At 42.0% G+C, this 288,358-nt stretch overlaps 2 protein-coding genes and 2 long non-coding RNA genes across 7 annotated transcripts in view; 2 read left to right on the top strand and 2 right to left on the bottom strand.

The window, feature by feature from the left end:
• dgki (diacylglycerol kinase, iota) overlaps positions 1–77,485 on the bottom strand; it is a 115,569-nt gene extending 38,084 nt beyond the window's left edge. The window contains exons 1-23 of the mRNA XM_069903196.1: positions 77,384–77,485; positions 73,473–73,568; positions 69,679–69,753; positions 66,581–66,637; positions 63,512–63,580; positions 62,641–62,712; positions 61,246–61,362; positions 51,617–51,691; positions 49,940–50,035; positions 49,120–49,202; positions 43,177–43,237; positions 40,649–40,762; positions 32,402–32,539; positions 29,233–29,311; positions 26,066–26,121; positions 17,101–17,163; positions 15,756–15,829; positions 12,575–12,686; positions 10,102–10,301; positions 7,454–7,554; positions 5,823–5,902; positions 5,361–5,405; positions 2,113–2,182 (exon numbers count right to left, since the gene is read on the bottom strand). Of these exons, the coding sequence (XP_069759297.1) occupies positions 2,113–2,182; positions 5,361–5,405; positions 5,823–5,902; positions 7,454–7,554; positions 10,102–10,301; positions 12,575–12,686; positions 15,756–15,829; positions 17,101–17,163; positions 26,066–26,121; positions 29,233–29,311; positions 32,402–32,539; positions 40,649–40,762; positions 43,177–43,237; positions 49,120–49,202; positions 49,940–50,035; positions 51,617–51,691; positions 61,246–61,362; positions 62,641–62,712; positions 63,512–63,580; positions 66,581–66,637; positions 69,679–69,753; positions 73,473–73,568; positions 77,384–77,407 (1,957 nt within the window). The 5' untranslated portion in view covers positions 77,408–77,485. The remainder of the gene's footprint in view (positions 1–2,112; positions 2,183–5,360; positions 5,406–5,822; positions 5,903–7,453; positions 7,555–10,101; positions 10,302–12,574; positions 12,687–15,755; positions 15,830–17,100; positions 17,164–26,065; positions 26,122–29,232; positions 29,312–32,401; positions 32,540–40,648; positions 40,763–43,176; positions 43,238–49,119; positions 49,203–49,939; positions 50,036–51,616; positions 51,692–61,245; positions 61,363–62,640; positions 62,713–63,511; positions 63,581–66,580; positions 66,638–69,678; positions 69,754–73,472; positions 73,569–77,383) is intronic.
• Positions 14,062–17,736, top strand: LOC138745834 (uncharacterized). Of its 2 annotated transcripts, none has more exons than XR_011346534.1 (3): positions 14,062–14,165; positions 16,885–16,969; positions 17,076–17,736. It is a non-coding gene; the product is annotated as an uncharacterized lncRNA (long non-coding RNA). The 2 variants fall into 2 exon arrangements; XR_011346535.1 differs by having other exon boundaries at positions 14,062–14,214.
• Positions 77,486–123,264: 45,779 nt separating the features above from the next.
• Positions 123,265–241,944, bottom strand: creb3l2 (cAMP responsive element binding protein 3-like 2). 3 transcript variants are annotated; one of them, XM_069903192.1, is made up of 13 exons: positions 241,789–241,944; positions 178,891–179,098; positions 169,850–170,061; positions 167,948–168,035; positions 161,300–161,475; positions 160,622–160,771; positions 159,798–159,856; positions 152,488–152,556; positions 148,207–148,306; positions 144,235–144,361; positions 130,611–130,857; positions 129,487–129,571; positions 123,265–125,997 (listed from the first exon to the last, which is right to left on the bottom strand). In XM_069903192.1, exons 1-12 carry the CDS (start codon positions 241,891–241,893, stop codon positions 129,502–129,504), a joined length of 1,611 nt encoding a protein of 536 aa, XP_069759293.1. In that variant the 5' UTR covers positions 241,894–241,944; the 3' UTR covers positions 123,265–125,997; positions 129,487–129,501. The 3 variants fall into 3 exon arrangements, with proteins under 3 accessions (XP_069759293.1, XP_069759294.1, XP_069759292.1); XM_069903193.1 differs by adding an exon at positions 193,340–193,394 and having other exon boundaries at positions 123,265–129,571; positions 241,789–241,876; XM_069903191.1 differs by having other exon boundaries at positions 123,265–129,571.
• A 21,816-nt stretch (positions 241,945–263,760) lies between these two features.
• LOC138745524 (uncharacterized) lies at positions 263,761–274,089 on the top strand. Its single transcript, XR_011346321.1, has 2 exons — positions 263,761–263,840; positions 273,900–274,089. It is a non-coding gene; the product is annotated as an uncharacterized lncRNA (long non-coding RNA).
• Positions 274,090–288,358: the final 14,269 nt, after the last annotated feature.

Below are 288,358 nucleotides of genomic sequence, written 5' to 3'. Positions count from 1 at the left end.
TGGGAAAACATCACCATTAAAATGCACAACCACCAAAACATCCAGCCATGGGAAAACAACCATTAAAATGCATGACCATCAGAAACCATCAAAACATCCAGCCATGGGAAAACATCACCATTAAAATGCACAACCACCAAAACATCCAGCCATGGGAAAACATCACCATTAAAATGCACAACCACCAAAACATCCAGCCATGGGAAAACAACCATTAAAATGCATGACCATCAGAAACCATCAAAACATCCAGCCATGGGAAAACATCACCATTAAAATGCACAACCACCAAAACATCCAGCCATGGGAAAACAACCATTAAAATGCATGACCATCAGAAACCACCAAAACATCCAGCCATGGGAAAACAACCATTAAAATGCATGACCATCAGAAACCATCAAAACATCCAGCCATGGGAAAACATCACCATTAAAATTTATCTATCCTTTCATATTTATTTTTGTTTCTCTCGTGTGGTAATTTAATTTATACTTATTGTTTATTGGTGCATTTTACGTACCAATATGTAGCAAGAATTTCACTGCATCTGTCCATTAGACTTGTGTATATGACAATAAACTCCCATCATCACTAACTGTCAAGGAACCAATGTAAAACATCACTTGACGTTTCCAGTAAACATGAGTTAAAGTCCTTATGACATCATCATGCATTGCAGATGAAGGCTGCGGTCACTGCAGACTTGGGGGAAGCGAAGGACTGGTACAGGACACCAGAAAATGGGGGAACAACCCCACCCCACTGTCTGAGAAGGAGAAGCAGCGGTGACGACCCACGGGATGGAGACCACAGCAGCAGACCAATGAGGGGTTCTGCCGCTGAATGAACCACACAGGCGGCAGTCTGCTGGTGGTGACTCGAGGCGAAGAACTCACGGAGACTGGAGGCTGCTGTAAACTGTGGTCAAGGGACTCGCACCAGGCTGCGGACTTCTGGAGGCTGGTTCAAAACTGACTGTAGGGGTACCAGGAATCGGAACTGGGGTGAGTGAGGGCACCGAGGATGCTGAAGGGTTCCAGATTGTATCGGAGGTTGGGATCTGGAGCTCGGGTTGCCAGTTGTTTGGACTGGACTCTGTGTGGCTGCAGAGACTGTGGAATCACTGTAGGTGAATCTATGGACACTCAGTGACTCGGGGGGAGACTCTCTTTTGCTTCTCTTTCTCTGACTATAAGAGGCCCTTCAGGCAATTTCTGCCGATGGCGAATCTGTCCGTCTTACAGCAGACAAAAGGCAATTTCGTGTAATATGACACTTTTTATTACATGACAATAGATTGAATCTTGAGTCAAGTTGTGGCAGGTTCATGCACTGGAGTCAAGGTTGTGTGGAGTGCTTGCTTCCTCAACTGGCTACCTAGTCAGGACGTGTTGAGTTTCTCCCAGTGTTTGGAGATCATTGGTCAGTACAGAGTGTTGATTCAATAAATGCCTTTGCTTGAAGCTAATAGTGCCTCATCACAGCAGTGTTTGAGATGCAAATGTTCTTGTGGGGAAAACAGTCAAAGGGACAATCCTGATATTGCAATGTGCATGGATGCTGGAAGACAGAGTTGGATATGGTACATCAGTGTTCTAGGTATTTAATGTTGAAGGTAACCCTAAGCCTTAGGAACACATAAATTCTGAAACAACTCAACATCAAAATACTTTAGACACTCACAATGCCAGTTCAGAGGTAACACGCAACTTATTTTCAATCTGTAGACTGAAGGGGAGGTCCCTGATGTGTACTAATGTGTGCAACCGCTCTCAGTGTGTGGTGATATGTTTTCCTCCTTTGTATATAGTCATCATATATTTGTATATAATCCGTTATATATGTGGAGGTGGCCTGCCCACGGATGACTCATTCCCTATGACTCCTTCCCCATGGTCCTGGGCCATAAAGGTTGAGCCACCTTTCCCTTGCCGCCATTCCTATCCTGGGATCCGGGCCAGCAAGGTTCTTCTGTGTATTAAAGCCTATCATTCCTTCAGATTGTCTCTGTGGTTACTGGTAGTGCCCAACACAGTGATAATGCAATTGGAGACAGATCCAATTGCAAAACTGTAACGTCTCTCCTGACGGACATGTGAAGCTACTCACAATCAAGGAAGCACCATTTGGAAGAAAGGTTCTGGGAAGACAACACCTGTCGCTGGGAAGACTCGCTGTCCTGCAAATGAAGAACATAATACATGTCCAAAGAATCCAGGAGGTGCAACGAAGGAGCAGTTCGCTCAGGTTCTGCTGTACACCCCAGCAGAATCCGCATCCATTCCAAGTGCTGCCTCACTGAACCTGCCCCAGTGGGGAGTGGGAGAGGGGTGCAGCTATTTTCTCCCATCTGACCTGGTGCAGATACTCCAGCTTTCCATCAGGTAGCTCTCACTGGCAGTCTGCTCCATAATACCTAGACTGAGAAACACTGCATGGATGGGCTCAAAAAGAAAAATGCAACATGCCCACCAACTTGAAGGCCAAAATGAAAAGGGAGTATTTGGGAGTGCCCTACAGCTTCAACACCCACCCCCCCCCCCCTCCCCGGGCCCCTCCACTTCACACCCCCAACCCCCTTTACTTTACAGTGATGACTGGCTCACAAACCACATTCCCAATCACTTGAATGAGTCACCATTTCCAAGCCCCAGAGAAGTGTGGGTGAATAATTTAGTTACTTTATTTCACATTAATGATTTTAAAATAATTTCTGGTACTTTAATGTGCAAGTGCCTTTTTAAAGGCAATGCAGGTGTCCCCTGGTAATATTATTTTCTGACAGGATACTCCTGTGGAGAATGGTCTCAAGGGAAAGACAACATCCAAATGAGTTATCTGGAGAGGGTGAACAGGCTGAGACTTTACTCCCAGAGTGAAGGTGGCCAAAAGGGACCATAACGAGATTTGTACATCATGAGGTGCACAGAACGGGTGGATGGTCACGGCCCTTTTTCCCCAGGGTAGAGGAGTATAAAACTGGATGGCATATGAGGGGCGAAAGTTAAAGGATACCTGAAAGATGAGTTTCTTCATGGAAGGAAACACTTGCATAGTGTTCTGGATTGATTTGTTCCACTGAGACAGAATAAGATGGTATGATAAAGGAACCGTGGTTGACAGCAGAGGTGAGAGAGCTAGTTAAGGAGAAAAAGAAAGCTCACAGAAGGTTTAGGAAACAAAAAAAAAGGGCAGACTCATGAAAATGATATGGTAGCCAGGAAGAAACTTAAGAAAGGACTTAGGAGAGCTAGAAGAGGGCATGAGAAGGCCTTAGCAAGAAGGATTAAGGAAAACCCTAAGGTGTTCTGATGGTTACGTGAAGAATAGAAGGATGATGAGAGTGAGGGTAGGGACAATTAAGGATAAAGGAGGCAACATGTGCCTGGAGAAGGCAGAGGAGGTCCTAAATGCATACTTTGCTTCAGTGTTCACCAGAGAGATGGACCTTGGTCAATGTGAGGTCAGTGTCAAACAAGCTTATGTACTAGAATATATTGAAGTTAAGAGGCTGGATCCTTTTTTTAAAAAAAAAATGAGGATTAATAAGTTTCTGGGACCTGATGAAATAAACTCCAGGTTATTACAGGAAGCAAGGGAAGAGATTGCTGGGGCTTTGACCATAAGGGAGGTACCAGAGGATTGGAGAATGGAAAGTGTGGTCCATTTGTTTAAAAATAACAGGGAGAATCCTGGGATTTATGGATCAGTGAGTCTTATGCCAGAGGTGGGCAAACTATTGGAGAGATTCTTAGGGCAGGATTTAAAAGCATTTAGAGAGGCCTGGTCTTAGGGATAGTCAGCATGGCTTTGTGAGCGTAGGTTGTACCTCATGAGCCTAATTTGAATTTTTTTTGAGGAAAAAAGGAAATTGATAATGGTAGGATAGTAGATGTGGTGTATATGCATTTTAGTAAATAATTTGACAAGGTCCTCAAGATGTAGATGAAATGCATTCTGCCTGGAGGTCGGTGACGAGTGGAGTTCCGCAGGAATTTGTTCTGTGACCCCATCTCTTCATGATTTTTATAAATGACCTGGATGAAGAAGTAGAGGAATGGGGCAGTAATTTTGCAAATGACGCAAAGGTTGGAGGTGTGGATGGTGTAGAAAGTTAATGTAAGTTACAAAATTATATAGATATGTTGCAGAGTTGGGCAGAAAAGTGGCAGATGAAGTTCAATCCAGGTAAGTGTGAAGTGATTCGTTTTGGAAGGTCAAACTTGAAGGCTGAGTAAAGGATTAATGGAGGATTCTTAACCGCGTGGAGGAACAGAGGGACCTTGGGGTCCAAATCCATGGACTGCTGCGCGGGTTTATAGGGTAGTTAAGAAGGCTTATGGTACGATAGCCTTCATTAGTAAGGGGATTGAGTTCAACAGTCATGAGGTAATGTTGCAGCTCTATAAAACACTGTTGAAACCACACTTCAAATATTGTGCTCTGTTCTGGTCACCTCATTACAGGAAGGATGTGGAAGCTATGGAGAGGGTGCAGAGGAGATGTACCAGGATGTAGAGACATAGAAAAGACGTAGATGGGCATCTGGAGGCAAGAAAAATAAGAGGATTATGGGTGTTATGTAGGGAAGATTGAGTTTGTTTAGTAGGTTTTTATAGGTTGGCATAATGTGGGTCAAAGGGCTTGTACTATGCTGTAATGTTCTATATTCTAAGTGGAACAAGCTAGCACAGGAAGTGGAAGAGGCAGGGACAATTATGTTTAGAAGGCATTTGAACAGATGCATGGATAGAATGGGTGTAGATGGACACAGGCTGAATGTGGACAACTGGGATTAGCAGAGATAGACATCAGTGTGCATGGAGGAGATGGACCAAAAGGGCCCATTTCTGTGCCATACAATTCCATTTTCCATAAATTAATCTACTTTTAAATATCGCCATGAAGGAGGCCCTTCAGCCCACCATGGCCATGCTGACCAAGTTCTCATCAGAATCTAACAGACATTTAAGAGCTTCTTGATTACTCGGCTGCACTCCACACCTGAAGGGGGCAGTGTGGGCAGACAGCGTGTGTGCAGAGCTCGGGCATGAGGCCAGCTGGAGGGCGATTTGCTCCACAAGTTCTCTGTGCCAGCCGTGAACCAAAATAATGGCAGTGAATGCTGAGAGCACCCAGCAGGCAGGAGAGAGGAACATAGAAGTCACTTGAATCTGGCGAAGGACTATTGGTTTGAGACATTAACTGTTCCTCCCTCCACACACGCTGCCTGATCAGCTTCAAATACCCAGCATATTCTTTTAATTTCAGAATTTTGATTATATGTAAGCTATTGGAAGTTCACCAGTACATAATCCATCCAGCAGCCAAAAAATGTCGCTCGGAGACATTCGTACCTGGTAATAAATCTGATGTCCATCTGACATTAATGGATAAAAGTCCTGGGAGAAAAGATAAACAGCAGTGATGATAAAATATTATTTTAGCATTTGGCAAACTACCATCCCGGAAGCAATTTGGGTCTGAATTTTGAGACCATTAATGACGTAATAATGATCTGATTACAAACATGGTGTCAAGTCATGATTCAAAATTCCCCCCTCAGCACATGACTGGCAGCCTGGAGGTAAAGACGCTGCTTCCTTTTGGGTGGTAGCCCAGTTAACCAGGCCAAGGTGATTTCTGATTTGGCTTGGAATCATTGGTAACAACCATGGTTAAAGGGGAAAAGCACCATCAAGGACCAAACACCTCGATCCTTTCACAGAGGATACTCTTGTTATATTTCTTACAGCTAAAGCAAGAGGGAATCTAATACTCTCCAATAAGCAGGAACTTGTTGGGGAGGAGTTTCCTACCTCCTGCAGCCGGTCAATATACTTGCGACACGTCTCCAGGTCACAGTCTCCGTGGATGACAATAATACCCAGTGGAATGGCTAAAGGAAGACAAAAACAGCAGACAGGTCATCATATCCTCTGGATTCCCTAAACCTTGGCAAAGGTATACCCTGAAATGAATGTCGATAGAGTTACTCTCATTGAAACAACAGGTCACATCCTCAACGTGTGAGTGTGCTCACTGATCAGTGGTTGACTTGGCAATGCTCCACTCATTCATTGTCAAATAGTGGGCAAGTTGTCAACTAATCATGTGCAATGCACAAAAGTGCTGCAGAAACTCAGCAGATCGTGTAGCATCCACAGGAAGTAAAAGGGTCGGGGAAGAAGGAACTGCCGAATTGAGCCCTCCTGCAAATTGGAGGAACAGCACCTTGTCGTTCCATCTCGGCAGTATTTTAACAAGATGGCACGAATGTCGACCTCTAATTTCTGTTAAACCCCCCTCCCTGGGCTCTCCGTTCCCCTCTGTCTTCTTTCCTTCAACACCCCGCCTCCTTTCCCTTCCTCCTCCTGAGAGCCACCCTCCACTTCACAATTTCCATCCTCCCATCTGTTGGCCTGTGTTCCTCCCCTTTCCCCTTTCTCCCCCTCCCCCCCCCCCCCACCTTCTTATTCAGGCATCTACCTGTTTCTCCAGACTCCTGATAAAAAGCCCAGACCCAAAACGTCGACCGCCTTGACTTCCTCTGGATGCTGCGTGACCTGAGTTTCTCCAGCAAGTTGCACTCGGCCCCAGCATCTGCACATGTTCTTGTTTCATTATCACTCAATCTCCATCATCACTGAGAATCCAACCACGAAGCAGGTCAACGCCATGCTTGGTAGTCACATTTACAACATTATTGCTCGTTGTGGTGAGCAGACAGAATCCAGAACCAAGGGTTAGTCTCAGGGTAAGACATGGGTTGTTTTGGACTGAAATGAGGAGAAACCCCCTCACCTCTGAGGGTGGGGGTGAGCCTTTGGAAATTCTCTACTCTGTCAGCTCTGTCATCGACTTAATTCCAAACAGATTTCTGGGCGTGAGGGGAGAGGAGGGCAGAGTGGTACGGAGTACAGTACAACATTTGCCAAGATGTTGATGGTTCAAAGGGCTGGATGGACTTTTTCTGCTTCCAATGTTGATGTTCTGTTCAATCACTGATGATGAGAGGCGTAGACAGAGTAGAAAGCCAACACCTTTACCCAGGGCAGCAATGGCCGATACCAGAGGACCCCACTTTAAGTGAGTGGGGGAACATTTAAGGGAGAAGTTAGAGGGTTTTTTTTTTTCATTTTTGTTTTACACAGAGGAATATATTGCCAGAGGTGGTAGTGGAGGCTGGAATAAAAGGAAGATTTAAAATATTCTTAGGCAGGATCAGGGATGGAAAAAAAACAGAGGGTTATGGGTGTGAGGTAGGGAAGGGTTACATTGATGTGAAGTAAGTTTATTTTGGTCGGCACAACATCGTGGGTCACAGGGCCTGTACTCTGATGTTCTATGTTCCAGGATCACACAGGGTCTCGGCCATTCCGTGTCCCTGTGGGTATCCTCTGTCTCTGAGTAAGACAGCAACCAGCACAGTACTACCATCGTCACTCACATGTCTCTTGCAGACTGAGCTTGTTGTATTGCATGCTCTCGTAGTCCTGGACACTGATCCTGTTCACCCGCATTCTCAGCCGACCAGTGACGGTGTGTGGGCTGGAAAACAGTCCAAAGGAAAGAATGAAATCTTGTGGCTGACTGAACTTACCACTCCGGAGATGGTCAGAGGCTTCCAGATAATCATTTATTCATTTTAATGATAGCACGGTAGAAGGCCATCCTGGCTCATGAAACAAGTGCCGTCCAATTACACCCAATTAACCTACCAATCCCATACCTTTTGGATGGTGGTAGGAAAGCAGAGCATTCGGATGAAACCCAAGTAGTCACGGGGAGCAGGTACAGACCCCTGATTCAAACCCACTGTGGCAACCCTGTTTTACTTTGGTGCAAATACCCAATGAGCAATTCTAGTGAAGTACTTGAGCATATATTTATGTCCATTCCCTTGAAGTGCAACCTTCTGAAAGCTAAGAGATCTAGAGTTTGCGAGGTACAATTTAAGCTTGAGGCCTTTATTGCCTGCTGACATTTCTTTAACTGCTGGCAATGTCCATTCCTACAAGAAGGTTGGCCACATTCTCTACCCTGGAATCTGGAGCCACACAAACTCTGCTGGAGGGACTCAGGAGATTGAGAAGCATCAGTAGGAGAGAAAGAATGGTTGCCGTTTCAGGCCCGAGGCCAAGCAACCTACTTGTCTCCCACTGACGCTTCTCGACCCCCTGAGACCCCTCAGCTGGGTGTGTCCTCTGCTGCCCACCTTATCCACTTGGGTTCTTTGCTCAGTTCAATCTGGCGGCAGAATGCTCGGACCTCTTTGCTTGTCCTTGTGGTCTTCCCTTCAACTTCCCTCTAGCAGCAGAACAGGGCACATCTTCTGTATCCACTGTATTTGTGATGCATTATGGTGTGCGGGTGAGAGAGCGCGCGCGCGCTTGTACGTGATGTACAAACTATTAGCTACAGAGGGCAGAATGGAGCAGAAACAACAACAAATGAGAATGAAAGGTGTGCCGAGAAGGATCATTACTTACAGCGTGAAGCTATCAGGGGGAGCAGAGACACGCCGAAGATCAGCGTGCTGAACCTTGCGGATGCTGTACGAACCAGCACATCCCCCCAACAAGAGCCAAGCACAATATGGATTTGGGAGGAGAGAGAAACATACCACATTTAGACTGGGCAGAAAACAGGGGCAAGTCAATCATATGGCATCCATAAGCATCAATGAACAATACATAAAAAGAGCTCAGGCCAGGAGAAGGGCGAGTTTCAAACAAGGGAGAATATTGACATCAGGCGTGGAACTCACAGGGTTGGAGAGAGCAGTGTTTTCCACGACATCACCCACTTAATGGAAAGAATCTGACCAGGGATATAGCCGATGATGTTCCCAATCCCACTGGTCTCCGAGCAGGTAGTTGTTTACCCTTATGATCATTCCTCATTCCTGAGCTTCTGCTGTGTTGGTTAAGTGCAATTTTGACCAGAATTTCTGACATTTTGGTTCCTTTTTGGTTTCCCTTGGCTCACACATCATGGATTGCATCAAAAGGACTGTCTGGATTATCGTGAGTCTGACTGTGTGAAAAAGGTACCCCTCAGGTCCCTTTAAAATATTTCCCCTCTCACCTTAAATCTATGGCCTATAGTTTTAGATTCCACCCCCCCCCCCCTCCCCACCCCACCAATGGTAGGAAAATGAGCTTTCTTTATCTTGGTTTCCTCTCTGCCTTGCAGAACCACTCCAAAGTGCACTGTGCTATTAAAACAGTGTGCAACCTACAGAATGCATATTTGTTTTAATCTGCTGGCCCATGAAACCCATGCCACCCAATTAACCTACCAAACCCCACTCATTTTTGGAGGGTGAGAGGAAACCTACACAGGTCACGGGGAGACCTTACAAACTCCTTACAAGCAGCGATAGATACGAACCCAGGTCACTGGTGCTGTAATAGCATTTCTATTACTCCCAGTCCATTACCCTGAGGGCCTGCCTACCTCTGTTTTCTTAATTTATTCTAAATCTAAGCCTTCATCTAATTTAACAGTTCATTTTGATAATTAAAATCAGTTAAATGTGATTGAGGACCATCATTTTCAGGAACCAAGATTCATTAAATGAGCTCATTTTTTTATTGCATCGACCACCCAGTGAGTTTTTGGTAACCTCAGTCCTTGGGAGTTCACATATCTGTAATCTCAGTGAATCCTCCTCACCTCTGATCTCTTTGATGAGTTAAACAGCAATTGTTTTCTTTATTTATCACTTAACTTTGATATATTAGATAATGTAAAAATCTCTGTTGACCTATTTAGCTTCTTACATCACCAGCAGGCATCCTGGTGTCCTGTATAAATAACAATTCCTTTTCTGACTTTGAGTAGGTACATATTTATTTTCTACATTTGCCATCATGTTCTGTGTTTCCATTTTTGATTCTACATTCTCCTCATTGGTTCCCAGGAGGGTTTAAATATTGTTGTGAATCAAGTTATCTGTCATTCGAGCAATATTTACTTTCCAAAAGAAATTTGACCCAATTTGCAGATTTTACTAGCGTTGCGAGCCGGGGGTACCAAGAGATAACTGGAGCCACAAGAGTCTTGGCGCGGAGCAGCATGAAGAGGACTCACTCGTTCAGCAGCGGCATGGACGTCCGCCTCTTGCATTTCTGCACCATGTTGGCCTGGTTCCTAAGCGAGATATGGATGACCGAGGGGCTCAGTCTGCAGGGTTCTCCATCTACCTGCATGGGGATGGTCTTGTAAGTGGTGAGGATCACCTCTCGGCACTGGTGCAGTCGTTCGCCGTGACCCCCGACTTGAAGAGCGGCCTGGGTGAAGCAGGAGACCAAAGTTATTGCTGCCTCCAGGTCTGGACCTACGCTCTTCCCCAGAGGAGCATATGATGCACAGGATCTTCCAGGGGTGAGATACTTGGGAACTTTGGGGAAGGTTTTCTTGACAACACCAGAAATAAATTATGTTGGATTCAAGAAAAATACATTCAGCAATCTGATCAGCAAATCTCAATGTGGAAAATTGACTTAAATCTGTTATTTTGCACGCTGAGGTAACAACCTCTCTCTCAACACCAGTCAGGTGAAGGAAGAGATCACCAGCTTGAGGTGAGAGAGCAGAGACCATATCATTATTCACATCAGTGGTGCTGAAGTGGAAAGACTGGATAGCTTTGGAGTAAGCATTTCCATAGCCCTGACCCAGAACCAACCGTGTTGACATGATGGTCAAGAAAGGGCACTAAACTTTTCTGAAAGCTAAGGAAATTCAGCATGTCCCCAACCCTGATCCTCAACAAGTGCATAATTGAAAGCAGTCAAAACAGCACAGTGTGGTACAGGAGCTGCTCCACTCAAGATCAGAAGAAGCTGTAGAAGGTGGTGAATGCAGCTCAGAGCATCACGCAGTCTTCCCTCCCCTCCATGGCTCCATCTATATCTCCTGCTGCCTTGGAAAGGCAGCCAACGTACTGAAGGACCCATCCCACCCCCCCACCCCCCTCCCCAAACCCGGCATTCATTTATCCCTCTTCCCATCGGAGAGAAGAGTCAATAATGCAAATTCACACACCAGGTTTAAAGACAGTTTCTGCCCTGAGCCATCAGGCTGCTGAATGAACCCCACAACAGTGCTCTCGTGCTGCCCTTGCTTTAAGATCATTGTTTTTTTTCCCCCCCCCAATGGAACTAAACTCTTTAATTGAGTTTTTGCCCTTCTACTTTATACGGTTGTATGCATGTTGGAGTTAACCGATTAGACTGCTCACAGTCCCTTCTCACTGTCCCAGGTGTAATGTGATGCAAATCAAAATGATTGGGTTAGTGCATCATGTATGCTTGGGAAGAATAGGTACCATCAGACTGGATTCCCAGAGATCTCCACCAGCAAGGGCATCCTCCACTTAGACTTGGACTGGTGGTAGTATATCAACCGGGATTGGCTGCCACCGACAGATTGCCTGACACAAATAACGTGGCCATCAGGTGAACTGGACAAACTGGGACTTCCCTCAGCCAATCTTTGGGTCCTACTCAAGTGTCACAAGAAGACTGAGGCATTGAAGCAATAAAAAAAACATTGGTGAGAAATGCTTGGTACAGATGCTAAAACACTCAGAGCAAGGGCTGTAGTTTGAAAATGTTTAGGATTGAGATGACGAGACATTTCTCCATTTATAGATAATTGTGCATATTGAATTACTGAACACATTTAAAACTGGCATGGACACAAAAAGAGGCGCAAATCAGGTGCAAGGGACAAAATAAGATGGAGGATCAGATGTGACACTGAAATGACGAGCCATTGTTGAGCCAACAATTCTGATCCAGTTCGATGTTGTGGATCTCCACCCTCGTGCCACTCTAAGAATTGGAAGGTTCAACAACGAGCCGTGCTGGACTCAGAATTGAATAAAAAGTGGCCACATGTACCAAATGGTGGTGGACACAGAGGAATCAATCTTCAGAATACAAAGAAATACAAGACACAAGGAGTTACACAAAGCGCTGGAGAAACTCAGTGTGTCACGCGGTATGCAAAAGGCAGTCAACATTTCGGGCCTGAGCCTTTTGGCGATATTGTTTACCAAGAACACGAGAAGATAGCAGCAGGAGTAGCCCCTCAGATTTTTCCTGCCCTGCCACGGCTGATCTAAGCTGGCTTCAACTCCTCTTCTGTGGCAGCTCCCCTTAACCCACAAGGGACACAGGAGGCAGTGGATGCTGGGATCTGGAGCAAAAAAGGAGTTGCTTGAGGAACTCAATGGTCAGGCAGCATCCGTGGAGGGAAATGGAAGGTTGAAATCTTTCTTTAAGATGCATCACCCTCAATATTTCAAAGATGTATCTACCCTCATCTCAGGTATCTTTGATGGTGTGGCCTCCATTCCCTCAGGGGCGAGGTTTCCAGAGGTCCACCACCCTCAAAAATCTCTATACCCCTGAGCTTTACATTACCGGACCCTTACTTCATAGCTCCATCATCATGTCCATGGCTCTAGTGGAAACATCTCATCCTTTGCTGCCAAGCCCCTTAGGATCTTGCTCCTCATCCTTCTGAGCAACATAATGGGAAGTTTCAAACTTACCAGAGATGCCATGGTAAAGCCAATCACCTCTATGCAGCCATCATCGTGCCGCTGTGGCTCGAAGTCCCGATGATCTCCTGGGTTACCCCAAGGCATTGTGCCTGCACAGTACCTGCAACAGAAAGGCCCTACTTCAGGCTTTGTTACAACAGATAGCAATGCACAATGTCTGCCCTGCGGAACTTGCATCTGCCCCACATGAAATAGGAAGTGGGAGAGTCTTCGAGAGTGGACCTCCACTGAGAGAGGGGTCATAATGCAAGGTGCTACCTACACACTCTCTGGGCTGCCATCCTGAACTACAGGAATTCTCATCAGCGAGAAGGAGCGGGGGCAGCATCAAGGAGATGAGCGTTATGTCAACTTGGAAAATGGAAGAGAGCACAAGAATATAGCAATGGAACATGGAAATGAATAAATGTATTCCATTGGAAAAAATAACATATAATTTAAAAAATAAAGTCACAATGTTTGAACAAACTTGGGAACCATACATGGAACATATCAGAGAGAACTTGCCTACGACCTCCATCCCCTAAAATGAGAATGATAAGAAAATAAAATGACTAGATTCAGTGCGTAATAAAGAGATGGTGCATTTTTCTTGTTTATTTTCCTTTGTGTGAAGATATTGTTTTATGGTTTTATTGTATTGTATATTTTGAATATTTATGGGTTTTGGAGGGGGGTGGGTAGAGGGGAGGGAGGGAAAGGGCAGAAAAGACCACTGTGTAAATTTAATGAGAAACGTTTGTACATATTTTGGTTGATATGGTTCACAGTATGAACATTTTAAAAATATTTTAAAAAAAGGAGATGAGCATTATAGGCCTCCCGGGCCTCGAGAGAACTCGGGAGAAGACACCACCACACGGAGATCCATAGAAACAACAAAAGAGTTAAAGGCTAAAAAGTTAGCAAATAGAACACTGCAGACCACTCAGCACACAATGTTGCGCTGGTCTATGTAAACCTGCTCCATAATATTCTCATCTTTCTCCACCTCACACCCATAATCCTCTTTTTTTTTTACATACATATGCTTATCTAAGAAACTTCTGTTCGCCCTATCAGCCTCTACCATCACCCAGGCCAAGCATTTCAGGCACCCACCAGTCTCTGAGCAAAATACTCACCGCTGACATCTCCCCTCAACTTTCCTCCAAGCTTGCAGTTTATATTTCTTTACTCATACTGTCGTCTTCATGAATTACAAAATTTCCCCATTTCTGTTCAAAGTTTAGATTGAACTCAAGATAAAAATGATACCGAGTGTATAGTGGGTGGCGGTGACGGTTTCTTGCAGAGTATTAGATCTGGAGTATTGGAGATTGAATACATTGTCCTATTGTGATAGGATGGGATACTATCACCAATGTATATATTTACATATAGTAGTAGTGATTGGCTGAGAGCTGTAGCCATGCCCACTGACAGCTCATAAAGGGCTGCTCCTAACCAGACCCAGGTCAGTCTGGACTGGTCGACCTCGATGTACTACGCTCCAGTCTTTTGCTAATAATAGCCTTAGTTTGAGTCAACAAGTCTTTGAGTCATTCGACGCACTACACCTGTAACTGGAGATGTGAAGGTTGGATCATCCAAATCTCAGTCTGTGAGGGCTTTCTGGATGTCATGTCGTGGGTACCTCTCCTCATGTAGATCTGACATTGAGGATAGTTTACTTCTCTGATTTATGGGTTCTGAGGTGGTTTATGATCCCAGTGTAGACTCACCCACAAATATGGCAAGTAGTGGAGGATGGAGGAAGAAAAATTGGCGGATAGTTTGTGAGGAGCTCCAACCCACACAGAGCTTCTGCGTACTCCTGACGCATGGCCCCACGGTTCTCAAAACCATCCCAAATGAGTCTCCTTCTCAAAGATCCCCAGGAGCCAGTGATGATGTTGGATTTCTTGAAGGAATCTTTCAGTGCACCCTGGAATTTTTTCCCTCTGAATACTTGACAATCTCCTCCCATTGCATAGTTCAGAATGGTGTGTCTGTTTCGAGAGTCTGTTGTTATGCCTGAGAGAGGCAAGGCCATCTCAAGTAGTTAAGGCGTGTAACTACAGCCTCAGTAAATTGTCCCTAGTGTGTATGGATTTGAGAATGTGGGCACTAACAGAGGATTAGTGTCAACTTGGTGTTAGACTCCTAGGTGGTCAGTGGGCACTTCCTGGGTTGCATTCCTGACATCAGAGAGCTAAAACAGACACTATTGTGCGCTCTGTCACAGGAAGAGATGACCAGGTGGAGAGAGGAAAAGATTCAAAGACGTGTTCCAAGCTCCCAATGAACATTGTCACCACTCTTGAGAACCCCTGGCCCACAACTGCTCAAAGAGATGCTGAGAACCTTGTAAAGTTCAAGTTCATTTTTTATCATCTGACTGCATTTACAACTAGTCAAAACATGTTTCCAAAGACCACGATTCACACACAGCATATAACAATTACATATATACATAAAAATACAATTTTAAATATTTCAGAATAATTTACTCATTTCATTTCTAAGAGACCCATAGTTATGGGATACCGTTCACGTCCTTGCACTGGAGCAGTCAGAGGGCCGAGCATGAGTGGTGGAAGGAGTGGTGATCCAACACCATCACCCCCTGAACAATTCCTACATTGGCCTCATTAACTCCCCTCAGAGCCAGCCAATCAGAATGGAGCTGTCATCCTGGATCCTGCCTTGAATAGACCCTTCTCTTTCCAAATCTGGGATGGATATTTTCCAATGAATCGGAGTCTCCGAAGTGAAGAGATTATCTGGCAATTTTCAAACACCACAGCCTTGCCAAGACTTCTGCTACGCCTACACAAGGGTCTGGCTTGTGTTACTTTACAGGAAGATGGGGGTCTCTTCAATATCTTGCCCAATGGTCTCCAACAGGTCTGACCATTAGTGTGTGTGAAGCCTTCTACGCCAAGGGTGTGAAACCACAACAAAGCCCAACCTTTCCTGAACAAATGACAACCCTAAAGAATTCGGGAAAGAGCCCGATTTTCTGTCTAGTTCAAGAGCACAGAGGTCGGATTCCAGTTTCCCTGCAGTGATAAGTGAGATGACCCTACATTTCAGATACCCATCCAAACCCAAATCCCATGGGTAATCAAGATCACTCTCATGGGCCTCATTTTATCATATTTAGAAACTGATTTTTGGCACTCACCTGGGGATATTAAGGAAGACAATACACTGGAATTTCCAATCCTGGATTTTGGGCGTCAAATCAGTGCCGTCACACTGGGTTAAAGAAAAGTGAAGTTAATTCCTGGAGACTCCTGTAATCTTTGCATCATACACTTAGTGCCTGGAACATAATGTGAGTTAGTAGCGTGATGTTTTGACTGGAGGAAAAACCAGATCTAGGAGCTGCGAGTATAGCACAGTTACAAATAAATGAGGTTGGGTTCTCTGGAGATTTTTCTTTAACCATGGTAGGGTTAGAATATGGAACTCACTAGCACATGGAACAGTTGAGATGGTTGAGTTTGGAGGCAGCGGGATTTGGGGTCAGAGAGTCATCACACAGCATAGACCACGTTGGCACTCTGGTCTAGTCCTTTGCCTCCATTTGGTCCAGATCCTTCAAAACCCTTCCTATATAGAGATCTGCCCAAATGTCACGATTGTACCTGGTTTTACAGCTTCCTCTGGCAGCTTGGTCCAGATTGGATATGCTCTACCCTGATGTACAATTCACAAAAAGGCATCATGCACAGCATTTAAATAATTAGGAATTGAACAGAATGCTATATATTACCCAGGAAACTGAATTCAAAATTCAGCTGTGATGCTTCAGTCAGTAAGAGCACTGGTGAGCCATCTGGGGTACTGCACACGGCTTCGGTCATCTTACAGTATTTAAGGTAGAATGCCATTGTTTCGGAAAAAGGATAAGAAGGATGATGCCTGGAATGGCCAGGTTGTCTTGGGAGGAGAGATTGAACGTGCGAGGTCAGGCCGGTGAGAGGAAGACTTGATTCAAGCGTCTTAGATTATGAGGGTCCCTGATAGGGTAATGGAGAGCATGTTTCTTCCAGTGGGAAAATTAGGGGTCACTGTTTATGACACAGATGTTTGACTCGGTAGGTTGCAAATCTTTGGAATTCTCTTTTCTCCAAGGGAAGCAGAGCCTTTGTCTGAAGCAAAGTGAGATATTTGATAAAGCAAAAGGACGGGAGATACATCAGAATGCAGATCTGAGGTTACAGCTGGATCAGTCAAATATTAGAGGAATCTTGATGGGCCGAGTGGCCTACACCTGCTCCTAATTCATTTGTTTTTTTATTAAACAGATGGAACCTCACGTGTGTGGAATATAAAGATGTGTTGATGGTTTTAGTTGGAGAAGCTTGCGAGGAATTGTGAGGAATGGTCTAAGTGAGCTGATTTCTGCCATATCTATTATGTAATGAACATTATTTACCTACATCAACACACCTACACAAATACACCCTAATCATTTGCTAATTTTCATAATCTACAGCACCTACTCTCCATGCAGTACTTACCACGACCTGAATGTGTTTGGATAAATCTCGAGAACTTCTCTGCAGGAAGTCTGAAAAAGCGGTCTGCAAATGAACGCCACAAATATCAGTCAGCTCATCCCGTGGAAGATTCAATGCCTGCTTCTTTTTCGTTCGACGGTACATTTCTGTGATGGTTCAGCATTGAGACAGTGCCAAGCACCAACTGTTGTTCAGAGTATCAGTTGTCGTCAGAGTAGAATCCAGAGCCAATGCAAGAAGCACCAAGCAGATTCAGGCTTTGAGGATCTGACTCTTGTTTACGACACCTCACACACACTGAATGTTTCAGTCCCAATGCAAATTATTACTTGAGGAATAAAATTCTATTTTTTTTTCATTTACTATTACGAATAGGACAATCCTCAAAACTTTAAACTGTCACTTCAAAACTGGGTCGTCTTATGCAACGGGTCTAAAATCCAAACCTTGACAGTAAAGTCTCAACAACACTTTCGTCTTCCTGCCAGCTCCAACACAATGATATGCGTGTCCTGTTAGTTATCAACAAAGTCTCGGTGCTCCCCTGTGGGGTCCATCCGCCCAATCCGACTGCTGTCGGCTCTCTATGAGCTTTAAACTGCCTGTAACAGGATCCAATGATGGTTTATTTTTTAAAAATGCAAATAAAATTAAAACCTTTACAGGGTAATTTGGTATTCCCATACTGTGATTTGGTTTTAATTGCATCCACTGGCCATCGGGAGGTGTTAGATTTGGGGTCATCTTATACAAAGGGTATCATTCAAAACCTACATATTAGGTAGAAATTCCAGGCATCATCCTATACAGAGTCATCCTATATACAGTAATCAAAGTGTTGATCTACTATACTTCTGGAAAAACTAAGATACCACAATGTTGAGTTCAGTAACTTTCAGAAAATAGCCCTAAAAAAATATGAATTTATAAGACAAGCTACTTCCAACACCAAGCTAAAGAACTGATTAAAAAAAGTATCCAGGTGCAGAACACAAAAGTGCTGGAGAAACTTAGTAGGTCATGCAGCATTCAAAGGTAGTCAGTGTTTCCAGGTCTAAGCAGACAGGCTCAGGTTAAGGTTCGAGGTCAGTTTGTTGTCACCATTAGCACGGCGTGACCTGCTCCACACCCCCATCAGATCTGCACTTTGCAGTTTTGATTCCCTTTTGTTCGCATCTTTTCTCTCACTGCTCCCCATCTGCATTGACCGCTGCTCTCAAGCTCCATGACTATGTTCTCACCCAGACTCGTTTCCACAGCCATGCGTCTTTCCTGGCTACTTGCCTCCGCCACCATCTGGTGTTACGTGGATTTCAGCTGCGGTTGCAAGCTACCTAGTCCCTTATCATATCCAACCTTTTGTTGGTCTGGATTCCTCCCCCAATGTTTGAATTCTCAGACTTTCTGATATATCCGGCTTCTGCCTTTTCTGATTTTTCCTTGCAGAAGAGTTCAGGTCCAAAATACCTCTTATAGATGCTGAATAGACCAGCTGAGTTCCTCCAGCATTTTTACTATAATCACAGCATCTGCTGTGCCCCTATCCCATAGCTTTTACATATCGTTTACACAGGTTATTTTTAATTGCCTCCTTTAGCCATCAAGCACATTATTTAATCAACATCTTATCCCCATGGCAACCCACTCTCGCAAAAATATTCCGTTTATTCCACCCATTCCCTCACCCTGAACCAAATGGTTTTCTCTTTCCCAGTCCTGTTGAAGGGTCTCGGAGCTGAACCACCAACTCTGTTTCTCCTTCCAATGGGTGTAGCCTGCACAGCTGAGTATTTCCTGCACTTTCTGTCTTTATCTCAGATTGAGGTGATCGGCTAAATGACTTGAGCCAAAGTAGGGAAAGTTTTTGTTTTGCTTTTAGGTCTCATAGAGGTTGGACAAAATCATGAGTGGAATAGACTGGGAGAACGCAGAGAATCTTTTGCCCAGAGCAAGGGACTGGGTGACCAGATCACATGGATTTAAGGTGAGGGTTGAGAGATTTAATAGGAACTTAAATGATAATCTTTTTTTATATATAGTGATGGGTGGATGGAATGGGCTGCAGGAGAAGGTGGTTAAGGCAATATTTAAGAAACATTTGGACAGATGCAGGCAGGCGGGATGAGTATGGATGGGACATTTAGATCTTGGGGGGTGGTGAGGGAGGGGGGACATTTAGGTCAGCATGGGAAAGTTAGGCCAAAGGGGCCTGTTTCCGCTCTGTGTGACATGATGACCGCATCAGTGGAACCTCCTACTCGAGTACCCAGGAGCTGACGAAGAAAGTGCCCAAAATGTCGACCATTCTTTCTGTCCCGCTGATGGAGCACGACCCTTTGAGTTCCTCTAGCGGATTGTGTTTGGGTTGTTTCCACTGGAAGGTGAGACTAGACAAGAGTGGGGAGACTCAATTTAAGAAAGAGATGAGGAGGAACTTCTTCTCCCATAGAGGAATTCCTTGCCCAAGGAAATGGTGGAGGCTGTCCAATTGAATGGATTTAAGACACAGATAGATTTAAGATACAGGTAGTTTTTGAGTGTAGTAGGAAGGATATGGGAACAAGCATCAGGCACGATCTTAGTGAATGGTGGAGAGGACTCGATGGGTCATATGGCATACTCCTCGTATTTCTATGTACATACTGTCTGACGTTCCAAGGGACTTCACCAGCAATGGCCACAATGAACTCTCGCTACATACAGGCCCTGATAACACGAACTTAAAACTGTATTAACAGAGCACAAGATCTCACATCATCATTGCAGCAAAGAGCATGTTCCTTTATTCTCTGTTTATTCCAACACACTGTTAATGGGATCACAAGTAGTACCCAATGGACAGAAACTTGACTTTTCCCGGGAGGGTCTCTGTTACAACACTGCAACTTTTATATTTGCCAAAGCACAGAAATGCTGAAGGAACTGAGCCAGTCTTGCAGTGTTCATAGTGGGTAAAGATATGTTACCGACATTTCGGGCCTGACCCCATACCTTGAAGAAGGGCTCAGGTCCAAAATGTCGGCGAAATATCTTTTCCTCCTATTGGTGCTGCGAAACTGGCCGAGCTCCTCCAGCATTTCTACATTCACAGCATCTGAAGACTTTTGTGTTTTACATTTTATATTTGATACGTGTGGTGATATGCTTCCTCCATTTTATATAGTTGTGAGAGATGGGAAAATTGATCTAAAATTATGAACATGGAAGAAACTAAAGTTCATCAGTAAAATGGCTGTAACCAGTTCAAACAGGATAAGCTTGGGGCTTAGGATGCAGGAAAGCAGAGTCAGCACGATTAACATAAGAATCTTCTAGTCTTTGTGACAAGACCATAGGACTAAGATAAGGAATGGTAAGGTACAATAGAATGTAGGAAGTTGAGGTAGTCTGGATCAGATAAGGGTCTCCTAGCCCTGGACAGAAGTACCAAGTCATACATTTCTAATTAGCTAACCATACACAGATTTATACATATGAAATTAGCCAACCCTAGATAGAATGAGTCAACTCTGCATATCAAGAGACTGTAGCCCAGAGAATCAGGAAGGTGTGAATAAGGACAATGACATGATGGGGCACCCACAGGATACCCCCTGGTCCTCCAAGTGTACTGAAACTGCACGTAGGCAGGAAGGATTACCTATGCCAAACCCATCCAGGGGGGCAGAAGAATGTAAGGGGGAGGGCATTCTGATACTGAAATTGACTGTATAAAAGTTGGGTGAGCCCCAGTATGTGTGTGTATTCCCAGGGTAAGGGGAAGCACCCAACTTTGCATTGTTGTAGTAATAAATGTTCTTTGTTCTCAATTTTTGTCTCGAGCAATTTCTTTAAAGGTACTTTAATTTCTAACAAATGGGGGCTCGTCCGGGATCACACTCCCTCCACTGACAGAGTACCCCGACGACGAGAGTAGGTGCACCCCGGCTGATTCAGCTGGACTCACGGGCGACGGGTGGCTGGTCAGTGGAAGAAGCGAGTGATATCCGAGAAGAGGCATTGAGAACAAACGGCGGAAGGACGCGCGCTAGAGCAGTACTGCCAGAACTCGGTAAGAGTATTTTACTTGTTCCTAAGCATGGGAATAGCGGGCAGTAGAGATGAGAGTCCTGACACAGGACGTGACCACCAGATAGCTACGTACAGCCCGCTTGGGTTGATGTTATCTGAGTGGGGCACAGGAAAGACCCGTGGTAAAGAGAAACTGACGACGGTCAGGTATTTTACTTGTTTCTAAGCATGGGAATAACGGGCAGTAAAGAAGAGAGTCCTGACACAGGACGTGACCACCAGATAGCTACGTACAGCCCGCTTGGGTTGATGTTGTCTGAGTGGGGCACAGGAAAGACCCGTGGTAAAGACAAACTGACAATGGTCAGGTATTGTCGTATTGAATGGGTTAAATACCCGGTTAAAGGGAGCTCCGTGTACTGGCCAAAATTCGGATCCGAGGATGAATGGATGTGTAAAGCTTTGAACCTATGGCTCTATCAAAACCAGAAAGACAATGTTGAGAGCAGGGAATGTGCAGCCTGCTGGCTCAAGGGATCCATTGAACAGCTGGTTTTGAATGAGAAAGAATTCAGGGATAAGAGAGAGGAGGAACCTTTTGTCCCTGAATCACAGGGTTGGGATGTGTTACATTCCCTCCCTCCACCTTATGTTCCTCCTATGCCGGCTCCTATCTTTCCTTCCCCTCCTATGACCTACCCTTCTGCACCTTCCCCACCTCCCCCACCACTAGAGAAGAGAGAAGAGAGCAGGAGTGGTATGATAACTTGCTCACAAAGCACTCGATTACCACCTCTGTTGACAGGAGAGAGAGGTAACTTTAATTCAGAACAGCGTGAGACTCTTCAGGAAGAAAGGGCAGAACCCTTTGATTCATTTCCCAGGGAGCAGGAACCCAGACCTAATAAGCTAAGAAACCAATTGGATGAGACCACTGCGGGAAGTTCCCATGGGAGAGGGTCTCGGTTTCGTAAATGTGCCCCTGACCAGTACTGAAGTGCGTAACTTTAAGAAAGAACTGACCTCCCTGATAGAAGATCCCCAGGGATGTTCCGAACAGTTAAGACCAATTTTTGGGACCAAATATATATACAATATGGGGGTCTCGACATAGAATCCCCAGCAGGGGAACAATTGGTACTAACAGGTTTTGTTACCAACTCAGCCCCAGACATTAGGAGAAAATTACAAAAGACAGAAAATTGGCATGAGCAGGGAATAACCCAGCTTCTACAGATCACACAAAAAGCATTTGTCCAGACATCTGAGGATAAGCAGAAAGCAAAGGCTAACATTTTGATGCAAGCAGTTAAAGTAATAGTAGATGAGTAACATGGAAAAGGCAGGGACTGTGTGCCAGCTCCTGAATGTTGGGAGAAGTGCAGGGAGTGGGAGAGTAGAGACCAGAGATAATTTCATAAATCACGACTTCCCACTTCAGTCACTGACCAATATTGATTAAAATTCATGCTAAAAATTAAATGTCATAAATGATCGTTTTTCAATACTGTAGAATTAGCGAATTTAACTACCAGTTAATTCCAATTTATGAAATAAATTGTATTCAAATGTGATTTTGCACAGGGAGTACCTGAGAGTTGTGATGTTATAACATTTGCAGGGAGAAATGTTTGCGCAAATAGGGTGAGTTCTACACGTCTTATTTTAAGTGTATGTAAGATAAAGAAAGGATCTGATGTGTAAAGTGGCTGGATCAGCCAGTTGAAGGGGGAGTGTGCATGTCCCTTTAAGTGCACTGTGGCACTTGAAATTGAGGCTTCAGGCTCTTGTCTTGCAGTTAGAGGTATGGAGCCCTATCAACAGATTTAATACATTTCTTCTACACATTCAGCAGTCAAGGTCCGTGAGTTGAAAGATCACCCACCTCTGGAGAATAAAGATACCTCTGGGGATTCCTATGGGGATTCCTATAAGTTTAATCATTCATTTCTCTGGTGCATTTTCCTCTGGAGTGAAATTAATGCCTCAGCACAATTTCTCTGTATTGCCGCTGTTATTTAATTCATGATAACTTTCCCCCATTCATCAGGTTTATATTTAAATCCGGTAGTGCGGAAGTTACATTGTAAATAATCATGGAGGTAAACCCTGCGCAACTGGATTCAACTTAATGGAGAAATAAACCTGCGAACTGGTCTATGGTGCTGTGTGAGTACTGCAATAGGTGGAATATGATTTAAATTGGTGGCATAGTTCAGAACAATTGGGTGCATAAGAATAATATCATTAAGAACTCACAGATCTTGTACCAGATGCTATTCAGTACATCTTGACTTAAGGACTGGAGAAATTGGCATGTTAGAATGAGATTGGCATGGTACCAATATTTCTTGATTCAATAATGACTCCACAAGCTCCAGGATTCATGCAGCAGAACTTTTAAGTGGAATATAATAGAAACTAGCCTGTACTTAAATTATTGTGTGTGCAATCTTCATAAGAACATCTTTTAACTTTTTTTGGTGCCTGTTTTACAGACTGTTTTAAATAAGGCCAGCTCCTGTGAGCTGTGGCACAAGGCATTTTACTTAAGGCAGAACTAAAGGTTGAATATGTTTCAAGTTCTCTTGCAGGGGCTCTTGTGCTACAATGTCTGTTATGTACTCACTCTAACAAATTGGAGGGTTGTGCCCCATACAGACAAGCAGCTCCAACTGCATTTTAATAAGGTCTAACATATTCAAAACCCATGCAAATATGGTTTGTGTTTCATTTTACAATTTTTACACTAACACAAAGGAAAGTCAGATTGTTATTCATTTTATTAAAATCTAGTGATTGGTTATATGTAAAAGCATGGCAAGAGGATCAACTAAAACCTGCCTGGGATGGTCCCTTCTGTGTACTTTTAATTACAGACACCGCAGTAAGAACAAGAGAGAAAGGCTGGACCCACATTCAAAGAATTAAACCAGCTTCTGAACCACAACATCACGACACACAGATTCAAACCCCAACCTGGCGTGCAGTTCCTTATCCATCAGACCTGAAACTTACACTGCGCCGTGACAAAGTGCCGTAATGTTACAATTTTATTCGTTTTTTTAATGGTTTATTCAGTTTTGTGTATTTTATTGCTGTTTTCAATGAGCTTTACATTTATTGTGGTTTATTCAGTTTTTGTTGTATTTTATTGCTGTTTTCAATGAGCTTTACATTTATGGTGGTTTATTCAGTTATTGTTGTTTTTTTGCTGCTTTCAATGGGTTTTACTTTCATTGTTGTTTACTCATTTTTTGGAATATTGTTCGTTAATGTTTTAAGTCCCCCTGGAATAGGGGCAGCAGAGGTTACAATTGTGCTCCTTTAGAATGTAGACAGGGCATAGATTTAATGTATAGTCATAGTGGGATATGGGTTAACAAGGGATTCCAATACGGACCAGGGGAACTGAACAGCTTTCGTGGAGTACATCTAATTTGTATCTTAGCCTACACAGGTATTAAAGACAGGAGTTTTAAAGCGATAGCACAAAGGACATGGTGGGACAAAGACAGACAGAATGGTAGTCAGGATTGTACATGTAGCAGAGAGAGAGAGAGTTAATACATATGCTAATGTACACAGACAGGCTGCAACTCACAAGTTCAATGATACATATGCTAATGTTAGCAGACAAGCTGCAACACACAGTTAAATCACAAGAAACAATCCCCCCCCAGCTTGGTCACTTTTCATCACCCCGTGAAGGGGAGCACCAGTTTCCAACAACGTGAGCTGCTTGACACTTTAATATCAGGCTCCAAACAGCCTTCGGAGATCGGTAGCCCTAGGGTTCGAGGCTGAAGAGGACATCAGATACTAGCCACAATTCAACGGAACCGCCTGACTACTGCTACTCGTTCGCTGCTGAAGGCAGCGTTTCTCACAGACTTCGTCAGGACAATGCTTACAAAAGTCGGGTGGTTAAAAGACACTGCTTCAATGTTTCAACGTGAATCTGCCCATGCCCATGTTCAGACGTGGCAACTTCGGACTGATGTGGGATGGACTAGACTCTTTACTGAGAACTGGAGCCTGATACTCGTGTGAGAGATGGGAAAATTGATCTAAAATTATGAACATGGAAGAAACTAAAGTTCATCAGTAAAATGGCTGTAACCAGTTCAAACAGGATAAGCTTGGGGCTTAGGATGCAGGAAAGCAGAGTCAGCACGATTAACATAAGAATCTTCTAGTCTTTGTGACAAGACCATAGGACTAAGATAAGGAATGGTAAGGTACAATAGAATGTAGGAAGTTGAGGTAGTCTGGATCAGATAAGGGTCTCCTAGCCCTGGACAGAAGTACCAAGTCATACATTTCTAATTAGCTAACCATACACAGATTTATACATATGAAATTAGCCAACCCTAGATAGAATGAGTCAACTCTGCATATCAAGAGACTGTAGCCCCGAGAATCAGGAAGGTGTGAATAAGGACAATGACATGAAGGGACACCGATAGGATACCCCCCCTGGTTCTCCAAGTATACTGAAATTGCACGTAGGCAGGCAGGATTGCCTAATGCCAAACCTCTCCAGCAGGAGGCAGAAGAATGTAAGGGGGAGGGTATTCCTACACTGAAATCAACTGTATAAAAGTTGGGTGAGCCCCAGTGTGTGTGTGTATTCCCAGGGTAAGGGGAAGCACCCAACTTTGCATTGTTGTAGTAATAAATGTTCTTTGTTCTCAATTTTTGTCTCGAGCAATTTCTTTAAAGGTACTTTAATTTCTAACATAGTTATTTTTGATTACTGTATATATGGAGCTGGCCCGCCCACTGATGACTCCCCCCATGTGCTCTTGGGCCATAAAGGTCGAGCCACTTCACCCTTCCCGCCATTCCTAGACCTGGATCTGGGCCAGCAAGATTCTTCTGTATATTAAAGTCTATCGTTCCCTCAGCCTAGTCTTGGTGGTTACTGGTAGTGCCCAACAATATGACTTACCCCGGCATAAAACATCTTGTTCCTGAATCGACTGTTGAATCGTTCTGGATTTGCTTCTATAAAAACAGGGAAACTGGATTAGTATCTGATATACTGAAAGCTCTTAACAGTTCATCTCAATAAACATTGACAATTAAACTCAAAAGGAAGGAATATTTAAATCAGAGGTAAAACACAGGATTCTGTTGACACCGGTGGTTAAGTGAAAAAAACACACAAATGCTGTAGAAACTCAGCAGGCCTTTATGTAGCAACATTTTGGGCTTGAGCCCTTCATCAAGGTGTGGGGGAATATGAGAGATGTCCAAACAAAAGAGGGGAGGGAGGAGGGAGTGTGGGAGATGAGAGGGGGGAGGACTGCAGGGGAGGGGGAGTCTAGGCTAGGTGGAGAGAGAAAGGAAGTAGGAACTGGAATGACTAGTTAAAGGGGTGGGGGGCAGGGGAAGAAGGCAAGCTGATCAGTGGAATGCAGTGAACTCAATGATCATGCCCTGGGGTTGGAGGGTGCCCAGATGAAAAATGAGGCATTGTTCCTCCAATCTGCAGGTGGTCAGGATGGGGTTGTGTGAAAGGCCATGGACAGACATGTGAACTTGAGAGTGTGACTCAGAATTGAAACGATTGGCTATGGGGAGGTCGCTTTTGTTGCGGACGGAGAGGAGGTGCTGGGCGAAGCGATCTCCTAATCTGCGACCATTCCCTCCAATGTAGAGAAGGCCACAGAGTGTGCACCAGATGCAGAAAATGAGTTCTTTGGAGGTACAGGTGAAATGTTTCTAAACACCTGAAAGGTCTGTTTGGGACCTCGGACTGTGGTGAAGGAGGAGGTATGGGTACAGAGTTCATGAGATCTAGTTCATTGTCCTTTGTGGGGTGCGTAACCATGGCAACTGGCCGGCAAGCTGGATATTGGGGTCTGAGTGGATGGAGCAAGTAGTTGTGCACTCAAGCTTTTGAACTTTAAACATCCCGACTGTGGTGATATGTAATTACACCACAAGGTCACCAGGGTTCATCCCAGTGACCTTGTATATAAAGCAGTCCAGAGCTACAGTCTAGCCTTCCAGGTTTGTCTTACAGAGAGACAAGACCTCTTAGTGTACATATTAGTTTATTCTTCTTTGGCTTGGCTTCGCGGACGAAGATTTATGGAGGGGGTAAAAAGTCCACGTCAGCTGCAGGCTCGTTTGTGGCTGACAAGTCCGATGCGGGACAGGCAGACACGATTGCAGCGGTTGCAGGGGAAAATTGGTGGGTTGGGGTTGGGTGTTGGGTTTTTCCTCCTTTGCCTTTTGTCAGTGAGGTCGGCTCTGCGGTCTTCTTCAAAGGAGGTTGCTGCCCGCCAAACTGTGAGGCGCCAAGATGCACGGTTTGAGGCGATATCAGCCCACTGGCGGTGGTCAATGTGGCAGGCACCAAGAGATTTCTTTAGGCAGTCCTTGTACCTTTTCTTTGGTGCACCTCTGTCACGGTGGCCAGTGGAGAGCTCGCCATATAACACGATCTTGGGAAGGCGATGGTCCTCCATTCTGGAGACGTGACCCATCCAGCGCAGCTGGATCTTCAGCAGCGTGGACTCGATGCTGTCGACCTCTGCCATCTCGAGTACTTCGACGTTAGGGATGTAAGCGCTCCAATGGATGTTGAGGATGGAGCGGAGACAACGCTGGTGGAAGCGTTCTAGGAGCCGTAGGTGGTGCCGGTAGAGGACCCATGATTCGGAGCCGAACAGGAGTGTGGGTATGACAACGGCTCTGTATACGCTTATCTTTGTGAGGTTTTTCAGTTGGTTGTTTTTCCAGACTCTTTTGTGTAGTCTTCCAAAGGCGCTATTTGCACTGCTGGTGTGATTATTGTCAGTACACTGACATCCTGTAGCTTGCCTCAGCAGGACCCCAGCGATCAGATGAACATCGAAGCCACAGAGTGGCCTGGACCTGTAGACAGGTACTTGAACGAGGAGGGTAAAGAGAGATATGGAACTGTGGACGTCCAGTGGCATTCATGCAGGAAGGCAGGGATGTGATGTGTCGAGGCTCTATGCTGGGCTGGATCATGATTCTATGACAACTTCCCTTCCACCAACCTACTGCATTCTCCAACTAAACACGAGGCAACTACCTGCGTACACAGCGAGCACCCTCAATCTGCGGTTCCAAGCTCTCCAAGTAATCTGGATACCAAGAGAGGTCCAGAACATCTGCTGGTTGAGCTCAGTGCAAAGGACTGCATGAAATATTCATTTCTTAGCAAAACTTCCCCAACCACACACAATAAATAACTTGGATGAAGGGTGTTTGTTTGGACCAGAACATCCAACAGCCAGTTTAGAGACATGCTGGCATACAGAAGACAAGGTGGCTGAAGAGCTGTGATGTGAAAACTACTTGGTGAGTGGAGGAATTAATTCCTTGTCATCAAGTAACATTTATTAAACGCCACTCATATTATAGAGGTGATGACTTATTTGAATAGCATGTCTGAAACACGCCTCCCATTACAAAACTTTGCACTTTTGACTTCATCTTTGTATATTTTATTCCTCGCTGTATATTGTGAATTTGTGCTTTGTGTGCACATGTGAAATAATGTCATCGTATGAACTGATGCTAATTAGTGTATGTCTGACACGAGTGTTCAGGGGTACCTCTATGGCCATAAATGTCAACGTAGTGTATTTGTGTGTGGACATGCATATCTGCATGTGTGTATACACAAGTGCATATTGGCACAATTCAGACATCCTGATCCACGGGGTCACACCCCCTACGTCATAATCACAATACATCGACATTCATGGCCATACAGCTACACAAGAACACTTGACATACAGACATAGGTTTGCATGCCGAGATCAAGCCAAGCTCTGACACTAATGCACATGAACATACAAAACACAAGTACACAAGACATACTTGCCACTCTGCTAATAGTCAGGAGAAGTCACACTCCACAGCTCAATGGTTCAAATCTACATCCGAGAGACTGATGGTGGGAAATGTCCTTCAGATATGCTGTTCATCTGCCTATTTTGTATTTCATGTTATGTTTAAGTGTGCACATATATGTACGTAAACTTGTGTGTGCATGCATACATGCACATGAACGTAGTCCAAAATACATGCATATATGGTACTTGTGCATATGTAAATAAATATAGCACTTACCTCGAGACTCATGGAATTCAAGTGTCACATGGGCATCAAAGCCCAGACTGAAGTAATTGTTAAACACACTGAGTGGGAGCTGTGGAGAGAGAATTATTTCATCTTTGTTTAGACACAGCACAATAACAAGCTCTTTGGGCCCAGATCAACCCACGCTGCCCAAATTATTGAGTGAGTGCTGGGAGTGACGTGCAAAGCAGACCTGAGGCTATATAATTCACTCTGCACAGGAAAGCGCAGCCCTGAAACTGAAAGCCATGTCAATACACACAACTTACAAAGCATGATCAGGCTGAATGAGATGAAACATGGAATTGACCGTACTTTCTGAACAACAGCCTTCAATCCAACATTGCCCAACACTTTACATTCGGAAATTCCTTTTAATCTGCACCATGACTTCCCACAAAGCCATCAAGAAACGACCACAAGGGCTCCCCAGTTGGTGTAGGTGATGGGAAGGAACACATTTAATGGGCTCCCCAGTTGGTGTGGGTGAAGGGAAGGAACATATTTGATGACATTTTCAATAACTGTCTAAGAGCCTCTCTGCGCCCTCTGACCTCCAGTGTGGTCTGCGTGGAGTTTGCGCGTTCTCTGTGTGAATGCCCGAGTTTCCTCCGGGTGCTCGGGTTTCCTCAAACATCCCAAACGTGTGGGTTGGTTAGTACATTGTCCCTGTTGTGTATTTTTTTTTTAAAAAGCAGTTTTCTGGGGAGGGAAAGTTGATGAAAATGTAGGGAGAATTAACAAATGGGACTTGCTTAGGATTAGTGCAAATTATAGGTCAATGTGGACACGATGGGCAGGAGGGTTGGTCCTCTCCTTGTCCATGGATTAACTTTATGGCAGACATTGCCCCCACAGCTTCATTCTGCCTGTCCTGACACCTCAACACTTGAACAATGTAAACTATCATGAAGTCAACCACCTGAAACACTTAATTACAAAGCCCTTAAGATCCTGAAGTCAAAAACAAGCCACAAATAAAGTATATTCTTCAGTCTGAAACAGTGTTGTTTCACCTACTACAGATACTAGTACTGCAACAGCTGCACAGCTTAAAACATAATTGAATATAATAAGGATTAACAGCAAGTTCAACTGCACAGCCTATTTCAGGGGTGGCTCGCGAGCCGAATGTGGCTCTTTGACAAATAATGTGCGACTCACGGAAATATCTTGGCTGTGACAGGAATCATATGAGCCGGTGCTCACAATGGTAGTTGTAGTGGGCGAATGGATGATTCGAGGCTCTCTAACATCGGAAGTTGATTGTATGTGGTAATGGTACAATCTGGTGTTGGAATGGACAAAGGCGACTGACTAACAAGGGCATTTTAACACCCAAGATCAATATACACTGGAAATGTGCACCAGAAGTATTTAGATTTACCAAGAGAACAGAAACAGACCCTTCAGCCAGAAGATTTGAGCAGAATTTGGCCATTCAGCCTATTGTGATTACCATTTGGCTGATGGATAAAAAGATTTTGGCTCCACTCTCCCACTTTCTTCCCCTAACCTTTGACACCCTACCCATCAACTTCCACTTTCAATGTACCCAACGGCTTCAATAACCTCCACAGCCATCTGTGGCAACAAATTCCACAGATTCACCACCCTCTGGTACTAGAAATTTCTCATCTCTGTTTCAGAACGTTCTTTTATTCTGAGGATGTGCCCTCTGGTCCTGAACTTCCCCACTATTGGAAACATCTTCTCCACATCCATTGCAACTGTTTAAGAAGTTGGCAAGGACCCATTTGAAGTATTGTGCTCAGTTTTGGTCACCGTGCTATAGGAAACATCTCATCAAGCTGGAGAGGGTGCAGAGAAGATTTACAAGGATGTTTGCCAGGACTTGGTGGCCGGATCTAACCAGAGACATTGAGCAGGCTGGGGCTTTATTCCTTGGAGCACAGGAGGATGAGGGGTGATCTCAAGGAGATGTACAAAATCATGGGAGGTATAGACTGAGTGATCACACAATATCTTTTACCCAGAAACAGGGAAGTGGTAACCAGAGGACATAGGTTTTAGGTGAGAGATTTAACAGTATTCTGTGGAGCAAGCTTTTTTCTTTATTTTTTTAAACTCACAGAGGGTGGTAGATGTATGGACTGATTGTGGACTTCAGGAGGGGGAAATCAGAACATAAATAAGTGGAAAGGGTTAAGAACTTCAAATTCCTGGATGTCAACATCTCTGAAAATCTATCTTGGGGCCTCCATATTAATGCAATCATGAAGAAGGCTTCCCAGCGGCCAATACTGTGGAGGAGTTTGAGGAGATTTGGTATATCACCAAAGAATCTTGAAAATTCTTACCATGGAAAGCATTCTGACTGGTTGCATCACGGTCTGGTACAGGATAGGAAAAGACTACAGAGTATTGTGAACTCAGCCAGTACAGGCCACATTCTCCACTCCATCGAGGACATCTCCAAGAGGTGGTGTCTCAAGAAAGCAGCCTCTATCCTCAAGGACCCTCATCACTCAGGTCATTTCCTTGTCTCACTGCTACCATCAGGAAGGAGATACAGGACCAACATCCAACAGTAGAAAAGAGCCTTCCTTCCACCCCACCCCCACCTGCCCCAAACCACAGCCATCAGGTTTCTGAATGGACAACAAACCACAGACAATTCCTCACTTTCTCTTTTTTTTAAAAATAATTTGTATTATTAATAATAATCTGTAGCAAAACAAATGAATTTTGTTACATGTTCATGACAATAAATTTAGATTCTGGAATGGGCAGCTGGAGGCAGTGGTTGAGGCAGGTATAATTGCAAAGTTTAAGAAATATTTGGACAGATACATAGATAGGATGAGTTCAGAGGACCAAACACAGGCAGATGGGACCAGTGTCGTTGTGGGCAGGGGGGGGGGGGGGTGGTACATTTTGGTCGGCATGGGCAAGTTGGGCTGAGGGGGCCTGCTTCAATGCTGAATGACTCAAGGATTCCACACAGACAGACCCTGAGGTCAGGTTGAACCTGGGTGGCTAGAACTGCAGGACAGGGGTTTCACCTGCTGTTTGTGCAACCATTTTCTTACGTTCTTCGCTGCCTTTTCTCTTGACTTCCAGGATAAACTGAAAGAGTGGCTGTCAGAGAACTTACAAGAATAAAAATAAAGCATCGAATACAGGTTAGTTAGGTTACCTTCTGAGTCCCTTCTTCAGAGTCATCCTGGGGTAGGTGGGGATTATGCTGAAGCTGAAGGTTCCAGCGGTCCAACTGTACAATATTACCCTCTTCTACATGGCAAAGAATTTTTGAGACTGGTTCATCTGTGTATCCCTGCAGCAGAGAGAAGACACCACTGAACCAACTTCCAACCGAGTGCATTGGTCAATGGTAATTAATGCTGGCATCTCCTTCTCAACAGAAGTTTTTAGGCCTGGCGTTGGTGAGGGGCCACAGCCAATCAGCAAGCAATCTGCACAGCAGGTCATCCAGCTCCCAAGTCAAATTCAAGCACATGCACCCTTCCCCACTAGATCCCTGCCCCATTCACATTCATCCCGTTTTATCCACCCCACATTCTCTATTCCAGATTCTGCTGCTCGGCTACACATTAAGAACAATTTACAGTGGCCAATCCATGTGGATGCCTGCTGACCCCAAAACCATCTCCTTTCTCCACAAGATTTCAAAGTTTAATTTTGCTGCCTGATGGAAAACAAAATGGCCTCATGTAATGATACAGACAACCACTCATCCTGTACAGACGATAGTGGGGGGGGGGGGGGGGGGGCTTGCAACTGGTCTCATTTCCCAAGTTTCATGGTTTCTTTATGGATACATATCGAGGGACCCACAGAGGGATACAGCTGGAAACAGACTGTTCTGCCAGTGTTGTCACAATCAAGCATTTACACTAATCCTACATTAATTCCACTTTATTTTCTTTGCAATCTCCTCAGCTCCCCTCCCTCAAATTCTACCCATACACTGGGGACAATTTTCAGTGGCCAATTCAACAGCCAACCCCAGCAGTGTGGGAGAAACCCACATGGTGACAGGAGAATGCATAAACCCTCATGCAGACAGAGCCCTAGGTTGAGCTTGTACCTGGGCCTCCGACCCAGAGAAGCTGCAGCTCTACTCAGCTGTGCACTCCACCGCAACCCAACAGCAACATCTCCGGGAACTAGGGACAAGGAAGGGCTTTCACAGAAAAGGGCGGAGGTCATGAAGCACAGCTATCCCTTGATGGTGGAGCCCAAAGCCTGCAGATGCTGGAATCTTGAGCAGGCAGTGGACTGCTGGAGGAACTCCACAGGGCCAGTCTGCATCTATGAGTGGGAATGGGGTTATTTCCACTGGGCAGTTATGGGATGTGCAAGGAATCGAAGGAGAACAGGGGAGAACATGACAACGCCACGCAAGGATGCCGGTTGACTAACTAACTGTAAGTTCTTCCAGTAATTCTTGGTTTATCCCTTGTTGGCCTTGAACAGTTTTCCAGATACTCTGCATCAGGTCATTCTATATCTTCGAAAACCAAACTCTCATAAAATGAGAGTTACACGGAATAATAGCAATGTCTCATAGAAACTGGACACTCAGTTTCTCCCCTCCGTCTGTCTCATTTTTCACCAAATAAAAATCACACAAATAACCCTTCGGAAGCTAATTTAAGTCCTTTTCATCAATTGACAACTCTCTTTTGAAGTAATTACCTTGTTCTCTTTTACAACAGAATTTGCTTCAACAATACCAGGTTTAGGGAATGAGAGAATCCTTTATTCCACTGAGAGTATTAATTTCACAAGCAGAGAAGCTTTAGAAAGAATTATTGAAAGAACTCACTGTAAAATGGGGATAAATGATCTGCAACACACCATCTGATGAAAGGGTGGTTATTGTAATAGAATAGGAAAAGGTCACAGAAGTAAATTTTTCACCATTCATTGAGATCTTTGCTGATCTAACCATATGCCTTTATTCCCTTATTTAATAATACTGTAACACTAGCAGATCAGTCTCCGTGGAATATAATTCCAAATGTCCATCATGCTCTGTACATGAAGTTGCTTGTTAGCATCACTGTGAAAAGTTTCCAATTCTAAGCCTATGTTGTAAGAATCACTGCAATGGAACAGACTCTTTGGCCCATCGACTATCTGCACTGAATTCCTGTAGAACCCTTCTCCTCCACATTCCCCCTCAACTCACCTCCCCCAGATTCTACCAGTTTACAGTGGCCAGTTTTGGGGTGTGAAAGGAAGCTGTGCAAACTCCACACAGTCAGCAGTGGGTGTCAGGATTGAACCCGGGTCACCAGCATGGCGAGGCCACCGCTCCACACTTCTTGGAGGTTGAGAAGGTGGTATCACTTGTGGCTTTCAACGGGAAAGTCTGCAGATGCTGGGGTTGAGTGCAATGCACGAACATGCTGTAGAAACTCAGCAGGTCAACCTGTTAGCCTAATGCTCTTCCCCCTTCTCCCACCTCTTTATACAGCCATCTACCCCTTTTCCTTATGAGGAGCTCTGGCCTGAAATGTTGGTTAGCCTTTACTTCCTATCGATGAGGTGTTTCTCCAGTACATTTGAGCATCAGAATCACTTGCTGGAGTAGTTTGGGGCAAGAGCGAGCAGGCGGTGCTCTGAAAGTCAGTGGGATCCTGCTGCAAACTGCAGCTTGCAATCCTCACAACCTGTGGCCCTCTGGTCTCCCTCCACGTAGACCCAAGCAAGGAAAGGACAAGCAGGAAGAAGCCAGGGACTCAGCGGCCTCTGGACCTGCTGCCCTCACCCTGCCCACGAATGGCAGCTAGAGCTATTGCCAGATGACACAGAGGAGATCTTCACCCAAGGGCAAAGGTCTCACATTCGGACTCTCGCAGGCTGTGGTGGGGGACCAGTGGCCAAGGTTACAATCGGAGCATGGTTTTATTTAATGGACACCTCCTCCTTTCAACAAAACACATCCAGGTCCATCACAGGCTCCAACCTCTCAACCGTCTCAGCCAATGTCATAAAGGACCCCTATCACCATCTCACTACAACCTATGGGCAGAAGGCACAGAAACCTGAAGACCAGCACCTCTAGATAGAACATCTATCAGGGTGTTGAAACCCTCACTCTCTTGTTGCACTTATCAGGGACTGCTCTGATACCACATAAGGACTGCCTGTACTATTGCTGTCACATTCTTTTCCACCAGATTAAGTGTGAAAACCTATTATCCAAATTTTTGTGTATTTTCTCTTTATCATTAAAGCATTTGGTCTGTAGCCTTTAGTTGTTTTGCAGCAGGCCAGAATTTCGATTCATGTGAACATGCGACAATAAACATTATCCTGTTCCTGTGTTCATAGTGCAGCTACGATCCCGTCAGGGCTTTGGTCTGTGTGGATGATAGCAGGGCTGAAGAGGGGTGGATGGCAGGGCACATGAGGCCTCCAGTACGCTCCCTCCCCACTTTCTGCAGCCAGCTGCCACAGACGGGTGCCAAGGCACTGCAGCCATTCCTTCACTTCATGCCAATTCCTGATGTCAGCTGTCATGTCGGGTACCATATTCCCAACAGGATGAGGTAAATCCCCCCCATTGTCCTGATTGTTTTTAATGGGTCATGTGTTTGGATGTCAACACCTTAGTTAGCACAGCAAAAAAAGTGTTCCAGTCTCTGGGTGATTCTATAAAGGCAGCTGTATTTTAAAACAGTTTCAGAGGAAGGCTGTGGCGAAGCTGCAATGGAGTGCAGAGCCTGCTTCACAATGCCTGCTGGGCATGTAGTTCCAGGTCCCTCTCCTTTCTACATCACCAGTAGCCAATCCAAAACTTGAGACTGTCAGTTACCCTGGTTTTTAAATCATGTCCGGTGTTGGTCTACAGTGCACTAAACCAGTGCCCTCAGTCAACCGTTTTGTTCCCACCTCCCTCCCTCAGCTGTATCTTGCACTGACAACATCCACTCAGCTTGTTAAAGGGCCTCAGGGTAACAATGCAGCTCAAAGAAACCCCGGTGAGACCACATTTAGAGTAATAGAGTACTACAGCACAGTACAGGCCCCTAGGCCCTCGATGTTGTGTCGACCCATATTTCTCTAAGTACTGGTTTAAACCCACCCTATCCCATAACCCTCTATTTTTCCTTCATCTACGTGCCTGTCTAAAAGTCTCTTAAATGTTTCAGCCTCCACCCCCATCCCCAGCAAGGCATTCCAGCCATCTACAATTGTGTGAAAAGCTTCCCTCCCTTCATTTTGTTCACACGTCCTATGGTGTTTGCTATTCCTGCCCTGGGAAACAGGTGCTGGATGTCCACCCTATCTATGCCTTTCATAATCTTGGAGACCTCTATCAAGTCTCCTCTCATCCTTCTTTGCTCCAAAGAGAAAATTTCCAGCTCTGCTAACCTCACCTCACAAGACTTGTTTCCCAATCCAGGCGACATCCTGTTAAATCTCCTCTGCACCTTCTCCATGCCTCCCACATCTTCCTATAAAGAGGTGCCCAGAACTGAACACAATACTCCAAGTGTGGTCTCACCAATGATTTGTAGAGTCGCAACATGACCTCTCTACTGAACTCAATCCCCCTATTAATGAATGATCAGTTCTGGTATGTCTCATTACAGGAAGTATGTGGAAGATTTGGAGAGGGTGCAGAGGCGATTTACAAGGATGCTGCCATTCCATTGAGGAAAACTTGAGTGAGTGAGGGCTTTTGCTTCGGAGTGATGGAGAATGAAAGGTGACTAAACAGGGGTGCATAAAATTATGAGAGGCATAGAGAGCACAAGCAGCGTCCCAGGGCGGTAATGACATTTGTTTAAAGGAAGTAGAAAAGATTTTAGGGGAAATGTTTATTTTTCACATGGAGAGTAGTGAGTGCCTTGAATGGTGGTGGAGGCTGGTATAATAGGGACATTTAAAAGATTCTTAGATAGGCACATGGATGCAAGAAGAAGCAGAGAAATGCTGGAGGAACTCAATTGGTCTTGCAGTGTCGATAGGAGGTAAAGCTATGTTTCCAACATTTCGAGCCTGAGCCCTTTCCCAAGGTAAGAGCAAAGAAAGACAGGTGCGCGTGTTAAAAGGCTGAGGGAGAATGTCTAACGGAAACTGGAGAAGTTGATGTTAGTACCATTCGGTGGAGGGTGCCCAGATAGAAATATGTTCCTCCAATTGATGGGTGGCCTCAGTCTGGCAGTGCACAAGTCCATAAACAGACATGCCGGAAAGGGAATGGGGATGGGAATTGAAATGGGTGGCCACTGGGAGATGCATGCTATTGAGGTAGATAGAGCAGAAGTGCTCAATGAAGCGATTCCCCCAGGCTGCGTCCAGTCTCTCCGCTGCAGAGGGAGCACTGGATGCAGAAGTGTCAATGAAGTGATCCCCCAGGCTGCGTCCAGTCTCCATTGCAGAGGGAGCACCGGATGCAGTAGATGACCCCGCCGATTCGTAAGTGAAGTGATGCTTCACTTTGAAGAACCGTTTGGGGACCCTGAACGGTGGTGAGGTAGGAGGTGTGGGCGCAAGTGGAGCATTTCCTGCTGTCACAGTGATAGGTGCCAAGGGGGCGATTGGCGGGGAGGGAGGAGTGGTGAGGAAGTCACAGGGGAGAGGGGAAATGGCAGAGGATGAGATGTTGGATGATGCCTGACTTTTTTTTTAACTCATACCTTGAAGAAAGGCTTAGTCGGTGATATATCTTTACCTCCTAAGGATGCTGCGAGCCTGGCTTAGTTCCTCCAGCAGTTCTGTGTGTTTACACAGAATCACTGCATCTGCAGGTTTTCGTGTCTCGATACATGGATGCAAGAAAAATGCCGGGTTATGGACTGTGAAGGAGGGAAGGATTAGATTGGTTGGAGTAGGCTTATGTAGGTCAGCACAATGTTGTGGACCAATGGGCCTGTCCTGTGCTGTACTGGTCTATGATAGTTTGAGATGAGAGAACGTTCAAGTCAAACCCCCAAACTTAGTCCAATCTGGCAAGTTTGAGTTATAAGGAGAGGCTAAAATAGGCTGGGATCTTTCTCCCTGGAGAAAGGGAGGGGTGGTGTGTGGAACATGGTGGTTTATAAGATCCTGAGGAGTGCAGATAAGGTAAACAGTCATAGACTTTTTTTTTTAGCCACAGGCTAAGGGGTGTCTAAAACTAGAGTGTGTGGAAAGCGATGGGGGTGGGAAGATTTAAAAGGGATCTGAGGAGCACCTTTTCACACAGAGAGTGATGGGTATGTGGAATGAGCTGCCAGAGGAAGTGGTACCAGTTGTAACATTTAAAAGAGTTTAGACTGGTGTGTGGATAGGAGTGGTTTAATGGGATATGGGCCAAATGTAGGCAAATGACACCAGCTTGATCGTCATGGACAAGTTGGGCAGAAGGGCCTGTTTCCGTGCTGTAGAACTCTGCAGCTCTATACTGATCAGCCCTCTCCACAATGGTATTTCTCACAAAATATTATAAAGATGGGATCAGAAAGTCCAGTGTGATGGGCCAGTAATCAAACTTTGGAGCACAGTCCACTCATCTTTACTAACTGTACTGCTTGGAACCAATGTGCTTTTTTGCAGTTTCAAATATAAATAAATATCCAATCCAATAATCTGGCATCCAATTGTTCTTAAGTCCTAATACTCTTGCTTCTGTCTTACTCATTAGTCTGGAACGTGTGCTGGGCGTCTAGGATGTGTAGACAGTTAGGGATCCAGTGTATTGCTGGGGCTGGGTTCGGGGTCAGGAACCAGAGCTTGTATACTTCTCACTCATTGCGCCCAATGGAAAAGGTATTATGCTGCGATGTAGGTTTTGAAAAAAAACCTGAAATAATAGTGTGTTTGGGTGTTAATATGAGAATGATCCAATAATCCAGAAGGTCCACTGCTCCAGCATCACCAAAGTCCCAAGATTATCAGGACTGCAAAACAAAAGCTCATACCTGATGAAGAGTCCAGGCCCAAAATGCTGGTTACCCTTTACTTCCTATGGATGCTGCATGACCTGCTGAGTTTCACCAGCACGTTTGTGGTATAGCAGCTTATACCTCTTGGTCCTCTTCCATTCCCTCCAGGTTGGGAGCAAGCTTCGTGGCAGGGCGGTGTGTGGAGCTGACATTCTAAATTTGATGGCAAGGTGGATCATAGCACCACAGAAATTGCTTCCATCAGATCTTTGCGAGTGCTTTCTAAATGGACTCACTCCCACACTCCTGTGCTCTGACCCTGTGAAATTTTCCTCTTTGGCTTTTCAACCCAAATTCAACCCCAAGGTAATTTTTGAGCCCTGGCCTCCATTACCCCTTCTGCAGGAGAAGTCGTAATTTTAACGAGTGATGACAATGACCGCAGCTCGTGTCATAGCACCTGGCTGCGGAATCCCTCTCAGTGGCCAACTTCTGATAGGTGGCTCTTCCTTCATTGGCATGGCATCCTACACCATCCTTCCGTAATACAATCTGAAAATGCTGGAAACACTCCGTGGATCAGGCAGCATCTGTGGAGAGAGAAGCAGAGCTAACGTTTCGGGTCCAGAGCCCTTCGTCAGAACTAGGAGAGAGTGAAAGCAAGCAAGTTTTCAGGAGCTGAGAAGGTTTGAGGAGAAATGTGTAAGACAAAGGGAATATCTCCAATAGGGCGAGACCAAACTGATTCATTTGGCAGCTAGAATCACGAGCGAGTGTCTTGTTAAAAGCAGGGCTGTGGAACAAGCTTCCGAGCTAATGACATGAGAAAAACAGAGCCAAATCAGAGATGGAAGAATGGCAGAAGAGGCCTGTTAAAATACAGGCAGAAAGGACAAGATGCTTAAAGATGGCAAATTCAATGCAGAATCTGGAAGGCAGCAACGTTTCCAGTTGAAACAGAGGTACGGTTCCTCAAGCTTGTGCTGAGCCTCATTGTAACAGAGCTAAAAGATGAGACTGGGAGAAGGATGGAGAATTAAAGTAGCAGACAATGTGGCAATCAGGGTTCGCTTTGTGAAGGGGTCATTCCACTTGTCCCTCCAACATAGAGGAAGCTGCATTGTGGACACTGAAATGCAATAGACTATGCCAGAAGTGAAGGTGAATTGTGCTTCACCTGGATGGACTCCCCGAGTCCCTGGATGGTGAGAAGGGGTGTAGGTGTCCAAAGTTTGGAGTGGTTGGTGGGGATATAAGTATGGGTCAGGGAAATTCCCTTGTATTATCTATTCCTCACCACCCCCCCCCCCTCCCCCCCAAAAAAAAACCTTCTGGGCTCCTGAAAACTAATTTGCTTTCTCTCTTCCCCTGTTGCAATGACGGTTCTTGGACCTGCCAACACTCTTTCCTTCTACAGGCACTGCCTGACCAGCGGGGCATTTTCTGACTTTATTTCAGATTTACAGCATCTGTGGTTTTTTTTCTCAAATTTTCATCCTTCCTGGCATACCCATAGGGCTAGTGAACAATGTACCTACCCCTCCCCAGTTGAGAGTACGGGCCAGGTCATTCCCCGTCCCCAGCGGGAGGACTGCAACAGGAGGCTGGGGTTTGAGCTGTAGTTCATCCAACAAGGAAAGAATCCAGCCAACCTGGACAGAGAGAGAGAAACAGAGAGAGAGAGAGAGGAAGAGGGCATGAGAGAGGGCGAGAGGGAGGCAGACAGAGAGAGAAAACATCTAGACAATACATTCAGCCTCACAGTCTAACCCCTCCACGTCAGCCCTGGCAGGGTTGGGAACATAGAAGGGTCTTTATGATAGCTATACCTTCAAAACTGTGCCCACAGTTGACATTTTATATCTGTAACTTCAGGGATTACAAACAACATCGGTGAAAATTACATCTTAAAAAGCCACTGTGCATCGCAAATTTATCTCACACCAAGTTCTCATGAGATATGGAAGCAGAGCCTGGCTTGCATCAGACAGGCACTTTTGGTTTGGTTTGCGCCTTCCAGTTCGAACCCACATCTTATACTCGTTCCTCTCCCGTGGCCCCATTTGCCAACCCCAGTGCTAATTGACGGCAAGGATCCAGTCCTCAGAGGGCCCTCTGCGGTCATCACAGTATGGCTGCAGCTTGTCTACTGATATCCCCAGCTAATGGGATGGGAGGGAGTCCAAATCCCATGCTCTTCACACCGTCCCCACAAGCACCAACCCCCTTCGTCCTCCACAGCAGGGGCTATGGACGGGGTGCAGCAGTTAAACATGCTAATTACCATTCACAGAAATCTAGATTCGACAAAATCCCACCACGGCAGCTGGGTAAACTGGAATTCAGTGGGCATTTAGACTGGTCATTAATGAAGATGACCCACCTGGTACACCAATGATCTTTTGGGTGGGAACCTGTTGCCCTTACTTTATCTAGCCCATACATAACTCCGACCCACCAATGGGATTGGCTCCGAATTACTGGCCAAGCAATGGGATGGGCAACAAATTTTGGTCTTCCAGGTGATATCCAGGGCCCATAAAATGAACACAAACAGGCCGAATCTGATTGGAAAATACCATTGAACGAAAGAGAGTGAAAACAGAGTCTATCTGAAACACCAGCCTGTTTCTCTCCATCCACAGCTGCTGGCTGAGTGTTTCGTGTGTGGCCTGTTTTTTAATCTGATGTTCTAAGAGGAGAGGAGGAGGTCGAGGAAGCTACACTTGTAATGATACATCAGTGAGGGGGTGGGGGAGAGAGGAGACAGTGCTCGCTACATCCTGCGTAGAGCCAGCCCCTGAGCAGGATTTAGGGTAGGAGAGCAATTTGGATCAAATGGATCTCAAGCCAAAGGTCCTGATTCAGGGAAGCAGTCAGTTGATCAGCGTTGGAAGAGCAGTGAAATGAGCAATGTCCAAGGCCAAGCAACTGACAGCGCCCTCATTGATCTCAGCCTGTGAACACTGAGTGATGCTGCAACCATTCTGCAAATGAACCCCCAGGTCCACTGATCCCTGAGGGGTGTGTTTCGAGGGCCCCCATGCTGTCTTACCTGTATTCCTTCTCCAAGGCTTTGAATACAGTCTTCCCAACCCCTCCCTCACTGATGCATTCTTCACAGATTCCCAGGCTACCTTCTGCAGTGTGGGCACCCACCAACACACACTTCCTCCTTAAAAAGGCAGGCCAGTCCTAAACAGGGCAGGCTGAATATAACCAGGGCTGGGCCCTCCCAGTACTATCAGTGAACTAGGGTTAGTGCAGGCTGGTCGGGACCGTGTGGAGGCAAGAAGGCCACAGCAAGCAGTCTTATTCCCTGTATCATTCTGTGGGGGGCTGTCTATTTCAACTCCCGGTTAACACCTTGCTGAATACTCATTAAGTCCTCAAGCTCCAGGAGAAGTTCAGTACTTTGCCCAAGTTCATGAATTGCCTGAGAGTTAATTCCCCCCCCATTCCCCGCCTCCCGCCAACTTCTTCCATCTATTCCAAAGAGGGACTGCACAAAGAGGCAACACCTTCACTTCACATGGACTCATCATGGAGCAGTTAGCAGTGAGCAGGGGCGAACATCCTGCACACCAAAAAGCCCTTGTTGATGTAAACCACAGGCATTTCAAACAGGCTGTCGAGAAACTTGACGGAGCAACACTCGAGTCAGGCCTGATGGTGAGACAGAAAGTCCACACCAAGCCCCAGATGACCACGCATTGGGTGTGGCGAACAACATCGGCGTCTAACCTATCGACAAGAACTATAAAAGAGTGGCTCAATTCCTCAGCCCCGGAAACATCAAGGTGCAGAGGATAATGAGAGGATTCAATGATTTGTTCCTTCGAAGGCAGGAGGTGGATTATTGATCCACGTGACTCAGTCATCACTTGAATTAAGCACGACCTGCATTTTGTGGAAACCCAACTGGACAGAATCAAGAGTAGACATTCCATCTCCCACCACCTTTCACTGCAGCACCCACTGATCACGTCTACCCAGCATGAAAACAAAACTCTCGCAGGTTTCTCTGGTCATTTGACTGAAGACTTCACTTGCTAGTCATACATACCGTTCCATCTCCACCACAGGCCAGAATCCGCAGGTTTGCCACCTTTCTGTAGAGTTCCAAACTGTTTAGGAAACAGGAAACATTTACCAAAAAATTGCAAAATTAAATGTTGAAACCACTAGGTAGAATAGTCTGCATTCCTCCAGGGTTCTCAGCCTCCAAGTTTAAGATGTGTCCTTTCTCCAATTAATTGGAAGCAAAATCGGGACAATTGAGCAACACCCAATCGGCTGGAGGAACTCAGTGGGCCAAGCAGCATCAGTGGGAGTAAAAAAAACATGGTCACCTTCCCAGACAGACCCCTTCATCAAGACGGCGTAACTGTTGGGTGTTGATCTAGTTCAAAATGTTAGCCATTCTCTTTCTCCCACTGTTGCTGGTCAACTCCTCCCCCCCACCAAATCCCTCCAATAGAGTGTGCGTTAAGTGTGCTCAGTTTGGATGCAGAACACCAAATCCAGCCTTTGACATTGTTATAGTGCCAAGTGCATTGATATCCGAAAGAGCCGTGGGGGGAGACTGAAAGAATCCATCTGGGGACCAATGCTGAGAGCACTGCGGGGAGGTACCGATGGTTGCGGAGAGCAATAGGAGCAGTTTTGGTGATGGAGGCTGGTATGAATAGGCAGAATTGCATGGGGCGGGGTGGGGGGCAGAGAGAGCAGACCAATCTGGAGTCGGGTCGTTTAAGAGATTGTGACTGGAGCGATGGTTGGGACAGAATCCATAGGGAAAACTCTGTTACTTTTGATTCAAGTTCGATTTGCCTGTTTGGTTCGTGCTGATGTTAAAGGTCACCATGATCACAATTAATCTTTACCCTCTTCTGTGAACATTTTTCTCATGTTGGAGCATGGCAGTCTTTTACAAGTTCCCTTTGTGGCACTTCCAATGAAGCTTTACACATCTGTACACACGATAATAGTTCATTTCATGGACGGATACAGCACAGAAACAGGCCCTGTGGCTCAATGGTAATTTTTTCACTGATCTTATTTGATTCCCTCTGCCTTCAATCGCCGCCCCTAGATTCTGCCACCCACGTACTCACCTGGGACCATCAACAGTAGCCGACTGACCAATCACGGGATAAAAACAGAAACATCCGGGGAATAAGCGAGCTTGATCAACACCGAACAGTTATGCCGTCTTGATGAAGGGGCCTGTCTGGGAAGGTGACCATGTTTTTTTTACTCCCACTGATGCTGCTTGGCCCATCGGGTGTTGCTCCAGATGGCAGCGTCGTCAGTCTCTCACAGCAGCCAGACACAAAGAGCACTAAAAACCCCGCAGTGACTGAAGATGGGGAATTAATTGTAGGTCCGGGGACGGGGCGGGGGGGGTGGAATTGGGAGGTGCAAAGCATTTGGAATGTCCTTCAAGGTACATTGGAGAAAAGATGGAAGGGGACTCTTTCTCTTTTCCCTGAGCCTCTAAAACCCACTTGTTTTCTCACTGATAGAACGTAATTGGTGTGAAACTAAAACTCGGTTACTCTCCTCACAGATGCCGCCTGTCCTGTGTGTATTACCAGCACTAATACTCTGGGGTTGAACTTGAGTTGCTGGGAGTGATTGTGAGGGTACCTAAATACAGAAAGTCAAGAAAAGACTTTGCAGAAGTACAGCATGGAAGATTAAATGGCCGATGTAAATTCCAGTCATCTATATCTATAAACTCCCATTCCACACACACAACATACAGGGTGGCATGGTTAATGTAGCAGTTACAGCAATGCTATTACAGAGGGCAGCAACCTCCTTTGAAGAAGACCGCAGAGCCCACCTCACTGACAAAAGACAAAGGAGGAAAAACCCAACACCCAACCCCAACCAACCAATTTTCCCCTGCAACCGCTGCAACCGTGCCTGCCTGTCCCGCATCGGACTTGTCAGTCACCAACGAGCCTGCAGCAGACGTGGACATACCCCTCCATAAATCTTCGTCCGCGAAGCCAAGCCAAAGAAGAAAGATTACAGAGGTAGTGACCCAAATTCAAACCCAGCGCTTTCTGTGACGAGTTTGTACATTCTTCCCATGATCTGCATCGATTTTCTCCGCGTTCCTCCCACCCTTCAAAAACGTACAGGTTAATTGGTGTATTTTGGCAGCATGGGCTTGTGGGTCAGAAGGGCCTGTTACCGTGCTGTATGACTAAAGTTTAAATTTTAACTTAGCTGCACCAAAATTCTTACTTGCTGCAGCCACACAGATGCACAAGATGCACCAACCACATCTCTCCTCTCCTCTCTCTCTTTCTGCTGGTTTTCCATGGCTATCGGTTAATGGCCCCAAGGATTAGCCTGCAGTCATAAGTGAGGGGTTCAAAGCACTTCCTGAGCAATGAGAGTCAGGCTGGGCTCTCAGGTTCTACTGACCCACTCTACCTCCAACTGGGACTGCTCTGGAGGCACATGTGTTTGCCAGAAGGATTGTGCATGGATATGTTTGGCAAGATCCAGCTCCATCAGGCATATTTTCCATCTGCTCTCACACCATACCCCAAGAATAGGTGGCACCATTGGCATGCCAGTTAGCGCAATGCCTTTACAGTGCCAGCAATCGGCACCAGACCGGGGTTCGAATCTTGCACTGTCTGTAAGGAGGTTGTATGTTCTCCCCATGTCTGCAAGGGTTTTTCCCTGGGGGGTCCATCCCCACCATTCAAAACGTACCGGGGATGTGGGTTAATGGAGTTTAAATTGGATGGCACGGACTAGTGGGCCAAAATGTCCTGCTACTGTGCTGTTTGTCTAATTTAAAATGGGAGTGCCCAATTGTATGAATCCACTGGTCTGCTGCTTCCAATTTTGAATGTATTACCCCACTAGTTTTACAGCACGAAAACAGGCCCTTCTGCCCAACTTGTCTAAGCTAGTCCCACTTGCCCACTTTTGTCCCACATCCCTTTAAACCAGGGGTGGCCAAACCGCAGCTCATGAGCCACATGCGGCTCTTTGACATATAATGCGCAGCTCGCAGAAATATGTTGTCTAAGACAGGATTCATACGAGCCGGTGCTCACAGTGGTAGTTTTAGTGGATGTGGCTTGCCATCGCGTGATTATGGCACATGCTGGCAGTGAAATTATTGGAGTGAAAGTGTGATCCAGACCACCTGCTGTCCGGAGCTCCCGACGCCTCGACTGTGGACTCTCGCCTAGGCCCCAGTCGCCCACCCACCAGAGCTCCCGACCCCTCGGCCAGCTTCACACTGTACCCTGTTATGAAGTTTGTGAAGTCGAAAGCATCGTGTAATCCTTACAAATTGACTTCTGACAGAGTTAATTCGTACAGCCTTGACAACAAATCAGCCAGATTTTCAATGACCCACAGCCAAGATGGAGGCTCACAGTAATCACGGGATTTTAAAAATATTTGGTATCTATAATGTGTGCTTTTTGATTATTGAAACTAATACAAATGAGCAATTTAAAAATGACATTCATGAATAAATATTATTATATATCTGTATTTCTTAATATTTAGATAAAAATTTTGTGACAAAATATGCAGGTAAGAATAAAATCGTGTATGTAATATATTTTCCTGTCTTGCAGCTCTCAAACATCTGAAGTTTATCGCAAGTTTGGCCACCCCTGCTTTAAACCTTTCCCATCCATGTGCCTGTCTAAATGTCTTTTAAATATTACAACTATAGCCGGCTCTAACACATCCTTTTACAGTTCATCCCCACCCTCAGTGTGAAAAGATGCACCTCAGCTTCCTTTTAAATCTTTTCCCTTTCACCTTAATCCTGTGCCCTCTAATTTTAGACTCCTCTTACCCTGGGAACAAAGAATAAAACTACTTTCTCGGTCAATGCCCCTCATGATCTTATGCACCTCCACCTCTCACCATCCAAGGTGAAAAGTCCCAGCCAGCCCAGCCTCGCCTTATATTTCAAGTCCTATTTTCAGAGCCTTTTCCAGCCCAATGACATCTTTCCCACAGCAGGGGGAACAGAACTGAGCACAGTACAATCTCACCACCGTCTTGTGCAGCTGTACTCAATGGCCTGACCGACGAATGCACATGTGCAAACTGCCTTCTTTGCCACCCCGTTTACCCAAGTTGCCACTTTCGTGGAATTATGTACTTGTGCTCCTTGGTCTCTCTGTTCTTCAGGGCACCTACCACTTACTGTGTAATATTGAGTCATCGAGCTGGCTAGCATTATTTGAAGCATCAATGAGTTCTCCAGAGAGCACTGACATCTTTGGATATACCCACACCAGTAAGAATGAGTGATTCAATCAGTTGGTTCTATTCAGGGCCAGTGTTTAACTATTCAGGATTAACTAAATGTCAATGGTTATGCTGTGTATATCCTAAAATGAATGCTCAGTGACAATCAGGTTAAATGGATGAATGGTCCAATTCTATTAAAATTAAAATTAAGAAAAAATGCTGGAAACAGTCAGCAGGTCAGACGATGACTGTAGGGGGAACAGAGTTAACGTTTTGGATGCATGTTGCTTCACCATTTTCTATGCAAGGTTGCTGACCTTGTTAAGCCCGTTTTTCTCTCCACTGACCTGCAAAACATTTTCCAGTATTTTCTGACTTGGTTTACAGTTTTTTTGTTCTAACTCGTAGTTATCCAGACAAGTAGGAAAAAAAACATTCTCAAACAAACTAACAAGGGATGGAAGAACGTTACTTTGGTGCCAGCATTCCAGGCTCAAATCTGCCGCTGTCTGTAAGGGGTTGGTACATCTACCTTCTCCCCGTGCCTGCGTGAGTTTGCTCCGAGTGCTCCATTTCCCTCCCACATTCCAGAGAGGTACAGCGTTAGTATGTTAATTGGGTCTATTTAGGTGGCGTGGGCCAAAAGGGCCTATTAGTGTGGTCTATCTCCGAATTAAATATAAATACTGTGCAGCTACTCACTCAAGGAGTGAAAAGGCTGCATCTTTATAACTTTGATCATAATTTGAGGGGAACAGGAGCTTCTCCATTTGGATGATTATATTCCACCAGGGGTTGAGATTCCCAGTTTGCCATGGCAGTGCTTGAACTCTCAACCTCTGGATTTCTAATCCTGTAATCAACCATTAGACAAGTGTACACACAAACTCGGAATAGTCCAACTATCTCCAAAGCACCTGATGCAAAGTCAACTCTATGTTGGGTTGGAAGTTGTGGTTCAGCAAGCAGTGCGGGCAACCTCATCAGAAGTGTACTGTCAGAAGGCCTAGAGCCACATCAGCTCACAATTATTTGATGACAGTAAAACTTTCCAATTTCCCACTCTTCATGTGATCAGTGGATTTACTAAATTGTTCCAATCATCCTTTATCTGACTATTCAGAAATCTCGATAATTCCAGGTGATGTTCTCGCATTTCGGTGGATCACACCATCCTGTACTCCCTGGAAACTCAAGGTGGGGGTGGGGGGGGGGGGTGGTTGGGGTCCGGATGGACCAGTGCAGCAGAATGCAGACCCTTCAGCCCACAGTATTTTGCCAGCCCATATAAACTTCAATCTAACACCTCCCTTCATCACAACCCATAACCCTCCACTCTTCTTGCATCCATGTGCCTATCCCTAAGGTGCCCTTGTTTTACCATCACTCCAGCAATGCATTCCGGGCACCCACCACTCCCTATTCCTGGGCAGCCTTTAGTTTCATTGGAGTTCTTCAAACATACAGAGTTTACTGGAAAATTTATTGTAATGCCACCCAATATATAAAAAAGTGAACTTTAAGTGTGTTGGGGTATTGAGAGAATCCTAAGCATGTCAGATGATTGGAGTTCGACTCAAGATGGGGAGGTGAGATGTTCATGAAGCCTATTAGAAAAATGGAACTTCAGGAAATATCTTGTCCAAGCCCAATAGCTATGAGAGTGATACACATGGTTAGGCAGTATAATTAGGTGTGGATACAATCACATACAGGTTCAGCAGGCTTCCCATCACGTTGGTTAAAGACTTACGCTTCTTTCGGTCCTCCCCGTGAGAGGTCAAAGACTTGCCTTGGATTTAGACACCACATGAACATCTGGAGGACCTTGTTTCCCTGTCACAGAAATACACAAAATAAACACATGTACAAAGGGAAGCAACAGAAAACGATCAGGCTCAGGCCGGGCACACACTGAGTCACCGCAAGTTAGGAGGGCCACAGATGGCGATGACCCACATACTGTGCTTCGACACAGGTGTACTGCCAGCAACAAGGGTCAAGGAAAGGTGGTGACTCTGCGGTGTGTGTGCCACCAGTAGAGGGCACAATACTCACTCACCTGAGACAGGTGAGTTGGGAGCAATACCATTACATCTTCTACCTCCTGACCCATCTGTTGAGTTGAATGATCTGACACATCCTGAGAAGGGAGTTGATTGTTTCAGGTACTGTTATCACATGAGCTAAGTAAAAGGCCCCAAATATTTGTCAAAGTAGCACAAGTCCAAAAGTCCAAAAGGTTCAAGAGTTTGGTGTGGTAAAAATGTAGGATGAGGAGGAAATAGACATGGATCCCAATCCCAGTCTGAGAGTGGAGAGGGAGGTTCTGTCCTTTCAGAGGGAGGTGAGAGGAAGGTCCACCCCACTGGCTGTTGGTCCATAGGTTAGTCTATGCCCTGGACCAGATCCAAGCACTGCACTCTCGTCTCCAAATAATCCATGGGGATTTGAATGGAGAAACAAATTGTGTAACCTGATCAGCAAACAGACCGTGCATATTCAAAAGGCAATCCAAGGTTTGGACATTAGGTGGCCCACATCAAGGTCTCTCACCTTCCTCCCGCACTCACCTGATTTCCACCACTCTTTGGATTGACAAACACCAGAAGTGGCTTCATCAAGGGTGACGGAATGGGCTTGATAACGAATGGCTTCCACTTGCTTTCCTGCCAAATGGAGGGAAGAGGATTAATGAGGTCTCCCTCAAGGTAATGTAGCCTGTGGTTCGCTTCCAAGGGGCAATACGCGTGATCGAGCCGCTACGTGCGCAAGGAGGCAAACATGCTGTGCACACTGTCAACATGTAGGGTGAAACCTCAATTGATTCCACCCTCGTCCCTATCCATAATCAATCAATGGACCGACTCAGACTGCCAAATTGTTTCCTCATGCCCCATCCAACTCTCACTATTCCGCCACCCCAGAAAAGTTCCCCTTTATTTTGCAGGTTGTACCATTCTGGAATATCTCTGCTACCCTGTGACCTAATAACTCAAGGAGCCTTGACAGTGTGTCGGCAGATTACTTTGCTGAGGGAGGCAGTTATCACAGCCAAGCCTAATTCTGTTCTTGTACAACATGCACTTCTATTTGGGTTCTCAAAAGTTTGGTTTACAAGTCCCGTTGGAGGCATTACTCAGCAATAGGTCCTTCGCCTAAAAGTACATCAATTGAGCCAACCAGACTGGGAAGGCAGATGGGGTGGGGGGGGGGAGGGGGGGGGAGGGAGATGCAGGTGAACGTCAGGGATAGGTGGATGGTGAACATGGATTTGGAATGCCAAATGACTTCAGTCGCCCTGGAGGGCCCAAGGTCAGGCAGGTAGGCTTTAAATGTCTTACCTTTAGGTGCTGCTGCTACCATCAGCCTGAGATCTGGATCAGATCCCACCCGGTATGATGGGGGCTGAAAGTATTGACGCGATCTGGGGGGGGGGGGGGGCAGTCCAGGTGCGCACGATCCAAATGAAACCCGAGGAGTGTTCAGCTCACCATCAAGGAGATCCACAGTGGAAGCTCCCCTTCAGGAACCTGGTGAGGCTCAGGGCGGGGGCACCTACCTATCAACGTGTAATGCAAGGAGCAGATAAAGGGAGGTCGATCTGATGGTCAACTGCCTCCTAAATGTTCACTCCTTTTCCAGGATCCAAATCCACGGGCAATGTTGTCGCAGATTACTTGGGGAGTGTACATCTTCGAGGCTTTGCTAGTTTTCGCTCCTACAACTTTTGGCAACTCAGAAAGGGCTAGTGCCAAGCACTATTGAAGGTGAGTGGGGTAATTTTTCCGTGTTTGAGCTTTTCAGATGGTGATTTTAAATGTTAACTGAACTGCAGCAAGAGGTTTTACACCTGCATTCAAATGTATGAAACCATCTAAGTCTACCAGTTAGACTGCCACCTGATCTTGCTTGGATCACTCCCCTTCCTGGGAGCCACAGATTTCCAAGGTGAACAACTGTAATCTCTTAAATAAAGTCAAGTATGGGCAGGATTGCTTAATAGTTACCTTTCTCTTGCTAGAATGGTTATCTTGCTGGAATCATGCATCACTGCATGTCAGCCACACTGGGTTCAAAACCTCTTGGACTAGTGACAATATCTGTTTCTGGTGATGAGCCAAGGGCCTCACATACGCAGCTGCTGCCACAGCAACCGCGAGGCACGACTCAAGGGAAATTAAAACGATCGTCCCTCGCTGTGTCTCTCTCTGCAACGAAGCATAAACCAGTTCCTTTGCCTGACTCACGTCTGCTCCTTTCCTGCTGGTTTTTCTCTTCAATGATGTCCTCTTTTTCCTTCTACTTGAAGACTTGAAGGAGTTCTGTGCAGAGGCAACGGTGAGAAAGTGAGAAACAGGATGTCACCATGGGTGCTGATTGCTGCCTTGTGACAGCCTGTCACTACCCACAGAGTAACGCACAGAGTGAAAGCTGCCTACCTGTTATCACCCCACATCCCTGTGCCTCCCTAGTGCCATGTTCACCTTGTCAGATAATATTAATCCCATTAAATTTTGTTGAAAAAGACAATCAACCTTCTCCAGTTTAATGCCACAGATTTTCATTTGGATCAGCAAAATAACTGTATTTATCATCTTTGGTGCTTTGTACAGAGGCTTCTCCGAGATGTACACAATCAACTAGCTGCTAATACATTTTGCATGTGTAACAACTGCCCTTTTGGTTTACTTCTGTTTACAGTATTAAGACCCTGTCACAAATTGCCCCCGAAAATGGTAGGGTTGAGTAATTGGGTGCAGCAGTTCTTCGGTGAGAGGACCCCAACCCGCATCAGAGTTAGGGAGGGAGTTCCACAATTCAGACTCAGTGACGATGAAGAAAGTGGGCAATAATGGCTCATGGATTTGACTGAGGTCTTTGAAGAGGTGACCAAGAGGATTCATGATGGCAAGGCAGTGGATGTTACATACAAGGACTTTAGCAAAGCCCCATATGGTAGGCTAGTCCAGAATGTCAGATCACATGGGATTCGTGATGAGCTGGCCAATTGGATATAGAAGTGATTTGATTGGTCAGACAGAGTGGTAGAGGAGGGTCATTATTCAGATTTGAGGCCTGTGGCCTGTTTTGTGTCACGGGGACTCATGGAATGCTGTTTGTCACATTTCTTAATGATTTGGGTGACTATGTAGTTACTAAGGTAAGTTGGTTGATTCCCAGAAATTGGTAATAGAATTGACATTGAAGAAGGTGATCCAAGATTACATCAGGATCTAGATCAACTGGGAAAGTGAGCCAAGGAAGAGCAGATGGCACTTAACTCGGACAAGTGTAAGCTGTTGAACTTTGATAGGTTAAACCAAGGCAGGGTAAACAATTGGGCTCTGGAGAGGCTTACAGAACAGAAAGACCTTGGGGCATAGGTACATTGTTCCATGAAAGAGGCTTCATAGGTAAATAGGTTGGTAAAGAAGGCATTGGGACAGTTCACTTCATTGGTTAGGGCAGTGAGTACATGAATTAGGATGTCATGTTACAACTGTATGAGATGTTGGTGAGAAAATACTTGGAGTAATGTGTGTCGTTCTGGTCATTCCGCTGGAGAAAAGAAGTAATTAAGCTGGAAAAGGTGCAGAAAAGACACACAGGACCAAGAATAGTGGTCTGTACAGTCAAACCTTGTCCCACCTGGCAGGTCTGAGTTATAAGGAAAAGTTGGATAGGTTTTGACCAGAAATGTGGTTGAACAAGCAATGAATGGTGAAACCATGAAAGCCTTGTTAGCGATAGTCATGGGCAGACACTCATGATGCAATGATAACACCACTTAAGACTCCATTCAGAAGTTACCAAGCCCATAGGCTCAGATGGTCTTTTGCCAGACTGCGGGGGTGGGGGGGGGGGGGGGGGCAGATAAACGTGTCAAGGGAGGGTCTCTCTTCATGGGTAGCTGCTATCTCCTTTATCTTCTCCTTCTTCACAACCTACAGGCAAGGACGAAATTGGGGCAGACCATGGCAAAAGCGGCACTTTCCCTGGAATGAACACCATTCCCTGACCCAACCGGGCAGAATAATTCCCTGCACTGAAACTGAGTGGGGCATTAGAAACATTTATAAAATGACAAGGGCTATAGACATTGTCCTTTTCTCGGGGTAGGAGAATCTAAAGCAAGAGGGCATAGATTTAAAGTGAGAAGGGAAGAGAGTTGAAAGGGACTGGAGGGGCCAATGTTTCCACACAGAGAGTGGTGGGGCATTTGGAATGAGCTGGCAGAGGAAGTGGGAAACGCAGGTACAATTACAATGTTTAAAAGACATTTAGAATAGAAAATGGATTAAAAAAAAGTTTTAGAGGGAAATGAGCTGAACACAGGCATATGGGGCTAGCTTTTGTAGACAACTTCCTTGGTATGAACAAGGGGCCAAATGGCCTGCATTCATGCTGTAAAACTCTATGGCCCAAAGGACTCCAGACTTTGTGGTGCCAGGATCACAGTTCTACTCTCATTGAGGTAAAGGGACAATGGGGTACTGCTGTGGAGCCTTTCTGGTTCTCCAGCTCTTATGCCATCTCCTTCCCAGAGGAGACCGAAGGAGATTGGACAAACAAATACTGGGAGCAATGTACCCATCTCCATATCCAAGGAGAACTACATTCAGAAGTTAAAACTTCCAAGGCAAGAGGTGACCTGATCAGACAGAGCTGAGGGCACAGGGTCAATCTCAGAGTGCTCCACCTGTGGGGATGTCGTGACCTTGATGCTTCCCGTCCCTGGCTCAGGCCACCATTGCATTCGCAATATGATGGATGATCTCTACTCAAAAAGAGGGAAGTCCCCCTGCAACCCACAACACCAGGCAATGACTCCACATGGCCCTGCTTAAGTAAGAGGGAACAGTGCTGGGAATAGACTGTGAAGGGTTTATGTGTGCTGCAAGTCAGGCCATCACCCTCTGATGCTCCTATCCATAATGACAAGGCCCTCTTTGTGAATGCTATGCAGCGAGGAGTTCTGATATCTCAATGGTGACCCCAGTTTGATCCTGATCCCCAGTGCTGTCTCACAGGACAAAAGTAGTGACTCTGACTTCCTTACGGTAGGCAAAGTTTAAAAATTTCATGTATGTTACATTCTAAATAAATGTAGTATTATGTGACAATAATGGAACCTTTACCTTTCTTTGTGGGAGTTTCACACTCTCCCTGTGTCTGCATGGCCTTCCTTTGGGTTCTCTGGTTTCTTCCCACACCTCAAAGATGTGAGGGTTGGGAGGTTAACTAGCCATTGTGCCCTGGTTGCAGGGTGGAGGGAAGCAGAATCTGTGGGCAGTTGGAGGGAATGTGGAAGAGGAAATGGGATGAGTGTGAATGGATGCTTGAGAACTTCCCAAGCTGCATCACTCCATCCTTCACCGACAACCACAGGATGAGATTCAGTTCTTGCTCCAATGGGCCATCTCCCAAATCCAATGTCCCTCTGTTCTGTGGAAATTGTTGCAAGTGCTGGAGAATGCAATGGTAATTAGACACACACTCCCAGAAATGGACAAGTACAGGGATCTGGGGAACGTTCCACCTGGATGGGTCAGGGAGTGGAGTTCAGTCCAGGGAAAGGTCTGCTTTTGCCATGGTCTGCCCCAATTTTGCCCTTGCCAGTGGGGCATGAAGAAGAAAGTAGTGGTTAGGGGAAGACCTTTGCAGCGGCAGCAATCAGGACCAGCGTTTGAATCCCGCACTGTCTATAAGACATCTGTACGCTCTCCCTGTCTCTGTATCAGTTTTCCCTGGGGGCTCTGGTTTCCTCCCACCATTCGAAACTTACTGGGGGGTGTAGGTTAATTGGGTGTAAATTGTGTAGCATGGGCTCGTGGCCCGAAATGGCCTATACCGGCTGTACGACTAAAAAAAAAAATTGAAGAAGCAGATAAAGAAAGCAGTTGCCATGAAGAGAGACACTTCCTGGACACATTTAAACCCTTGCAGTTTGGCAAAGGACAATCTGTGCCTATGGGCTTGGTAACTTCTGAATAGGGTCATAGGTAGCATTATCGTTACATCACAAGTACCTGCCCATGACCATCACCAACAAGGCTTTCGTTACTCGTTCCACCACATTTCTAGTCACCGTGGACCTCAAACTGGATAAGTGTCCAATGAGAGTGGCCGCGAGACCAATTCCAACCCTGAACCTTCTGTGGGGAACCATCATTCTTGATTCTGCAAAGCTATCTCTCCAACATCTAAAAGATGCAAACAAATTACTTCTGTGATGAGTGGAGCTTCTGAAAGGCTCTCCTTTTGCTTCAGTGAGTTCTAGAGGGATAGAAGCAACTTGATTCAATCAGGGAAACACCATCGCAGGCACTTCCCAATCACAGCATCCAGTATCATCTGCCAACATCAACTCTGGAGGGCTTTCTCAGCAGAACACAGAAGAGCAGCCTCCTTCACCAAAAAAAAAGGTCAAGACACCCACCACTCAAGCTCTCCAGTATCTGAATGGGGACCCACATACCATCCACAATGATGGCCCTCATCCACACTGCCCACCTGGCAGAACCACTGTGTTCCCTACCCCTGAAGCACCACAGAGGGGCATTGAGCCAACCTGCCCCCAAACCAGGTGGTACCCACTAAATACTGACCTCCCACCAAAACTCACTTCCTACTCACGGCCAAGAATGGCCTGCAACCTGACAACTTATAGAGACAAGTGGCATGGTGCCATATTGCAGCCACAAGAAGAACCAGGGGAAGAAACATAGCCGAAGGGGAACACAAAAGCTGCAGATGCTGGAATCTCGAACAAAGAACTGCTGGAGGACAGACCTCATCAAGTCAGATAGCATTATATACAAGAGAGAGAGAGAGAGAGAGAGAGGTAAAGTTGGGTCCTTCATCTCATATACTATCACCTTGCATCACTTCTCAACTACTTTCACTTCTATATTTCTTCTGTATCCACCTATTACCTCTTACCTGTTAGCCTATGCACCACCCCCCCCCCCCCCCCACCCCTTCTTACTGCCCTATCACCTTTTTATTTGGGCATCTATCTGTTTTTCCACATTCTTGAAGCATTTATTGCTATTAACTTCCTATGGATGTTGCATGAACTGATGAGTTTCTCCAGCATGTTTGGGTATTGGATTTGACCCCAGCATCTGCTGACTTTCCTGTTTAACTTTGAGGACATGTTCTGCGTTGCTTTGACTGCCCAACCATCTGTGCACCGCACTAGATGAGCTGACCTGCTGGTCAGCCACTCACTCAAGAGTGCTGGCCATTAGGATGACAATCCTCAAAAAACAGCCGCCAGATCCCGCCTCTATGAGCTGGAATCAGGGGTCTGCTAACACCAGTGGGTGGTGGGGTGGGGGGGTGGGGTTGTTGGAGGACTGGCCCTCCCAAAGCAGGGCCAAAGCAGGGCCATGGGCCCCCTCTGGAAACTCCTCGGGGACAGCTTTTGAAGAACTTGTCCTTGAATCTGGAGGTGTGTTGTCACACCACCCTCCCCCACCCCACCCCCACGCATCTTGTTCCAGCGGAAGATGGGGAGAGTGTGGCTGGGCTGGGAAGAGTTTTTTTAAGTGGTCCTGTCAGAACAGATCATCCCCTCCTTCCACAGGTGCTGCCAATCAGTGTTCCCACCATCCTGTAACGGATTTCTAGTCGCTTTGGAGTCATGGAGATCTACAGCATTGTACAACAATTGATGACCGCCACGTGCAAAATATCTGGCAGAATAGACCGAATTTAGCAATTTCTCATTTTCACAGAGCAAGTGTTTTTGTTTGCTCAAAATGACCAAAATTCAATCCAATATTACTTCTAAACCGAGCATCGCAAGGTATTATCTCCTGGCGTACAAGTTCACTGGGTTTTTTTTCTAACCTTTGGCTGATGCCTACGATAATGAATGGTTTTAGGGGAAGAATTTTTAAAATTTAGAGATACAGCACAGCAACAGGCCCATTTGGCCCTCAAGTCCATGCTACCCAATCACCCCCAATTGACCTACACCCCTGGTACGTTTTGAGGAAACCAGACTCCTCAGAGGAAACCCACACAGAAACGGAGAGAACGTACAAACTCCTTACAGACAGCATGGGATTTGAACCCCAGTCCCGATCGCTGGTGCTGTAACAGCGTTGTGCTGACCACTATGCCAACTGTGCTGCCCCACAACTTAAAGCTCCCACAATGTATTACTATTGTGGGAGCTTTATGTCCTCCGCCTTCTGTCATATTTAAGCCAGGTTTATTAAGGGTACAGGGCCGATGAGGAGAGAGCAAATTGATTGAGCCCACACCCTCGGGAACTCAGAAGAAGAGAGGGTTCTCAATGAGACAGACGAGCTATGAAACAGGCAGCTTAGGAAAGGTTTGAGGAGAAAATTCATCACTTAGAGGGTGGGAAATCTTGGAAACTCTGCAGAAAAGATCTGGCCATCTGCAGTTACCCAGGATATTCAAGACAGAGTTTGGTCGATTTTTGAATATTTAAAAGGAATTTAGGAAAATGCAGGAAGGCAGCAGATTGAATCAGTCCTGAACAGGCAGAGGAGCAGGAAAGAGGGGCTGAATGGCTTCTTTCGGCTTCCATTTTGTGTTTCCATGGGCACGGAGAGCTGAACATGCAGCCAAGGTGGTGGGGTGGGGGAGGGGGGTTGAGAAAGTGAATCTGTGGGATTTGTTGCCACGGACACCTGTGGGAGGCTGTGATTGGGTAGATTTCAAGTGGTGGTTGATTGGTTCGTCATTGGTAAGGGCAGAAAAAGCTGTGTGTAAAAGACAGGAGGATAGGGTTGAGAGGAGGAGTGTTTTGAATGGTGGGGTAGATAGCCAAAAGGCTTAATTTTGCTCCTAAGACTTATAATCTTATTCTGCTCTAGCTCATTGGTCCCATAGATGATGCACACATCACAACTTAACTGACTGAAAAGGTGCCCTGGGCACGGTTGCATCATTGTCAATAACTACTGTGGGACTGAACTCTGGAGTAGAGGCAGCATTGTGAAAGCAGGTCACATACTTGTAGTACATAATCATCTAGAACTGCCTCATAATTCAGTCAGGCTGACACCTAATAACCTTGGCCAGTTTGAATCAATGGTAAAGAAGCTTGCAATCTCAAGACGCGCCCCGAGTCCTATGAATCCACTCAATCTTAGTAGTTCAACAGTGAACACAGTGAGAGGCAATGCCCCATGATGAAAGCAGAAAGTAACACCAGGACTCTCATCTGGAATGATTTTAAACATTCACTTCCAGGATATGGGAGGCCTATGGGACCAGGTGCAGGTTGATGGGACCAGGCAGAATAGTTTGACACAGACTAGATGGGCCAAAGGGTCTGTTTCTATGCTGCAGTGTTCAATGGTTCTATTCAGTGGGCTGGGAGTTGTCCAACTCTGATTACTCTTGACATGATGGTACTTGATGCAGCTCCACCTGCCGAGGGAGATCCAGGAATGAAACCTCAGCACATAATGTAGGACAATCTGTAGCCATGGATGGTGGGGTTCCCCAGAGCCCAAAGCCCTAGTGCCTCCAGGAGGAAGAGGTTACTGGTTTGGAAGGAGATGTCGGAATCGCCTGGGTGAGTAATCGTAGTGCACTTTTATAACATCTCCATCAGTGTATGCCAACAGAGGAGGGAGTGAAGGCATTAGGTTTCAAAATTTCGGCAACCTTGACTTGGTTGATGCTGAGGTTTTAGAGAACACATCAAGCCACGTGGGCTATGGATCATTATGGCTTGTAGGAGATGGACAGGTGATGAGGAGATTGGTTACCCACTTGCTGGAAAGTGCCCAGTGGTTGATCTGGTTTTGAAGCCATTGTACAGTATTCTGCACCTATGAGAATTGGTAGATGCCAGTTACATGTATTTTATGGTTGCTTGAGATTTACTCTTACACAACCTAATTAAAACTTGTCCGCAGCCTCACGATTTTCTGATTTCTGCTCACCAGGCAAGCCTAATTATACGGATTTCATGACAAATCTTGAATCTGCTAAGTCAGTCATTTGAAAAAGAACACCGTGTCTCAATATTCATCTTCTTGTGGAACCTTCCCTTTTCTTGCAACATGGACCCTGAAACATCATCACCTTCTGACCTTTTCAAATGAACCCATTCAAAAAGAGCCTGGTCGAATAAGTCCACCTTGGAGGTAGGAAGGGTGTGACGTCACTCAACCCTTTTATCAGTGTCAGTCTTCATATAAAACTGCTTCGCATTCTGGGACTGGTCCTTAATGTCGTAGATGGTTGATGAGCCAATGCTAAATTCCACCATAAGCATTGTCCGACTTTCACCTTTTTTCCAGTCTCTTACATACCTCCATCTTCTGCTTAAGGGTATGCACTACAGGTTTACGCCTGCCTGCTTGTTTTTCTTTCAGCAAGGTAATGGTTGGGGGGGGGGGAATTTGTCCAAAATAATGTCCTGCAAAACAGAATCTGTTTGATTACATTGAATCTCAAGGGAGGAACTAGCTGTAGGTGTCATCTGGCGTGCGAGTGGTGGATTGACAGACTAACGGCAAGGTGCACCAATTTTAAACTTGGATAGTTTTTACCATTTATTTGTTCTTAGTTATTTAATTTTTTATTTACTTTCCTCAATTTTTTTTCCCGATTGCTTGAGGTTGCCGGTTGCTTAAATTCCAGATACTGGAGCTTTACTTGGTCCAGGCAGTAGTAAAGGCCAGGACATTGGTGGTGAAGCCTAAAATGGTAGTGGTTTGAGATATGCATTTTTTGGCACTTTTGAGCCATGTTACTTCAGGTTGGGGCTCATTGCCCTCAGAGATGGGGTGCATTGCCCACCATTTACCATCCTCTGCTTGATTGTTGACAAAATACCCTGCAGATGATGGAATCTGGAGCCAAAAAAAGCAAAGCTGGAAGAATCCAACAGGTCAAGCAGCATCTAGGGAGGTGAGAGGGATAAATCAAGGCTTCAGGTTGAGACCCTCCATCAGGGCTGGACATTTTTCTCCCAATGCTGTCTGCATCTTGCTGCCTGTGTTTCGTTTGCTGTGGAGTTAGAATTCAACATTGTGCAAAGATCCACCACTTCTGATGGAGTGAAGATCATCAAGGAGATCACTGGAACTGAAGATTCAGTCCAATTCCCTTAACTGCAGTTGCAAACAAGAGTCCAAGTGCCTGCTGTCCATTAAAGCATCTTGACCTGACATGGTAGAGGCCAGGGAGTTAGTTTATAGCATCAAGAGAAAAGTTAAAGAGTAGCTACCTTGATCAAGCATTCACCAGAAAGACTTAAATATAGGCCTTGTGATGTGGCAAAAGGGAGAATAACCAATTATTCAACAAACTGAGCAAGCAACAATATTGTTCTATCTCCACTTCCCCTCTGCTGATTTCCAGTCAATGTTTAAGTCAAATAAATCCCACTATGGTGAATATTCTGATCGCTGGCATTACAGGATCTGCATATATATTCTCTACCAACCTGGTTTGCAACAACAGCCGACAATCACGCGGGTCAGAATTATCCATGCATCATATCAACTTGTTTATTCAACCATGCTCATGCTTTCTTTCAAAGTGAAACGCTTGTAACACATTCTCATCAAAAGGACATGCAGAATGGTCATCAACAAAACCGATTCCAATATCCTATCCCTTTAAAAAGAAATGTTCAACACTTTCATGTCAGCCAAAGCATAATGCCACACACAAAAATGACGTGCTGGTGAAGTCATTAAATATCGTGGTTGACTTGGACCAGGATATTTCTGAACATGGTCATGGTGCTGTTGAACTTGATAGGGTGACAACCCTACCTCGTATGGAGGCTCCCCAATGATGTTGAACCCCAAACAGAGAATACTGAGAATGGAGATGAGGCACATGACAGGTGCTCTGTGCTTTATACCTGTGGTTTTTTCACCTTTATTATCCACGTTGGGGGAATAATGACTGCCGCATGCACGCCTAGCGAACAAGGCTCCTCGATGTGATGCAACATGAAACATGTCACTTTATTGTGAAACTGAAACAGAAGAAGAAGTTTGACGAAAGTTAGCTAAATAGTTTTAAAAAGCATTCCCCTTTGACCGAGCACTCCTCAATGAGAGTGGGTGTAAAACAGTTGGCCCGGAACGTTTACTGATTGTACCTCTGCTCTGAAAGTTATGATCTTCTCCAAGCTGTACGAATGCCAGTGATAGCCAGTTAGACTACTCACAGAAGAAGCCATCTCACTGTTCTATCATGTGACACATAAAGTTAACCCCTTTCCTCTCTCCAGAGATGCTGCTGAGTATTTCTGATTTGCATCTGGTAAGGGTGATTCAAGCAAGTGTCCAAGTGTGGAATCAGAACTCATTCACGAGTGGGTTTCATTTTATCCTGGACCACTGGTGTCCAAAAGAGCAAATCCTTGGACACAGAGAACTATTCCTCACCTTGCACCCACAAGAGTGCAGAAAGACCACTAATATTGAAATAAGGTTCATCTGAATTGATCTCTTTCCAGTGAATGTTCCTCTGAATGGAGCGGAAATGAGCTGGGAATAGCCGCTGGCTTTAATGATCACAATATGAGACAACATTCCACCAGTTGTTTCTGACACGTTTCAACCTTTGGTTAAAGCCAGTGGTTTCAAAGCTATCACAGCGAGCCCTGGATATTCTGTTTTTTAAATGAATTACCAGGTCAGTTTGTGCAAAGTTGAAGAGTTAATGCAGAGATACCTTACACAGTGGCAATGGAACATTAACTGCGCTCCTCTTACGATGAGGCTTGAGTCCCCAGGGTGAAGAGCTTGGCCACACAATCCAAGAACTAACTGATGAGTGAGTCAATTACAAGCTGGGCAGCATCAATATAGATAACTAGACACGGATATGAAAGTGCAGACAGATCCTCCCATCTACTAGTGGGACTGAAGTCAGAGATCATGAAGTCACCAAGATCTCTCGATCCAAGCATGACTCGGCGGAAAAGAAAATGTTTTGCAGATATTCGCTGCTGTCTTGAATCCGAGTAGAGATCCTGATATCCAGTGTTGGGCTCACTCTTTGTGTTACTGGATGGTGGGGGGGGGGGGGGCATTGATTATAATACAAGTTTCCCCCCCTCTCTCCTGATCCCACCTCACTAACAATTCAGGTTACCATTTCCTGCACAAACAATGCTCAGTGAAGTATATTTTCATTGGTGTCTCAAACTTGCTCCCCAAGCCGTCTCTCACAACCAGGCAACAGAGAGGTGGGGTGACAGCTCTTCATCCAACCACCACGATAGACAACTGCCGTTGCTACTCACTGCCTGCTTGCACCAGGAGCAGCTGATGGCTATGATCTCCTTCGTGTGGAACGAAAACTTTTGCTGGAAACCCTGCAAAACAGAGTCATGGTGTCAGAGACCTTGGACCTACCACATCATACTGACCTTTTGCCTGTCCACACTAATCCAATTTGCCTTTTTAAGCCTCTTAAACTTAGTAATTGTATCGGAGTCCATCTCCTCTGGCAGCTCATTCCAGATATCAACCGCTCTCTGTGTAAAATAAATCCCCCTCAGATTCCCCTTGAAGTTCCTCCCTCTCGCATTACATCGATGCCCTCCTAAAATCACAAGCATCCTGAAAAAGCTCGTTCTGCAAGAGGCTTCTCCAGAAAAAAAAATCTCTGGGAGCATTTTCAACTCCTCGAGTGTTTGTTTTCAGAAGCCCTCTCCCCGCCTTTGGCAAGAGCTGTTTGGGCTGCCACGTGTGAGAGCGTGGGACAGAACCCATGCCTTCATGGAACCAAATCCAAACAGCTATGGAGCTGGGCATGAGAGCAAGAGAAGAACCAAAAGAATAACCCAGAAGTAAGCTTTGAGGAGCTACAATAATTCACGTGGACACTCAGACTGTAATTTCAACCTATTATTTCACCAAGGAATCCACATGATAGGGTAACAGCAGCTCCAGTCAGAGGCCAGTAAAGAATAACCTGTCAGCCTAGGGACAAGAGCCTGCATTCATGCCCTTCACTCCCTATCAGTCATACAGAAATGCCGTGTGTTGGAAAGATTCCACAGGCACCACTGAAACCTTGGCTTCAGAGAGAACCAGGTTTGGAATATCACAGCGGGGTGACAAGTGGTGAGCAGCAGTAACAAGGAGAGGCAGCGAAGGGATGATACGTACCTTCCCGCACTGCTTGCATTTCCCTTCCTGACGACGTCGGTGCACCCAGTGATGTCTGACAAAGCTCTGCTGAAGAGATCACACACACGCACGACTTCAAAACTTCAGTGTTCAAGGTTGGATGTTACACAACAAGAATAAAACCCCATCCGCTCCTCCTCAAAGCAACTGTTTTCCTCCTATTGGTGCTGATCACCAGTTGGACAGGTCCAGTTTTCAATCAACCCGCTTATAAAAACATTTTAATTTAAAAAAATTAGACATGCAGCATGGTAACAGGCCATTTTGGCCCACAAGAACATGCTGCTCTTGTTGTTGTGGTCATGTACTTACCTGTGTTGGGAGCAATTGCCGGTTGCCACTGATGCAACGGACGGAAGTAGTAGGGCGCATTAGTTCAGAAGGTTGCTTACGTGGGACAGATCTCAGACGCAGGAGGAGAGTGAGAACATCGAGATCACCTATGTGGTGGAGAGGCGATCGTTGCAGGCTTCTGCTATATGTTATTTTTTAAAGTTATTTTGCGGGTGGAACAGAGAAAACACTCACAGATAATATTTTTAACAGACACAAAGGCACCTAGATTCAAAGCTGTAAACAGCATTATTATTGTTCAATTGAAATGCTACAACAAAGAATGTTTACTCAAGAATATGGCCACCTGCCATATTTTGGGAAATTGAAACTGAACCAGAATTGCTCAAGTCAGTCAAGTGATTAAGACACTTGAAGAAAGCATTTTAATTCATCAGAAAGTCAGCTGGAGAGTCGGAATTAAAGTGACTTTGGGGAAGATGGTCACTTTTGCTGCTTCTCCTTGTTAGAGTAGTGATTTGCTATGCTCATTGTAATGGTCACTTTTGACTGACCCATATCTGGGTAAAGAAAAAAAGATCATTCTTGCATTTGGATCGTGACCATTTGATGGTCATTTCGTTTAACCCTTGCCTGGGTTCATGGAAACATCATGGAAATCACAAGTCCCATAACCTCTAAGCAAGGAAGAGAGGAATTGTGAAAAATCATTCATATGAAGCAACTCAACAAGAATTTGTGAGTTTTGAGAAGTCTAGTCTCTCCTACTCCATAATTACTTCTAAACATCAGTTTAAAAGATTTTGTGTTTCAACACAAGATTTTTAAGTCTGACCTTTGAAATCGACTTTTCAGAATCATGCCTAAGCTGTAATGGTTTGGGTAATCCCCACACACAGACACACACGCACATTTGCGCATAGTTGGGGTTAAGTTTAGATTTAAGATATTATATCATTAATAGTTAGTATAAAAATTGTTTTGAAGAATCCTTTGTTTTGGTGAATTTCTATTGCTGGGTGGTCCATGACGTAACACAATGGTTCTCGACTTTTTTCTTTCCACTCATATACCACTTTAAGTAATCCCTATGCCATAGGTGCTCTGTGATTAGTAAGGGATTACTGGTTTGTGGGTGGAAAGAAAAAGGTTGTAAACCACTGTTTTAATTGTACCTCATTGACTCGTTATGTGCACGGTTTCAGAACTCCAAAGGAAATGGGCCAATGACAATTTTTCCTGAAGCAAAATATTCCAGTTACAATTGGGTCTAGAGCAAAGATTCTCAACCTTCCCTTCCCACTCATAGACCACCTTAATCGTTAGGACGATGATTCCCGGTTCCCAGAGGCCAGTCTCTGACAGTCTGAGGCCTTCGGATGGCGGGCCCCGAGTTGGAGCTGCCACAGCATCTACGTTTAGCTGCCTGTGCTTCATACAGTGACCCGATGGAACCCACAGGACACCTGCCTACAGCCGCACGCGGGTTGACCTGCACACTGCTGTGGTTTCCTGCTCCAGCGACCCAGGTGCTCAGATTTCTTCCCACATTCCCACGATGGGTAGAAGCACAATTGATGGCTGTGAATTACCCCTCGTGCAGGTGAGTGGCACACATATCAAGGGAGGTGGGGGCGGGGTGGTTGATGGCATTCGAAGCAAGGACAGGACTGATGGGATTACTCTGTGGGAGCTAGTCTGTGGCCTCAGCTTTGCTTCTTGTGCCACATTAAGCAAGTTGTACCATCGTATTATGCAAAACTAATTCACAAAATTCAGCCACACATTCACCGACTCTTTATCATCCCAGTATCAAACTCCTTGTTCTCCCAGGAATGTTGCTGGGTCACTGTGGTGCACACACTGGCCCAGGAATATTGCTGGGTCACTGTGGTGCACACACTGGCCCAGGAATATTGCTGGGTCCCTGCGGTGCACACACTGGCCCAGGAATATTGCTGGGTCACTGTGGTGCACACACTGGCCCAGGAATATTGCTGGGTCCCTGCGGTGCACACATTGGCCCAGGAATATTGCTGGGTCACTGTGGTGCACACACTGGCCCAGGAATATTGCTGGGTCACTGCGGTGCACACACTGGCCCAGGAATATTGCTGGGTCACTGTGGTGCACACACTGGCCCAGGAATATTGCTGGGTCACGGTGGTGCACTCACTGGCCAGCCTCAAGTTATTGTTCAGCCGCGGACACCTTTACAACTCAATCCTGCCTTGCCTTCACTTTACCATCACACAAAAATACCCTGTAAAGACACACAAAGACGCACCACTAATCCAGTGCCCTGATCAAGATAAGGACGAAAAGCAAAAGAAAGTCCCTTTCAGGGACAACGAGTGTAGGTGGATTCCATCACCTCTTTGATGCCTGCCACCTCCTGTGCTCCCACGAGATGCGTAGCTGCACACCTGTCCATTCCAAGCTCCAGGGCTCCCAGTTATGCTGGAGAGAATTTGAGATCCTTTTACAAAGGCTACTGTAACTCCGAACTAGTGATTCACTCGCCCATAGTTAATTGAATGAGCAGTGAAGGTAATCCCTGACCTATTAGTATCACCAACAATGAATGTGCCAAATGCACTGTGTCCATTCACTGTGGCTTCAGTATAAGCTTCTGGCTCCACTGAAAAACATCCAATTACCCTGCAGCAGGAGGCTCTGTTCAACGTTGTTCCCTTCCCCACCCCCCAAAAATGTGCACAATCAGAGTTTGTGTTTGTAGGTCTTTTACGTTACCTCTCGAAGAGAACGACTGCCCCCTTCTCGGAAGGTTGGCTTACAACGGAAGCTTATCTAAAGGAAGGTTAAAAATTAAACAAGGACAATATTAGGTTGTGTTTCTCCGCAGTCCATCATCCAAGCTCATCCTTGAAAGAGCTTCAGAGAAACCCAAAAAATATAAAATCAACTAATTATTTAATGCATTTATTGCATTCTGGCTTGGGATTTTCCACAAGAGGGATATGCTGTTTTTAATCCACTTGGACAGCTGCTCTGCCCATTCAAGTGCACTGTTCACTGACAACACAGGATGGCTGTCATCACTCCAAGGGAGAGAGGCAATAAACAGGAAACTACAGGCCCAGTTAGCCTGACTTTAGTGGTAGGCAAGATTCTAAATTCCATTATTAAAGATGAGGTTGGGGTTCTTGACACCAGATTAAGCAGGCCTAGTCAGCGTGGTGTCCTTCAGGGGAGATCTTGCTTTGGGCGACACAGTTAGCGTCACCCGGGTTCGGATCCGGCGCTGTCTGTAAGGAATTTGAACGTTCTCCTTGTGACCTGCATGAGTTTTCCCCAGGTGCTCTGGATTCCTTCCACTCTCCAAACATCGTACGGAGTTGTTGGTTAATTGATGGGAATTGGGCAGCATGGCCGGGATCGGCTTCTATCGTGTTGTAACTTTAAAAAAAAAGGCTCTAGTTCTTTGAGCAAGTAACGAGTGGGTCGGACAAAAGAGTAAGTGACTGTTATCTATTTGGAGTTTCAAATTGGCTTTGACAAGGTGCCGCTCACGAGGTTGCTAATTGAGTTAGGCAAACATGGTATTACGGGAAAGGTACGAGTACTGGCTGACGGGCAGAAAGCAAAGGATAAAGGGGCCCATTTCTGGGTGGCGGCCAGTGACAGGTGGTGTTCCACAGGGGTCGCGATGGGCCTGCTGATTTTCATTTTGTATGCAAATGATTTAGATGACAGCGTTGTTGGCTTTGTGGCCAAGTTTGTGGATGATATGAAGATAGGAGGGGTGAGTGGTGTTGATCAAGCAAGGAGTCTGCAGAGGAAGTTAGATAGGTTGGGAGAATGGGCAAAGAAATGGCAGATAGAATACAGTGTAGGGAAGTGTATGGTCGGCACTTTGCTGGAAAGAATAAAGAAATGGACCATTTTCTAAATGGGGAGAAAATTCAGAAAGCGGAGACCCAAAAGGACCTGGGAGTCCTAGTACAGGATTTCCTAAATATTTTTTAAAATGGCGGCCTGCTCTTTGGGCTGCTGTAATGGCAGCACTGCCGCTGACAAAGTCCTGTGGAGAACAGGAAGCAGAGACTATGTGCATCCCCGGAAGGTTCACCCGCCCAGTCCGACTGCCTTCTGCTCCGTACAGGCTTTAAGCAGCCTGTTAAAGGAGCAGACGGTATTTTAAAATCCTGCAACCTCGGAGTCTGGGCTCAAGATGGCGAAGCCTGTCTTCGGCAGCAGCCACAAGGGGTTGCAGACTCCGGGGAAGAGGAGTGCTGGCGCAGCGCACCAGAAAAACAGGGAGGCACCCCCTGCTTCAGAAGGAGAAGCAGAGTAGACAACCCATGGGGATAGTGAGCATGGCGGCGGCCGAGCGAGAGGCTCCAAGGCTGAAGGGCACACAGTCAGCGGGCTGTAGGTGGCTTGGTGCAAGGAACCACACAGGTTGCAGGCTGGTGGCGAATGTAGTCAAGGGAACTTGCATCAGGCTGCAAAATGGTGGAGGCTGGTTCGAGACTGGCTGAAGGGGAACCAGGAACTGGAGCCAAGAGGGTGCTGACAGCTTCCTGATCACGTCAGAGGTTGGGATCTGGAGCTCAGGTGGCCATCGCTTTGAATCTAAAGTCAAAAGGGTGCGATGTACGAAGGGTGTTTGAGGTGGAGGGGGAGAGCACTGAGGGAGGGGAAGAAAAGTCAGAGAAGGGAAGGGGTGGTAAAGAAGAACAAGGAACAGTGGGACCACAGGGGGTTGGGGAATCCCCTCAGTTTGGGGAAAATTCAGGGTGGGGAATCCCCTCCATTTGGGGAAAATTCCTGCTCAGGAATCTGCGGAGGCTGCGGGAGCACTGGAGGAAAATCCATGGACACTCGGTGACTCGGCAGGGGGGTGGGGGGGTGGAATTATCTTTTGTTTTCTTTATCTGACTGTAAGAGGTGCTGGGAAATTTCTGCTGATGGCAAAGGAAATTTCATGTAAATATTACATTTTCAGTTTTATTACATGACAATAAAATAATCTTGAAGGCTTATTAATTTTGAAAGGAACCAAATATAAATGTTGCAGATTTACAAGGGATTGGGAGCATTTCGCGCAGTTTTTGGCCCCATATCTAAGGAAAGTTGAGCTGGTGTTGGAAAGGAACAAGGGGAGGTTTACAAGAATGATCCTGGGGACGAGGGGGTTAATATACAAGGAGTGTTTGATGGTGTTGGAATTTAGAAGGATGAGGGCGAGATCAAAACCTACCGAATATTAAAAGGGCTACATAGAGTGGATGTGGAGAGGATGTTTCCTGTGATAGGAAGAGTCTGGAACCAGAGGGCACTGCCTCAGAATACAAACATACAAGTTTAGCTGCAGTCTACCGAATGTTTTAATAACAGACTCCATGGAGGGAAAGGAACTGTAACATCCCATGGAACAGAATCACTTTCCTCAGGAGTTTTATTCATGATTAAATTTCAGGCAAATGGGAAATGTGAATCAGCAAACAAGTAGGTTGGATAGTTTCAAAATTGCCTCTCCCATTTCCTCTTCCACTGTTTCTACCCATCCTTTTCCCACTCCTGTACTCAAGCCCCTTGAACCTTCCCACATTTGTCGTCATCTGCACACCTCTCCCACCTGCACTTGCTCCAGTATCCCATCACCTCTTCGCCACTCCCCAGACCCTCCCCCATTTTTTTAATGCCCACTTTCTCCCCTTTCCACTTTAGTCTCGATAAGGAGTCCCAGCCTGAAACATCGCTTGACCATCTCCCTCCATGTACGCTGCTTGACCTGCTGGGACACTCCAGCTTCTCTTAGCACATTCCCCACCACATTGACCGGTAAGTATGGAACTAATTCCAGAGAACAGATAGCTCCTTACCTTCTCCAACTGCTCCACGCACACTGTGTGCACAATAATCTTGCACGCTGCACATTTCCTCCTTGGAACCGACTTCTGTAGAAGATAAAAGTTTTAAAAAGGACAATGTCAAAGACAACATAGCCCAACAATAGAAAAACAATCCATCCAAAGCCTATTTTACTCATTATGGTCTTAATTGTTTATTCCCAATAATCCTCTTCAATTTAATCATCTAATTTTTAAATACAGATTTTATAAAAAAAAGGATTTTTTTTTTTAAATCACCTAATTTTTAGAGATACAGCATGGTAGCAGGTCCATCCGGCCCATGAGCCTTCAGGTCCCAATTAACCTACAAAGCCCATGTGTCTTTGGAACGTGGGGGGAAACTGGAGCACCCAGGTAGCTGCAGGGAGAATATATAAGCTCCTTGTAGACAGTGCTGGATTCAAACCCGGGTGGCTGACACTGTAATAGAGTTGTGGTAACTGTGCTGCCCGTAATCTTCACTGGGCACACATATGTCTTCCCTTGCTGCAAGGATCAAAGGTTCTGGAGAAACTCAGCATAGAAAGTAAAACAGAATTGACCTATCGAGCATGCACCCTTCCTTGAGCGCGTTAAAAATCAGGTGGACACCCAAATAAAAGGGATGGGGTGGGGGAAGAGATAGGAGAAGGGGGATGAGCATAGACTAAGGTAAGAGAGAATAGGTGGACACGGTGGTTTTTTTTTGGGGGGGGAAGAGTAGAAGAGAAAGAAGCTAAGAAGTGAGGGGGGAGAGGACTGTAGGAGAAGGAAGGGAAGGGGGTGGGGAGCTGGAGGATGGACGACAAAGAGACGAGGGCAAGAGAGATACCAGCGGAGGGGAATAACGGAAATTGGAGGCCGATATTGATGCCCATCTCTTTGAATATAAGGTGCTGTTCCTCCAATTTGTGATTCTGCACTTAAGTGCTGGAGAAACTCAGCAGGTCACACTGACCTCCACAATCCACTCAATCTTCTTTCATTGGATCATTCTTTGATTACTTTTAATGATCTTCAGTGGTCAGACTCTGGTCAACTCAGTGACTTTCTCTGGAGTTCCATTTTGAGTGAACTGCATGATCTTCACGAAGATTACTCTCTGATTCATGGACAATGGACTTCACTGAAGACAACTGGTATAGGTCACACTTCTCTGGTCACCTCCTAATGTATTTGGTCTTAACTGGGCTTCACCCTGTGATTTAGTGACTCCATCCCTTCACTCTGTGATTTGGATGCAGTGATGGTTTGCTTCTAATTTTGACAGGAGTACAAAGAGCATCAGAAAAGCCCCTTCTACACACTGCGTCTGTGGTGACCGCAAGGCACTCATTTACACTAATCCCACACGTACCCATTTTCCCCCACTTTCTCATGGAGTCCATTCAGATTCTACCTTTCATTTGCTCACCAAGGGCCATTTTGGGTCATAAAATTATACAGCAAGGCCCTGCAGTCCATCGACTCAGACCAACATTTACACTCATCTCAATTTATGCTCTCTACATTCCCATCAAATCCTCTGGCCACTTTTGGTGGTAAACCAGGGGCCATTTACAGTGGTCAGTTATTCCATCATCTGCACAGCCTTTGGATGTGGAAGAGGGGCAATCCCTGCGGTCATGGGAGAATGGGCAGACAGCTCCCAGGTCAGGACTGAACCTGGGTCACAGGAGCTCAGATGCAGCAACTCCACTATTCAAGAGGTCTGGAGAGAGGAGTCTGAACACCAACGCTCCATTTGTGGAACTTCCTGCAGCCAACCATTTCAACTCTCCCCAACCACTCCTACAAATGGCATGTCTGTCCTGGCCTAGTCCATTGTCAAGGTGAGGATCAACACATCATATTCCTTCCTGGGCAGGAATTTTCCCCAAATGGAGGGGATTCCCCACCCTGAATTTTCCCCAAACTGAGGGGATTCCCCAACCCCCTGTGGTCCCACTGTTCCTTGTTCTTCTTTACCACCCCTTCCCTTCTCTGACTTTTCTTCCCCTCCCTCAGTGCTCTCCCCCTCCACCTCAAACACCCTTCGTACATCGCACCCTTTTGACTTTAGATTCAAAAAAAGGTCCCAGCCCAAAACGCTGACCATGGATGCTGACTGAGTTCCTCCAGCAATTCTTTCTGCTGCATTTGGGTGACTTTCATTTACTCGGGAATACACAAGTTACTCTCTGAACAATCCTCAGAGAAGACACTTACTATTTTCGCTTCACTGCGGACCTTCTTTGCTTGCTCATCCTGACCTTACCTGTGATTTGCAGCCACCTGGCCAGGGTCTAGCTTCTGTGGGCCAACTAGTTGTTGGGAAATGACTAAATTATCTGAGTATTGCTCACATGTCACGAACCTCCTGTTTAATTCAGTCCACCCTTCTTCAAAACGATCACTCAGATTTCAAATTTATTGTCAGAGTTCGTACGTGACATCACATACAACCCTGAGATTCTTTTTTTTTGCAGATGAGGCAGAATTACCACTTATTGGCAGTGCAATAAAAACTGTATATAATATACACAAGTAAACAAAACTGACAGAGAGGGAAAAACAATAATGTGGAAAAGTAACAGTCTTTAAATGAGTCCCTGATTGAGTTTGTCGTTGAGGAGTCTGATGGTGGAGGGGTAGCAGCTGTTCCTGAACCTGGTGGTGCGAGTCTTGTGGCACCTAGACCTCTTTGCTGATGGCAGCAGCGAGAACAGAGCATGTGCTGGGTGGTGTGGACCCTTGATTGCTGCTCCTCTCTGATGGCATATGTTCTTGACGGTGGAGAGAGGTTTGCCTGTGATGTTCTGGGCTGTGTCCACTACCTTTTGCAGGGCTTTACACTCAGGGGTACTGGTGTTTCCAAACCAGACCGTGATGCAGCCGGTCAGCGCACTTTCCACCACACATTTATAGAAATTTGCCAAGGTTTCTAATGTCGTACCAAACCTCTGCAACCTCCTGAGGAAGTAGATGTGCTCTCTTCAAGATGCCATTGGTGTGTTGGATCCAGAAAGGAACCCCCGAGATAGTGACTCCCAAGAACTTAAATTTGCTCACCCTCTCCACCTCTGATCCCCCAATGACCACTGGAGTGTAAATCTCTGGCTTTCTTTTGCTGAAGTCAACAATCAGCTCCTTAGTTTTGGTGACACTGAGTGTGAGGTTGTTGTTAGATTGTTTTCAATCTCCATCCTGTGTGCTGACTCTTCACCTCTCTTTATACATCCCACGACTGTGATATCGTCAGCAAATTTGTGGATGATGTTATTGTTGTAGTGAGCCACACAGCTGTAGGTGCAAAGTGAGTGGAGCAGGGGGCTAAGAACACAGCCATAGAGATAGTGGAGGAGATGTTCTTCCCTATCCTCACTGATTGGGGTCTGGAGGTGAGGAAATCCAGGATCCAATTACACAGTGAGGTGTTGAGTCCCAGGTCTTGGAGTTTGCTGATCAGTTATGAGGGGATGATGGGGTTAAATGCTGAATTATAGTTGACAAAGAGCATCTCTGCTGACCTGTCAGGAACCATTGATTTAGTTTGGAAATGTAGGAGATTTTTACTTTATTTTAAACATTGTGTTTGGAGCAAACATATGGGCTCAAGGGTGCGTGTGGGCACTGTTCTATGTTCCCTGAATGATTTTGATATGTTGAAGTTACAGACAATTAATTTTTTTGTAATGATTGTTCTGTTCTCGACAATTGAAATGCTGGGCTTAGTTTATTCAATGAGCTGTTTCTGCTTTGCAAAACCTCTCTGATCAATCCAGGAGCCCAATACTGTCACTTACAGTTATCTTCACCAGACAGTTCTCTTCACCAAGGTAGCAGAAGTCTCCAGAGGCGTTTGTCTCCATCCAAATGTGATCGCCATTTATAGCACTTTCCTGCAAGTAAAAAAAAAATCAGTTTCAATGTTACTTGAACAATGGCTTCTTGGAAGAATGAGTCGAGACAACTGCACAGCCAGGAAGGGTCATTGAACTTCTTGCAGCCATCTATTTACGCATTAAGACTGCTGCTCAATTGTGGCTGAACAGAGAATGGTAAGATTGGAGATTTTCCTCACTTGCCAAAGTTCATCAGGCAACCGGCAACCTGCAGTTCAGGCAGCATCCCTGGAGGGAAATTTTACATTAAAAAAAAAACTTAATTTAATTTTAATGATGTAGCATTGTTGAAGGCATTTCCGGCCCATGAAATCCATGCTGCCCAATTACATCCAAATAACACCTGAACCCTGGACGCTTTTGGAGGCTGGGATAAAACGGGAGCCCCTGGAAGAAAGCCACACAGGTAATGGGGAGAACGTACATAGATAGAAACATAGAAAATAGGTGTAGGAGTAGGCCATTTGGCCCTTCAAGCCTACACCGCCATTTCCCCAGTCTTTCCGTCACATTAGCCCCATGGTCCCCTATTATTTTCTGAAGATTATTCATATTTTCCCTAGTGAAGACCAAACTAAAGTAGCCATTTTGATCATGGCTGATCATCCACTCAGTACCCTGTTCCAGCTCTCTCTCCATACCCCCTGATCCCCCTAGTCACAAGTACTAAATCTAACTCTCTCTTAAATATAGCTATGGAACCGGCCTCAATCACTTCCTGCGGCAGAGAATTCCATAAATTCACCACCCTCTGAGTGAAAAAATTCTTCCTCATCTCAGTTCTAAAGGACTTCCCCTTTATCCTTAAACTGTGACCCCTGGTTCTAGACCTGCTCAACACTGGGAACAATCTTCCTGCATCTAGCCTGTCAATTCCCTTAAGAATTTTGAAGGTTTCTATTAAATCTCCTCTTAATCGTCTAAACTCCAGTGAGTACAAGCCCTGTCATTCTAGCCTTTCTTCATATGCAAGTCCCGCCATCCCTGGTATCAATCTGGTCAACCTTATCTGCACTCTCTCCATGGCAGTGATGTCCTTCCTCAGATGAGACCAAAACTGAACACAATACTCCAGGTGAGGTCTCACCAAGGCCCTATACAACTGCATCAATACCTCTCTGCTCATGCACTCGAATCCTCTTGATATGAACGCCAACATACCATTCACCTTTTTTACTGCTTGCTACACCTGCATGCCCACTTTTAATGACTGATGCACAGTGACACCTTTTCCTAATTGGATACTCACCCCTCCCATTCTTTCCTCCAAAGTGAATAACCACACACTTATCCACATTATATTGCATCTGCCATGCATTTGCCCACTCACCCAACCTGTCCAAGTCACCCTGCACACTCTTAACAGCCTCTACACAGCTCAACACCACCCAGCTTCGTGTCGTCTGCAAACTTGGAAGTGCTGATTTCTATTTCCTCATCTAAATCATTAATATATATCGTAAATAACTGGGGTCCGAGCACTGAGCCTTGTGGTGCACCCACTAGTAACTGACTGCCATTCCGAAAAGTACCCATTTATTCCTACTCTTTGCTTCCTATCTGTCAACCAATTCTCTATCCACCTCAATACATATCCCCTATACCGTGTGCCTTAAGTTTGTATAGTAATCACCTGTGTGAGACCTTATCAAAAGCCTTCTGAAAATCCAGGAAAACCACATCTACTGGTTCTCCCCTATCCATTCTACCAGTTACATCCTCAAAAAATTCAATAACATTAGACAGACACTAATTTCCCTGCATAAAACCATGCTGGTTCTGACCAATGAATTCACCACTTTCCAGATGTGCCGCAATCACATCTTTAATAACTGACTCTAACATTTTCCCCACTACCGATGTCAAGCTAACCGGTCTATAATTCCCTGATTTCTCTTTCCCTCTCTTTTTAAAAAGTGGAGTTACATTAGCCACCCTCCAGTCCTCAGGAACTACTCCAGAATCTAAAGAGTTTTGAAAAATTATCAACAATGCATCCACTATTTCATGGGCTACTTCCTTTAGCACTCTGGGATGCAGACCATCTGGTCCTGGGGACTTGTCTGCCTTTAATCCCTTCAATTTATCCAACACAACCTCATGACTTACACTTATTTTCCCCAGTCCTTCCGTCACATTAGCCCCATGGTCCCCTATTATTTTCTGAAGATTATTCATATTTTCCCTAGTGAAGACCAAACTAAAGTAGTTATTTAATTGGTCTGCCATGTCCTTGTTCCCCATGACCAATTCACCTGTTTCCACATTTATCTTTACTAGTCTCTTTCTCTTTACATATCTATAAAAACTTTTGCAGTCGTTTTTTATGTTCCCTGCCAACTTTCTCTCATAATCTCTTTTGCCTTTCCTGATTAATCCCTTTGTCTTCCTCTGAAGAACACTGAATTTCTCCCAATCCTCTGGTCCAGAGGAGGTTTACTAGGTTGATCCCTGGGATGAAAGGGTTGACTTATGATGAAAGATTAAATCGTCTAGGATTGTATTCGCTCGAATTCAGAAGAATGAGGCTGGTGAATTTATGGAATTCTCTGCCACAGGAATTGACTGAGGCCGGTTCCATAGTTATATTTAAGAGAGAGTTAGATTTAGTACTTGTGACTAGGGGGATCAGGGGGTATGGAGAGAGAGCTGGAACAGGGTACTGAGTGGATGATCAGCCATGATCAAAATGAATGGCGGTGTAAGCTTGAAGGGCCAAATGGCCTACTCCTACACCTATTTTCTATGTTTCTACACATACTGTACACACGAGTTAGCCGCAAGAGCAGGTCACTCAGCTCCTCAAACACGTTCTGTCATTCATAAGAAAATGGATGTATTGATTTGAGCTAAATATAACTCCAAGCATGTTTTTTCCACTGAGGTTAAGTCAGACAAGAACTAGAGGATGTAGGGTAAGGGTGAACGATGAAATATTTAAAGCAGAGGATTTCAACCTTTTTCTTTCCACACTCACATATCACCTTAAGTAATCCCTCTGCCATCGGTGCTCTGTGATTAGTAAGGAGTTATTTAAGGTGGTAGGCGAGTGGGGGGAAAAAAGGTTGAGAATCACTGCTCTAGACCCAATTGTTACTGAAGTATTTTGCTTGAGAAAAATTGTCATTGACCCATTTCCTTTGGAGTTCTGAAACCGTGAATGAAACAAGTCAATTAGAGACGATTAAAACAGTGGGTTTCAAACCTTCTCTTCCCACTCGCATACCACCTTAAGCAATCCCTTACTGACCACAGAGCACCGATGGCGTAGGGAATATTTAAAGTGGTATGTGAGGGGCAAGGAAAAGGTTGAGAACCATTGGTTTAAAAGGGAGTGTTAGGGGGAAATTTCACACAGAGAGTGGAGAGTGTGGAACGAATTGCCAGCTGAAGTGGTGAATGTGGGTTCGAATTCACCATTTAAGAAAAAATTAGATAGGTACATGGATGGGAGGACTAATGGAGGCTATAATATGGCCTGGGTGCAGATAATAGGACCAGGTAGAATTCAGCATGGCCTAGATGGGTGGAAGGGCCTGTTTCTCTGCTGCACTGTTCTGTGGTTCTATGATTATAATCTCAACTCTTCAGTACCAACTGTCTGGGGTAGCCTTGCCCTCCATCTTTGGGATGTGGGTGGAACTCCACACAGATACCACTCAAGATCAGGAATGAACAAGTATCTCAAGCTGTGAGCCAACTCTCTACCAGTTCGGGTGGCCCTACCAGTGGCGATGCAGTGCATCCAAACCCACACCAGTCAACGTGGCCCAACGAGACCCTTACAGTTAATGAATGATCAAATAACTCACAGTCCAGTCAGGGCAGGTTCGCATTTCCCTGGCAGGTCCGTTCCTTGGGATCGTGCTGGGAATCTGCTCAGGAGCAAGGTGCTGGAGGCCTGACCTCAAGATGGCTTTCCTGCAAATGAAGGGAAATATTGCAGCGTTTGCAGACAACAATAATGCAAAGCAACAATTATCTTGTCAAGCAACATCAGTGCCTGCAGCAGTGAACCGCTCCAACCGTGCACTGGCCAGGGAAGCGCCCTTTACACCATGACTACCATCTCTGCACAACTGTCAAGTAGGGGAAAAATATAGGGGCATTAAAATATACAAATTATGCATTCATAAATAATTGTTATGTACACACTGTGATGCAATACCAACATTTAAACACATTAAACTGCACTTTATTACATTAAAATATACATGGAAATGAAAAATAATTGATCGTTGTACCTTTACCTCAACTTCCCCATATCCCACTGTGAAGCTCTGTGATAATGCATGAGGTCAGTTTGCGACATTGTGCTTAAATCTCTGTTAAGAGACAGCCGGACTTGATTCAAATCATTTAAACTGGAAGGTGAGAGAGTTAGCATAGTGGTGAGTGTAATGCAATGACAGCACCAGCGACCTGGTTTCGAATCCCCTGCAGTCCGTAAGGAGTTGGTCCGTTCTCCCCAGGAACTGAATGGGGTTCCTCCGGATGCTCCAGAGATGTACAAGGAAAGTAGGTTCATTGGTATCGTGGGTGCATTTGGACGGTGTGGGCTCACTGACCTGTTACTGTGCTGTGGCTCCAAATTATAGAAATTTAATTTAAAAAAAACACTATTTTTATAAAACTGAACAATTAATGGCAGGACAACAACACAGCTGGTAGAGCTGTCACCTCCCGACTCCTGTGACCCAAATTTAACCCTGACCTCCCGCGCAGTCCTTTGAAGTCTCTTCCTGTGTCAGCATGGGCTTTCCCCAAGGTGCTCCGGCTTCCTCCCACAACCCGAAGACATGCGAGCTGGTGGTTAGCTGGCAAGTCGCCCCTGGCCTGGAGGTGAGTGGGAGGTTTTGCAAGGGCAACATTGGGAGCCAGGTGGAGAATACAGCAGGATGATTGACACCAGGTGACTGATGGTCAGCGAGGGCTTGAAGGGCCAATTTCCGTGCCGTTCCTCTCTCCTACCCTGGTCAAAACAGCAGGGTCACGTTGATAGAGCAGCACCTCCTGGCAGAAAGCTGAGCTTCGTTGAACAAGAAAGTCTTCAGAAGCCGCAGTTGAAGTGCAATACACAAATGCGCTGGTGAAATTCAGCACATGACCCGCATCCATAGGAAGTAAAGGGTAATCAACTTTTCAGGCCTGGCTCTTCGTCAAGGTATTGAGCTTAATACAAAAGTGTAAAGGCTATAAAAACTCCTTTTTGGAACCACAGACATTTCCAGTATGGATTCAATGCAGGCGGCAAACATAGGAAGAAAGAATTATTAGAATTATTGGTGAATTGTGTTTTGCAAGACCAGTAACCAAATGAAATTGCAACATTCAACAACAACAACTCATACTGATCATGATTGCAAATAGTATCAAAGATAATTAATCCGTTTGCGGTTTCTGACTCCCCATTCCAGCATTCAATGACAAGGTGTTTGACAGATGGAATAGAAGAGAGCATATTGGCACATTTCACACACCAAAGAAGCTTTTAGCAGTGCCACACAATAACTGTGAGATGTGACTGCGAGGAGGCTCTAAAATTAAATTGTCACTGTCCAAGCAACAAGCTACCAGACACGTTAATCAGTCACAGTGCTCAGGCAATTGCAGTCCATGTAAGAATATGAGTTAAACACATCATTCAACATGGATAAGATGAAGGAGTTGATCATGAGGTCCAGCAGTGACCACCCTCTACTACATATCAACAGTGGAGAGAACGGAGAGCACCAAATTCCTTGGAGTTCACTTAACTAGTGACCTATCCTGGACACAGAACATCTCATTGCTTGTCAGGAAGACGCAACAGCGACTGCATTTCCTGAGAAGACTGAAGTGGGCAAGGCTACCCGCCACCATCCTTCTACAGGAGCTCTATCGAGAGCGTCCTGGCTGGCTGCATCACAGTGTGGTTCAGTTGCTGTAGAAATGGATTGGAGATCAATTCACGGGACCATAAGGGTGGGAGAGAGGATTACTGGAGTCTCCCTCCCCCATTTGACGTGATCTACCGGGATCGTTGTCTGAAGAGCGCACGCAAAATCATTGCGATTCCCTACCACCCCGCACACACCTTTCAGCTACTCTCATCGGGAGAGATACAGGAGGATCAGAGCCAGCACCACCAGGCTGAGGAACAGCTTCTTACCTCAGGCAGTGAGAATGGTGAACGACCAAAGGAACTGCTCACACTAACCATCCAAGGCTCTCAGATTCATGAAACAATATTTCATCTATGAATACTTGTCCTGCATGTGTATTATTTGTTTGTATGTGTGTTTTATCTTGTTGTGTGTCTGCATGTTTTGCCCTGAGGACCAGAGAACGCTCTTTTGTCAGGTTGTACTTGTATAATCAAATGATAATAAACTTGTCTTGGATTTGATCAATGCAAACGCTGCAGATTCTGGAACCTTGAGCAAGCATGGAGAAGCTGGAGAGACTCAGTGCGTCAGGCAGCATCCTCAGAGAGAAATGCACTGTCAACGTTTTGGGTCGGGGCCCTTTATTGAATTGTTCTTCATTGCTGTGTTTCGCTCTCTGCCGCCGCCACCCCCTCCCCAATACATTCCTGATGCCAGCCACCCTCTGAACGTTCTTGCCCAAATCCACTCTGAATTATCTGGATACGATCGCAGCTGTTTAGAGAAAGACATCCTCAGGTTGTGCCCCATCTTATGTGCCTCAGCATTTTGTATTCTGTAATCAGGTTCTCCTTCATCCTCCTTCATGCCATGAAAAACAAATCTAGCCTGTCCAGTCCCTCCTCATCGCTGGGAGGCTCCACTCTAGGGAATCTCTTCTGCACCCTCTCCACTGCAATTACTCTCGTTACTGCATGCAGACTAGAACTGCACACAGTTTACCTGCTGTGGCTTATCTAATGTTTTACACAGCTGCACCATACTTCTTTGTTGTCTCTGGTCTGGTTAATGAATGCATCCTCAGTGTCATCTTAACACCTTATTCACCTGTGTTACAGCCTTCAAGAATCTTTTGACATGTGCACAGAAGTGCCTCTGTTCTTCTGCCCTCCTGGGGCCCTGCTGTTCATTGTATTTATCCTGGCCTTGTTGGTGCTCCCAAAATGCTTCACCTTGCATATTTTTTTGGTTGAAAAAATTATTTATTAATCATGATAAATCATACAATCAAAATACAAACAAATAAAACATAATGCATACATGATATTTTTACCCCTTACAACCCCCCACCCCCTACCCTAACCCACCCACCCCTCCAAACCTCAAAAGAAAAGGAAGGAAAGGAAAAGAGGAAAGAAAGAAGATAAATTAACGTAACACTCTTCAATTATTTGCCGTGGTTTGGAGCAACACCATCAGTGTGTGGGGAAAAGATTAATAATTCAACCCCATATATTCCTGGTTTTAACAAAGATAAAAGGAATAATTATTACGTAAATTATATGTTATCTTTTTCAACGGAATACAAGATCTCATTTCCAAAGGCCATCTCTGAATACTCAAATTAGTCTCATTTTTCCAAGTAATTGCCAAACATTTTCTAGCCACAGCTAGAGCCAATCTCAAAAAAAGCAATTTATTTAATTTTAACTCCAAGCTCAATCTCTTAATATAACCCAATTAAAATACCAAAGGGTTAAGTGATATTTTCAATTTAAAAACTGCTTTTAAAAGTTCCTTAAATCTACCCCAAAAAGGTTTCACCGTCTCACATAACCAAGTAGAATGTAAAAATGAACCAACTTCCTTATCTGAAACATAAATCAGAAAAGATAAATTTATATTTCCTTAATTTCTCTGAAGTTAAGTATAACTGATGAAAAAAATCATAATGAACAAATGTATACCTTACATTTACAATTTTAGTCACACTATCCTCATACAAGTTCTTCCAATCATCCTGAGAAATAGATGTGGACAAATCTTTTTCCCATTTTAATTTAGATTTATAAACATCGGGCTTAAGCATTTTATTCTGCAATAAAGCATACATCTCAGATATAAATCCTTTCTTACCACCATCAGTAAGTAAAATTTCAAATTTAGACCACCTGCATAACCATAATGTACACCCAAAAGTATCCAACAATAATGCTTTAACTTGATAGTAAGAAAAAAAAGAGTATTTGGAGATATTTCATATTTCTCTTTCATTCTTTGAAACAAAATAAAATATCCTGCTTCATAACAATCTAGTACCAGTATAATTCCTTTCTGTTCCCACAACTTCAAAAGGTGATTATTAAGTATAAAAGGAAAAAGCTTATTTTGAAACAAAGGAATTTTAGGTGAAATTTGACCTTCAGTACCTATAATTTCATTCTTTTTATTCCATAATTCCATTAAACGTTTCAACACAGGTAAATTATAATTATAACATAACATATATATATATATATATATATATAAAACAATTACAGCATGGAAACAGGCCATTAGGCCCTTCTAGTCCGCACCGAACCAAACACTCCTCTCTAGTCCCACCTACCTGCACAATGACCATAACCCTCCACCTTCTTCTCATCCATATACCTGTCCAACTTTTTCTTAAATAATAAAATTGACTCTGCCGCCACTATTTCTCCCGGAAGCTCATTCCACACCGCTACCACTCTCTGAGTAAAGAAGTTCCCCCTCATGTTACCTCTAAACCTCTGCCCCTTAACTCTTAACTCATGTCCTCTTGTTTCAATCTCTCCTACTCTTAACGGAAATAGCCTATCCACATCCACTCTGTCTATCCCTTTCATAATCTTAAATACCTCTATCAAATCCCCTCTCAACCTTCTACGCTCCAAAGAATAAAGACCTAATCTGCCCAATCTCTCCCTGTACTCTAGATGCTTAAACCCAGGTAACATTCTGGTAAATCTTCTCTGCACTCTCTCCACTCTGTTTATATCCTTCCTATAATTAGGCGACCAGAACTGCACACAGAACTCTAAATTAGGCCGCACCAACGCCTTATATAATCTCAATATCACTTCCCAACTCCTATATTCCATGCAATGATTGATAAAGGCCAGCATACTAAAAGCCTTCTTCACCACATGAGTTTCTACCTTCAGGGAACGATGTATGTTACTCCTAAATCTTTCTGCTCTTCTGTATTCATCAATGCTCTCCCATTTACTACGTATGTCCTGTTCTGATTCTTCTTACCAAAATGAAGCACCTCACACTTATCAGCATTAAATTCCATCTGCCATTTTTCAGCCCACTTTTCTAAGCAGCCCAAATCCCTCTGCAATCCTTGAAAACCTTCTTCATTATCCACCATTCCACCTATCTTAGTATTGTCTGCATATTTACTAATCCAATTCACCACCCCATCATCTAGATCATTAATGTATATAACGAACAACAAAGGGCCCAATACAGATCCCTGAGGCACACCACTGGTCACCGGCCTCCAACCTGACAGACAATTATCCACTACCACTCTCTGGCCTCTCTCCTTCAGCCAATGTTCAATCCATTTGACTATCTCAAAATTTATACCTAAAGACTGCACCTTCCTAATTAACCTTCCATGTGGTACCTTATCGAAGGCCTTACTGAAGTCCATATAGACAACATCCACCGCGCTACCCTCATCCACATTCCTAGTCACCTCTTCAAAAAATTCAATCAGATTGGTCAAACAGGACCTTCCGCCCACAAATCCGTGTTGAGTGCTCCTGATCAGACCCTGTCTATCCAGATATTTATAAGTACTAACTCTAAGATATTTCTCCATTAATTTACCTACCACAGACGTCAAACTTACAGGCCAATAATTGCCAGGCTTCCTCCTTGAACCCTTTTTAAATAACGGAACCACATGCGTAATACGCCAATCCTCCGGCACTATCCCCATCTCTAATGACATTATTTAATAACTGAGAATTCCATCTCTAAATAAACGGATCCATCCTCTTCTCGCCAATCTGAGATAATCTAATATTAGCCCATCTTAAAGGTTTATCCACTTCAAACATCCTGTTAATAAATTTCAACTGTGCCGATTCATAATAATTCTGAAAATTAGGAAGCTGCAACCCTCCTAGTGCATACTTCCAAGTTCATTTCTGTAATGACACCCTTACCATTTTATCTTTCCACAAAATCCTCCTCACCAAAGTATTCAAATCTTTAAAAACTTTTTGAGGAATCTTGCAAGGAAAAGATTGAAAAAGATATTGAATTCGAGGAATGAAATTCATTTTAATACAATTAACACATCCTACTAATGTTATAGGTAAATCCTTCCACTAATTCAAATCATATTTAATTTTAGATAATAAAGATAGCTAATTCAATTCATATAAATGATTATAATTACTATTTATCGTAATACCTAAATACTTAATCCGATCACTTAAATTTAACAATATGCCTACAAAGCGTGTAATCCATTTCAGCTAAAGGCATAATTTCACTCGTTTCCCAGTTAATTTTATATCCCAATACTATCTCCAATTTTATATCTCCAATCTATAATGCAGACTCCCCAAAGACTTCAAAGGCTGTGTTAAATATATCAAAACATCATCAGCAAACAAATTTATTTTATATTCATCTGCTTTTGCCTTAAAACCTTTAATATTACTATCTTGTCTAATCATCTAATCAATGCAAATAGAGCTGGTGACAAAGGACAGCCTTGCCTAGTCGATCTAGATAACATAAAAGGTGAAGAAACCTGTCCATTTGTTACCACTCTAGCAGTAGGACTTTTATATAAATCCAACCAATAAAATTTTAAACAAAAAACTCCATTCCACTCTATCAAAGGCCTTCTCTGCATCGAGAGAAATTACCAGTCGGCTCCCGAGAAATATTAATTAAAGAAATCAACTTTACAATATTATCTACTGAATATCGATTTTTAATAAAACCTGTCTGATCTACATGAATTAAATCTGGTAAATATTTAGCTAATCTATTATCCAGAACCTTGGAAACAATTTTATAATCTACATTCAATAAAGAAATAGGTCTATAAGATCCTGCTTTTAGTGGATCCCGATCCTTCTTAAGAATAACTGTAATTATTGCTTTAGAAAAAGAATCCGGAAAAGAGCCAATCTCCGTCACCTGTTTCAATACATCCATCAATAAAGAAATTAATAAATCCTGAAATTCTTTATAAAATTCAGAAGTAAAACCATCAACTCCTGGAGACTTCCCATTAGGCATAGATCCAAGTGCTTCCATCACTTCATTAACAGTGAAAGAAGCATCTAAATCTTTCATATTCACATCCTTCAAAGAAGGTAAAACTAAATCAGACAAAAAACTATCAATTTTAGATGCATCTTCCAATACTTTAGAAGTATACAATTTCTCATAGAATGTACGAAACATCATTAATTTCCGGAGGTTTAGATGTAATCATTGGATCATATCTAATAGCATTTATTGTTCTAGAAGCTTGCTCTGTCTTTAACTGCCTCGTTAAAACTTTATTAGCTCTCTCACCAAACTCATAATATCGCTGTTTAGTTCTCTGTAATTTCTCAAACTTTTGTTTGTAACATATTATACCGTAATTTCATATGAACTAAATGTGCTTTCTTAACTTGCATAGAATTTTGTTGTAAATCCTTTTCCAAAATCCACCTTGTATCTTTTAAGATGAAATTCCATCTGTTGTTTCTCTGCCAATCTTACCAACTGGCCAGTATGATCCCGTAATTTTCCCTTCCTCACTGTCAGCAACACCGCCAATTTCATATCATCGGCAAACTTACTAATCACATCTCCTAGATTAACATTGGTGTATGTAATAAACGGGCAAGGTCGCAGCACAATTCCTGTGGTACAATACTACAGGTATTCCCCGACTTACCACCTACGCAGTTTACAGCTAAAAATAAAGTAAAAATATAAGAATTAGGCATTTACAGATGAAAGTCGGGCCTATCTATGGAAAAATAATGCTTCCCAGAAGTTTGGCCTTGGTGGCCTCCATGCTGTATTTGACATGGCTATAGTGCAATTCCAACATATGTCCATTTTGATATACAACCAGTCAGCCAGAACGGAACACGGACGTAGGTTGAGGACTACCTGTAGTGGAAAACAAGGAAGATTGCAGATGCTGGAAAACTAGACCAACACATAAATTACTGGAGAACTCAGCGGTGCGGTCAGCATGCATGGAAGGCGAATGATAGTCAATGCTATGGTCCGTAACGTTTTGTCAGTACGCTACTGGTCATGGGTTTCCAATCAAAACCACAATCCTTGACCATCACCCTATTGCCAAGCCAATGTATTCTTGTACTACGAATCAGAGAGTGTTCACCATAAAATGCAGTGAGCAATTAAAAGACACGTGATAGGTTTGCTTTCACAGTAAGGAGATCAGAGTATCGAAGAAAATCAGTGAAAGGATTCAGTAAGCTCTCATCTTAAGTACGATACACAGAAGTGCTGGAGAAACAGCAGGTCACACAGCATCCCTTATGTTGCAAAGATATGTAACCAATGTTTCAGGGCCCGAGCCCTTCATCGAGGCATGAGCAAAAAGCAGGCAGGTGCCCGATAAAATAGTGGGGGGAAGAGCAGAGGCCCACAGGCAAGATGCCATTGGTGGACATTGGTGGAAGAGCAGAAGAGAAAACAAGCTGGAAAGTGATGGGGGGAGGGGATATCTCTCTGAATGGAGAGGGAAGGGGGTGGGGAGAAGGAGGAAAGGAGACGGAGGGATGGGGAAGAGAGGGAGATAGGGAAGGGGGAGGGGCGGTAAAAGAAACCAGAGAAGTTGATGTAAATGCCAACCGGTCGGAGAGTGCCCAGGCGGAAAATTAGGACTTGTTCAACGAATTTGAGGGTGACCTTGGTTTGGCAGTGCACGAGGCCACAGAGGGACATGCCAGCGAGGTAGTGGGGTACAGTTTGGTTTCCCTACCCTTTGAATGGGGCTAGCAATGATTCACAGCAGACACAATACCGCTGGCTCTACACTTAGCTCTGGATCACCAAGAAAACAGCAACTCATACATACGGCTGTTATTCATTGACTACAGCTCAGCCTTCACCACCATTATTCCCCCAGTACTGGTCAACTAGCTCCAAAGCCTGAGCCTCTGTACCACCACCCCCCCCCCCCACCCCCGCAACTGGATCCTTGACTTCCTCATTGAAAGACCACAGTCAGTATGAATCGGAAACAACGTCACCCTCTCACTGACAATCGGCATAGGCACACATCAAGGATGCATGCTCTACTCATTATGCACCCATGACTTTGTGGCCAGACACAATTCCAATACTATCTACAAACCTGCCAATGACACCACGGAATTGCAAATGGCAATGAGGAAACGTACAGGAAGGAGATAGATCATCTAGTTGAGTGGAGTCACACCAACAACCTTGCCCTCAACATTAGCAAAATCAAGATGATTGTGGACTTCAGGAGGAAGTCAGGAGAACACGAACCAGTCCTCATAGAGGGGTCAGCAGTGGAGAGGGACAAGAACTTCAAATTCCTGGGTGTCAACATCTCGGGGATCTCTCCTGAAGCCTCCATGTTAAGACAGTCATGAAAAAGGCTCATCAGAGGCTAAACTCTGAGGAACTCTATCACTGAAGATTCTTGAAAACCTCTACATGTGAACTGTGAAGAAGCACTCCAGACGTTTGCACCACTGTCTGATACAGAGGTGCCAAGGAAAAAGCTCCAAAAGGTTGCAACTCAGCTTGTGACATCACGGGCACCAGAATTCACTCCATCAAGGACGTCCACAAGAGGCGGTGTCTTAGGAAAGGACCCCCACTACCCCCCAGGCCATGCCCTCTTTACCATTGGGGAAAAGATACAGGAGCCTGAAGATGAGCACTCAGAGGCACACGGACGGCTTCTTCCCCACTGCTATTAGATTCCTGAATGATCAATGAACCAAGGACACTGCCTCACTTTGTCTCTTTCTTGCATGACTTTTATTAATTATGGCTTATATAAACTGTTTTCACTGTGATCCTGCCACAAAACAATGAATATCGTGACATGTTCATGACAATAAATTATCCTTTGGAGAGAGATGAAGGAAATGACTCTCCTCTCAAGTTTGGACGAGGGGTGATGTTATTTAATGGGTTGACACCGTGAGTTCATGTAGATGGACAGAATAGAACTAAAGGTCACAAATAAAAATCACTTGAGGTGCCAGATGACATTATAAAGAACCCCTTTCTCACTGCTATCCTCAAGGCAGCAGTACAGAAGCTAACAATCCCAGCACTGCAAGGCCAAAGAACAGATTCCCCCCCCCCCCCCCTTACCCACCACAACAGCTATCAGACTCTCGAATACCTCCATATAATCCTAAGCAGGATTACACTGTTATCTACTCCAGGAACACACTGTTATTTTTTTAAAAATGTATTTGTCGCAAAGTACCTGCTGCGAGGAGTTTTCTGTGAACAGACCAACATTACATACAGTCAGTGTAAAGAGTACAACCTATCGAGTATAGGTTTAGAGTGAAAAGGAAGAGCACCAAGGACAGTAAGAGAGCGCTGTTATGGGCTACTGGGAGCTCGCGAGAACTTGAAGGCTTCCATTTGTCTTAAAATAGAAAGTAATATGATCTTACCAGGTGGTAGAGCGGGCATTAGAGTATACACATCAGTCTCTTTCTGAGCTTCAACACCTTGCACTCCATCTTGGCAGTCTCCAACCAGATGCCATCGATATAAACCCCCAATGTGCGTTAACCCCCCCCCCTCTGTTTCTCCAGTCTGCGCCTCCTTCCTACCTTCCATCAGTGAGTTATCTTTCTGCCCTCTCCTCCTAACACTTTTCAGCTCACTTCTCTTCTACCCTCCCACCTCTATTCACCTACTGCCTCTTACCTGTTAGCCTGTGCTCCTCTCCCTTCCCCTCATCTGTTTGCCTGATTTTCGGCAAACTCCTGAGGCCCGAAACGTCGACTACCTTTAATTTCCCGTGGATGTTGCGTGATCTGCCGAGTTTCTCCAGCACTATTGTGTACAGGACTAGACTCCAGCATCTGCAGATTTTTTTTTTTTGTTTACCTCTCTCTGAACGCTGGGCCCTTCTGCACTTTTCTCCCATCGCTGAATGCAATCAGGCAAATTAAGTTCACTCCACTTAGACTCGGAGCATGGAAACAGGTTCTTTGACCCAACTTGCATGGTCCAACGTCAATCACAATTAACCCACCTGCCAGCGTTTGGCCCATTTCCCTCTAAATCACGTATTATGTGTTCCTTAAACTTTGCAAGAGCACTTGGGTCAACTATCTCCTCGTTCCATACACCCAGCATTAAGAAAAATTACCTCTCAGGCTCTTGTGAAATCAAAGGATATCAAGGAACAACCTCACATGTGAGATGCACTAGAAGGCTGTTGGCCCAATCAACATCTGTTTTGAATTGTTGGTCACGCATACCGAGATACGGTAAAAAACTGTTTTGTCCAATCCAGGCAGGTTAACCTGTATGTAGTTTAACAAGTAGAGCAAGAATTAAAACAAAAGGGCAGGGGGGAAGTGTTCAGAAGGAAAGTACAAACAGTGCAAGGCATCATCTTTTACCAATGGAAGGACAGTTCAAGAGTCTGATAATGGCAGGAAAGAAACTGTCCTTGTATCTGAAGGTTTGTGCTTTCAGCCTCAAACATCTTCTGCCTGAAGTTGGAGAAGGTGGGGGGTGGGGGGGGGGAGGTGAGAAACAGAGAAGGTGACCGGGGCAGGATGTGTCCTGGAAAATGTCGGTTACTTTCCTAAGGTATCAGGAGTTGAAGGTGGAGTTGATGGGGGGGGTGGGTGGGTGGGTGTGAGTAATGAGCTGTGCTCAGTATAAAGCTGTGTGCATCAGAACTAAGCGTGCCATTAGACAGGACGCGCTGATATAACCACCACACCAGCAGCAAAGTCAGAATTGCCTTGTTCAGTGCACTCAATGTGGCAGGTTATCACTCAGCAGTCAACCCCTCATCAGTAGCAGAGTGATAGAAGATGTCAGCAGCACTTGCTAATAACCTGATGCTCATCTGATTTCTGACTGGTTCATGTGACCTCACAGCAACCGAGACTTCACACATTGCCAGAAGCTGTGGATTGAGTGATGATGTGCAGTTATGTTCGTCCTGTTACAGGAAGGATGCAGAGGCTTTGGAAAAGGTGCAGAAGAGATTTACCAGGATGCAACCAGATTAATTTTGTTTTAATTTAGACAGACAGCACGGTAACAAACCTCTTTGGCCCACAAGCACTTGCTGCCCAATTACAGCCAATTGACCTGCATCCCGGTCGGTACATTTTGAAGGGTGGGAGGAAACCAGATCCCCCAGGGAAAACTCACGCAGACATGGGAAGAACATACAAACTCCCTATAGACAGCGCAGGATTTGAACCCCGGTCCCCATCACTGGCGCTGTAACAGCGTTACGTTAACTGTGCTGCCTGATTAAAAATGTCATACTAGAGGATATGCATTCATGGGGAGGAAGGGTCTGTCAAAAGGAAATGTGCAGGGCAAGTTTTAACAAAACAGAGTGGTGGGTGTCTGGAATCAGCTGCCACGAGTAATGGTAGAAGCAGATAAAATAGTAACGTTTAAAAGGCTCTTGATAAAGATATGAATTCGTGGGGATTAGAGGGATGTCGATCACATATAAGCAGCAGAGATTTAATTTACCTTGGGCATCATGTTCGGCACAGACTTGAGAGCTGAAGGGCCTGTACCTGAGCTGTTCTGCTCAATGTTCTGAGGGTGAGTACATTCAATTAAATTATGGAGATTATGAATTAAAAAGATACAGAATGAAGGCAGGCCCTTCAGCCCATTAACTATCCACATGCTAACCCTATCTTCTATTCTCTTCCTTCTGTTCTAGTTCTCACCCACATAGATCCTGCCAGGGAAAACCATCCAACGAGCAGGGGTCTTTTTCTCCCACTTGTGCTGCTCGACCTGCTGAATCTCTCCTGCAGATTGTGTTCAGCAAAGAGCAGAACTGTTGGGGAAGTTGTTTTTTTTAAAAAAAACCCAAATAAAACCCTATGTATTCAGTCACAGCAGTGATCAATTGTGCTTGCATTGGACAATGGAATAATGATGTGTGGTCTAATGTGGATTATTTCCATTTCCAGTAGTTTGGGCTATTCAGACCTGCCTGTTTCAATACCACACATCAACACACAGTCTGAGAATCATGGCCCACTGAGTCAGTGCCCCATTCACATTTCATCCTATTTGATGCTATTGACATTCCCATCAACTCTCCCCCCCCCCCCCCACCTTCTACCCTTCATCAATACACTCATTACAACTCAGAGAAACCGCAAGCCTTTTGGATGTGAGAGGGGACCGGAGCACCGACCGGAAACCGCACAGTCGCTGGGAGATCATGCAAACTCCACTCAGAGAGAACCCAAGGTTGGGATTGTACCCTGGTCACGGGAGGCATTGTGTGTGTGGGTTGACGAGCCACTCTCCATGCTGCACACGCTTCAAAAGCGGTGGTTCAGAAATGCCCGTCTACCAGCACCTTCTCAGCAGCAAACTAAGATGGGTAGCAAACACTGACCTCAGTGAAATAGAATCTCATCACATCGTGACAATAAAACAATAGATTTGATATTAGGTTTGAGGAGGAAAATGATGAGTCAGAGACTGTGGGATTAAATGTGGTCATGGCTGACTGGAGGCAAAGATATAAATAAAAAATTACTCCCACACTTCAGCAATGGCTTTACCGTTAGTCTTTCCTTCGCATGTGTGGAAGATGTGCTGAAGGTATTTTATATTGTCCAAGATCAAGATTCCTTTATTGTCATGTAATAGGACATGTAATATTACACAAAATTGCCTTCTGCCCGCCTTGAGGTAGACGAAGACTCACCATTAGTGTTAGTGTCGCCCAGCACCCCTTACAGTACAAGAGAAAGAGAAGCAAAACAGTCCCTTCAAAGTCACTGAGTGTCCATGGATTCACCTCCACAGCTCCCACAGCCTCTGCAGCTGTTGAATCCTGTTGGATTCAGTAGCAACTTAAGCACCAGAGCCAAATCTCCAACATGATCAGGAAGCCTTCGACGCCTGAGGCCCTAGGCAAGACCTTCTTGCCCTCAGCATCCTCTTGAATCCTGGCTTCAGTACCTGGCTGCTGAAGAAAAGACACATGCACGAGGAAGGTACAGTCAGTGCTACTTTATCGAATGGTTTGCCCTGCCTTAGATGGGCCCGCTGGGCCTAGTTGTCCTGCCCCCCCCACCCCGGCGGAAATGACGTCACGACTTGCCGGCCGCTGATTGGTTGGCATTCCCGCCAGGGCTCATCGCTTCCCACCACATGGCCTGCAACCCGGGGAGAAAGGCCATTTAGTTGGCGTAATACTTGTGGGATCACCCCATTCGACTGCCATCTTGTGTGCTGGGACACCTATTGTATGTTCAATCATAAATTCACAAGGAAAGGATTAGATTATTAGAATAGTTTTTATTTTATATACATTGTCTTTTTTCTGTCTATTTCATAGGTTGTTTACAGCTATTTGTTAATAGGTTTACTTTGTTCGATATATATTCTTGTGATTCTCTCTGCCACTTATGGTCCATTTCTCTGCAGCAACAGATCCACACTGTGATGCAGCTGGCCAAGACGCCCTCGATAGAGCTCCTATAAAAGGTTGACATAATGGTGGTTGGTAACCTTGCCCACTTCAGTCTTCCCAGGAAGTACATCTTTCTGACTAGTGAGGAGATGCTGAGGGTCCACAACAGGTTACTAGTTAAGTGAATTCCAAGGAACTTTGTGCTTTCTACTCTCTCCACTACAGAGCTGTTGATGTGCAGTGGAAGGTGGTCATTCCTGGTCCTCCTGAAGTCCACGATCATCTCCTTCGTCTTGTCCACATTGAGACTCTCGCTCCATTTCATGAGATTTTCTACCTCTTCTCTGTCGTGTGGCTCATCGCTGTTGTTGATGAGGCAACAATGTATTTAAGACAGAGAGATGTTTTGTTCCATAGGTGGGGAATTAAGGATTACAGGGGAAAGAGGAATGTAGCTGGAGCCGAGTCCACAGCCAGATCAGCCATAACCTTATTGAATGATGAAGCAGGCTCAATGTCCCACCCCTGATCCTGTTTCTCATGTTCTTGAACAGACCAGAAAGTAATACCATGAAAAGGGTGTGAGAAAAAGGCTGTAATGGATATAGAGGACAATATTTAAGGTTTCTACAGGTATAAGAAGAGGCTGATAGATAAATAAGTAGGCCACTTGAGTCAATGTAAACCAGGAAAATATCAGAATTGCGAGACAGTTGCTTTATGGTTGTCTTTACAATGGATAATGAGACTAATAAAACTGAGGGAGGAGACAAAACTGTAAATAAGCAGATGGAGACATTAATAAGATTAAAGATAGAGAAATTCAACTCTTTCCATCAGACATTAAACACATGTGGGTAAAGAATAACTGGGTTGAACAAGATCTTTCAAGTCTCCTAATTCAAGAGCAAAAATGAGTATGACAAAGTGACTGAAGCAATCAAAGTCAGTGTGGGCTTTTAAAAGGGCAAGCCTGTCACTTGGAACTGGCCACATCTCTCTGAGAAGATAACTTGGCAGATGAAGGCTGGGAATTTTTTTTAATTGCAAAGACATTCAGAAGGCATTTAACAAGGTGTGCAGGGCTTCTAATAATGAAAATGCGATGAATTAAAGGCACATTATTGCCTTGAATAAAGAATTAGCCAGAAGGGAGGCAAGAGTTTTAACGAGTATGCTCATATTGGCAGGATGTGATTAGTGCTGTTTGCCAAAGATCTAATCTGGGTCTGCCGCTTTTCGCTGTTTACAAGTATACATTGCTTCCTGGTGATACCAAGTCAGGTTGCCTGGCACCGAGTGAAGATAGAAGCCATAATATATATCAAGCTGTAATAGATGAAGGGAGTCAACAAAATGTGGGACGATGTGAAATAATTTTCAGTCAACCCAAAAAACATAGGTAAGGAACTGTCCGTGAGCAAAAAGTTTAAAGTCCAATTAAATGGCTCACTCAAAATAAAAGCTAGTTGAATGTTGGCTTAACACAAGACGTTAAAAAAATTAAATTATACCTCATTTAATGAATGATATTCATGCCTCCCAATAAAAATGACTTTGGAATAGGAAAAAACATATTGGGGCTCAACAGGTCACGAATACTAGATGCATTTCTCCAAATATAGACTCATGGGTATTGTCTATGAATGGATTTGGAGAGAGGCTACTCCCTCTGGAGGGAGAGCCTTAGGGCAGATGATCATATCCTTGTCATTAAGCTTGACCTTGTGAGGTGACAACAGGAAGATTTTTGTCAGCGAAAATCCAACTCAAACATGGAAGCTTCACCTGCAAAAAAGCTAAAGAGTGAACGGAAATGCTGAGATTGATAAATTCCAGTAGGTAAGGGCATGATTGGCTGTAATTGAAGTGGGTCAATGGCCCTGATGAAGATAGAATCAGATTAAGGGGAAAAATGGGTTACTCTTGCCCTTACGCTGCCGTGTACTCTCTCAATAAGGTGCTACATAAATACACCTGACAATGAATACCATCTCTGCTACTGTGAGAACGGTTCTTCTGCGAGCAGTCCAACATAAAGCCAGCCATAAAAAGTGAAGAACAAGAGCACAATTACAGGCTATGGACTTAAAATATAAAACAGATCAACTAGCGCCAAGCAAAGGCAACACAATAGCACTGTTTGTGGGGTTCATACTGCGGTGATCTCTGCGGTGGTGGGGGTGAGACATGGTCGATAAACCAGTCGATTTTACACTCTTGATAATGTGGAGGGAGAAGAGAGCGCACCCAGGATGTGATGGGTCTTTTCAGTGCGTCAGCTGCCTTTCCGAGACAGCGGGAGACATGCTTAGAACCCACGGGAGGGAAAGCTGATGTAATGTATTGAGTTACGTTCTCCACCTTCTGCAACTTCTTCCACTCTCAAGCACAATAGGATGTACCAGGATCCAGCAAGTATGTTTTCAGCAGTACATCTGCAGAAGTTGCTGGCACCCTCTAATGTTTAATTATCTCACACAAGATACCTCATTATTACATCCACCACATTTTATCAACTTTTATCCACTGTGTGTGTTAACTGAGTGCACCAATCATTTCCCATCACATTGTAATATCAGTGCATCCCAAACACATCCCATCTCGTTGCAATGTTGGAGAACATTCAAAATGTGCCACACTGAGTACTTCCACCATTCACAAAAAGACAGTGCAAAATATGCAATAGATTAATCACAATGCCCAACAACTGTTCTTCACCTTAAACATGACACTTCAAAGCCTGTTGGACCCAAGCAGAGCAACAAGAGAGATTATTTTATTGCCAAGCAATGCGTTTAGTCTGCTGTGAGGCAAAGTTTTGCCATCAGCCCTTACAGTGAGAGAAAGAGAAACAAAAGAGACTCTCCCAGAGTCACTGAGTGTCCGTGGATTCACCTCCATCACTCCCGCAGCCCCTGCAGTCGCCCAGACTTCGGTCCAAACCATCGGCAATCCGAGCTCCAGATCCAGACCTCCGACACGATCAGAAAGCCTTCAGCCACATTGGGAGTCCTTCCCGCCCTCGGCACCCTGTGGCACCTCTTTTTCCCCTTCAGCCAATCTCAAGGCCATCTTGTAATGGCCAAATATTACAACATAAGTCTTAATGCAATCTCCATCTACCACAAGCAGAAGTTGCATTGCCCGTTTGTGAGCAGGACCTGACACACCTGCTACCTCTTAGCATCAAGATCACATGTTCAGTTCTGACCTCGGGTACTGCACACTTAAGTTTGCATACTCTTCCCGTGAGAGTTCCCCTGGGCGCTCCAGTTTCCTCCCATATGCCACTGCATACTGCTAAAAAATGCCCCTAATACTGCATGGGTGAGAGGGAGAATCTCAGTGGACATCTGGGGAGGTTACAGGGGAATTTAGTAAGGTGGGGTGGGGGGTGGGAAGTGATAAAAACTAGGCTTACTCTATGAACCTCCTGATGACCTGATGAGGCATCTCCACGGACACAATCACACCATTTATAAACTCACCCTCAACACAATTGCAGTGCAATTATTGAACTGAATTGGTTTACCATCAAATGCAGGGAATTGCAGTTAAAGGCCTCATTGTGCGCATAATCTAGGCAATCCAAATGATACAGCAGGCAGTGTGATAATAACCAATAAACAAATAAACAAGACAACGGTGCAGGGAGTAGTGTTACAGTAGCCACAATTACACCCACAATGTTAGCATATCCAAGCAATATCCAAATAGCTCGAACACATAGAAAATCACTTTGCAACATCTCAACACATTCCCATCCCACATCATTGTGCTGTATTGGCTGTGTTCCCACATTGCACAACAACTACATTGCAATCTCTCCAGGGCCTTCCTAGCAACAGCAGATCCTGATATCTGGGCAATATCCAAGCATCTCAAACACACCACAGTGCAATCTCGATACACCGTATCTGAAACAGCGAAGGCATTGTACAATCTGAGTACCCCCAACACAGCCAATGCAAGTATTACTGAAAAGTAATTTTAGTGCACCAACCAATCAGACCAAACACATTCCCGGCACCTCCAACGCACAGTAATAACCAAGTATCACACCACAACACCCTTAAGTGTCACAAGGGCAATTTTTTTCTTCTGTTGCTTTCAGACTCTTGCTTGGACCTATCGGTAAAATATTATCACCCATGATCCTATTAAATGGTGGAGGAAGATCACTGGCCAGGTGATTGACTCCTGCTCCTATTTCTCATCTTTTTTTTAAAACCATTTCTTGCACTTCATTGTGCTTTCATGTGACACTATCCTCCTGCATTTCTTTTCATTGGTGCACTATCCCCTACACCATTTTTTTGGTTATTCCTCCGCTACCTGTTCGCAAGAGCAGAAGTAGGCCCATTGGCCCATCGAGTCTGCCCCGCATTCTAATCATGAGCTTAACCATCGTCCCACTCCTCAATGTAACTCTTGATGCCCTAACAAATCAAATACCTGTCAATCTCTGCCTTAAATACACCCAACAACCTTTCTTCCACAGCCGCCTGAGGCAACAAATTCCACAGATTCACGACCCTCTAATTAAAAAAAATGTTTCCACATCTCTATTTAAATTGACACCCAATGCACCCGATGCAGATAACATATAATCATGCAGATTATATGTAATTTTTTTCATAACAGTACAAGCTTTCAATTCATTATGCCATCGCATTATATTAATCACTACATTGTGGCAGCTCACCACAAGGCAGGCGAACCGGCCCCGCTTGTAAGCCACACAGCGGGGCAGCCAGACAAAATGGCACCGTTGGGGGTGGGTTTCCTTTTCTTCCAGCACAGGGCTCAGAAACCCGTGCTGGGGGACCACGTGACGCCCAGGTGATGTCAGCGCCCCCCCAGTGCATTTCTCAGCCAGGTCTGGGCTGGGAGTATAAGTGCAGCCCAGCAGCCTACAATAAACTAGTCTGCTCACTGAGCTCAACCCGTCTGGTTGTGTGTGTTATTGCAGGAGCGGTGTAGCCGTCACTACAATATGATCTTTCCATGTACTTGCTACACATTTTCGAGCTATCGACAATGCTAAATATATAAATGCAATTTGAAATTTATCCAACCCTAATCCCTTTAAAGGAATCATATAACCCATTAAAAAATAGATGGATCTAATGGTAACTTAAAATTATATAATTTTTCCAAACTTAACTTAATTTCATCCCAGAATGGTTGTACATGCGCACAAGACCAAACAGCATGTAAAAAAGTTCCAATACATACACCACATCTAAAACAAGAATCCGAATGACTAAAACCATATTTTTTCAAATTTCTCTGGGGTTAAATATATCTGATGTAGAAAATTATAATTAACCATTCCATACCGCACATTCGTCAATTTAGTAACACTATCATGACTTATACTTCTCCCATTTTGACTTATCCATATTGTCTTGTAACACTTGGTACATAACTGAAATATAACCCCTTTTTGGTATTGAAGAAATCAAAGACTCAAATTCCATCAATACAGGTAAAATCATCTCTCTACCATACATATGTGAAATCCAAATTTAGTCCCTATCCCCCCCACCCCCCAACCCACCAAAACTCTAAATGGAGAAAAGGGAAGAAAGAAGAGGACAGAAAAAAAGAAAAGAGAAAAAAGGAGCTGTCGAGATCTGGAATCCAATTCAACAAAAAAAAAGGGAGCCCCAATTATTTTTGCTAGATAATTGCTGCACGATGTTTAGCCAACAAGGTGCCAACAATATTTTCAGATCCATCCCATCCTGGTCAGCCTCTCTTCTCCCCCTTGGTCATCATGGACAGTTGGACCGAAAGGCCTATTCCATAGGATACGACTGCAGTGTAAATGACAGGATGCTGAGGAATAAAGAAGCCAAACTGCCCGGAGAGCATGGGCACAGATGCTCATGAGAAAGGTGGTTAAAAAGTCTTGCAAAATATTTGCCTTCGTTGGACGAGACATGATCATTATAGACCTGTATGAGACATTGGTTCGGTGACAAATTAGAGTGCTATATACAGTTCTGATCACGACATGACAGAAACAAAGTGATTGAGGATGGAGGTTTAATTATGTAAGGTTGCGGAAGCTGAAGTTATATGTACTGAGGAGTCGAGTGGGAAGTTTAGAATTACCATTTTGACTTTCAAAGGACATTTGTACAGATAACATAGATAGGAGGAGTTTAGAAAAACTTTGGTCAAATGCAGAAAAATGGGGTCTCACCATTGATGAGCTTAAATTTTTTTTAAATGTAGGTGTAACAGCATGGTAACAGGCCCTTCTGGCCTAAGAGCCCATGCTACCTAAATACACCCAATGAACCTACCACCCCATGCGTTATTGGAGGTGGGAGGAAACCCACGTTGGCATGGGGAGAACGTACACACTCCTTAGAGAGAGCACTGGATTCCAATCCGGGACACTGGCGCTACAATAACCTTGCACTAACCACTCCACTAAGTAGGCTGAGTTGGGCCAAAGGACCTGTTTCACTTTTCATAGCCCTAAAAATCTATAATGGAAGTCATGCTCAACGTGAAGATGGAATTCTGGGCAGAGAACTAGCCAACAAAGTCAGAGCATTGAGCTACCCCTGACATTCAACTTGTAAAGTGGCAACAATAGCAAAAACATCTGTTCAAGGTGAGTGGAGTAGGGGAGATGTCAGAGACAATTTTTTATAGATAGAGTGGTGGGTGCCTGGAATGCATGGCCATCCAATAAGGACATTCAAAAGACTCTCAGATAAGCATATCCAATTAAGAACAATAGTAGGGAAGAATTAGATTGTTGTTGAGTAGGTTTACATAGGTTGGCACAATATCGTGGGCCGGAAGACCTGTAAAGTTCTTTGCCATATGCTGCATGTGGAATGGTGAGGAATGTCTGTTGGAACTTTGCTTCAGAGTTAAAATCTCGTGCTCCTTTCTGGCTTTCAGGTCAGCTTCCAATATCGACAAGAAACGGAGCCACTGACCAACCCGATCTCTCCAGCAGACAGGCCCCAGTCCCCTTACCCCAATCTGTGATATACCACTGCTAAAAGGTTTCAGAGACAAATGAATTCTGGATCCTTGCTGGGGCACATTACAATAAACAACAGGCCCATCTGCCAGGAAAACTCCAAGTAGATATTCTTGGAGAGTTCAAATGTTGAAAGGAAATGAGAAGCTTTTATTTTGAAAAGAGTCCCGTGACCTTTATGTTATGCCAAAGGGCTTTATAGTCAAATATTAATCATATCAAATACTTACCCCTCATGTTATGGGTAAAATCGGCTTCACAGTCTTCTTCAATTTTATGTTAAATATATTCACCAAGGTGCCGCATGAAAGGCTACTGCAGAAGTTCTGGACATGGTGCTGGAGGCATTTAGCACTCTCAGAGCTTGTTGTACAGTGGCTACGTTACGAGACCAATAATTCAGAAATAGGAATAAAGGTCCACTCACCAGTTTAAATCCCAACATGACAGCTTGGGGACTCCAATTCTAGACGACACAGTACACGGAATTGAAAAATTAATAGGTAGTTTCAGGAATATACAAATCACAAAATTATTACAACTGATCTGGTTCACCAATGTCCAGGGAAGGAAATCTAGTGGCCTTAACTGCTCAGGTCAAAATGTTCCTCCGTGCTCATGAAACATGGACAACTCCTAGGTATCTTAAGATTTATTGACACAGTACATACATGACATCACATACAACCCTGAGATTCCTTTTTCCTGCAGGCGCGGAAGAATCACCACTAATTGGTAGTGCAAAAATAAACTGTACACAGCATAAAACAAGTAAACAAACAAAGAACTGTAAACAGATAACAAATGTAAATGTGCTGAAAGAACAAAAAGACTATCAATAAAGTGCATAAGCAAGAGTCCTTAAATGAGTCCCCGGTTGAGTTTGTCGTTGAGGAGTCTGATGGTAGCAGCTGTTCCTGAACCTGGTGGTGCGAGTCTTGTGGCCAAGACACTCCTTTCCTGATGGCAGCAGCGAGAACGGCAGTGTTCCCTGTAGGTGTTCTCAATAGTGGGGAGTTGTTTTGCCTGTGATGTCCTGGGCTGTGTCCACTATCTTTTGGAGGGCTTTACATGCAGGGATATTGGTGTTCCCATTCCAGACTGTGACACAGCAGGTCAGCACACTGTCCCCTAACAAGTCATGCAGTTGAGGCAAAATTGGATTAAGACACCGTTCAGGATAAAAGGCATTTGTTTTAGATACGGGAAGTGATTCTCATCAACAGCTGGGCTACTGGACGGGGGTGAGGGAAAACATAATTCCAGGCACATGAGCAGATGAGAGGCTGTAGGGACTCAGAGATGGTCAGTCAACATTTGATTTTCTCAACATTTCTCTCCATCGATGCTGCCCGTCCCACCGAGTCCCTCCAGCTCCTCTGTTTGCTCACAGTTTGGGAAAGACCTCAAGAGAGTACGGCAGTGCCACTGTGGCAAAAGGAGTAGACTTGGAGGGAAACAAGAAGTCTGCAGATGTTGCAGGTACGAGGTCAGACCTAACAGTCAAAGCTTCCATCTCCTCTCCCACAAGAAGACCACCAGAGACAAAAATCACAGGGAGGAAGTGGTGGTCCTCAGGGAGTCTTCAACATTATTTTGGTAGAGTTTCGTAGCATCGTGTGAAACGCCCCAGGAGGGAAATCTCTTCCTGATGATCACTTGCTGCTCTGCCTATAAAATGATGGATGGTACTGATTAGTGTCTGTTATGGATTGAGGGCACAGAATGCACAATGGATGAAAGATTTCAATGGGCAGTGGCAACGCATCACCACCAGAGCACCAGAAGGGTCAGAGGAAGGTGGTGAATCAACCAATGAGGAGTAAATGTACTGACCACGTCCTCAACAGCCAGTTGTCACAGTTACATCCTCCAGTATATGGTGTGAGCGCTGCACCACTGTCGTGGAGACAAAGTCCCATTTTTAACCAAGGGCAGCGTCCAACAGAGAGTGCAGTAGTCCCCCAGTATTCAATGGCATAGACTTGAAGATAAACAAGAAGTATGCAGATGTTGGGGTTAGTGTTGGAGAAACTCAGCAGGTCCTGCAACATCATAAAAAAAGTCAAAGGCATTCCCGATGAAGGGCTCAGGCCTGAAACACCATCTGCTTTTTACTGCGTGATCTGCTGAGCTTCTCAGCACTTCTGTGTATTACCATCGATCTCAGGACCTGCAGATTGTCTTGTTTACCATTGTTATAAAGCCAGTGCCTGCTATTACTCCATATGGCCCCATGCTCTTGCTTTCAGCTCACGTACTTGGACCAGCCTGGCCTCTGATTAGCTCTTTCTTAAATTCGTAACAAGCCCTTTCCTGAAGTGTTTACCTCCATAATTCACAGCTGAATGAAACGGAGCAGCCAGTTCACAGTTCAACTTGTGAATCAAGTGTTAATGTTGCTGGAGTCTGGCACCAGGTCACTGTCATGAGTCATGCCAGAGACCCAGATGGTCCTCCTACTCTGGATGGGGGTGGGAGTTCTGCAGGCAAAGCCTGCAGTTTACAATTGAAGGTGATGAGGGAAGGGACGAGACAATCCCATGGGTGCTTTACCCATTAAAGCTCCCTCCCTTCTGGTGCCAGTCATCTGACAGGATCCCTGAAACTTTCTTGTAAATCTCCTCCAACCCTCTCCCATTAATGTTAATTGTCGTACACATAAGTACAATGTACAAAGGCACCAAAATTCTTACTTGCTGCAGGCAAACAGGTACTTTGTAAAATAAAATAACTCCAATAGTATACTAGTAAACTATTGTACAAAAAGATATAAATATAAAAGATAGATGGATATTCAGTTACAATTAGTGCAAGGAAAAAAATGGGTGTTTCAATAGACCATCTCTTTTGTTGTGTCGGAGTAGTTTATGATTAAGGTAATAAGAGAATTCAAGAGCCTCTTAGTTGTTGGTAAAAGACAGTCCTTGAACCTGGAGTTGCTGGACTTCAGGCTACCATACCTTCTTCCTGAAAGTCACAGCGAGAAGAGGTGGTGTCTAGGGTGGTGGGGGTCCTTTATGATGTTGGCTACTTTCTTGAGGAAGCAGCTCACATAGACGTCTGCAATGGATGGGAAGTCGGAGCACGTGATGGACCTGGCTATGTGGCTACCTTCTCCATTCCTGGGCACTCGAATTACTAAATTCCAGGCAGCGATGCAACCAAACACTATACTTTTCCCAGCTGCTGGTAGAAGTTTGGTAGGGCATTTAACAAATCTCCTCAGACTCCTTAGTAAGCAGAGACATCACCATGCTTTTTTTTTTACAGTTGCTTCAATGTGCTGGCTCCAGGAAAGGTTCTCCGATATTGGACTTCCAGGAACTTGAGGGTACTAACCCTCTACACCCATCGTATCAATGCGGACAGATGTACGACCCCTTGGCCTCCCCTTCCTCAAATCTACAATAATCTCCACGGTCTTGGTGACACTGGCAGCAAGGTTGTTGTTCTGGCACCACCCAGTCAAGTCTCCAACTTCATCCTGTATTCGGTCTCATCATTTCCAGTTATTCAGCCAACAATGGTGGTGTTGCCAGCAAATTTTGAGATTGTGTTTGAGATTAACTTGGCTATGCAGTCATGAATGTGGAAGGCATTCTTTTGTTTCTATAATGTAGAGATCAGAGCTCTCAAGCTGCGACCCAACCAGTGTGTTATACGAGCCGAGAATGACCAGCCAACTTCATACCTTGACCGAGGAAAGTAAATAACTTGCAAGACTTCTTAACCACCTTTCCTATAGACATCTGTGTCCATGCACTCTTGGGCAGTTTGGTTGCTTTCTATTTCACAGTATCCAACCATTTATACTGCAGACAGGTCCTATGGAACAGGCCTTTTGGCCCAACTCACCCATGCTGACCAAATTGGCATTCTGGGCTGGTCCCATTTGCTGGCATTTGATCCACTCCTCCTCTAAACCTTTCTGATCTGAATGTCGTCCTAAATGTCTTTAGTACATTGCAATTGTACCCACATACAGTTTTCTCTGGAAGCTCGTTCCAGATATCAATAACCCTCTGAGTGAAAATGTTGCTCCAGAGATCTCTCTGAAACCTCTCCGCTCTCACCTTAAACCTATGCACTTTAGTTCTAGAATCATCTACCCTGGGGGAAAAAGGCTGGGAGGTTTCAACCTGTAAATGACTGTCCTCAGATGTCGCAGAGTTCCTTCAGTGGTTTGTTTTTTGAAGGAGAGGTTCTTACCAATCCTCACCGATTTTGGTCTGGAGGTGAAGAAATCCAAGATCCAATTATGCAGTGGGGTGTTAACTCCCAAGTCTTGGAGTTTGCTGATCAGTTTTGAGTGGATGATGGTGTTGAAAGCTGAACTATAGTAAATAAAGAGCATCTTGATGTATGCATCTTTGCTGTCCAGGTGTTCCATAATTTTGTGTAGAGCCAGTGAGGTGGCATCCGCCTTAGACCTGTTGCTACGATAGGCGAACTGGAACGTATCCAGGTCACTGCTCAGATAGGAGCTGATTTGCTTCATCACCGGCCTTTCGTCAGCGTAAGTGTCACTGCTCAATAGTCATCAAGGCAGGTTACTACACACTTCTTGGGCATTGGTATGATTATCGCCCTTGGGTACCACGCCCTGCTGCAGTGAGACATTGAAGATATCCGTGAATACCTTGGTAAACTGGTCAGCACAGATTCTTAATACTCGGCCAGGTACTCCATCCAGGCTGGATGCTTTCCTCGGATTCATTCTCCTGAAGGCAGCACTCACATCATCCTCCGATACGGACAGGATGGGATCATTAGGGGACATGGGGGTGTGGAGGGGTGGCCCTTCACTGTTGCAGTCATCAAATCGGGTGTAGAAGGTGTTGAGTTCCTCCAGGAAAGAAGCTTTGCTGCCTGCTTCAAGAGCTTTGCTAAAATCCACACAGATGACATCTAACTAGATGCCTCATGACTCTCAACCAGATCTGGCTGCCCAACCCTTTGCCAAGTATTCCTGATGAGCCTGCCTTGCCAAGTGATGATTTAAAGTATCCCCTCTGAAATTTCTGCAATGATTTGTTATTTTGACACATCCCTATTTTCTTGTAAAATAAAACATCTTGTGTGATCAGCAGACATCTCAGAGTCAATAATTCATTCCTTGTATCAATTGCAAGTTTATTTTTCTCATTCCCACTTGGCTGATTGGTTTTGAATAAATACACCATTTGCTATGTACGCATATTTTTGTGAGAATGCTTTTTGTATACATAAAATGAGAAAGCAGGTGTGAGAGAGAAAGAAAGAATCATGGCTGATCAACGAGCTTCATACCATTCCCCTACTCTCTCTCCCCAGAGCATTTGATGCCCTCTGTGTCAAGAAACATGGAGTTCATGGTTTCTGTTCCTTTCTCTTTTGTAGGCAGCTTGTTCCACCAGGCAGATTTTTAAAAATAACATTGAAATCCCATTTTCCCATTGCAGCCCCCTTTTAAAGTTTGGTGAGTATCAAGTCCTACAAAATAAAGACACGCTGTGGTTCAACTGAAATTAATGGAAACAGTCTAGACGTGGCCCCTACAATAATCCATGTCTCAATCAGCAGAAAACCAGGTACCAAGTGGCCCGAGGTATCCGGGACGGAACAGTGGCAAATGTGCAAAGGACAACTTTGCAGCCAAACCCTCACAAGATGGATCAGCCAAGATACAGGCCGTGACAGCGTCATGATATAAAGGAAATTGGGAACAGATTCGCTGAAAAATTGAGGAAGAGAAACATTTTGATAAAGTTACAAATGCAGCGGTTGAAGCAGATTCAATCTCACAACTTTCAAAAGAGCATTGTTTGGATAGTTGAATTAGAAAATAATAAAAAAACTGGGGAAATTACAAGGGAATGGAGTGAATCAAACACCACCTCTGCACTGGTGTATTCTTTTTTAACCACTCAATACAGATTCCCTCGGTTTATCCTTTCACCGGGATGGGCAAAAGCAAGCTCTGTTACCGACTCAACCAAACTCAGACAACAGGAGCAGAGACTGGGCTTAAAAAAAACATTTTAGCAAATGGTCTGCCTCCCGTCTTTGTGTGGGTTACGTCAGAAGTGAGTGCACTTTTCCTGTCACTACAGTACGTTTCTGAAGTGTTTGGCAAACTAAAACCTTTTAAACTTCAAGGGAGAGTTAAAGCAGGAGCTCTGCCTGTGCAGCGATTATGCCTTAATCTTAATGTTTGAGCATGCAAAAAGGCCATTCTGCCCACGAAACCTGTGCTGTCCAATTTACATACCAACTCCCTATGGTTTGGAGGGTGGGAGGAAACCAAAGCATCCGGGGAAAACCCACACAGGTCATGGGGAGAACTTACAAACTCCTTATAGACAACAGCGGATTCAAACCTGGGTCGCTGGCACTGTGATATCATTGCACTAACTGTATTAATTAATGGCAGGATGGAGAATGCCAAAGATTGATAATTGTCATCTGTCCTTAATTGTCCAGTGTTGGCATGTTGTTCTGACCTGCTGCACTCTTATATGGTGAAGATGTCCTCAGAAAACGGTTTGGATTGAAGACCCAATAAATTGTACAAACTGTTTGTGGATCAATATCCATGATAGACAAGCGGGAGGAGAACGTAGCTGAATGCATTAAGTTGTGAAGATAAGAGGAATGTATGACTTTGTAACGACTACAGCCAATGTGCTTTGGTGGTAGAAGAGGTGGAGGTTTGGTGAACGACTTGGGTTCACTGGCTCTTATGAAGCCACAAGAGTCCAGACATCCAAGGTTGACATTCTGCTCCAAGTATACAAGACGTTGGTGAGACTACACATGGAGCACTGTGAACAGTTCTGATCAGCCAGCTATAGTGTTAGGTCTGCTTTGTTCATGAATGAGTGAGACAAACACCAGGCTGAGTCGAAATCAGGGTTCTTTGTTCTTTATTACCGGATTGTAACACTTGCGACTAACCATGTTAGTCGGAGAATGCATTCTGCCGTTATCAGCAAAATGGTGATTTTTATACCCTTGGATATGTGCTTAGAACATCATCATATCATTACTTGTCCAATGACTAAAACTGTTGCTATCCTTTCCCTGCTAGCTTCCTGCCTCTCAATCCATCAATGTCTCTCTTATCTTGTAAGTACAAGGATGCATTCACATCTTGTTACAGCCCTGTACATTCCCATCTCATGATGTTTTACCTAACAGGAGTACAAGGACACCTCCCCTTCTTGTTACTGCCCTGTACAGGGTAACTCCCTACACATTCCCATCTCATGATGTTTTACCTTACAATAGGAAAGGTGTTATTAAGTTTGAAAGTGTTCAGAAAAGATTCAAGGACTGGAGGGCTTGAGTTAAAGGAGAGGCTGGCTAGACTGTGACTTTTTTCACTAGAGTGGAGAAGACTGAGGTGTATAAAGATTATAGAGGTTTGTAAAATTAGAGGGCATGCTTGAGGTGAGAGGGGAAAGATTTAAAGGGATCTGAGAGGCAACTTTCTCCACAGAGTGGTGGGCCTGTGGAATGAGGTGCCAGAAGAAGTTTATCAGGAAAATCTGCATATACTGGGCATCAACTACAAAACACATAAGTGCTGGAGAAACTCAGCAGGTCACACAACATTCGGTGGAACCTATGGATGCCAGATAACCTGATGAGTTTCTCCAGCACACTGAACCAGAAGCGATGGAGTTGGGTACAATTACAATGTACTGGACATTTGGGCAGGTAAATGGACAGGAAAGGTTTAGCCCAGAGGTTCTCAACCTTTTTATTCTCCCCCACTACGTACCACTTTAAGTAATCCCTTACTCACCACATCCTATGCCATAGGTGCTCTGTGGTGAGTGAGGGATCACTTAAAGTTGTATATGAGTGGAAAGACAAAGGTTGGGAACCAGTGGTTCAGATTAGATTAGATTCAACTTTGTTGTCCTTGTGCCAAGGAAAATTCAAAGTCAATGAAATACAATTAGCATCCAACAGAAGTTTTAAAAAAACTTCTTTATACAAATAACTACATGCAAATAAAAACAAGTGCATTCAGCAAGAAAACAATGATAAAAGTACCGACAGTACGATGTGAGTGCAGTATCACTCAGCGCTGGGATTTAAGGTTCAGCAGGGCCACAGTAGGGAAAATCGATGAGAGTCCAGGGTGATGGGCAGACAGAATTTCAAATGTGGTAGAACCAGTCTCTCAAAGCACTTTGTAATGATGGGGGTGAGTTCCAACTGGACGGAAGTCATTCAGACTCTCGACAGTGGGATACTTTGGCACTGGCACTATGATGGCAATCTTAAAACTCATGGGAACACCTGTCTGGGCTAGGGACAGATTGAAAGTGTCCGTGAAGACCCCGGCCAACTATTCTGTATCCCTTCTGGACCAGCTGCCTTCCATACATTCACCCTACTCGAGGTGGCCCAGACATCAGAGATGGATAGTTAGAGAGGCAATTCAGGTGGAAGATCCATTGGGATAGAGGGAGATTGCAATAGTTTCTGCCTCAATCACCTCTTACAGCAGCCCATTCCACACGCTCATCATTCTCCTTGTAAAACTGTCGCCCTTCAGGTTCCCGTTAAATCTCACCCCAGCCTCCACCCCCTAACCCTTAAGTCCATGTCCTTTGGTTACTGATTCCCTTACTCTGGGCAAAAGCCTCTCCACATTCACTCGATCTATTCCTCCCATGATTTTGTACCTCTCTATGAAATTACTCCTTATCTTCCTGCACCCTAAAGAACAAACCCCCAGCCTGCTCAACTTCCTCCAATAGTTCAGCGCCCCCCTCCCCCACCCCTTCCCAAAGTCTGGGCAACATCCTCAAAATGTTCTCTGCACCCTCTCCAGCTTGACATCTTTCCTCGAGCATTTGTTCCACCTGCTTCCAAAACTCAACAGAGGGGTCACTTGTTCGCATGCGTTATGGATGGTCTGTGTACAGCATCTAGCTTGATGTCTTATGAGAGAATATCTGATCTAGGATGTAAATTGATGGCTACTGTTGGTTGAGAAATAGGACCCATTCACTCCATGCCTAACAAGAAAACAGATAAATGTGAGGTGTTACATTTTGGTAGGGCTAATGAAAATAGGACATACATAGTGAATTGAAGGGTATTGAAGAGTGCAGTAGAACAGAGGGATCTAGGAAGAATGGAATAGTTCCCTGAAGGTGAAGTCGCATGTGGATAGGGTGGTGAAGAAAGCTTATGGTATGTTGGTCTTTATAAATCAGAGTATTGAGTAGAGGAGCTGGGATGTTATGTTAACATTGTACAAGACATTGGTGAGGCCAAATTTGAAGTATTCTGTACAGTTTTGGACATCAAAGTGTAGGAAAGTTATCAACCAGTTGGAGAGAGTGCAGAGATTTACTAGAATGTTGCTGAAGTTACAGGGTCTAAGTTATAGGGAAAGGCTTCATAAGTTAGGTCTTTATTCTTTGGGGTGTAGAAGGTCTAAAGGAGATTTGATTGAGGTATTTAAAACCATTAGGGGTATAGATAGAGTTGACATGGAGAAGCTTTTTTCCTTTAAGAAAGGGGGAGATACAAATAAGAGGACATGAGCTGAGAGTTAGGGGCAAAAGTTTAGAGGAAACATGAGGGGTGACTTGTTTATACAGAGGGTGGTGGGTGTGTGGAACAAGCTTCCAGACAAAGTGGCGGAGGGGGGCTCGATATCAGCATTTAAGGAGAAGTTGGATATGTGCGGGAAAGGAATGGAGGGTTATGGGTTGAGTGTAGGTAGGTCAGTGGGGTTAGGTGGGAGAAAGTGTTTGGCATGTTTCTGTGTGGTAATGGCTATATATAGTTGCAGTTCTGACACTTGCAATGAATGCCAGCTTTTTGGAGAAGAGATTCCTGAATTCTGATGCTCTTTGTGTACGTTTCCCATCGTCATCTTTCAACTTGGTTTTAAACGTTAGGTGATATTCCTGTTCTACATCCTCTCACTGAGGGAATAATGCTGCCCTATCATATTCAACAATTCCTCACATCCTGTGCTGCTTATCCAATCGAGGGACACCTGCCCAGCCTGGAGCCCGGGCATTTCACAGGCGCGTCAGTGACCAGGTGTCACATCCACAGTGTATAGGCTTTTCCTGTGGGTGCAGCTTTTGTTCAACATCCAGTTTCACAGAGCAAATTCCAAGCCTTATATGGGCCATGACTGCATTACCAGCTTTAGTAGGAGGAGACAGTCACTGAGAAAATAGCTGCACTGTCAACAAATAATTGGTTATTAAAAAAAAACCTGAATTTTTATAAACACAAGAAGCATGGAATGCATAAATGTCAGAGCTCTTCATGGTTGAGAGGCAGATCTGCTTATTATATGCATTATTTTATATCTTCTTCAGGGCAGAACTGTTTTAACTGATGGTTTGTCTTCTGACTCATTCAATGATAATAATTAAATCACCAGGCCAGTTTTAGAAGAAATTCTACATGATTGAGATAATGGAACTCTTTTCCTTGTTTAAACACCACTGACCACACCATACTCTTCCAACCCTCACTAATGATGTCCAGCTGCATCGGTGCATGTTTGCTGGTTCCATTGTGGTCCATCTACAGAGCAAGTGGCAGTGGCTTCACTTTCCACGCATGTACCATAACCTGCAGGGTCTCTCACAGATCTGACCTCAGCTCCACTCTCCCTCTTTCCTCCAGGCTGCTCACTGGCAACATCGTCTCAAAACAGGGCTGGCTACATGGAACCACCAAGCCCAGAAACTGGCCCTTTGGCCCACCATGCCAATGCTGACCACCAGGTCCCCATCGACCTTGACTCCAATTGCCAGCAGTTGGCCTACGTTTTACATATACAAAGGAACTGTATGCAGTACTGCCAATCTCGGATACTTCACCCTGGATTCCTTCTGTCTCCCTGCCATTTGTCTGAAACTAAATCAGATTGGTTGCAATGTTTGACCTAAGCTGAAATTTGGAAGACATTTGTGCCACCACTGAGAATTCAACACAATACTGACCAGTTCCAAACTGACTTATCTCATCTGCTGCTTCAGAAACCTTTCACCATCCTTTGGTGAGATATCAGAAGTTTTTATGCATTGCCAGAATGTGATGGGTGCAGTGGAGGCTGGTACAATAAGGACCTTTAAAAGACTCTTAGATAGGCACGTAGATATAGGAACAGAAGAGGGTTATGGGTGTGAGGTAGGGAAGGATTAGATTGCTGTGAAATAGGTTTACATAGGTTTACATACAACAATTCTGGGCCAAAAGACCTGTACTATGTTATACTGTTCCATGAACACACGATTATTTACACACGACTCCTCAAAGCCCGACGCTCCCAAAGCTTCTATTTCTTATATTTAACATGGACGTCACTGCCTACCAGTTTCTCCGTGGACTTGTCCCTCCCCCTTTCTGTGACTTCCTCCAGCCCAAGAAACATCTGCGATTTATTCTGGTCTCTTGTTTGTCCCAACGTTGAAGCTTTTGCTTCGGCTGCAAATAATGAGGCCAGATATTCTGGAATGTACCAGATGTTCTGGAATGTACACCCTGGAATCTCGTTTCCTAAAACGTCTTGATTCATCCGTCCTCCATCAGGTGTTTTTAATTATAACTTTGAAAAATGTTAACAATACAGCATGGCTCGAGTTCATGAAGTCCATTCTGCCCCAATTACACCTGTGTTCCTGAAAACCTGTCTTTAATGACCAGAAAAGAGTGTTACAGCAGGGAAACAAGTCCCTCAGCCCGATCTGTCCACCTTCACCAAGTTGTCTACCTGATCTGGCCTTATTTGCCTGTCTTTGACCCATCTACCTTGAAACCTTCATCATCCATAAACCTGCATGGGGTCAGGAATCATTTGGTGATGTACTCCGGTTGATCCATTTGTGTTTGAAATTACTTCTCTGCTCGGTCATTGTTTAAAGGCTCCACCGAAATGATGGTAGTGTTATTGAGTCGTTACCGACAACCGTGTCTTGGCACATCTCACCTTCAGCTCCGATTCACGACCTGCCCTCCTCTGAAAGCAACCGCCTTGCGGATTTATCTGCCACACCTCAGCCAGAGACCCGCACACCTGCAACCTGTCCAGGTAACCCAAGCTGACAAACCATTTGGCCACGACACGTGGGCTGGAACAAGCCTGATGACACAATGTGGACTAATCAGCAGGCTGTGCGCATGATGTTCCAGCCCATAGCTCATTTAATAACCTTGGGGGGTGGGTTTCTTGATAATGGGGCGGGGTTTACATTGGGAGAAAAAATTTAAAACCTAACCAATGGTTCTCTGAGCTTTAAAGAGCTGAATGGTCAGTGGAGTAAAAAAAGATAAATAGAAAATGCAGAGGTAGACAGGTCACACTGGGAGCAGGGTCCCGGACCAACCTCCACCTGTGTTCCCCTTTCTTGCCCCCCCCCCCCCCAACCAATTCCTCAACTTCACCTCTCACGGTCTAAACACCAGACGAGGAGACATTCACCCACGGACAGCAACAGGACAGAAGAAGCCCTTCGGCCCACAGAGCGACGGAAACCCCACTCGACCAGAATGGAAACCTCGCCGGTTGGCCGAGGCGAGGCCCCAGTCATATTCAGCAGGTATGTCGATGGGCAACTTCGCCAGTCATGGTCCCGTTCTCTGGATGAAAATTAAAAGGGAGTGAAGGCATCCAGAAGGAAGGGGTGGCCGGCAGGCAAACTTCCCCAGCTCCCGCCGCCACCGTGCGCTCTTTCTCCCCAGCTATTTCAATGGCAGACGAGGTCAGCAGTGGACATGCAGCGTCCAGAGGTTACCTTGAGCAGAGGTGCTGACATTGGGGTCAAATGCATGTCCCCCCCCCCCCCCCCTCACCCAACCCCGGTGTCTGGGCTCAGGGTAGAAGCAAGAGTCCCCCCCAGGGGAGAGGGGGTCAGCGAGCACCCACCTATACGACGTCTGTTTCCTGATGCCCAGTTCGCCCAGCCGCTGCTCCAGGCTCTGGCATCCGCTCAGCGGTCCGGGCTCCGGCGTCTCCCGCACCGCGGCTCCCAGCGCCAGCCCCCCGGCAGCTGCGACCGGCGACCCCGCCGCACAGCCGCGCTCCATCGCGGCCGGCCGCTGCGCTCGGTCGGCGGCGCTCGGGGCTCCTGGCTGCGGGGCTCCTGGCTGCGGGGTGGGGGCGGACAGAGCCTCCATCAGCGCCGGCGCGGGATTGTGGGAAGATCCCTGCTCCACCTCCGTGGGGGGGGGGGGGGGGGGGGGGCTGGATGGAGCCGGAGTTCGAGTGGGACTGGCCGAGAGGGAGTGCGGGACCAGGAGCGAGAGCAGCAGCCGAGACCAGGACTGGAGCCGGCCGAGGACGGGAGCCGGAAGAAAACCGGGAGCGGGAGTCAAGAATAAGACTCTGGGACCCACAGCCGGGAGCCGGATCAGGAGCGGCGGTGGATCCGGGAATAGGCGGTGGAGCAGTTGATGTTGAGGTTTCAGCTTTGAACAAATATTGGGGTCTTGAGGGATCCAAGTTGCGAGGAGGAGGAGGAGGGTATCAGGACTGGAACAGACAGCAGGGAGCTGGATCAGGCAGGATCAGGAACCAGCAGCGATCCATTGCTGGAAGCCGACATCCAGCAACAGAGAAGTCCAGCAGCATCCAGCAGAGGAAGAGGGAACCAGGAAAAGAAACGAGAACAGACTTTGAATCCAACGCAGTGCCAAGTTGGAAGAGCAGGGGACCAAGACAACAGATCTGGTGTTAGATGCCAGCAGACACCATCAACTGCAGTAAGGCTATCTTCCAGAAGCCATCAGTCAGCTGTTGGACCTAAGCATAGGCGAGGATTGGTCGCAGGCTGTGCACACTCTTCCCTGGCTTCATGTGTTGGAAGTCTGATGTCAGGGAAGAGTGAGTGCACAGCCCCTCACCCATCATTGCCTTTGCTGTGGAATCCAACAGGAGAAGCTCAAGCTCGAAACGACAAGGATCAAACATTCCCGAAGCAGTATCAGGGAACAGAGCCATCAGCAGAGTGCCTTTTATATGTAGCAGGAATAACCTTCTATTGTTAATCTCCTGCAATTGAGCAGAAGGAACCCGATTAACATTGACCCAATGCACTCTCCTCACAACCACAAGTCGACATATCAACACCCGGAATCAGAGATAGGAACTTGGACGTGCAGATCACACCATCTCCACCACCAGTGCAATGGATGGCATGGGATCAACACCATTTGCAGGTCCTCCTCAAGGCCTCACACCATCTTGACTTGGAAACATATCACTGGAGCTAAATCTCCGATATCACTGGCGGGAGCACCTTCCCCAGGAGGGCTGCACTGTTTCATGTTGAGTTGCAGCAGCAGCTCCGAAGAGCAATGAGAGATGGACAATAGATGTTGGACCTGCCGGTGAGATCTATACTTTGAAAACAAAATCCCCGGCCGGAGGGCCCGGTCCCCGGCCGGAGGGCCCGGTCCCCGGCCGGAGGGCCCGGTCCCCGGCCGGAGGGCCCGGTCCCCGGCCGGAGGGCCCAGTCCCCAGTCCTCGGCCAGTGCCCATTTATCGGTCAAAACACCCACTCGTTATCATGGCTATCCCTGGAAGTCGAGGATGATAGCCTTTGTTCCATTGATCTTTTGATGGGATCTCAAGTGGCTTATGAGTCCAATCTTGGCTTTAAAAGATCTTCCCCATTCAACACAGGTCATCCCAGATGGCAGATCGGGCTTTGGTTGTTGCTGCCTCTCTTTCCATTTACTTCTCTTTTCTTCTAGTTCTGCACATCTGTTGGCTTTGAAAGTCGCTGCTCCTTTTCGTATGATGGTTTTCTAGTTTCCTGTCCTTGGCATCGGTTTCCCAATGATTGATGTTGATGTTACATTTCTTCATGTTGGATTTTGAGACGTCTTTGAACCTCTTCTGTTGTCCACCTCTTTTAGATTTGCCTTCTTTAAGGTGGGGGTAGAAGATTTGTTTCGGCAGACATTTGTCTTACATCTGAACAAGACCACTCCATCTTAGTTGGTTCTTAATGACATAGGCTTCAATGCTTGTTGTTTTTTGCTTCATTTAGCATGCTGACATTAGTTTTTCTATCTTCCCAGCTGATATTTAAGATGTTTCAAAGACAGCACTGATGGAACTTTTCAGGTTTCCGATACATACAGAAGCATTGGGATCACCACTGCTTTGTACACTAACATTTTGGTGTACATTCGAATGTCACGATCATAAAAAAAACTCTTATTTGGAGATGTCCAAAAGCTGATCCTGCTCATTTAAGACAATATTGGATCTCGACATTAAGGTCGACATTGGAAGAGAGGTGACTTCCAAGATACAGAAAGTGGACCACATTTTCCAGGGCTGTTTCACCAAGTTGAATTGATGGTTTACCCACAACACCCAGTCCCCAATCCTGGGCCACAATGCCCAGTGTCCAATCCTGAGCCAGAACATCCATTGGCCAATCCTGGATGACAAAACCCAATGCTCAATTCATCCTGCAGGAGGAGTTTCCAGTCTTCTGCAGGAAACGGCAAACCTGCCAGCAGCAAAACCATGGGTTGTCAGAGCTACATCCAGGACCAGGGATCAAGGGGGCAGACACCTGAGCATCTGGAACGATCAGGCACTAGGCTGCAGGCACCACAGGTCATTTTCAGCTGGCAACCTGCACCTCATCGGATGCAGAAAGATCAGCACTGGACCTTTCCTGATGACAACTTTAAATAGCAGAGGAATGGAGTGACTATAACATCTAACCAGAAAGACCAGGTTTTAACAGTATAGAATTCTTTGGCATTCCTGAGGTTGTGATAGATATACAGAGAGTACCTCTCTGCCAACTTTTTGTGATTTATATATATATATTTTATCTAATTAGTGCTTTAACTAATGTATACCTACACACACGTTAAGGGCTAATTAGAATACATTAAACTAAGGATTAATAATATAGGAGCATGTGACATTTTATATGTAAGCTGTATTAACTTTAAAGGGTTTGGAAGACCTATTGCAGCTTGTCTCTGTTATATCTGTGCGTACTCATCACTCTCTAGAGCAGGTTTATGGGGTGACATGATTTTTTTTTTCTCTCTAATCTGTCCTTGTTACATGGACAGCCTGAACATGGTGTAACTTCCTGAATTTAAGATTACTTCACTTGCAATTACATGTTTTAATTTTTCCACTTTTGTTTCTGTGTTCAGTATTGAATGTCTCTTTTAAATTTAATTTAATGCATCCAATTGGATTTCTCTTTCATGAAGCTCCTGTTTGGCTGCAGCAAGTAAGAATTTTTGTGTGTATGTACATGGTACCATGTACATGACAATAAACTCATTTCCACAAAATTATTCAGAGTGATCAATATGATTTGATTCTGACAAGGATTATCCAACTCTCTTCAGCCTCATAACCTCTCAGCAGCATTGGCCGTGGCTGACCACCTTGGTCCAGTGTCTATCCATCAGTATTCAGCTGGCAGGAACACCACAGGCTTGCCTGTGATCTATTCAGTTGTATCTCAGAAACCATATCCTCCATCCTCTCTTGCTGCTCCTGTTCCCCTGGGATCTCTCCTTCCCTTTGCTATTATGCACAAAATGTCTTCTTCTTTGGCTTGGCTTCGCGGACGAAGATTTATGGAGGGGGTAAATGTCCACGTCAGCTGCAGGCTCGTTGGTGGCTGACAAGTCCGATGCGGGACAGGCAGACACAGTTGCAGCGGTTGCAGGGGAAAATTGGTTGGTTGGGGTTGGGTGTTGGGTTTTTCCTCCTTTGCCTTTTGTCAGTGAGGTGGGCTCTGCGGTCTTCTTCAAAGGAGGTTGCTGCCCGCCGAACTGTGAGGCGCCAAGATGCACGGTTTGAGGCGAGATCAGCCTACTGGCGGTGGTCAATGTGGCAGGCACCAAGAGATTTCTTTAGGCAGTCCTTGTACCTCTTCTTTGGTGCACCTCTGTCACGGTGGCCAGTGGAGAGCTCGCCATAGAACACGATCTTGGGAAGGCGATGGTCCTCCATTCTGGAGACGTGACCCACCCAGCGCAGTTGGATCTTCAGCAGCGTGGACTCGATGCTGTCGGCCTCTGCCATCTCGAGTACTTCGATGTTAGGGATCAAGTCGCTCCAATGAATGTTGAGGATGGAGCGGAGACAACGCTGGTGGAAGCGTTCTAGGAGCTGTAGGTGATGCCGGTAGAGGACCCATGATTCGGAGCCGAACAGGAGTGTGGGTATGACAACAGCTCTGTATACACTAATCTTTGTGAGGTTTTTCAGTTGGTTGTTTTTCCAGACTTTTGTGTAGTCTTCCAAAGGTGCTATTTGCCTTGGCGAGTCTGTTGACTATCTCGTTGTCGATCCTTGCATCCGATGAAATGGTACAGCCGAGATAAGTAAACTGGTTGACCGTTTTCAGTTTTGTGTGCCCGATAGAGATGTGGGGGGGCTGGTAGTCATGGTGGGGAGCTGGCTGATGGAGGACCTCAGTTTTCTTCAGGCTGACTTCCAGGCCAAACATTTTGGCAGTTTCCGCAAAACAGGACGTCAAGCGCTGAAGAGCTGGCTCTGAATGGGCAACTAAAGCGGCATCATCTGCAAAGAGTAGTTCATGGACAAGTTGCTCTTGTGTCTTGGTGTGAGCTTGCAGGCGCCTCAGATTGAAGAGACTGCCATCTGTGCGGTACCGGATGTAAACAGTGTCTTCATTGTTGAGGTCTTTCATGGCTTGTTTCAGCATTATGCTGAAGAAGATTGAAAAGAGGGTTGGTGCGAGAACGCAGCCTTGCTTCACGCCATTGTTAATGGAGAAGGGTTCAGAGATCTCATTGCTGTTTCTGACCCGAACTTGTTGGTTTTCGTGCAGTTGGATAACCATGTTGAGGAACTTTGGGGGGCATCCGAGGACGCTTTAGTATTTGCCAAAGCCCTTTCCTGCTCACGGTGTCGAAGGCTTTGGTGAGGCAATTATAAACAAAACATGTAAAATTTTGCTTGAAATTAAGGCGTAGCCTGGTTCCCCCAACAATAAGAGAAGCAAAAGAAAGACCCTTCAGAGAGACCGAATGTTCGTGGATTTGCCTCCAGTGCTCCCACACCTTCCTGTTCGATCCATTGGCCAACCCAAACTCCCAGATCTGAACCTTTGATACAATCAGGAATCTGTTAACACCTGAGGCTCCCTCGGGAGCCCTTCTTGGCCTTGGCATCCTCTCAAATCTCGATCTCGATACCTGGTTCCCATTAGCCGGGCTCCAGCTGCCCAATTCTTTGCACCCTAACAGTATCACCCCAAAAAAAAGCTGTTAAAACGATCTCTCTCAATCTCTCCACTATTTCCAGTATAAATCTTCCATCTATGTCAGGATGAGTGGATATATTTCCTGCCCTCCTCCACCCCCAATCCCCAACTATAGTACATAGAACAAGACAGAACAAGCCCTTTCGTCCACATAGCTGTGTTGCCCCTATGTAAACCTTCCCAACCATACACCCATAACTATTTTTTTGAAATCAATTTTTAAGGAATATATAGGTCGGCACAACATCGAGGGCCGAAGGGCCTGTACAGAATAGTGTTCTATGTTCTATAAACATCAACTCCGTTGTCACTGACTCCATTTGGACCTCTGAAATGTTTGTCTGCTATATTATGACCAGAGATCAATCAGCCTTATCTCCACTTGAAACAATCTCTATCTCCAACAAATTGTACCTGGCAAATAAGTTAGGGGGAGGGGGAATTAAAGGTTGACAAATCTCCTGGCCCAGAAGGCCTGCATTTTAGGGAGTTTTCCAATGAAAATGGACAGCTGAGTTGTAATCTATCAACATCTCCTGAACTCTGGAAAGATCCCAGAAGATTGGAAAAATATAAATGTAATGCCACTATTCAAAAGAAAGCAGGAAATTTTAGTCCAGTTAGTTCAATATCTGTCCTGGGACAATTCTAAAATCTATTATTGGAAATATTAGGACACTTAAATATAATAAGATAATCAAGCAAGGTTAACAATGTTTTATGAAATGGAAATCATGTTTGGTAAGTTGGTTAGGGTCCTTTGAGGATGCAACACAATGTGGATGTGAGGAAACTGATATTTGGATTTCTGTTAAGCGTTTGATAAAGTGTCACACAAAAGGTTACTGTACAGACGTGAGCATTGGGTGGGATAATATAGTGGCATGGATGGGCGAGTGGGTCACCAGCAGAAAACAGGATGAATGGTTTATTTCAGTAATTAGTGAAGGGCTACAGGGATCAGTGCTAGATTCGATCCACATCAATAACTTGAACCCAGGGATTCAGTGTAGTTCAGCTGAATTTGCTGATGAGAAAAAGATAGTTTAATATGTTGCGAGAAAGACACAAAGACCTTGCAAAGGGGCATAGGTAGGGTAAAGTGAGTGAGTAACAATCTGACGTCATGTCAGAAATGAGGAGATCCATTTTTAAATGAACAATAAGGAAACCTGAATACAAAATCTCATAGACCAAAAAGGATCTGGGAGATTAATACATGGAACACAAAAGGTTAGTAGAAAGGAATAATAGATAATTAGGAATGTTGGGTTTTCAAGATTCAAATTTCCTTTATTATTTAATAGTACAGAGCATGTACCATTAATGTTACACCAAATTAACTTTTGCTCACCATTAGTGTTGCCCAGTGCTCTTTTACAGTAAGAGAAACAAAAGAGAGCGCTTTTAGAGTCTGAGTGTCCGTGGATTCACCCCCAGTGCTTCTGCAGCCACATTGATTCCTGTTTGATGGATCGGCAACATGATCACAGGAACTCTTCTTGCCCTGCACACCCTCTCAAATCCCAGTTCCATTACCTGGTTCCCATGATTCAGTCTTTAGCAGCCTGCAGCCTGTGTGGGTCCTCCACCTGAAAGTGGCCTGCAGGCTGTGTGGGTCCTTCAGCCTCTAGAGCCGAGCCCCTTGCTGGCTCTCAGTGGGGGTGGGGGTGGGGGGGGGGTTTGGTGGGGGTGGGGGGGGGTTTGGTGGGGGTGTTCTTCCCATTTCTGGTGCCCTGGAGTCTGCAATCTTGTGGTCACAGACCGTCAGCTCCTCTTACAGGCCGTTTAATGCCAGCATTAGGACTGGGCGGTTGAACCCTTCGGAGAACTGCTGTGTCTTCACTCTCTTCACTCCTGAGTCCACACCAGCAGTCACACCTACCATTACAGCAGTTTTGACAGTGACACCATTTTTATTATCTTTTTATCCCTATACTTTTATTTAAACTTATATAATTTTTGAAAAAATTAAAATTGATCGATACTGCACGGTAAAAGCCTATTCCGTCCATTGAAATCCATGCCACCCAATTAACCTACCAATCCCATATATTTTTGGAATGTGGCAGAAAACTGGCATAGCTGTGGAAACCCCACACTGGCCATGGGGAGAACAGACAAACTCCTTACAAGACAGTGGCAGATTCGAACCAGCGTTACAGGCGCCGTGATAGTCTTGCCATAATCACTTCGCTAACTGTGCTGGGAGATAGATTGTAAAAGTAAGAGCGCTTTGATGCAACTTCACAAGGCACCAGTGAAACTGCAGCTGGAGTACTGCATTAAATTGTTGTTTCCATTTTTCAGATATGATATGCTCACTTTGGAGGCAACCGAGTTGTTTTCTTGGAGGAAGTGGTTGATGTATGAAGAACCTTTATGCAGCTTAGGGTCAGGAAGAATGAGGTGAGATAGCTGAAACATACAAGGGGAAATTGATAAGGTGGATGCTTGAAACGGTGTTCTCTTTTGCTTCAGAATCTCCGGCTACCCAATCAAGTCAGAGATGTGGGGTTGCCGATGGTTTGGACTGGAGACTGCGTGGCTGCAGAAGCACTTGAAGTAAGTCCATGGACACTCGGTGACTTGGGGGAGAACGAGAACTCTCTTTTGCTTCTCTTTTTCTGACTGTATGGGGCTAATGGCAAATCTTTGTCTGCCTTATGGTAGATAAAAGGAAATTTTTTATAGTATCACATTTTTCTGTTTTTACACAAAAGAATCTTGAAAGCTGAGGAATTTCTTCACTTTGTGAGTCATGAGAGCTGTGGAGGGGAGTTTATGAATATATGAAGGGCCGACATTTACACAGGAGAGTGAGCGCGAAAGTGGTTGAAGCTAAGATTGGATCAGCCATGATCTTACTAACTGGCAGGGTAGTTTTGAGGGGTCCTGAAAAAGGTCCCAATCAGATATGTTGATTGTCCATTTCCCTCAAGTGTACTGCCTGACCTGCTAGGTCCCTCCAACTCATTATTCACTCTTGATCAGTCCAATCCTTTACATTGCTGCAGCAGTGTATTTTCCAGGAAGTTGACACCACAATCTCAGTGCACCAAAAGTGGAGGGAGTTTTGCAATGCCAAGAGAGTACACATAACTCAGCTATTCACTGTAACTCAGTACACATGATAATAAATAGATCTAAATCAAAAGTCTAAATCTGGATGGGAGGCAGATTCTTATATTCCCTCTTCTGAGAACTGACTTGAGCAATTTTCTGTGAAAACTCAAAACTCATCAATTTGACATGCAAGTGATGGAAAAGCATTTTCCCAAGTAAATATACATGGTTTCTATTGATTAGAAATGGTATCCTGACATCACAAGATACGGAGATCCATTACCAGCCAAGCATCGAGTGTGGTTTTTGAAGGAAAAGTTTCTTCCTCATTTTTACCTGCAGCATAAACCATTCTCATCATCTTCAACTTCACAATTCTTATGCTGAGGAGAAGGTCTTTATACAATGTTTGCGTGACACATTAGTTCACAGACTTAAACAAATTATAACCTGGAGAATGGCAAATTGAGGATGGTAATGTCTATCCTTTCATTGAATAGCTTCAAGCTATCATTCTACAATGTCAGTGAATTCTAAGCACATAGGAACAGTAGTCCATGATCCATAATCCACACAGCAAAACATTTACCTAAACTTTACTATAAAAGCAGATGCAGTTTGGCAAGGCTGTTAATCCAAAAATCTGCCAGTCTCTCTTTTAGTTACAACCAGCGCATTCTCCACACTTCATGACACCATATGGATGGATATAACAGAATGAGCTTGTATAGACTGGAAAGATAGAGGATATTTTAAATTCAAGGAAGCTAGATTCCTTTTCACAAGTAATTGTTCTCCAATTATGAAGCATTTATCTGGCAATTTTCTTTTGGCCTAATTTTATTAAAAATAGAGAAGACTCAATTTATTTTATAAAAATAGTTCAAGCTTCCCTTGGGCTAAACTAAAAGGCTTTGTTCTTTGAGATTCATTGGCACAAAAATGATTTGTGATAGGAAAGGACATCAGGTGTGTGTCTCGCACACATCTTGTTTGCAAACCATCTCTCTTCACAACCTTGTCTTTCTCTCTGCTGTTTTTGCACAACCATTTCAATCATTACTTTTTCCAAACTGGTTTAATCATTCATCCTTTAACCCCACTTCCAGAATTCTACCTCATTTGTTAATTGCCTGTCGTGTTAAATGCTCTTCAAAAGTCATTTATCTTTAAGCATCTCTATAATGTTCACTAGCAAGTTAGTTGAATTGGACTTGATGCTTTCAATTCATGCTAATTCTGTATCAACAGAATTTGCCTATTAGATTTCTCAAAATAAATTTAAAGCACTTTGTTGGCAACTATCTAATATTAAGGTAACAACATATCAGCTTTCAGACACATTTTTAATGTTGTTATTAAGCAAATTATCCTGAAACTTCCAAGTACTCAGAAAACTTTGATGATTATGTCAAGGGCTGATAACGCCTCAAACCGTGCATCTTGGCGCCTCACAGTTTGGCGGGCAGCAGCCTCCTTTGAAGAAGACCGCAGAGCCCACCTCACTGACAAAAGGCAAAGGAGGAAAAACCCAACACCCAACCCCAACCAACCAATTTTCCCTTGCAACCGCTGCAATCGTGTCTGCCTGTCCCGCATCGGACTGGTCAGCCACAAACGAGCCTGCAGCTGACGTGGACTTTTTACCCCCTCCATAAATCTTCGTCCGCGAAGCCAAGCCAAAGAAAGAAAAGAAAAAGAACACTACTTTCATTACCCAGGAGCCTTAAATGTGGAGGAGGTTTTCCCCAATCTTCTCACTGTCTGCAGAGACAATTGTTTTTTTTTTTAAAAAGAGGGAATCATATTGGATCAAATATAATTGACTGGAGAATGCAGAGGATGGAGGAAACATGGGAACCCCCTTCTGGGAACTTGCTGGCCAAATGGGCTTTTTTTGTGTCAAACAATTCAATTCTATGGTTTTATGAGATTTGACTTTCCTTATTCATACAGAAGAGACTGCGGACACTGGAATCTGAAGCTAGTCACAATCCTCCAATAGATTGTTTTTCTGTTGAAAATCCTCCAGCTATATTTCCCCACTATTATTGGTGACTTCACTATCAATTTCTTTGAACTCTCAATTCTGCTTATGGTTTACCCTCTGGTTTTAAAAAAAAATGCCACTGTAGGCAATGCTCTCTCCTCTTACTGCATGAAGAGGGACTTTGGATTCAAATCCCTAGATCTCCAAATTTGGCAGCATAGGTGGATAAAGAGGTGAATGAGGCACGGGGATGGGAAAATCCTTCATTGCTTATGGTAGGCCACCTCAAATGTATTGTGTTCACCACACTACAGCAAGAATGTGAGCACTGGGGCAGGTGCAGAAGAGAATCATCCAGGGGCTGGCTGGAATGGAGGCTTCTGGTTCCAAGAAGAGACTGGACAGACTGGGTTTGTTTCCCCAAGAGCAGAAGAGTCTGAGAAGTGATCTGACAGAGGTACACAAAATTGAGGGCAATAGTGAAAATTTGTTCATGGAGAAGGGAACAAAGACAAAAAGGTACAGGTTTAAGATGAGATTTGAGGATTTTTTTTTGTTGCCCCTCTCCAAAGTCTGGAATGCATTGCCTAAAGGGTAGAAAGCAGAGGCATAACATTTACGAAGCTTTGACATAACCATGTGAATCACCAAGGCATAACATGGGTAAAAGGGATTCGGGTACAATATTGAGCATGGACAAAGTGGGCCAAAGGGCTGTACATCTCTATAATGTATCCAAGGTCAATAATAATCATCAAAATTGAAAAATAAACAAATGCCAGTCTTATAACATTTATTTTACTCTGGAAAATATTTATTTGCAATGGAAAGAAGCATAACATACCATACAATTTATATATATAAAGAGTCATTATTAATGAAAAATGTTTTTGTAGAGAATGAAATATAAACATTCCTAATCCAGAAAAAGAAAAACAAGCTTGATGCATCCTGATAATCCGTTTATATCAGGAAAGATACAACAGTATAATTATACATGTGCTCAGCCAGTCATTTCAGGTGCTTCACTTTTCCTCTAAAGTTTCAAATTACCAAAACAGTGTGGAAAATCCCATTAGTTCCATGTCTAGTAACTGGTAACCTTGGGCCCAATGCATTCACACTGCTGTTCTTTGGTTCATTTGAATTAGGGTGCAAGAGTTCATTCAACTGAACTGAGGAACTGGAGCTTAACTACAATAAGATGGCACTTCTGAAGGATCACAGTTGCTAAAACATTTCTTACATACAACTATAGTCTTGGATTTAGAGTCAGAACTCCGTATTAAATGAATATAGTATTGTTGCACATGACAACCTTGAAAATGTGTGCATTATTCAGTTGCAGATTAATTGCATTCCATGAATGAATGCTAGAAATTGTCAACACTTCCACTGGTATTTCATTTGTACTTTGCAGATATCTCAAAGAGCAAGGGCTTTGTATAGCACATGCCAGCAGACTGAGGAGGATGGAGAGCTGTCCAAATTAGACAAACCAATAATTTCAATTTGAATTCTCTTAATCTCCAATTACTTGTTTTTAAAACATAGTGTACTTCCTGGCATTGATAAGTCAATGAGTGTTCATCAGATGCTTCCTGTAAAAAGCAATTGTTTAAAATTTTTGTGCTTTTCAAAACTTCTAGCATTGGTAATGAAACACTTGAACATGTTGGAACCATTGTGCAGAAAAGGGGTTTCGTAGATTGCAACAAATGTTAAAATGGTCTCCGGCCAGAAGGGTGAAGTGTTTATCAAGGGTAGCAGCGTGCAACATATTATTAATGGATTATAAAGAATAAATGCAAGGAAACTATAAATAAAAACAGAAAATAATGGAAATATATGGTAGGATAATTACATTTATATGCTGACCATCTATGATGCATGTTACATTCTTGCTTAATATATTTGACTACTGAAGTAAACTGCTTGCTTATTCATTTTCTGGATAATGCATTTGGGGACATGATTAGTTTGCTGGCTTGGAGCATCGACAGTGAAAGGGATTTGTAAAAGGTTTTCAGAAAAATCTAGAAAGAACGAGAAGTCCAGAGGTGAGATCTACACAAATGCATTTCAACACCTGCAGCTTTTGTGTTTCTGCATTTCAGACAAGTTTGGCACAGTAAATCAGAAGTTGTGTATCAGATTGTCCCAGAATAAAGAATCTTCTTTCAGATTCATTCACAAGAGGCTTTGGTTAAAGTGTAGCATTATTTCAATACACAGTTCTTGACATTTCTTTCAAGGCATCACTTCCAACATCAATGAGAACTCCATTATCTTGCCAATAAACTGCAGAAATCATCAACAGGTTTGAGATTTTGCTTTTTAAAAAAAAATACACCTTACAAAGAAGTACACCAAATATTTTATGACCACTTGTGTATAGTACAAATCTGTAATAAAAACTTGAAAATATTGCAATACTGTGACCTTAGTAATTAGCAACCTACAAAAGCAACTGAATGAGCCTTTTACCCAACTTGGACACTGCTTAGCATATTCAAAAAAATCACTACTTTAAAACGTAACTTTTAAAATTTGCATAATGAGCCAAAACAGTTTAGTCGGTGAGATTTTCAGTTTTTCTTTTCGTTTGTATGTAGATAAGGGGACCTTGAGTGTGCTGGGGACATCATCAATAAACCCAAGGCCCAATTCAAAAACTACTTAATACTTCTCTGACCACATGTTAATTTATTGGTTCGATTTGACACATTGCCCACAGAACAACATTAAATTCAGAAGGAAGAGGAAAGGAAAAAAGATAGGTATTAAATAAATGTTACATGCTTTCAAACCTGTCAGGTTATGGATAGATGATTAGGTCAGTTGTTCCACAGATTGAGAACTGCAAGGTTGTGGAGTGGGGGAAAGAGGAGAAGGAGCCATGTTTTACGTGGCATGTCTGGAAAGAGCAAGAGCAGCAAGGATCACAGCAATAGAGTTAAAAATAAGCCCACTTGCATCAGGTAAAATTATTCAATTCTTGCAAGTTGTCAAGGAGTGAGAGAGGTGCCTACAGTTACTTTAGAAATAGAAACAGTGCTTTTTTCCCAAAACCAAAAGACCAACCTGGGAGAGGTTCAGTCAGGTTAGAGAGGACAGCAAGGCCAATACATCAATCAATAAGGAAGAAAGAGGATACCACAAATAAATATCCCACCCTGTCAGAATTTGGGGAAAAATAGGTTATTTGCAATTTCACTGAATGCATTCTCCTACTTTCAAATTCAATTGACGTAAAAGTCTGTTCATTCAACCTTTGATTGCTTGGAAATCCTGACAGTTTGACAGCAGGTTCGCTCATTGGTTGGGAGTGCCATTAGGGTGCACGGCAGGATGGGAGCCTGAAGAAGGTGCATGGCTGGATCAGGATTTGGAATGTGGATATGCACAAGGATAGAGTCGGGATCCAGAGGGCTTGTACATCTTGTGCTTTCTTTAATTTCACCAAGTTCACTGCAAGAAGGTTGGTTTTTGTATCTTTTTTAAAAAAAGAAACGACCTTTTCAGCTGCAGAAAATAAATTCAGTGCATTGTAAAATGTGTAGTCAATAAACCCATTATCAAAATGTATCACACTATTGTTTAAATTGCAAATTAAAAGTGCGCTGTTTTTAAAAATCGGGAGCAAAATCCAAAAACCTGGAACCAAAGTTCTGAAGGTACCAGATTACTGGAGTTGAACTCTGCAAGTTTACTGCCAAACCTTCAAGACCTCCCATTTGTTCCTAATTGGTGGACATCAGTATCAGGGTTGAGTCAATATACCAAAAAACCCAGAGATCTTCCTCCTAAGTAATATAAAAAACAAAAGAATTTGGACTTGATTTGGATGGTGCACAAAAAAGATTTGTTAGGATAGACCTAGCTGTAGCAAAAAAATGTATTATGTCAGCCTGGAAATTAGAAGATAACTTGAGAATACAACATGGTATATAGAAATGAATAAATGTATTCCATTAGAAAAAATAACCTATAATTTAAGAAATAATATTACAATATTTGAACAAATATGGGAGCCATACATGAAACACAATAGAGAAAACCTACCGGGGACATCTACCACCTAAAATGACAGGAGAAGGGAATGAAAAGAATTGACTCAGTGGAATTTCTTGTTTATTTTTATTGAGTGACAACATTGTTTGACGGGTTTAATGTATCTTAGATTCTGAACTTTAAATGAATGGGAGGGGAGGTAGGGAGGGTGGGATGGGAAGGGGGGGGGGGGAGAAAACGACACTGTATATATTTGAAAACGAAAATGTATGTATCTTGATCAATGTGGTTTATAGTGTGAAAAATAAAAAATTTAAAAAAAAAAAATGCTCCAGGAGAAAGAATTACAATTCCCATCTTTGTTTAATATACCCAAGCTTGCCTCGAAGGATACAAATACAATTTGTTTTGTGTTGTTTAAATTCAATTGTTGGGGCAAAGAAAAGCAGTTGCAAGAAGCAGCTAAAACCAATGCAAGGTCTTGTAAAAGTCAGAGATTGATCTTGTCAATAGCCTTTTTTTTTTTAAAAAACTAATAACTGATTTTTAAACAATTGCAAATATAAAATGGTCCATGAAAATATGTGCAAAAGGGCAAGTCTCTTGAAACTGGCTGTAAAGCATGGGAGTGGATTTCTCCAACATTGGTCTTATACAGGCATTGACAAGGGAAGGTCATCATAAACAAAATATCTTTGACCGTGATGGTCAAATACAGAGTTTAAAAATGCAAATAAAACTTCTGGAAGTTTCATCTAATTCTACCATAAACAAAATCTCCTTGGGATCAAGATGATATTCATGCTGAGTTTAAATGCTATTATTGCAAGAATGAAATCAAATCAACCATTAACAGCCGCCTTTGGCAACTCAGTGACCGAGTCACAGACATGCAGAGGGAGGATGAGCAATTTTCTGCGCTGGTAAATTACGCTGCTTTTGGTTTGAATCAACATGGTAGATCTAGTCAAGTACACTTCACCATCAGAGAGAGTCAGTGCACCATATTAGGCAAAAGCAATTCCAACTGGTAGCTTTCCTCAGCATCTTATTTAATGATCACCTCAGGTTATTGTGTTTAAAAAAAAATAACCAAGCTGGTTAACTTTCACTTGTAATGCTTTCCTACATTTGTAATAATTATTCCACTGTGGGAACAGATTGGCCCTACTTGAAGTTTATTGTTACATGCAGTGATAGTTTGTTTAAATGAAAGTTGGCAAAGAAAAATGCGCTGCCATTGGGGACTTGACCTGCCTAATGGACATCAAGTGGCCATTACCTCCAATGAACTGAATAGTTGAAAAATCATCTCCCACATTAATTTACTCCAAATTCTGGTTGCTGGTAGATTCATTTCAAATGGAAGGCTTGGACTGCCACCAAATTCATATTTGATAAAGAAAATGACTATTTAGTAACAGGGCTTGGAAAATGAAATAAATAGATAAAATTAATGATTGAATAATTTAGAGTCGGAAGGAACATCCCATATATAGACATGAGGAAAAATGATCACTGATGCTGCTTTAAAGTGTGTTCGAATGGCAGAAATGATTTGCAGAAGTTTACAATATAGAAGCCATTTGGCCCATTGTGTATGAGATATTTTCTCTTTGGTCATTGAAAAAACACAACATTGACACTGTGGTCAAAGCATTTCAAGGAATATTGCTCATTCCGTAAAAGCCACCAACATTGTCAAAAGCTACCCACTGCCCTGTTGGAGATCAGCTCAGGTTTTGCCTGGTAGCAACAATTTACTTTAAAGGAACAGTGAAGCACTTAATATCCAAGCTCCAGGATGTCTGGTCAATAAAACTTGGCATTAGTGAAAGCTAGATGCAAAAAAAAACATGCAGACTGGTTTTTAAAATCTTTACTAAAAAAATATAAAATGCAAAACTTGGTAAAAAATAAAATCACTAAAACCCCAGAGGAGGCGACATAGCAACAAAACAAATAAAGGTCATATATAAACTTTACAGCTTGTGAAGGAGAACAGGTACATCTGGCACCAAGCACTGCAAAGGGCAATGTGAAATCAATATTATGGAATGACTGAAAGGCAAAGGTGAACCAACCTCCAAAGGGCTTGCTAACTGTTCTCTCCAAATTTGGAAAATATAGCAACTAGCAAGATCAATTATGGGAAATAACTGAGATAACATCAATAGTTCTGGACCTAGGTACAAAATTTGCAGGGATAATATTTCTATTTTACAGTTGCTGAGCGAGGCTATTCTTTTAGTGAGAGGCAGGACACATATGTTAAGAGTAAATTTGGCCACTCTATGGACAAGATTGTTGATCTTGTGAAGCAGCATTAGAACACCTCAGAAGAAGCTGGTGCCCGACAAGTCTTTGGCCAAGGACTGGCAGCAGAATGCAGTGGGATTCTCTTACTTTTTGGGAGGACACAAATTTTCCCTTGTGCAAAAGGATCAAAGAAAGAAAGAAAATCACTTGTTGATGCTGGAGATCTGTATATATATATATATAAAAAAAATAGAAAACTGGCAGAGCATTCCAGCACCTATACAGAGGTGAAACAGTTGTTTTAGGTCAATGGTCATACAGAGTTAGAAAAAGCTGAGAGATAAACAAGCTTTAAGAGAGAAAACTTGTGATGCATTTTCCAGTCCTTATGGATTGAACACTAAAGTCAATGCACTAAAATTCAAACTAATCACTTCTGCTGGTCCTGAATGCTGAAATTTTAACCTAAAGTGAGATCCAACCCCTTAGTTTGCTCAAGTAAATGGCTCGTTGCTTTCAGCCTGTACGAAAAAAAAGAGCATTTTTTGCCAAATTGATATATTTTGTGACTCATTTCCAAATACAAAGATATTAATTTATATAAATTAATAAACAAGCTGGCGTTGTAGTACAGGAAATTATGCAGTAAGAATCTGATCCTTTCCTGGAAGGGTGATGGGCAGTCTGAAATAGGCATTATAAAAAGGAACTGCTTTCACAGTACATTAGGATTAAAGCCACCTTATGCAGTAGCTTTTATGATGTTGCATTGACTCTTCTGTCAATTTCCACAGCAGTTCCATTAATCCCTACACTGGGAAGGACCCTGAAATTGAAGCAAAATATAAAGAATAAATGAACACAGACATGTTGAAAGAAGAAACATTGTCAGATTAAAGTCAATCAATTAATATAGAAAACAAAAATAAGAGTATGGCAAGAAATGCAATTGAGGAAGGATTTATTTTCCAATCACAACTCTGCAGAAAGATGTACAACCCTTACTCTATCATTACATTACTGGTACGACGCGTTCACAGGAGCTGACTGTGCATAAATACAACTGATTCATGTTCAAGGAACTCATGTGGACACAAATTCGGAACAACTCCAGAAGCAGCGCAAAACACCCTGTAGCCCAGTTCATAGGGAATCGTTGTGTGGACAAGATCTCCAAAAATCCCATGAAGCCTGGGGAGAGGACCCTGCAGGAAAGCTGACCACGGCAGCGGACCTGCAAGGAGTTCGGAGGCCGAATATCTTGCAACAGTTTGCAGGCACTGGAGATGGGCTTGTGAGAACCAGCTATCAAGATCGAGACTTGTGAGGGTGCCAATGGCGAGAAGGGTCTCAGGTATTACGTTGTATTGGAGGTTCAGAACCGGGAGCTTGGAACAAACAGGAGAACCATATGACTGCAGAGGCTTTGGGAACACAGGAGGTGGATCTGCAGAACTTGGTGTTTCAGAAGGAACTGTTTTGCTTTTCACTTATTGGTGGGGAAGCTGGGCTCCTTGTGTGCCTTTGCAGCAGGCAAAAATGGACACATTTTGTATATTTATATTCATGGCAATAAAGGAATCTTGAAATGAGAAGCAATTTTTTAAAATATACAGACTAAGTGGAAAACAAGAACATGATCCAGAAGGACACAAAATCTGAAAAATAATACCATTAAGTATACTTGCTATCTCTGGAGCTATCAGGTTTATTTTATCAGTGTCATTATCAATGCAATTACATTTTGGCTTTTCCAAAGCAATCCATGCCCAGTAAAATATTTTGCTGATTTCTCTTTCCCATAATATTGACTACGTTAAAAGAAACAAGGTGATTTACAATATTGTCAGGACTAGGAGCCATACCGTTGTGACTGGAGCTCTATCAGGACTGCATTTTCTGTTCTTGTTTCATTGGCTATTATATATTCTTCTGCTGGTTGCTCCGTGTGTGCAACTGCTTCCTGTACTGAGCTCCTGGCTGTGAGGAACTGTGCCAGTCGTGCTCTTTCTCTAACAGCTAATTTCTCCCACGCATCTGTTGACATCATAGAACTGAAGTCGTCTTCAAAGCCAGGGCGCTCCTCATAAAATAATAAATGTCTTGAGCGAACTGTGAGAAATAAAGTTATCAGAATTTAAGGCTATATTTTTCCCTCTATCACAAAACCTTTTAATTCTCCATGCGAAACATCAAATGGTAGCTAGAGCATACAACTGCTTCAGACTTTATTTTATTTTTTGCATACACACAGATTTCCAAGATTATCATCCATCTATCTCTGTGGGTTCAAGCATACCAAATGATAATTCAAATTATGCTTTTTACATTTTTATGCTTAAGAGACAAAATATTAAAAAAAATAATTTAGGGTTCTTCAGCACAGGAGCAGGAGTAGCTGTCAAACCTCTCCAAACTTTCCCCCATTATTCAATATGATCTTGGCTGATCTTTGCTTGCCTCAATTCCTCTTCTGGGTCAGATTTCCACAATTCTCAATTCTTTGAACTTTCAAAATGTATCTACCTCCATCTTAAATATTTTTAATTATATATTTTCCACAATTCTTAAAGGCAGAGAGTTCCAGAGACACAATCCCCTTTGAAAATAAATCTCTATGCAACTCCATGTTAAATACCAGCTCCTTATCTTGTAACTGTGTCCCTTTGTTCAAACTCTTCCATGATATAAAACATTTCAACATCCTCCACTCCAATGATCTTGTAGGTTTCAATAAGATCACCCTTTATTCTTTTGAACTCCAAAGAATATGGCTGCCAAACTGTTTAGCCTCCCATGACAGGGAAAATGGTGGGGTATTGGGGACAAGGCAGCTGACTTCAGTATGCTGGTCCCAGAATCCTAAGGTGATGGTTGCATGATTGGTGAACGTCTGTGAAGATGCTCCCAGGATATCAGTAGCAAGGATCAGTAGGACCTGGTAATCTTTGAGGCTTCTGGTGAAATGTGTTTCAACTCTATTCAAGGCCTGCTTCATTGGTATCTTGGACATCATTAAAATTACTTCTCAAAATGTCTGTAGTATTTTAGAAATTAAATGCACAATGATTAGGAGCCCATTAACATTTTCAAAGATCACCTGTACCAGATTATTATTTGTAACAATTAGAAGTTTTAAAATATTGTTTTGGAATAATGGTTTATGGGAAAATTGAAGATATACTATAGTTTTACAACAGCAATGAGAAACAATTCAAAACTCAAAGTGAATCACAAATATTAACCATTAGAGCAAAAATCTGGAAAGTTACTAACATTGACTATTGGTACAGCACTGACTGCAACACGGTTAAGCTGGATTTGTTTATAAAGGCTGGATATATGATCAAAATGTTGGTTAAGATTTTGTAGGGAACTGCTGGCAATTCGATCATCATAGACATTACCACAAATGGAGGCATGTCGTGGATTAACAAGAAGGTCCCAACAGCTAACAGGGGAGCTCCAAACTTCTCAAATGCTGGATACTTTGGTGACAAATGCTTCTATACAAATCACATTTTGTTAAATTGTTCTTTAAATAGTTGTTTCAATTTATTTTAATGTTTAAAATCATTTTTTTGGGATTTAAATATGGGTTGACATTCATAACATTTAGAAATTATGTAAACATGTTTAAATGTCAAAAACTTAAGAAATATTCAAAAGTATTCACCACTGAGTAGGCCAAAGGGCATGGCTTAATTACTCATCATTTTTCTTCTTGCCCCATCCCCACCACTCCCCCCCCATTCCCACCACTCCCCCCCCATTCCCACCACTCCCCCCCATCCCCACCACTCCGCCCCCATCCCCACCACTCCCCCCCATCCCCACCACTCCCCCCCCATCCCCACCACTCCCCCCCCATCCCCACCACTCCCCCCCATCCCCACCACTCCCCCCCCATCCCCACCACTCCCCCCCATCCCCACCACTCCGCCCCCATCCCCACCACTCCCCCCCATCCCCACCACTCCCCCCCATCCCCACCACTCCCCCCCCATCCCCACCACTCCCCCCCCATCCCCACCACTCCCCCCCATCCCCACCACTCCCCCCCATCCCCACCACTCCCCCCCCATCCCCACCACTCCCCCCCATCCCCACCACTCCCCCCATCCCCACCACTCCCCCCCATCCCCACCACTCCCCCCCATCCCCACCACTCCCCCCCATCCCCACCACTCCCCCCCCATCCCCACCACTCCCCCCCCATCCCCACCACTCCCACCCCATCCCCACCACTCTCCCTCCCCCATCCCCACCAAGTGATCCATGGAAAATTGAGTTCAATAACAATGCAATCCTCTTCCACTAGCAAGTGAAGATCCTCATTAGTCAAGGAATGGTGGGAAAAATTATATTTATAGAGGTAATTTAGTTTATGTTTACAAAAAAACCTGCATGGGATGGCAAGTAAAAATCACTTGGACATTTGTATGGACATAATTACTAGATGATTATAGCATGGAAATTGTTTATTTTTGGCTCACCAAGTATACAGACCATTAACCATCTATTTACACTCATCCAACATTAATTAATATTTTTTGCTTCCCTCAAATTCTCATCAACTCTATGACCCCCCCACCAGACTTTACACTTCACTAGACTCCCCATGTCTTTGTGATATGGGTGGAAACCAAATCCTGGAGGAAATTCACTCAGTCACCCAAGGATTGAACCTGGGTCTCAAATGCTGTGAGGTTTTGGTTCTGCTTGCTGCACCACTGGGTTGTCTCAGCATCTATTTCTTTATTTAATTCATACTTAACATTGTTTCAAAAACAAAAAAATCAGTGATTAATGTTAATACTAAAACATATGAGAATTTATGTTCACAGTAAAAAGGAATGGGAATATTGAGGAATGCAGCAAGGTGGTCAAGTTTCTGATCTATGACAAGCACTGTTGAACCAAGTGAACATCAGTACAACACTGATTATATTGGCAAAGGAGTAGTGAAGCTACAGGATGATGAGAACTTTGGTTAGAGAGATGTAGAATGCTGCACTTAGGGTCAGCCTATTAGAGTAGTTGTGTGATAAGCATAACTCCTCGGTCCAGAAATGCATCTACTTAGAAACTGGTTTGCACCTATTGAGCAGCTGATAAACAAGCATGGCCCATTGATTTGTGCATCATTATGCATTCAAGATCTTTGTTGAGCATATTCCACAGTAAGGCCCAGGACTGTGCTGTCTTGGGAGAGGCCAAGGGCCGGAGGAGATTAGAAGTGAGGAGGAGAGTTAGGGGTCAAGCAATCAAGGAATGAGGGAGAGGACCAGAAATCGTGGGGCATTAACTCAGTAGTTGAGCATTTTAGAAATGACAATCAGGGTTGAGATTGATTGTTGAGTTACTGTTGATCAACAGTGGAGGTGACCATTGGTAGAAATATGTAAAGGCTATTCAGCACACCAAGGATGGGTTGGTCGAGTGCAGGAGGCCTGAAGGAGTGGTAGGTATGCAATTTAAGGCTGGGTTCTCAGCACTCATCCCCATTAGGTACTATAAAAGCCCGTCTCTTGAGAAAGGTGTGGCCTATACCAGTCAATAAAAATTATGGATGTGATATCCAGGCAGACCCCTTTGGTGGGATTGGGCAACCCCTTTTCCATCTCTGCTGACCGTCCATAGATAACTGGGTAAATCCACTTACCCAACTGATACTTTTTTCTGAATTCCATTTCAACCATCCACATCAACAAATGTGCTTCAAGTTATCAAAGGAGCTCTAAGTTATTGGCTTCCAGAATTATTGGTTTTCAATTTTAACTCATTACCTATAATCTGCTGCATAGACAATGTTTTAATGCTACACACTGATTTAATAATTTTACCAGCCTTAAAATTCAATACGTGATAGAGAAAGAAGGCTATGAAATACCTGAAAAATCAAATTAACACATTTACTGTACATGATTTAACTAAAACTGTTTAATTGGACAGAAATCAATTTGATGCCATATACTCCTTATAGACTTCTTTTTCCTAAACATATATTCCTTGGGATGGGGTTGATGTTTTTGACCCATCCCTAAATTGCCCTCAAGGTGATGGCTGACAGCTGTTTTATTGAACTGTTATAGACCTTCTGATGAAGGTGCTCTCATTGTGCTGTAAGGGAAGGAGATGCAGGATTTAGACTGAGCAGTGAGGAGTTAATGGAGAGAGCTATTTCGGTCAGGATTGTGTGCAACTTGGAGCGGAACCTGTATTCGCTTGCTCCTGTTGCCACGGTCTTTGGTTTGGAAAGAGCATTTTGTAGATGGTACTCACATCAGATATTGCACTGGTATATACAGTGGAAGGAAGGAATGTTTCAGGTGGTGAATGGCGTACCAATCATGTAGGCTGCTTGTCATGGACAGTTTCAAACTTCTTACACATTGCTGGCACTACACACATGTAAAAGGAAAATATTCCATCAGGCTTCTGACTTGTGCAGTGTTGATAGTGGATACACCAGAATGCCTAGATCTGTCTAGGTAAATGGCCCTCTGTTTAAAATCTTGACTAATGGGATAAACTGCAACTGGATCAGGTGCTGGACATTTTCTTTTTTTTTTAAATTTTTTATTTTTCACACCATAAACCACATTAACCATGATACATACCTTTTCCTTTTCAAATATATACAGTGCCATTTTCTCCCCCCCCTCCTCCCATCCCACCCTCCCTACCTCCCCCCTCCCGTCCATTTAAAGTACAAAATCTAGGATACATTAAACCAGTCAAACAATGTTGTCATTCAATAAAAATACACAAGAAATTCCACTGAGTCAATTCTTTTCATTTCCTTCTCCTTTCGTTAATTTAGGTAGTGAATGTCCCCGGTAGGTTTTCGCTATTATGTTTCATGTAAGGCTCCCATATTTGTTCAAATATTTCAATATTATTTCTTAAACTATATGTTATTTTTTCTAATGGAATACATTTATTCATTTCTACATACCATTGTTGTATTTTCAAATTATCTTCCGATTTCCAGGTTGACATAATACATTTTTTTGCTATGGTTAGCGCTATCTTAACAAATCTTTTTTGTGCATCATCCAAATCAATTCCAAATTCTTTGTTTTTTATGTTACTTAGGAGGAAGATCTCTGGATTCTTTGGTATATTGTTTTCTGTAATTTTATTTAATATTTGGTTCAGATCTTCCCAAAATTTTTCTACTTTCTCACATGTCCAGATTGCATGAATTGTTGTTCCCATTTCTTTTTTACATCGAAAACATCTATCAGATACTGTTGGGTCCCATTTATTTAACTTTTGAGGTGTAATGTATAGCCTGTGTATCCAGTTATATTGTATCATACGTAACCTCGTATTTATTGTATTTCTCATCGTTCCAGAGCATAACTTCTCCCATGTTTCCTTTTTTATCTTTATATTTAAATCTTGTTCCCATTTTTGTTTAGTTTTACCATTTGTTTCCTCATTCTCCTTTTCTTGCAGTTTAATATACATATTTGTTATAAATCTTTTGATTATCATTGTATCTGTAATCACATATTCAAAGTTACTTCCCTCTGGTAAACTCAGACTGCTTCCTAATTTGTCCTTCAAGTAGGATCTCAATTGGTAATATGCCAGCACTGTATCTTGAGTTATATTGTATTTATCTTTCATTTGTGCAAAGGTTAATAATCTATTTCCCGAAAAACAATTTTCTATTCTTTTGATCCCTTTTTTCTCCCATTCTCTAAAGGAAAGGTTATCTATTGTAAAAGGGAGTAACTTATTTTGCATCAATATTAGTTTTGGTAATTGATCATTTGTTTTATTTCTTTCTACATGAATCTTCTTCCAAATATTGAGTAGATGATGTAATACTGGAGAACTTCTATGTTGTACCAATTTTTCATCCCATTTATATATGTGTTCAGGTATCTTTTCCCCTATTTTATCTAATTCTAATCTAGTCCAATCTGGCTTTTCCCTTGTTTGATAAAAATCTGATAGGTATCTTAATTGTGTGGCTCTATAATAATTTTTAAAGTTTGGCAGTTGTAAGCCTCCTTGTTTGTACCATTCTGTTAATTTATCTAGTGCTATCCTCGGTTTCCCCCCTTTCCATAAAAATTTTCTTATTATTTTCTTTAACTCTTTGAAGAATTTCTCTGTTAGGTGTATTGGCAATGCCTGAAATAGGTATAATATCCTTGGAAAAATGTTCATTTTAATACAGTTTATCCTTCCTATTAGTGTTAGTGGTAAATCTTTCCAATGCTCTAAATTGTCCTGTAATTTTTTCATTAGTGGATAATAATTGAGTGTATATAGTTGGCCGAGATTTTTATTTATTTGTATACCTAGGTATCTTATTGCTTGCATTTGCCATCTGAATGGTGATTCCTTCTTAAATTTTGAGAAATCCGCATTATTCATAGGCATTGCTTCACTTTTATTTACGTTAATCTTGTAACCCGACACTTCTCCATATTCCTTCAATTTCTTAAATAATTCTTTTATTGATAGTTCTGGTTCTGTTAAGAATACTATAACATCATCCGCAAATAAACTGATTTTATATTCCTTGTCTTTTATTTTCATCCCTTTTATATTATTTTCTGTTCTTATCAATTCTGCTAGTGGTTCTATAGCTAACGCGAACAATAAAGGTGATAGTGGGCATCCCTGCCGTGTTGACCTGCTTAAGTTAAATTGCTTTGATATATATCCATTTACTGTCACTTTCGCCAATGGTCCCTTATATAATGCTTTAATCCAATTAATATACTTCTCTGGTAAACTGAATTTTTGCAATACTTTGAATAAATAATTCCATTCTACTCTGTCAAAGGCCTTCTCTGCGTCTAAAGCAACTGCTACTGTTGGCGCTTTACTCCCTTCTACTGCATGAATTAAGTCAATAAATTTACAAATATTGTCTGTTGTGCATCTTTTTTTAATAAATCCAGTTTGGTCTAGATTTACCATTTTCGGTACATACTCTGCTAATCTGTTTGCTGATAGTTTAGCTATTATCTTATAATCTGTGTTAAGTAATGATATTGGTCTATATGACGCTGGTGCGAGTGGATCTTTCCCTTGCTTTAGTATCACTGTAATTATTGCTGTTTTACATGAATCTGGTAAGCTTTGTGTTTTATCAATCTGGTTGATTACTTCCAGGAGGGGAGGAATTAATAAATCTTTAAATGTTTTATAGAATTCTATTGGGAATCCATCCTCTCCTGGTGTTTTATTATTTGGTAATTTTTTTTATTATCTCTTGTATTTCTACTATTCCAAATGGTTCTGTTAATTTATTTTGTTCCTCTATTTGTAGTTTTGGAAGTTCAATTTTAGTTAGAAATTCATCTATTTTCCCTTCTTTCCCTTCGTTTTCAGTTTGGTATAATTGTTCATAGAATTCTCTAAAGTTTTCCTTGATCTCCTTTGGATTATATGTGATTTGTTTGTCTTTTTTCCTTGATGCCAATACCATTTTCTTAGCTTGTTCTGTCTTAAGCTGCCATGCTAGAATTTTGTGCGTTTTTTCCCCTAGTTCATAATATTTCTGTTTTGTCTTCATTATATTCTTCTCCATCTTATATGTTTGTAGTGTTTCATATTTTATTTTTTAACTGCCAATTCTCTTCTTTTAGTTGTATCTTCCTTCATTGCTAATTCTTTTTCTATATTTACTATTTCCCTTTCCAATTGCTCTGTTTCCTGATTATAGTCCTTCTTCATCTTGGTTACATAACTTATTATTTGCCCTCTAATAAACGCTTTCATTGCATCCCATAGTATAAACTTATCTTTCACTGATTCCGTGTTTATTTCAAAATACATTTTAATTTGTCTTTCAATGAATTCTCTAAAATCCTGCCTTTTGAGTAACATGGAGTTTAATCTCCATCTATACATTCTTGGAGGGATATCCTCTAACTTTATTGTCAATATTAAGGGTGAATGGTCCGATAATATTCTAGCTTTATATTCTGTTTTTCTTACTCTATCTTGCATACGAGCTGATAACAAAAATAGGTCTATTCTTGAGTATGTTTTATGTCTAGCCGAGTAATATGAATATTCCTTTTCCTTTGGGTGTTGTTTCCTCCATATATCCAAAAGTTGCATTTCTTCCATCGATTTAATTATAAATTTGGTTACTTTGTTCTTTCTGTTAATTTTTTTCCCAGTTTTGTCCATATTTGAATCCAAATTCAGGTTGAAATCCCCTCCTATTAATATGTTCCCTTGTGTAACTGCTATCTTCAAAAAAATATCTTGCATAAACTTTTGATTTTCTTCGTTAGGTGAATATACATTGAGTAAATTCCAAAACTCCGAATATATCTGACATTTTATCATTACATATCTCCCTGCTGGATCTATTATTTCCTCTTCTATTTTAATTGGCACATTTTTACTAATTAATATAGCTACTCCTCTTGCTTTTGAATTATACGACGCTGCTGTTACGTGTCCTACCCAATCTCTCTTTAATTTCTTGTGCTCCAATTCAGTTAAGTGTGTTTCTTGGACAAATGCTATATCAATTTTTTCTTTTTTCAGTAAATTTAGCAGTTTCTTCCTTTTAATTTGGTTATGTATTCCGTTAATATTTAAAGTCAAATAGTTCAGCGTAGCCATTTTATACTTTGTTTATCTTCCCTTTCCGTTTCTCCATCATTACCTTTCCTTCTTATCCATTTCTGCTTTCTTGTTTTGAACACTTTATAAGACAACATTTCTAAAACATCAAACATTTTCCCTATTCTCCTGTTTAAAACTTCTTTAACCCCATTCTCCCCTCCCCCTCCTGAGTTGTCCTTTATCCCTTGTCGGATAACCACATCTCCCCTCTCCATTTGGATTTGTAAATTCACTCGCAAACGTCAGCTGATTTTGCAGTGACCGTAACTCCTCCCCACCCAGCCCCCCCCAGAAAAGATTTCAATTTTCATATGTAACAAAGGTCACTCTTTTAATTCCCTCCTTATTCCCTCTATTCCATTTCCCTCCCTTATTAATTCTTGTCTATACTCTATATATTTTCCTCTAAATACGGATACATTCATGTATGCACACTATATATATACACACATATACCCCTTTACACACATACATATAGATCGTGGTCATTTTTACTCTTATTACATGTCTACATCTCTCTGCTTGTTTTGTAGTTGTTCTGCAAATTTCCTTGCTTCCTCTGGATCCGAGAATAGTCTGTTTTGTTGCCCTGGAATAATTATTTTAAGTACCGCTGGGTACCTTAACATAAATTTATATCCTTTTTTCCATAAGATCGTTTTCGCTGTATTGAACTCCTTCCTCTTCTTCAGGAGTTCAAAACTTATGTCTGGATAGAAAAAAAATTTTTGACCTTTATATTCCAGTGGCTTTTTGTCCTCTCTTACTTTCTTCATTGCTTTCTCCAATATATTTTCTCTTGTTGTATATCTTAAGAATTTTACTAAAATGGATCTTGGTTTTTGCTGCGGTTGTGGTTTCGGGGCTAAAATTCTATGTGCCCTCTCTATTTCCATTTCTTCCTGTAATTTTGGTCTTCCCAGGACCCTGGGGATCCAATCTTTTATAAATTCTGTCATATTCTTGCCTTCTTCATCTTCCTTAAGGCCCACTATCTTTATATTATTTCTTCTATTATAGTTTTCTATTATATCTATCTTCTGAGCTAACAGCTCCTGTGCTTCTTTAGCTTTTTTATTAGATTCTTCTAATTTCTCTTTTAAGTCTTTTACTTCCATATCTACAAATGTTTCTCGTTTTTCCATATTTTCCACTCTTCTGCATTCTTAATTCTTCTTTTTATCTCATCAAATTCTTGTAATTTCCATTCATTCACCGATTCCATATATTCTTTAAAAAAAAGATACATCCATTGTCTTGCTTTTCTCTTCTTCTTCCACTTCTTTCTGTTCTTCTTCTTCTTCCTCTGGGTTGACCATCTGTTGTTTCCTTGTTTTCTTTTTACCCTCTTCTTTCTTGTTGTCGTAATTGTCTGTGTTCTGCACCTGCTGCTGTGCTGCAGGTGTCTCTCTCAGCTGTGGAGATCGACTCCGCAGCTGTTCCTCCCTCCCGTCAGTGTGTTTTTTTTCATGCGCATCACGCATGGGCGACTCCTCGCGCATGCGCGGTTGCGCACTTTTACTCGGCTCTACGAGCCATTTTTGTAGTCCCGAGCCCGGGACCTCCACTGACCTGTGGGAGCGGGCCTCTCTCTCCGCGGCGGGCCTCTTCGGACAGGTAAGGCCTTCACCTTCTTCTTCCGACGTCTTTCCTTTTCTTCCCGTTGTTTTTGGTTTTTCTTTCTTCGCTGCCATTTTCTTCACACTTTTACTTTCACTTTGTTTTGGTTTTTAAGTTTGTGCCTTTGCTTTTTCTCTATCTTTTTTTTAACTTTTCTGGAGAGGGCTGGAGTTCCCCTACCGGCCACTACTCCATCACGTGACTCCTCTTGCTGGACATTTTCAACATCAAAATGTGCTGCCCAACTTTTGGAAGTCAAGAATGGGGTGAAGTGGTTGTGGGTCAAGAGATGGAGATTGACAAAAGGGGCCTATTTGGACTTGAATTGTGAAGAGCTGCACAGTTTAAAAGCTGGCAGGCAAAGGTTGGAGTGGATAAGAGAATGAATTGATCAGCAGACGGGAAGAAGGATGAAGGGTAAACTCAACAGGGCTGCCACTTCAGAAGACTTGAGACCTGTGTGTATGAGGTGACAAGCAGTTCAGAGAGAGGAATGGATCAGGACACACTGTTTCAAAAGGGGACATCACTGAACAAGCAAAGGAATTCAGAGTGGTTTATTTCATTTATACATCAATCCCATCTTTCCTAAAAGGCCACAAATTGTGTTCATGTCTTTAGCCTTGAGGTAAACTTTATACACAAGTTTTCCTTAGTCAAATGTAGTTTACTTAGGGCAGCATGGTTATTAAAGTGGTCAGTACAACATTATTATAGCGCCAGGGATCAGGACTAGGGTTCAAATCCTGCATGGGTTTCCCCACCCCCCCCCCCACAAGGGGCTCTGGTTTCATCTCACTTGTCAAAACATACTAGCGGTTGTAGGTCAATTGGGTGGCACTGGCTTGTGGGCTGAACAGGCCTATTACTGTGCAGCATGTAAATAAATAAATCTCTAATTTTACTCCTCAGGTCCAAGAAACAGTTGAACAGAACTTGGAGAAAGAGTTTAGAATAATATCTTTAATATTCAAACATAATGCAAAGAACTCCACATTTATTCTATTGCTCTCAGTTCTCTATTTGATTATATAGCCATCATAATTTTCAACCTTGCATTGGCAATATTCACTTAGTTTTGGAGAAATAAAGCAATTGTTTACCCGAGTATTCATTATTTCTGATGCAAGTCTAACCCACTTGACAACAATTCTTTATTTAAAGTTTTGGGGCAGGTAAAGAAGAAATATATTAAAATTATCCCAAGGATACAAAGTTGGATTTTTTTTTGGAACAGAAGAGGTTGTTATCTGGGCAATATCTGGTTGTAGAGGGATGAACGTGAACTTTATTTTACATACAATGAGGAAAAAACTGCCAGGAAATGAGTGGAGAGATTAAATTGTGGCATTCAAAAAGGGAGCTTGATGAGTATTTAAGGAGGAGGAAATTTTCAGGGGTGTGTTATATGGCAATTTTACAAACCAGGTATCCCCGGTATGTTATATGCATGTGCTTGCCATACGAGAATACTTTTACATGTTGAAAGAATGGGCACAATTAATAGTGGACAAGGGAAATTGAATGGCAATTTATAGAGAGCTTGGGAACATAATAGCGACATTGAAAGAACGTGCACAATTAATAGTGACCGTGGGAAAGACGTGCTGATAATTCATAGAGAGTGCGGGAATATTACAGCGAGTTTGAGTATAATAGCAGCAATGAAAGAACACGCACAATTTATAGCAGGCATGGGAAATTTTAATCTTGGGTATATTTCTTTGTACTGAATGCCATGGTATTCCTATGAACAGGACATTCTGGCTAGGGCAATGCACCTTATCAATATGAATTGCCCAGACCCCTCCCCAAGGGAGGAGATTAACATATCAAATGCCTCTGATTTGAGACAACATTGGAATTAAAATCCTGCTCAACTCTGAACTCTGTCTTCGATCTATTTAATGGATTCCTCTCCAAAGGTTCTTAATGTATTGCAGCAGGATATCCTCTATCTAATAGATGATTGACACCTCTGGGGAAGTTGATTGGGTGTTAAATGTGAGATTAAATGTGGCAGCCTTGGCGAGTCTGTTGTCTATCTCGTTGTCGATCCTTGCATCTGATGAAATGGTGCAGCCGAGATAGGTAAACTGGTTGACCGTTTTGAGTTTTGTGTGCCCGATGGAGATGTGGGGGGGTATGACAACAGACTCGCCAAGGCAAATAGCGCCTTTGGAAGACTACACAAAAGAGTCTGGAAAAACAACCAACTGAAAAACCTCACAAAGATAAGCGTATACAGAGCCGTTGTCATACCCACACTCCTGTTCGGCTCCGAATCATGGGTCCTCTACCAGCATCACCTACGGCTCCTAGAACGCTTCCACCAGTGATGTCTCCGCTTCATCCTCAACATTCATTGGAGCGACTTCATCCCTAACATCGAAGCACTCGAGATGGCAGAGGCCGACAGCATCGAATCCACGCTGCTGAAGATCCAACTGCGCTGGGTAGGTCACGTCTCCAGAATGGAGGTCCATCGCCTTCCCAAGATCGTGTTATATGGCGAGCTCTCCACTGGCCACCGTGACAGAGGTGCACCAAAGAAGAGGTACAAGGACTGCCTAAAGAAATCTCTTGGTGCCTGCCACATTGACCACTGCCAGTGGGCTGATATCACCTCAAACCGTGCATCTTGGCGCCTCACAGTTCAGCAGGCAGCAACCTCCTTTGAAGAAGACCACAGAGCCCACCTCACTGACAAAAGGCAAAGGAGGAAAAACCCAACACCCAACCCCAACCAACCAATTTTCCCCTGCAACCGCTGCAACCGTGTCTGCCTGTCCTGCATCGGACTTGTCAGCCACAAACAAGTCTGCAGCTGACCTGGACATTTACCCCCTCCATAAATCTTCGTCCGCGAAGCCAAGCCAAAGAAATGTGGCAGATACTTGTATGTGCTTTGTCTTATGTCCTATTTAATTGCAAATTGATTCTGCCAGTCAGAATTTAGAATACTACATACAAATTATTATTTTCTTTTAAAAACACACAATTCATGATTTTCTGCACGTTATATGCATGAAAATATGGTAACTGGGTTGTCTTACATTGAGCTCGTAAGGACTTGATAGGCATTTTGATTTGCATTTTGTGCTATTCCATTCTATGAACTAGAAATAAAGCTGCTATCAATGATCTATTTAGGATTCAGGAAAATTCAGCTCCATCAGAAATCAGAGAAAATGAAAGTGCATTCCAGTCTGCCAGCTTCTTCTAATAGCTTGGCTGCCTTTTACTTACCAGTGGCTGTGTAGGATTCTTGTGTGGAATCTTGAATGGGTACAACCGTTTTTGTCACAGAAGTGGAGAATGGGTCAAATTTGTTACTTAAACCCCCCAATGCAACAGCAAAGCACAGCACTACAATCTGCAACACAAAAAAAAAAGAACCAGTTTAATTGCAGAGATAAAAAAGAAAATGATGTGATAGTTCAGTCTATAAAATCATTTATTTGAGGTCACACAAATATTATTCAGCAATTTTGGTATTAAATTCCCATTATTATTATTAATGTTGCTTAGTCAAATTATTAGATACATCTTAATGGTAAAACATTTAAAAAAAAGTTGGGATGTTGCTATTTGCTAATTAGGTTGATCCTTCCCACTCAAAAGGTGAAGAAACAGGGCTAGAGATGGGGGTTGATGCTGGGCACCCAAACAGATGATAAAGCTTTTTAAAAAAAAAAGAAAAATGGTTAGCGCAACACTATTACAGCGCCAGCGATTGTGGTTCAAACCCCTGCTGCCTGCAAGGATCTTGTACATTCTCCCTGTGTCTGCGCAGGTTTCCTCTGGTGCTCCGATTCCAGCCCTCCCATCTAAAATGGACAGGGTTATAGGTTAATTAGTGTATTTGAAAGCATGGGCTTGTGGGCTGGAAGGGCCTGTTACTATGCTGTATATCGAAATTTAAAATTTAGTGGAACTGCAAAGCAGTGGTGAGCCTGGCCAACTTGTAACATCACAAACAGCTGCCCACAGGCCAATCTCTTCTACTTTGGCTTGGCTTCACGGACGAAGATTTATGGAGGGGTAATGTCCATGTCAGCTGCAGGCTCATTTGTAGCTGACAAGTCCGATGCGGGACGGGCAGACACGGTTGCAGCGGTTGCAGGGGAAAATTGGTTGGCTGGGGTTGGGTGTTGGGTTTTTCCTCCTTTGTCTTTTGGCAGTGAGGTGGGCTCTGCGATCTTCTTCAAAGGAGGTTGCTGCCTGCCGAACTGTGAGGCGCCAAGATGCACGGTTTGAGGTGATATCAGCCCACCGGCGGTGGTCAATGTGGCAGGCACCAAGAGATTTCTTTAGGCAGTCCTTGTACCTCTTCTTTGGTGCACCTCTGTCACGGTGGCCAGTGGAGAGCTCGCATATAACACGATCTTGGGAAGGCGATGGACCTTCATTCTGGAGACGTGACCTACCGAGCGCAGTTGGATCTTCAGCAGCGTGGATTCGATGCTGTCGGCCTCTGCCATCTCGAGTGCTTCGATGTTAGGGATGAAGGCGCTCCAATTAATGTTGAGGATGGAGCGGAGACAACGCTGGTGGAAGCGTTCTCGGAGCCTTAGGTGATGCCGGTAGAGGACCCATGATTCGGAGCCGAACAGGAGTGTGGGTATGACAAGGCTCTGTATACGCTAATCTTTGTGAGGTTTTTCAGTTGGTTGTTTTTCCAGACTCTTTTGTGTAGTCTTCCAAAGGCGCTATTTGCCTTGGCGAGTCTGTTGTCTATCTCGTTGTCGATCCTTGCATCCGATGAAATGGTGCAGCTAAGATAGGTAAACTGGTTGACCGATTTGAGTTTTGTGTGCCCGATGGAGATGTGGGGGGGCTGGTTGTCATGGTGGGGAGCTGGCTGATGGAGGACCTCAGTTTTCTTCAGGCTGACGTCCAGGCCAAACATTTTGGCAGTTTCCGCAAAACAGGACGTCAAGCGCTGAAGAGCTGGTTCTGAATGGGCAACTAAAGCAGCATCGTCTGCAAAGAGTAGTTCTCGGACACGTTGCTCTTGTGTCTTGGTGTGAGCTTGCAGGCGCCACAGGCCAATAACCACAACATAACTGCCCACATTAATTGGTCTTCCCATTACAAAAGCCGAAAAATCACCTAGGATACAATTTCCAGATTCCAATAAAGGGGTTAAGATTTATTAACTATTATTAAAAAAGGTGCCGCACAATTCTGAAAAATACAAGTGCTTTTAGATAACAGAAGGGCAGACCAATATGATTGAACATAAACATTGTCATTGATGCAAGAGACAAAAAGTAAAAGAATACAGAACCATAGAGCATTACAGCACAAAAACCGGGTCCTTCGGCCCTTCTAGTCTGTGTCAAAGCTTTTTTGCCTCATCTCACTGACCTGTACTGAGTCCATTGCCCTCTATACCTCTTCCACCCATGTACCTATTCAAATTCTTCTTAAATGTTAAAATTGAGCCTTCATTCACCATCTCAGCTGGCAGCTCACTCCACACTCTATGAAAAAGTTCCCCCCTAAACTTCTTCCCTTTCACCCTTAACTCATGTCCACTGGTTTGTATCTCATCAACGCTCAGTAGAAAAAGCCCATCTATCCCCCTCAATTTTAAATACCTTAATCAAATCTCCAATCGTTCTTCTACTCTAGGGAATACAGTCCTAACCTGTTTTAACCTTTCCCTGTAACTCAGTTCCTGAAGTCCGGGCAACATTCTAGTAAATCTTCTCTGCACTCTTTCTATCTTATTGATATCTTTCCTATAGTTAGGTAACCAAAACTGCACACAATGCCAAAATCTTGCTTTACAAGTCTATTCACCTGTGACACCACTTTCAGGAATTATGTATCTATATTCCCAGATTCCTCTGTTCTACCACACTCCTCAGTGCCCTACCATTTACCATGTATGTCCTTTCTTTGTTGGTCCATCCAAAATGTAACACCTCACACTTGTCTGCATTAAATTCCATCTTCCATTTTTCAGCCCATTTTTCCAGCTGGTCCAGATCCCTCTGCAAGCTTTGAAAACCTTCTTCGCTGTCCACCACACCTCCAATCTTAGTGTCATCTGCACACTTGCTGATATAATTTACCATATTATCATCCAGATCATTGATACAGATAACAAACAATGGTCCCAGCAACAATCTCTTAGGCACACATTAGACACAGTCCTCCAGACTCTGGCTTCTCCCATCCAGCTATTGTCAAATTCAGTTCACTACTTCACCATGAACACCTAGCATTTGAACTTTCCTGACAAACCTCCCATATGTCAAAGGCCTTACTAAAATCTATGCAGACACACATTCACAACCTTTTCTTTATCAACTTTCCTGGTAAACTCCTCGAAAAACTATTCAAGATTGGTTAAATGCGACCTACCATGCACAAAGCCAAGTTGACTGCCCATAATCAGTTCTGGCTATCCAAAAAAACTGTATATCCTATCTCTTAGAACACCTTCCAACCATTTACCTACTACTGATGTCAGGCTCACCGACCTATAATTTCCAGGGTTACTTTTTGAGCCTTTTTTTAAACAATGGAACAATGTGAGGTACTCTCCAATCCTTCAGTGCCACACCTGTGACTATTTCATTAAATATTTCTGCCAGAGCCCCTGCAATTTCTACACTAACCCCTCTCAAGGTCAGAGGGAATATCTTGTCAGACCACGGGGATTTATCCACCCTTATTTGCTTTAAGGGTGAGCACTTCCTCCTCTTTAATCTGTATAGGTTCCATGACCTCACTGCTTGTTTTCCTTACTTTCCAGACTCTGTGCCCATTTCTGGAATGAATACAGATGAAAAAAAACCATTGCTTTAGCCTGGAGGCTAGCCTGCTCATGTCATGGAATTACTCCTTAAAGGTTGAAGTAAATATAATAAAACTATTTGCAGGCATCTCAAGCTTTTGAGCAAGGCACAGCAAACCTAATAATCAAAGTACAAAAAAAAAGCATTCAAATGTTTAGAGATTGACAGACTACCAAATAACATGTTACTCTCCTATAGTACAAAATTACTATTTGCTGAATTGGGACAAGTTACTCTGGTCAATTGCTGGGGATACTTCAGTGGACACATGACAGAGAAAGAACAGTAAACATGGATAAAATATCACAAAATGCATCCCTTTTACGTCTGCATATAACCTGGCCTTAGTTTCACACAGAGTACTAGAACAATGAGAAACATTCAACAAAACAGCCTTGGTTCTCACCATTAGACAGGTGCTGGTTTGTGTACTGGCCATCTTGCAGGATCTGGGCACCTTCCCAGCCACCAGAACCTGGAGACCCTGGAGTTGCTGGAGTAAGGATCTAAGAAAATAAAACATTTATTACCATCATTTAATGCCAGAAAAGAATTGCATGCAATAACTTTAGAAAGTTAAAAAAAATATATATACAGTTTTCTCAGGATTAACCTTCCAATAAAGCAGTAAAATATGGGCATGCACAATGACATTACCCAGTCAGACCAAGTAGTAGTTTTCTTCTCAGGGGGTGGTCATTATTATTCATTTCATGACAGACGGGCATCTAATTATAATACAACAAATGGCCAATGACCAGCTTAGCGTGTGGAAATTCAGACTATTTTCTAACATTAAATCAGATAGTAAATTATATTTTACCCATTCAGGCTGAGAACGTGTACTAAACAATTTAAAATCTTTTATATGGTCACTAATCAGTTGGCTGCTCGTTTCTTTTACCAGGAATAGACACCCAACAAAGCACATCCTTTCCAACATCTTTTCTTTTTACCCAAATTTCAGATTTCCAACTTCTGCATGACTTTGCCTTTGTAAGTTCATGGAAACTGTTGTTGCAATAAAAGCAGGTCTTACTTTATGTGGAAAAGCAATTCAATATTAATGCTTTAAACTCAATAGGCACTGTTGTACACGTTAAGATGTTGAAACTGGTTTGATCCATTTAAAATGTAAAGACACAAATGCTGGAGGAAGTCAACAGGTCTCACAGCATCCATCGGAGGTAAAGATATATAACTGATGTTTCAGGCCTGATATATCAATATATACCTTGAAGACAGGTTCAGGCCTGGACACTGTGAGACCTGTTGAGTTCCTCCAGCATTTGTGTTTTTACTACAACCACATTGTCTGCACACTTTTGAGCTTCAATGGGCTCATCCAAACTAGCCAGAGCTAGAAGACAACCTTTCAAACAGCATTAATATTTATTGCAGGAAGATGCTGTCAAAAGGTTCAAAACATGACCACTTGTGGAGCATTCAAAACAGAAATTCTTCTTTGGCTTGGCTTCGCGGACGAAGATTTATGGAGGGGGTAAATGTCCACGTCAGCTGCAGGCTCGTTTGTGGCTGACAAGTCCGATGCGGGACAGGCAGACACGGTTGCAGCGGTTGCAGGGGAAAATTGGTTGGTTGGGGTTGGATGTTGGGTTTTTCCTCCTTTGCCTTTTGTCAGTGAGGTGGGCTCTGCGGTCTTCTTCAAAGGAGAAATACTCATGAAATAAAACCATATTTAATTTGTATTAATTGTTAAAATGCAGTACTAGTGCTGTACTATTACAACTTTAATAAAACTATTGATATAATAGCATTGTGGTTAAATTACTTGACTGGTAAGCAGATGGCTGCACTATTCATTTGGAGGCCCAACATCTAAAAGGAAAAGAAGAATTCAAATTCACCCATTTAAGTACAGATGGAATGAAAATCTAGCATTATTAATGGAAAAATTGCTGGATTAGTAAAAAAAAATTGATAATTTTCAGGCAAAGAAATGTGCTGTCATTATCTGGTTTGGCCTGTTGCTCCAGATCCAAGGCCAGTAGGAATATGGTTCATCTGGAAAAAGGCCCAGCAAGCTACTTCAGTGGCAAATGGATATGTGCAATAAATTTTGAACTTATCAACAAGCAAAGGGAATTCCTGCCTGGCAGATTAAAAATTACAGTACTGTAGAAGTCCAAAAATCTAGATGCCAGAAATCCAGATCCTGAGAACCCAGACCCTTTGAAAACTCTCATACTTTTTAAAATGTGCAGGCTTTTGTGTGCGTGTATGCGCAGCGCCACAGATACACAGTGGCAACTAGCTACCATGCAGCAGAAGTTGCGGAAATGAATGAACAAACATTTTTTTTTGTACTTTGTATTTTATGAAAATGTCTTGTTAATAAATTTAAAAAAAATCAATGTGTATAAAATGACCTGCTTTTATTTGTATACCTTATTTTTTTCTTTTACAATGTTCATTTTAAACAATTTCAAGCATTACATTATTTTATTTTGTTGAGTTTACTTTAATGTTTTGATAAATTAAGCATGTTTTATTTGTAATGAATAAACTATCAACATTTACCTGTTTATCTCTGCTTTATTCCTCCTTAAATTTGAATTTTAAAAATACTCCCCAAGAATCCAGAAAATCCTGACCGATCCAATCCCCAAGTAGTCTGGATTTTCAGGCTTCTACTGCACTTAGAAATTTGAGCCTTTAGTCTGAGATATGATGAAAAGCAGTTACACAGTTGATTAAGATTTTTGCAATGGCTGTAACTGGAAAGCATTTATTGCCAAGAAATTAGCTAGTTCATCTAAAGGCTCATTACTCAGTGGGATCATTTTGGACTAAAGGTTGGCTCTTCATCCATCTCCCCCTTCCTTCTCAGTTCCTCACTCACATCTCCACTCTCAGCCTTTTCCTCCTCATATTGGTCTTGCTCCCTTCCCCATCTTTCTCCCTGGCCCATACTTTCCCAACTCAGGGGCGGCACAGTTTGCATAATGCTGTTACAGCGGCTGTGGTCGGGAATGGGGTTCGAATCATGTGCTGTGGGAGCTTGTAAATTCTCCCGTATCTGAGTTTCCCCTGGGGACTCCGGTTTCCTTCTACCCTTAAAATAAAAGTACCAGGGTAGGTCAATTGGGTGTAATTAGGCAGCTCAGGCTTATACTGTGCTGTATGTTTAAATTTATAATAAAAAAATTTAAATTAAAACTATTATTTAAGATTCAATTTATTGTCATAGTAATAAAACCGTGTCCTATTACATGAAATTTCTTTTTGCCTGCTGCAAGGCAGACAGATTTGCTATCGGCAGGGATTGCACAGTTTTACAGTCAGCCTTGGTCATATTTCTAACCCTTCTTCATTTGTCTTTCCCACCCTCCTCCCACTGGGTCTTTCCCCTAAATTTTTATTCCTCCTTCCTTCCCTTCCTCTTCGCCCCTGCCACATCAGGGGCAGCAAGGTTTATCTGGATGTTGTGGACGAGTTGTATTTTCATGCTTTTAGTCTCACTGTCCTCATGCCAGCCATCAGGTGCCTACCTAAACTAATCCCATTTCCCAGCATTTGGCCAGGAGCTGCTATGCCATGGTACTTCAAGTTTTGATGTGTACTGCCCAATGTTGCTGAAGCATCTGTCTCCACCACTTCTCAGGCAGTGCATTCCATCTCTGATTGAATGTTTTTTGTCTCCACATCCCCCAACCAGTGAGATAAATTAAAGCAGCTAACATTATTCATTTCCCAAGCAGAATAGAAGCGGATATTCAGAACCTTTAAGTCATGAATGCTGTTTATTTCTTCATGGTAACGTGGCCCACAAATCCTTTTGATTTATTTTATGGAGGGCATTTAAACTTGTTCTCAAACTTTCTTATTCAAGTCCACAAAACTGAAGCCAGTCATAATTTTTATATGTACTGCAAGCATATATATTTGAGAGAAGTAGGCTACTTAAGATCAATATGGGTGCAGGGGTCAACTGGCTGCTAAAATCATTTTGAGAGTACAGCAAGCTGCATTGTTAGTCCTGGCAGCCAGATTTCCTGATGAAGGCAGTTTCTGGGACCATGCTGGAATGAACAGTGTGTCCCAGTCCAGGCAGCCAGCGAGTTTAAGACAACATCTGAAAACTCAAAAATTGATGCTAATTATTTTAAAGCTAGAAATAAACAAGCATTATAGCCTGTGTTCATCACAAGATGTGGGAGTCAAGGGTGCATGGGTCTCATTTTCCAGCGAGCAACATGTTCTGTTCTGCTGCCATATGCTCTATTGGGTGACAAAAGATATTGTAAGAGCAAGCAAGGGGGAGAGCACACGCATGAGGGAGGGAACAGAAGATTGGGTGGGGGGGAAATGGAGATGCTGGAAATGTTGGAGAAGGGACAAAGAGGGAGGGTGACAGAATCTCGAAGCAACTTCTGTCTGAAAGCACTGATTTGGTTCGACGGATGGTTTGCATCAGCCCATAAACAGACTTCAATTCCTCTCAGTTTGGCTTAATCCCAACGTTCAGCAGGTAGAAACAGACTGGACTTGTCTGTCTAACACTACCTTAACCAAACTCATCTCTTCTTGTGATTAATTCTTTTTAAAAACTATTTTAAATTGTTTTTATTTAAAATTGCTCAACGGTTCTGGTATAAATGTTTTAGTTAATTTGTTAGGGGTAAATTATTATAAAGTAAAACACAAAACATGGCACATGTATTACCTGTTTGCCTTTTCCAGATTTTCCACCTTTTTACGGAGTTCACTGTTTTCATTTGAACAGGATTCCACTCTAGACACAAAACAGTGAGACAATGACAAGAAACAACAATCAATCTTGCCACTTTGTCAAGGATTAAACATTCAATCTAACTTGTTTGCATTATCCCAGAAGAAAGTGACAAATAGTAATTTACTTGTTGACAATCTGAGAGAAAGCAAATGGTAATTCAACAAACTGATTTCAAACAAGAAACACATATTTATCTTTAGAAATCTATTTTTTATTTTCCCATAGGTATGATAGATGGACTATGCAGATCTCAAACTTCTATCAATTTCACTCCAAGCAAGTGTCCCTTTGTTATACATCTCCCTTGGACTAGACTGGCACTTTCTTCTAGTTGTGAACACGGATATTTGTGGGCTTTGTTCCCCCCCTTGAGATGTTTTGTCATTCAATTAGATCACAACTGATCTGTGACATAACTCCACATTCTTTCATACCTTGGAGTTACTAAAAATTAATAATTGACCTAGCATTATTTTCCATTTGCCAACAGAAATAATAGTTGTCTAAGCGAGAGTATTTGGAAAAATTTCTTGATCTTTGTTTTTTTAGACTATGACTCATTGTCCCAGATTCCTCAACCAAAGGGAACTCATTTAATCTACTTAAAGTCTCCATGACATCAAGAAAATTTCAATCAAATCATCGCTTAACCTTCCAAGTTCTAGGAAGCACAGCCATTGTTTATGCAGCCTCTTGTTATAATGTAATCCTTGATAGCCATGTTTCATTCTGGTAATATTATGCTGCATTCCTTTCTTGGTTTATGAATCCTTCCTAATAAGGAGTGTCTGGAATTGCTTCAGGTACTTCAGATATAATATCACCAGGCCTTTGTACAACTGCAGTGTAATCTCTCTTCTTCTATCACATTCCTATAGATGCAAACACCACATTATTATTTTCATATGTTCATATTTTAATGATTTATGTATATTTGTAGTTTAATATTTCCAAATACAATGTTTTTGGTGTTGCCCATCTTGGAGTTGTAGACAAAGATAAATCCAATCCACAAACAGACCTCTGTTTGGGAGTGTATGAGGACATACAAAAGAAGAGTGGTGTGCTGCAGGTATATTTTGTTGTATGAAATAGAAGGATTGGGGGAGAGAGGTAGAGGGGGTGAGCAAACTTTTGTTTTCGAGAGTCTCTATCTGGTGTCACCAGATATGAAAGCACATGGCCTGGAGCACCACATCAAGACCACTGGGTCCCCAGTGTTCACACAGGCATGGCACCTCCCGCAGGACAAATTCCTTCAAGCCAAGACCGAGTTTGCTGCCATGGAGGAGGTGGGTATCGTCTGCCGCTCAAACAGACCCTGGACGTTCCTGCTGCACGTGATCCAGAAGAACTCCGACGGTTGGCACCCTTGTGGCACCTCCATCCCAGATAGATACTCCATCCCACACGTCCAGGATTTTACCAAGAGGCTCCAGGACTGCCAGATCTTTTCCAAGGTGGATCTCATCAAAGGGTACGTTCAGATTCCAGTGCATCCTAACGACATCCCAAAAATAGTCATTATTACCTTTCCGTCTGAGTTCCTTTGGATACCTTCTGGTGTAAAGAACACAGCCCAGACGTTTCATCTTCATCTGGATGACATTCTCATCACCAGCCCTGACGCCAGCACACATAGGACATACCTGATCCGCCTTTTTGACAGGTTGAAGGAGTTTGGACTCGAGGTGAACCCTGCTAAGTGCCGGTTCAGCCTGGAATTCCTGGGACACCGTATCACCCGAGAGGGGCCACACCAATGCCAGATAAGGTGGAAACTATCCAATGTTTCCCCAGACTGAGCAGAATCAAAAACTGACAGGAATTCCTAGGGATGGTGAACTTTTCCTTCCAGGAGCAGCTTCCCTCATGCAACCCTATTTGACCTATTCAAACTCGACAACAAGGCGCTCCAGTGGACACGCAGAACTGTTGAAACATTCCAGGCAACCAAAGCGGCATTGGCGGAGGCCACACCTTAGGCTCATCCTGACTCTCCTCCCCTCGGCCCTTACAACAGACGCACTGGACAGAGCGATCAGCGTGGTGCTGGAGCAGAGGGGACAATGAGCAGTGGCGCCCCTGGCTTTCTTCAGCAAACATCTCCGGACACCACAAGTCAAATACAGCATGTTCGACCATGAGTTTTTGGCCCTATACCTGGCAATATGAATTTTCTGGTACATGTTAGAAGGAAGGGTTTTCATCGCCTACATAGACCACAAGCTACTCACCCATGCAGTCAGCAAGGTTTTGAACCAGTGGTTGGTGAGGCAACAGCGGCTCATTTCCTACAGTTCTGAGTATACAACAAACATTAGCAACGTCGCATGTAAATCTGACATGGTGGCAGATGCGATGTCCAGACCAGCCATCGCCGTTATCTCAGGAGGGCTCAATGTTGCTCAGCTAGCCAAAGACCAAGCAGAGGATGCGGATGTCCAGGCCTACTGGACATCCATCACCAGCCTGAAGGTTAGCGATTTCTGTCCTTCACTGGGGAGCCCAACTTTACTGTGCTTCCCCAGACCCATCCTACCCACGATCAGGCGACTGCGGGTGTTCGACCAAATTCACAGCATGTCACATCCTTCCATAAGGTCCACGGTCTGCCTCCTGCCTGACAAGTTTGTGTGGCATGGCCTTCGCCACGATGTAACACTCTTGGCCAAGACTTGTTTGGACTGTCAACACACCAAAGTGTACAGACACATCAAGGCTCTGGACCAGAGCTTTGACCATGTGCATGTGGATATCGTTGGCCCGATCCCCATGAACCTAGGTATGCGATATTTATTCATAGTAATTGACCGTTTTACCCATTGGCCGGAAGTGATACCCCTGCCCACATGCAACACAGAGATGTGCCAGAGCCTTCTCGTCCATTTGGGTCGCACGCTTTGGAGTCCCGACCCACATCACCTCAGACTGAGGGGCCCAGTTAACGTCCTTTCTCTGGGCCAACATTGCCAAGTTCTGTGGCAGCCAGTTACACTACACCATGGCGTACCATCCTCCGGCAAACGGTGTTGAATGTTTTCACCGCCACCTAAAAGCAACCCTGAAAGCTTGAGTGCAAGGCCCTAATTGGATGGACAAACTCTCATAGGTGCTGTTAGGAATTCACACAGCACCAAAAGACCTATTGGCATCATCAGCTGAGATGATGTGTGGCTCCCCGCTTACCATCCCAGGGGACATTCGCTTCAACTCTCCCAGCCCACAATCTAGATGTCCTCCAGGAAATTGAGGGAACAAACAGGTAGACAGAAACCTCCGCCACCTTCCCAACTTGGCTCTCCACCTCCCACGTTCCTGTGAACCTGCAGTCCACTGAATTCATTTTTGTTCAGAGAGAACAGCAAGGGACACCCCTACAATGGCCCATTCAAGGTGTTGCAGCACAATGATGGCATTTTCACATTGGACATTGGCAGGTGGCAGGACAGGTTTACCATTGGCTGCCTCAAGGCAGCGTATCTGGACTCAGGCCAGCCCACCCCAGATCAGACACAGAGGCTGCCTGCAGTACAGTAACTTGCTTAAAGGGTGTCAGTGATTCTGGGGGGGTTCGTGTAGAGGGCAAAGCGACCGAGCAGTAGAAGGGCCGAATCGCCACCCCAGTTGTCCGACTCAAGATGGCACAGGCCCCCTTCCCTTCGAAGAGAAGCCCACGGTTGGCGACATGCATTGCCCAGGGGACAGCGCTGTTTCCGTGTTGCGTGCTGCTGGACGCCGTGACGTGCTGACGTCACTTCCCAAGGCCAGCGTGCTCCCCACAGGAAGTGGGTGGTCTCCTCAAGCAGCATGAGGAATTCAAAATAAAGTTCAGTTACTGGTTCACCTCGTGCTGTGTGGACACCTCTCATTTTGGTAGCGTTGCCATTAGCAGGCACTACAATGTTATCAGTTCAAGTGCTTGGTGACCACTTCAAAAGCACTGAAAATCTTATTGAGTTTAGAACAAAAGGTACATAATTCTATCAATTTTAATTCAGGGAACTGATGTTTGCTCTTCCCACTACTTCGAAATATTAGAAAGGTGTTATCCCTTTGGGGCTTACTATTAAAATGATAATAATATTACTGACCCGTTTTTCTGGATCAGGGCTTAGTAGAAACTACTTGATTCTTGCCACTAAAGGTGCTGATGTGGAGAACAGTTACCATGGATTCAGGTACTTAACTTCAGAAACTATGGTGAAGGACTGCCAAGGGCCAGAAATAATGCAAGGACTGGCAGAAATGTTCCACCTAAGGCCTTGGTGAATGGGCATCTAGGAGGTGGACTGAAATTCTTAAAGTGAAGACCCATTGTCTTCTATTGGAGGCAATTTTCATAAAAGTAAAGAACCATTATAATTCTTTTCGGATAGCAAACACTAGTTTCGTCATACAAGTGAATTTTCGTAAAGCGAGCATTCATAAAGCGGGGTGATTGGAACCCTGTTGGGCTGGGATATATTATAGGCATCAGGCAGTGGGGGGGGGGGGGTCAGCTGTTTAAGTGCAGGTCATGTGCTTAACAGAGGGATGTGGAGGATATCAGTACCATGGGTTAGAGTGAGCAAGTCAATTAGTTAAAGGAGATCCCCACCTAAGATAGGCTCCCAGAGAACCTGCTTGGGAGACCCTTTTAAGACAGGTCCCTACCGAGCAAACAGAATTAAAACATCTGTTTGAGCTTGGTGTGCCCATAACAAGGCTGTTATGCCCTCAAACTAATCTCATCACACAACATTAAGAATTACATTATTATATGTCAGTCTGACAAGAAAAGCTTTAACATGAATGCCACAGCGATTGCCTAGCTGAGTTTCTGGAAAAACAGGATTTCATCTAAAAACTAATCATAATCTGTTCCACTCCAGGAAAAAAATCAATTTTTGCCAAGTGTGGCACTGAAAATAAAGCAAACAACATGATGTGATCCAATTTCTTTGACCATAAATGCAATTGTGTTGAAGATATCATTTTCAAAGTACAGTTACTGTGCTTTTGGTACGATGGCCTTTATAAATCGTAGCATAGAATATAGGAGCTGGGAGGAGATGCTGAGAATGTTTAAGGCTTTGGTGAGGCCAAGTTTGGAGTATTGTGTGCAGTTCTGGTCTCCAAATTCTAGGAAGGATATAAATAAGGTAGAGAGGATGCAAAGAAGGTTTACAAAAATGTTGCCTGGATTGCAGTATCTTGAATACAGAGAAAGATTGAGTAGATTGGGACTTTATTCATTGGAGCGTAGATTGAGAGGGGATTTGATAGAGGTATATAAAATTATGAAGGGAGTAGATGTGAATAGGCTCTTTCCCCTGAGGGTAGGGGAGATTGCTACAAGGGGTCATAAGTTAAGGGTTATGGGGCAAATATAAGAGGATGCTTCTTCACTCAGAGAGTGGTGGCTGAGTGGAATAATCTACCGGAAGAAGTAGTTGCAGCTGGGTCAATTCTGTCATTTAAGAGGAGGCTAGATGAGTACATACTAGAGCGCCTCGGATGCCCCCCCAAAGTTCCTCAACATGGTTATCCAACTGCACGAAAACCAACAAGGTCAGGTCAGATACAGCAATGAGCTCTCTGAACCCTTCTCCATTAACAATGGCGTGAAGCAAGGCTGCGTTCTCGCACCAACCCTCTTTTCAATCTTCTTCAGCATGATGCTGAAACAAGCCATGAAAGACCTCAACAGTGAAGACGCTGTTTACATCCGGTACCGCACGGATGGCAGTCTCTTCAATCTGAGGCGCCTGCAAGCTCACACCAAGACAAAAGAGCAACTTGTCCGTGAACTACTCTTTGCAGACGATGCCACTTTAGTTGCCCATTCAGAGCCAACTCTTCAGCGCTTGACGTCCTGTTTTGCGGAAACTGCCAAAATGTTTGGCCTGGAAGTCAGCCTGAAGAAAACTGAGGTCCTCCATCAGCCAGCTCCCCACCATGACTACCAGCCCCCCAACATCTCCATCGGGCACACAAAACTCAAATCGGTCAACCAGTTTACCTATCTCGGCTGCACCATTTCATCGGATGCAAGGATCGACAACGAGATAGACAACAGACTCGCCAAGGCAAATAGCGCCTTTGGAAGACTACACAAAAGAGTCTGGAAAAACAACCAACTGAAAAACCTCACATAGATTAGCGTATACAGAGCCGTTGTCATACCCACACTCCTGTTCGGCTCCAAATCATGGGTCCTTTACCGGCATCACCTACGGCTCCTAGAATGCTTCCACCAGCGTTGTCTCCACTCCATCCTCAACATTCATTGGAGCGACTTCATCTCCAACATCCAAGTACTCGAGATGGCAGAGGCCGACAGCATCGAATCCACGCTGCTGAAGATCAAACTGCGCTGGGTAGGTCACGTCTCCAGAATGGAGGACCATCGCCTTCCCAAGATCGTGTTATATGGCGAGCACTCCACTGGCCACCGAGACAGAGGTGCACCAAAGAAGAGGTACAAGGACTGCCTAAAGAAATCTCTTGGTGCCTGCCACATTGACCATCGCCAGTGGGCTGATATCACCTCAAACCGTGCATCTTGGCGCCTCACAGTTCAGCGGGCAGCAACCTCCTTTGAAGAAGACCGCAGAGCCCACGTCACTGCCAAAAGACAAAGGAGGAAAAACCCAACACCCAACCCCAACCAACCAATTTTCCCTTGCAACCGCTGCAACCGTGTCTGCCTGTCCCACATCGGACTTGTCAGCCACAAACGAGCCTGCAGCTGACGTGGACATTACCCCTCCATAAATCTTCGACCGCGAAGCCAAGCCAAAGAAAAGAGATGAGTACATGGATGATAGGGGGTTGGAGGATTATGGGCATGGGAGTGGGTAGGTGGAACTAGTGGAGTTTCACGTAGATCGGTGCGGACTAGAAGGGCCGTTGTGGCCTGTTTCCGTACTGTAAATAGTTATATGGTTATATGATTTCCCCAATTGTTTAACCATGTTGAGTGCAAATGGTTGAGCTTTTACTGTACAACGAGTGAATGAGAGAAAGGACAATTATTTTTAGTTCTATTATATTGGATAAGTAAAACTAAAGTGCAAATTATACCTGGTCATCTTCAAGCATTGCAATGTAGATTTTTGAAATTATCTGGATGATGTCAACATCATCTGTAATGTTGTAATCTTTCACAAAGACTAGGTGGTTACCAAGCAGGTTGACAGATTACAAAGAGGGAAAGGAGCGACGTAATCAAGCAAATGAATAAATTGCAGGCTTACTTTTTCTCCAGTGTATCCATGTATTCTTTCTTCTTTCTTCTGCTCTCTTGAGCGGAGATCTGCCAAAAACAAATATTATTGTGGCTTGCTTGCCATCTTGCAAAATCCAAAATTGAACACAGATGAGAAAGAATGAATTACTGACATTCAGTTCCACTTGAAAATTTCATCTGATTTGTGAGTCAGACAAAATAGCATTTACCAATAAGAGAGAGAGTGAAAAAACACAAATGTAATTTATTTTAGCTTTAGCTAATTTATTTTATTTAGCTTTGATCCTCAATCCACTGATTAATTTGTGATTTCATAAACATTTTGGTATTTCTGCATATTTGTATGCAATGTTTAATCATTAACTCAGATGAATTGATCTGCAAGTTTAAGACTTCCTAATAGTAAAACAAAATGGTCCTACAGTTTGCAATGAGACTGCCTTGTAGGAACCAAACACTGAGACCAGGATTTGTGAGGGTCCTGATAAAATGCATTGGACACTGAAGGCTCATAATCGCTTTAGGGATTTGGAACCAGGGGCTGATGAGGGTGTCTTGGATGCCTCGAGTGAGAGTTCATCACAGGACAGGAGGCCGTCCAACTGGAGAGGTTAGGAATCGGAGGAGGTGGCAGGGTACACAGAAACTTGATGACTGAACGGGCTCTTGTTTGCTCCTCTTCCTGGTCTTGATAGCACTGCTAATATTGAGGGTGCCCTATTTGTGTCTTTACAGGGCAAACAAGTGAAAACCTTTACGTATTTTTGTGTACGTAGTAATAAACAGGATATTGAATCCACAGGTTTGCTAAATGAAGTTGCCTTTCATTACTTTATTCTTAATTTTTCTTCGTATTTTCTTGAGTGCCTTCTCTTCTGCTTTTGTGAGTGGCAGCTTAACAGGAACTGGGTACCCTTCAGCAATCAGTGTGCGTTTCTCCTCCTCTGTCAGAATCAAAGGTCCTGATGATCCCTGCAGCTTCTGAAATGAAGAAGAATCCAGTTAGATTTATTCTTGAAGAATTTTACTGAAAACCAACCTATTAATCACGTCAATCATGGATGTGATTAGCTGTATTTTTAAATAAAATCTGATTTAGAACCACACAAATCCTTGGACGAATGTTCTTGAGAGAGGTAATGCTTGATCAGCTTAGCAGCATATGATGGCACAAGCTCAGCTCATGCATCCTTTAAAACTGCAACTTGGATCTGTACAAGACCAACCCCTTATTTCTCTGGACCTTGCGTTTAGGCAGGGATCAGCTTTTATTAAAACAAATGGTTTCAGTGTTAAGCAATCTTTTCTAAAAAAAAATCAGGCCAAACTTTAGCGAAAACAGTCCAGTCCAATTCTCACCAAATAGATTAAAATTACCAAATTTTTGGCCCAGAATTCCATGAACAATGTTCAGTACTAGAGGTTTAATCATTGACTGTTGCTCCTTTTATTGAATAAGATATGATAAAGAGCCTCTAGTTCATTATTTGTAATAAAAATGTGGCTTACATGTGGTGCAGTGAGAAGAGGGGAGCTGGACAAAGCAGATGGTGTACGTGTAATGACTTTTCCAGAGGGCTCGACACGGTCTGGTGACTGAACAGAACGTATTGGGCTTTGCCCACCCTCACAGTCGCTGCCATGACTACTTGGTGGGGTTGGTGGTAGTTGCACAATGTCTGCACCTAATGCAAAGGCAAAATAGAAAGAGGGTTAAAAATGTGCTCACTCTACACCTTTGGCTCATTCTGACGAAGAGATTTAGCCTATAATACAAATTAACCACACAAAAACATTTTCAATTCTTAAATATTTCATGAAAATAATATTGTGCCCCAAAATTTCAAGATTTCCTCATCGTTTATGCTCTTTGCACAAGGCAACTTCACAAAGACCAAACAACTTGCTTTTACAGAGCCTTTTTAATGACTCCGTTTGCAAAATATCAATAGCCATTTATATTCAATTGAGGGGAGAAATCAAGAATCAAACTCACAGCTTTAACAAGCCACTGGGAGTTGAAAATAAAATGGCTTAAGCAGACTTCTATTGAAAGAAATCAATAAAATGCCAAGATCCTTCATGCAAGAGCTAGCAGAAGACCAGGAAACGATCATGTGATAAAAGGATTTAAAAGGCCTGTTCACAGAAGGGAAATGGAGAACAGAAGAGGATGAAGAGTTCCTCTATCTTTTAGACTCTTTGGGAAAAAAAATAAGTTAGAGGAAAAGATTTGTGTGTTGAGCCTGAATTTTAATGTGGGATGTACAGGAATCTGGTAGAAGGGAGGGCTGAAATTAAAATGGTGGGGGGATAGGCTCCAGCATGTGGTAACAGATGAAATCAGCATGATGTACCCATGGCAGAGTTGGAATAGAGTTGGTAGAGCAATAATAGACCACAAAATACAAGGGCAGATTTTGAATGCAAACGTACAGACTTGGTGTGTTTTCTGTAGTGGTGACAATTCAGATATGGCTCCAAGGAAAGAATGGCTGGAAATGTACAGGAAAATATCAGGAAACACCAATTCCTTAACATTGAGAGGGAATAATGGAGAAAGGGGCAATATATGAAGTGGGTTCAGGAGGATTTTCATGATCAGTATGCTTTGGATCCCACTAGAATGGAGATGGTTAGATTTGGTTTTGACTTGGCTAGTGTCGTGGAGACAGTACTGATTACAAGCACACGTTTTGGTGAACCAGAAGAGCAAGAGCAATATGAAGTCAATATCTTCATTGGAAGAGTGCCAAACTTAGTAGGATGAAAGGGGATCTAACTACAGTAAAAATGGAACAAGATTGATAGACAAAACTGCAACAGAACAGGAGATCTTCAAAAGGATGTTTTAACCATAGGCTAACTCTGTCTCTACAAGGGCCAAAGGTAGAGCAAACAAAGCTGGCCATCTGGAAAAAAATGATTCTGAAAATTATATCAATATGTGAAGCACATCAAGATCCAAACTGATACAAGTTGACAAAGGAGGTGGAAGGGAATGTAACAGAGCCAAAGAAAAAATACAAAAATAAAGACCAATCCAAAGATTTATGTAGGCGTGAAAATTGCAAGCTGTCAGGAGGAGGATGGAGCTAATTAGGGACCAAGAAGGTAATCTATGCCAAGAGGCAGAGGCCAAGGCTGGAATGCAAAGCAACTATTTTCTTTCTATCAGTCATTACCAAAAGAGGAGGATGATCTAATATTTCAGTGGTAGCAGTGATAAAAGATTTTTTTTTAAAATAAGGGATAAATATTAGATACCTGTCTATGCTGAAAGAAAATATCACCTAGTCCAGAAGGAATACATGTTGATTTGTTGATGGAATTGGGAGTGAAAATTGTGGAAGGACTGAATACAATATCTTTCCTAGCTACTGTTGGAAGAGCCAGTGGAATGGAAAGTAGTATAATTTCCTTGCCCCTCAAAAGTGTAGAAACCAGGCAATTGCAGTCTAGTTTATTATTTAACCTTGATGGTGGGAATTTTAAAATTAATAATAGAGAAAATAGTAACAGCAGGGAGACAAATATAGGAGCTGATAAAGGAGAGCAAAGATTTTAATACATTCAATTAAAGAGACTGAATTTCTTGATCCACAGAGAATAATGAATGCAATAAATATTGTGAAATGATTCTGGAAAATTCAGATTGGTCAAATACCAAAAAAAAACTGGTCCACAAAGTAGAGGTGCATGGATGAAGTGGCCAGTATATAATAAATAAAGCATCTCAAGAAATGAAAACAGATTCATGGCAGGTAGTCTTCCAGACTGGAACTTTTTTTTTGAAAGTGATGTTTCTCCTGTGCAAGTGCTGAGATCATGGCTTTATTTTTTAATCATGTATTCGTTTCCGTCATGGCCACGGAGATCATCTGGATTTAATTCAACTACTTGTTCTTTTCCAAATACATTAAAGTCTCTAAGTAGCAAGAAGAACAGAAAACATAGGTGCAGTAGGCTATATACCTCCACAAGATTGCTCACTAATTAACGGCATGGCTAGTGTAGGAGTTAGTGCAATGCTGTTATAGCACCAGTGACCAGGGTTCAAATCCCAGGTTGTCTGTAAGGAGTTTGTATGCTCTCCACATGGGTTTCTAGCCCATCTAACTTAACACCAGATTTCACAATTATCCAAAAATCTATGCATCTTAGACTTGGCTAGCAAAGATAGAGAAATCCAAAGATTCATTATTCTCCAACCCCTTCCCCCCCCATCTCCACCTTAAAATGCATAATCTTTTATTATGTCTGAAGCTGTACCATCTGGTTGTGGGCTTTCTCATGGGGAAACTACTTGACAAGTCCCTAGTGGATTCCTTTAATTTTCAATAAAACTTAATTTTATTTCCTGCTCAACCCACCCCATCCAAGAAATTAATTTTTAAAATTTATTTTAAAATAGACAGCATTTTGGCCCATGAGTCTGTGCCGCCTAATTTACACCCAATTAACCAATGTTTTGAATGGTGGGAGGAAAATGGACCCCCGGAGAAAACCCACGCAGACATGGGGAGACGCATACAAACCTCTTACAGACAGCAGGGGATTCTAACCCCGGTCCTGCTTGCTGGCGCTGTAAAGGTGTTGCACTAACCGCTACGCCAAACACACCACCCTCAGTGTGCTACATCATCCTAGAAAATTCACATCTATCGAGCGAGTCAGATCTGAACCATTCCCCCCCCCCCCCCGCCCCACCATATAACTATTTCCGTCCCAAAATAAGTACTGTAAAGCAGGATGGCTATTGCTAGCTTTTTTTTGAAATGAACTAGTATGAATCTTGCATGTGGACCAAGATGTGCCAAATAGTGATCCATTCATTTCTGCATTTTATTTCCAGCCTTTCCCAATACTTCTTGCACGTGAACCAAGTTGTGCCAAATAGTGATCCATCCATTTCTGCATTTTATTTCCAGCCTTTCCCAATATTTCTTGCATGTGGACCAAGATGTGCCAAATAGTGATCCATCCATTTCTGCATTTTATTTCCAGCCTTTCCCAATATTACTCTTCATTTTTTTTCCTGATTTTCTTCTTATCCATTCATTCTCAAAAGTTTCAGCTCCTACCACTGCCTAGTTCAATGGGCATCCAAGCTCTGCACCTCATACAGATATGGGTCTTTACAGAGCAGTTGATCAGTTCCAACTTATCTTTGGAGCCACAAGAGACTGGAGATACTGGAATCGGAAGCAAAAAAAAACAAATTGCTGGAGCAATTCAGTGACTCAAGTAGCATCAGTTTGGGGAGGGGGGGGTTGGGGGGGAATCTGTTGGACTTGATGCAGGTCACAACCCGAAATGTCAACAACTTCTTCACCCCTCCCACCACAGATGTTGCTTGGTCTGTAAGTTTTTTTTTTGCTTTGGACTGATAGTTATCAGAACATTAAAGTTCACAAACACCATCTGGTAATAAGTAGGATGAGGATCACAAATAATGACCATCTCCCTACTCAAAAAATATTTTACACTTTTTAAAGCCATCAGGCAAGCTTCACCTTTCATGTCTGCTATGCATTCAAAACATACGACCTGTTACTGTGGTTAGATGACTTGCTAAAGCACATTCTGAATAAATCAAATGGATGTGCCACAATTGTCAGATGAATTTTAACAAAGATAATAATTATACATAAAGCAAAAAAGAGATAACATGAAAAGTTAAAGGTTAAAGACTAAAGGTTTGCTGCATAAACTGAAAATATAGAGTGTGGTCATTGATTATTATAAATATTCAATGCAAAATTAATACAGTTAACAAAATACAAGAATACATTTTAATCACGCAAAACAAAATATTGAATGTTTTTAAAACCCTGATTAACTAACAGAACTTTAAAGGTTGAAAAAAAAACACACAAATGCTGGAGAAACTCAGCAGTGCCTTTATATAGAAAAGGTAAAGATACATCACCAACGTTTCAGGATTGAGCCCTTCATCAAGGTGTGTTTATTTAAAGCCTTGTGTAATTTTGGATGCAATCTATTTAATGAATTGAATGCTCCAGTACTGTTGGATCTGGACTTTCTGTGTCACCTTAAAAGCCTGACCTTGCAGTATTCTGGTCCCCTACCTCCTTAATGGTTTGGAATAGAGGGCCTCTAAAATCAAAACCCACATGTAGTCTCTCCACACTGAATATTGACCCCCCCCCACCTCTTTTCCGGACTCTGTCCCCAGACTGTAAACCTATTGCTACCAAGAATAGGAGGTACAGCACAGCAGATTGAGATTTAATAAAGTCTGAGACACAACGTCTGCTCGATGACGGTATCATCGAACCTAGCACCAGCCCGTAGAGAGCACAAATGGTAGTGGTACAAGTGCAGGCTAGTAATTGACTACAGCCAAACTATAAATTGGCTGAACGCATACCCACTCCCTCGAATTTCGGATTTGGTGATATTTCACAGTATCGGGTCTTTTCAATCATTGACCTGAAAACTGCTCATCACCAGCTGTCAATCAGTTCCAAGGACCGTCCATATATGGCAATTGAGGCTAACGGTTGACTCTATCAATTCCAGAGGTTCCCCTTCAGTATTATGAATGCGGTTTCTAGCTTCCAGAGGCAGATGGACAGAATGGTGAATGAGTATGGGTTGAAGGCTACCTTCCCCAACTTCAATAATGTCACCATCTGTGGCCAAACCTTGGAAGACAATGACACCAACCTCCTGAGTTTTCTCCAAGCAGTGAAAGTCCTAAACCTCACTTATAACTCTACCCAGTGTGTGTTCTGGACTAAACGTCTGGCTATCCTGGGCTATGTGGTGGAGAATGGCATCATTGGTCCCGACCCCAATAGGATGCGCCTCTGTTAAAGTTCCCCGTCCCAGGACCACGAAGCCTTTGAGGAGATGCCTGGGGTTTTTCTCATATTACGCCCAGTGGATCCCTCAATATGCTGAAAAGGTTCATCCTCTCTTAAAAGCCACTACTTTCCCCCTCTCGGCTGAAGCCCAAACGGCTTTTAACTTCTTCCCAAATCGCATTGTGAAAGCCACCTTGCACGTGGTGGATAAGAATGTACCTTTCCAAGTGGAAAGCGACGATTCAGACATAGCCCTGACCGCTACCCTCAACCAGGCAGGCAGGCCGGTTGCATTCTTCTCTTGGACATTGCAAGGCCATGAGCTCTGGAACCCATGTGTGGAAAAGGAGTCTTAAGCCATTGTAGAAGCCATGAGTCACTGGAATTTGAAAAATTCATTGGTGATCTGGAGTTGACTGGCAGCTAGTAGCAGTAAGGATAGATACTGCTGAATAAATACACCACAAAATGCAGGAGGGTCATCTGAGCAATACGATTTTAGTTCATTTGAAAAGTTCAACAGTAAATTTATAGTCACATCCTGGAAAACACTTTTGTGGCCAGAAAATAATGTTGCAAATTTCATTCATCTGGACTTCGCTGAGTTGCATTTCCTTCCTCGAAAGAATAAGCAAGTTGCAACAAGATGAGGAAGAACTGTATGATATTTGTGAAGGGAACAGACCCAGTTGATTTCTTGTAAATACTCCTATATTTTAACCCATCTTATAGAGAATGGAGCATTTTATCTAGTTCCATGCTACATCGCATGGAATAACAACTTAATTTTCTTTTAAAATCTGTTAAAATCTTTTAGAGGGCTGCATGGTTAGTGTCGGGGTAAGTGTAATGCTGTTACAGAGCTAGCAACAGGGGTTCGAATCCCACATTGTCTGTAAGGAGTTTGTTCGTTCTCCCCATGTCTGTGTGGGTTTCCTCCCAATTTTCAAAAAATGTACTAGGGGCATAGGTCAATTGGGCAGCATGGGCTTGAGGGCCAAAAATGCCTGTTACCATGCTGTATGTCTAAATTAAAATCTTAAAAATTAAAATGAAATAATTCCTGTTCTGTCTCAAATGATTAGAATCTATACATTGGTTTTTAAAAAAATCAATTTAATCACTCAAGTTGAATGTATCCAGAATTGTTATTATACATCTCTAATTTGTACCAGTTACATTTCTCTTTCATAAATTCCTCCACTTAAATTTTTTAATTCTATCTTCAAAATTACAAAACAATGGCAAATTAACTAAGTGGGCATTTAGCATGACTGCCAGCATTTGGAATAATGGTTCATAGTTTATCAACTATCCATCTCACCTTCCTTTGGAGACAGATTGAGGAACTGATCCACCTCATGTGGTTCCAACTTAATCTTTGGAAGAATCTTCTGAATGCTGTTGTTAGACTGAAAGGACACAACATGGAAACAAAATACTGATTACCAAAGGAGAGGGCAAGAGAAGCTCCCAGGTGTAGGGGTTATGCTATTTTGGTCTATTTTGACCAGCACAGATACAAGCCACATGGCTTCCTTTGTGTCATACATTTTCGGTGAGTTTAATCAGAGAGGGACTTTTTGAGGTAAAGGCATTTGTCCGTTTAGGAAGCATTTCTGTAGATTTTGAAAATTAGAGGAATATGTGGAAAAATGGACTTGTATGGACAGAATTTTTCTATTAAAGAATTCATTTATGATCAAGTGAAACACGATAGGCTGCACACACTGTGACTATAGTAAAAACACAAATGCTGGAGGAACTCAGCAGGTCTTTTCAGCATTTATAGGAGACAAAGATATATTGTCAACATTTCAGGCCTGAATCCTTCAAGGAAAAAAAAACTTTCTTCCAAATTTTGGTTCAATTGAAAACATTGGGACCTGTGTCAGAAGAGTGACATGATCCACTTATTCCATGAGATCATGCAATTAACTCATAGCACCAAGGACAAATACTCCTACTTCTATCAGCATTAAATCTAATTAAATATGCAGCCTCCATGCTACTGCCTCAACTAGGGCAGAACAATTTAATGATCATCATATAAAAATGTACAGCTTTATTGACAATTAATTAAATAAGAGCTTGAAGTAAAATCCCATGCAGTTTTGAGAGTTTCTAGACAAGTTATTCTGATTCCCTCAGATTACTTTGCCCTGTATTTATTTCACTTCTCAGTAGGATTTGGATAACTACGATTCCCTTCTCCCCCCCACCCCACCATGACGATTCTCATGAAGAATTAACTTTAAGGTTAACATGTAATGGGCCTGCGCTTCACGAGAAATATTGTGTCAAATCTAACAGGCCATTCATTATCCTCAAGACTAAATAGTAAAAATGACAAGCATGAGTAACTGCAAAAAGACAAAGTCAGTATTTAGCTAATGAAAATCAAGATGAGTGACCTCTGATTCACAAAAGAAATGCTGAATGGGGTGGGGAATGCAAGGAAGAGAGAAGGATAATGTGATGGAATCTTACTGAAGGTATCGGAAATTTCAAGAGCACAGGTCTTTCACATTGCTGGTGGAGTGGAATGAAAGTAAAGAAACTCTATCCTTGTCTATCAGGAGAGGGGCAAGAATGGAGGTGTGGGAAATGGTATAGAAAATGCCAATGTTAGGTTGAAAACAATGACTCTTCAGAGAATGGTAGTGGTGGGAGTTTGTAGGCTCCTCATGGATATTAATCACCATCATGGAGAAGTAGGCAGAGAAATTCAGAAAAGGAAGAGTCAGAAATGGACCACGTGAAGATAAGACCAGGGAGGAAATTCACTGCAAAAATAATGAAATTTGAGTTCTGTACAAATGCGGGAAGAAGAAAGAGTACAGTTGTCAATAAAATGGGGATGGAAACAAGAGTTGAAGGAAGGGACCTTGGTAAGACTGAAACAAGGAAGATCCATACATACTGCAAGGAGGGAAAAAAGAGGGACAACTTGTGGGTTGCCATATGCATCAATGACCTGGAGAAAGTGAATGGGATCAGGGAGAATTTGTTCAAAGTGTTCAGCTAATTTTTTTCCTTTTGACTCAAAGCGCCTGGCATGCATTTTCCAGGAGGGATCATTTCATTGCAATACAATCAAAAGTCTAACAATATTTTGACTTTAATCAATCTTAACTGAACTATAGTTTTTTTTTTAAATATAAAGACTCTGAAATTACCAAGGGAGGCAGAGAAAAATTAACATAGATGCAAAGCAAGCCCTCACCTGAGCATTGGAAACTGCATCAAAGTCAGATTCACTCACAGAGGCTATGTCCACCTTGTATGTGTTGAGTGCAACATCCATTACTGTGGATGTTGCTGCAGTTGTTAAGGTAACAGAAGGAGCAAGGCAGTTATTATCACAGATGAGAGCTTCATGCTTCAACGTGATTGGCTTGAGATCAGAGCTCATTGACCAGGATTCACACTCCATATCTGCAAGGAAGAATTTAAAATATTATTAAATGTTCAAATTTTTTATATATATAGATATCTATATATATATAAATTTTCTTCCTAATTGCATGGATTTCTTATTGGAATGCTGATAGAAGCATTCATTACCATTAATGCAACAGGGCATTACTTTTCAGTTAGTGCTGTTATGTTGCAGACCAGCAGGAATAGAAATTCACCAAGAGACTTACTGTCTTTCCTTTAAAAGAAAGTGTTTGTGTCTCAAAGCATTCCAGCTTATGCACAATTCTAGAAATTCAGTCCACCGTTCAGTCTTACAAATCCTGTGTTGAAGTGCAGTCTTTCAAGCTGATGTCCACAAGTAATTATGAAGGAGATGGGAGAAACAACTGCTAAAAACTCATGAATCCTTGTCGAGTTTATTGCCAAGAAATATCCTTTTGGACAAACAATTGTCACAACCACCCCCCCCCCCCCCCCACTTTTCCTTGCATAGTGGAAATGAAATGTATAACTTCCGATCATGGAAGTTATCATTGATCATTGAAGGATCATCTTCAAAAACCCAGGCACAGGTCAGTCGAAATGACCATCACTGTGGTCACGATTTAAAATTTTTTTTTTAAAAAAAGTTTTTCACACTATGAACCATATTGACCAAAATGCACACAAACATTTCCCTCTTGAATATACAGTGTCATTTTCTCCCCCTTTCCCCCCCCCTCTCCTTCATCCCCCCTCCCCACCCACTCAACGTTCAACCTATATGATACATTAAACAATGTCATCACACAATGAAAATAAACTAGTGTCTTCTACTTTTACATACTGGGTCAGTTCATTTCGTCATCTTCTCCTTCTGACATTTTAGGGGGTGGACGTCTACGGTAGGACGTCTCTGTTGTGTTCCATGTACGGTTCCCAAATTTGTTAGAATACTGTGATGTTATTTCTTAAATTATATGTTATTTTTTCAAATGGAATACATTTATTCATTTCTATGTACCACTGCTGTACTCTCAGGCTATCTTCTAATTTCCAGGTTGACACAATACTTTTTTTGCTACAGCTAAGGCTATCATAATAAATCTTTTTTGTGCTCTATCCAAATCAAGTCCAAGTTCTTTACTTCTTATATTACTTAGAAGAAAGATCTCTGGATTTTTTGGTATGTTGCTTTTTGTGATTTTATTTAATACCTGGTTTTGATCTTCCCAAAAGTTTTCCACTTTCTCAAATGGACAAATTGCATGTACAGTTGTTCCCGTTTCATTCTTACAGCGAAAACATCTGTCTGATACTGTTGGGTCCCATTTATTTAACTTTTGGGGCATGGTGTATAGCCAATGTAACCAATTATATTGTATCATGCGTAACCTCATGTTTATTGTATTTCCCATAGATCCGGAGCATAGCTTTTCATTCTTTATCTTTATGTTTAGATCTTGTTCCCATTTTTGTTTGGGTTTACAGCTTGTTTCCTCGTTCTCTTTCTCTTGCAGTTTGATGTACATGTTTGTTATAAATCTTTTAATTATCATTGTGTCTGTAATCACATATTCAAAATTGCTTCTTTCTGGTAACCTCAGCCTGCTTCCCAATTTGTCCAAGTAGGTTTTCAGTTGGTGGTATGCAAACATTGTACCATGAGTTATACCATATTTGTCCTTCATTTGTTCAAAAGTTAATAATTTATTTCCCAAAAAACAATTTTCTATTCTTTTGATCCCTTTTCTCTCTCATTCTCTAAAGGTTATCTATTGTGAAGGGGATTAGTTGATTTTGCATCAATATTAATTTTGGTAATTGATAATTTGTTTTATTCCTTTCTTCGTGAATCTTCTTCCAAATGTTGAGCAGATGGTGCAGTACTGGTGAATTTCTATGTTGCACCAGCTTTTCATCCCACTTATATATGTTCGGGTACCTTCTCCTCTATTTTATCTAGCTCTAATCTGGTGCAATCTGGTTTTTCCCTTGTTTGATAAAAATCTGATAGGTATCTTAATTGTGCTGCTCTATAATAATTCTTAAAATTTGGTAGCTGTCAGCCCACTTGTTTGTACCATTTTCTGTTAATTTATCTAACGCTATCCTCGGTTTCCCCCCTTTCCATAAGAATTTCCTTATTATTTTCTTTAGCTCCTTGAATAATTTCTCTGTTAGGTGAATTGGTAATGATTGGAATAGGTATTGTATCCTTGGAAAGATATTCATTTTAATGCAATTTACCCTTCCTATCAGTGTTAGTGGTAAGTCTTTCCAATGTTCTAAGTCGTCTTGTAATTTCTTCATTAATGGCTGATAATTTAGTTTGTATAGATGGTCTAGATTATTATCTAGTTGTATACCTAGGTATCAGATTGCTTGTGTTTGCCATCTAAATGGTGATTCTTTCTTAAACTTTGTGAAATCCGCATTATTCATTGGCATTGCTTCACTTTTATTTGCGTTGATCTTGTACCCCGATACTTATCCATATTCCTTCACTTTCTTATGTAATTCTTTTATTGATATTTCTGGTTCTGTTAAGTATACTATGACTTCATCTGCAAATAGACTGATTTTATATTCCTTCTCTTTTATTTTTATCCCTCTTATTTTATTTTCTGTTCTTATCAGTTCTGCCAGTGGTTCTATAGCTAACGCAAACAGTGAGGGAGATAGTGGACATCCCTACCTAGTTGATCTGCTTAATTTAAATTGGTTTGAAATATATCCATTTACTGTCACCTTCGCCAAATGTCCCTTATATCATGCTTTATTTCAATTAATATATTTCTCTAGTAGGTTGAACCTCTGTAGTACTTTGAATAAATAATTCCATTCTACTCTGTCAAAGGCTTTCTCTGCGTTTAAGGCAATCACCACCGTTAGCGTCTTGTTTCCTTGTACTGCATGGATTAAGTTAATGAACTTACAGATATTGTCCGTTGTTCATCTTTTCTTAATAAATCCAGTTTGATCTAATTTTACTATTTTTGGTACACAGTCGGCCAATCTGTTTGCTAATAGTTTAGCTATTATCTTATAATTTGTGTTAAGTAGAGATATTGGTCTATACAATGCTGGTGTTAGTGGATCTTTCCCCATCTTTGGTATTTCTGTAATTATTGCTGTTTTGCATGAATCTGGCATGTTTTGTGTTTCTTCAATCTGGTTCATTACTTTCAGGAGAGGAGGAATTAATAAGTCTTTAAATGTTTTATAGAATTCTACTGGGAGTCCATCTTCTCCTGGCATTTTATTGTTCGGTAGTTTTTTTTTAATATATCCTGTATTTCCTCTATTTCAAATGGTTTTATTAATTTATTTTACTCCTCCTTGCAATTTCAGTAGTTCAATTTTAGCTAGTTTTGTTTTCTTTCCTTTCGTTCTCCGTTCGATATAGTTGATCGTAGAATTCCTTGAAGCTTTCATTGATCTCTGTTGGGTGAAATGTAATTCGTTTGTCCTTTTTCCTTGATGCCAATCCCGTTCTTTTAGTTTGTTCTGTCTTAAGCTGCCAAGCTAGTATTTAGTGCGTTTTTTCTCCTAGCTCATAATACTTCTGTTTTGTCTTCATTATGTTCTTCTCCACCTTGTATGTTTGTAGGGTTTTGTATTTTATTTTTTTGTCTGCCAATTCTCTTCTTTTTGTTGTATCTTCCCTTATTGCTAATTCTTTTTCTGTACTTGGTATTTCCCTTTCCAGCTGTTCTATTTCCCGATTGTAGTCCTTCTTCATCTTAGTTACATAACTTATTATCTGCCCTCTGATGAATGCTTTCATTGCATCCCATAGTATAAATTTATCTTTCACTGATTCCGTATTTATTTCAAAGTACATTTTAATTTGTTGCTCAATGAATTCTCTAAAATCCTGTCTTTTAAGTAGCATGGAGTTTAATCTCCATCTATAAGTTCTCGGTGGGATGTCCTCCAGCTCTATTGCTAATAACAGGGGTGAGTGATCAGATAACAATCAAGCTTTATATTCCGTTTTCTTAACTCTCCCTTGGATGTGGGCTGACAACAGGAACAGGTCTATCCTTGAGTACGTTTTATGTCTACCCGAATAATATGAGTATTCCTTCTCCTTTGGGAGTTGTCTTCTCTATATATCCAAAAGTTGCATTTCCTGCATCGATTTAACCATAAATTAGGTTACTTTGTTCTTTCTGCTAGTCTTTTATCCAGTTTTATCCATCTTTGAGTCCAAATTAAGGTCAAAGTCCCCTCCTATCAGTATATACCCCTGCGTATCTGCAATCTTCAAAAAGATGTCTTGCATAAATTTTTGATCCTCTTCCTTAGGTACATATACATTGAGCAAATTCCAAAATTCTGAATATACCTGACTCTTTATCATTACATTCCTCCCTGCTGGATCTATTATTTCCTCCTCTATTTTGATTGGTACATTTTTATTGATTAATATAGCTACTCCTCTGGTTTTTGAATTATATGATGCTGCCGTTACATGCCCTACCCAGTCTCTCCTTAATTTCTTGTGTTCCACTTCAGTTAGATGTGTTTCCTGCACGAATGCTGTAACAATTTTTTCTTTCTTCAGTAAATTTAACAGCCTCTTCCTTTTGATTTGGTTATGTATTCCATTAATATTTATAGTCATATAGTTCAACATGGCTATTTCATACTTGGTTTACCTCTCATTTCCGCTTCCTCATTACCACCTTTTCTCCTTATCAATTAAAAAAAAATAAACACACTGTCAGACAACACTTCTAAAACATAAAATATTTCCACTATTCCCACATCTAAAATTCCCTTAACCCCAAATGTCCCCCCCCACCCCTCTCTGAGTTGCCCCTTGACCCTTGCCGGGCAACCACAACTCCCCTCTCCATTTGGATTGCGAACCTGCTCGCAAGCGTCAACTGATTTCTCAGTGACTGTTATTCTCTCCCACCCAGCCCCCTCCAGAAAAGACTTTTATCTTCACGTATAACAAAGTCACCCTCTTAATTCCCCCTTACTTCCTTTCTTCCCCTTCTTAGTTCTTACTTATACATTATTTTTCTTCTTTATATGACGTTTGTCATCATTCTTGTTCTTGTTACATCTCTTCATCTCTCTGTATGTTTTGCAGGCGTTCTGCAAATTCTTGTGCTTTCTCCGAATCCGAGAACAGTCTTCTTTGCTGCCCTGGGATAACTATTTTAAGCACAACTGAATACCTTATCATAAATTTATAGCCTTTCTTCCACAAGATTGATTTTGCTGCGTTAAACTCCTTCCTCTTCTTCAGGAGCTCAAAACTTATGTCTGGGTAGAAAAAAATGTTTGACTTTTGTATTCCAGTGGCTTTTTATCTTCTCTCATTTTTTTCATTGCCTTCTCCAATATATTTTCTCTTGTTGTATATCTCAGGAATTTTACTAGAATGGATCTAGGTTTTTGTTGTGGCTGTGGTTTTGTGGCTAATGTTCTGTGTGCCCTTTCTATTTCCATTCCTTCCTGTATTTCTGGCATTCCTAGGACCCTGGGGATCCATTCTTTTATAAATTCTTTCATATCTTTGCCTTCTTCATCTTCCTTAAGGCCCACTATCTTCATATTGTTTCTATTATAGTTTTCTATTATATCCATCTTCTGAGCTAACAACTCGTGTTTCTTTAACTTTTTTATCAGATTCTTCCAATTTCCTTTTTAAGTTGTCCACTTCCATTTCTACGGCTGTTTCTCATTCTTCCACATTGTCTACTCTTTTCCCTATTTCTGTCATGACCATCTCTAATCTACTCACTTTTTCTTCTGTACCTTTTATTCTTCCTTTTATTTCATTAAATTCTCGTGTCTGCCATTCTTTTACTGCTTCCATATATTCTGCAAAAAATTTTCTATCTATGTACAGTGTCTTCGATTTCTCTGTGCAGAGCTTGATGTTCTCCCTCCTCTTCCCCTGTGTCCGCTCCAGGACCTGTGTCCTCTACCTCTCTTCCTTGTATCTGTGTCTCTTCTGACTTTCTTATTGGCCTGTTTATCTCAGTTTGCTGGGTATTTTTTTTAATGGTGTCTTGATGTTGGTCCTCTTCCTCTGGGCCGGTCATCTGCTGTGTCTCTTCCTTTTTTCATTCTCCTCCCTCCCGTTCCCATTATTTTCTATATCTTCCCACTGGGAAGCTCTGCTGTCGGGTCTTTCTCAGCTGTTCAAGCTGTGGAGTTCCACTCCACAGCTGGTCCCACCTCCCGTCGGTGTTGTCTTTGTCATGCGCGGTTGCGCACCTCTGTTTGGCTCCGTGAGCCATCTTTGTTGTCCTGCGTTCGGTGGGTTGCGACCCTGCGGGGTTTCCACTGACCTTGGGGAGTGGGCTCCTCTTTCCATGGTGGGTCCCTGCTTCTTCGTTCAGGTAAGGCCTTCACCTTTCTCTTCCGGCGTCTTTCCTTCCCGTCGTTTTTGGCTTTTCTTTCTTTGGTGCCATTTCCTCCACACCTTTATTTTTTATTTGTTGTGGTTTGTGCTTTTTCTTTACTTTTTCCTTCTTTTCTGGAGAGGGCTAGTATTCTCCTACCGGCCAGTACTCCATCACGTAACTCCTCCACTTTGGTCACGATTTGATGCAGCAATTCTCCTGCTTCCTTTACCCAGAAACGGGTCAATCTAAGTGACCTTCCCTTTGATCACACTGGTTCGATAATTCTCCTGAGAAGGAGAATCAGCCAAATTGTCCATTTCACACTATCACTCGACCTCTGTGTTCATCAAGTGGCTGGAAATCCTGTTTCTTTTACGTGATCCACTCACATGACTTGCTCACCTCCTGTTCTCCAGCCATTGTTCTCTCTCTTTCTCCAGAGCATCAACTTTGTTGATGGTCTGCACTTAATGGTGCCATCCAGTCTCTCCACAACTGTGCATGGTTGCAGCGTGTATTAACCCTTAAAGTGACAGTCGCACTAAATGAAACACAAGCTTGTAATAGTACTATTTTATGTTTCTGCCTGTTCATTGAGACACCTGTGCTCTCCAAGCTTAATATTCTGACATTCATTGAGCTGGAGTGGTATCTGCAAACACTGGTGAGAACAATGATTAGGTCTAGCAATAGCTCGAGGGTCACAATAAGAATACTAGCTTCTAGAATAATAATAGCTATCAATAATGCATGTATTCTGTTTGTAATTGCTTTATATCTGCCTTTGGGTCAGAGAACCAAGAATAAACAAATTGGCACAAAATAAAAATCAGCATCCTCAAAATTAACTTTCATACTTCCTCTGATATCTCATTACTTAATCTGTACTATTTCTTCAGATTCAGATTGCTACAAATTGAGAGAACATACGAAGTAAGCAAAGAAGAGCTGGAGGAACTCAGCAATTTCAGGCTGCATCCATGGAGAGAAAAAGATCGTCAACTTTTATGGTGGGAACCATTTTATGAGACTGGGGTAGAAAGGATTTTGGGAAAGGGCAGAGGAAGGGGCAAGAGGTTAGAGATGGAAGAGGAAAGCCAGGTAGGGGAAGAGACCACTGGAATGGGGAAAAGACATAAAAGGGCAGAGGGAAGCAGGTTTCTCCAGAACATCTAATACTTGGATTTATTGCAATTTATGGTGATGGCAATAAAGAATTATCCAAATTTAAGGAGAACATGCACAGACAAATGTGTAATGCAACTAATTTTAAAAAGAAAAAGAGGATTACTTATTTTTCTGGAAAACAAACTTGACTAGGCAAGTATCAAAAGAATATACTGACAAATCACTAAAAATATTAAATGAGATTAGTCAATGGATTATATGTACCATGTTGAATACCAGGTACACCATTTTTATAATCATAACACCATGAAAGCATTGGTGACATGTCTGACACCCTCACAACTGCTGGGAACAGGAACTATGGTTAGTAACAGACGGAAATAAGTGAGGGAAATATATTGTTTGTATTAACGTCAAGACCAACAACAACATTTATTAATTCCAAATGGGCATCGAGTAACTGATGATCCAATCCTTCAACAAAAGAGCTTCCAAAATTATATTGGCCCCTCAACTAGACATATGTGGGAGAATGACAATACAAATGGTTAGTCTGGTCAACTAGACATATCTGGGTGATTGACAATAAACATGGTGGGTCTGGCATTGAATATGTAGATGGTGCAGCTTTAATTATTTTTACACCTGTTTATGCAAAATATTTCAATTTCATTTTTATTTCTTAATCACATAAAATAAGCCCATTATCTTTCTACAAGTAGGTATTTAGATTAAACATCTATAAAATTCCATTTGGAATTGTTTAATTTTTTTTTAAATTTAGAGATACAGCACGGAAACAGGCCCATTCAGCTCACAGGCCTGTACCATCTTAATACACCAATTTACCTGCAAACCCATACTTTTTGGAGGGTGGGAGGAAACCAGAGTAATCCATGCAGTCACAAGGAGATCATACAAATTCTTTAGAGACAGCACTGGATTCGATCCTGGGTTGCCGCCACTATGACAGTGTTCACCTAACTGTGCAACTCTTATTAAAAGTAATTTGGGATCTCCTGTTGCCCACTATTCCTTTTAACAGTTCAGTGGAAAAATATTTTCCAAGAGTGTTACATGAGGGAACAGTAAAATATTCAATGCTAATGAAAGGTTGCATCCAAAAACACTGAATATTCTTTTTCTCCCACTGACACTGGTTGGCTGTAAAGTTCCTCCAGCAGATTTGGTTTTGTTTTGAATGAATTATCCTTTACTCGTTCAGATTATTATAATATCCCTCAAATAACATTATTTCTGATGCAAATAAGATACAAATCAAGTACAATAAGTTTTTATTTAACATTATTCCAAATTCATTTTAATTCAACTTCGTGTGAATCAAGCATAATGCAAGTACCTTCGCTGAAGTCATCTTCTGTTGAAAGCTGAGTGAGTGGAGATTGCGGTCGGGAATCACCTGCCAAGGAGTAGCTGTGCTCAGCCTGAATATGTGGAGCAGGTGAGAGCTCTGCATCCATCAGCTCATTTTTATCAGAAAGGAAAGGATCATTGAAGAGGTGGCCCAACATATCCTTGGAAAACTCATCCAACATCTCTGTGAAGTGCTGAGGAAATAATGCAGGAGAGGAAAAAAAAATTAAATCTTTGGATTACACATAATAAATAAAGTTTTAAGATTTGTCATGTTGATATTCTTAGAAAGTATGATATTTATTGTAATAAAAAGAGCCAAAAGCCTGAAGTAAATTTTCCCTTCTCCTGGCTTATACAGGTATTTCTTAGCTTTAACATGTTCCTCTGTTATTTCCTCTCTATAGACAGCACTGTTAACCCATTAACCGGATGGCTTTAACAGCAGGTTATATACCTTGGCCACCTTGACCTTAAGGATATTCCCTTGACTTTCCTCTTCTAGTCCCTTTACAACTAGAAAATAAATTTATTTCTCCTCTCTGTTTGTTTACATGTATACTGTACATGCATTTTTTTTTTTGCACTACCAAAAAGTGGTAACTCTGCTGCACCCACAGGAAAAAGAATCTCAGGGTTGTATGTAATGTCATGTATGTTCTCTGACGATAAATTGGAAACCTGGAAATCAGTAAGTCTGTTGAAGAATCAATTTAAAACATTAACAGTTTCTATTTCCATACGGATGCCACTCACAAATTGGAGGATCAACACCTCATATTCCATCTGGACACCCTCTGAACAGATGGCATTTTAACACCAACTTCTCTGGTTTCTGTTAGCCCCATCCCATCCTCAATCTACTTCTCATCTCCTTTCCTATTGCTGTTTTTCTCTCTCTCTCCTTTCACAAAGCTAAAATAACTACTCCCCCCCCCCCCAATCAATTCTCACCTTTCCTCTCCCATCCTATTTTAACCAATTAAGACCTTTTGTCTGTTGGTCTGTAATCCTCCCCCTCCCATTCTTCCTCTTTCACCACCTTTTTAATATAGGCCCTTGCTTTTTGCTCATACCTTGAGGACGGTATCAGGCCCAAAGCACCAGTAATACATCTTTACCTCCTGTGTACATTGCGAGACCTGCTGAGTTCCTCCAGCATCTGTGCTTTTACTACAACCATAGTGTCTGCAGACTTTTAGGTTTCCTTCCCCCTCCTCCACCAAACACGTGCTGCCTGACCTGATGAGCACTTTTGTACTTACATCAGATTACAAGCTATTGCTGCAGCTTTGCTGTGCAATGTTTAATCGCCAGTTTAATATGGGCCAGAGAAGAAAATATTCACCAAGAAAGATTTCAATTAATCTAATCAATAACTGTTCTTTTCCTGGTTTAAGAAGAGACCATTGGTCCAGGTACTGTATGCTTCATGTGTATTCTAATTTCAGAACCCAGAGATTGTTTCTGCATGTACTGAACCTGCAAGTAGGATTATCTGAGTTGATTACTTTCTGTTTGTATGACTATGTGAATAGGATTCACATACAGAAATTCGTAATGCCACTAAAGAATGCATAGAGATTAGTACAAATAGAAGCTTGATGGTAAGTGGATTTGGTGGACGACGTGACTGTGATCAATTTCTAAAATGTGCAATCTGAGCATTTTCCAATCTACATCCATTTGGTTGTGGCAACTGTAATAAGACAAATTAAGTGCAGTGAAACCTCACTGGAGAAGGGTTCAGAGAGCTCATTGCTGTATCTGACCCGACCTTGTTGGTTTTCGTGCAGTTGGATAATCATGTTGAGGAACTTTGGGGGACATCCGATGCGCTCTAGTATTTGCCAAAGCCCTTTCCTGCTCACGGTGTCGAAGGCTTTGGTGAGGTCAACAAAGGTGATGTAGAGTCCTTTGTTTTGTTCTCTGCACTTTTCTTGGAGCTGTCTGAGGGCAAAGACCATGTCAGTAGTTCCTCTGTTTGCGCGAAAGCCGCACTGTGATTCTGGGAGAATATTCTCGGCGACACTAGGTATTATTCTATTTAGTAGAATCCTAGCGAAGATTTTGCCTGCAATGGAGAGCAATGTGATTCCCCTGTAGTTTGAGCAGTCTGATTTCTCGCCTTTGTTTTTGTACAGGGTGATGATGGTGGCATCACGAAGATCCTGAGGCAGTTTTCCTTGGTCCCAACAAAGCTTGAAAAACTCATGCAGTTTGGCATGCAGAGTTTTGCCGCCAGCCTTCCAGCAATGAGCAATGAGCTCTCTGAACCCTTCTCCATTAACAATGGCGTGAAGCAAGGCTGTGTTCTCGCACCAACCCTCTTTTCAATCTTCTTCAGCATGATGCTGAACCAAGCCATGAAAGACCCCAACAATGAAGACGCTGTTTACATCCAGTACCGCACGGATGGCAGACTCTTCAATCTGAGGCGCCTGCAAGCTCACACCAAGACACAAGAGAAACTTGTCCGTGAACTACTCTTTGCAGACAATGCCGCTTTAGTTGCCCATTCAGAGCCAGCTCTTCAGCGCTTGACGTCCTGCTTTGCGGAAACTGCCAAAATGTTTGGCCTGGAAGTCAGCCTGAAGAAAACTGAGGTCCTCCATCAGCCAGCTCCCCACCATGACTACCAGCCCCCCCACATCTCCATCGGGCACACAAAACTCAAAACGGTCCACCAGTTTACCTATCTCGGCTGCACCATTTCATCAGATGCAAGGATCGACAATGAGATAGACAACAGACTCGCCAAGGCAAATAGCGCCTTTGGAAGACTACACAAAAGAGTCTGGAAAAACAACCAACTGAAAAACCTCACAAAGATAAGCGTATACAGAACCGCTGTCATACCCACACTCCTGTTCGGCTCCGAATCATGGGTCCTCTACCGGCACCACCTACAGCTCCTAGAACGCTTCCACCAGCGTTGTCTCCGCTCCATCCTCAACATCCATTGGAGCGCTTTCATCCCTAATGTCGAAGTACTCGAGATGGCAGAGGTCGACAGCATCGAGTCCACGCTGCTGAAGATCCAGCTGCGCTGGGTGGGTCACGTCTCCAGAATGGAGGACCATCGCCTTCCCAAGATCGTGTTATATGGCGAGCTCTCCACTGGCCACCGTGACAGAGGTGCACCAAAGAAAAGGTACAAGGACTGCCTAAAGAAAGCTCTTGGTGCCTGCCACATTGACCACCGCCAGTGGGCTGATATCGCCTCAAACCGTGCATCTTGGCGCCTCACAGTTCGGCGGACAGCAACCTCCTTTGAAGAAGACCGCAGAGCCCACCTCACTGACAAATGGCAAAGGAGGAAAAACCCAACACCCAACCCCAACCCACCAATTTTCCCCTGCAACCGCTGCAACCGTGTCTGCCTGTCCCGTATCGGACTTGTCAGCCACAAACGAGCCTGCAGCTGACGTGGACTTTTTACCCCCTCCATAAATCTTCGTCCGCGAAGCCAAGCCAAAGAAGAAACCTCACTACTACGTATTGTTGGGGTCCATAAAATCTCTGCAAAAAAAAAGCAGGGTCGCGCTAAATTGGGGTCTCACTGTACTTGCATTTCGCCCAATGTCCCTGCTCCTGCCGGGAGCCCAGCACCCCATTGCGTTATATCTGAATTCGCATCAAATCAGGACACGCAAAATCAATTTCATTGTATAACCAAAATATGCCAAGTTGCATGAACAATAATACATTTAAAAATATAATATAGGCACATAGGAAGTAGGTACAGGAGTAGGCCAAAAATGGCCCATCGAGCCTGCTCCACCTTTCAATAAGATCATGGCTGATCTAATTTATGACCTAACTCCACCTACCTGCCTTCTCCCCATATCCCCTAATTCCTCTATCATGTAAAAATTTATCTAACTGAATTTTAAATATGTTTAATGAAGCAGCCTCAACCACTTCCCTGGTTAGAGAATTCCAAACATTCACCACTCTCTGGGGAAAAACTATTTTTCCTCATCTCTGTCCTAAATCTACTCCTCCGAATCTTGAGATTGTGCCTTCTCATTTTAGTTTCCCCGGCCAGCTCAAAAAACCTTCCGACATCTATCCTATCCATACCCTTCATAATCCTATATGTTTCTATAAGATCTCCTCTCATTCTTCTGAAATCGAGCGAATACAATCCTAGACGATTTAATCTTTCATCACAAGTCAACCCCTTCATCCCAGGGATCAACCTAGTAAACTTCCTCTGGACCGTCTCCAAAGCCAGTATATTCTTCCTTAAATATGGAGACCAGAACTGGACAGTACTCCAGGTGCGGTCTCACCAGTACCTTATACAGTTGCAACATTACCTCCCTACTCCTGAATTCAATTCTTCTAGCGATGAAGGCCAACATTCCATTTGCCTTCTTAATAACCTGCTGTACCTGCAACCTAACTTTTTGTGATTCATGCACAAGCACTCCCAAGTCCTGCACAACAGCATGTTGTAGTTTTTCACCCTTTAAATAATATTCAGCTCTTTTATTTTTCTTGCCAAAGTGGATAACCTCACACTTACTAACATTGTACTCCATCTGCCAGACCTTTGCCCACTCATCCAGCTTAACTATATCCCTCTGCAGACTCTCCACATCCTCATTACAATTTGCTCTTCCACTCAATTTGGTGTCATCCGCAAACTTGGCTACACCACATTTTGTCCCCTCCTCCAAGTCATCAATGTAAATGATGAACAGTTGTGGGCCTAACACCGACCCCTGCGACACCCCACTTACTACTCTCTGCCAACCTGAAAAACTCTCACTTATCCCAACTCTCTGCCTCCTGTCAGACAACCAATTTTCAATCCAGGCCAATATACTTCCCCGGACTCCACTTTCCTGTAACTTACTGATAAGTCTCTTGTGCGACACCTTATCAAACGCTTTCTGGAAATGCAAAAATATAACATCAACCTGTTCCCCCTATCCACCTCACCCATTATATCCTCAAAAAATCCTAACAAATTTGTCAAACAAGATCTTCCCTTTATAAAACCATGCTGCGTCTGCGTGATTGAACCCTTACGTTCCAAAAGTTTCACTATTTCATCTTTAATGACGGCTTCAAGCATTTTTCCAACTACAGACATCAAGTTAATTGGCCGATAATTTCCAGTCTTCTGCCTACATCCCTTCTTAAAAGTGGCGTGACATTTGCTGTCTTCCAGTCTGCCAGGATCTGCCCAGAATCCAAGGAATTTTGGAATATGACCACCAATGTATCAACTATAACTTCTGCCATTTCCTTCAGAACCCTTGGATGCATATCAGCAGGATCAGGTGATTTGTCTGGCTTTAGTCCCATTAATTTCTCCATCACCACTTCCTTTGTAACAACTATTTTATCAAGGCCCTCCCCAACATTCACATCCTTATCTCCGCACTTGGGCATGCTGGACGTGTCTTCCACCGTGAAGACTGACAAACTATTTGTTCAATGCCTCGGCCATTTCCTAAATTTTTGCTACCAGTTTTCCTTTCTCATCCTCCAAGGGTCCTATGTTAACTCTGGCCACCCTCTTCCGTTTTATATATTTATAAATTTTTTTGCTTTCTGTTTTTATATTTTGTGCCAATTTACTTTCATAATCCTTTTACCCATTTCTTATTACCCGCTTTGTAACCCCTTGTTGTCTCTTAAAGTTATCCCAATCTTCCAGTTTCCCACTGCTCTTTGCAGCTTTGTACAGCTGTGCTTTCAATTTTATACTCTCCTTTATTTCCTTTGTTAACCACAGTTGATTTTTCCCTCCTTTGCTGCCCTTTTTCCTAACCAGAATATATTTTTGTTAAGCATTACAAAATATTTATTTGATTGAAAATCTTCCACTGTTCCTCAACTGTTTCATCAATTAGCCTGTGCTCCCAGTCCACTCTGCCCAATTCCTCCCTCATCCTATGGTAGTCACCCCTGTTTAAGCATAATATATTAGTTTTAGATCTAACTATTCTCTCCTTCATCTAACTATATAATATACAGTATATGCCAGAATATAGGATGATCCTCAAAATGTAAAAATGTCACCTTAAAAAAAAAATCAAGTCTTGTTCACCGGGTCTAAAATCCGAACCTTGACAGCTAAGTCTCAACATCGCTGCTATCTTCACCTCCATATCCTATCCCCATCCCAATGGCTTCGATGCAAGTGTCCTGGTCAGGCCCAAGATGCCCTCTGCCACCTTCCTCATGCTGACAACCCAGCTCACCTCCATGCAAATGGTGAAAACAAAAAGAAAGAAAGCTTAGTTTTCTCCCATGTCATTTTGCAGAAGATGTGAAAATACTCAAAAGATTCTGTATGGGACCATATTTAAAGTTAGCCCTAAACGCGCATTGCTCGTTCAGCAGTTAGTTATGTGCTATTAGTTATCAATGAGGTCTCAGCACTCCCCCATGGCGTCTATCTCCCCAGCGTAATGGCTGTCAGCTAGGTATAGGCTTTAAATGGCCTGGTACAGGAGTTGACAGAGGTTTATTTAAAATATACTAATAAAATTTAAATCTTTACAGGGTAGTTTGGTATTAAAATATTATAGCATCACTCCACTGGTTAGTGCCAGACTTTTGGCTGGGGTGGGGTTGTCCTGTACAAAGCGTATAGCTCAAAACCTACATTTTAGGTGGAAAATCTGGGGGGGGGGGGGGGGTGGGCGTCATCCTATACAGAGTCGTCCGATACAGCAGCATATACAGTACTTTAATATTTGTCTGCGGCAAGGATAAAGAGAAGCAAAAGATAGTCCCTTCAGTCACCGAGTGTCCATAGATTTGCCTCCAGTGCTCCCTCAGCCTCTGCAACTGCACAGATTCCTGTTCAAGTCATCAGCAAACAGAGCCCTAGATAAAAACCTCATAACACAATCAGGAAGCCTTAGTACCCAAACCCCTTCAGGAGCCCGTCTTACCCTCAGCACAATCAAGAATCCCAGTCCAGTACCTGTTCCCATGAGCCCGCAGCCCGTGCAGGTACTTCAACCACAATTCGCTGCAGCCCATGAGAGTACCTCAGCTGCTGAGCCGCTCACTGGTTCATTGCTGTAGTCAGTCCTGTAAATTCCTTTCCTCTACTTCCTGTTAACAACATGGGGGATTTCTCCCGGTTTCTGGCACCCTGCACTGGTCCATTGCTCCCTGGAGCCTGCAACCCCTTGTGAATGCTGTGAGCACATACGCCGCCACCTGGGGTGCAGATCCTGCAGTTGCAGAATTTTAGTTTCAAAACACCTTCAGCTCCTTTAACAGGCTGTCTAAAGCCTGTATGGAGCTGCTAGCATTAGGACCACTAAGGCTCAATATTATGCAAACTCATCCAGAACCCTAAAAGATGTGAATATCAAAATATTATTGGAGTTGGGAGTGCAGATAAAATGCCGTGAGGTTCTCTGAACTTCCAAGTGTCAAAGCTTCATTTCATCTGAATAATGAAGCTTGACATTCAAAAATATTAGAAAATTAAGGTAAGCAGCACTTCAAACATCAGACACTCGCCACCTCCCCATCCATCAACATTCTGATGAGGGGTGGAGGAGGTCAGTTACCACTGACCAGAACCTTAACCATTCCACAAGTAAATAATGTGGTTTCCAAAACAGATTAAAAGCTTGGCTTTCTGTGGCAAGTGAATGAGTTTTTAAATCTCCAAAGTCATTCCATCATCTACAAAAGACACATCAGGAACACGATGGAAGCTTCTTTGCTTGCCTGGATCACATCAAAGTCATTACATGAATATCAAGAAGATCCCCATACAACTGAACATCTTTAAAAGCACAAATCAAAAAAAAACCTTTGCATTATCAAAAATTGTGTTAAAAATAATTGCTTTGATGGGGAGGGAAGAAGGGATTAAAGGCAGAAAATTTCAGACTTTTGATAACCAATTTATTTTCCCTTTCAGGATTTTCAATAGTAGTGTGTTTTTTTAATATAAATCACTACATGTGCAATTTGATATTACTTATGAAAAATACTACATAGTTTGATCAAAACAAATTTCAACATTGCTCAGCAAATCTTGAACAACATACTGAAGGAGGTGGGGGAAAGAGATGGAGGCTGCAGTGCTATGGTGAATAGGGTTGTGGTTATCAATAGTCCCTTTTACACTTGTGCCCCATTAAATCGGCTGTTCAGTTTCCCGGGAAAGGAATGATGTTTTTGCTGTTCACACATGACCACTCTTAACTCTTGACATTGCATAATTTCACACTTGTAAGGAGTCATCCCCGGGATTAGGACTGTTCTACCTTCTACCAGTGACGTCATGACACATTGAGCAATGGTGGATCTGCCCCAAATCCAGATCAATGTATTATGATCTTCTATTTGAACAAAATTAATCATGCCTAATTATAACATAATTAAGCTTTATGCATAACACAGTATGAACCCTTCAGCCCATTGTTGTGCCGACCTATATAAACCTTTATAAGGGACCGTGGAAAAGTGCTAGCAATAAATAACAATTGTGCACAATTTTTAAACTGCGTGGGAAAGTTGGTGGCCCTATTGTCTTTTTCTTTGGCTTGGCTTCGCGGACGAAGATTTATGGAGGGGGTAAAAAGTCCACGTCAGCTGCAGGCTCGTTTGTGGCTGACCAGTCCGATGCGGGACAGGCAGACACGATTGCAGCGGTTGCAAGGGAAAATTGGTTGGTTGGGGTTGGGTGTTGGGTTTTTCCTCCTTTGCCTTTTGTCAGTGAGGTGGGCTCTGCGGTCTTCTTCAAAGGAGGCTGCTGCCCGCCAAACTGTGAGGCGCCAAGATGCACGGTTTGAGGCGTTATCAGCCCACTGGCGGTGGTCAATGTGGCAGGCACCAAGAGATTTCTTTAGGCAGTCCTTGTACCTTTTCTTTGGTGCACCTCTGTCACGGTGGCCAGTGGAGAGCTCGCCATATAATACGATCTTGGGAAGGCGATGGTCCTCCATTCTGGAGACGTGACCCATCCAGCGCAGCTGGATCTTCAGCAGCGTGGACTCGATGCTGTCGACCTCTGCCATCTCGAGTACCTCGACGTTAGGGGTGTGAGCGCTCCAATGGATGTTGAGGATGGAGCGGAGACAACGCTGGTGGAAGCGTTCTAGGAGCCGTAGGTGGTGCCGGTAGAGGACCCATGATTCGGAGCCGAACAGGAGTGTGGGTATGACAACGGCTCTGTATACGCTTATCTTTGTGAGGTTTTTCAGTTGGTTGTTTTTCCAGACTCTTTTGTGTAGTCTTCCAAAGGCGCTATTTGCCTTGGCGAGTCTGTTGTCTATCTCATTGTCGATCCTTGCATCTGATGAAATGGTGCAGCCGAGATAGGTAAACTGGTTGACCGTTTTGAGTTTTGTGTGCCCGATGGAGATGTGGGGGGGCTGGTAGTCATGGTGGGGAGCTGGCTGATGGAGGACCTCAGTTTTCTTCAGGCTGACTTCCAGGCCAAACATTTTGGCAGTTTCCGCAAAGCAGGACGTCAAGCGCTGAAGAGCTGGCTCTGAATGGGCAACTAAAGCGGCATCATCTGCAAAGAGTAGTTCACGGACAAGTTTCTCTTGTGTCTTGGTGTGAGCTTGCAGGCGCCTCAGATTGAAGAGACTGCCATCCGTGGGAATCACGTTGCTCTCCATTGCAGGCAAAATCTTCGCTAGGATTCTACTAAATAGAATAATACCTAGTGTCGCTGAGAATATTCTCCCAGAATCACAGTGCGGCTTTCGCGCAAACAGAGGAACCACTGACATGGTCTTTGCCCTCAGACAGCTCCAAGAAAAGTGCAGAGAACAAAACAAAGGACTCTACATCACCTTTGTTGACCTCACCAAAGCCTTCGACACCGTGAGCAGGAAAGGGCTTTGGCAAATACTAGAGCGCATCGGATGTCCCCCAAAGTTCCTCAACATGATTATCCAACTGCACGAAAACCAACAAGGTCGGGTCAGATACAGCAATGAGCTCTCTGAACCCTTCTCCATTAACAATGGCGTGAAGCAAGGCTGTGTTCTCGCACCAACCCTCTTTTCAATCTTCTTCAGCATGATGCTGAACCAAGCCATGAAAGACCCCAACAATGAAGACGCTGTTTACATCCGGGCCCTATTGTGCACAATTTATAAATACCATGGGGAAAACGTAATGGCAGACCTGCCCTCCCAAAATTCTGTAGGGCAGAGAAAGGCTGTATGCACACCTGCATGCATGGAAGGGTTTCTCTGCCGCACGGAAATCTGGGAAGTCATGGCTTCCACCCCCACCCTACCCGGTCTTTATAAATTGTGTGCAGTAGTGCTACAAACTTTCCCATGCTGTTTAAAAGTTGTCCGCTATTGCTATTTATTTTCTATCCTTCCTCCTTCCCCCCACCCCACCCCAAACCCACTGCAACTTTCCCACAGCAAAATTTATACCTTCATTTTAATATTTTCTTCCTTCACGTTCCTGCACTCATGCAAATACTTGGGTTATTTCTGTTCTAGAATGCAATCGCCTGATCTACACTTGCCCGATTGCAACACCAGCACCTGCAGGCGCCGGGGATTGCTCTAGGGGTCGAGGGAGTCTAACCCCAGCGTGAGACAACATCATTTCACACCAACATTGAGACAATTTTCATTCCACACTAGACCCTTTTAAGGCTGATTAGCCATTAATTCCTGGGACCACTTGCAAGTTGTGAAAGGGGGGGAATACCAGATAAAGAACTAGCTGGTGGGGTTAGAGATCTGGCACCAGATGTAGATGGCTGCAGTTTACTTTCTTGTGGTTTAGAGGCTTGAAATGGGAATCTATTTTTTGCTGCTTTACCCAGAGGTTTCCCCACTCAGGTAGCAGCTCATAATTAGGCGAAAAATAAACTTTTACATAATGAAACACTTTTCTGTAATGCTTGGCATTATAATAAATGTTCTCTGATCATAGCAGTTACACATCAATTTCATGGAATGCAAAGGACTTAAATGCAGTGGCAAGCTCTTGGGGTGTAGTTTCCTGGTCATCTACATCACCTTTACTGTACCCTCAAAAATCAGCCGTTACAGATCATCAATGGCAAGTTTTTCTCTCGCAACATCTTCTCCTTCACCTATTCAAATCGGACTTGCTTAGCTGAGGCTCAAAGCATTCAATACAAATTTGGCAAGTTCTTTTAGAACATAGAACAATACAACACTGTAGAGACCCTTCAACCCTTGACGTTGTGCCAACCCCTATATCCCTTCCTAAAAAAAAAGTACTACACCCACCTCACCCCATAACCCTCCATTTTTCTTTCATTCATGTGACTAAGAGTCTCTTAAATGCCCCCAATGTTTCAGCTTCCACCACCATCCCTCGCAAGGCATTCCAGGTACCCAAACTCTAAAAAGCTTACCCCTGATGTCACCCCCAAACTTTCCTCCCTTAACTTTGTACATATGTCCTCTGATGTTTGCTGATCCTGCCTTAGGGTGGACAGCCAACATCTATTTCCTATCTATTCCTCTCAATCTTGTAGACCTCTATCAAGTCTCCTCTCATCCTTCCATGACAGGGAAAAGTCCCAGCTCTGCTTACCTCACAAGACTTGTTTCCCAATCTGGGCAACATCCTGGTAAATCTTCTCTGAACCCTCTCCATAGCTTCCACGTTCTTCCTATAATGAAGTGACCAGAACTGAATACTTTGTGTGATTTTACCAAAGAATTGTAGAGTTGTAACATGACACCTCTACTCCTGAATTCAATCCCCTATTAATGAATCCCAGCATCCCATAGGCCTTCTTAATTATCCTATGGGATGTATGGATTTGAACCCCAAGGTCCTTCTGTTCATCCACATTCTTATGTAACCGACCATTAACCCTGGACTCAGCCTTCTGGTTTGTCCTTCCAGGGTCCCAGAGCAGATCTCTGCAGCCCTCGAGTCACTGACCTCCAGGCAGAATACTTTCCTTCCACTACTACTCTCTACTTTCTTCCTACAAGTCAATTTAAAAAAATCCACACAGCTAAGGTTCCACTGATCCCGTGCCTCATGACTTTCTGAATGAGTCTCTCATGTGGGACCTTTTCAAATGCCTTGCTAAAATCCATGTAGAGCACATAAACCACCCTACCCTCATCAAATTCTTTTTTTCCCCCCTCATAAAAACTCAATTAGACTCGTGAGGTATGATGTTCCCTTCACAAAGCTAAGCTGACTCTCCTGGAGTAGACTGGACTTCTCCAAATGCTCACTATCCTTAAGAATCTTTTCCATTAGTTTACACATCACTGACATAAGACCCACCAGTCTATAATTCCCAGGATTAAACAAGGGGACTACATTTGCCATTTCTCCCATCCTCCAGTACCTCCCCTGCAGCCAAAGAGGATTCAAATATCATGGCTAACCCCCCCACCCAGCTATCTCTTCTCTCACTTCCCACAGCAGCCTGGGGTATATCACATCTGACCCAGGGGTTTGTCAATCTTGATGTTTTTAGAAAATTCACACTTCTGCTTCACATTGTCCAGCACACAAGCCTGTTCAATTTCGATCTCACCGTGATCAAGGTCCTTTTCTCTTGTGAATACTGATGCAAAGAATTTGTTTAAGACCTTCCAACTTCCTCTGCCTCCAAGCACATGTTGCCTCCCTTATCCTTTAGCTCCCCAACCTTCATTCTCATCATCCTTCTGTTCTTCACATACACATAGAACTCCTTAGGGTTCTCTTCAATTCTACATGCCAAGACCTTCTCATGCCCCCTTTGAGGTTTCCCAAGTCCTTTCTTAAACTCCTTCCTGGCTACTATATACTTCTTATGAGCCCTTCCTGTTTTCTGCTTTCTATATTTAATGTATGCTTCCTTTTTCAGCCATGGTTCCCTTTCCTATCATTTTTTTCCTTGTCCCCATGGGATAAACTGATCTTGACCCCTGCACAAGTGTTCCTAAACATCTTCCACGTTTACTTTTATGCTTTCACCGATAAACATCCGTTTCCAATTTACTCTTGCCAGTTCCTGCCTCATCCCTTCATAATTAGCCCTTCCCCAGTGTTTCTATCCTTTTCCATAGCCAAGTCGAAACTAAGGGGGTTGTGGTCACTCTCACCAAAATGCTCCCTCACCAAGAAGTCCAATAGGTTGAATGCCTTTAAAATCATTGATGAGATCTAGGAGAAGCTTACTCCATACTCATGCAAGCAATCCCTTGTAACATCATTTCAGGCATCTAAAATTATGTCTATAACATAGTTGATGGTGAAGCTTTTCTAAAATTCCATTGGTCTTCATCTACTGTAGCTTCAATCAAGTTTTTGAATGTGTGGTTCAAATCGTAGGTTCCTGAACATTGTGATACTTATTGATCAAGAGGTGGTAGATGGCCTTAGAAGGCAAAAAAAAAAACCCTTCATGCTCTGACACTTTTTGTAGATTATCCTCCATTTCACATGTGCAATCTGTTGCAATTATTAAATCCTGCAAAACCAGCCACCGCAAAAATTGAAACTCTCCACCTCATGGGGGTTCGCAGAGTTTCCTTTCAAATCTTCATCAATTGTCAATGTTTTTCCTTTTATGGTCAATAAAGGACACTTGTCCCAGAATGCTGCTTTATCTGTCCTTCAATCCACACACTCTTGCCTTCTGGTCTCTTCTATCATGTTAGTCTGGATCTTGCAGTTTTACTTGCATTTGTATTTGTTCCTTGTTCCAGAAAAGTTCCTTGGAGGGCATATAAACAACAACTTATCCTGGACCCACAAAACCTCCTCATTGTTCAGGAAGGAACAACAGCACCTACACTTCCTAAAGAGGCTGAAAAGGTTGACAATTAAAAAAAAATATACAGGAGCACAATTGAGAAGGTCCTATCTGGCTGCATCATTAAGTGGTGTGGTAGCTGCAAAGCATCAGACTGGAGTCAACACAGAGGATCAACAGGACAGAGAATCACCGAGGTCTCCCTTTCCTCTATGAAAAATATTTACTGAGAGCGTTGCTTACATAAGGCTCAAAGAATTATAAACTCTTTACATCCAGCACATAGTATCTTTGACCCACTACCATCAAGGAGGCACAGGAGCATCAAAAATCAGTACCTCAACCATAATCACATCCCATTTATTTCTTTCAAAGCATCTGTTTACCTTTTGCCCAAGAGAAATTGCCTTTTCCTATTGCCATCAGCACCACCAGTGGCACGCCACATTTCACACAACTTTTCCTTTTCAAAATAGTTTTATTGAGTTTAACATACAAAGTAAATGACGATTACATAATTATTCAATACATACGAGGAAAGAATAAGTAAATAAGAAAATATGCATAACTATATCAAGAGTTACTTATAATGTGCGCAACCATGTCAAACCCATTGATTTGAATGTTTTAATAAAATAATAGATAAAAAAATAAAAAATACTATAAACAAATGAACCAAACTAATCTATCCCTTTGTTCTAATCAAGGTTACCTTATATTTTGAAATGAAGAAAAAAAATTCAATGATGTGGAATCACTGGCAACTCCTGGAGAACAGAAAGAATTATTGGAACATAGTAATTATTAATTCTTCCAATTATAAAAAAAATTCTAAGAATGAGCCCCATGGGGGCGGGGGAAAAACACGTGATGCCATGGGGTTAGAATGTAGGAACCTGACCCTCCTGGTAATCTAATTAAAAAAAAGTACTAAATAAGTAAAGTTTTAAACTAATTAAAATTTTTGAGGCACATTTAAACAAACATTTTAAAAATACCTCCAAAGAAAGAAAAAAAACTGCTGAAGGCAGACATGGAGAAAAGACCAGAAGAGCTCTGAGACCTACAGCAAGCTTGAAGCAGAGAGCTAGCATTTGAGCTGCTCCCTGGGTGAGTGAGCCTGCAGAAGGTGCATCTGCTGATGCCACTCTCTTGCAGCGATGGAGAGATAGTGTTGGGGAAGAACCCAGAAATGCACATATGAAAAAAGCCAGGGCCTTCAGTGACAATGTCAGAAGAGCCAGGCTCGCAAGGGATTAGCAGCAAAGAAGAATAAGACCAGCAACAAGAAGAGGAGTTACTGAAAGAAGTTAAGTCTCAAAAGTAAACGTAAAGTGGAAGATATAACTAATATTAACTTACTATTAAGAGAATGCCGTGGAATGAAAAGGGGAAATAAAGCCTTAGATGCAGTCATTAAAATGGAGAAAATTAGACGTTAGATGGGAAAATGCAGGAAAAATTGCAGCATGTTGATGATAAAGTGACAAGAGTGGAAGACACCACTACTGTTTTAACTATGGAAAATGAAAAACTTCAGCATAAAGTAGATATACTGGAAAATTTCAGTTGAAGAAATAATAGTGGGTCTTAAAAGAAGTGGAGGATCAAGACCCATTGGCTTTTTTTATGAAATGGATTCCTGAAGTGTTGGGAGGTGTTACGTACAGTGGAAACTTGGGACTATTTTATGCCGGATCAGGAGCACTGCAAGAGCCACATCATACTTGAGTGGTGAGCATGCTCAGTGCGACACATTGTAAGAGCCACATCACACTGAGTGGTGAGCATGCTCAGTGCGACAGTGTATTCATACATGACCAGCAGCCTGAGATGTGAGTAAAAGTTTGTGCTGTAAACTTACGAGCTTCTCTGAGTGTTTATTAAAACCTCCGATGGTACAACAGAGGACAGAACAGGAGGTGAGAATTTTGAACACCCTATTAAGATTGAAAGAGCACACATAGTTCTTAGAGGAAAACCACTTCCGATCAGAAGCCACACTCTGTGTTAATCAAGTTTCTTTGATACCAAGATTGAGAGATCTTGACCCTAGTAGCAGAAGGGGCAAGAGCAAGGAAAGGCTGCTTGATTATGAAGGGGTAAAGTTTTACCCTGATACAAGTGCAAATTTATTAAAAAAGAGAATTTAACTCAGTTAAGATTCTTTGGGAAAAAGGATATCGATTTGTGTTGAGTCATCCTGCAACCTTGAAGATTTTCTTACTTGGAGGTGAAAATGTTAGAGTTTTGTACAAGCAGAAATGTTTGTGCAAAGTCTTCCAAGAGCACAGGTGGAATTAGTTGTTGCTACTGTGCCCTAGACAGACTAAATTTATTCGACAGTTTCTGTAGGACTGAATAATTCAGAATAATGCTTACTTATTTTTGTTGTTTTTTGGAAAATTCTTTATTTACAAATTAAATGACCAAAGGTTACATGATAAATGTACTGAGGGGGGGTGGGTTGTGGAGAGGGGAGATGAGATTCCAACTACTACTGGATCACGAGGGCATTTGTGACTTTGGTCACAGCCTATAAAATAGAGGGAGGTAGTGTTGTGTATTATCTAAACAACACTTGTTGGGGGGTGGGGTTTCATTCTATTTATATAGTTTTAAATGTGTGAACATGTATTTTTTAAAAAGTTAATCTATTTTCTTTTTTTTCTATCTGGATTGCAGGAGAAAAAGTCTGCACCGACACATTGGATATTGAGTAATGGAGTTGAGGGAGAAGGGATCACAGATAGAGGAAGTAATGGTTTATTAAGATGAGTAATACAGTGAAATTTGTTAACTTTAATGTTAATGGGTTAAACGGGTGGGTGAAGAGGAAGAGAGTATTAACATATATTAAGAAAATGGGAGCTGAGAGCATTTTTGCAAGAAACTCTAAATTGAAAGAGAACATTTGAACATGTAGCAGCTTCTTCATTTAATTCTAAGGCAAGAGGTGTGGCAATTTTGATGAAAGAAAAATCAAAATCCAAAATAAGCAACAGACCCTGCAGGGAGATATGTGATGGTATATTGCCAAATATATTCAAAATTATGGACTCTTCTGAATTTGTATACACCAAATATTGATGAGAAATTTATTCAAGAAACATTTCTTAATTTAGCAGAGGGACACGAGAACATTTTAATAGGAGATTTTAATTTTTGTTTAGATCCATTCTTAGATCTATGAGAGGAATGACAAAAACTAAAGCAGCAAAGACTACATTGGTATTAATGAGAGATTTGAACTTAGTAGATTCATGGAGGAGAATTCATTCTAGAGAAAGATTACTATTTTTATTCATAGAGGCATGATTCTTATTCTAGAATTGATTTATTTTTAATTTCAGCACAAATACAAGGGAGGATTTTAGAAGCAGACTATAAACGAGAATTTTGTCTGATCATTTACCTTTATTAATGATGACTGTAATGCCTGATAAAGAGAAAATGGTTTATAAATGGAGATTGAATTCATTATTAATTTTTTAAAAATCACAAAAATCCTTTCTTTTTAATATGACAAATTCATTTATTTTGTGGCACAAACTTGAACTCTGAATGATAAGTTTGTAATATGGGATGCTTTAAAATATTTTAGAGGGCAAATTATAAAAATTAAAAAATATATGAAAGAGATAGAGCAATTAGAACAAGAAATAATAGCTTTGGAAAAAGATTTTCAAAGGAGAAGTTCTAAAGATAAGCAGACAACTAATTAATTAAGAACTTCAATATAATACATTAGAAACTTACAGAACAGAAAAAAATGATTACAAGAACTAAACAAGGGTACTACGAGTTAGGTGGCAATTAAAAGCAGAACAGGTTTCAAGAATGATTAATGTAATTAAAAATTATTTAAATGTTGTTAGTTATAAACCTCAAGAAATAAATGAATCTTTCAAGAGTTTTTATTCTAAATTATATAGGTCAGTCTTTAAAAGATGAAAATAAAATAGACACATTTATCTCAGATAAATTTATCTAGACTGAGTATGGAAGAACAATCAGAATTGAGTACCCATTTCACACAGACAGAGGTGAAGGAGGCAATGAGTTCATTACAAATAAATCTAGAGAAGATGGTTTTCCACCAGAATTTTATTAAGTATTTAAAGATTTATTGATTCCTAATTTTATAGAAATGTTAGACCAAGTATCAATAACCCATACTCTCGCAGAATCCTTTTCAACAGCAATCATTCCTGTGATACCATAAAAACCCTTTAAAACCTTCATTTTATAGACCTTTTTCATTAGTAAATGCAGATTACAAGATTCTTGGTTGACAATGTGGCTAGATCAATCAGTATTATTTTAGCATAAAAAATGTAAGTGTTGCAGTGGCTTTAGATGCAGAAAAGGCATTTGATAGATTGGAGTGGATTTTTTTTGTTTAAGGTGTTGGATAAATTTGGATTTGGTCAAACTTTTATAAATTGGATTAAGGCATTATATATACACACACACACACAATGATCCCAAAGCTAAAGTAATGACTAATGGACAAATATCCGCTCCATTCCGATTGACGAGATCCAGTAGACAAGGATGTCCCTTATCTCCAGCTTTATTTATATTAGCTATAGAGCCACTAACAGAGGCAATTAAGAGTGATTTGGAAATAAGGGATTTAGGGTTGGTCAAGAGGAGCATAAAATTAGTCTATTTGCAAATGATGTTCTAATAAATTTGACAGAACCTGAGACTTCTTTGCAAAAGTTACATTTTAATTTGGAAGAATATGGTAAGATTCCTAGTTATAAAATAAATTGGGACAAGTGGAAATTATACCCCTTATATAAGGAGATTATACTCATTGTCAAATAAATACTCAATCTAATGGTCAAAAGATAGTATTAAATATTTAGGGATTTATGTAGATAATAACTTAAAATGAAAAAGGTTGAAGAAGATTTGAAAAAAAATGCAAGATTTTACCTGCAACTTTAGTAGATGGGTTAACTATGTCAAGATTAATATATTCCCAAGAATACAATATCTTTTTCAAAGTTTACCTATATTATTACCTCAATTTTTTTTTCAAGAATTAAATAAACATGCAAGGAAATTTCTTTGGAAAGATAAAATGTCAAGGGTTTTTATAGAATGATTAATGTGGAAATATGAAATGGGAGGCCTACAGATTCTTAACTAAAAATTATCATCAATAGCTCAAATGATATTTCTCACTTCTTTTTTCAAAGGAGTAGAAAAACTGGCATAGGTTAAAATAGAATTGGATGAAATAAGAGAGAGACTAGCAGAGGAATTTATATACAAATGGGATTCAAAATTAATGATTGGTGTTAAAGAAGCACCATTGTTGAAACACTTGATTAATGTTTGGAATAAAGTAAATGATGAAATTGGAATAAAGTATATCGCCCAAGATGCCTCTGATTCAAAACTATCTTGTACTTTTCTTTTCCAAAGAATAATCAATTTTTAAATGCTTGAAGGCATTAAAAATATTGAAGATTATTATGAGCAAGGCCAATTGATGTCATTTGAACACTAAGGAATAAATATGGTATAACTAATAATACTGTTCTGTTATTTTCAATTGAGAAGATATTTGAAGGAAAGTTGGGTCCAATGCTGCTGTTATCCACTTGTAGTGAGGTGAAAACTCTTATTTGGAGGGGAAATACCAAGAAATTTATTTCAGGAATTTATCTTTTATTACAAACAGGAAGTATTAAACATGGAATTCATAAATCTAGACAGAGGATGGAGTTGGATATTACAATTGATGAGTATAGATAGTCAGATCTCTGTCAAGATTGTATGACAAATACAATTAATTCAAGATATACATTAGTTCAATATATTTTTTCCACATCAGCTATATTTGACACCACAAAAATTGAATAGAATGAAATCAGATGTAATCGGGATTAATGTTTTAGGTGTGGTGAGAAGACAGGAACTTTCTTACATTCAACTTGGTCTTTCCAAAGGTAAAGCCTTTTTGGGTGGACTTGGGGAATATTTTAGAAAAAGTTACAGGCATTGTATTTCCACAAAACCCAGATTTATTTCTATTGGGAAATATAAAGGAACAAGACCCAAGTTGAAGCTATCAATATACCAAATGAAATTTGTTAAAATAGCATTAGTGGTGGCAAGGAATTGTATTGCAGTGACTTAGAAATCAGATTCATACTTGGGTATAGGAAGATGGAATGCAGAAATTCAAAGCTGTATTCATTTGTAGAAAATTACAAACAATTTGATAAATAAATATGGTATATTTTTGCAAATTTTGAGCCCATATATGCAAATTTTATGTATAATTATGCAGTGGTATTCTTCTCGCCTATCGGGATCAGTGTTAAACTTCTTCCCTAAATTAATCATATAAACATTTTAAATTTTATATACATCACATACACATATATGGTGGGGAATTTAGGAAGGGAAGTGGAGGGGGTTATATCCATCATGTAATGATGAAACTCTCTTGAATTTAAATTCTTATTGTTTTATATAATTGTTTATTAAGTACATGTATGGAAATTACCCCTCCATAAATCTTCGTCCACGAAGCCAAGCCAAAGAAGAAGACATGTATGGAAAATTTTTAAGCATTCAAAAAAAGAATGAGCCCCATAATTTCATAAATCGAAATTTTCTATCTTTAATATAACTGATTTTCTCTAAACTTAAATAAGACATTACATCATATAGCCACTGCATGAGTAGGGGATGAATCTCCTTTCCATTTCAATAAAACAGCTAGTAGGGCTATCAATGTAGTAAAAGCTAAGACTTTTTCATGAGATGCCGATAAAAGTTCAACTGAGTTACAAGAAAAACCCAAACAGAGCAATTAACAGACAGGGTTTCAAGTTAATTTTGATAATTGTTGGTAGAGTTTGAAAAATCTCTCTAAATTTGGCGATTCCCTAAACATACAAGTCAGGGAGGCTTTGAAAATGTAACATTTCTTACAAAGGATCAACATCTGCATAGAAATAGGAAGTTTAGACATACGAGTTCTGTGCACCACTATAAATTTTAATAAGCAATGTCTTATACAAAATCAATCTGATTAGAGTACCAATCTTCATCTGAAAATGTTATATTCAAGTTTCTTTCCCCAATCTCTTTTGATCCCAGCCATTGGGACTGAATTTAAGTCCAGTGAATCATTATAAAACCGATAGAGTCTTGGTATTAGCAATTGTTAAGAAATACAGTCATCAGGAAAAATCTAGCAAGTCACTAGCTGGACAATTAAAAGGAATTATTCCTAAAAGCAAACAAATAAGATTCATATGAGCGATGGCAATATGACATCAGACTAGACCTTTAGAGATTGTTATGCTAACCTTTATATTTTGAATTTAAGAACATTTCAATGTTGGATTTCCTGGATCGATTGAATTTACCTGTACTTTCTCAAGAGAAACGGGCTAGTTTAGAGAAGCCTATTTCACAGGAAGATATAGCTCTGGTTATTTCCTCATTACAGTCTGGTAAATCTCCTGGACCAGATGGATTTCCTACAAAATTTTATAAATCCTTCTCCAAACAGCTTGTACCTCACTTTTCTTTGGTATTGGCCAATTTGTTTAAAGAAGAGAAATCATCTTCATCATTTAATGAGGCTTGCATTTCTCATTTAAAAATTGGAAAAAGAGCCCACAAAATGTACTTTTTATAGACCTGTATTGTTACTTAATGTTGACATGAAAATTGTATTAAAGGTTTTAACCATAACCATATACGGAGCGGAAACAGGCCATGTTGGCCTTTCGAGTCCGCACCGGTTCACTGATTTTGTGCGCCCTCTTCAGGCATTGGTCCAAGCACATGGATTAGAATTTTTTTTAACCACCTATTATTGACTCAGAACAAACTGGTGATATTAAAAATTGTTATTCTTATTATAATATGCATTGATAACTGAATATTCTATATATGCCTTCTACTCCATCGATTGTACATGTTCTTTCATTAGATGCTGACAAAGCATTTGATCAAGTTGAATGGGAGTATCTATCTACTGCATTGTGCAAATTTAATTTTAGTCCAGATGTTATTAAATCGATTAAATTATTACATTCAAGCCCCAAAGTGTCAGTCTGTTCTAATTTACAGCAATTGGCCATGTTTAATCTCAATAGGGGAACATGGCAGAGTTGTGCTTTAATTCCTTTGCCTTTTGATATAGTATTGGAACCATTAGCTGTTGCTCTTCAACAGTGTAGAGAATTTAATGGTATAATTAGATGAGGAATTGAACTTAAAGTATTTCTTTATGGGGATGATTTATTGCTTTTTATTTCAAATCTGAAATTTCAATATCAAGCATATTAATAATTTTTGATCACCTAATAACTGACTGAATTTACAAGTTAAATTTGCACAAGAGTGAACTTTTACCCTCAAAAGATACTTTTGAAGGCTATTCCAATTTTCAGTTTAAAATAGTGAAAGAAAATTTTCAATATTTAGGAATTATAATTATGAAAAATTATAATAACTTTCTGAAAGAAACTTTCTGGGTATTGTTTGATAGGTTTAAAACAATCATTATCGGTTTGATCTCCCTTATCTACAATGATAGGATGCATTAATTCAATTAAAATGAATATTTTACCTAAATATTTGTATCTTTTTCCAAGCATTACCAACTTTTATCCCCAAATCTTTAAGCTTGGAATTGGCTATTTCTACATATATTTGGCAAGGGGAAAAACCCACAAACAAAACCTATATTCAGAAGACTACATTAAATCGAGGAGTATCATTCTCAGATTTTAGACTATACTCTTCTTTGGCTTGGCTTCGCTGACAAAGATTTATGGAGGGGTAAAGTCCACGTCAGCTGCAGGCTCGTTTGTGCTGACAAGTCCGATGCGGGACAGGCAGACACAGTTGCAGCGGTTGCAAGGGAAAATTGGTTGGTTGGGGTTGGGTGTTGGGTTTTTCCTCCTTTGTCTTTTGACAGTGAGGTGGGCTCTGCGGTCTTCTTCAAAGGAGGTTGCTGCCCGCCGAACTGTGAGGTGCCTAGATGCACGGTTTGAGGCGATATCAGCCCACTGGTGGTGGTCAATGGGGCAGGCAACAAGAGATTTTTTTAGGCAGTCCTTGTACCTCTTCTTTGGTGCACCTCTGTCTCAGTGGCCAGTGGAGACCTCGCCATATAACATGATCTTGGGAAGGCGATGGTCCTCCATTCTGGAGACGTGACCTACCCAGCGCAGTTTGATCTTCAGCAGCGTGGATTCGATGCTGTCGGCCTCTGCCATCTCGAGTACTTCGATGTTGGAGATGAAGTCGCTCCAATGAATGTTGAGGATGGAGTGGAGACAACGCTGGTGGAAGCATTCTAGGAGCCGTAGGTGATGCTGGTAAAGGACCCATAATTCAGAGCCAAACAGGAGTGTGGGTATGACAACGGCTCTGTATACGCTAATCTTTGTGAGGTTTTTCAGTTGGTTGTTTTTCCACTCTTTTGTGTAGTCTTCCAAAGGCGCTATTTGCCTTGGCGAGTCTGTTGTCTATCTCGTTGTCGATCCTTGCATCCGATGAAATGGTGCAGCCGAGATAGGTAAATTGGTTGACCGTTTTGAGTTTTGTGTGCCCGATGGAGATGTGGGGTGGCTGGTAGTCATGGTGGGGATCTGGCTGATGGAGGACCTCAGTTTTCTTCAGGCTGACTTCCAAGCCAAACATTTTGGCAGTTTCCGCAAAACAGGACGTCAAGCGTTGAAGAGCTGGCTCTGAATGGGCAACTAAAGCGGCATCGCCTGCAAAGAGTATTTCACGGACAAGTTGCTCTTGTGGCTTGGTGTGAGCTTGCAGGCGCCTCAGATTGAAGACGCTGCCATCCGTGCGGGACCGGATGTAAACAGCATCTTCATTGTTGAAAGAAACTTTCTGGGTATTGTTTGATAGGTTTAAAACAGTCATTATCGGTTTTATCTTCCTTATCTACAATGATAGAATGCATTAATTCAATTAAAATGAATATTTTACCTAAATATTTGTATCTTTTTCCAAGCATTACCAATTTTTATCCCCAAATCTTTAAGCTCGGATTTGGCTATTTCTATGTATATTTGGCAAGGGGAAAAACCCACAAACAAAGCCTATATTCAAAAGCCTACATTAAATCGAGGAGTATCATTCTCAGATTTTAGACTATACTACTGGGTGATTAATATACACAATTTACTTTTATTATTACATTTGGATAAATCAGTGAATCGCTCTTCCTAGGTAGAATTGGAGTTTACTAAATAAAAAACTATTTTGGCAATTTTAGGATCTTGTTACCATTTTCCTTTTCCAAATTAACAAATAATTTGTCGCTGAGAAATAAATTGAGAATTTTGGCTCAGTTTAGGAAATTCTTTGAAATTAATGGTTTTTCATTGGCTCGTCCATCTATTTCAACCTTCTTTGTTGGATGCAGGTTTCAAGGAATGTCATAGAAAAGGCATTCAAAGTTTCAAGGATCTTTTTATTTCAAATAATTTTGCTTCTTTCGAACAATTATCAGCCAAATTTAATCTTTCCAATAAGCACTTTTTAAAAAATTTACAAATAGGCATTTTGTTCAAGCTTTTGGGTTTTCTGTGAATTTCTAATACCAAGAATCTTTATCTGTTTTTTTCCCATACACATTTTTAAAATTACCTTTATTACCCAATGGTAAAGAGAGTACACATTCTTAAAACAAGCACAAAATCTAGACAAAGGAGGAGCTAGTCACTCAAACAAAGCAGCTTTGTATTCCTACAGTGTGTGTGCACAACAGGTTTTTCTCCATCCACTCCAAGCTAGTTCCCATTCATGTTTAGGTTCTAGCCTATGGTGTTTCACCTATTGAAAAATGCATTTCCTCAACTATCGTGCGACATCCAATTCACATTATAACACAAGAGAAAGGACCAGGATTAAGCCATCTGACCCACTGAGGTTTCTCTGCCATTTATTAATCTGATGGCTGATCTGTCTGTGAACTCAGCTCCACTGTTTCTTTCCACCCCCCCTCCCCCACCCTTAATTTTGACTAGGCAAAAATTTGTCTTCAAAATATTTCATGACAGTCTCTGCTGTTTCCTTGGGCAGAGAAGGCCTCAGATTTACTACTCTCTGGGAGAAGCAGTTCCTCCTCATCTCCATCTCAAATCAACTCCTCCAAAATCTTGGGGGATTAGATTTAGGATGGAGATGACACAACCCTCCCCTAGCTGCAACAGAAATGCCTGTACTATGGAAATCTATGTGGTGGAGGAGGAGAAAGTAGAGGTGCAAGGTGGTTGGCATAGAGTTTTAAAACTTTTGATTCACACATTCACCCAAAAAAAAAATCTTCCATCGGGTGTAACAAACAAATTGCTCTTTTAGAAGTATTGGACTGAGTCCTTCTCGAGGAACATTCCATTTCAGTTTTAATAAAGCTGGAAGTATTTCAAATCCACTAGTTTATAAGAGTTTTGGACCGGAGGAGGTTCATTTTTCAAACTCTAGCAAATTTGCAATGGCAATCAATATTATCTGAAAGTGCAGAAATGCGAGGAAGTTTCAGATTTAAATAGAAACAGATCTAGCATGCAGGATAATTTTTTTGTTTTTTACAATTTTTTATTTTTCACACCATAAACCACATCGACCAAGATACATACATTTTCCTTTTCAAATATATACAGTGTCATTTCTCCCCCCTGCTCCCATCCCACCCTCCCTACCTCCCCCCCAATTCATTTAAAGTACAGAATCTAAGATACATTAAACCAGTCAAACAATGTTGTCATTCAATAAAAATAAACAAGAAATTCCACTGAGTCAATTCTTTTCATTTCCTTCTCCTTTTGTTATTTTAGGTGGTAGATGTCCTCGGTAGGTTTTCTCTATTGTGTTTCATGTATGGTTCCCATATTTGTTCAAATATTTCAATATTATTTTTTAAATTATGTTATTTTTTCTAATGGAATACATTTATTCATTTCTATATACCATTGTTGTATTCTCAAATTATCTTCTAATTTCCAGGTTGACATAATACACTTTTTTACTACGGCTAGAGCTATCATAACAAATCTTTTTTGTGCACCATCCAAATCAAGTCCAAATTCTTTGTTTTTTATGTTACTTAGGAGGAAGATCTCTGGGTATTTTGGTATATTGTTTTCTGTAATTTTATTTAATATCTGGTTTAGATCTTCCCAAAATTTTTCCACTTTCTCACATGTCCAGATTGCATGAATTGTTGTTCCCATTTCTTTTTTACAACGAAAACATCTGTCAGACACTGTTGGGTCCCATTTATTTAACTTTTGAGGTGTAATGTATAGCCTGTGTATCCAGTTATATTGTATCATACGTAACCTCGTGTTTATTATTTCTCATAGTTCCAGAGCATAACTTCTCCCATGTTTCCTTCTTTATCTTTATGTTTAAATTTTGTTCCCATTTTTGTTTAGTTTTACCATTTGTTTCCTCATTCTCCTTTTCTTGCAGTTTAATATACATATTTGTTATAAATTTTTTGATTATCATTGTATCTGTAATCACATATTCAAAATTACTTCCCTCTGGTAACCTCAGACTGCTTCCTAATTTGTCCTTCAACTAGGATCTCAGTTGGTAGTATGCCAACACTGTATCTTGAGTTAGATTATATTTATCCTTCATTTGTTCAAAGGATAGTAATTTATTTCCTGAAAAACAATTTTCTATTCTTTTGATCCCTTTTTTCTCCCATTCTTTAAAGGAAAGGTTATCTATTGTAAAAGGGATCAACTGATTTTGTGTCAGTATTAGTTTTGGTAATTGGTAATTTGTTTTATTCCTTTCTACATGAATCTTCTTCCAAATATTGAGCAGATGATGTAATACTGGAGAACTCCTACGTTGTACCAATTTTTCATCCCATTTATATAAATATATCTTCTCCCCTATTTTATCTAGTTCTAATCTAGTCCAATCTGGCTTTTCCCTTGTTTGATAAAAATCTGATAGGTATCTTAATTGCGCAGCTCTATAATATTTTTTTCAAGTTTGGCAGTTGTAAGCCTCCTTGTTTATACCATTCTGTTAATTTATCTAGTGCTATCCTCGGTTTCCCCCCCTTTCCATAAAAATTTCCTTATTATTTTCTTTAACTCCTTGAAGAATTTCTCTGTCAAGTGTATTGGCAATGCCTGAAATAGGTATTGTTACTTGGGAAAATGTTCATTTTAATACAGTTTATCCTTCCTATTAGTGTTAGTGGTAAATCTTTCCAATGCTCTAAATCGTCCTGTAATTTTTTCATTAGTGGAAAAAAATTGAGTTTATATAGATGGCCGAGGTTTTTATTTATTTGTATACCTAGGTATCTTATTGCTTGCATTTGCCATCTGAATGGTGATTCCTTCTTAAATTTTGAGAAATCCGCATTATTCATTGGCATTGCTTCACTTTTATTTGCGTTAATCTTGTAACCCGACACTTCTCCATATTCCTTCCATTTCTTATGTAATTCTGGTTCTGTTAAGTATACTATAACATCATCTGCAAATAAACAGATTTTATATTCCTTGTCTTTTATTTTTATCCCTTTTATTTTATTTTCTGTTCTTATCAATTCTGCTAGTGGTTCTATAGCTAACGCGAACAATAAAGGTGATAGTGGGCATCCCTGCTGTGTTGACCTGCTTAAGTTAAATTGCTTTGATATATATCCATTTACTGTCACTTTCGCCAATGGTCCCTTATATAATGCTTTAATCCAATTAATATACTTCTCTGGTAAACTGAATTTTTGCAATACTTTGAATAAATAATTCCATTCTACTCTGTCAAAGGCCTTCTCTGCGTCTAAAGCAACTGCTACTGTTGGCACTTTACTCCCTTCTACTGCATGAATTAAGTTAATAAATTTACAAATATTGTCTGTTGTGCATCTTTTTTTAATAAATCCAGTTTGGTCTAGATTTACCATTTTCGGTACATACTCTGCTAATCTGTTTGCTGATAGTTTAGCTATTATCTTATAATCTGTGTTAAGTAATGATATTGGTCTATATGACGCTGGTGCGAGTGGATCTTTCCCTTGCTTTAGTATCACTGTAATTATTGCTGTTTTACATGAATCTGGTAAGCTTTGTGTTTTATCAATCTGGTTGATTACTTCCAGGAGGGGAGGAATTAATAAATCTTTAAATGTTTTATAGAATTCTATTGGGAATCCATCCTCTCCTGGTGTTTTATTATTTGGTAGTTTTTTTATTATCTCTTGTATTTCTACTATTTCAAATGGTTCTGTTAATTTTCTTTGTTCCTCTATTTGTAATTTTGGTAGTTCAATTTTAGTTAAAAATTCATCTATTTTGTCTTCTTTCCCTTCGTTTTCAGTTTGGTATAATTGTTCAGAATTCTCTGAAGTTTTCATTAATCTCCATTGGATTATATGTGATTTGTTTGTCTTTTTTCCTTGATGCCAATACCATTCTCTTAGTTTGTTCTGTCTTAAGCTGCCATGCTAGAATTTTGTGCGTTTTTTCCCCTAGTTCATAATATAGCTCTTTTGTCTTCATTATGTTCTTCTCCACCTTATATGTTTGTAGTGTTTCATATTTTATTTTTTTTATCTGCCAATTCTCTTCTTTTAGTTGTGTCTTCCTTCATTGCTAATTCTTTTTCTATATTTACTATTTCCCTTTCCAACTGCTCTGTTGCCTGATTGTAGTCCTTCTTCATCTTGGTTACATAACTTATTATTTGCCCTCTGATGAACGCTTTCATTGTGTCCAATAGTATAAACTTATCTTTCACTGATTCCGTGTTTATTTCAAAGTACATTTTAATTTGTCTTTCAATGAATTCTCTAAAATCCTGCCTTTTAAGTAGCATGGAGTTTAATCTCCATCTATACATTCTTGGAGGGATGTCCTCTAACTCTATTGTCAATATCAAGGGTGAATGGTCTGATAATATTCTAGCTTTATATTCTGTTTTTCTTACTCTGTCTTGCATACGAGCTGATAACAGGAATAGGTCTATTCTTGAGTATGTTTTATGTCTAGCCGAGTAATATGAATATTCCTTTTCCTTTGGGTGTTGTTTCCTCCATATTTCCAAAAGTTGCATTTCTTGCATCGATTTAATTATAAATTTGGTTACTTTGTTCTTTCTGTTAATTTTTTTCCCAGTTTTATCCATATTTGAATCCAAATTCAGGTTGAAATCCCCTCCTATTAATATGTTCCCTTGCGTGTCTGCTATCTTCAAAAAAATATCTTGCATAAATTTTTGATCTTCTTCGTTAGGTGAATATACATTGAGTAAATTCCAAAACTCCGAATATATCTGACATTTTATCATTACATATCTCCCTGCTGGATCTATTATTTCCTCTTCTATTTTAATTAGTACATTTTTACTGATTAATATAGCTACTCCTCTAGCTTTTGAATTATATGACACTGCTGGTACATGTCCTACCCAATCTCTCTTTAATTTCTTATGCTCCATTTCAGTTAAATGTGTTTCTTGCACGAATGCTATATCAATTTTTTCTTTTTTCAGTAAATTTAGCAGTTTCTTCCTTTTGATTTGGTTATGTATTCCATTAATATTTAAAGTCATATAGTTCAACGTAGCCATTTCATACTTTGTTTATCTTCCCTTTCCGTTTCCTCATCACCTTTCCTTCTTATCCATTTCAGCTTTCTTGTTTTGAACACTTTATAAGACAACATTTCTAAAGCATCAAACATTTCCCTTGTTCTCCTATCTAAAATTTCTTTAACCCCATTCTCCCCTCCCCCTCCTGAGTTGCCCTTTATCCCTTGTCGGGCAACCACATCTCCCCTCTCCATTTGGATTTTCGAATTCACTCGCAAGCGTCAACTGATTTTGCAGTGACTGTAACTCTTCCCCACCCAGCCCCCCCCCCCCCGGAAAAGTTTTCAATTTTCATATATAACAAAGGTCACTCTTTTAATTCCCTCCTTATTTCCTCTGTTCCCTTTCATTCCCTTATTAATTCTTATCTATACTCTATATATTTTCCTCTAAATACGGATACACTCATGTACACACATATATATAGTTCATGGTCATTTTTACTCTCATTACATGTCTTCATCTCTCTGCTTGTTTTGTAGTTGTTCTGCAAATTTTCGTGCTTCCTCTGGATCCGAGAATAGTCTGTTTTGTTGCCCTGGAATAACTATTTTAAGTACCGCTGGGTACTTTAACATAAACTTATATCCTTTTTTCCATAGGATCGTTTTTGCTGTATTGAACTCCTTCCTCTTCTTCAGGAGTTCAAAACTTATGTCTGAATAGAAAAAAATTTTTTGACCTTTGTATTCCAGTGGCTTTTTGTCTTCTCTTATTTTCTTCATTGCTTTCTCCAATATATTTTCTCTTGTTGTATATCTTAAGAATTTTACTAAAATGGATCTTGGTTTTTGCTGCGGCTGTGGTTTCGGGGCTAGTGTTCTATGTGCCCTCTCTATTTCCATTTCTTCCTGTTTTTCTGGTCTTCCTTAGGACCCTGGGGGATCCAATATTTTATAAATTCTCTCATATTCTTGCCTTCTTCATCTTCCTTAAGGCCCACTATCTTTATATTATTTCTTCTATTATAGTTTTCCATTATATCTATCTTCTGAGCTAACAGCTCTTGTGCCTCTAACTTTTTTATTAGATTCTTCTAATTTCTCTTTTAAGTCCTCTACTTCCATTTCTATGATTACTTCTAGTTCTTCCACATTGTCCACTCTTTTTCCTATCTCTGATATGACCATCTCTATTTTATTCATTTTTTCTTCTGCTCTCTTAATTCTTCTTTTTATTTCATTAAATTCTTGTAATTGCCATTCTTTTACTGATTCCATATATTCTTAAAAAAATATATACCCATTGTCCTACCTTTCCCTTCTTCTTCCATTTCTCTATGTTCTTCTTCTTCTTCCTCTGGGTTGGCCATCTGCTCTTTCCTTGTTTTCTTTTTGCTCTCTTCTTTCTTGTTCTCGTTGTTTTCTGTGTTCTCTTCCTGTTGCTGTGTTGCAGCTGTCACTCTCAGCTGTGGAGATCGACTCCTCAGCTGTTTCCCCCCTCCCGTCAGTGTGTTTTTTTCATGCGCATCGCGCACGCGCGACTACTCGCGCATGCGTGGTTGCGCACTTTTACTTGGCTCCGCGAGCCATTTTTGTAGTCCCGAGCTCGGGACTTCCACCGACCTTAGGGAGCGGGCTTCTCTCTCCGTGGCGGGCCTCCTCGGACAGGTAAGGCCTTCACCACCTTCTTCCGACATTCTTTCTTCTTCTCTTCTTCCCGTTGCTTTCGACTTTTCTCTCTTCACTGCCATTTTCTTCTCACCTTTACTTTTACTTTGTTTTAATTTTTATTCTTGTACCTTTGTGTTTTGTATGTTTTTTATTCAACTTTTCCGGAGAGGGCTGGAATTCCCTGACCGGCCACTACTCCATCACGTGACTCCTCGCATGCAGGATAATTGTAGCATTTTCCATTTTGTGAAATGTGAATTATTCTAACCATACAATTTAAAACCAAGTAATTCAGGTGTGCAATTTTAGAGACTGCAACTACTGTACAAGTTTGAACCCTGGCTGAATAACATCATGAACATCCACTGGAGACAAGAAAACTACAAACCTAATTGCCTAAACAGGTTAAAGCAATTTCGAACATCTGTTCCCAAGATACGTAATGTCTGCTATACTTGATCTTTATCCAAAATATTTCTTGCATTTAGCATCAAGGAAACTACTATAATTAAAGCTTTGCTCCTTGTCTGGTACAGTGTGTTACTCAGGCTTACTAGAAATAGCAAAATAAATTCAAACTTCAGTGCATCCAGTTTAGTAATAAAAGCAGCCAGAGCTGAATACAACTGATTACAGATCTTCATCTACACACACTCAAGACAAAGAACTAAAGCCTTGCTAATTATGTCATTAATAGACAATAAAGTGTCTATAATTCAAGTGGAGTTTTGTTGGAATCAGCATCCAATCTCCATGTTTCAACTTCAGAAAAATTGAAGAGAGGCAGTCAGAGGGGGAACCAAATGGACAATTGGGGCCATTTGTACACAATTCCAAATGCATCAACATCAGTAACCTTTGCCAAGCCAAAATTCCCAGCATCAAAGTTCAGATTACACTCAGCCAGCTTCAGTGAGGGATCTGCATCATTCACGTACCCAACATCAGACTGAAAATTTTAAATTCTGTCATGACAGATTATTGTTAGAAGGGCAAATACAAGTCTGGAATTTCACAACTATCACCACAAATCTGTAGGGATCTCTGGCTCACGACTGCTGGAAAAGGAGCAGGAGCATTCAGAAAGGCATCACAACCTGGTCCTTTCAGCAGGAGCACAAGGAAAATAGAAGAGGATAGATAACACTATTTTCTGCCCAAATAAGGCAGAATCAACAGATCCTATAAAGCACACACTCTGGCCCGCGGGCCAAATTTGGCTCGCGATATAATTATATTTGGCCCGCAAGATCATATCAAACATGTATTAGAGGTGGCCCGCTGGCCGCTGCGCCAGTATAATGCATGCACAGTAACCGCTGTGTCCCAGGGTGAGAGAGAGAGAAAAAAATCCTGATCCTTGAAAAGTAGTGGTGGGTGGTTTTATAAACACGCTGTCGTGTCCCCCCGCCCACCCCCCCACCGCAGCGCGGCCTGGCCGGTGTCAGGGGAAGCCAAGGCCGCTTCCCAGCGCCCGGAACCCCAGTGGCACAGCGTTTCTTGGAGCTGCAGATGGAGTCGGGACGCCGGAGAGAAGATTGGGGCTCCCCGCCGGGCGATGGAGGCGCCGGCCGCCCTGCGCCTTCCCACCGGAGGGTGCCCGGAGTACACGTGGAGAGCGAGGCTGGTCGGGAAGGTAGGGTGGAACCCCCCGCCAATATCGGGAGTGGCGTGGGATGGATCGGGATTAGCCGCGTTCACCTGCTCCTCCACCACTGACCGGTCCTGAGCGCGGAGATTGCCCTGGAAAGGTCCTGGGACACCGGCACGGAAAGAAGAGCAGGATCAGTAGAACATTACAGATCAGAAACAGGCCCTTCGGCCCTTTGACTCTACCTCGTGAAAACCCAACACTGGAGAAACTCAGCGGGTTAAACCGTGTCCTTTATCCAGCAGAGAGGTACCTGACAATGTTTGGCCCTTGATCCCCCTCATCAATGTATGAGCGAAAGTCTGTGGTTCTCGTAAAAACACCAGAAGGGAGAAACTCAGCAGGTCAAGGGGGGTCTGGCAGAAACTCAGGGGGGGGCCTGACCTCGCCAGGACCGTTGCCCACTCCCCCTCCCTGCCGCAGGCCGACCTGCGACTCACGGTGACAGGGCCGCTGATCCGCCGAGATGCCTCCCTGCAGCGAGAGCCGATGCCCCCGCACTGTTGTTGTCCAACCCGATCGCCCGCAAACCCCGCCCTCCCGCACACAGGCCTGAGTAAGGATTATGAACTTTAATCTCAGGATAAAACGATCTTCCAATAGTTTCACGTCACAGTGATAAATATATTCCTGGTTAAAAATGGTCTTGCACCTGGATACAAGCTCATTAGGCATAAAACTTGAAAAGTGTGTAAATCAAAGGATATCTGTACCAATGGAAAAAGGGCATGGCAAATAACCCTGCTAGAGTTCATGCCCACAATCAGTCACCCATTTGATTGTTTCAGGAATCATGTTATTCTCCCACATTCTCAATAGCCCTCAGATTTTACTATTCGACAGCACACTAGCAACATTTGACAAATCCTCTATAGAGAAATAGTATTTATTGAATATTTTATTTCTCATTTGTTAATGCTTCTGGAAAGAGTTTATCCAAAACTATTATTAAACATTTATTTTAATAAGAAAAAGTTTAACATTACATATGTTGAAAGAAGAGAAAACATGCAGATGATGTTGAAAATTTTCAATAAATATTTAGTTCGGCCCTTGACTTAGTCCAAGTTTTTAATTTTGGCCCTCCGTGAATTTGAGTTTGACACCCCTGCTATAAAGGGTTCTCCAGCCAACCCTGAACTTACAGAACAGTAACTGGTCATCTTTGAGAAGATGATGCACCTTCTTGTTCCTGAAGCAAAAAAATTCAGCAACTCTGGCAGTCCCAATGATTGGAGTATTAGCTAGTTAACATATCAATATCTTCATCATTAACTAGCGAAAAATGAAAATGTCAGAATTATCTGGGCAACACTGGCCTCTCTCTTAAATAGATGTTGTACACTGTATTACCTTTGTCCTATCTTCTGTCCTTCCATTTTTGGCAACTTAAATTTAACTTGACTTCGCTTTTCAAGGTCTTTAACCTGAAGTTCTTTTTTATTTTCCTCAGACGCTACATGATCTGCTGTACCATTCCAGAATTTTCTGTTTAATTTTAGATTTCTAGTTCTAGCATCTGCAAGTTAATTTTGAATGTGTGTAGTAATAGGATGGAAACCAAGGGGGGGGTGCGGGGGGTCACAATTTGTTTGGTACCATCGAGTTAGCAGATGAATAAGGATACTTGAGATAAAGAGGTGTTGATCAAAAAAAAACTGTTAAGATACAGAATGGGGCAGCAATGGAAATCCAAAGAACATGCTGAAAATATCCAGCATCTGTGGAAAAAAAAAGTTATTGTCATAGGTGCATAAACTTCCATGGTCAGATCCAAGACAAACTGGTTAAAGCCAGTCATTTGAATTTGTTGAACTCAATATAAAGTCCCAAGGTCTGCAACATTGGAGCTGACTTTCACTTCCATGTTTTCAAGTCCTGTTGAAGTTTAGCTGTCTAAAGAGAATTAAGTACATCTTCCTCAATTACATTTGACAGGCAAATATCAAGAGAGTTGAAAATAAGGCTGACTGTCCAGAGACACACTTTCTCCATACTTTAAAATTCTAATCTGATTAAAATTCTTAGAGGAAAGTCTGCTGAAACTTTTGATGAGCTAATAGAAATGGCTAATGAAAGGAATACAGCAGTTTCTAAGAGCGTTCTTCATCAATACTTTTGCAAAGAGATGGTTCCCAATATGAAGAGGGTTACTTTTAAAAAAAAAAGGAAGGTTGGAAGATAATATTTGCTTTGTGGATGTATAGTGTAAAGCCCATTCTTCTGAACAAATCAGTGAAGAGTTGGAAAAGAGCCTCTGAATGTTCTTGGGAGTCACCATCTTGGAGGATCTTTCCTGGACCCAACACACCAATGGCATCATGAAGAAAGCACATCGGCGCCTCTACTTCCTCAGGAATTTGCGGAAGTTTGTTAATGACACCAGAAACCCTGGCACATTTCTGCAGAGGTCTCATATAACCCTGAGCGTAAAGCCCCCCGAAAGGTAATGGACACATCCTAGGACATCACAGGCAAAACCTTCCCTGCTATTGAGTACATCTACAGGGAATGTTGCCATTGGAGAGTAGCAGCATTCAAAGACCCATATCACCCAGCACATGCTCTATTCTCGCTGCTGCCATCAGGAAAGAGGTATAGGTGCCACAAGACACACCACCAAGTTCAAGAACAGCTGCTACCCCTTCATTAGACTCCTCAATGACAAACTTAGACTCATTTACTTGTGCACTTTATTGATTTTTTTTGTTCTCTCTGTAGCATAGTTTACATTTGTTATCTGTTTACAGTTTTTGTTTACATGTTTACGCAGTATAGTTTTTTTTTTGCACTACCAATTAATGGTAATTCTGCCGTGTCCACAGGGAAAAAGGGAATCTCAGGGTTGTATGTGATGTCATGTATATACTCTGACAATAAATCTGAAATCTGAATGTGTGCAAATGTAAGCACTTTCTATGTACAGTTCTGATCTTGAAGCAATAAAATTCAGTTTTTCCTCATTAATTCTGTATATTAGTTGAAGGTGAGCATTGTAGCACGATGGAAATGAGAGACAACAATATACCCTTGTTTGACATAATGGTCTGCATTGAGATTGGCTCAAAGGGTGGACCTGTTTGCACAATAAACAAAATGGAGACAATGTTCTGAATGCAGCCATAACTAAAGAATGCTGGAGGTCCTTTCCAATTCAAACGCTTTAATGAAACAAAAAAGACCACAATAGTGGCTGATGTGGCCCTTTGCATTGATCACTGTGACTCCAGACACACAGAATCTACACTCTGAGTCAGAGAACAGATTTAAAAAAGAATACTCCACTGAGATGCCTTTTTTTTTTAAGGTTAGTCATTCCCATTTTTGGAGATGACAATCACCTGCTCATCAGGTCTCACACAATGTCGATGTTAAAATTTTGAAGTTTCAAGTCTATGACTGCATTAGGGACTTCGTAGACTGTCTCAACAACCCAAACAGGACAGCCTATGAAGGTCCTAATGTCACAGGTCTCGAACTGTGTAGAGTGGAAGCTGACAGTATGGGATTTATTTTAACATGGTAGAGCTGTTTCATGCCAGCAAACATGCAGAGTTGTAGGTCTCGATCCAATGGCAAGGGGGAATCCACTTAACCCCTCACATCCTCAGTTCTCCTATACTGGAGTCTCTTTCTTCAGAATCTCCTATTTTGCACAAATCCCCAATCATCATACCGCTCAGATATCCTCCAACTCCACATTTCCTTATGGTATCGAAAGTCTCACCTGGTGTACAGAAATGGCCCAACAGCAAATTAAATGGAATTTCATGTAATATTACTGTTATTTTATTACATCACAATAAATATCTGATCTGAGTGCCAGTTTCCTGAGCAATCCCATTCCTCATTAGTTTTCTCTGCCCACCCTCCTCTCTCTCTTCCCCCCGCCAGCCCCCCCCACCCCCCAGTCGATTTTCCTCCAATTCTACCGTTCACTTACACATGCAATTTACAGTGGTCAATTAATTTACCAACCCACGCTCCTTGGTAAAGTGTGAAAATCCAGAACATCTGGAGGAAACTTGTGGGGAAGAACATGTAAACTTCACACAGTCAGTACTGGACCTCAGGATTCCACCTGGGTTGCTGGAGCTGTGAGGCAACAGCTTCACTGTTCCCTCCCTTAGATTTCCTTCCACTTGCCCTTCCACATCCAACATATATTAATGGCTTAAATATTTGTGTGCAGAGCAGCATTTGCTGATAATAAAATTTGGAAGTGTCAGAAAGACCAAGTGACAAAGGACTTCCAAATGACATGGATACCCTTGGAAGAATGGTGAGAATGTGGCAGATGAAATTTAATGCAAAGAAATATGGCAGATATAGACTGAAAGAATTAGACCATTGGTGGGATCAAAAACATCATTTAAAAGAGTGTGCAGTATCCTGTGCAGTCTGAAATAGTAGGGTATAGTAAAAGAATAGCCAATGAAGCAAATTGTTTCCTTAAGATCTTGAAAAGGAGACACAGAATGCAATAGTGTTCAACAAGAAAGTCTGCAGATGTATTGATTGTAGTTAATACAAAAGTACTGGAGAAACTCAGCAGGTCACACAGTGTTCTTGATGTAGTAGATACATAAACAACATTTTGGGCCTGAGTCCTTCTTCAGGGTATGAGCAAAAAGTAGGTGCCAGAATGGTTTTAGGGGTGGGGGAGGCAGAGGAGTCAGTGGATATAGGTAGGAGGGCAGAGAAAAAAGCTGATGTGATAGGGAGAAGGGATAGCTCTCTGAATGGAGGGAAAGGGGGTGGGGGAAGGAGGAAAGGAATGGAGGGGATAGGGAAAAAAGAGGAGGGGCCCCAACAGAAACTGGAGAAGTTGATGTTAATGCTTTCTGATTGGCATGTGCCCAAACAGAATATTAGGTGTTGTTCCTCCAATTTGCAGTTGGCATGGAATGCAATAGCAGGGAGGTTGCATTGAACCAATCTGAAGCACTGATTAGGCTGCACGCACACTATTACAATTCTGATCACTTCATTTTATGAAGTCTGCGAAGGCCTTGGGGAAAGAGCAGGAAAGATTTAGTAGAATGGTTTCAAAAATTAGGGGATACAATCTGCAAGATTAGTCCAGAGGAGCTCGGAACAAAAAAATGGGGAAACTCAATTAAAAGTGCTCAAGTTCATGATTGGATTTGATCAGGCAAATGAAGAAAAATTGTACTTTTTGGTTCAGGAATCCTTCTAACTCACTACATTTATGTTTTGTCCCTTGTCTGTCCTTCCTCGCCAACTCAGAACACATAGCATCATGCTTTGACCTTTTTACCTATCCTCTGCACTCACATTCTAGTTAAAACCCTTCCCAACAGCTCTTGCAAAGCTGCCCGCCAGGATATTGGTCCCTTTCCAGTTCAGGGGCAGCATGTCCTTTTTGTACAGGTCAGACCTTCCCCAGAAGAGATTCCAATGATCCAGAAATCTGAACCAGATTTGGCACAGGCAGCAATCGTGAGATTACTACCCTTGAGGTCCTGATTTTTTAAACTTTCCTTATATTCCCTCTTCAGGACCTCAACCTTACTCCTATCTATGGCATTGGTTCCCAAGTGGACCACAACATTTGGCTGTTCCCCCTTCCCCTCCAGAACACTATGAACTTAATCAGCACCATCCCTGACCCTGGCATTTGGGAGACATCATTCCATCCAGAAGCCTCAATCTTGTTCACCAAACTTCCTATCTGCTCTCCTAGCCAATGTTCCCAATTACCTTTCCTAACAGTTACCCAGTCTCCTGACTTTTAGGGGTGACCGTCTTCCTGAAGCTCCTCTCTATCATTGCCTCTGCTTCCCAAATGATCACGAGTTCATCCAGGTCAACCTGGTCTCCCAGGAGCTGCAGCTGGATGCACCTCTTGCAGGTGTAGTCATAAGGGACAATGGTGCTGTCCCAGATTTACCACATCCTGCAATCGGAACATTCAACTGCTCTAGCTGCTGTCTCCATTAACTCTTCCTCATTTAAGTTCCACTCACACACTGGCTGCTCTGCTCAAGCTACCCCTCTTTTTACTTGTCACTATCCCTCATCTTAATTACTCCTCCCACCAATCACCTTTCTGTTTAACCCTTAACTTCCTTTTTAAAGGCTCCTGATGATTCCAGCTCTTAAGTACTCAAGTACTCTTTTCCTCTAAGTCTTCCAGTTATTTCTTTTTCAAATAATTTTTATTGATTTTAATAAAGAACTTGGACAAAAAGGGTACAATTCAATAAGATAGTATGGACAGCTACATAAATTAAAAAAGTTATTCCATATATCACTAATCTACATAAAGTGTCTTTCTGACACTTCATAATCTTCATAATTCATATTCAAAATAGTTTTTTTTCTGAAAAATTCTATTAAGAGGAGAAATAATAGAGGAGAAAAACTCAAACCCCTTACCGAACCGCATTGTCAGATGCTACAAGTATTGAAAGAAAAATGAAGGCAAAAAGTTAAGGAAAGTTGTAAAGATATACATTAAACAATTTAATTACATTGGAGTAAAATTATAAAGATAATGAGTCATAAATGACCCCCTGATAAGCTCTGGAATCTATTGAATAATAAATCCTTTCCATATTCAAGTAAGACACGATGTCACGCAACCACTGACCATGAGTAGGCAGAGGAGCATCCTTCCAAGTAAAATTATACACCCCGCCAAAAAAAAACAAAAATGTTGTGACCCTGAACGAGAGATGGAAGAAGAATCATCCCCTCCTGTTGTGCCGAAGAGGGCCAAAAGATTTGGTGTGAAATTTTGATGAAGTATGGAAAACTCTCCAGTATTTTGCTAGACTAAGACAGTCCAGAGCATATGAATTAATGACACTTCTCTGCTCTTACACCGGTGACATCAGGGAGTCACATTGGAATAATGATTTCAAATGAGCTCTATGTAGCACTTTGAATTGTAATAGACAATGTCAAGCAGTTATTTGAATGCATTTTTGAAATTGAATGCGTGGCTTGGCTGGCCTAGGAATGTAGAAGTGGATTCTTCACCGAAGCTTTGAGAATCCCAGCATTTTCAGCTCTACCTCTGAACTCCACATGGGTTACACAAATAGGGCAGAGCAATGGATGTGCCAGCATCTAATACCCAAGCTTATCCCAGGCTTCGGGCAGCGCTGTGCAAGTCTGAAACTGACAAACTATGGAAATGACTGAACACTGGCAATTCTACCATCGATTGCCCAATTCTACAATCAGGCTTTGGAGGGCCTGCATTCAAATAGCTCCCTCTAAATTTACAAAAAAGTCCATTGTTCAGGAGTTGCAGTTTAGGAATCATGTTCCTAAAAAAAACTATTGCAGCTACAAGACAATCTTGTGTGCAATGCAACAAGAAGACTCCCTCTGTGCAACAGTGGTAAAAAAACTAATCAGGATGGTACACAATCTAGCATTCTTCAAACTAGCTTTTACTTATTCATTCACTTGAGACATTAGTCTGCCTAAATATCTCCTGGGTGTGTGCTTGCATCAAAAAGGAGAGTCACACATCTGGTTGCCATCTGTGGCAAAAGTTTCTCTCAAAAGAACCTTTATTAACAGAATCTATAGCTTGCCACACTCCTGTGCACACACAACGTGTTCATTTACTTATCGACCATTCACAGAAATTCCACCCTTTCTCACAACCACAGTGTTCAAATTCAAAATTAAATATGCAACAAAGAATTTCTACTTCAGTTATGTTTTTGAAAACCTAAGTGACATGATATTCAGTATACAAATTCAATACTGAAGTAAATGATTTTGAAATTTTAGGGGGTAAAAGTAGCAAAAGGTCCTCTGAAGCTAAGAGAAAAGCAATTTTGCACTGTAGTTCTAAATAAGCAATCTGAGAAACGATCTTATTCATCTGCTCTGGACAGAGAAACAAGACTCGCACTAAATTTAATTCTGTGACAAATGCTACATTGAAGATGTGAATTTTGAAAAGGTTCTCAATATTCAGGTGAATACCAAAAACTACTCGACTACTCAAAAAGCAGGGATCGTTAAACCAAAACCTTGGTTGATATAACGCTTTGCACATTCTGCTAAAGGAACACAACAAGTTAATCTTCATCAGAGGGAAAAAAAGGATGGTTGATGGATGTTTCAAGCTGAAATTCTATCAAAACTCTGGCAGATTGTGTTCAGCTTCAGATTGCGGCATTCCCTGTATGTCACATTGGCTGATATTCCTGCTTACTCAGTACTACCAGACCGATAAACTAATGTCATTCCTTTGAATGCTGTTGTGGTCAGTGCACTGTGCAGCAAAAGAAAGAAGCTGTGAATGAGTTGAACCAACCAACTGAATTTACTGGAACTCAGAGCTTATTACACCATTCCCATGATTCTTTTCGGCCCCCTCTCACCGGGACCATTGTGATCAATCGGAGCCTCGGAACCGCGCCATTAGGGCAGTCTTCAAATGCTGATTGAAGCTTTCCACCTGGCCGTTAGACTGGGGGTGGAAGGTTGTGGTGTGATGTATGTGGGTCCCTAAGGAGCTGTGCCAGCGCTGCCCATAAGCCCCTCCCCCCCTGTCTGACGTGATATTGGAAGGGAAGCAGTGGGCATATTAACGTGCAGATGCACTTGAAAGGTGGCAGTGGCCAGAGCGTCTTTGGCCTGGATGAAAGCTGCTGAAGCCTCTGCGTTAACCTAAGTTCTTTGATTCAAGGGACAAATTATGACCAGCACTAACCTTACCGCAGTGTAGCGAAATAGAGACTTTGGTTTAAAAGGGGAGTGTACAAAAAAAAAGATAAATGAAAAAAATAAACCATTTCAAAAATTTATTTCTTACTTCAGGCAGGTACCTAAACAAAGACTTGATAAATCAAGACAAAGGTGGGAACCAGATTCGGGTATAGAAATTGATCCATTTTGTTGGTCTGACATTTTGGGACAGTATGATTAACATGATTAATGAAAGGTATCAGCTGGTGCTATACAACTTCTTGCATCAACTATATATCTCCACAAAAGTTACACAAATTTAAATTGGAAATATCAGACCAATGTTTTCAATGTGGTCAAGAAATAGGTACTTTCTTGCATTCAACCTGGTCTGGTCTTAAAGTGAAGCCTTTCTGGGAAGATTTGGGTAATATCCTGGGGAAAAAAAAAATTACTGGAATTCGATACCCTCATGTACCAGAATTAATTTTATTGGAGAATTTAGAAGATGCAAGTCCTAAAGTGAGGCTGTCGAAATATCAATTAAAATTTGTTAAACTCGCTTTAGCAGAGGCCAGGAAATGCATAGCAGTTACTTGGAAATCCGATTCCCAACTAGGTTTAGCCCGCTGAAAGATAGAAATGCATAATTGTGTTCCCCTGGAGAAGATCACCTCTAACCTCAGAAACAGGTATGATGTATTTTTAAGAATATGGAATTCATACCAGGGTAAATCTTTAATTATTCCCCCCTCCTGACCTCCCATTCCCACCCCCCCCAACCCGGTGCCTACAGTGCCAAGGACCCTGGATAAGTCAGGTTATTTGTCCCTTGATGGGAGTGTGGTTTATCCTAGGTGAAGCCAATCTTTTCTTTTTCTCTTTTCTTACTTTTTCTTTTCTTTCTTGGGGTGGGAGGGTTCCTCTTATTTCGTTCTTCTTTCTCTTTTTCATCTTTTATTATCTTTTTCTCCCTTTGGTTCAATATGGACATTGAATTATAGTGTTATTGTAAGTTTTCTTTTAAATCACGTTGATTCTTTTTTCCTCTTTCTTTAATATTGACATGCAAATCAATATTTGTGTTATTTTGTTAATATTATTGAAACTGAGGTTTTTCTTCTTGATTTTTTTGGTTTTAACTGTGATTGAAAATTCTCAAAATAAAATATTCAAAAAAAAAGAGGTACAGGAGAATCAAACTCAGAAGTACCAAACTGGGGGAAACAGTGAGATTGATGAACAGTACCCTGTAACCATGTAAATCATTCCAAATATTTATACATGTTATGTATTGTGTATTGAATGTGCAACCTGGTCTGGAGAGACGCTGTTTTTGTTGGGTTGGCAAAAACAAAAGGCAACGAAAAAGAAATTGGAGAGCTTTTAAATAAGAAATCTTTGAAGGAGGGGGAAAAAAAAGTAGGATTTGGGGATACATTCCAGAATGGAGAGAGGAATAATATGCTAGAAAGATGTAGTATGAGCCATTCAACTGGTAAAACCAACAGTGACAGGTGGGAGTAGCAGAAAACAGATCCATTTATTTACCCAAGAAATATCCAGGAATACTATTTGCCTCAAGATTATGCGTGCCACTGGTGAAGAAAGATAATTATGCAAGAAAATTAGAAACTTGATGCCGGAAATAAGGCACCAGCCGATACCTTACATCACTGCCACACCACTGAATGGAATGTTGATGACTACATGCAGTAGATACTAAATACACCACAGAAAGCAAAGCTTTTGTATCCTTTAAATGGTCTGATGAGAACTAACAATTGCTCAACTTCTACTGTACCAAAATTATAACACACAAAGTCTTATTCTTCATTTTTTAAATATAAAATGCATTCTCTTAATGTAATCTTTCTTCTCTCTCAACACCTGGTGTGCATTAAATATCTCTGTTCCAATTTACACTTCCTCGTCAGTCTTGGCATTGTTAAGGTCACAATCCTTCAGTTAGATTAGTTACAGAGATTCAGCTCACTTAAATCCCAGGTGTAGAATTTTGCATGAGGCACCTACATTCAGCAACTTGCCACAAAACAAAATTTAAAAAACCCAAGCATGATGGGGCAAGTAAACCAAGATCAGATGTTAGCTTCCCACCTGCTACAATTATGGCACTGGGTCAGATTGTGCCAAATCACCGCTATTGTCATGCAAATGAGGAGAAGTGGCTACTCCACCCCTGGATTTGCTTCACACAAAAATCTCTTCCCCACCTGAAAAGCAGTAAAAACTGCAGTTCAGATGGAAGTTGATCCATTAATACAAAATCATTTTTTTTCTTCACAGATCCCACTTGATCTGCTCAGATATTCCAACATTTGGAGTTAAAGGAGTATAAAAAGTCTACCATTTTAAGTAGTGTTGGGAGGAGGGGAAATCGAAAACAGCCTACCAGAGACAAACCATGGTGATCAGGTCTCTGGCAGAATCTGGTCCTGTGTCTAAGAAAGGAAGAGGAGAGACGAGTTGTAGTGAGAGAGGATTCCATACTCAGGAGGATAAATAAGAGGATTCTGTGGAAGAGATCCAGTATCTCAGATGGTATGTTGCCTCCCTGGTGCCAGGGTCAGAGATATCTCAGATTGAATTTATAGCATTCTTAGCAGGGAGGGTGAGCAGTTAGATGTTGTGGTCCATACAAGGACCAATGATGTGGGTAGGAAAGGAGAAGAGATCCTGCAAGGAGAATTCAGGGAGTTAAGTGCTCGGTTGAAGGGCAGGACCTGCAGGATTGTGAACTCAAGATTGCTACCTGTGCCACATGCTAGTGAGGTTAGAAATAGGAGGATAAGGCATCTTAACACATGGCTAAAGTCATGGCGCAGAAGGGAGAGCTTCAGGTTTATGGTTCATTGGGCTCTCTTCCAGGGAAGGCAAGACCTGTTCCAACTGGACAGTTTGCATCTGAACTGGAGGGAGACTAATATCCTTGTGGGAAGGTTTGCTAGTGCTGCTCCGGTGGGTTTTAAACTACATTTGTAGGGGAATGGGAACCAGAGTGTCAGAGCAGATAGAGTTTTCTAAATCAATATAGGGGTACCAATTAGAGAGAATGCAATATTGGATCTCCTTTTAGGGAATGAGCCAGGACAGGTGACAGAAGTATGGAGGGGAACATTTTGGGTCCAGTGATCATTAATGCCACTAGTTTCAAGTTAATTATGGAAAAGGATTGGTCTAGACCTTGGGTTGAGATTATAAATCAGAGAAAAACAAATTTTGAGGAAATGAGAAAGGTTCTAGAATGCATGGATTGGGATAAGTTGTTTTCAGGTGAGGTAAGTAGAGGATCTTCAAAGGCAAAATTTTGAGTACAGAGTTTGTATGTCAAGATTAAAAGGCAAGGTTTGCAGGCATTGGGAACCTTGGTTTTCGAGAAATATTGGAGATCTGGCTTGGAATAAGAGAGGTGCATAGAAGGTATAGATTGAGCCAATTACAGATACAAAGCCAATGAAATGCAATTAGCATCTAACTAGAAGTACAAAAAAAAAGTGCTATTTACAAATAACTTCGAATAAAAGCATCGCTCCAGCAAACAAGCAGTCAGTACAATGTGAGTGCAGTAGTACTCAGCACAGTGATTTAAGATTTAGCAGGATCACAACCTCAGGAAACCTCTTTCTGAGTCTTATGGTTCAGGAGCAGAGGCTCCTGTAGCGTCTATCTGATAGAAGGAGAGTAAAAAGGAGGTGCATCGTTGATGATGTTTTTCGCCCTGCCCAGGCAGCATTTCTGATGGATGTTCTCAATGGTGGACAATTGAGAGCTGATAATCCGCTGGGCAGTTTTCACTACCCGCTGAAGTGCTTTTCGGTCTGATATGAGACAATTGTTTTTTCACCCTGAGATGCCATAGGCGAGTATGCTTTCAATGGAACAGCGGTTAAAACAAAAACCATCGGTGTCTTGGGACAGGGGTGAGCTTTCTTTATGCTGTGCAGGAAAGAAAAGTGCTGTTGTGCATTTTTGATCAGGATGGAGGAGTTCAGGTACCAGATGAGATCGTCAGAAATGTTGATACCAAGGAATTTGAGGCTTGATACACTTTCCACTACAGCTCCATTGATGTAGCTAAGAGCATGACTATGGGCCCAACATGCATGAAGTCCACAAAGATCTCCTTAGACTTCTGGGTGTTGAGCACACCAGTTTGTTGTCAGCACACCACATGGCCAGGTGGTGGATCTTGTCTCTGTAGGCCGACTCATCATCCTCTCTGATCAGGCCAACCACCATGATGTCATCTGTGAACTTGATTATAGGAAGGCAACATGGAGCAAATGAGGTCAGTGAGTAAAAACAAAATGCAAGAAAAAAACTCAAAGAAATCAGGAAGGCTAAAAGACGCGAGATTACTTTGGCAGACAATGAAGGAAAGTCCTAAGAGTTTAGACAGATATATTAAGAGCAAAAGGATAGTAAGGGTCAAAATTGGTCCCCGTGAAGATTAGAGTAGTTGGCTTTGTATGCAGCCAATCGAGATGGGGGAGATCTTAAAATGTTTCTTTCCCTTCCCCCCCCCATAATCAGTATTCACTCAGGAAACAGGCACAGTCATGGGAAGTAAGGGAAAACAAGCAGGGAGGTCACAGATTACAAGGGCTCTGGCAGAAATATTTAAAATGTCCTTAGCCACAGATTATGGTGCCAGAAGATTGGAGGGTAGCTCACAATGTTCCATTGTTAAAAGGGAAATTCTAGGCTAGTGAGCCAGATGTCAGTAGTAGGTAAATTATTGAAGGTGCCCTAAGAGATCAGGTACACAATCATTTGTATAGCCAGAAACTGATTAAGGATCGTCAACATGGCTTTGTGCAAGTTTTCAGACAACACTACGATTGGAGGGATTGTGGACAACAAAGAAGGTTTTGAAAGCTTGCAGAGGGATCTGGACCAGAAGGAAAAATGGGCAGGAAAATAGCAGATGGAATTTAATGCAGACAAGTGTGAGGTATTGCATTTTGGAAGGACAAACCAAGAAAAAACATACACAGTGAATGGTAGAGCACTGAGGAGTGCAGTAGAACAGAGGGATCTGGGAATACAGATACACAATTCCCTGAAAGTGGCGTCACAGGTAGATAGGATTGTAAAGGGCACTCTTGGCATATTGGCCTTCATAAATCAAAGTATGAGTATAGAAGTTGGAGTATTATGGTAAAGTCGTACAAGACATTGGTGAGACCAAATTTGGAGTATTGTATGCAATTTTAGTCACCTAACTACAGGAAATAAGATTGAAAGAGTGCAGAGAAGATTTACTAGGATGTTGCCCAGACTACAGGAATTGAGTTACAGGGAAAGGTTAAACAGATTAGGGCTTTATTCCCTGGAGAGTAGAAGAAGGAGGGGATATTTGATAGAGGTATTTACAATTATGAGGGGGATAGACAGAGTAATTGTAGATAGGTTTTTCTCCCCACTGACGGTAGATGAGAAACAAATCAGAGGATATGGGTTAAGAGTGAAAGGGGAAAAGGTTTAGGGGGAACATCTTCATATAGAGAGTGATGGGAGTGTGGTGAATGCAGGCTCAATTTTAACATTTAAGATGAATTTGGACAGGTTCATGGAGGGCTATGGACTGTGTGCGTGTCAATGGGATAAGGCAACAACAAAAAAATAAATAAAAATTGTTTGGCACATACTAGAAGACCAAAGGAGCCTATTTCTGTACTGTCATGTTCTATGGTTCTGCAGATGCTAGGATCAAGTGAAATACACAAACGTGCTGGAGAAAGTCAGCAGGTCACACAACATTCAAAGGAAGTAAAGGATAACCAACAGTTTGGGCCTGGTTCCTTCGTCAAGTTACATTTAATTATCCAGCAACTACTATGTACAGCTTCTCCAAGTGCCAGCATTTTCATTTTCCCCCCTTGCTCTACTCCTCCAAATATTTATATTCCTCTCAGACAAATCTCCTGTGATGACTAAGCATTCATCACTCTCCCTCTGATCATTTCAACAGTATTGCTACTTGTAAGTCTTGGTCCCCATCCCATGATAGGCATTCCCTTTCAGCTGCGGATTTCTCCCATTTTGTTCTTTAAAATGTGCCAGTTTCACACTCATTTCTCGCTCCACAAACCCCACCTAACTTGTTGAATATCTGAATCATTTTGTTTCCGTCTCAGACACACAACTTTCTATATTGTCGAAACTCAGATTGGATGTTGCCATTTTCTACAATTTTGATTGCAATCTAGCAGTGCAAAGTCCATCAAAAGGAAATCGTTAGCTCGAGATTTAGAAATGAAAATTTACAAGCTCCTTTCTTGGGGCAATTATTCACCAAAAGCTGGAGCATTATTTTCTGAACCTTTCTGTTAATTCAAACACAGACATTCAGAGTGAATTACTTTGTTCAAACTTAATCAAATACAGTGATAAGCAAACTTCAAATGTGAAAGGATTATCACTTATAAATGCTAGCAGCACTAGTTCCTACACACCACCAGTGTCAAAGCAAGCTTGCCAGATATTTCTAGGCCAGTAGCCAGTGAAATAATTTTTAAACTAAAAAAACACCATCCAACTTTAACAAATCTGATATGTTTACTCGATGGTGACTCTCCAAGAGCCCAATATGAAAAATCAGAGCAAAGCAAATATGATCCAGTTCTGAGAAATTTTATATATGCTCGAGAAAATTAAAGCAGAAAATGAGAGTCTTATCAAATATAGCACTTCCTCCACACGGTTTAATAAAGGCGAGTATATGCCTACACACTGAAGCTGTAGTGACTTCCAGTCCAGCATCCATAAATCAGCCAGCTTGAAATACATTCAACAGTTGCATCAGAACACACATTTACAGTCTGTTGAAAAATTTGGAAACCAACCAAGGCTCACATTTTTATGTGTTTACTTTGTTTTGTCTCCAAAAATAAACTTTATTCACAATAAAACTATGTACAAAGGAAAACCGCGCAGTCTTTTTTTTTGAGTCCTCAGTGTCATATTAATACAGTATATACATTCCAGTACTGTACACTGTTATATTAATCCTCAAATTACCATGTAGCACCACTGCCATTACTGTGACCCCTTGTTGTTACTCTCCCTTCATTGTTTGAGGGACTTCCCCTCTGTACCTTGCCTCTCAATGCCTGGTAGCAGAAGGACTCTAGACCAGCCATTCTCAACCTATAGCTCCACAAGGACTCTGCTTTAAGTTTATGGGCCTGCGAAGCAGTCAAATTTAGTTGTTTCTTCTGTAATTCCCCCTTGCTGAATACATTGAAAAATGTGCGATTTCAGTCCATGCCCTCTCCCCTAAAACATGCTAAAGCTCTTTGGGGGGGGGGGGGGGGGGGAGGGCTGTGGTTTGGAATTCTTGTTTGGAATTACTGCTCTAGATGGTGGTCCTTCCACAAAATGACATAACATTAGCTGTGTCAGGCCTCAATGGACCATCAACATGTACTCCTGCAGACTGAAATGCACCAGCAAGCAGGAATCCCTCACTGGCATTTGTGCTGAATGACCACCTGTTGTTTCGGCCAGACCAAAGGGCACCTTTCACAGAGTTGCTATCTTCCAGCATCTCTGGATGTCTGTCTCCACATGCATCCCCAGCACTAGACTCCAAAGAGAATGGAGCACAAAAGTCGGATTCTAGTAAAAACACAAAAATGTTGGAGGAACTTGGCAGGTCTTGCAGTGTCCATAGGAGATAAAGATATATAACTGACAATTTGGGCCTGAAACGTTCAAGGTACCTTGTACTTCCTTACCTTCAAGAGGGCTCAGGCTTGAAACATCAGTTATTCATCTTTCTCTCCTATGGAGTTTGCGAGACCGGCAGAGTTCCTCCAACATTTTTGTGTTTTAATACATCAGAGAGCTGTCTGCTATGTGGCTACTGAGAATGAACTATAACAAGAACCCTTGCATCCTTCTTCATACTCTTAGCAAACCACAAAGAGGTGGTGACAGTCTCCACTTCACTGCAGTCATCTTGGTGGGGCTAAGTGTGTTCTGAGTGATATCCTAGTCACCACCAGGCAGGCCATGTCCTGCTGCTTATTAGTGAGCTCTGCTGATGAAATATTCTGCCAGATGATCTGGACATTGTGCTTAGGGAACCTCCCTCAGTGTCCATTGAGTCCTTGATTCTTAATGTGCGTTGCCTGCTCAATGTTGACCACTGCCTGACAGACTATTGGTCCAAGGTGTTTGCTTGGAAAAATTTTAACCATGAAGGATAGATCATGTGGCAACGTCCAACTGACTGGGACATTGCGTCGCAATGGCAGCAGGCTTATCCTTCAGGACATTGGTGACAAACGGAATGACAGTATACAGTAGCCCTTGCTGCATGGAACCAAAGTATAAGAGCACTGTCAGATTCAGTCACAAACATAGCCATTAGGGTGATGGTCATGTTGGGCAAAACCCTGCCCACATGGTCTGCTGATTTGTACATGGCCACCTTTCAGACCCTTTTCATTTTGGACCTCTATGTGAGTCAAGACTGCTCTAGTGACTGCCAGGGCAGAGGTATGGTGGTTGGACCACACCTGTGCATGTTCAGTACCTCAAACATGATGACCAGATTCTTCCTTGTTATTGAGAGGCAGCGCTGCTCCTTTAGGCTCATTTTCTGGTGAACCTTTGCAATTCGCTCCAACCAATTCTTGCTGCATGTCCTGGCCCCTCTGAACCAGACCCAAACACCTTCTGGTATCCACATGACAGACTAGTCAGACCAATTACCAAAGAGCATTCCTCACTCAACTTCTGGGTTACGCTGGTGCCTGATGCCAACTGAAACTGGCAACAGATGCTGATCAGATTGCAATCAGATTATGCATCTGAACAGAAGTCTGCAATGTTGTCCACTTACAGGGAGGTTTTGACATGAATGCCTCCACTGCCTATCAATGTCACCCTTATGCCCTAGACCCCTTGAAAGATTCAGCAAAGGGCTCTATCATCACAAAAACAAGACATGAGAGAGCAGACAATGGGGAAGCTTTCCTTTTCCCAACCATTGATTTGAACTGCATTATGGATGCCCACGTAGAGCAATTGAATCCAATTTCTGATTTCCTCTCCAAAGCCCATTTTTGGAGAGTATTTCCATCATAGATGCATGTGATATCCTGTCAAAGCCTTCTCCTGGTCCAAGCTGAGCATACAGATGTCCAACCTCCTGTCCTGCATATAGGCGATAGCATCTCTGAGCAGTGCAAGGCTGTCAAATTTTCCTGTCCAGAACTTTAGAAATCCAATTGAACTTGAATTTAAAGCAATCCATCCTTTCACCCCTCATTCAGGAGGAGCAGATTGGCGTCCTTTCTTGAAAGCTTTGATATATTCTGACTATAAGATTGCAGAGGATTAAAGCAACCAAAGGCACAGTTCCTGATCTTTTAGCCTTACAAAAAAAATCAAGTCAAGCATTCCTAAGAACCCATGGCCTTCAGCAAGTTGATGATTTGCCTGTGCTCTCTCTCCACCCACCATTGCTTCTTTAGGTCTCCAGTTTGCTACTGGACTGCCGTCTTTATATGTATACAGAGGGAGGCCTTCTTAACTACATTACTGAACTTTGTGGGGGGGGGGGGTTGGGATTTATTCTTGACGGTTACTGCGTTCCCTTTATTGGTTTTACAACTATCAGAGTGGGAGATCCTTAGACAGATTCAATAGGAAGCAATAATTCAGCAATAGTAGAATAGCACCCAGTGATGACATGGCAGACAAACTGCTGTTAAACTCATCTAATTTCTTGAAGTGGCCTATGCATTTCAAAGCCGTGTCAATCAAAGCAATGAATCACAGTTGCACAATCCTATCATTCAAATCTTTGTATTTATGCACTGTACATCAAAGTTCATTGAGAAAATTCAGGTACAGGAACTAGCAGCTTTAGATGAGATCAAATATGGGATCAACCAAAGTGAAGTAACAGGTTTCAAGTGAGAATTACACACATACAATGAAGGTGAAGTGGTTCTTTAACCAGCCATTTCTATACCCTCAATTACCCATGATGAATAAGTATGCCCAAATATTGAAGATGTTCCATATACTAAAAGATGTTCACCTGATATAGGTTGTTTAATGTGTAATTCATGCCCAAAATAGTTTTCCTGGGGTTAGGGTACACCGCTAATCAGTAGAAAGAATGGGAATTTGACCTAGGTACTTCTATGCATGATTCACCTTAGTTTACAACATACTTGCTCCAATGATTTCACCATGTGCAGCCAATATTTCCATAACTACTGAAATAATATAGCACATTAAGATGCAATCTTCTACCTTTGATTATTGGGCAGAAAATAAATGACCTAAATTTTGCAGTAGATCGGGTGAAGGGCACATTTGGAGGCCTTGATGTGAAATCAATGTATAAATCACAGTATCTTCCCAACTAATTGTCATAGTTCAGAAATACAGCAGAAGCATCAGTGGATTCCTTCAATAACAAAATTACTTTCTTATACATTTAAATATGCTGCAATAGATGCAAGGCATATCAACTTGTGCTTTGCAATGGACTGGAATATTCATAACATTGCATCTGATGCAGCACATTTACTGTATATCGTTTTCCTCCGCAGCCAGCTGGCATGGAGAAACCTTTTTTTTTGAGGTCCAACCACCTTGCCAGAAAAGACCAGGAAGTTACACTGCAATCACACACACTTCATTCCGCTCTCAACGGGAAATGCATGGGTCCAGTTTCAGCAAAATCTGCAAACAAAATTTCACATGGATTGGCAAAGAGACAAATTACAGCCCATGATCATTAATTTTTGCAAATCTATGTGGGCAATAATACTATATGCAGCGCATTCGTAACATCAAAAGGTGAACTCCAATTTATTGGGAGTTAACCAACAAGTTTTGAATTCCATGCACAAGATTATGCAATTTGAACACAGGTATTGTTTAGAAGAGTGCAATTAATTCATTATTTGATGTTGGACAGTCAATTTCCTTGGAAAGTCCAGTTATATGGGTTCATTCTGTGGCATAAAGTCAATATCATAGACTAGTCCTCACGAGAAAATATTTTTAAATTGTATCAGCAAATTCGCACTTGGATGTCATGCATTATTACAAGATACATTTCCAACCTGCTAATACTGTTCATCCCAACAGTGTCTCAGCTAATCCTCAACCAAAACCATCATCCATTCCCCCTTCATCTCTAGGCTTCAATTTTCTGAAGCACTTCCAACCACTCTTTCTCATTCTACCCTCAATAAACACTGCTCAATAGGTCTCAGCATGCACAAGATTCCTTTCACTCCTTAGCCTTGCCACTCGCTGAATATTGGCTTTTGATTAAACAGTGTCTTGTTTTGAAATTTCTCATCTTTCTCAAATTTCCTCCATAACAATACCCTCTAAATGAAATCTCCACCCCACCCCTTTTCAGCACTCCCCGACTTGGGATCTATGCGACTCATGTCCATCCACACAGGTGACTGAAATTTTCAAATTTATGATGAAAAATCGGGCCCATTTATGGTGGTCGCCACGTTGGCTGGAGTCCAACCTCTCACAAGAGTTGGCCGCCATGTTGAGATATTTCACTGCATATTAACTGTTGCTTATTCTGTTACTCAACATTCTGGTGGTCAGACATATTTTCTAGGCTAGTAGAGTCCGCAGGGTGCTCAGGGTCCACACCAACAGAGAGAATTAGAAGGATTTGGAGATAGAGAACAGAAGGAAATCGATCATTTTATTTTTTAGTATCACAGGTCAGGCAATTCCAACATAAGTCCATTTCGAGACACCACGAGTCATCCAAAATGGAACATGGACACATCGGGAAGTACCTGTAGCTCTAAACTCCCCTCTGGTCCAAAACTTCTTAGCTTAGAATGTACTCAATGCTTTAGTCACCACAGCCCTGGGAATTTGAAAGATTAAAGACCCTCAGAGAAAATAATCCTTTTCATCAGTCTTCAACAGACAATTCCAAATGCCGAAAACTTCCGCAAATTCCATATTCATCCACAAAGGGAAATGTTCTCCCTTTCTTCCAAAGTAAGCTCGATCTACAACTTCTCACCCCAGGAATTAACAAAGTGAATTGTCTGTGAACTGTCTTCAATACAGATACCCCCTAAATAAGGAGAATGAAATTGTAAGCAGTAATCCAGGCATAGCCTTACCTACAATTGAACCAAAACTTCTCAACCTTTATTGTAGGGAGGTTTGAATATAAAAGCCAACATTCCATGTTCCTTTCTAGTTACTTGATGTACCAATTAATGGAGGGCAGCAAGATTAGCAACACTATTACAGCACTAGCCACTTTGGTTCAAATCCAGTGCTGTCTGTAAGGAGCCCGTGACCTGTGTGAGTTTTCCCCGGTGCTCCGGTTTTTCCCCCGGAGCTCTGGTTTCCTCCCACCAAAATGTACAGGATTGTTAGGTTAATACCATGCCGTATCAAAATTAACACACAAAAAAGTCACCAGGTCCTGTCCTCTCCCGATTTAAACTGTATTCTGCTTTTCTACACCTGATATGCATCAATAACATAATATTTCTCCAGGTTTTATTTCACATGGCAAAATTTTCCCATTCAATTGACCTAACCACATTTCTATAATGTCAGCAAATTTGGTTATTTAGTCATTAATATAAATTGTAAATAGCTGAGACCCAAACACTGATCCTTGTGACATCTTGAGTTGCTACAGCTCACCAAACTGAAAATGCCCTCCTTATTACAACTCTCAGAATCAGCACATATGGTCATGAATATAACACTAAGTTTGTTGTTTTATGGCAGCATCACAGTGCAAACATTTATGTGAACCACCTTAGAAAATGAATAAAAATATTAAAAGAAAAAGACGAAGTAAGGCAGAGTTTATGATTCATTGTTCATTCAAGAATCTGATGGCAGAGGGAAAGAAGCTGTCCTTGTGTCACTGAGTGCTCGCCTTCAGGCCTCTGCACCTTTATTTCCCCCCTCCCCCCAACTAACGGTAGTAGAGTGAAAAGGGCATGGCCTGATTGGTGAGGGTCCTTGAGCCTACAGGATGCTTTCTTTTTTTAAAAAATTTTTTTATTTTTCACACTATGAACCATATTGACCAAAATACACATATACATTTCCCTCTTGAATATACACAGTGTCATTTTCTCCCCTTTTCACCCCCTCCCTTCCCTCCCTCCTTCACCCCCCCTCCCCACCCACTCAACATTCAACCTATATGATACATTAAACCCATTAAACAATGTCATCACACAATGAAAATAAACAAGAAAGTTGTGTCATCAACTTTTGCATACAGGGTCAGTTCATTTCGTCTTCTCCTTCTGTTATTTTAGGCGGTGGAGATCCGCGGTAGGACTTCTCTGTTGTGTTCCATGTACAGTTCCCAAATTTGTTCAAATACTGTGATGTTATTTCTTAAATTATATGTTATTTTTTCCAATGGAATACATTTATTCATTTCTATGTACCATTCCCATATTCTCAGGCTATCTTCTAATTTCCAGGTTGACACAATACATTTTTTTGCTACAGCTAAGGCTACCATAATAAATCTTTTTTGTGCTCCATCCAAATCGAGTCCAAGTTCTTTACTTCTTGTATTACTTAGAAGAAAGATCTCTGTGATTTTATTTAATACCTCGTTTAGATCTTCCCAAAATTTTTCCACTTTCTCACATGCCCAAATTGCATGTCCTGTGGTTCCCATTTCCTTCTTACAACGCTTACAGCTACCAAACTTTAAGAATTATTATAGAGCAGCACAATTAAGATACCTATCAGATTTTTATGAAACAAGGGAAAAAACCAGATTGCACCAGATTAGAGCTAGATAAAATAGGGGAGAATGTACCCGAACATATACTATATAAGTGGGATGAAAAGCTGGTGCAACAAAGGAATTCACCAGGACGGCACCATCTGCTCAACATTTGGAAGAAGATTCACATAGAAAGGAGTAAAACAAATGATCAACTACCAAAACTAATATTGATGCAAAATCAACTAATCCCTTTCACAATAGATAACCTTTCCTTGAGAGAATGGGAGAGAAAAGGGATCAAAAGAATAGAAAATTGTTTTTCGGGAAATAAATTCTTATCTTTTGAACAAATGAAGGACAAATATGGTATAACTCATGGAGCAATGTTTGCATACCACCAACTGAAAACCTACTTGAAGGACAAATTGGGAAGCAGACTGAGGTTACCAGAAGGAAGCAATTTTGAATATGTGATTACAGACACAATGATAATTAAAAGATTTATAACAAACATGTACATCAAACTGCAAGAGAAAGAGAACGAGGAAACAAGCTGTAAACCCAAACAAAAATGGGAACAAGATCTAAACATAAAGATAAAGAATGAAACATGGGAAAAGCTATGCTCCGGAACTATGAGAAATACAATGAACACGAGGTTACGCATGATACAATATAATTGGTTACACAGGCTATACACCATGCCCCAAAAGTTAAATAAATGGGACCCAACAGTATTAGACAGATGCTGCTTTCTTTAGGCACAGCCTCTGGTAGATGTCCTCAGTGGAGTGAAGACTGGTGCCTGTGTGATGTCAGCCAAGTTAACAACCCTCTGGAGTTTTTTTTTTCTTGTCCTGAGCATTGACAACCAGCCAGAATACTTTCTATGGTACACCTAAAGAAGTTTGAGAGTCTTCGATGACAGTTTACCATTAAATATCCAATTTTCTTTCCATACTAGAAAGTTAAGCCCAACACTAGGACATCTTATCTGCCTCAATAATCTTTAATGTGGAATATCATCAAGCAGCTTTTGAAAAATCCTCCTCCAAGAACTCCAACACGTCAAAATAATTTCCCTTTCATAAAACCTGCTGACTTTGCTAAATTGTGCTCAGAATTTCTAATAATGGATCCCAGCATTTCCTCAAAATAAATGCAAGCAGGTTCTCCCTCCTTTTTTGAACATGGACAACATGTCTTCTTAATTCTCTGAGTCCTTTCCCAAGAAGTAAGGAACTTTTCAAAGTCCACAGCCATCACTGCAGCACTTCTTTGGAGATGAGAGCATCAAGAATTGAGTGAATAAGTGGAGGACAGAGATTAGGAAAAACTACTTTTCCCCATAGAGTGGTAAATCTGTGGAATTCTCTGCCCAGAGAAACAGTGGAGGCCATTTTATTGTACATGTTTAAAACACAGGATTCCTATAATTAAAAAAAAAACTATGGGGTAAAAGGGCAGGTAAGTGGACCTGAATCCACTAGTTCAGCCATGATCCTACTAAATGGTGGACCAGACTCCATGGTCCAAATGGATTAGTTCTGCTCCTATTTTTAAATAAATTATGACAGGGAGCAGGTCATCAGGAACAGGGATCTACCAGCCTTTAATTCTATTTATTCACTATTGATAATAATGCTTAATTTCCTTTTCTTGCTTTTAACAATTTTCTCCTATTACCAAAATGCTTTTTGTGTGATTTTCAGTGTCCATCATATTAATGAAGGGTGTTCTGATGAAGGATTCTGAACAATTACTCCCACTGATGTTGCTCAACCCATTGAAGTCCTCGAGCAGATTGCAACCCGCCAGATTCCAGCATCTGCTGCCTTTAGGGTGTCTCTGGCCTTATTAATACTGTTCATAATTTCTCGATCATTAAATAAAATGACTTCAGATCATAATTAAAACATAGAATATGAGCTGGCCATGAATGTGCTTGGTATAATCTGTAGCACTCACTCCACAGTCCAGCTGGCTGAAGTGTGGCACAATCAGGCTCATTGTAACTTGTAATTTTATTAGCGCAAGAGTCTGTGTGGTGCATTTGGAAACCTTCAACACCATGGTGATGAATGATTTCTGTGCACCACCTAAAATGCTTGTGACAATTACACATTTTAAAGCTATAGATACCCTTCTCTAGCTCATGGAAAACAAACTTCGAGGCTGGAGAACTAAATGAACAATCAAGTCCATAACAAAAATTGATTCAATATTGCTAAACAGTTTTTGGCTTGTTATTCATTGTTTGTATATGCCATTTCCCCATACACCTACAGAAAAGTCTAATTTGAAGTTTGTCAGTCAACAAAGGTTCCATCTACCTCCTTGACAGAAAGATTGCCAGGGCAGCAACTGTGGAGACATTAGGCCTTTTTAAAAGAGGAAAAAAAAGGCGAATGTAAAGGCAGAGATTCTCTGTCTTTACATCACTGCACTTACCTCCATAAAAGGTCTGAAGGTGGAATAAAACCAGCTTCCATCTGCATTGGTTGGGGGGGGGGGGGGGGGAAAAACACAAAGGTGGAGTGTAGTCACTCCACCTACTGCATAAAATGAATGCTTCTGAAAGTGGCTGCAAAGGGGAAGGCTTATGATATTGCGACAACATCATCAGCCTGTGACCCAAGCGCAATTTTTAAAGTGAAAACACACCACGCTGGAGAAACTCAGCAGACCAATAGAGTTAAAAACACACAATGGTGGACCCATCTCTGAACATGGTGCTTTCACATCCCAGTGTGCATGTTTGACGTCACTGTGACAGGCTGCACTACTGCACCATTTGCCCCGCCATTTTCAGCTCTGGAAGCTGGCTCCAGTCTCTGCTCTCCATAAAGGCAACATGAGATCTGCATAATAGATTGTCACCATAAAAGGTGAATTCACCTTTTTTTTAAAAAAAAAGCTTGAGCCAGCTTTAATACGGGGTTTCAGCATAAAAAGGGTTATTGATGATCAGCTGTTAATTGCACAGACTGTCAATTTCTTGTTGCATTGAAAATTAGTTGGGTGTTTCATAGGTGGCCACTCACCCATAAGTCAGTTAAAAACTTAGCATTTGTGAACAGCAAAATTAATTTAAGGACTAAGACTCCACATTAAAGAACTTAGTGTGTCACTGCACAAATTAAGCTGTTAGGATTCATACTCGTGATGAAACTCTTCATGATTTGTGCAAAATAGTGTGAAAGCATATTAAAAATAAACCAGATATTTTTAACAGCTGGAAGTCAGTTTAAAAAGAAATTCTGTACACCGATGACTAAGGCACAACACGAAATATTGTCAGAATTGATTTAAACAGCAGAGTCTGTTACAAATCCTTCACTGAGGGAATAATTCCAATTTATGATGAAAAGAAAGAGGATGGAGTTGGGAAAGGGAGAAGTCCTTGTGACAAGTGGTCCTGAACCTAAAAAAACAAGTTATCAAAACAGCACTATTCAGCAAGTTATCAAGGACATAGTACATTAAAAAAAAAAGAACAGCACAAATGAAGGTTCAGAACTTAATAAAAACTATTTTGTTTTAGGTGTATTGGATCTGTGATTGAATGTTTTCTTTGTTAAAGACTCCCTGAGAGATGAGCCAAAGCAGGTACAGAAGGGTGAAATATGGCTATTATTTCATTTGCATTAAGAATTTATTTCAAGAAATCTGACTCTTTTAAGCAATATTATGTGGAAAAATGATCCAAGCTCATTATACAGACTCCAAAATTCCAGTAATTCTGTACTCCTGCTGGTTTCCTGGAGGCACAGAAAAAAAGCCAAAATGCCAAACTGGTGTGAAACTGAGCACTGGCTCCTCAATAGAGTATTGAGGAGTCCAACAGCTGAGTGTGGATTTTCACAGTAACTCAGCACTCATGCTGGGAAATTTGTCAGTTTGCAGCTCCTACGTCATGTTACACCTGAAGCACGAATAGAAAACCCATTCATCTAGGTACAGAACAGCTGATTACAACAGAAGAGCAAGAATAAAGGAATTTACACATGTTTTAATTGAATCAATATAAATGTACTTAAATGTTTCAATATGCACTTAGTGTTTCCAAGATATACAAAGTGTCTTTTAAAAAAGAAATTTGTAAAATAAGAATTTAAAATCGCAGATTAGGCTTTTAAATTTAAATATATAGCACGGGACAGGCCATTACGGCCCACGAGTCCGTGGCACCCAATTTACCTATATCCCCAGTACATTTCAAATGGTGGGAGCAAAGCAGAGTCCCTGGGAAAACCCATATAGACACAGGGAGAATGTACATACTCCTTAGATCGCACAGGACTCAAACCCCGGTTCCGTTCGCTAGCACTGTAAAGACAATATGCTAACCAACCGTGTCTCTAACATTTTGAGCCATCAAGTTTATTGCTCATTAATGAATTTCAATGATCAAATGTAATCTGTGAAATATCCATGAAAGTTTAAAAAATTTATTCTATGAAATTAAACAAAGTATAATGATGTATAAATTGTAAATTTGAAATACAAAAGAAAATGTCCAAAATGCAAGAAATAATTTAAAAGGTTATGAGTCAGGAAGAAGCAGAGTTGACTTTTCAAGTGGATAATTTTTCACGAGAACTGACCTTTCATCTGATTTTTGTGACAACTTGTAATAAACTAACTTGCTTATTATCTGGTAGAAGTCCTCATTATCAGTAATACTTTGACTTATGCCCTGGACAGTCCTTGATATCTTTTGTGAGGAGTTGAATTGTATATGTGCATATCTGACACATGCAAGCACAAACATGCTCTCAATGGCAATTGCTGTTTAAAATGCCTTTAGTTTAAAGTGCATAGTATGACTCCAGATCAAAATTTTAAAATCAAACAAAATAAATAACAAATCCAAATTGCAATTCATTTGTAAGGCCAAAGTTTATGCAACTAAACAGCTCTAATAACAATCTGAAGAGTAGCAATTACACAATTGCAATTTCATTCTTTGCAGAGCAGACTGATCCTTTCCCAGTCTGATCATGGCACAATCTTTATTCATATACAGTTCTCTTCAATAGAAGATGAAGAGAGCAAAGTTGGCAGAAGGCTCAAGGTTCCTACACCAGCAATTTAATTACAAAAAGCTAGTTTAGCACTCGTGGACCTTGGTACTGAATCAGAGGGGCAGAAACTATTTCTGTGCCAGCTTAAATTATTGGGGGAAAGAGAATCTTCAAGCCGCAATTCCAAGTGAAAGACAGAACGAGCAGAATTTAACATATTTTCCTGCCAGAGAAATGCTCAACTTGTAATTTTGACATCCTTAAAAACTGCTGTATCTCAGAACAAATAGCAACATTGACTGTATTTTTTTTAAAAAAGAGATCAATTTGTTAACTGACTTCTGCTAATTATGATGGAGAAGAATGAAATAGATCATTGAACTGCACTGTACAGGCTCTTCAGTCCATGGTGGCGTGCCGACTGCATAAACCTATCCCCAATGTTACAGCCCATAACCCTGTTTTTCTTTTATCCATGCGCTTATCCGAGAATCTTTTAAATCTCCCTATTCAACTAGCCTCCACTACCACCCCCAGCAATGACTTCCAGGCACCCACCTCTGTGTGTGCAAAAAAACCGACATCTTCACTGAACTTCCTCCACTCGCCTTAAACAGATGTTCTCTGATATTGGCCATTGCTGCCTTGGAGGAAAAGGGTGCTGGTTGTCCAACCCATCTCTGTCTTTCATAATCTTATACATCTCTATTAAATCACCTCTCATCCATAAAGAGAAAAATCCTAGCTCAGGCAACCTTACTTCACGAGATACAATTCTCCAATCCAGGTAACCTACAGAACACCTACACTTATATTTCACCACAAATTATGTGTTTTCTTATCATAAGATCTTGAGGAACTTTATCAATAGCATACAATTTCTTTCATATTTGATATTGGTTCTCAAATCATACAAGCAATGGATGAATTAAATCAAAAACTAGAGGCAAGATTAGAGAAATGTCCAAATTTAGGAATAGATAAACATTCTATGATAAGAATACACAAAGTACAAATGATGAGTAAGTCAGCAGATAAGGCTAGAGGTTACAAAAGTTATAAATAAGGGTGATACCTCTGTATCCTAATGTGCATAGCATTGAAAATAAAAACAGATGAACTGACAAATGTAGTACATTTGAAGGGAGACCAGTGGACATACCACAATTATTGATTGAAATATGTAAAGATGCATGCCCAGAAAGCATTTTATTGAGCAACATCTTATAATTCCAACAGATTAGATGAAGTGCCTCATACATCTTTTGTGCAGTGCATTCATTAATTGTAGCGAAGAATGTTTTTTTATGGAATAAAATGTTATTTTGAGGAAAATTAATACACGTGGGAAGGTTATGCTTTAGTCATGTGACATTGGAAGAACCATATCTGGAGTATGTCTGCTTATTTAAGGAACAACACAAGTGATTGGAAGCAGCTTAGAGAAAATTAACTCATCTTAAATCTACATTGGAAGGGCTTTCCAATGAGCAGTGGTTGGACATCAAGTTTCTATTCACTGGAGTTCAGTTGAGGGAGAGGAGATTTGGTTGATCCTGAGGGATCTTGAGAATGGATGCAGAGAGGACGATTCCTCTTGTGGGAAAATCTAGAACTAGGTGTAACTGTTTAAAAAATAAGGAATTATCCATTAAAGTAAATACATTCAAACTGGAGACGCACAAGAAATTGAAGATACTGGAATTTGGAGCTGGAGGAATTCAGCCAGTTTGTTGGGGGGGGGGGGGGGGGGTGGGGGGGAATATTCAATGTTGTGTGCCAGAAGCCTTCCTTCAAAGATCAGACAAAACTTCTCTCAAATGGTCTTGAGTATAGGAATTCTTTATTCGGTCTCCCTTTGAAGGGGATTTTGAATTTTTTTTTAAGATAGATGGTTTCTTGATAAAGCAATGAGATAAAAGTTTTAGGGATCGGTGAAAATACATTCTGACGGCTTACAATTTGACCTTACTAAATTGCCAAGCAGGCTTCTCCTTTTATCACTGATGTTTTAGAACAAACAGAGCTTTGGATTTATTATATTAATCCTGGAGACAAAGGAGGTTTGCCTCTGGAGGACAATTTAAAAGATTGACCAATACTGTTTAATGTCAGCCTGAATTTTGCAATCAAGGCTCCCAAGTCATAGTTGAATGACTACCTCTAAACCCCCCTCAATTCATCTATTTAGTTTCCTTCCATCTACAGTATTTGCCTCAACAACGTGGTGACACATTCCAGTCTCGGTTTTTAGAAGATTTTCAATAATCCAGATGGCTGATGCATCCCAGTTAATGTCTTCTTCTCTCACAAAAATACATTAAAAGTGCCCCAGAAACCAAGCAATAATGATCAGCATGAAAGCATGTGCTTATAATTCCATGTTTACATAGTAAAGGGGCTGGAATGCAGAATTAAGGAAGCCTTGTGCACTACTTTGCTACACACGCAAGAATTCTTTGTTAAAACTTGACCGTGTCATTCCTCGGCAACTTCCAGTCACCATGTCCTGACATCGGGATGGATTTATAGGAGTGCCGGTGCCATTTCGCTGCCAAAGGGGAATTCATCGTCTTCCCTCACAGGCTGTGCGCCCAGAATGACTCCTGAACACAACCCCCAGCACCAGGAACTTTGGGTCTGACTGACAGGTTTGCAGGCAGCCCGAGCAGAGCCGCTCTCCAAGCCAAACTCCCAGGACTGACCAGACAGCTCCCTCTGAGGCACTGCACATAAAGGCATTAACCAGTGGACTTAACCCAAACCCAGCCCCGGTCTTACCGTCGCGTAAAAAGCCTCGCAATTGCCTGTCGAATGATTCAGCTCACTTAGCTTCGTGTCCCACTGAAGGAGATCCATATTCTCGCTGTCCAGTGCCTCCATCATCGCCGCCGCCACTCAACTGTCACTTCCCTCCGTGTTTTGCCCATGACCGGAAGTGCGCGGCCAGCTCTGACAGACGGCCGTTTCGGCCAATCGGCCGCCGGCTCGGCATCGCCGTCCCCTCTCTCCATTGGCCGAGGCTTCAACCAATCGCGTTGAGACACTTTGCCTTCGGGTTTCGCCCGCCTCCCTGTCAGTCGCACCACGTGCCCTGGCTCCGGCTCCGCGTGCCCGGAGGCCGGGGAGGCGAGCGCTCGACGCGCAAAATGTCAGTGGGCCGGAGGCGCGAATACGAGTGGCAATGGGATGGTGAAACTCGGCGGATGGCACAGATGAAAATACATAACCGGCTTTTAGTTGCCAGGAAGGTAACGTGGGTGTGGCAGCGAGTCTGGGGGTGGAGCAGTGAGAGACGATCCCACAGAACGCCCTTCTTCAACAGAGCTTCTCTTTCCACCCACATACCCAATGCCATTAGTGTGTGATGGGCCCAGAGGACCCCAAAACCCAGCACCAAGACAAAAGGTACTTAAACTAAAGTTGCTTTTAATTATCTTTAAACATGAAAATGGAATCCAACTTTAACATCTATTGTTAACGTACTTAACCTAACTTAACCCCCTTCTAGTTCTAAGTGTGTGTGTAAGTTCAGAAAAGTTCTTTGGTTCGCAGTCCAATCTCGCTTCTCGTTCCTCCAAGTTCACTGGTTGCAGGCAATTCTGATACTGTGCACAGAATTTAACATTTGTAAAGTTCACCGGGCTTTGGTGCTGGAAAGGTTACCGCTCAGGAAGGTTCTTGTTGGCTTTCAGAGAGAGATGTGTGTTGTTCCAGGACATCCACAACTGAGGTACTTCCTTCAGTGTCTTGCTAACAAAATTTGCCCCATCAGGGTTCTCCAGATGATAACCTCTTTCTTTCAGGTCACCACAGAGTACCTTTCTGTTTCTCTTATTCAAAGTGAAACATTAGACAGCCAGTCCTCTCCTCTTGCATGAACCACAAGAGCTGACTAGGCCATCTTCCACACTAGAGTTTCTTGCCAGCCTTTTCTATTTCAGTGGCTGACACTGGTCTGTCTGTGTGTGTGTTTCTCTCTCTCTCTCTCACACACACACACACACACACACACACACACACACACATACACACACACACATGCACACACACTCTGAGACTGAGACAGCCTGTTTGACTCTCTCTGCTTGGAAAACCACATGACTCTCTTACAACAGCAACTCTTCTGTAGACAATAGGGCAATTGCCTGCTCTTTCATTTGTTGCTTTTGGGTAAACAAGAACCCATCAGTGACCTCTCTGAGCACTCTTCAAATTTCATGCAAAAAGGTGTGAGAAGCCACTATGTCTCCAGTATTTCAAATAAGATTTGTTTTAAAGTGTTTGCATGTGACCTACTCTAACAAACCTTTCTCAATTTATCTCCCAAAAACACTTCTATATACTCTGTCATAGGTGCTCTGTGATTAGTAAGGGATTTTAGTTGGTGGAAAACCACTGTTGTAATCGTCCCTCATTGACTCATTATGTGCACGGTGTCAGAACTCCAAGGGAAATGGGATGATGACCATTTTTCTCAAGCAAAATATTTCACTAACAATGGGGTCTAGAGCAGCAGTCCTCAGCCTTCCCTTCCCACTCACCTACCACCTTAAGCAATCCCTTATCAATCACGGAGCAACGATGGCATAGGGATCATGTAAGGTGGCAGCTGAGTGAAAAGGAAAAGGTTGAGAACCACTGCTCTTTAAGGTAGGCACTCCTGGAAGAGATTTCACCGAGTTGTGTAGTTGTCAGAACTAAAGTCTGCAGATACCGTGAAAATGAAATGAGGGTGAGAGTTGGGGATAGAACTGGAGTGGGCAAAGAACAAGAAGGTGGCAGAATAGAGGGAAGTGGGCCCTGATCTATTAGAAGATTTATTAGATAACACCCTCACAGGTGCTGTAAACTGAGTAGCCCAACAAATTACTTCATTAGAGGTGGGGTGATCTACTCTTCAAAAAAAAACAAGTTGCAGGAAACACCAAAAGTCCTGGAATGTTTAACTCTTATTTCTCTTTCTACAGGTGCTGCCTGGCCTTTTTTTAATTTCAGATGTTCAGTCTCATTTTTTTATAATTATTTTAAATCCGGTGGCAGCACCTGCAGTTTCATATTCAATTCAATATTCATATTAAAAGAGCTGAAGAACTTCAGCAAATCAAGTAGTGTTCCCTGTGTAGTAAAGATAAGTCGCCAACATTTCAGGTCTGAGGCCTTCATCATGGTATGAGCAAAAATCAGACAGGCTGGTAAGGAGAGGACCACAGACAAGAGGTGGATGTGTGTGGGAAGGTAGAAGCAAAAAAAAGTTGGAAGTGATAGGTTGCGTTGTTCCAATCTGTCTGGGCACTCTTCAACCAGATGGCATTAACATCAACTTCTACAGTTTTTGTTAGGCCTTTCCCCTGTCTGTCTAGGCTATTTCACACCATGGGCGAGTAGTGACCCTACTTGGACCAGGGTGAAATTCCCAGGAAGGCAGGACCTTCCGGGCCTTTCACACCATGGTCCAAATTTCCTGTAATTTGCCCTCCCCAGCAATTTAGGGGGGCTCCCTCACAGTAAGTCCTACTGGAAGTCACAAGCTTGTGTGTGTGTGTATATTTTTTATGTGTGTGTGTATCTATGTATTTATATGTGTGATACACCCTATACATACATACTAACAATTTGGTTAAAACCAAGAGAAGAGTACATAGCTACTTAAGTAGCATTTAAATGCAATAGGAAAATAGCAGAATGAACTGATTGATGAGGCAAATTGAGGTTGACAAGCTTAAATGATGAAATGACAACACAGTAATGCAGTACGCAAGTGCTGATGTCATGACTTCCCCTGCTTGGCTGTTTGCCAATTCATACCATAGGGAGAGGATGGCCTGGGAAAATTACCTGGGTCCGCAGTCCTGAACATAGGTAATTTTTCCACACTGACATTTTCACACCGCTGGTTCACAGGAGGGTTCCCGGGAACATTTCCCAAGAATCTCCATTTTACACGGCCTTCTGTCTGTCTGTCTGTCTCTCTCTCTCTCCCCCCTCCCTCTCTCTCTCCTTCACTCCCTCCCCCCATCCTCTTGTCTCCCTTCCCTCTCCATTCAGACAGATATCCCCTCCTCCTATTACTTCCATTTTTCTCTTCTCTCCTCTTACCCTTATCCACCTACGACCTCTTGCCTGTGCACTTGTTCCTCCCCCTTCCATTTTTTTCAGGCGCCTGCCTGCTTTTTCCTTGCTCCATAAGGAATGTTGTGTGATTTGATGTATTTTTCCAGCACTTTTCTGCAGACATTCTTGTTTAACTCTGAAGTTTAATATTTTCTTTGTTCACCTTCGGCGAAATATCACCAAGTATTGCCCATCCCTCATTGCCCCTGAAAAGTGGCAAGGAGCTAACTTGAAAAATAAAACAGCAGAGCAGAGGAACAACCCTAATATTTGTACCTTGAGCAACTGTGCTCATTCTGGCAAAAATTCACTGGTGCTGTCAGAGAAAGAGTTCCAGGAGTTGATGACAGTGACAATGAAGGATTGGTAATATACTTCTGAACCAGAATGGTGTACACCTGGGAAGGGGGTCTGCAGGTGGTGCTTACATGCACCTCATGACCTTATTGTTCCTGATAGAGGGTTTAATTTTTTGGGAGGTCCTGTCATAAGTACTCAAGGTAGATAAATACTGCATTTAATAGATTGCACGTGCTGTGATCCCTGTACCAGTGATGCAGTGAATTAATACATAGGGTGGATGTTGAGGTACAAATCAAATGGGTTGCTTTGTCATGGGTGAGGTGAGTGGAGAATATCCCATTGCAATCATAATTTTCATGTTGGCTCTGGGTATTGAGAGAGTGGTCAGCTGCATCAGAATTTCCAACCTCACCCTGGATATTTTAGCTACCCTGTTTCTGAGGGTGGTCCAGTTGAGGGTCTAATATTTGTGGTCTTGAAGATGTCGATGATGGGAAACCCAGTGACAGTAATGTCACTGAGTGTCAAGCGTAGATTTTTAGACTCATTGGAGATGGTTAATGCTGGCCACATTTGCGGTATAAATTTCACTTGCCACTTACATGAAGTTAATCAGGAAGGGAAATGCAATATCTGTAATATAAATGACTAAATGCGAGTTTTGTTCAGAATTAAGAATTTTGCATATTGAGTTGGGGGTGACAATGCCAAATTAAGCCATGTGTTGATGACTGTATTCTTACAAATATTTAAGAGCTATGTAATATGGCTTAATACATTTGTACTAGTCACTACTGTTAGTTGAGTTGATTAACTTTAGTGAAAGATAGTGGTTTAGTAATTATCTTTTTTATTTATTTTACTGAACACAATAGTTCAAGGATAGTTAGGGATAGGCTATAAATGCTGTCCTTTCAGTGACACCCAGGATCCAAAAAAAAATATAATTAAAATCTAATGGTTTTGACCTGAAACGTTGATTGTTGCTTTCCATGGATGGTTCTTGATCCACTGAGTTCCACCAGCATTTTTTGTGTATTGGTTAAATTAAAAGCATTGTTAGGAGTTGCTCCATTAGAGGTGAAAATTGAACCATTGCCTCAGGTTGCCTGGAGTATTAACATAATATTTACCTCAAAACAGATTACAGGAGAAGGGAGTCACGTGATGGAGTAGTGGCCGGTAGGAGAATACCAGCCCTCTCCAGAAAAGAAGGAAAAAAGTAAAGAAAAAGCAAAGCCACAGACACATAAACCACAACAAATAAAAAATAAAGGTGTGGAGGAAATGGCACCAAACAAAGAAAAGCCAAAAACAATGGGAAGAAAAGAAGAAGGAAAGATGCCGGAAGAGAAAGGTGAAGGCCTTACCTGTACGAAGAAGCAGGGACCCGCCGTGGAAAGAGGAGCCCACTCCCTGAGGTCAGTGGAAACCCCGAAGCGACGCGACCCACTGAAAGCAGGACTACAAGGATGACTCATGGAGCCAAACAGAGTTGCGCAACCGTGCAAGACAAAGACAACACCGATGGGAGGGGGGACCAGCTGTGGAGTGGAACTCCACAGCATGAACAGCTGAGAAAGACCCGACAGCAGGGCTCCCAGCGAGAAGATATAGAAAATAACGGGAACGGGAGGGAGGTGAATGAAAAATGGAAATCAGGGGCCCAGCAGATGACCAGCCCAGAGGAAGAGGACCAACATCAAGACACCATTAATTAAAAAAAATACCCAGCAAACTGAAATAAACAGCCCAACAAGAAAGTCAGAAGAGACACAGATACAAGGAAGAGAGGTAGAGGACATGGGTCCTGGAGCGGACACAGGGGAAGAGGATGGAGAGCATCAAGCTCTGCACAGAGAAATAGAAGATGAAGGGAATGGACAGTACATGGATAAAAAAAATTTTCAAGAATATATGGAAGCACTAAAAGAATGGCTGAGAATTTAGTGAAATAAAAAGAAGAATAAAAGGTACAGAAGAAAAAGTGAGTAGATTAGAGATGGTCATGACAGAAATAGGGAAAAGAGTAGACAAGGTGGAAGAATGAGAAACAGCCGTAGAAATGGAAGTGGACGACTTAAAAAGGAAATTGGAAGAATCTGATTAAAAAAAAGTTAAAGAAACACAGGAGTTGTTAACTCAGAAGATGGATATAATGGAAAACTATAATAGGAGAAACAATATAAAGATAGTGGGCCTTAAGGAAGATGAAGAAGGCAAAGATATGAAAGAATTTATAAAAGAATGGATCCCCAGGGTCCTAGGAATGCCAGAAATACAGGAAGAAATGGAAATAGAAAGGGCACACAGAACATTAGCCCCAAAACCACAGCCATAACAAAAACCTAGATCCATTCTAGTAAAATTCCTGAATATACAACAAGAGAAAATATATTGGAGAAGACAATGAAAAAAATGAGAGAAGATAAAATGCCACTGGAATACAAAGGTTAAACATTTTTTTTCTACACAGGCATAAGTTTTGAGTTCCTGAAGAAGAGGAAGGAGTTTAACGCAGCAAAATCGATCCTATGGAAGAAAGGCTATAAATTTATGTTAAGATATCCAGCGGTGCTTAAAATAGTTATCCCGGGGCAGCAAAGCAGACTGTTCTCGGATCCGGAGAAAGCACGAGAATTTGCAGAACGCCTGCAAAACAGACAGAGAGATGAAGAGATGTAATAAGAACAAGAATGACGACAAATGTCATATAAAGAAGAAAAATAATGTATAAGTAAGAACTAAGAAGGGGAAGAAAGGGGGAATTAAGAGGGTGAGCTTTGTTATATGTGAAGATAAAAGTGTTCTGGAGGGGGCTGGGTGGGGGAGAATAACAGTCACTGCAAAATCAGTTGATGCTTGTGAGCGGGTTCACAATCCAAATGGAGAGGGGAGATGTGGTTGCCTGGCAAGGGACAAGGGGCAACTCAGAGGGGGGGGGGGTGACATTTGGGGTTAAGGGAATTTTAGATGTGGGAATAGTGGAAATATTTTATGTTTTAGAAGTGTTGTCTTACAGTGTGTTCAATAAAAGAAACAGAAATGGATAAGGAGGGAAGGTGGTGATGAGGAAGCGGAAATGAAAGGTAAACAAAGTATGAAATGGCCATGTTGAACTATATGACTATAAATATTAACGGAATACATCAGGGGTGTCAAACTCAAATTCACCGAGGGCCAAAATTAAAAACTTAGACTAAGTCGAGGGCCAAACTAAATATTTATTGAAAATTTTCAACAACATCTGCATGTTTTCTCTTCTTTCAACATATGTAATGTTAAACTTTTTCTTATTAAAATAAATGTTTAACAATAGTTTTGGTTAAACTCTTTCCAGAAGAAGCATATTTTTTCACGCAGCTCTAAGCATCTCTTCAGTACTTTTCCTCGGCTAAGCCATCGCACTTCTGTGTGATAGGGCACGTCTCCATATTCTAACCCTAACTCCTCTAGAAAGGACTTGAACTGGCGGTGATTTAAACCTTTGGCTCTTATGAAGTTAACTACTCGAGTTACAGTGTTCATAATATGCTCCATTTTCAAGGCTTTGCCACACAAGGCTTCCTCGTGGATTATGCAGTGGTAAACTGTAAGCTCACCTGCATGATTCTCCCGCATCTTCTCCAGAATCCTGCCCACCAGTCCACTTTTCTGACCGCACATCGCGGGCGCACCATCTGTCGTTAATCCCACAAGTTTATCCCAAGGCAGCATCATTTCATTGAGACATTTGGACACCTCCTCGAAGATTTCTTTTCCTGTGGTTGTGCCATGCATGGATTTTAATCCTAAAAGTTCCTCTGTAACGGAAAGTTTCGTGTCCACTCCACGGATGAATATTGATAGCTGGGCAGTATCTGATGTGTGGCTGCTCTTGTCTACAGCAAGTGAGTATGCCATAAAATCTTTCCCCTTCTCCTTCAGTTGTTCTTCTAGATTAGCAGCAAGCTCACAAGCTCGCGCAGCCACGGTGTTTCTGCTCAGGTTCACATTTAAAAACGCTTGCTTTTTATCTCGCAAACTTTGAGCAGGCACTTTTTAACAAACTCTCTCTCTGTAAAGGGCCTGGCAGATTTGCCGATCTCTGCGGCCACAATAAAACTAACTTTTACAGCAGGCTCACTTTGGGATTCTGCTTTGGTGAACATAGTTTGCTGTAAAACCAGACTTCTTTTCATCTCCTCCACCTTCTGGATCTTTTGCTTCTTGTTCAGAAAGGTCCAGTGGGCCAGCTCTAATACATATTTGATATGATCTTGCGGGCCAAATATAATTATATCACGGGCCAAATTTGGCCCGCGGGCCTGAGTTTGACATGTGTGGAATACATAACCAAATCAAAAGGAAGAGGCTGTTAAATTTACTGAAGAAAGAAAAAATTGATATAGCCTTCATGCAAGAAACACATCTAACTGAAGTGGAACACAAGAAATTAAGGAGAAACTGGGTATGGCACATAACGGCAGCATCATATAATTCAAAAACCAGAGGAGTAGCTCTATTAATCAATAAAAATGTACCAATCAAAATAGAGGAGGAAATAATAGATCCAACAGGGAGGTATGAAATGATAAAGTGTCAGATATATTCAGAATTTTCAAATTTGCTCAATGAATATGCACCTAAGGGAGAGTATCAAAAATTTATGCAAGTTATCTTTTTGAAGATTGCAGATACGCAGGGGATTATACTGATAGGAGGGGACTTTGACCTTAATTTGGACTCAAAGATGGATAAAACTGGAAAAAAGACTAGCAGAAAGAACAAAGTAACCAAATTTATGTTTAAATCGATGCAGGAAATGCAACGTTTGGATATGTGGAGAAGACAACACCCAAAGGAGAAGGAATACTCATATTATTCGGGTAGACATAAAACATACTCAAGGATAGACCTGTTCCTGTTGTCAGCCCACATCCAAGGGAGAGTTAGGAAAATGGAATATAAAGCTAGATTGTTATCGGATCACTCACCCCTGTTATTAGCAATAGAGCTGGAGGACATCCCACCGAGAACGTATAGATGGAGATTAAACTCCATGGTACTTAAAAGACAGAATTTTAGAGAATTCATTGAGCGACAAATTAAAATATACTTTGAAATAAATACAGAATCAGTGAAAAATAAATTTATACTATGGGATGCAATGAAAGCATTCATCAGAGGGCAGATAATAAGTTATGTAACTAAGATGAAGAAGGACTACAATCGGGAAATAGAACAGCTGGGAAGGGAAATACCAAGTACAGAAAAAGAATTAGCAATAAGGGAAGATACAACAAAAAGAAGAGAATTGGTGGACAAAATATAAAATATGAAACACTGCAAACATACAAGGTGGAGAAGAACATAATGAAGACAAAACAGAAGTATTATGAGCTAGGAGAAAAAACGCACAAAATACTAGCTTGGCAGCTTAAGACAGAACAAACTAAAAGAACGGTATTGGAATCAAGGAAAAAGGACAAACGAATTACATTTCACCCAACAGAATTCAATGAAAACTTCAAGGAATTCTACGAGCAACTATATCGAACGGAGAACGAAAGGAAAGAAGACAAAATAGATGAGTTCCTAGCTAAAATTGAACTACCGAAATTGCAAGGAGGAGTAAAATAAATTAATAAAACCATTTGAAATAGAGGAAATACAGGATATATTAAAAAAAAACTACTGAACAATAAAATGCCAGGAGAGGATGGACTCCCAGTAGAATTCTATAAAACATTTAAAGACTTATTAATTTCTCCTGGAAGTAATGAACCAGATTGAAGAAACAGAAAACATGCCAGATTCATGCAAAACAGCAATAATTACGGAAATACCAAAGATGGGGAAAGATCCACTAACACCAGCATTGTATAGACCAATATCTCTACTTAACACAGAACATAAGATAATAGCTAAACTATTAGCAAACAGATTGGCTGACTGTGTACCAAAAATAGTAAAATTAGATCAAACTGGATTTATTAAGAAAAGACGAACAACGGACAATATCTGTAAGTTCATTAACTTAATCCATGCAGTACAAGTAAACAAGACGCTAACGGTGGTGGTTGCCTTAAACGCAGAGAAAGCCTTTGACAGAGTAGAATGGAATTATTTATTCAAAGTACTACAGAGGTTCAACCTACTAGAGAAATACATTAATTGAAATAAAGCATTATATAAGGGACATTTGGCGAAGGTGACAGTAAATGGATATATATCAAACCAATTTAAATTAAGCAGATCAACTAGGTAGGGATGTCCACTATCTCCCTCACTGTTTGCGTTAGCTATAGAAGCACTGGCAGAACTGATAAGAACAGAAAATAAAACAAGAGGGATAAAAAATAAAAGAGAAGGAATATAAAATCAGTCTATTTGCAGATGAAGCCATAGTATACTTAACAGAACCAGAAATATCAATAAAAGAATTACATAAGAAAGTGAAGGAATATGGATAAGTATCGGGGTACAAGATCAACGCAAATAAAAGTGAAGCAATGCCAATGAATAATGCGGATTTCACAAAGTTTAAGAAAGAATCACCATTTAGATGGCAAACACAAGCAATCCGATACCTAGGTATACAACTAGATAATAATCTAGACCATCTATACAAACTAAATTATCAGCCATTAATGAAGAAATTACAAGACGACTTAGAACATTGGAAAGACTTACCACTAACACTGATAGGAAGGGTAAATTGCATTAAAATGAATATCTTTCCAAGGATACAATATCTATTCCAATCATTACCAATTCACCTAACAGAGAAATTATTCAAGGACCTAAAGAAAATAATAAGGAAATTCTTATGGAAAGGGGGAAACCAAGGATAGCGCTAGATAAATTAACAGAATGGTACAAACAAGTGGGCTTACAGCTACCAAGCTTTAAGAATTATTATAGAGCAGCACAATTAAGATACCTATCAGATTTTTATCAAACAACGGAAAAACCAGATTGCACCAGATTAGAGCTAGATAAAATAGGGGAGAAGGTACCCGAACATATACTATATAAATGGGATGAAAAGCTGGTGCAACATAGGAATTCACCAGTACTACATCATCTGCTCAACATTTGGAAGAAGATTCATGTAGAAAGGAATAAAACAAATTATCAATTACCAAAATTAATATTGACACAAAATCAACTAATCCCCTTCAAAATAGATAACCTTTAGAGAATGAGAGAGAAAAGGGATCAAAAGAATAGAAAATTGTTTTTCGGGAAATAAATTATTAACTTTTGAACAAATGAAGGACAAATATGGTATAACTCACGATACAATGTTTGCATACCACCAACTGAAAACCTACTTGAAGGACAAATTGGGAAGCAGGCTGAGGTTACCAGAAAGAAGCAAATTTGAATATGTGATTACAGACACAATGATAATTAAAAGATTTATAACAAACATATACATCAAACTGCAAGAGAAAGAGAATGAGGAAACAAGTTGTAAACCCAAACAAAAATGGGAACAAGATCTAAACATAAAGATAAAGAATGAAACATGGGATAAACTATGCTCCAGAACTATGAGAAATACAATAAACACGAGGTTATGCATGATACAATATAATTGGTTACACAGGCTATACACCATGCCCCAAAAGTTAAATAAATGGGACCCAACAGTATCAGACAGATGTTTTCGCTGTAAGAAGGAAACGAGTACAACTGTACATGCAATTTGTGCATGTGAGAAAGTGGAAAACTTTTGGGAAGATCAAAACCAGGTATTAAATAAAATCACAAAAAGCAACATACCAAAAAATCCAGAGATCTTTCTTCTAAGTAATATAAGAAGTAAAGAACTTTGACTCGATTTGGATGGAGCACAAAAAAGATTTATTATGATAGCCTTAGCTATAGCAAAAGAAAGTATTGTGTCAACCTGGAAATTAGAAGATAGCCTGAGAATACAACAGTGGTACATAGAAATGAATAAATGTATTCCATTGGAAAAAATAACATATAATTTAAGAAATAACATTACTATATTCGAACAAATTTGGGGACCATACATGGAACACAGCAGAGACGTCCTACCGCGGACCTCCATCACCTAAAATGACAGAAGGAGAAGACGACGAAATGAACTGACCCATTATGTAAAAGTAGAAGAGACAAGTTTATTTTCATTGTGTGATGACATTTTTTAATGGGTTTAATGTATCATATAGGTTGAACATTGAGTGGTTGGGGAGGGGGGGGGGGTGAAGGAGGGAGGGAAGGGAGGGGGGGAAAAGGGGAGAAAATGACACTATGTATATTCAAGAGGGAAATGTTTGTGTCTATTTTGGTCAGTATGGTTCATAGTGTCAAAAATAAAAATTTTTAAAAAACATTACAGGAGTTGCTCTGAGGGTCAAGCAGCATCTGTTAGAGGGAAAGGAATTGTCACTGTTTTGGCTAGAAACTTTACAATGGGACAGATACGTAATATTTGATGGTTAGACCAACCTATCCACAAAGCCATGCTTAAGTTTTTCTTGTGAGGATCCAATGCCTTGCAATTGTTATTGTGACTAAGATTAATTACTGGGTGTTTTTTATATGTGTGAATGGTGACAGTCATATTTAAATGCGCAGGCTTTCAGTTCTGTCAGATCCTCTGGAGTTAGATTGTTGGATATCAAGAGACCTATCTCTGATCCCTTGGAAGCTGTCTACAATTTATAATGCTTAAAGTACTTCTAGTTGCACAGTTAGCCTAGCAGTTAGTGCAGTGCTATCACAACATCAGCATCCGGGGTTCGAATTGACACTTTCTGTACGGAGTTTTTATATTCTCCCAGTGACCTGCATGGGTTTCCTCTGAGTTTTCCAGTTTTCTCCTACCCTCCAAAACCTATGGGGTTGGTAGATTAGTTTGGAGTAATTGAGTGGCATGAGTTTCATGGGACAGAAGGGCCTTCTTTTGTGCTATATTGTTAACAATTAAATTATGAATGTATATCATTTATTTAAATGGGTATGGCTGAACCCATCCTCAGGAACATAGAGCAATTCACAATAGACTAGTTGTTTAATGTCCCATCAATAAACTCTTCTTGAAACCCATCCCCTGCCGCAAGGCACTCTACCCCAAAAGATGTATTGCTAAATGTTTCACAAGATCATTTTGGCAGCATCTTGCTTGCCTGTAATCTTCATCATAGAAACTGATGAGAGTGGCATTATTGCAAGAAACCCTAAATCAAGCTGGAAGTCAAACTGCCAGATTTTGTCAACCAGCACTTACTCTTAGTTCAAGAAAAATACCTAGCATCAATGAACGGGGGCAACAAGGGCAGCAAAGGATTCTGAAAAAAAAATGAAAAGCTAAGTTTAAATGATAATTGGAGGAGCATACAATTCAGTTCCAGAATTAAGATCACATAATAAATCAATTTTATATTTCACATTAGTTTCCCTGTGATTGTAACATAAAACATTGATATAAACTTGCTCAATTGTAAATTACAGATCTTCAGTAATGATAACTGGAAAATGTGGGTAGATAATAGATTCTAATATATCAAATTACATTTCATCTTTTTTTTCAAATTGATTTCTTGCTTTGATTAAATTAGCGCTCTTGAGCTTTTCAGATTTGTACATTTTTAGCATCATGATGTGCCCACACTTTTATTTGGAGGGAAGTTATTGTAGTTTTCTTTCCAAAGTTAAAGAATGTTATTGAAGCCCACTGATGTTTCTTTAACAAGATTTCTTTGCATGATTCCAGACTTCTGGACTTGGTTTAAGTGCAAAGTAGATGATGATTCTTTTATGTTCTGGACATGTCCCAGTTTGGAAAAATATTGGAGAGAAGTTTTTCAACACCATCGATGATTCTCAATTTAAAATTAGAACCCAAACCCTTAGTTGCTCTTTTTAGAACACTTGGAGAAGACCATGTTTTACTAACTCCAATTAAATTCGCATTTTATCTTTTACTTCATTGCTGGCCAGATCAGATATTTTGATTAAGTGGAAAGATAATACCCCACCTATTCATGCACAATGGCTAAGGAGCATTATGTCCTGTTTAAATTTGGAAAAAAATTAGGTATGCAATTAATGATTCAAACATTAGATTTCAAATGTTATGGGGCCCGTTCATGGACTATTACCATAATTTCTAGATTCAGTGTTAATACAGAACTTTGGAACTGTGTTGTCCCACTTCAAGAGTGAGCTACTTTGTTCCATCAATATTAACTTTCAACCTTGTTCAGGGGTAAGGTTTTTGGAAAATTTAAATTTATTATATCCATTCATTATTATTATAGCTGAGCTTTGGGAATTTTTATGTATGATAACTTTTATAGTGATTTTCTTTATCTTTTTTCTGTAGCACATTCCATAATTGTACTAAACACATTTATTTTTACTGAAAATTAATATAAATATCATAAAGAAAGTTTTCATGATTGTAAGATGACAATTAAATCATATTAATGATTAATTGAACTTGTTCTTTTTTCAGATTCAGATTTCAGATTTATTATCAGAGTACATAAATGGCAATACCTACAACATTGAGATTCCTTTTTCAGTGGATGAGGCAGAATTACTACTTTTTTTTCCTGAAATTTAGACATTCAGCACAGTACAGGCCATTTTCATCCATGAGACTGTACCACCTGATTACACCCAATTGACCTATACCCCGGTATGTTTTTTTTGATTGGTGGGAAGAAATTTGAGTCTCTGGGGAAACCCATGTAGACACGGGGAGGATGTACAAATTCCTAACAGATAGCATGGGATTCGAACCCTAGTCTCTATCACTAGTGCTGTAAAGGCATTGCGTTAACTGCTATGCCAACCATGTCATGTTGGTAATGCAAAAAACTGTACACAGCATATATGTGTAAGCAAATAAAGAACTATAAACAGATAACAAATGTAAACAAACTGTGCAATACAGAGAGAATTTAAAAATTCATTAAAATGCTCAAGTAAGAGTCCTTAAATGAGTCCCTGATTGAGTTTGTTGTTAAGGAGTCTGAAAGTGGAGGGGTAGCAGCTGTCCCAGAACCTGGTGGTGTGAGTCTTGTGGCACCTATATCCCTTTCTTGATGGCAGCAGTGAGAACAGAGCATGTGCTCAGTGGTGTGGATCAATGTATATGTTCTTAATGGTGGAGAGGGTTTTGCCTGTGATGTCCTGGGCTGTGTCACTACCTTTTGGAGGGCTTTATGCTCAGGGGTATTGGTGTTTCCATACCAGACCATGATGCAGCTGTTCAGCATACATTCCACCACACATCTGTAGAAATTTCCCAGAGTTTCTAATGTCATACTAAACTCTTAAGAAAGCAGAGGCACTGTTGAGCTTTCTTCACGATGTCATTAATGTGTTGGGGGTCCAGGAAAGATCCTCCAAGGTAGTGACTTCAAAGAACTTAAATTTACTCGCCTTCTCAACCTCTGATCCCCCAAAGATCATGATTGTATACCTCTAGTTTTCCCTTTCCGAAGTCAACAAATGGCTCCTTAGTTTTGATGACATTGAGTGCAAAGTTGTTGTTGGTGCACCATTCAGCCAAGTTTTCAATCTCCCTTCTGTATGCTGACTCATCACCTTCCTTTATACAACTCACTACTGTGGTATTGTTGGCAAGTTTGTGGATGATGTTATTGTAGTGAGCCACACTGCTGTAGGTGTAAAGTAATTGGAGCAGGGGGCCATGGAGATTATGGAGGAGATGTTCTTACCAATCCTGATTGGGGTCTGGAGGCAAGAAACAAAAGTGCAACAGTATCTCAGCAGGTCATGCAGCGATCTTTATTCAAGATTCTTTTATTGTCATGTAATTAAACTGGAAATGTAATATTACATGAAATTTGCTTTAGTCATCTGTAAGGCAGTCAAAGATTTGCCATCAACAGAAATTGCCCAGTGCCCCTTGCCCAGTCAGAGAAAGAGGGAGTGCAAGAGAGTCCCCCCAAGAGTTACTGAGTATCCGTGAATTTTCCTCCACTGCTCCTGCAGCCACATAGTCTTCAGACAAGATCAAAAAGCTCACAACACCCTTGGCACCCACTCACATCTTGGTTCCAATACCTGGTGCTCTTCAGCCAGACCCAAGTCAGTCTGCAGCTTGGTGCGAGACCTTTGACTACATTCGGCAGCAGTGTGCACAGATTCCTCACCTCGAGTCTTCAATAGCCTGCTGCCTATGTGTTCTTCAGCCACAGAGCCTCTTGCTGATACATTGCCATGATCATGTCCCATTGGTCATCTGCTCTGCTTCTCCTTCTCACATGGTGGGGGTAGGGGATGTTCTCCCCATTTTCTGGTGTCCTGCACTAGTCATCTGCTTCGCTGGAGTCTGCAACCCCTCGAGGCTGCTGCTGAACATGGCACTGCCATCTTGGCACAAATCCTATGGTATAAGAATTTCAAAATAAATGATCTTTGGCTACTTTAACAGGTTGCTAAAGCCTGTTAAAGAGAGGGAGTGTGGTGCAGAATAAAAATGGTTGGCCACTGGGAGGTCTTCACCATAGCAGCAGACAGAGCGAAGGTGATCAACGAAAATGATCTCTCAGTCTGCCTCCGGCCTCCTCGATGTCGACTCTCAAAACACCATCACTGTGGATGTGCGTGCCTCTGGTCTGTAGTCATTTTGGCACACTCTTCTTGGGCACAGGTACAATTGGGCACAGGTACAAATGAGGCCTGCTTACAACAGTTGGGTACCATGCTCTGCCAAAGTGAGATGTTGAAGATGTCCGTGAATACATTAGCAAGTTGGTCAGCATAGGTTTTCAGTACTTGGCCGGGTACTCTATCCAGACTGGAAGCTTTCCTTAGTTTCACTCTCCTAAAGGCAGCCCGCACGTCATCCTTGGATACTGGCAGGTTAATTAATAAATCTATTTGCATTAATCTATCTAGTTTGGAGATGTTCATAATTCAATTCTTAAGAAAAAAATTCAGTTTTATGTTGGAAACTAGCAATTTAATTATACCATGAAAAAAGTGTTTGGATGACAATAATAAACTCTCAGATTTCCCCACACAGTCAGCACAATTTTATTGTTCATTTTTATGAAATTAAATTTTTTTGGCCATTTTGCAATGTTCCACAACAAATTGGTGCTTAATATTTTTATAATACAGTAAAATCTTGCACTTGTGGGGATTGGTGGAAGCTGGAGATTTACCACTGCAATGTCTAACCAATACACCTGAATAAAGAGTAAACAGTTTAAAAGACAAAAATACTATACTGTACTTACACTGAACCAATTTCACTTGCATAAATATAGATTCTACTAGCTGAAGTCAAACGCTAACCTTGTTCTCCTGTGGACGGACACCTGTGCAAGTCGAATTTCCAGTGCCAAAGCCTATCATCTATATGTTTAAATCCTGCATGATTTGTTCAAGTACATTGGAGGTGCCCTCAGTAATGAGGTTTGCCTGTGAATTAGGCAGAGTTCCTAATTTCTTTCCATTTGTTCTGCTTTTACTGATCTTTCCAGCTCTTATAACCATTTCAAATGCAGAATATGCAATTCGACAGCACTTTGAAAGTTTAAAAAAAACTAAACAGGAAAAAGTATACAGAAGGCATGGAGCTGTGATAGAGACGTCTATCCATCTTACAACCTAACAGGAAACATCTCGCTCCAAACATGAGCATTTTATGCACTGTCTTTGATTGGTTCTGTTGAGTTACAAATTAAATGGTCAGTAATTATCAAGAAATGATTTCATTGCAGAGAATGATGTCATTAGGATGATAAAAGGCAACTTTTTAGACTGAATTTGACTGGTGTTATTATCTTAAATTCATAAGTGATTGGTTATCTACCAATGAAAGAATACACAAGTGAGTTACATGTTAGAATGGCTATGAAAAGCTGAGGAACACCTCAATTGATCTTCTGTTGTAGAAATTTTGAAACCAATTATTCATGACATTAATAACATATTGACTTGTGTTCAGAATAGGTTCGACGGGTTCAAAGTAAATCAAGGCTGGACATGTATTGTTAACAAATAGTGGTCTTTATTTATGCACAGGGGAATTCACAAAAGACCACACACTCACACAGACTGTTCCGGAATAATACCCGAATAACTGCATATCGTGTGTAAATAAATCACTGCTAAATATTTTCAGCTCCCAATTGGGAACACAAGGGTTAAACTCAAAATACCCATCACCCGTCTCTCTCTCTCTACAGCAGGCATAGCACACTAATGAGCAGTAAATTAATTACAATTAACAAGTATGTCAAATTAACGTGGTCTGCTTAAACCAATTGCGTGTCAGCTTCACCCTTTGGGTTGATCTGAATCATTGATTGGCACCTGGAGGTGCCAATCACACATCAGCTATGAGGGCCAATCATACATCAACCTCACACGTGGGCAGATTTAACCCTTGATTGTCAGGTGAAGTGACTTCTGACTAGGTTCCAGCCAGAGAGATCACGTGACCGACCAGGTTCCAGAGAGAGGTCATCTGACCCTCCACAATCCACACTACACTCATCTAACATCAGTAATGTGTTAAATATGATTTATTTTAATGATCACAGATCCCCATTCTACCACACTCCTCAGTGTTCTAATATTTACCATGCATGTCCTACCTTGATTTGTCCTTCCATAATGCAACACCTCACACTTATCTACATTAAATTCCATCTGCATTTTATGTGCCTTTCCATTCATGTCTGCATGTCATTTCTGGGTAATATCAATAAGTGCTGTGAAAACTGAGCATTTATGCCTAAATATTTTTTTAATCAACTTTGAATTCATCTCTCCTGAGTCTATTAATTGATATCAGTCCAATAGGTTGATGAGCATCTTCTCCACAATCTTCATCAGTACTGGAGCACCATAGGGCTGTGTACTTAGCCTCCTGCTCTACTCACCTTACACCTACGATTGCTTGGCTTGGTATGACAACCATACCATTTACAAATTTGCTGATGCCACACCAGTAGGCTGTATAAAAAGGGGCAATGAGTCTGCATACAAGAGGGAGATTGAACACTTGGCTGAAAGGTGTACTAACAACAACCTCTCACTCAATATCAAAATCAAGGAGTTGATTATAAATTTAAGGAAAGGAAAACTATAGGTGTATGATCCAGTGATCATTAGGGAATCAGAGTTGGAGAGGGTGAGAAATTTTAAATTTACTATCTCAGGACCTCTCCTGGATCCAACATACTAATGCATTGTGAAGAAAGCTCATCAACGCCTCTACTTCCTCAGGAGTTTGGGTACGTAATTGGAATTCAGTATGTATGGAGCCAGGAAAGATGGGAGAGATAATTTTTTTTTGCATTAGTATTTACTCATAAAACTGGCACAGAGTCTAGGGAATTAAGGAAAACGAGCAGAGCTTATGGAGCCTATACATATTAAACAGGAGATGTTGCTGTTTTCAAACAAATAAGGGTGGATAAATCCCCAAGGCCTGACAAGTTATTCCTGAAGACTTTGTGGGAGGCTAGTGTAGAAATTGCAGGTAAGATGCTGGAGGATTGGAGGGTACCTCATGTTGTTCTGTTGTTTAAAAAAGACTCCAAATGTAACCTATGAAATTATAGCCCATTGTGCCTGATGTCAGGAACTAGGTAAATTATTGGAAGGTGTCTGAAGTGATTGGATATACAAGTATTTGGGTAGCCAGGTATTGATTATAATTAGTCAACATGGTTTTGTGCATGGTAGGTCATATTTAACCAATCTTATGAGGTTTTTGAGGAGGTTTCCACAAGAGTTGATGAAGGAAAGGCTTTGGATATTGTCTATATGGACTTTAATAAGGCCTTTGACAAGGTTCCACCTGGGAAGTTAGTCAGGAAGGTTCAAATGCTCGTTATTCATTGTAAAGTAGTAAATTGATTCAACATTGGCTGCATGGGAGAAGCCAGAAAGTGGTAATGGGTCATTTCTTCTCAGACTGGATGCTTGTGACTAGTGGTATGCCTCAGGGATCAGTGCTTGGACTATTGTTGTTTGACATCTCTATCAAAGATTTGGATGATAATATGATAAATTGGATCAGCAAGTTTGCAGATGACACAAAGATTGGAGGGATTGTGGACAGCAAGAAAAGCTTTTAAAGCTTGCAAAGGAATCTGGACCAGCTGTAAAAATGGATTGAAAAATAGCAGGTGGAATTTAATGTAGATAAGTGTGAGGTGTTGCACTTTGGAAGGTAGGACATGCATGGTAAATGGTAGAACAGTGAGGAGAGTGGTAGAATGGGGGATCTGTGAATACAGATACATAATTCCCTGAAAGTGGCATCACAGGTAGTAATGAAAGGTTTTGGCACATTGGCCTTTATAAATCAAAGTATTGAGTACAGGAGTTGGGATGTTAAGGCAAAGTTGTATAAGACATTGGAGGGACCATATTTGGAATATTGTGTGCAGTTTTGGTCACATTGCATCAGGAAAGATATCAATAAGATTGAAAGAGTACAGAGAAGATTTACTAGGATGTTGCTGGGACTTCAGGAACTGAGTTATAGGATTAGGTTAAACAGGTTAGGATTTTATTCCCCGGAGTGTAAAAGAATGAGGGGAGATTTGATAGAGGTATATAAAATTATGAAGGGTGTTGATAAAGTAAATGTAAGTATGCTTTATCCACCGAGATTAGATGACATGTGTTAAGCGTAAAAGGGGAAAGGTTTAGGGGGAACATTAGGGGGATTACTTCACACGGAGTGTGGAACAAGCTGCCATCTGAAGTGGTGAATGCGGGCTCAATTTTCACATTTAAGAAAAATTTGAATAAGTACATGGAAGGGAAGGGTATTGAGAGCTATGGACTGGGTACAGATCTGTGGGAATAGGCAGAATAGTTTGGTACAGATTAGAAAGGCCGAAGGGACTGTTTTCTGTGTTGTAATGTTCTCTGGTTCGATGAAACCATGGCAAACTTCTACAGATGTGCAGTGGAAATTGTGCTGACTGCAGGGTCGGCGCTTGGGGGAGGCCTTCCATGCGCATTACTGCCCCCAAACGAGGTGCTGTGCTTCCCCCATACGGTCATGGCCAACCCTGGCTGTAAGACCTGCCGCCACCCCCTCCCTGGTCATGTCACTAGCGTGTGACCACTGATGCAATAAAAAGAGCCCTTGCAAGACTCCAACCCCGCACCCCCTGTCGACAGCTAGGTCCCTTGCCCCCTCTAACTTGCTAATGCCTGCCTCTAACATGCGTTCTGGTGCCAACCCTGGCTGACTGGCTGAATCATTGTCTGGTATGGGGGCACCAATACCTCTGAATGGAAAGCCCTCCAAAAGGTAATGGATACAGACCAGCACATCACAGGCAAAACTCTCTCCGCCAATGAGAAAATCCTCACAGAACGCTGTGTCAGAGGGCTCCTGCAATCATCAAGTATTCACCCCACCCAGGACATGCTCTGTTCTTCAGGGAAGAGGTATAGATGCCATAAGATGCACCAGCAGGTTCAGGAACAGTTGCCACTCCTCATCAGCAAACTCAATCAGAGACTCATTAAGGACTCTTATTTTGCACATTTTTTATTACTGTGTGGTGGGCCGAGTGGCCACACTGAGTGACCAGGACAGAATGGTGTGGGCTCTCCTTCTTTGCCCAGGAGAAGCCTGCGTTTGCAGACCTGCATGGGTCGACAGAGCGTGTTGCTTCCCTGCTGACATGTTGCCAGAGAGACAATGACTCTGCAATACGTTAACTTCACTCTCCTTTGTGAAGTGCGCTGACATCACTCCCCTTTATGTGGTATGCTGACATCACTCCCCTTTATGTGGTATGCTGACATCACTCCCCTTTATGTGGTGCGCTGACATCACTCCCCTTTATGAGATGTGCTGACATCACTCCCCTTTATGTGGTATGCTGACATCACTCCCCTTTATGTGGTATGCTGACATCACTCCCCTTTATGTGGCATGCTGACATCACTCCCCTTTATGTGGCATGCTGACATCACTCCCCTTTATGTGGTGCGCTGACATCACTCCCCTTTATGAGGTGCGCTGACATCACTCCCCTTTATGAGATGCGCTGACATCACTCCCCTTTATGAGGTGCGCTGACACACTCCCCTTTATGTGGTGCACTGACATCACTCCCCTTTATGAGGTGCGCTGACATCACTCCCCTTTATGAGGTGCGCTGACATCACTCCCCTTTATGAGGTGTGCTGACACACTCCCCTTTATGTGGTATGCTGACATCACTCCCCTTTATGAGGTGTGCTGACACACTCCCCTTTATGAGATGTGCTGACATCACTCCCCTTTATGTGGTGCGCTGACATCACTCCCCTTTATGAGATGTGCTGACACACTCCCCTTTATGAGATGTGCTGACACACTCCCCTCTATGAGATGCGCGATTGTTTAAAATAAAAACCATTTGGTAGTTGACTCTTCTCTGGTAAGTTGTGTTTCTTGAACTCTGCAGTTAGTGCCACTAAATTGGTGATCCCGACAGATACTTAACATCTTTTGGGCCTCAACAGTGAGACATAGTGAGAAAGGCTGCAGAATGGATGCCACTCCTGCGTTGCACACAGTGGCTGTGAAACTGCCCACCTTCTGGCCTCACAGACTACGTCCATGGTTCCAGCAGGTTAAGGCTCAATTCTACATTAGGAACATAACAAATGAAGCCACCAAATTCTGGCATGTAATTGCCTCATTAGATGAAGATTCTGCTGCCAAGGTAGATGATTTTATCAATAACCCGCCCGAGGAGGGTCAATCATGTGCTTTTAAGGCACACCTCCTCACGTCTGACCTGGAAAGAGGCACGCACTTACTCCACCTCGACGATTTGGGGGACAGAAGGCCATAAGAACTGATGAATGAAATGCTTGCTTTAGCAGACAGCCATTTCAACTGCTTAATGTTCAAGGCAGCCTTCTTGGAACGGCTCCCTCGTAACATTGCCCTGCTGCTCTTTTCTGACTTCTCCAAAGCAAGTGAAGTGGCGAGGGAGGCAGACAGATGTCACAGGGTACCGCAGCCTCCTGTAGAAAAATTTCAACAGGTCACCTTGGACAGTCAAGTCAATGCAGCCGCCAGTTCTCCAGCCCTCCACAAGCTACCAAGGAAGAAAAAGCCATTGGAGAACAGTGAATGGCGTTTTTACCACAGAAAGTGGGGCAGGAACGCGGGCCGCTGTATACCACCATGCAGTTATGTGGTTGTCTCCCAAGGAAACGACAATGCCAACAGCCACTGATGGCCTTGGCAGTTGGTGACCAGACTGGCATGTTATATGCCACTGATCAGCGCACGGGATGCAAACTGCTAATCGACACCGGAGCTCAGCTCAGTATCTTCCCGCCATCCTCTTATGAGTGGGAATCTTGAGTGCCTCAAGCTGACTTGTGTGCTGCCAATGGCACTGCAATTATCAGTTATGGTACCAAGTCAATACAACTGGTATTAGGCGACACACCTTACCACTGGACTTTCACACTATTGGATGTAGGACAGCTCATTTTGGGAGCAGACTTCCTGAAGGCACATGACTTGTTGGTAGACATGAAAGGGCACAGTTTGGCCACGTCACCACATTCCACACATGCCCATTTTATTCAGGTCATTGGCTGGCAACACTGCTACGTTTGGAAACACTCACCACCGATGATTTTGGAAACTTATTAGCAGAATTTCCTGAACTACTTACACCAGATTTCGATTTAGTCTTTCCATATCATGAAGTTCAGCACTATATAACCACCACTGGGCCTCCCCTACATTCAAAGGCATGCAGACTTCCCCCTAACCAACTACTACTGGCCAAAAAAGAGTTCAAAACTATGGAGGAATTAGGCATCATCTGAAAGTCCAATTGTCCTTAGGCATTGCCACTCCATATGGTGCCCAAAGCATCCGGCGGCCTAAGACCTTGTGGAGATTATAGATGCCTCAATGGCGCAACTTTGCTGGATAGGTATCCAATACCACACATTCAAGATTTCGCCACCAACCTCCATGGCAAACGTATCTGCTCGAAGGTAGACTTAGTAAAAGGTAATCACCCAATCCATGTCCACCTGGAGAACATCCCTAAAATGGCCATTATTACTCCATTTGGTCAATTTGAGTTTCTGAGGATGACTTTTGGCCTTAAGAGTGCAGCTCAGATGTTCCAACATTTACTGGACGCCATCACGAGAGATTTGCCTTTCCTTTTTATCTACCTCAGTGGACATCTTAGTGGCCAGCGAGTCAACACAAGAGCACAAACCACACCTGCAACAATTGTTCCAGAGGCTTCGGGAATTTGGCCTTTCTATCAACCTTGGGAAGTGTGCATTTGGCAAACACACAATTGACTTTTTGGGACACAGGGTTTTGAACGCAGGTGCAACCCCGCTTCCAGACAAAATATCAGCCATTCGGGACTTCCCAAAGCCCACTACAGTTAAAGGACTACAAGAATTCCTGGGAATGATCAACTTTTATAACAGGTTCACCCCAGCAGCTGCCAGGATCATGAAGCCCTTGTTCCACGCCCTCACCGGCAAACCTAAAAAACTGGTCTGGACTACAAAGGCCACAGGAGCATTTGACAAGCAAAAGAGACACTTTCAAAGGTAACCATGTTGGCCCACCCCCATATGCATGCCCCGCTTGCACTCATGTCAGACTCATCGGACAATCACTGTGGGGGCGGTCCTAGAACAGAAAATCAGTGGTCACTGGCAACCCCTGGTGTTTTTCAACCACCACCTATGCCCGCCCAAATTAAAGTACAATGTTTTCGACCAGGAGTTGTTAGCACTTTATCTGGCCATCAAACATTTCAGATATTTTCTCGAGGGCAGGCATTTTACTGTGTTTACTGACCATAAGCCTCTAATGTTTGCCCTTACCAAGGTTATGGATCCCTAGTCGGCACGTCAACAGAGGGATCCAGCCTATATTTCTGAATTTACCTCTAATGTGTAGCATTTGTCCGGTAAAGACAATGTTGTAGCTGATGCCTGTTCAAGACAGGTCAATGCAATTACAGGAGGGCTGGATCTCCAGGCTCTTGCAATAGCCCAATAAGGACCAGGAGGTACAAGCTTTCCTGACAGCTATTACAGACCAACTTTTAGCCGACATTCCATTGGGCCCCAACCAGGTGAACATATTTTGTGATACTTCAACCGGCCACCCTTGACCGACCATCTCACTATCTTGGCAGAGGAATCTTTTCGACCACTTTCACGGCCTATCCCATCTATCTGTCCTCACAACCGTCAAGCTTATGTCCTCGGGAGAAGTCACGTGATGGAGTAGTGGCCGGACGGTGAACTCCAGCCCTCTCCAGAAAAGTCGGAAAAAACAAAGGAAAGCACAAAGGCACAGAAATAAAAGTTAAAGAAAAGTGAGTATAAAGGTGGAAAGAAGATGGCGACAAAAAAAGAAAAATCAAAATCAACGGTAAGAAGAGAGGAAGAGAAGACAACGGAGTAAGAAGGAGAAGGCCTTACCTGTTCGAAGAGGCCCGCTGTGGAGAGAGAAACCCGCTTCCTCAGGTCGGTAGAAATTGGACTACAAAAATGGCTCACTGAGGCGAGTAAAAGTGCGCAACCGCGCATGAAAAAAAACACACCGACGGGAGGGGGGACCAGTTGGGGAGTCGATCTCCACAGCCGGCAACGACAGCTGCAGAACACCTGCAGCAAGAAGAGAACACAGAAGACAATGGAAACAAGAAAGAAGAGAAGAAAAGGGCAACAAAGAAACAACAGATGGCCAACCCAGAGGAAGAAGAAGAGGAAGAGTACAGTGAAATAGAAGAAGAAGGGAAAGGCAAGATAAAGGATATACTTTCTCTTGTTAAAGGATACATGGAGTCATTTAAAGAATGGCAGACACAGGAATTTAATGATTTAAGAAGAAGAATAAACAACACAGAAGAGAAAATGAACAAAATAGATATGACCTTAACAGAAATGGGAAAGAAAATGGACAAGATGGAAGAGCGGGCAGTAGCAGCAGAAATGGAGGTAGAGGACTTCAAAAAGAAATTAGAGGAATCTAATAAAAAAGCTATAGAGACACAAGAACTGTTAGCTCAAAAAATAGATATAATGGAAAATTATAACAGAAGAAATAACATAAAGATAGTGGGCCTTAAGGAAGATGAAGAAGGCAAGAATATGAGGGAGTTTATAAAAGATTGGATCCCTAGGATCCTAGGATGTCCAGAACTACAGCAAGAAATGGAAATAGAAAGGGCACATAGAGCATTGGCCTTTAAACCACAACCACAACAAAAACCAAGATCTATTTTAGTAAAATTCCTAAGATATACTACAAGAGAAAAGATACTGGAGAAGACAATGGAAAAAGTAAGAGAGGGCAACAAGCCACTGGAGTATAAAGGGCAAAAAATCTTCATTTATCCAGATATAAGTTTTGAACTCCTAAAGAAGAGAAAGGAGTTCAATACAGCAAAGGCGATTTTATGGAAGAAAGGGTATAAATTTATACTAAAGCATCCAGCGGTATTGAAAATATGTATTCCAGGAAAACAAAACAGACTATTCTCGGATCCAGAAGAAGCACGAAAATTTGCAGAACAACTACAAAATAGACGGAGAGATGAAGACGTGTAATGAGAGTAAAAATGATCACGATTGATATGTATGTGGGTAAAGAGGTATAAGAGTGTATAGGTATAATGTGCATTCGTGAATGTATTGGTACTTAGAGGAAAATATAGATAGTATAGACAAGAATTAATAAGGGAAGGTAATGGAATAGAGAGAATAAGGAGGGAATTAAAAGAATGACCTTTGTTACATATGAAAAGTGAAATCTTTTCTGGGGGGGCTGGGTGGGGGGGAATAGCGGTCACTGCAAAATCAGTTGACGCTTGCGAGTGAATTCGCAAACCCAAATGGAGAGGCGAGATGTGGTTGTCCGACGAGGGATAAAGGACAACTCAGGAGGGGAAGGGGAGATTGGGGCTAAAGAAGTTATAAATAGGAGAATAAGGAAAATGTTTGATGTTTTAGGAATGTTGTCTTATAAAGGGTTTAAAATAAGAAAACAGAAATGGAAAAGGAGGAAAGGTAATGATGAAAAAATGGAAAGGGAAGATAAACAAAGTATAAAATGGCTACGTTGAACTATATGACTTTAAATATTAATGGAATACATTACCAAATTAAAAGGAAGAAACTGCTAAATTTACTGAAAAAAGAAAAAATTGATATAGCATTTGTACAAGAAACACACTTAACTGAATTGGAGCACAAGAAATTAAAGAGAGATTGGGTAGGACATGTAACAGAGGCATCATATAATTCAAAAGCAAGAGGAGTGGCTATATTAATTAGTAAAAATGTGCCATTTAAAATAGAAGAGGAAATAATAGATCCAGCAGGGAGATATGTAATGATAAAATGCCAGATATATTCGGAGTTTTGGAATCTACTTAATGTATATTCACCTAACGAAGAAGATCAAAAGTTTATGCAAGATATATTTTTGAAGGTAGCTAATACGCAAGGGAACATACTAATAGGAGGGGATTTCAACCTGAATTTGGATTCAAATATGGATAAAACTGGGAAAAAAATTAACAGAAAGAACAAAGTAACCAAATTTATAATTAAATCAATGCAAGAAATGCAACTTTTGGATATATGGAGGAAACAAAACCCAAAAGAAAAGGAATATTCATATTACTCGGCTAGACATAAAACATACTCAAGAATAGACCTATTTTTGTTATCAGCTAGTATGCAAGATAGAGTAAGAAAAACAGAATATAAAGCGAGAATGCTATCGGACCATTCACCCATAATATTGACAGTAAAGCTAGAGGACATCCCTCCAAGAATGTATAGATGGAGATTAAACCCCATGCTACTTAAAAGGCAGGATTTTAGAGAATTTATTGAAAAACAATTAAAAATGTATTTTGAAATAAATACAGAATCAGTGGAAGATAAGTTTATACTATGGGATGCAATGAAAGCATTCATTAGAGGGCAAATAATAAGTTATGTAACCAAGATGAAGAAGGAAACAGAGCAGTTGGAAAGGGAAATAGTAAATATAGAAAAAAAATTAGCAATGAAGGAAGATACAACTAAAAGAAGAGAATTGGCGGATAAAAAAATAAAATATGAAACATTACAAACATATAAGGTAGAGAAGAATATAATGAAGACAAAACAGAAATATTATGAACTGGGTGAAAAAACGCACAAAATCCTAGCATGGCAGCTTAAGACAGAACAAGCTAAGAAAATGGTATTGGCATCAAGGAAAAAAGACAAACAAATTACATATAATCCAAAAGAAATTAAGGAAAACTTTAGAGAATTCTATGAACAATTATACCGAACTGAAAACGAAGGGAAAGAAAGGAAAATAGATGAATTTTTGACTAAAATTGAACTACCAAAACTACAAATAGAGGAACAAAATAAATTAACAGAACCATTTGGAACAGTAGAAATACAAGAGATAATAAAAAAATTACCAAATAATAAGACACCAGGAGAGGATGGACTCCCAATAGAATTCTACAAAACATTTAAAGACTGATTAATTCCGCCCCTCCTGGATGTAATCAACCAGATTGATGAAACACAAAGCTTACCAGATTCATGTAAAACAGCAATAATTACAATAATACTAAAACAAGGGAAAGATCCACTCTCACCAGCGTCATATAGACCAATATCTTTACTAAACACAGATTATAAGATAATAGCTAAACTATTAGCAAACAGATTAGCAGAGCAGGTACCGAAAATGGTAAATTTAGACCAAACTGGATTTATCAAAAAAAGACGCACAACAGACAATATTTGTAAATTTATTAACTTAATTCATGCAGTAGAAGGAAATAAAGCACCTGCAGTAGCAGTTGCTTTAGACGCAGAGAAGGCCTTCGACAGAGTAGAATGGAATTATTTGTTCAAAGTATTGCAAAAATTCAGTTTACCGGAGAAGTATATTAATTGGATTAAAGCATTATATAAGGGACCGTTAGCGAAAGTGACAGTAAATGGACATGTATCAAAACAATTTAACTTAAGCAGGTTAACGCGGCAGGGATGCCCACTATCACCTTTATTGTTTGCGTTAGCTATAGAACCACTAGCAGAATTGATAAGAATAGATAATAATATAAAAGGAATAAAAATAAAAGACAAGGAATATAAAATCAGTCTATTTGCAGATGATGTTATAGTGTACTTAACAGAACCAGATAAACGTAAATAAAAGTGAAGCAATGCCTATGAATAATGCGGATTTCTCAAAATTTAAGAAGGAATCTCCATTTAGATGGCAAATGCAGGCAATAAGATACCTAGGTGTACAAATAAACAAAAATCTCGGCCAATTATACAAACTCAATTATTATCCACTAATGAAAAAATTACAGGACGATTTAGAGCATTGGAAAGATCTACCACTAACACTAATAGGAAGGATAAACTGTATTAAAATGAACATTTTTCCAAGGATATTATACTTATTTCAGGCATTGCCAATACAACTGACAGAAAAATTCTTCAAAGAGCTAAAGAAAATAATAAGGAAATTTTTATGGAGAGGGGGGAAACCGAGGATAGCACTGGATAAATTAACAGAATGGTATAAACAAGGAGGCTTACAATTGCCAAACTTTAAAAATTATTATAGAGCCGCACAATTAAGATACCTATCAGATTTTTATCAAACAAGGGAAAAACCAGACTGGACGAGATTAGAATTAGATAAAATAGGGGAAAAGATACCTGAACACATATTATATAAATGGGATGAAAAATTGGTACAACATAGAACTTCTCCAGTATTACATCATCTCCTCAATATTTGGAAGAAGATTCATGTAGAAAGAAATAAAACAAATTATCAATTACCAAAACTAATATTGACGCAAAATAAGTTACTCCCTTTTACAATAGATAACCTTTCCTTTAGAGAATGGGGAAAAAAAGGGATTAAAAGAATAGAGAATTGTTTTTCAGGAAGTAGATTCTTATCCTTTGAACAAATGAGAGATAAGTACAATATAACTGGAGATACAGCGCTGACATATTACCAACTGAGATCCTACTTGAAAGATAAATTAGGAAGCAATTTGAGTTTGCCAGAGGGAAGTAACCTTGAATATGTGATTACAGATACAATGTTAATCAAAAGATTTATAACAAATATGTATATTAAACTGCAAGAAAAAGAGAATGAGGAAACAAATGGTAAAACTAAACAAAAATGGGAACAAGATTTAAATATAAATATAAAAAAGGAAACATGGGAGAAATTATGTTCTGGAACGATGAGAAATACAATAAATACGAGGCTACGTATGACTGGCTACACAGACTTTACATTACACCTCAAAAGTTAAATAAATGGGACCCAACAGTATCTGATAGATGTTTTCGATGTAAAAAAGAAATGGGAACAACAATTTATGCAATCTGGACATGTGAGAAAGTAGAAAAATTTTGGGAAGATCTCAATCAGATATTAAATAAAATAACAGAAAACAATATACCAAAGAATCCAGAGATCTTTCTTCTAAGTAACATAAAAAACAAAGAATTTGGAATTGATTTGGAGGATGCACAAAAAAGATTTGTTAAGATAGCCCTAGCCGTAGCAAAAAAATGTATTATGTCAACCTGGAAATTGGAAGATAATCTGAAAATACAACAATGGTATATAGAAATGAATAAATGTATTCCATTAGAAAAAATTACATATAGTTTAAGAAATAATATTGAAATATTCAAACAAATATGGGAGCCTTACATTAAATACAATAGCGAAAACGTACCGGGGACAATCATTACCTAAGTTGATGGAAGGAGAAGGAAAGAAAAGAATGGACTCAGTAGAATTTCTGGTGTACTTTTGTTGAATGACAACATTGTCTGACTGGTTTAATGTAACCTAGATTGTATACCTAAAATGGATGGGGGGGTGGGTGGGGGGTGGCTTGGGAGGAGGCGGGTGGGGGGAGAAAAAGTCACTGTATATGTGTGAAAAAGAAAAAGTGTGTAGCATGGCTAATGTGATTTATGGTGTGAAAAATAAAAAAATTTAAAATAAAAGCAAGCTTATGTCCTCAAAATATATCTGGCATGGCTTCAGGAAGCAGGTCACTGAGCATGAACATGCTTCTCCTGCCAGGTAGCTAAGATCCAACGGTACACCCGAGCACTACTTCAACAATTTCCACCTACGACTCAAAGGTTTCAGCATGTACACATAGACATTGTGGGCCTGCTGCCCGTGTCCAGGGGCCAACAGTATATACTAACAATGGTTGACCGTTTTACCCTCTGGCCGGAAGCTACACCATTGATGGACATCATGGCTGAAACGTGTCCTTGGATTTTTCTCTCGACCTGGGTTGCTCGATTTGGAGTACCAGTCCATCTAACCTCTGACATGGGAATTCAATTTACTTCAACCTTGTGGGCAAACCTGGTGAGACTTTGCAGTATGCAATTACACCATATTACGGCATACCACCCGCAGGCTAATGGACTAGTGGAACGTTTCCACCAGCATCTGAAACAAGCCTTGCGGGCAAGTCTTATTGGGCCTCAGTGGGCAAATGAGTTACCGTGGGTGCTGTTGGGTATTAGAATGGCACCTAAGGATGGCCTGGAGACCTCTTCAGCAGAATTAGTTTATGGCACTCCACTCCTAGTACTGGCAGACATCACTCCTTCTCCAGCCAAATGTAGATCCTTGGTTACAGAGGAATTACAAGAACTAAAAAACGAGATGGGTTTCCTGGCTCCGGTTCCAGCAACTCATCATGGATCACTGCCTACACACATTCCTGCTGCTCTTGACTCTACTTCTTACTATCCATCCCATGCTACATTCCTGCAGCAACCTTAAGAGGGGCCTTATAAAGTGCTGCAGCACAATGGCTCTATGGTGCTATTGGACATTGGTGGTCGACCAGATCTTTTTACATGAGACATACTGAAGCCTGCACACATGGACATTGCTGAACCTATGCATGTCCCACCTCCCAAGTGCCAGAGACACCATCCTAAAATACCTAAAGTTCTGACATTGCAACCATGCAACAATTCTTGGGGGGGGGGGGGGGGGATGATGGTGGTGGTGATATGGTGGACTGAGTGGCCACACAACTGGACAGGCAGAATCGTCGCACCGAGCGGCCAGCACAGAATGGTATGGGCTCCCCTTTGCCCAGGAGAAGCTTGCGTTTGCAGACCCGCGTCGGTTGATGGAGCGTGTTGCTTCCTTGCTGGTATGTTGCCAGAGAGACATGACTCCGCAGCATGCTAACTACACTCCTCTTTGTAAGGTGTGCTGACATCACTGCCCTTTATGAAGCGCGCCTTTGTTTAAAATAAAAAAACAGTTGGTAGTTGACTCTGGTAAGTTGTGTTTCTTGACCTCTGCAGTTAGTCCCACTAAAACTGAATTTTTTTTTCTGCATTTGTGGTGATACGACCACCAGCTTTCTGCAGGGGGCGATCTCTGTACCTACAGGAAGACGACCTAAGGGGATGACTCCACCTGGCCGGCTGTCAATCAACCGACCTGAATATAGACCTGAGCTGGCCCCCTCCTGAGCCAGTCACACGGGGAGCCACCAAGGCATGAACTGGTGTTCAGACTTCTGCTGGAATAAAGCATGTTTCAAGTTTTGAGCTTGCCTGCATCACAGTATTTACAGTTTGTTTATATTTCTTTCTTTGTTTTTATTTCTCTCTTTTGTGTAGGTATCTTTTGAGTAGAGTTTGCACGACTGATAAGTAGAAATTCTGCTTGGCCTGCAGGAGAAAGAATCTCAGCATTGTACATAATATCATGAATGCATTCTTACAAATAAATTTGAATTTGGAAACTAACAAAATGTAATCAAATTATAAATAGTGAAGTTATGAAATGATTAATCAAATGAGTATCATTGTGGAAATAAAATTTGTTTCTTGGAAAAATGTAGTTAATGAGATTTACAACTGGGCCTCAGCAAATGAAATTAGACTTTGGAAGAATGACTGTAAATAAATTAAACTAACCCATACTAAATAAATAAAACTGCTGTCATTTCTTGGGACTCATCGTTTATCTATCCTTCATTACATCCTCTAGTTCATTTTTTCCTCCTTCCAAAACTTAATTTATTTTTACAGCATTGTAATCCTGATATGTCCAGTTGAGATATGACAGAAAGTACTGACAGTTCCGAATGGGGAGATCTAGAACATGTAACAAGAGATCTGTTGTGAAGATTCTCCAACAATTACACTGTTTAATTCTCCCTCTCAAGCTCTACCAGTTCCATGACCTGTTGCTTTCAATGAAGCTGTAGATATAAAGCAAAGGAGAAAATAGGTTCCATTTTTGTTTTTGTATTATTATTATAATATTTAATAGTTACATTCTGCATCAAGGTATTTCATATCTATTTCAAAATTCTGACAGCATTGATAGATGTAAGAATATTCGGAGCATTTTGGGAGTGGAGCTTCTTTAGTGAATGGTGTATAACAGAATTGCGGGGCCGAATGATCAAAGCTGGTTACATAAGAAAAAGATTATAAGGAGATTTTTGAGATACTGAACTAGTTCCATTGCAGTTAAGAATAGAAAGAATGATGCTTTTTAGAAATTATGTTAGTGATTTTATATATATATATGTAGTAATAATCTATTTTCTCTGTACAGTGAGAAATTACTTTCTCTGAATCAAATGGATTCATTTACAAAAGGCCATCAATTTAAAATTCCAAATAGATGGGAATGATAGAAGAATTTTCTTTTGGAATAATTTGGAATGTGGAATGCTTTGCCTTCAGAAATTGGTGAGAGAAAATTTATGCAATTGAGATAAAAGTGGATATGTAGCAACTATTTCGCAGTGCGGAAGGATGAACAGGAAAACGATCAGTCGTAGTTTACTTGAAGATTTTACTCAGTCACCTGCAGCTTTTGCAAACCTCCCGCGTTCCAAATGATGACATCGCATTGTGACGTTAGAGCCTCCCAAGGCGGTTCAATTAAGCCTCCAGTGAGCCACTACATGGTCCCCTAGCCCCTCCCCCCAGAACCGGCAAAGGACTACAACTGGCTAAACCTCTGGTGCCATAAAGTCCATCGCTCTTGGGTGGTTATCTGTGCCTTTACATCGGGGGTTGTGGCAAGGGCTGATCAAGGTCAAGTTGAGCAGGCTATGGTCGGTCAATCGTAAATGTCTCTGGATGCCCCCACCCCCCCAACCAATGTCCAGTACACAAGTTGTACGATTATTTTGTAGTACTCTGAAGGGGACCTCATACGGCCTCTGTAAGGGTGGCCTGTGTGCACCTCTACGCATAAACACAAACTCACAGTTCTGGAGTTCCTTTGGGATGAAGGGTGGTGTGGTTCCATGCCTTGACTTGGGAACTGGGGCCAATTTTCCAAGCCACTCCCGCAGTCTGCCTAAGACTTCAGTCAGTGGTACCTCCTGTCCGTGTGCTGTTGGATTCCATAAATCAATCAGCAGATGAGGAGTTGAGATCCTTCATGGGTGTCTTCTTATCCCCAGGAGGACTAGGGCATCTCATCCACCCAATTTGGTTCCTGGAGGTGGGCCATCAGTGAAGCCTTCATGTGCCCATGGAACTGCTCCACCATGCCATTTGACTGTGGGTTGTAGGCCATCGTGTTATGGAGCTGCATTCCCAGTAGTTGCGACAAAACGTTCCAAAGTGCAGAGGTAAACTGTGGGCCTCTGTTGGAGGTGACGTGTATGAGTAGGCCGAACCAAGATACCCAGGCAGAAATAAAAGCTCTGGCACATGAATCAGTTGATGAGCCAATCATAGGAGCCACCTCCAGCCATCTAGTGAATCTGTCCATGACTGTTAACAAGTACCTAGACCCTTGTGACACAGGAAGTGGGCCGACAATGTTGACATGCCTATGTTGACTGGAAAGGCTGAAGCGGCACCTTCACATGCCTTGGCACTTTTGCAGATTGGCAGTCCATGCACATGTTTGTCCAGTACGTGACCTGCATTTTGAGTCCATGCCATACAATCTTGCTAGCTATTGGGCAGACTGTCGCTCGAATGGAGGGGTGGAACAGTCTGTGAATGGCATCAAAAAACTGTCTCCACGCAGTAGGGATGATAGGGCGAGGCTGACCTGTGGAAACATCGTGCAGGAGAGTGGAACCTTGCAGCCCAACTCCTCGAGTTGCAGGCTTGTGACAGCAGTTGTATAAGCCGGGAGTTCGTGTCCTTGAAATGAGCTTTGGCAAGCGCCATGCAATCTATACCTGGAGCGAGGGCACATACTGCTTGAACGAAGGAGTGGGACAGGGCATCAGCCACCACATTACTCTTACTGGAGATGTGTTTAATTCTGGTTGAAAACTCGGATATGTAAGATAGATGGCATTATTGATGGGTTGACCAGGGATCTGATACCTTCATGAAGGTTAACGTTAGTGGTTTGTGGTCAGTAAAAATGGTGAAATCCCTGCCTTCCAAAAAATAACAGAAATGTCTGACTGCTAGGTACAGGGTCAGCAATTCCCTATCAAATGTGTTGCATTTCGTTTCCGGAGAGCGGAGGTACCTAGTAAAAAATGCTAGAGGCTTCCATTGTCCATTGCTGTACTGTTGCAAGACGCCGCCTACTGCCGCATCAGATGCATCTATCGTCAAGATGGTCGGTGCATCCATTTGTGGATGGACCAGCAATGTGGTTTTGGTCTGATGGAATGCTACCGTCACTTTCTTTGTCCACTCAAGTTATTTGACACCGCTGGAGATGAGGTTGAAGAGGGTGTTCATAATATGAGCTGCAGAGGGTAGAAAGCGGCGATAGAAATTGACCATTCCCACAAATTCCTGAATCATATTTGGCCTCGGGAATTTGAAGATGCCTTCCACCTTGCTAGGCAATGGAATAACAATCCAGCTGCTGATCTGTTGTCCCAAGAACTTGTTAGAGGACTGCTCGAATTTGCACTTGGCAGGGTTCACAGTTAGTCCAAACTCCTGTAAGCAGAGGCAGAGTAAATGCAGATGCTGCAGGTGCTCTTTGTAGGAGTGGCTGGCAATGAGTATGTCGTCCAAGTATTTGAAAAGGAAGTCCATGCCTCGCCCCATTACGTCCATTAGTTGCTGGATTGTTTGTGCAGCATTTTTGACCCCAAAAGGCATTCTCAAAAATTTAAAGAGGCCAAACAGTGTCATGATGGCAGTCTTGAGAACACCCTCCGGGTTTACAGGTACCCACGGACCGTCAATTTTAGAAAATATCCTGGCCCCATGAAGATTAGCTGTAAATTCCTGTATATGGGGCACAGGGAAGTGATCTTCAGTGGTAGCATCGTTGAGATGCCTGTAATCCCTGCAAGGTACCCGCCAGAGCAGAGGGAAACTGAGGGGTGGTCAAACCCAGAGCAAGCTACTCAGGCACTTCACTGCTTTCACTGTGCTTCTCATTAGTTCCTTTCAGTCAAAACAACCTCAGCATGCATAGCAGGAAAATCACGGTGCTATTGAAAAATACAAAGATTGAAAGAAATTATGTGAAAGTGTAATTCCAGGAAGAGAAACTTAAAATGCAATGAAACCTGAAGATCTGACAATTCTGCTGCTGGACACCCTGAGTTAAAAACTGTTATGTACTGTTATGTGTCTGCTTAATTGTCAATTTAAAAAAAAATGTGGTTGTAAATGTAACAGCTCAGTGAAATTTATTTTAGCAACAATTTCTGCATTAACGACATAAAAGTACATTAATATATAATGTACAATAAATATTTAGGTTCACATAGCGGAATGATAATTTAACTCCTTCAAGGTCACTGTCTGAGTCTGGCATTTCAAGCAAATCATTTCAACTTTGTTGCAGCTATTAAGTTAGGACTCTGGGTGAATATGGAACATTAAACAGCACACCAACAGGCTGCTAAAATTAATGGTAGATTTAAATCAAATCCATAAGATTTATTTATCTCTTTTTCATTTGGTCCACAACCCTGCACTTGGTTTCCCACAACATAAGCTAAGGCTCTATTTGCTGAAGCAAACTGCTGAGTTCATGTGGAGAATTGGATTGTGAATATTTCTTGATCTTTGATCTGTGGCGCTTATACATGCATGCACACAAAATCCCGTTAAATTTTAAAAGTTTGAATTTTTGAAAAGTCTGTATTCTCGGGTGGTCCAGATTTCTGGACTTCCACTGTACAGTCACGGCATCTGTAGTCTTTCTCGTTTAATTCCATTCAGCTGCTCCCCTGCAAAGCCTTTTTGAAGGATGCCTAACCTGAAGAAGTTCTCCTGTCTTTGAAGAAAGTTCTGAGAGTTTCTCTCACTGTCCCATCTGCAATACCTGCCTTTCTCAAGCTCTATGACCAGACATTCGCCCAGACTCAATTCCACAGTCAAGTGCCCTTCCCAGCTACTTCTTGTAGAATGCGTTGAAAGAACCAAAGACTTGTTGATCCAAACCAAGGCTTTTATTAACTAAAAGACTAGAGCATATCACAAGTAGGTCGACCAGTACAGAATGACCTGGTCTGGCTCGGAGCAATCCTTTAAGATCTACCAGTAGATGTGGCTACGCTCTCAGCCAATCACAGTCATCCAACTACAATCTGTACATATTCACATTGGTGATAGAATCTGTACTATCACACTTGTCTTTTGCCATCTTGCGCTTTCCAACTCTGTTTCCAGGCCTCCCAGTTTGGCCCCCACAGGATCTCAGGTACCTACACTGTATTGACTGTTGCTCTCTTTGCTTCCCTCGCTGAATTCTACAGACCACCCTTTCCTCCATGCAAAGATACAAGTGGACCCTTGCTCTCTTGCAACTACATCTCTGGACCTCATTGCCATGAACCACACCTGTCCATCCTTTGCCAGATCCACGTGTTTAACTGCCAATACTGCACTCTACTGGTATCCAACAAGGATCAGAAGCTCGTTTCCTGAATGACTACCACCTCTGCAACCTTCAACATAGGTTTCCACCTCTGCTCCAGCTGCCTACATAATGGAGTTTCTGTCGCAAATTCTCACCCTGGCCATGGCTGTCTGCAGGCCAGAGCCCCCGATGCCTTCATCGCTAATCCCAAACCTGGCACCCCACAGACTGGAGTCACTAGCTCAGCTGCTAACGGCGGCCCTGGCCGCCCACAGAACAGACCCCCCGATGTCTTTGTTGATACAGGTACTTATCCTGGTCCCGATCACACCCGTTCCGGCAACCTCTCTGACTCCCTCACCAATTCCTACACCAACCTCAGCCTCTGCAAAGCTGAAACCTTGGCTCCTTCCACTGATGGATCTCAATGCCTCATCTCCCTCACCACCACTCATTACCCATCCCTATCCCCACACACTTCTCCCTACTCACCCCATCTACTCCTTTCAACTCCCCCTTCTCACCTCCCCACCTCTCTGACCCTCTCATCTCCCACTCAACTCTCCTCTGACACCCCATCATCCCCCTCTGACCCCTTCCACCATCACCACCTCTCTTCCCCGGTTTTCCCAAACCTCCATTCCCCCCCAATCCCCTCAGCCCTCCACCTCCTCCACAAATCATACCTCCCACCTCCCCCATTAACCCCCCCACTCTGATTCATCCCTGATCTTTACTATCCCCTCTGACCTTCGCTCCTTCAGAGATGAAATGCTCTGTTCTCTGTAGAAGCCTTACTTTCATCCACATTTCAAATTGTTCCATGCATGCAATGATACTGAACTCTTCTTCTGTTGTCTCTGTGCCAACTTCTTTCACCAGGATTCTCTACTTCCTCCTGGACCATTTTTTTTTCCAGCCTTAAGTCAAGTTTATTGTCATCTGATTGCACAAGTACAACTCATTGAAACAGTGTTCTCCAGTCCTGGGTGTAAAACAAGCAGACATGTACAAAGGAGTCATAACACACATACACACAAACCATACATAAGCAGGACAAATATTTATACATAAAAATAAATAAATGTTGTTTCATGAATACGAAAAGTCTTGGGTGGTTAGTGTGAGCAGTTCCTTTGGTTGTACAATCCATGGGAAGTAGCTGTTACTCAGACTGGTGGTGCTGGCTCTGTTACTCCTGTATCGCTTTCCTGATGGGAGCAGCTGAAAGATGCTGTGCGCAGAGTGGAAAGGGTCCTCAGTGATTTCGTGCACCCTCTTCAGACAACTATCCTGGTATATCACATCGATGGGGAGGAAGGGTTACTTTAGTAATCTGCTCTGCTACTCTTATGGTTTTGTGGATTGACCACTGATCCATTTCTCTGCAGCAACCATACCACACTGTCATACAGCCGGCCAGGATGCTTTTGATAGGGCCCCTGTAGAAGGTTAACATAGTGGTGGCTGGTAGCCTTGCTCACTTCAGTCTTCACAGGAAGACCAACCATTGTTGCACCTTCCAGACAAGTGAGGAGATGTGTGTTCATGATAGGTCACAAGGCAAGTGAACTCCAAGGAACCTGGTGCTCTCAACTCTTTCCACTATGGAGTTATGTAGTGGAGGATGGTCGTTCCTGTTCCTCCTGAAGTCCACAATTATCTCCTTCACCTCGTCCATGTTGATATTCAAGTTATTACTCATACCATTTCATGAGATTTTTTCACCTCTTTTCACATCTCAGCATTCTTCTTCTCTTGGACACCATGTCCTTGTCTTCTGGCCACTCTTGATCCTTATATTTCAAACTGACATTGAGACATCAAGCATCTCAACTTCACCACTATCCTCACTTATTCTAATCTTATCCCCTCTGAACACATTGCCCTCCACTCCATTTGCACTAATTCTCACCTCATGATCAAATCCTCAGGCAAGGATAGTGCAGTTGTGGTCTGGCACACTGACGTCTTCCTTGCCGAGGCCAAAGGATAACTCTCAGGCAACATCAAGATACCATCATGCCCCATCTCTGATCTCATCACTTACAATAATCTCCTACCCATGGCCTCCAACTTCATTGTTTCTCAACCCCGCACTTCCCATTTTTACCTCCTACCCGAGATTGACAAGCCTAATTGTCCCAGTACATCCATTGTTTCTACATGCTCCTGCCCCACTGAACTGGTATATTACCTCGCCTCCATTTTTCCCCCGGTCTAGTCCCTTGCTACCTTACATCCATGATACCTCATATGCCCTCCATCACTTCAAGAACTTCCAATTCCATTAACTCGACCACTTTATTTTCATTATGGATGTCCAATCTCTATCACTTTCACTTAAACTTTCACCCCAATACAAAAGGTCTCAAAACCCTTTGTTACTTTCTCAACAACAGACTCAACCAGTCCCCCTCCATCACCACCCTCCTCCGGCTGGCAGAACTTGTTCTCACCCTCAATAACTTCTCCTTTGACTCATCCCACTTAGTCCAAGTCAAAAGAGGTAGCCTGCTTCTTGGTTAGTTATATGGAGCAATCCATGCTATGAGCCTACACAGGCAAGGCTCCTCAAATCTTCCTCCTTTATATTGATGGCTACATTTGTGCTGCCTCTTGCACCCATAATCTTGTCAACTTTATCCACTTTGCTGATAACTTTCATCCGGCCTCTAATTCACTTGTTCCATATCTGTCAATAGTCTCCCCCTTCTTGATCTCTCTAGAGACATTTTCTACAAACCCATCAACTCCCATAGTTACTTCAACTACACCTCTTCACACCTTATCCCCTGTCAAGATTCTGTTCCTTTTTCTCAATTCCTCCATCTCTGTTGCATCTGTTCTAACGATGTGGTCTTCCATGCCATATCACCTGAGATGTCCTCTTTCTTCAAAAAAATATGCCTTCCACTCTACCACCATCAACTCAGCCCTTACTCACATCTCTTCTATTTTCCACACATCTTGCCCTGGCACCCTCCGCATGGAGATGCAGCAAGGACAGCATTCCCTTTGTCCTCATCTACCACCCCACCAGCCTCTGCATTTTCCACCATCTACAACATGATCCCGCCACCAGACACATCTTCTTTTCTCCTTCCCTCTCCACCTTCCTTAGGGACCACTCCCTCTGTAATTCCCTTGTCTGCTTATCTCTTCCCACTAATCTCCCACTTCGTACCTACATCTATGACCACAGGAATGTGCTACACATGCCCACACCTCCTCCCTTACTATCATTGGGGGCCTCAAACAGTCCTTCCAAATGAAGCAACACTTCAGTAATGAATCTGCAGGGGTCATCTACTGCATCTGGTGCTCCCATTGTAGCCTCCTTTAAGTTAGAGAGACTGGACATAGACTGGGAAATAGTTTTGTTGAGCACCTTCACTCTGTCCTCTGCAAAAATTATCTCCTTCACCTCGTCCATGTTGATATTCAAGTTATTACTCGTACCATTTCATGAGATTTTTTCACCTCTTTTCACATCTCAGAATTCTTCTTCTCTTGTTACTGCCATCCAGATGGCAGTAACACCAACTTCTCTGGTTTACAATAGGCCCCTCCCCATCTCTCTTTCCCTATCCCTCTGTCTGCTTTCCTCCAGCCCCCTTCCCTTCATTCAGAGAGCTATCCACTCCCCCTATCACTACCCAGCTTTGTTCTCTTTCCTCCTACTCATATCCACAGGCTCTTGTCTGTGGGCTTGGGCTCTTCCTCACCCTATTTTATTCAGGCACCTGTCTGCTTTTTGCTCATGCCTTGAATAAGGGCTCGGACCCTGAAACATTGGTTACATATCTTTGCTACATAAGGAACACTGCATGACTTTCTGAGTTTCTCCAGCACTTTTGTGTATTGAACTAAAACCCCAACATCTGCAAATTTCATGTTTAACTCTCTGTCTCTGTCTCTCTCTTTGAACACAATCCATTGCCATGTGGCCTGTTTCTTTATTTCTTTCATATGTCTTTCCTGTGAGGGCAGGTGATTCCACAGCAACAGATTTATTAAGCTCTTAATGGCTACTGTTTCTTGTATTTCCTCTGTATCCCAACATGCATCCAAGCCAAGTTTAAATGACCATTGTGGTCAACAGTCACCACAACATTGGAATGCAGAAGCAAGGTGGGTGGAGGCAGTTTATGGGAGAAACAATGCAACTGTATGATGAAATAATCGCTGTCATGGAGACATAATGTTACTGGGCCACATCATAGCAGGTAGTGACAATACAATGTTAATGATCCATCTTTTGAAGCACCATGTGATGCATATGTTAGTAGGCAGAAATACCTTGAAATACAGTTCTCTACAGGTTATGCTGCCTCTACAAGAAAGAATTAGTATTCATTTCAGGCAATAAATCTTTGCATGAAAGGTCATTTCGCTGAACTCTTCATTATTGCTCTCTCCCTCTCCAGATGTTGCCAGATCTGCTGACTCTTTTCTGTTTTTAATTCAGAGTTCCACCATTGGCAATGTTTTGCTTTAAGCGTTACCATGTTCTGATTCCTTTTTTGTGAATAACCTATTACAATACAATTATTGTGAGAATAGACAGTTATGGAAATTCTAACATGACTTTCCAGTTGAATGCACGCTGACATTACTTTCATTGGATGTACACCTATTTATACTGTGAGAGTGTATTTGTCCAGACTTTTGTACTGCTTTGAAAAATAATTTCCAGAAGAAACATATTTTCCTTGCACTATTTAAATTGTTGGCACCATTTCTGCAGTCTTCTGAAAAGAAGAGGTGCAGCTAAAATTAACCAGGGTTGAGAAAACTAGAGTGAAGACGATGTGTAGGAAGAGTTGGTGAGGTCCAAGGAGATAATAATTCTGCTATTTTCCTCCTTATTCTCAATATTTACAATATATGGATTATTGTGTTTAAAGTTATCATGATCCAAATATCTTTTGAAAATTGTTGTTGAATTTGCTTTTTCGAAATGATATGCATTAAATGGTAGGCTATTGAGATGTGCAGAGCAACAAAGGGATTTAGGAGTGATGGTAAATAGTTCCCTCAAGGCTGATACTCAGGTAGATGGTGTGGTGAAGAAGGCATTTGGAATGTTGGCCTTCATAAATCGGAGTATTGAATTCAAGAGTAGGGAGGTTATGATGAAATTGTAGAAGGCATTGGTGAGGCCAAATTTGGAGTACTGTGTACAGTTTTGGTCACCAAATTATAGGAAAGATATAAACAAAATAGAGAGAGTGCAGAGAAGGTTCACGAGATTGTTGACAGGATTTCAAGGTTTGAGTTACAGGGAAAGGTTGTGCAGACTGGGGCTTTTTTCTCTGGAGCGTAGAAGATTGAGAGGTGTTTAAGATTTTAAAAGGGACAGACAGAGTAAACGTGGATAGGCTTTTTCAATTAAGAGTGGGGAAGATTCAAACTAGAGGGCATGGTTTAAGATTGAAGGGGGAAAATTATAAGGGGAACATGAGGGGAAATTTCTTTACGCAAAGGGTGGTGGGGATATGGAATGAGCTTCCGACAGACGTGGTCGAGGCGGGATCATTGGTTACATTTAAGGAAGGACTGGATAGTTACATGGATAGGAGAGGACTGGAGGGGTATGGACTGGATGCTGGTCAGTGGGACTAGGAGGGTGGGGATTTGTTACGGCATGGAATAGTAGGGCCGAACTGGCCTGTTCTGTGCTGTAAGTGGTTATATGGTTATATGGTTATATGGAAATCAGAGCTCATTGTACAAAAACAGGTTCCATCTCCTCAGCTCCTGGGTCTAATAATCAAAACCAGATGGTAGATTTCTACTGATCTCTTCCATGAACTGATGCTTTTTCTCTTTAGTAATAAAGTCCCTCCCTTCATGGACTGATGTTTTCTTCCTTTCGCCACGATCTCCAGTTGTTACTTGGAGTGACACTCGTTCATAAAGATAAGAACGTAAGAAATAGGGACTGGAGTCGGCCATCCGGCCCATCGAGCCTGCTCCGCCATTCAATAAGATCACGGCTGCTCTGATCATTGACTCAACTCCACCTACTTGCTTTTTCCCCATATCCCTTAATTCCTTTTTATGTACAAAATCTATCTAACTCAGTGGTTCTCAATTATTTTTTGTACTAGGCCCCACTTTAATATTTTTAAAAAACTACGCCCCACCTTTGCTTGCTTGGTCTGCTCATTTTGAATATACAACAGCGTGAGCTCCCTGAAACAGATTAATCAATATTTTATTATGCCTTAGAATTGAAAAATGTAATAAAAGTAATGATCGAATCAAGGAAAAATATTGACCCTTAAAAATGAAAACATTTTCTGACATTTTTTCTCACAGAGACTGCATCAAAACTGCACTAGCCTCAAGCTTTACTTTCTGGTGTCCCTTTTTTTTTCCAATTTTTGGCATCCCCTTAGGCTGGTGCCTGGGGCAGGACCACCCCCCCTCATCAATACGTTAGTGCACAAAGATATATACAGATACAGGTCTCACTCACTACTGAACTGAAAAAGTAAAGGGGTATGAACAGAGACATGATTTGAAATCCTCATCGCCAGTGAGATAATTTGCAATGGATGATGATATGACTGATGAGAAAAAATATAATTTTAATGTTAACCAAGGATAACAAAGTTAAAATAAGAGAAACAATAGAGAAACATCGGAAGAACAAAAACACATGTTATGGAAGTTACCACAATTGTGTTGTACTGTCATTGTTGCCAAGTCACAAATTTCACACCAAAATAACGAGTTTATTTTTTCAAACCAACTTTTAAATTATTTCCCAAAATATTCTCACGCCCCACTGGTGGGGTGTATGCCCAATTTTGAGAGTCTATGATCTAACTGAATCTTAAATATGTTTAATAAGTAGCCTCAACTGCTTCCTTGGGCAGAGAATTGCACAGACACTGCTCTCTGGGAAAAACAGATTTTCCTCATCTCCATCTTAAATCTACTGTGTCCCCTAGTTCTGGTCTCACCCACCAATGAAAACAATTTTCCTGCCTCTATCTTATCTATCCTTTTCTTAATTTTATATGTTTCTATAACATCTCTCATTCTTCTGAATTTGAGTGAGTCTAATACCAGACAATTTAGCTTTTCCTCATAGGTCAACCCCCTTATCTCTGGGATCAATCTGGAGAACCTCCTCTGGACTGCCTCCAATGCCAGTATATCCTTCCTCAAGTATGGAGATCAGAAGAGCAGACAGGTACTCCAGGTGCAGCCTCACCAGTACCCTGAATAGTTGCAGCATGACCTCCCTGTTCTTGAATTCAATTCTTCTAGTGATGAAGGCCAACATTCTCCAGATTGATCCCAGAGATAAGGGGGTTGACCTATGAGGAAAAGCTAAATTGTCTGGTATTAGACTCACTCAAATTCAGAAGAATGAGAGATGTTATAGAAACATATAAAATTAAGAAAAGGATAGATAAGATAGAGGCAGGAAAATTGTTTTCATTGGTGGGTGAGACCAGAACTAGGGGACACAGTAGATTTAAGATGGAGATGAGGAAAATCTGTTTTTCCCAGAGAGCAGTGTCTGTGCAATTCTCTGCCCAAGGAAGCAGTTGAGGCTACTTATTAAATACTTAATAACCTGCAACCCAACTTTTTGCGATTCATCCACAAGCACTCCCAAGTTCTTCTGCATGCTGCAGTTTTTCACTATTTAAATAAAATCTGCTCTTCTTTTTTTCCTGCCAAAATGGATGACCTCGTATTTATTAACCTTGTACTCCATTTGCTAGACCTTTTCCCACTCTCCTAACTTAACTCTCCATATCCTCTGTACAATTTGCTTTTTCCACTCAATTTAGTATCATCCGCAAACTTGGCTACACTACCCTCTGTCCCCTCTTCCAAATCGTCAATGTAAATGGTGAACAGCTGGGAGCCTAGCACCAATCCCTGCGGCACCCCCCTAACCACTGTCCACCAATCAGAAAAACACCCATTTATCCCAAATCTTTGCCTTCTGTCAGTTAACCAATCCTCAATCCATGCCAATATACTTTCCCCGACTCCATTCATCTGTATCTTATTGATAAATCTCTTGTGCGGCACCTTAACAAACACTTTCTGGAAATCCAAATATACAACATCAATTTGTTCCCCTCTATCTACTGCACCCATTATATCCTCAAAGAATTCCAGCAAGTTTGTCAAACAAGACCTGCCCTTTCTGAATCCATGCTTCGTCTGCCTGATAGAACCCCTTTGTTCTAAATGTCTTGCTATTTCATACTTAATGACAGCTTCAAGCACTTTCCTGACTACAGACTGGCCGATAGTTACCCGTCTTCTCCACCAGGTATAGATTTGACATTGTGGTAGTCAGCAGCTTTGTCCTCTCTCTAATGTGTCTTTGTTGATTCATTAATAATATATTGATAAAGTTATACCATGAGACCAAAAGATATAGGTACAAAAGTGAAAACACAATGCTAGAGAAATTCATAAGGTCAAACAGTATGCAGGTAATCTTTAATCTGGCAAAGTCAAGACCTGACCATTGCCAGACCACAGAAAATGCTGGAAAATGACCCCTAAGGGAACCTCCTAGATAAACATATCAAAGGTAGAACAAAGCTTAAAACAGGAAATAATACTGTGGGGTGGCACAGTTAGCTTAGCGGTTAGTGCAATGCCTTTACAGTGTCAGCGATTGGGATATTAATACAAACTCCTTACAGACTGCGTGGGGCTCGAACTCCATTCCCAATCACTGGTGCTGTAAAGATTGAATCTGCCACGCTTGGGACCTGGGTTAGAATCCCGCGCTGTCTGTAAGGAGTTTGTACTAATAATGGCAGATTCAAAACAAGCCAAACCATGGGAGTTGCCAGACAGTGCGCTGGATAATAGAGTTTCAACTTGTACTTTATACATAACTGTCATTTCAGGCTTGATCCCTTCATCAAGGCATGGAAAAATGTTGGTAGGCATCTGAATAAAAAGGTGATGGGGAGGGGTGGGGAGGAGCATAATCCCAAAGGCAGGAGGTAGGTGGAGAAGGGAGGGAGGCCATAGCAGTAA

Source organism: Narcine bancroftii, chromosome 11 (genome assembly GCF_036971445.1).
Source record: "Narcine bancroftii isolate sNarBan1 chromosome 11, sNarBan1.hap1, whole genome shotgun sequence".
NCBI classification, from domain to species: domain Eukaryota; kingdom Metazoa; phylum Chordata; class Chondrichthyes; order Torpediniformes; family Narcinidae; genus Narcine; species Narcine bancroftii.
The sequence above is the reverse complement of the archived record's forward strand: the minus strand, read 5'-3'. Positions and strand labels throughout refer to the sequence as shown.

Excerpts from the sequence above, each read along its gene's own strand:
- creb3l2 (XM_069903191.1), bottom strand. The coding sequence starts at position 241,893 with ATGATGGAGGCACTGGACAGCGAGAATATGGATCTCCTTCAGTGGGAC. Across the intron at positions 179,099-241,788 it reads GCGAGGCTTTTTACGCGACG|CACTTCACAGAGATGTTGGA; the intron begins GTAAGACCGGGG and ends TTATTTCCTCAG. Across the intron at positions 129,572-130,610 it reads ATAGAGCTCCAGTCACAACG|GGTCCTTCCCAGTGTAGGGA; the intron begins GTATGGCTCCTA and ends CTTCAATTTCAG.